Below are 245,439 nucleotides of genomic sequence, written 5' to 3'. Positions count from 1 at the left end.
CCAGTCTCCTCCCTAGACTCTCTGGTGTATCTCATACATGATGAGCTATCAGCCCCTATTATACTCCTGCTCTCCTCCTCACATCATGTCACTGTGTTTTACCAGCCCAGAGATCTGACCAGTCTCCTCCCCACACTCTCTGGTGTATCTCATACATCAGGAACTATCAGCCCCTATTATACTCCTGCTCTCCCCCTCACATCATGTCACTGTGTGTTACCAGCCCAGAGATCTGACCAGTCTCCTCCCCACATTCTCTGGTGTATCTCATACATCAGTAGCCATCAGCCCCTATTATACTCCTGCTCTCCCCCTCACATCATGTCACTGTGTGTTACCAGTTCATAGATCTGACCAGTCTCCTCCCCACACTCTCTGGTGTATCTCATACATCAGGAGCCATCAGCCCCTATTATACTCCTGCTCTCCCCTCACATCATGTCACTGTGTATTACCAGCCCAGAGATCTGACCAGTCTCCTTCCCACACTGTCTGGTGTATCTCATACTTCAGGAGCCATCAGCCTCTATTATACTCCTGCTCTCCTCCTCACATCATGTCGCTGTGTGTTACCAGCCCAGAGATCTGACCAGTCTCCTCCCCACACTCTCTGGTGTATCTCATACATCAGGAGCCATCAGCCCCTATTATACTCCTGCTCTCCCCTCACATCATGTCACTGTGTATTACCAGCCCAGAGATCTGACCAGCCTCCTCCCCAAACTCTCCGGTGTATCTCATACATCAGGAGCCATCAGTCCCTATTATACTCCTGCTCTCCCCCTCACATCATGTCACTGTGTGTTACCAGCCCAGATATCTGACCAGTCTCCTTTCCACACTCTCTGGTGTATCTCATACATCAGGAGCCATCAGCCTCTATTATACTCCTGCTCTCCTCCTCACATCATGTCACTGTGTGTTACCAGCCCAGAGATCTGACCAGTCTCCTCCCCACACTCTCTGGTGAATCTCATACATCAGGAGTCATCAGCCCCTATTATACTCCTGCTCTCCCCCTCACATCATGTCACTGTGTGTTACCAGCCCAGAGATCTGACCAGTCTCCTCCCCCCACTCTCTGGTGTATCATATACATCAGGAGCCATCAGCCCCTATTATACTCCTGCTCTCCCCCTCACATCATGTCACTGTGTGTTACCAGCCCAGAGATCTGATCAGTCTCCTCCCCACACTCTCTGGTATATTTCATACATCAGGAGCCATCAGCCCCTATTATACTCCTGCTCTCCCCCTCACATCATGTCACTGTGTGTTACCAGCCCAGAGATCTGACCAGTCTCCTCCCCCACACTCTCTGGTGTATCTCATACATCAGGAGCCATCAGCCCCTATTATACTCCTGCTCTCCTCCTCACATCATGTCACTGTGTGTTATCAGCCCAGAGATCTGACCAGTCTCCTCCCCACACTCTCTGGTGTATCTCATACATCAGCAGCCATCAGCCCCTATTATACTCCTGCTCTCCGCCTCACATCATGTCACTGTGTGTTACCAGCACAGAGATCTGACCAGTCTCCTCCCCACACTCTCTGGTGTATCTCATACATCAGGAGACATCAGCCCCTATTATACTCCTGCTCTCCCCTCACATCATGTCACTGTGTGTTACCAGCCCAGAGATCTGACCAGTCTTCTTTCCACACTCTCTGGTGTATCTCATACATCAGGAGCCATCAGCCCTTATTATACTCCTGCTCTTCCCTCCCATTCAGAATCCTGCACATTCCGTGTTTATTACCTGTCCCCTCGCACTTGATTGATGGCCTTCTCTCTCTAAGAAATCGGGGCTGTCTGGCATTGGGAGCATAGAGAGAAGTGAGGGGGACGTATTTATAAAGAATTTTCCCAACTAGAATCCAATATCTACCATTGCAATCCACCCACTTGCTTTCCAGATGAAAGGGGCTGGATCTATTAGAAAGGATGGATACACCACAGGAGATAGAGCATGCTGGGTAGTTATTGGTAAACTGAGGGGGAGAGTGCAATGGAACATGTGATTCCTGAGTGGCTACCACCGCCGCCTTCTGGTCAGCTAAATATTTTAATGCAAGACGTCTCTTACGGGGAGAATAAAGACCTTTTACATTAAGACTTAAAAACGTTGCCGTGATAGAGAGAGATCAGATCATGGTATAAAACATCTAAGATCATCTGTGCAAAGTCCAATAGAGTCTGTAGGGCGTGTGCATACTTCAAACTATCAACATAAGAAATAAAATAGGGAACAAATATGGGAGACAAACAGAAATAGCGTCCGTAAAGGAGCTAGAGATTCCATCACTAGGGTACCGTGACAGAAAGGTAGAAAAAGGTGGCGGTCGGGCCTAAAAGGGAAACCCACCGACTACCCCAAGTAGCCATACGAGAGTGCAAAATCTAATCAGCATAGTAACAATTGTAGAAAGAAATCTCAAATCTCAATGTAACCAATGTATCCAAAGGAGGTAAAGGCCAAGAACATGGTCTGATATCCAATTTAGGTTCTACCAACACCTTTATAAGGGCAACAGGATGTTACATGAATCAGTCATGCTTTACCTGAACACCCAAACATTCTAGAAAGGTATTATGAAACGTAACAGTGGAAAGAATATCAGATCATATAGCAATTATATAGCACAGGAAATAAAGATAAAAATATACGTTTTATACCCATAACAAGAGCAAATAAATCTGGGCCAAAAATAGATCCATGTAACTTAGTCCCAGTTGGCACATGTTACAGTAGGAAACAGACTCTGAGTGTCTCTAACAGTCTTACTCCTTTAGCATATTACTTGGAGACGGAAGACAACTCCTCCGGGATTGGTTTAGGTAAAGTGTCATGAAGGGCTGTCAACAGGAATGTCCCACTTTTTCAGAATAGCAGGTCCATCCTCGGGTGAAGGTATCACTGTGAAGGCGCTGTATCGCATTACAATAAGCTTAGTAGGAAAGCCCCATTTGTATTGCACATTTCCTTGGGTGGAATAGATGCCTTTTGGCCAGTGTCGCAGGAGAAATATACGGAAATAGCGCAGATTATCCAGGCACTAAGCTGTGGATGAGGAAGACAAAGCGGCTTGTAGAATGCGTTCTTTAATGTGAAAAAGTGGACCCCGAGCAGAGTGTGCTTGGATAGAGGCCTGTTTGGACTTTGGGAGTCTATGGATCCTATCAATAAGATGGTCAGCAGCAGAAGCCTTTGGTGGAAGTTTCTGAAAAGAGGACCGTGGCATAATCATAAAGCTCTGCATTTGTAACAGAATCCGGAACGCCCATTATTCTGATATTATTTCTCCGAGACCAGTCTTCTAATTCAATGACTTTATCACGAATAGAGACCAGGTCTTCCTGAAGGGTGTCATGTGCTGAAATCAGATCTTTGTGAGACGCAACAATCTCTTTCATCTTAGTCTGTATGAGTGCCAATCTCACTGATACTGGACCTCAAAGCTTGAATATTAGAGTTAAGTTCTGAGGTTATTTCAGTCCTTAAATCTAGATAACATAGAATGTATAGAGCGTAGAGTAACAGGACCATCTAGAGTGTCTTAAGATGTCTTCAGCCATTACAGCTGGGCTGTGCGTCTGACAAGAAGAAGCAGATGATGTTGTATCAGTCTCAGAAGGACCACCTGAATTTGAGGTACCAAACAGATGCACAGGTGGGGCCGATTTGGTACCTTCTTAACCTTTTTTGAAGGCATGGTAAGCTATCAGGTAAGGTAGATAAGAAGCCCCTTAGTGAGGAGAGATCCAGAAAACACATCTAGATGGACTCAGGCCACGGACCTCTTATTTATTATTTTATATACTAACAAGTGTGGTACATCCCTGCAAAGGCAGATCCAATCTCTTTCTCATCAGACTCTGCTGTCTTCCCTGCACTCTCACTCAGATGTTTACTGTTGCCAGTAGCACACGTATGAGAAGCAGAAGTATGGCGGCAGCTGTATAGATTCTGATATGTCATTCTCTATATCATACTTATCGTACACACATCATCCTTATTACTATTGAGAGAATAGAGGTAAAACACTGATGATGGGGGTGTAAGAGTGGATTATAACCTAGCAGATGATGATGATTACAGGGTATCATATGGCGTATTGCATGTAAAGTACCTTGTTCCACACCTACTCTGCTGTAGCAATATACTTTATATAAGGGTTAGTAACACTTGTACAGGCTTACCAGCGTATGAGCACACACATAAAGGAATGCTTCCTTACCAATGCTTCCAGGAGTAACGTTAGGAGACATTTCTCTGACCCATTAGCTTATACGACTGATGTTATTGTTCAGCTAGAATCTCCAGTTCATACGATATGTTCCCCATCCATTGTTTTACATTGGTGCTGACATAGGACTTGGCGAGTGACTATATCTCCATTTATTCTTCATGGTTAGTTACCAGTACAAGAGAGAGTGAGATATCTAAGTCTTGTTATAATATTACATTTGTTATTGTGAGTGTTCTCAGGAGGGTGGACACAATGATAGTCTGACACAATATTATAAAGCTTCATTAAAAGTTATGTTTTATTATATACACACATTTACAATTAAGTGTCCCAGAGAGTCGTCTTTTCCTATTGTTTACAAGATTAATATTGTTACAGAAAATGTCACATTTCCATTATGTATTTTATTTCCTGCAGATGGACACACAAGCAGGAATATCACAGAAGGACATCTTATGTTATCCCCAGATTGTGACATAAAAGATAATGACAGTAGACAGGATTCTCCAGAAGATAACCCCATTACCCCAATTATACATCCAGCTCTATCAGCTGATCCCTCTGATCCTGGGAAATGTTCTCCTGATCACTCTGATATTGGTGCATCTGTTACAGCTCTGACAGGAGATATGGAGTTTCCCTGTTCTATAGATGCCAAATGTTTTATACAGAACACAAAGCTTATTACCCATCAGCCAGCTAAGGTAGGTAAGAGGCCATTTCCATGTTCTGAGTGTGAGAAATGTTTTACACAGAAATCAGATCTTGTTAAACATCAGAGAAGTCACACCGGTGAGAGGCCATTTTCTTGCTCTGAGTGTGGGAAATGTTTTATCCAGAAATCACATCTTGTTATACATTACAGAAGTCACACAGGTGAGAAGCCATTTTCTTGCTCTGATTGTGCGAAGTGTTTTATCCAGAAATCACATCTTGTTATACATCAGAGAAGTCACACAGGTGAGAGGCCATTTCCATGTTCTGAGTGTGGGAAATGTTTTGCACGGAAATCACATCTTGTTGCACGTCAGCAAAGTCACAAAGATGAGAAGCCATTTCCATGTTCTGAGTGTGGGAAATGTTTTACACGGATATCACATCTTGTTACACATCAGAGAAGTCACACAGGTGAGAAACCATTTTCTTGCTCCGAGTGCGGGAAATGTTTTACACAGAAATCACATCTTGTTAAGCATCAGCGAAGTCACACAGGTGAGAATACATTTCCATGTTCTGAGTGTGGGAAATGTTTTACACATAAATCACATCTTGTTACACATCAGAGAAGTCACACAGGTGAGAAACCGTTTTCTTGCTCCGAGTGCGGGAAATGTTTTACACAGAAATCACATCTTGTTAATCATCAGCGAAGTCACACAGGTGAGAATACATTTCCATGTTCTGAGTGTGGGAAATGTTTTACACAGAAATCAGATCTTATTAAACATCAGAAAACTCACACAGGTGAGAAGCCATTTCCATGTTCTGAGTGTGGGAAATGTTTTGCACGCAAAGCAGATCTTGTTAAACATCAGAGAACTCACACAGGTGAGAAGCCATTTTCTTGCTCTGAATGCGGGAAATGTTTTACACAGAAATCAAATCTTGTTAAACATCAGCGAAGTCACACAGGTGAGAATCCATTTCCGTGTTCTGAGTGTGGAAAATGTTTTGCATACAAATCAGATCTTGTTAAACATCAGAGAAGTCACACAGGTGAGAAGCCATTTTCTTGCTCTGAGTGTGGGAAATGTTTTACCTGGAAATCGCAACTTTATACACATCTTCGAAGTCACACAGGTGAGAAGCCATTTCCATACTCTAAGAAGTAAATCAGCTCTTGTAGACATCAGTCAGGTGAGAAACCATTTTAATCTTCTGGGGTATACTTATTGCCATATGATGTTCTTCAAGATTCTTATCCTATCTCCTATGCTTTTTGCAATATACATGCTACCGCATGGTGAAATAATCAGACGTCATGTACTGATCTACCACTGCTATGAAGATGATCTGTGTTTTGCTCAGGGTACTGAGAACCCAGTACCAATCCTAAATGGTTGTCTAGCTGAGCTTCAGGTGTGGGTGATGCCAGTTGGCTGTGACTCAGTACTGGTGAAACAAGTCCTTATGATAGAAGCTCACCAACAAAGGGCAGGGCTACAGCTCAGCTTTGCAAACCAACCAGACTTACGCTTGGAGGTTCAGAGTTACAAAATGCTGATCATGTGTGGAATCTTGGTGTCCTGGATTATGGAGTGAAACTTATACATCACGTATCAGCCACAATCAGATCCTCATCTGAGGAACATAGCCAGACTCCAGCACTTATTTCCCTCAGAAGATCTACCTACAGTCATACATGTACTTGTATCATCACACATAGACTACTGCAATGTCCTCTACCTGGGTCTCCCAGCAAAATAATTGCACCGCTTGTAGCTTGTACAGATTGCAGCAGCCAGGCTGTTACCTAACCAGCCCGTTCCTGCCACATAACACCCATTCTCTGCTCCCTTCACCGGCTGCCTGTAAGATGGTGACTGTATTACATAATCTGACTGACTCTCAGCCCTACATGACCAGGGTCCATGGTACCAGAAGCAGCTTCTGCCTCATTACTGCCCTGCTTTCTTACTTCCATCTGCAGATGAAGGACTCTTACCAGCAGTACCAAGAATCCCCAAGCAGTTCTGAGATGTCGGGGGAGACAGAGTGGTGGCACTATTGCTGTAGTGGGGCCTGCCGAAGGCACTGTCAGTGGGTAATATTGTCCCCAAGCAGTGCTGAGGTGGCGGGGGGAGACACAGTGGCTGGCAGTAGTGGGGGGAGACAAGGTGGGTGGCAATAGTGGGGGGAGACAGGGTGGGTGGCAGTAGTAGGGGGAGACAGGGCGGATGGCAATAGAGGAGGGAGACAGGGTGGTTAGTAGTAGTAGGGACTGCAGGAGGCAGTGTCTCTGAGAATCTTGTCCCCAAGCAGAGCTAAGGTGTCAGGGAGGTGGGGCGGGTGGCAGTAGTGGGGGGGTGACAGTAGTGGGGGGAGACAGGGTGGGTTGCAGTAGTGGTGGGAGACTAGGTCGGTGGCAGTAGTGAGGGGAGACGGGACTGGCAGTAGTGGGAGAGACAGGACTGGCAGTAGTGGGAAAGACAGGACTGGCAGTAGTTATGTGTGTTCTGTGTAATAATCCTGAAAGTAGTGCTGCTACCGATCTCATATCATTTGTAGTAACTTGGAAAAGATGAGATATGAGGTGCACTCTGGAAGCTTATAGGGGTTAATCAGAGATGAACGCAGATGTGACATCACGCAGCCCCCGGAAAATGGTCCTGGCCCACCCGCGTTCACTCAGGGATGCGACTGCAATGTGTGTGTCTGCGTGGCCGCTGCGCATGTGTATTTTGCCACCACCAGCAAACTGCTGCGAGCCGCTATTGCGGCTGGGTCTGAATGACCCCCATAGGCTTTTGGCTCCTGATATGTATCTGTTTTACTTACCTGCAATACTATAATGTAACTTGAATTGTTTCTGTGCTTTAAGGATATTTCTCTTATGTCCTCGAGGATGCTGGGGTTCCATTTAGTACCGTGGGGGTAAAGACGGGTTCACTAAGAGCCAAGGACACTTTAAGAGTTTAACACTGTGTGCTGGCTCCTCCCTCTATGCCCCTCCTACCAGACTCAGTTTAGTAGCCGGTCACAGCTAGGGGGGCTCCTAGGAGTTTTCTTAGTTTTATTGTGTTCTAGAGTTTGTTATTTTACAGGAGGCTGTTTGGCACCAGTCTGCCGGCTTCATGGGACTTAGGGGGGAGAATGGCCGAATGAATACAGAGTTAATGGCTCCATTACTCCACTGACAGGACACTGAGCTCCTGAGGGAAATGTCCGCAAGCCCCACTATGGCGACCGCACACTCCCGCAGCAAGCCGCCACCCTTAACAGCCAGAAGACATGAAGAGTGGTAAGTACAGCGCTGGCGTCCCAGTTAGTGGGTCACCGGCGGGTATGGCGGCACAAGGGTGGGAGCGCAGCTCTGGTTGCAGGCTGCGCTCCTGCAAGGCTCAGCAACATATTTTTCTGCACTATGAGGGGTGTTCGGAAGCCAATAAGACTACCCTACACTGGTCTGACTGGGGCTGTATCCCACTCTCAGACATAATACCACAAGGCCAGTATAAACAAAAGGGCGGGAAGCCGCGCGTCATTACAGGGGGGCGGGGCTTCCACTCAGGGCAGACCCAGCAGCTCACCAGCGCCATTTTCTCCTTGCAGATCTCACTACAGGATGCTGACAGGGAAGCGCTGCCCCTCCAGACAACTCCAGCATACCTCTGCGGTACCAGGGGGTTATAGAGGGGGGAGTGTAATTAAATGGTACTAGCTACCCTATTGAGGGTAGCTGGTCAGCGCCGGGCTTTTATCATAATATTAGGCAGATAGGGCGCTGTGTGGGTTGTCCCTCATACTCTGTGACACTCTGACGGTGCTGTGGGGGAAGCTGACATTTTCCTGTGTGTGTGTGCGCATATATCTCACATTACCATGGCAAGGGACTGTGGGGGTCATTCCGAGTTGATCGCTCGCTAGCTAGTTTTAGCAGCCGTGCAAACGCTATGCCTCCGCCCACTTGGGAGTGTATTTTAGCTTGGCAGAAGTGTGAACGCATGTGCAGCCGAGCGCTGCAAAAACAGTTTGTGCAGTTTCTGAGTAGCTCTGAACCTACTCAGCACTAGCGATCACTTCAGCCTATTCGTGTCTGGATTTGACGTCATACACCCGCCCAGCCATGCCTGCGATTTTTCAGACATGCCTGCGTTTTTGCAAACACTCACTGAAAATGGTCAGTTGACACCCAGTATCGCCCCCTTTCTGGCAATCTTCTAGCAGCCTACTGTTAGGCGCCGGAGTCCGCTTGTCCGCGCGACCCGGTGCCTAGCAACTAGGGACGCCGTGCACGTACAGCCGCCGGCTCCCTAGCAACGCTAGACACCGGGCGCGCTGAAGCCGCTGACCCTAGCAACGGGGACGCCACTGGCGGACCGCGTTCCCCGTTGCCGGGTTTTAGGATTTAATGCGTTCACCTGTTCTCTGGCCGTGCAGCAAGGCAGCTGCACGGCATTTAGTCCAATCAGCCTCTAAACAGCTGATTGGAGGACTCCCTGTTAAGTACACTCCCAGGGCTTCTCACAGACGCCGGTAATAGCTTCCTGCATGCTGCCTTTGTTTGCTGAGAGTCTGTTTCCAGTCCTGCTGTATCCGGTCATTCCAGTCCTCTGAAGTCCTGTACTCGGGAGTTATCATCTCGTCCCTGGAGTCCTGACTGATCACCGTTTAACATCCAGTGGTGTTCGTGAGTCGCGGCTCTGCCGTGTGTAGCGGCTCAGCCGCTTTACCCTTTATATTTTGTGTTTGGAGCATTTGCGGAGGGTTCCGCTTCCACAGGTCCACTCTGGTATTCGGCGGTGCCGGGTAGGAGTATTGGACAAGTGGATTTTGGTTGTCTTTTTCCCTGGCGGTTTCTCCGCACATACTTTAGGTTTTTAGTTAGCTCGTAGCCCCTGGCCTGTTTGTTTAGTTAGAGGGCCTCTTGTTATCATCCTGTCTCGGATTTCCCTTTGTCTCTCACTAAGACCGGGGGGCATCGGAGTTGGTCAGACATAATCCGCCCTTCAAACGCGGCTGCCAAGGGCTCAAGAAACCATAGTCTCGCAAGGGATTTCTGACAGCACGGGTGAGACAACAGAGTTAGGGCGCCAGGGGCTATTCCCTTTTCCAGCATTCCGTTCCAGTGCTCCGGTCCTTGCCATAAGATCTCCTCTGACCAGGAGTGCTGGAATCATAACATTATTACCGGCCAAATCAAAAATTAAAATTAAACAGGGTTTAATTTTTTCATTTTCATTCAGTTTTGTTAAGGATTTTTAGCCTCATGAATCCGACTGGTTTAGGGCCGAATCCTGGTCAGCTCATAGTCAATCAGATTCAAGAACTTACTCAGATGGTTCAGAAACTTTCTCTTCGGGTGAAGTCGCAGGAAGATCTTTTGCGAGCCTCCCCAAGGGTAGTCCCTGAACCAAAGATGCATTTGCCTGACCGTTTTTCTGGTGATAGAAAAGATTTTTTAATTTTAAAGAATCCTGTAAACTTTATTTTCGTTTAAGACCAACTGCCTCTGGTACTGAATCTCAGCGGGTTGGGATTATTATTTCTTTACTCCAGGGGGATCCTCAGACCTGGGCATTTGGTTTAAAGGCAGAGGATCCTGCGTTGTTGTCAGTAGACGTTTTTTTTAAGTCTTTAGGGCTTTTGTACGATGACCCAGATAGAGAGGCGTCTGCTGAAAGTCAGCTGCGCGCTCTCAAACAAGGTAGAAATCCTGCAGAGGTTTATTGTACTGAATTTCGCCGTTGGTCAAACGACTGTGGCTGGAATGACCCAGCCCTGCGCAGTCAGTTTCGCCTCGGCTTATCAGAGTCTATAAAAGACAGTCTCCTCCAGTACCCCGCTCCTGAGACACTCGATAAACTCATGGAGCTTTCTATCAAGATTGATCGGCGTCTCAGAGAGCGGAGGGCTGATAGAGGAGCACCTGTAAGATCAAGTCCGTGTTTATATTCCATTCCTGAAGACGTAGAGGAGCCCATGCAGATGGGTCTCTCTCGGCTGTCTCCTGAGGAAAGAGCCAGAAGGCAAAATTCTGGTCTTTGTCTGTACTGTGGGGGTAAGGGACATTTTGCTCGTAACTGTCCGAACAAGTCGGGAAACGCTTTGACCAGGTGAATTGTGAGGGGCTTCACCTAGGTCTGCAGCTTATCTCCTCGAATAACTCCCTTTTAGTCCCAGTTAAGGTTTCCTTTGGCAGCCTTAGTTCTTTGGTGTCGGCTTTTGTCGACAGTGGAGCTGCAGGAAACTTTATGGATTTAACTTGGGCTAAGGCCTTAGGCATTCCTCAGTTACCTTTGGGTAGGTGTGTCACCATGCATGGCTTAGATGGGAGTCCACTGTCAAATGGGGTTATTTCTCTCCGTACACCCCCTGTATTACTTACAGTAGGAGCTCTACATTCTGAAAAAATCGAGTTCTAGCTTACTCATTGCCCAGCAGTTACAGTTGTTCTGGGTCACCCTTGGCTGGCCTTTCATAATCCCACCATTGATTGGCGGTCAGGGGAGATTTCACAATGGGGTACTTTTTGTGCTAAGGAATGTATTACGTTTCCAGTCAGAGTAGCAGCTATCATTCCAGAACTCATTCCTGTGGAATACCAGGAGTTTGCTGATGTCTTTTCCAAAGGCAATGCGGACATTCTGCCTCCCCATCGGCCTTATGATTGTGCGAGCTAATTCCTGGTGCCGCTTTGCCAAAGAGAAGACTATATGCATTATCCGGGCCAGAAACTGCGGCTATGAATGATTATGTTAAGGAGAGCCTAGAGAAAGGATTTATTAGACCATCAAAATCTCCTTTAAGTGCAGGCTTCTTCTTTGTGGAGAAAAAGGATGGCTCGCTTAGACCTTGCATTGACTTTAGAGCCCTGAATAAGATCTCAGTTAAAAACACTTATCCTTTGCCGCTGATTTCTGTACTCTTTGATCAGTTACGTTCGGCTGTGATTTTTTCTAAAATTGACCTTAGAGGAGCGTACAACCTCATCCGAATTAAATCTGGAGATGAGTGGAAGACGGCCTTCAGTACTCAGTCGGGTCACTACGAGTACCTAATGATGCCGTTCGACTTGTCTAATGCTCCAGCAGTTTTTCAAGACCTCATTAACGATGTGCTCCGTGACTTCCTAGGGAAATTCGTGGTCGTTTACTTAGACAACATCCTGATTTATTCTGAATCAATGGAACAACATGTTACCCAGGTGCGTCTGGTTCTTCAGAAGTTACGTGAGAATCATTTATATGCCAAACTGGAGAAGTGTGAGTTTCACGTCACGGAAGTATCTTTTTTAGGGTACATTATTTCCCCTCAAGGATTTTCCATGGAACCAAAGAAGCTCCAGGCCATCCTTAGTTGGGCGCAACCCACCAATTTAAAAGCAATTCAGCGCTTTTTAGGGTTTGCGAATTATTATAGGAGGTTCATTCATTCTTTTTCTGACCTGGTTGCTCCCATTGTAGCTCTGACAAAGAAAGGAGCGGATCCTACCAACTGGTCGCGTGAAGCTGAGTTGTCCTTCCGGGCCTTGAAACAAGCTTTTGTCTCAGCTCCAGTCCTCAGACATCCCAATCCAGAATTGCCCTTTGTTTTGGAGGTTGATGCCTCGGAGGTTGGAGTGGGGGCTATCCTTTCTCAAAAGGATCCGGAGTCTCTGGAGTTACATCCTTGTGCCTTTATGTCCAGTAAATTCTCCTCCGCTGAATCCAACTATGACGTTGGTAATCGGGAGTTACTGGCGGTAAAGTGGGCTTTCGAGGAGTGGAGGCATTGGCTGGAGGGAGCAAAACATACTATTTCAGTATTGACTGACCATAAAAACCTGCAATACATCGAATCGGCTAAGCGGCTTAATGCCCGGCAGGCACGTTGGGCTTTATTTTTTACTCGTTTCAAATTTATAATCACTTTCAGGCCTGGTTCCAAGAATACTAAGGCTGATGCCCTGTCACGCAGCTTTCTTCCGGTTCACAATAACAGTCCGGTTACTCCCATACTTCCATCTTCGGTCATCTGGGCAGGCCTCACACAAGATTTATTTACCCAGTTAAAACAGCTTCAACACCAAGCTCCTGGAAATACTCCTGCTGGTCGTCTTTACGTCCCTGAGTTTTTGAGAGCTACTGTTTTAACGGAATTCCATGATAACAAAGTTTCCGGGCATCCGGGAATCTCTAAGACTTTGGAGTTAGTCTCTCGCTCAGTATGGTGGCCTGGTCTTTCTAAAGACGTTAAGGAGTTTGTTTATTCATGTCAGGTTTGTGCACAGCATAAGGTTCCCCGTTCCTTGCCTATCGGGCAACTTATGCCCTTAAATGTTCCTCTCAGGCCATGGTCTCATATTTCCATGGATTTTGTGGTTGACATTCCCCTTTCAGCCGGATTCCGAGTCATATGGGTGGTAGTGGACCGTTTTAGCAAGATGGCTCATTTTATTGCTCTTCTCCGATTGCCTTCTGCCCAAGGGTTGGCAGTTTTGTTTCTCCGCCATGTTTTCAGACTTCATGGGTTGCCTACTGATATTGTTTCTGATCGGGGTCCACAATTCATTGCACAATTCTGGAAATGTTTTTGTGCCTCATTAAAGATGAAATTGTCATTAACATCCGGTTACCACCCACAATCCAACGGGCAAACCGAGCGAGTTAACCAATCATTGAAACAGTATTTGCGCTTGTATTCAGCCAAACTCCAGAATGATTGGTCCGAGTTTCTTCTGTTGGCGGAGTTTGCTTACAATAATTCTTGTCATTCCTCCACTAAAGAGTCTCCATTCTTTTCAGTTTTTGGTTTTCACCCCAGAGCTAATTCTTTTTTTCATCATTCCTCAGTCTCCTCGCTAACCTTAACCTCCCATCTCAGAGCCATTTGGAAAAAAGTGCACCTTGCTCTCAGAAAAGCGGCCTTTCGAGAGAAGAAAATTTCTGACAGGCTCCGACGTCCTTGCACTTTTAAGGTGGGAGATAGGGTATGGTTGTCGACTCGTAACATCAGGCTTCGAAAATCCTCGGCTAGATTGGGACCCAAATTTATTGGGCCATTTCTTATTATTAAAAGAGTCAACCCAGTTGCCTTTCGGTTACGTTTACCAAGATCTCTCAGGATTGGAAATACGTTTCATTGTTCCCTGTTGAAACAATACGTTTCTTCCAGTAGATTTCCTCGGAGGATCTCTCAGGGTAGATCTCCAGTGGATGTACAGGGACAACAGGAGTTCTTGGTGGAGAAGGTTCTCGATTCCAAATTGTCCCGGGGCCGGCTTTATTTTCTGGTTCACTGAAGAGGCTATGGTCCGGAGGAAAGGTCTTGGGCCCTGGATAAGGATCTTCATGCCCCGAGGATCAAGAGGGCATATTTTTGGGAATTTCCTCGGAAACCTGGCTTTAGGGGTTCCTTGACCCCTCCTCAAGGGGGTGGTACTGTTAGGCGCCGGGGTCCGCTTGTCCGTGCGACCCGGCGCCTAGCAACTAGGGACGCCGTGCACGTACAGCCGCCGGCTCCCTAGCAACGCTAGACGCCGGGCGCGCTGAAGCCGCACGGACCCTAGCAACGGGGACGCCACTGGCGGACCGCGTTCCCCGTTGCTGGGTTTTAGGATTTAATGCGTTCACCTGTTCTCTGGCCGTGCAGCAAGGCAGCTGCATGGCATTTAGTCCAATCAGCTTCTAAACAGCTGATTGAAGGACTCCCTGTTAAGTACACTCCCAGGGCTTCTCACAGACGCCGGTAATAGCTTCCTGCATGCTGCCTTTGTTTGCTGAGAGTCCGTTTCCAGTCCTGCTGTATCCGATCATTCCAGTCCTCTGAAGTCCTGTACTCGGGAGTTATCATCTCGTCCCTGGAGTCCTGACTGATCACCGTTTAACATCCAGTGGTGTTCGTGAGTCGCGGCTCTGCCGTGTGTAGCGGCTCGGCCGCTTTACCCTTTATATTTTGTGTTTGGAGCATTTGCGGAGGGTTCCGCTTCCACAGGTCCACTCTGGTATTCGGCGGTGGCGGGTAGGAGTATTGGACAAGTGGATTTTGGTTGTCTTTTTCCCTGGCAGTTTCTCCGCACATACTTTAGGTTTTTAGTTAGCTCGTAGCCCCTGGCCTGTTTGTTTAGTTAGAGGGCCTCTTGTTATCATCCTGTCTCGGATTTCCCTTTGTCTCTCACTAAGACCGGGGGGCATCGGAGTTGGGCAGACATAATCCGCCCTTCAAACGCGGCTGCCAAGGGCTCAAGAAACCATAGTCTCGCAAGGGATTTCTGACAGCACGGGTGAGACAACAGAGTTAGGGCGCCAGGGGCTATTGTTCTTTCCTGCTCCCTTTTCCCGCATTCCGTTCCAGTGCTCCGGTCCTTGCCATAAGATCTCGTCTGACCAGGAGTGCTGGAATCATAACACCGCCAGTGCAAAGAAAACTTTGCTAGAACCTGAGCACAACCACAAAGGGCTTTGTACCCATACGTCACATGTGCACAATGTGGGGCATACGCATGCGCAGGAATGCAGTTTTTCACCTGATCGCTGCGCTGCGAAAATCGACAGCGAGCGATCAACTTGGAATGACCCCGTGTGTCTTGTACTGCAGAGTGTTGATCTTCTCCAGGGGAGTCCCTGCTATGTACTCAAAACAGTACACCTTCTCAGGCTTCTGGGTCTGAACCCGTTTGGGTGGACTCCATAAGGGGTATGATATCAACTATCTCTACCAGATTATCCCATACTGAGAAAGACGCGTCATTTTAGAGAGAGTCTGTGGAGGATCTGATGAATAGGGATTCAGCCCCCACAACTGCGCCTCTCACCCCACCCACGTATCCACAAAAGCGTACACTGGCCCAGATAATGCATGCTGACACTGATACCGACGCCTCAGATACAGGAAACGGTGAGGTGGATCTGGTGGGGAGATGCAACTCCTGCCCGAGGGGTACAAGCTATGATTGAGGCCATTAGGGATATTTTGCAGATAACCGAGAAGGTTTCTGTTCAGGAAGAGGAATCTTATTTTAATATAAAAAAGAAATCCTCGGTTACCTTCCCTGCATCAAAGGAGTTAAACTTCCTATTTGAAGGAACCTGGGAAAACCCAGAGAAAAAAAAATCCAATTCCCTAAAAGGCTGCTCATTTCTTTCCCTTTCCCTCAGGAGTAGGAAGAAGTGGGAAAACCCACCTATTGTGGATGCCTCTGTGTCTAGATTGTCAAAAAAGGTTGTTTTACCTGTCCCTGGTACAGCCTCCTTAAAGGAGCCGGCTGACCGCAAGATTGAGACTACGCTCAAATCACTATACACTGCTACAGGAGTGGTTTAGAGACCCACTATTGCTTGTGCGTGGATTTCTAGGGCCATAGTAAAGTGGTCAGGCACCTTACTAGATGATTTAGAGTCCATGAATAGGAATGACATTGACATGTTTTTACATCACATACAGAATTCTGCAGGCTTCAAGGTGTAGGCCATGAAGGAAAATGACCTGCTTAATGCAAGGGCCACAACTATGGCCGTTTCGGCATGCAGGGGACTGTGGCTTCGCCAATGGACTGTGGACACATAATCCAAGAAACGTGTGTGGAGATCCTGCCCTTCACAGGTGAGGACCTGTTTGGGGACACACTGGATATGTGAATATCCAAGGCAGCTGCAGGTAAGTCGACATAGGTTAAAAGATTTCAGTCACATCTGGGCAACATCATGCCTAGACCCCTGGGTAAAAGATATTATTGACCAGGGGTATAGACTGGAGTTTCAAGAACTCCCATCTCACAGATTCATCAAATCAGGTTTACCAGCTTCTCAGGAAGACAGTACAATCCTGCAGAAGGCTATTAAAAAATTGTTACCATCACAAGTCATTGTTCCAGTTCCACCACAACTACAGAACAGTGGTTATTACTCCAATCTGTTTGTGGTACCGAAACCGGACAGTTTGTTAAGACCGATATTGAACCTAAAATCCTTGAACCCTTACTTGTGGGTATTCAAATTCAAGATGGAGTCTCTGATAGCGGTAATCTCAGGTCTGGAGGAGAGGGAATTCCTAATTTCCCTTGATATCAAGGATGTGTACCTTCACATTCCGATCTGGCCGCCTCACCAGACTTATCGAAGGTTTGCACTACAGGACTGTCACTATCAGTTCCAGGCACTGCCATTTGGCCTCTACAGCACTGAGGGTGTTCACCAAGGTCATGGAAGAGCTGATGCTCCTCCGCAAGCAGGGAGTGAACATAATTACATATCTGGATGATTTACTGATAAAAGCATCTTCCAGGGAGTGGTTATTGCAGAGTACTACTCTCTCAACTCATCTACTTCAGGATCATGGATGGATTCTGAACCTTCCAAAATCACATTTGGAGCCGACAATGAGACTTCCCTTCTTGGGGATGATACTCGACATGGAAGTTCAGAGGGTGTTTCTTCCATTGGAAAAAGCGTTGGTGATCCAGTTAATGGTCCGGGATGTCCTGAATCCAGCCTGGGTATCGGTTCATTAGTGCATTTGCCTTCTGGGGAAGATGGTAGCGTCCTATGAGTCACTGCAGTACGGAAGATTCCATGCAAGATTCTTCCAGCTGGATCTCCTGGACAAGTGGTCCAGATCAAATCTTCACATACACCAGCAGATACGCCTGTCGCCAAAAGCCAGAATTTCACTTCTCCGGTGGCTGCAGACTTCTCACTTGATCGAAGGCCGCAGGTTCGGGATTCAAAATTGGATTCTTCTACCCACAGATGCAAGTCTTAGAGGTTGGGGAGCAGTCACCCAGGGGGAAAACTTCTAAGGAAAGTGGTCAAGTCAGGAAGCCATCCTTCCAATAAACATTCTGGAACTAAGGGTCGTATACAATGCCCTTCTACAAGCGGCACATCTTCTGCGAGATCAAGCCATTCAGGTTCAGTCAGACAATGTAACGGCGGTGTCCTACATAAAGAGACAGGGTGGAAAGAAGAGCAGAGCTGCACTGTCAGAGGTAGCAAGAATTATTCTCTAGGGAAGACATGCATTGGCGCTGTCAGCAATCTTCATTCCGGGAGTGGACTACTGGGAAGCAGACTTTCTCAGCAGACACGATCTCCATCCAGGAGAGTGGGACTTCCACCCGGAGGTCTTCGCGGAGGTAACAAGCAGGTGGGGAGTACCTCAGATAGACATGATGGCCTCTCGTCTCAACAAGAAGCTCAATAAAGGTCCACATTTCAGCCTTGTCCATTTTCTTCCAGAAACAATTGGCTGTTCTCCCTTAGGCTCAGACATAAGGGGTTCTGCACATCCAACCGCCCTTTGTGTTTCCTACGACACCTTGGGATTTTAATGTGGTGTTACAGTTCCTGCAATCAGATTGGTTTCAGCCTTTACAGGAGGTAGACGTAAAGTTTCTTACGTGAAAGGCTGTCACACTGTTGGCCTTGGCATCAGCAAGACGTGTGTCAGAATTGGGGGCATTGTCGCACAAAAGCCCCTACTTGGTTTTTATGAGGATAGAGCTGAGCTCAGAACGCGTCAGCAGTTTCTTCCTAAGGTCGTGCCTGCATTTCATATCAACCAACCTATTGTGGTGCCAGTGGCTACTGACACCTCAGCTTCTTCAAAGTCATTGGACGTTGTGAGAGCTTTGAAGATATATGTGAAGCGGACAGATCGTCACAGGAAATCGGACGCGCTGTTTGTCCTTTATGATCCCAATAAGATTGGGTGTCCTGCTTCTAAGCAGACAATTGCTCACTGGATCAGGTTTACTATCCAGCATGCTTATTCCATGGCAGGATTGCCGGTTCCAAGATCTGTATAGGCCCACATTCAGTTCTTCGTTTCTTCCTGGGCAGCTGCCCTGGGTGTCTCGGCTCTACAGCTTTGCCGAGCAGCTACTTGGTCAGGTTCAAACACGTTTGCTAAGTTCTACAAGTTCGATACTTTGACCAAACGTTAGGTCCTCAGAGGCCAATCAGTTCTGCAGGACCCTCAGCATTCTCCCTCCCTTCCTCAAGGCACACTAACAGTCCTGGTTTTAGTGATATCCAGGCTTGAACACAGGTGACTTAATTAGCTCAGTTATTTTGATTTCTCTAACGTCCTAGAGGATGCTGGGGACTCCGTAAGGACCATGGGGAATAGACGGGCTCCGCAGGAGATAGGGCACTTTAAGAAAGACTTTGGATACTGGGTGTGCACTGGCTCCTTCCTCTATGCCCCTCCTCCAGTTTTACACTGTGCCCAGAGGAGAATGGGTGCACTGCAGGGAGCTCTCCTGAGCTTCCTGCTTAGAAAGCATTTTTGTTAGGATTTTTTCTCTTTTTCAGGGAGCACTGCTGGCAACAGGCTCCCTGCATCGAGGGACTGGGGAGAGAGGAGCAGACCTACTTAAATGATAGGCTCTGCTTCCTTGGCTACTGGACACCATTAGCTCCAGAGAGGGTGAACACAGGTTCGTCCTGGGCGTTCACTCCCAGAGCCGCGCCGCTGTTCTCTTTACAGAGCAAAAGAAACGAAGACAGAAGATGTCTCAGGCGGCAGAAGCCTTCGGTACTTCACAGAGGTAACGTACAGCACTGCAGCTGTGCGTCATTGCTCCATACACCTCACACACTCCGGTCACTGTAAGGGTGCAGGGTGCAGGGGGGGCGCCCTGGGCAGCAATATAACACCTCTCCTATGGCAAAAAGTATATATACATGTACAGGTGGGCGCTGTACATGTATATAAAAGAGCCCCGCCATTTTTTCATAAGTTTGAGCGGGACTGAAGCCCGCCGCCGAGGGGGCGAGGCTTCTCCCTCAGCACTTACCAGCGCCATTTTCTCTCCACAGCACCGCTGAGAGGAAGCTCCCCAGACTCTCCCCTGCTTTACATACGGTGAAAGGGGGTTTGAAAGTAGAGGGGGGGCACATTATTGGCATTTTATACATTTCACAGCGCTACTGGGAAAAACATTCTGTGTTTGTCTCCAGGGGTATATTGCGCTGGGGTGTGTTGGCATACTCTCTCTGTCTCTCCAAAGGGCCTAAGGGGGAACCTCTCTTCAGAAAAGAGATTCCCTGTGTGTGTGAAGTGTGTCGGTACGTGTGTGTCGACATGTTTGATTTGGAAGGCTCATCTAAAGAGGAGGGGGAACGTATGATTGTTAGGTCGCCGTCGGCAACGCCGACACCGGACTGGGTGGATATGTGGAATGTCTTGAATGCAAATGTAAATTTACTGCATAAAAGAGTAGACAAGGCTGAAGCTAGGGATCAGTCAGGTAGCCAGTCCATACCTGTCCCTGTGGCACCAGGTCCTTTGGGGTCTCAAAAACGCACAATATGCCAGATCACTGACACAGATACCGACACAGATACTGACTCTAGTGTCGACTATGAGGATGCAAAATTACAGCCAAAGGTGGCGAAAGGTATTCGTTACATGATTATGGCCATTAAAGAAGTTTTGCATATCACTGAGTAACCCCCTGTCCCTGACACGAGGGTACACATGTATAAAGGGAAAAAGCCTGAAGTCACCTTTCTGTCCTCATTTGATCTAAGCGACTTGTGCGAAAAGGCTTGGGAATCTCCAGATAGGAGACTACAAGTTCCCAAAAGGATTCTCATTGCGTATCCCTTTCCACAAAAGGACAGGATACGATGGGAATCTTCGCCGGAGGTAGACAAGGCACTGACACGCTTATCCAAGAAGGTGGCACTGCCTTCTCAGGATACAGCTTCCCTCAAGGATCCTGCTGATCGTAAGCAGGAGGTTACCATGAAGCACATTTACACACATTCCGGTACTATCGTTAGACCGGCCATGGCATCGGCTTAGGTTTGTAGTGCTGTCGCAGCATGGACAGATTCCTTATCTACGGAACTTGACACCCTAGATTAGGATACCATTCTAATGACCCTAGAGCATATCAAAGATGCTGCTTTTTTTATGAGGGATGCTCAAAGAGACATTTGTTTACTAAGCTCCAAAATAAATGCTATGTCTATTTCTGCTAGGTGACTCTTGTGGACCCGACAGTGGATGGGGGATGCCGATTCAAAGCGGCATATGGACTCGTTGCCTTACAAGGGGGAGGAGTTGTTTGGAGAAGGCCTCTCTGACCTTGTCTCTACTGCTACGGCGGGTAAATCGAATTTCTTACCTTATGTCCCCCCGCAGCATACTAAAAAGGCACCTGATTATCAAATGCAGTCCTTTCGTTCCCATAAAAGCAAGAAGGTACGGGGATTGTCCTTCCTTGCCAGAGGAAAAGGCAAGGGAAAAAAGCTGCATGCAGCTAGTTCCCAGGAGCAGAAGTCCTCCCCTACATCTGCAAAGTCCACCGCATGACGCTGGGGCTTCCCGGGGGGAGTCAGCTCAAGTGGGGGAACGTCTTCGATTTTTCAGCCAGGTCTGGGTTCACTCACAGGTGTATCCCTGGGCTATAGAGATTGTTTCTCAGGTATACGGGCTGGAATTCGAAGACGTGCCTCCTCGCCGGTTTTTCAAATCGGCTCTGCCAGCTTCCCCATCAGAGAGGGAGTTAGTGTTGACTGCAATTTAAAAATTGTATCTTCAACAGGTGATAGTCAAAGTTCCCCTTCTCCAGCAAGGAAAGGGGTATTACTCAACCCTGTTTGTGGTCCCGAAACCAGACGGTTCGGTCAGGCCCATTTTGAATCTAAAATCTCTGAACTTGTACTTGAAAAAGTTCAAGATGGAATCGCTCAGAGCGGTCATCGCCAGCCTGGGGGGGGGGAATTGGATGGTGTCCCTGGACATAAAGGATGCATACCTTCATGTTCCGATTTTCCCTCCTCACCAGGCGTTCCTGAGATTTGCAGTACAGGACTGTCATTACCAATTTCAGACGTTGCCATTTGGGCTTTCCACAGCCCCGAGAATTTTCACCAAGGTAATGGCGGAAATGATGGTGCTCCTGCGCAAGCAGGGGGTCACAATTATCCCATACTTGAACGATCTCCTCATAATGGCGAGATCTCGGGAGAAGTTGCTGGACAGCGTGTCGCTGTCGGTGAGAAAGTTGCAAAGGCACGGCTGGATTCTCAATATACCGAAGTCCCAGCTAGTCCCTACAACGCGTCTGACCTTTCTGGGCCTGATTCTAGACACAGACCAGAAAAAGGTTTTTATTCCGACGGAAAAGGCTCAGGAGGTCATGGCCCTAGTCAGTAACCTATTAAAGCTAAAAAAAGGTTTCAGTGCATCACTGCACGCGTGTCCTGGGGAAGATGGTGGCATCGTACAAGGCCATCCCCTTCGGAGGGTTCCATGCGAGGACCTTTCAATGGGATTTACTGGACAAATGGTCCGGGTCCCATTTACAAATGTATCAAAGGATCACCCTGTCTTCCAGAGTATCTCTCCTGTGGTGGCTGCACAGTGCTCACCTCCTAGAAGGCCGCAGGTTCGGAATTCAGGACTGGATCCTGGTGACCACGGACGCAAGCCTCCGAGGTTGGGGAGCAGTCACACTGGGAAGAAATTTCCAAGGTCTCTGGTCAAATCTAGAGACTTGTCTCCACATCAACGTCCTGGAGTTGAGGGCCATATACAACGCCCTACTCCAAGCGGAGGCATTGCTTCGGAACAAACCGGTTCTGATTCAGTCGGACAATGTCACAGCAGTGGCTCATGTAAACCGCCAAGGCGGCACAAGGAGCAGAGTGGCCATGGCAGAAATGACCAGGATTCTTCGCTGGGCGGAAGGCCATGTAAGCGCCCTAGCAGCAGTATTCATCCCAGGGGTGGACAACTGGGAAGCGGACTTCCTCAGCAGACACGACCTGCATCCGGGAGAGTGGGGAGTTCATCCAGAAGTCTTCGCTCAGATCGTTGGTCGGTGGGGACTGCCTCAGATAGACATGATGGCGTCCCATCTCAACAAAAAGCTAAAGCAGTATTGCGCCAGGTCAAGAGACCCTCAGGCGGTAGCGGTGGACGCTCTAGTGACACCTTGGGTGTTCAGGTCGGTCTATGTGTTTCCTCCTCTGCCTCTCATACACAAGGTGTTGAGAATAATAGAGTCAGAACAATCCTCATTGTTCCAGATTGGCCACAAAGGACGTGGTGTCCGGATCTGCAAGAGTTGCTCACAGAAGATCCGTGGCCTCTTCCTCTAAGACAGGACCTTCTGCAGCAGGGGCACTGTCTGTTCCAAGACTTACCGCGGCTGCGTTTGACGGCATGACGGTTGAACGCCGGATCCTAGCGAAAAAAGGTATTCCGGAGGAGGTCATTCCTACACTAATAAAGGCTAGGAAGGATCTGACATTGAAACATTATCACCATATATGGCGAAAATATGTTTTTTGGTGTGAGGCCAGGGCTGCTCCTACGGAGGACTTCCATTTGGGTCGTCTGCTTCACTTCCTGCAAACAGGAGTGGATTTGGGAGAAATTTCGACCTTGTCCATTTTATTTCAAAAAGAATTGGCTTCTCTTCCTGAAGTACAGACATTCGTGAAGGGGGTGTTGCATAATCAGCCTCCTTTTGTACCTCCAGTGGCGCCGTGGGATCTTTCTGTGGTATTTAGTTTCCTCAGGTCACCTTGGTTTGAGCTACTCAAAACAGTGGAGTTGAAATATCTCACTTGGAAAGTGGTCATGTTGTTGGCCTTGGCTTCGGCAATGCGTGTTTCGGAATTGGCAGCTTTATCACATAAAAGCCCCTGCCCTGGTTTTTCACGTGGATAGGGCAGAGTTGAGGACGCTTCCTCAGTTTCTGCCAAAAGTGGTCTCATCTTTTCATATGAACCAACCTATTGTCGTGCCTGTGGCTACACGGGACTTGGAGGATTCCGAGTCCCTGGATGTAGTCAGGGCTTTGAAGATTTATATGACCAGAACGGCTAGGATCAGGAAGACTGAAGCTCTGTTTGTTCTGTATGCAGACAACAAAGTTGGCGCTCCTGTTTCAAAGCAGACTATTGCTCGCTGGATCTGTAACACGATTCAGCAGGCGCATTCTATGGCATGATTGCCATTGCCTAAATCGGTTAGGGCCCATTCCACTAGGAAGGTGGGCTCTTCTTGGGCGGCTGCCCGAGGGATCTCGGCACTACAACTATGCCGAGCTGCTACTTGGTCGGGGTCAAACACCTTTGCAAAGTTCTATAAGTTTGATACCCTGGCTGAGAAGGACCTCCTGTTTGCTCAATCGGTGCTGCAGAGTCATCCGCACTCTCCCGCCCGTTTGGGAGCTTTGGTATAATCCCCATGGTTCTTACGGAGTCCCCAGCATCCTCTAGGACGTAAGAGAAAATTAGATTTTACTTACAGGTAATTCTATTTCTCGTAGTCCGTAAAGGATGCTGGGTGCCCGTCCCAAGTGCGGACTTCTTCTGCAAGACTTGTATATAGTTATTGCTTACATAAGGGTTATGTTATAGTTGCATCGGTCTTGCGCTGATGATATGTTGTTGTTCATGCTGTTAACTGGGTAGTTTATCACAGGTTATACAGTGTGATTGGTGTGGCTGGTATGAATCTTGCCCTTGGATTAACTAAAATCCTTTCCTCGTACTGTCCGTCGCCTCTGGGCACAGTTTCCCTAACTGAGGTCTGGAGGAGGGGCATAGAGGGAGGAGCCAGTGCACACCCAGAATCCAAAGTCTTCCTTAAAGTGCCCTATCTCCTGCGGAGCCCGTCTATTCCCCATGGTCCTTACGGAGTCCCCAGCATTCTCTACGGAGTACGAGAAATAGATTTACCGGTAAGTAAAATCTTATTTTAACCATCTGTGCTGAAGCCTGGATATCACTAAAACCTGCACTGTTGGTGTGCCTTGAGGGCCGCGGTTGGGAATGCCTGCTGTAGAGGATGCTGGGCACCCGCCCAGTGCTTCGTATTCCTGCATAGTTACTTGGTTAAGTATTGGTTCAGCTGTTGCTGTTCATGTTTCATGATTTGTTGCCATGGTTTTCCTTTGGTCATGTGTGTTCTGGTTCAAATCTCACCACTGTCTGTGTGAATCCTGTTCTCGAAGTATGTCCGTCTCCTTGGGCACAGTTTCTAGACTGAGTCTGGTAGGAGGGGCATAGAGGGAGGAGCCAGCCCACACTATTAAACTCTTAAAGTGCCCTTGGCTCCTAGTGGACCCGTCTATACCCCATGGTACTAAATAGAACCCCAGTATCCTCTATGGACTACGAGAAAAGGATTTACTGGTACGTAATTAAAATCTTATTTTTATCCATGTTGTGCAGAGTAAAGTATTTCAGTTTAAAATATGGAGAAAAATCTGTGTATTAAAGATATGAAATAAAGTCGTTTAAAAACAAAAGATTTCCGTTGAGTCTTTTTATGTGTCTGTGTATTATCTTATTTCCAGATAATTGTCGCTATGGTGACAGAAACAATTTCCTGTTAATGTGTCACTTGTATTGTTACTTTTGTGTCCACATAATATCAGTGTTGCTGTGTATATATATCTCGTCTGGTGTGTAAAGGTGGATACACACACTGCCATTGTGACTGTGCGATTTCCCTTGAACTGTCCGGAGCCCAGAACCACCAATAGTGACTGTATGTACCTGTGATTGTGGCTATGTGTGATTGTGACATATCATGTGAATAGTGGGTGACATTACAGGGGGGGTCTCTTTCTGTGTAACTAAATAGTGGCAGACATTTATATCCGAGCATTATGTGGAGTGGGGGCAGTGGCCTGTCAGGAAGCTGAAATTATATCATGTGACTTCCTCTGGTTTCCATATTCCGCAGCCCTTGGATGGGGGGAGCAGCCTCGGGCTCCACCCCTGGCCCTTGGGTGGCTGGAGGGGGGACCCCTTGATTGAAGGGATCCCCACTCCTCCAGGGTACCCTGGCCAGGGGTAACTAGTTGGGGATTTTATGCCACGGCCGCAGGGACCGATATAAAAGTGTCCCCCGGCTGTGGCATTATCTTTCCAGCTAGTGGAGCCCGCACTGGTCTTTTGTCCCCCATATTTTTTGCACCAGGACCGGACGCAGAGCCCGGTGCTCGTTGTAAAAATACTGGGGATCCCCTGTCAATTTTCCCCCCGTATTTTTACAACCAGGACTGGCTCAATGAGCCCAAGGCTGGTTATGCTTAGGAAGGGGGACCCCACGCATTTTTTTTCTTGATTTTAACCAATTCCCACCCCTTCCCACTGAAAACGATGCTCTCTCTATTTTAATCAGTTAAAAAAATATATTATTTTAAAAAATCTATAAATAATACTTGTGTCTTCTAATAGACAAACCAAGCACATAATCCCTTCTAATATAAATAGATATGCTATTAGCAATAAAAAAAAACACAAAAAAACATGTTTTTAAATTTTTTATTAGATTCCGCCAGCAAGTGAGGCGGAATGAAACTGACAAAATTACTGTCGAAAAGCACTGTTGTCGAATAGACTTTCTTCAATTGAATATACTTTTGTCTAAAAGCCACATTTTTACCATTGCAGACATGTCGAATTTGACAACTGTCGAATTTCAAAAAGTTGAAACTGAAACATCCGTTTTTTTGTCGAAAAGTACTGTATTGCATTGTCAATTTTTTTGTGTGTTAAAAATGCCCCGTTTTTCGACATTTGCGGCAATTCGACCGCATTTGCATATACCCCAATGTATTTTTTTTTAAATATATTACATTACAATGAGTCGCCGCTATTTTGTTAACACAGCTGTACAATGCAGAACAAATACAGTATGTGGTTCTCTAAAAACAAATATGACGGTGTGTATTATAGATGGATGATAACTAGTTTAATAATGCAGTGCATTTTTGTATTAAAAATATTTACAAATTGATTAAAATAATCATAATATAATAGATAATATAATCATAATATATCAAAATATAAGAGATATACCCTATTCAAACACAATCAGCAAAATAATATGTACAGCGTAGAAAACACATCACAACACCCATAAAAAGAGATACACATTCAACCTCCCACTGTGCTACAATTCTCTAAAAACAATTACTGCTGTACGTATTACAGAGAGCACCCGTAACTTGTAGAACAATAATATAAAGCACTTGATGACCGCATTTATTAATAATAGCGAGGCACACACATATGTATCATTTTAAATCCCATAGTATGACACAGATTTATCCAATCGTGAATACAAAAACTTAACACTGGTATTTTAGGGCATGGTTTATCTGTTCCATTCCAGTCCAGATAAACAGACATAATGGGGGTAATTCTGAGATTATCGCAGCAGCAAGTTTGTTAGCAATTGGGCAAAACCATGGCCCTCATTCCGAGTTGATCGCTCGCAAGGCGAATTTAGCAGAGTTACACACGCTAAGCCGCCGCCTACTGGGAGTGAATCTTAGCTTCTTAAATGTGCGACCGATGTATGCGCAATATTGCGATCACAAACGAGTTAGCAGTTTTTGAGTAGCTTCAGACTTACTCTGCCTGTGCGATCAGTTCAGTGCTTTTCGGTCCTGGCTGACGTCACAAACACACCCAGCGTTCGTCCAGGCACTCCCACCGTTTCTCCGGCCACTCCTGCGTTTTTTCCGGAAACGGTAGCGTTTTCAGCCACACGCCCCTAAAACGCAGTGTTTCCGCCCAGTAACACCCATTTCCTGTCAATCACAATGCGATCGCCGGAGCGATGAAAAAGCCGTGAGTAAACTTACTTTCTCCATAGTAAATTTACTTGGCGCATGCGCAGTGCGAACATTGCGCATGCGCACTAAGCGGATTCACACTGCGATGCGATGAAAAACTCAGAGCGAACAACTCGGAATGAGGGCCCATGTGCACTGCAGGGGGGGCAGAGATAACATGTGCAGAGAGAGTTAGATATGGGGGGTTATTTTATTTCTGTGCAAGGTAAATACAGGCTGCTTTATTTTTACACTGCAAATTAGATTGCAGATTGAACACACCCCACCCAAATCTAACTCTCTCTGCACATGTTAAATCTGCCTCCCCTGCAGTGCACATGGTTTTGCCCAACTGCTAACAAAAATCCTGCTGCGATCAACTTGGAATTACCCCCAATGTAAGAGAGGGCGCTCGATCCATCACAGAAAAACGCTTACTTTTTATTCTCACCCATATTGGGCATTCAATAAATGAACAAGTCACGGTGGCTCAGCATGGATTATCAAAAAACATCATGCCCAACCAATGTGGCATCCATAATGCCTACACAGTACTTCCATAAATATACTTTAGGACAAAGAGGGTTCAGAAGGTAACTTCTCAGTCCGTCGACCTCGGTCACTGAATGACCGCTGAAGACAATTGCATCATGTCATTGCCCCTGCTTAGTGTGGAGCCATCTGTGAGTGAACAACCACAACACATCACCTAAATACCCATACAAAGTACAACTACTTACAGGTGAATCGGCTGTCCGCCCCGCTCCCCCCAGCGTGCATTCCACCCCTCTGCACATGCCTCACCATCCAAGTAGTGCACTCCAGTTCAGCATATCTCATCCGCGTTCCACCGGGCTCTCTACTTCCTGGTTTTGCATCTCAGATGCCGCTACGTGACTTCCGGTGATGAGCGCTGGGCACACCCAGACCAGTAGTTTATCCAAATCATCTCCATGGATACAGGGTGCCGTGAGCATCAGACTACTGCCCGCACATTACTGCCCCGACTTCCATCATGTATTATAGCAGCAATATAATATGCCCACGTGGAATATATATAAACTAATTATTTTTCAATTATTGGTATTCACATTGAGGATCCATCTCGGAGTGTTATTCACCACAATCTAGTGCAGCATAGTCAAGGGACACAACAACAACAACAACGGGGTTGCTGAGGACCACCAATGCCAGTATCAACTGAAGTTGTATTGCCACAAGTTAATATCCAATATCAAAGTACATAAATATAAAAAAGTGCAAGTTGTAGTCATTACCAATTGATTGGTCTGGCGCTGATTATGATAATTAATACTAGGATTTTTATTAGATCTGAAGTAGTGAACTAATTCCTGAACTAGTTGGGCTTTAAGCATGGGATTAAGGAGGACCTTATAATTTCTCTGACGTCCTAGTGGATGCTGGGAACTCCGAAAGGACCATGGGGAATAGCGGGCTCCGAAGGAGGCTGGGCACTCTAGAAAGATTTATGACTACCTGGTGTGCACTGGCTCCTCCCACTATGACCCTCCTCCAAGCCTCAGTTAGATTTTGTGCCCGGCCGAGGTTGGATGCACACTAGGGGCTCTCCTGAGCTCTTAGAAAGAAAGATAGACTTAGGTTTTTTATTTTCAGTGAGACCTGCTGGCAACAGGCTCACTGCAGCGAGGGACTAAGGGGAGAAGAAGCGAACTCGCCTGCTTGCAGCCGGATTGGGCTTCTTAGGCTACTGGACACCATTAGCTCCAGAGGGATCGACCGCAGGCCCAGCCTTGATGTTCGGTCCCAGAGCTGCGCCGCCGTCCCCCTTACAGAGCCAGAAGCAAGAAGGTGGTCCGGAAAATCGGCGGCATGAAGACATCAGTCTTCACCAAGGTAGCGCACAGCACTGCAGCTGTGCGCCATTGCTCCTCTCACACACTTCACACTCCGGTCACTGAGGGTGCAGGGCACTGGGGGGGGCGCCCTGAGGCAGCAATAAAAACACCTTGGCTGGCAAAAATACCTCAATATATAGCCCCAGGGGCTATATATGAGGTAAATACCCCTGCCAGATTCCATAAAAAAGCGGGAGAATAGGCCGCGGAAAAGGGGCGGAGCTATCTCCCTCAGCACACTGGCGCCATTTTTCCCTCACAGCTCCGCTGGAAGGAAGCTCCCTAGCTCTCCCCTGCAGTCTACACTACAGAAAAGGGTTAAAAAAAGAGAGGGGGGGGCACTAAATTTAGGCGCAGTATACATTATATAAAAACAGCAGCTATAGGGGACATAACTCAGTTAGTCACTGCATTATATAGCGCTCTGGTGTGTGCTGGTATACTCTCACTCTGTCCCCCCCAAAGGGCTTTTGTGGGTCCTGTCCTCGTTTAGAGCATTCCCTGTGTGTCTGCAGTGTGTCGGTACGGCTGTGTCGACAGGTTGAATGAGGAGGCTTATATGGTGACGGAGCAGAGGCCGATATATGTGATGTCGCCCCCTGTGGGGCCGACACCAGAGTGGATGGATAGGTGAAAGGTATTAACCGACAGTGTCAACTCCTTACATAAAAGGGTGGATGACGTAACAGCTGTGGGACAGCCGGCTTCTCAGCCCGCGCCTGCCCAGGCGTCTCAAAGGCCATCAGGGGCTCAAAAACGCCCGCTCTCTCAGATGGCAGACACAGATGTCGACACGGAGTCTGACTCCAGTGTCGACAAGGTTGAGACATATACACAATCCACTAGGAACATCCGTGACTTGATCCCGGCAATAAAAAATGTGTTATACATTTCTGACATTAACCCAAGCACCTCTAAAAATGGGTTTTAGGTTTGGGGAGAAAAAACAGTCAGTGTTTTGTTCACCCATCAGATGAATAAATGAAGTGTGTGAAAAGCGTGGGTTCCCCCGTTAAGAAACTGGTAATTTCTAAAAAGTTACTGATGGTGTACCCTTTCCCAGCCAGGAGGATAAGTTACGTTGGGAGATATCCCCTAGGGTGGATAAGGCGCTCACACGGTTGTCAAAAAAGGTGGCACTGCCGTTTTAGGAAAGGCCACTTTGAAGGTACCTGTTGATAAAAAGCAGGAGGATATCCTGAAGTCTGTATTTACACACTCAGGTACTAGACTGAGACCTGCAGATCGTGCTGCTGCAGCGTGGTCGGTGACCCTGTCAAGCATACTAGTTTGCTAATATGAGAAAATATTAAAGACGCCGTCTTATATATGAGGGATGCACAGAAGGATATTTTGCCGGCTGGCATCAAAAATGAATGTAATGTCCATTCTGTCAGGAGGGTATTAGAGACCTGTCACTGGACAGGTGATGCTGACTTAAAAGGCGCATAGAGATTCTGCCTTATAAGGGTGAGGAATTATTTGGGGATGGTCTCTGGGACCTCGTATCCACAGCAACTGCTGGGAAGAATTTTTTTTACCTCAGGTTTCCTCACAGACTAAGAAAGCACTGTATTATCAGGTACAGTCCTTTCGGCTTCAGAAAAGCAAGCGGGTCAAATGGCGCTTCCTTTCTGTACAGAGACAAGGGAAGAGGGAAAAAGCTGCACCAGTCAGCCTGTTCCCAGAATCAAAATTCTTCCCCCGCTTCCTGTGAGTCCACAGCATGACGCGGGTGCCCCACAGGTGTAGCCAGGTACGGTGGGGGGCCGTCTCAAAAATTTCAGCAATTAGTGGGCTCGCTCACAGGTGGATTCCTGTTTCTTTCAAGTAGTATTTCAGGGGTACAAGCTGGAATTCGAGATGTCTCCCCCCCCGCCGTTTCTTTAAATATGCCTTGCCGACAACTCCCTCAGGCAGGGAGGCTGTGCTAGAGGCAATTAATAAGCGGTATTCCCAGCAGGTAATACTCGAGGTGCCCCTACTTCAACAAGGACGGGGTTACTATTCCACACGGTTTGGGGTACCGAAACCGCATGGTTCGGTGTGACCCATTTTATATTTAAAATCCTTGAACACATACATAAAAAAATTCAAGTTCAAGATGGAATCGCTCAGGGCGGTTATTGCAAGCCTGGACGAGGGGGATTACATGGTATCCCGGGACATCAAGGATGCTTACCTGCTTATCCCCATTTACCATCCTCGCCAGGAGTACCTCAGATTTGTGGTACAGGTTTGCCATTACCAAGTCCAGACACGGCCGTTTGGACTGTACATAGCACCGAGGGTGTTTACCAAGGTAATGGCCGAAATGATGATACTCCTTCGAAAAAAGGGAGTTTTAATTATCCCGTACTTGGACGATCTCCTAATAAAGGCACGGTCCAAGGAACAGTTGTTGGTGGGAGTAGCACTATCTCAGGAAGTGCTGCGCCAGCACGGCTGGATTCTGAATATCCCAAAGTCACAGCTGGTTCCGACTACACGTATACTGTTCCTGGGTATGATTCTGGACACAGTCCAGAAAAAAGTGTTTCTCCCGGAGGAGAAAGCCAGGGAGTTGTCTTCTCTAGTCAGAGACCTCCTGAAACCAAAACAGGTATCGGTGCATCACTGCACGCGGGTCCTTGGAAAGATGGTAGCTTCTTACGAGGCAATTCCATTCGGCAGGTTCCATGCCAGAATCTTTCAGTGGGACCTGTTGGACAAGTGGTCCGGATCGCATATTCAGATGCATCGTTTAATAACCCTGTCTCCAAGAACCAGGGTGTCTCTTCTTTGGTGGCTGCACAGTGCTCATCTTCTAGAGGGCCGCAGATTCGGCATACAGGACTGGGTCCTGGTGACCACGGATGCCAGCCTTCGAGGCTGGGGGGCAGTCACAAGGGGAAGAAACTTCCAAGGACTATGGTCAAGTCAGGAGACTTCCCTTCACATAAATATTCTGGAACTAAGGGCCATGTACAATGCCCTAAGTCAAGCAAAATCCCTGCTCCTACACCAGCCGGTGCTGATCCAGTCAGACAACATCACGGCAGTCGCCCATGTGAATCGACAGGGCGGCACAAGCAGCAGGATGGCAATAGCAGAAGCCACAAGAATTCTCCGATGGGCGGAAAATCATCTACAAGCACTGTCAGCAGTGTTCATTCCGGGAGTGGACAACTGGGAAGCAGACTTTCTCAGCAGGCACGACCTCCACCCAGGAGAGTGGGGACTTCATCTAGAAGTCTTCCAAATGATTTTAAATCAGTGGGATTGTCCACAGGTGGACATGATGGCGTCCCACCTAAACAAAAAACTAGAGAGGTGTTGCGTCAGGTCAAGAGACCCTCAGGCAATAGCTGTGGACGCTTTAGTGACACCGTGGGAGTATCAGTCAGTTTATGTGTTCCCTCCTCTGCCTCTCATACCAAAGGTATTGAGAATAATAAGAAGGCGAGGAGTAAACACAATTCTCGGGGGTTCCGGATTGGCCAAGACGAGCGTGGTACCCGGAACTTCAAGAGATGATCTCAGAGGACCCGTGGCCTCTGCCACTCAGACAAGACCTGCTACAGCAAGGGCCCTGTCTGTTCCAAGACTTACCGCGGCTGCGTTTGACGGCATGGCGGTTGAACGCCGGATCCTAAAGGAAAAGGGCATTCCGGAAGAAGTCATTCCTACGCTTATTAAAGCCAGGAAAGAGGTTACAGCAAATCATTATCACTGCATATGGCGGAAATATGTTGCATGGTGTGAGGCCGAAAGGGCCCCAACAGAGGAATTTCAACTAGGTCGATTTCTGCATTTCCTGCAAGCAGGAGTAAATATGGGCCTAAAATTAGGTTCCATTAAGGTACAGATCTCTGCTCTGTCGATTTTCTTTCAAAAAGAACTAGCTTCAGTACCTGAAGTTCAGACATTTGTAAAAGGAGTGCTGCATATTCAGCCCCTATTTGTGCCTCCTGTGGCACCTTGGGATCTCAACGTGCTGTTGAGTTTCTTAAAATCACATTGGTTTGAGCCACTAAAGACCGTGGATCTGAAATATCTCACGTGGAAAGTGGTCATGTTATTGGCCATTGGCTTCGGCCAGGCGAGTATCAGAATTGGCGGCTTTATCATGTAAAAGCCCTTATCTGATTTTCCATATGGATAGGGCAGAATTGAGGACTCGTCCCCAGTTTCTCCCAAAGGTGGTGTCAGCGTTTCACCTGAACCAGCCTATTGTGGTGCCTGCGGCTACTAAGGACTTGGAGGACTGCAAGTTGCTAGACGTTGTCAGGGCCCTGAAAATATATGTTTCCAGGACAGCGGGAGTCAGAAAATCTGACTCGCTGTTTATTTTATATGCACCCAACAAGCTGGGTGCTCCTGCTTCTAAGCAGACTATTGCTCGTTGGATTTGTAGTACAATTCAGCTTGCACATTCTGTGGCAGGCCTGCCACAGCTAAAATCTGTCAATGCCCATTCCACAAGGAAAGTGGGCTCATCTTGGGCGGCTGCCCGAGGGGTCTCGGCTTTACAATTTTGCCGAGCTGCTACTTGGTCAGGGGCAAACACGTTTGCAAAATTCTACAAATTTTAAACCCTGGCTAAGGAGGACCTGGAGTTCTCTTATTCGGTGCTGCAGAGTCATCCGCACTCTCCCGCCCGTTTGGGAGCTTTGGTATAATCCCCATGGTCCTTTCGGAGTTCCCAGCATCCACTAGGACGTCAGAGAAAATAAGAATTTACTCACCGGTAATTCTATTTCTCGTAGTCCGTAGTGGATGCTGGGCGCCCATCCCAAGTGCGGTTTATCTGCAATACTTGTACATAGTTATTGTTAACTAAATTGGGTTATTGTTGAGCCATCTGTTGAGAGGCTCAATTGTTTCATACTGTTAACTGGGTATAATATCACGAGTTATACGGTGTGATTGGTGTGGCTGGTATGAGTCTTACCCGGGATTCAAAATCCTTCCTTATTGTGTACGCTCGTCCGGGCACAGTGCCCTAACTGAGGCTTGGAGGAGGGTCATAGTGGGAGGAGCCAGTGCACACCAGGTAGTCATAAATCTTTCTAGAGTGCCTAGCCTCCTTCGGAGCCCGCTATTCCCCATGGTCCTTTCGGAGTTCCCAGCATCCACTACGGACTACGAGAAATAGAATTATCGGTGAGTAAATTCTTATTTTAAGCACCACGAGGGCTGGCGAGCGGAAACTAGAGGCCCAGGAATATCCACCGTAATTGGGCCATGGTCAGACCAAGTGCTAGGGTGTATGGAGGTATCCAGTATGCATTGGGCTGGTTCGGTACTCAAAAAGATCATGTCTAGCCTAGTATATATGTCATATATAGGTGTAATCTCTGGCAGTGGCTTCCTTCACTCTCCAAGCATCAGAAGAGCAATTGCTCTTCACCAGGCTTAATAAATCTGCCTCTGAGTGTGCCTGTAGCTGCTGTGTGGTCTCCATTTCGTGTATCCCACCTCTTGCTATCACTATATTCTGTACCCTGGGGGGCTAGGTGCGTCAGGGTCCATTAGTTATATAGTGCTACACAGCAAATATAATTTCTGGTATTTATTCTGTGTTTCAGTCACCTCATACACTTAAATCCTCTGTTGTGCTCGTATTTACTAACGCATAACTCAGGGGGTTATTTGCTGGTATTATATTTGTTTGGCTATATTGTACTGTTACGTCCTAGGGCTACATTTATAATAATGTCTGCCACAGAGGATGGGAAATCCACGGACACTCCTGCATCATGCAGCGCTAGAGCCATGTATTTACCTGAGGGGGAAGGTTTAATTGATGGTTCAGGCACTTGGTGCCATACATCCTCCAGTCAACCCGCAACTGTTGTGGCCAATCAGGAACCACCGTGGGCAGCATTCTCAAGTATGCTGAATACACGCCCCCTGTTGGACCTCCTATGTCATTGCAGCCACATATTGTCCCTGTAGTTCAGATACCTTGTCTACCCAATTGCAACAATTAAATCAATCTCTGGTTAGACAAAAGCCTGCTCCACGCCCTACAGGGGCCACCTAAGTGGGCAATTTCCTCCTCACAATCCACAAATATTTCAGATAATTCTGAGAAGACGGGGAATGTACGGATCTATCAGACACTGTTGCTTCTGATGAGGATTCTACAACTCAGATTGATGTTTCTGATCTAGTGGAGGCTATCAAGCTGATTTCCCAAATAGATGATGAGATTGAGCCCACTACTGTGTCTAAGAAACCTGATAAGTTCAAACATCAGAAGGTTGCTAAAGTAGTCTTACCACATTCTGACCATTTAATTGAAATACGTCAGGAACCCTGGTCATCTCCATGTAAGAAATGTTCCCTGTCCAAGAAGATGCTAGATCGTTATCCTATCCCTGCAGAGTTGAGTAAAAAGTGGGAAACTCCACCGCTGGTGGACTCTCATGTTCGCCGTCTTGTGGTATCATCTACTCTGCCGGTCACCACCATCACCGCACTAAAGGAACAGACGGATAAGCGTGTGGAGTGTTGCCTGAAATCTATTTACACTCTTACTGGTGCTGTACATAGACCCACTATAGCATCCTCCTGGGCCGCAAAAGGAATTGAAGCATGGGTTCAGGCAATTGAGGAGGAGCTACCTCAGGATTTTTCTGACACTGCCAGACAATACCTGACTTATATCACCAAAGCCTCCCACTATATACAGGAGGCGGCCTCTGAGGCAAGTGTAATGGCCGCCACAGCGTCTACTATGTCTATATTGGCTCACTGAATTTTGTGGTTAAGGTACTGGAAGGTGGACCTGGATTCCAAAAAGACTTTGGAGATTCTCCCTTTTAAGGGAGACATCCTGTGTGGGGAAGATCTAAACAAGATTGTCACTGACTTGGTGTCTGCTAAGACTGCATGTCTCCCAAGTACTAATCCTTCTGCTCTGAAGGCTGAGTACCATTTTTCGCTCCTTTTGACTTACAGGGAAAGCGAAGGGTCAGACGTACATGAGGCAGGCTTGTGCTTCCAAGAGCACTAAGCCCAAACCTAAACAATCCTGGGCCACCCGTCAGCCTGCTTACAAGCAAGATAAGCCTGCTGCATGATGGGGAAGGGCTCCCCCTGGGAGACCCCAGGGAGGGAGGCCGACTTCTGCAGTTCACCCAGGTCTGGTTAAAGACCACTGTGGACTCCTGGGTGCGGGAAGCTGTCTCTGATGGGTACGCAATCTCTTTCCGGAGACGTTCCCCTCGCCAGTTCTGCTCAACGCTTATCCCTTCGGATCCGCTGAAAGCGCAAGCTCTACACTTGGTTGTGCAATCCCTCCTGGATACAGGAGTGGTAGTACGGTTACCTCTGCCACAGAGAGGCAAGGGCTACTATTCGACCCTGTTTCTCATTCCAAAGCCAAATGGGTCCTTCCGGCCTATACTCAACCTCAAATCTTTGAACAAATGTGTGAGAGTATCCAAATTCCGGATGGAAATGTTGTGCTCTGTTATACTGGCCATGGAACCCAAAGACTATATGGTATCCCTGGACATACAGGATGCTTATCTGCACATACCTATTGCCATATCACATCAGCAATATCTGCGGTTTGCTATTGGCAACCTACAATACCAATTCCAGGCTCTGCCATTTGGACTGATCACGGCTTCTCTGATATTCACCAAGGTAATGGCCATGATGACGGCTCATCTCCACCATCAGGGAGTCAGGATCCTACCGTATATCTGGACAATTAGCTGATCCTGGTGAACCCCCAAAATGTTCTCTTCAGTCATCTGGAACTGATAATCCAATTCCTACAAGCCCACAGGTGGCTCATCAACTGGAAAAATCCCTCTCTGGTCCGTGTACGGAGCATGGTGCACCTGGGAGATCTACTGCACACACACAGAGATTGTTTCTGTCTCCAGAGAAAGTCCTGAAACTCCAGGACAAAATCAGATACTTCCTCTCTCGCCCAGGAGTGTCAATACACTTAGTGATACAAGTACTAGGCCTCATGGTGTCGGCTTTCGACATGATGGAGTATGCTCAATTTCATTCACGCCCTCTACAGATATTAATCCTCTCCAAGTGGGACGCCCGTCCTCAGCAGATCAGGTCTCACATGATCTCCTTGACTCCGGAAGTCCATCTGTCACTGAGCTGGTGGCTACAGGACTGACAGTTGAGCCGGGGCTGCCTTTTCTGGATCTCCAACTGGGTCCTGCGGACAACAGAGGCCAAACTGAGAGGTTGGGGTGCTGTTTTGGAGCAACACTCTCTCCAGGGTCAGTGGACCAAGGAGGAATCTCTTCTCCCCATAAACATTCTGGAATTAAGGGCAGTGCATTAACACTTGCCCTGCCTCTGGTACAGAACAGTCCTGTTCAAGTACAGTTCAACAACACCACCATGGTGGCACACATAAATCATAAAGGTGGCACTCGAAGCCACATGGCAATGCTGGAAGTATCAAAAATCCTCCATTGGGCGGAACGCCATCTTTCAGCGTTATCGTCAGTGTTCATTCCCGGAGTCCTCAACTGGGAAGCGGATTTCCTCAGTCGTCAGGACATTCATGCAGAAGACTGGAGTCTTCATCTAGAGGTCTTTCAACTCCTAGTAGGGGCCTACCAGATGTGAACCTGATGGTGTCTAGACACAATCACGAGGTTCCGGTCTTCTGATCAAAGACAAGGGATCCTCAAGCAGCGTTCATGGACGCACTGGCAATTCCATGGAACTTTTAGCTGCCATATGTGTTCCCTCCAGTGTCACACCTGCCCAGGGTACTATGGAAGTTCAAGCAAGAAAGAGGAATACTACTCCTAGTCCCTTCATGTGGTCCAGACGGCATTTGTTCTCAGACCTGCAGGGTCTATCAATAGAGTGCCCTCTTCTACTTCCTCAATGTCCAGACCTCCTCATTCAGGGCCCTTGTGTTTACCCAGACCTGGCCAGACTGGCTTTGACGGCATGGCTCTTGAAGCTTCACTCCTGAGAGCCAAAGGATTCTATGAGGTGGTTATCCAAACCATGTTAAAGGCCCGTAAACCGTCTTTCATGCGGATTTATTATAAGGTCTGGAATTCTTACTTGGTGTGCTGCTAAGAATTTGTCACGGTCCGGCGGGAGACTGTGCAGAGGAGCCGGCTCTTACCTGTCCGGTCCCTTTGGAGAGGACCAGCTGGCGGAGGTGCGGGCTGCTGGCGTCGGGCAGGGTGTGCTGGGAGGACAGGCAGGGGCACTGTTTGGCAGCTCAGCAGACTGGCAGCATGTTAGCAGTGCTGCTGTGGAGCAGGGCTTCTGTGAACAGGCCGGGCTGTGTTCCCGGTGGCCATCTTGGATGTGGGCAAAAAGCCTGTCTTGCCCACACTTCACCAATTTATCACTTCCCTGTGGGCAATTAGCTCTAGCAGCTGCTATAAGACAGGAAGGCCTGGAGGAGGGAAATTGCCAGTGCAACGTCTTTCACAGTATCTGTGAAGCTAGTTCTCTGTGCTCCTGCAGCATCTCCAGTGTCAGGTTCCTGTTACAGCAAATTACCCAAGCCTCCTGATTTAGCCTCACGCAGACTGCCGACCCGTGTCCTTCCCAGCTACCTGTTCTGGACACCGTAGTAACCAGCCTTCGGAATTTCTCCTTGTAGTACTGGGTCACGGTTCCGGTATCCTCAGCCACCCGCTAACCTACAGTAGTATCTCTATTCACCTGTCTTTGAAGAACTCTGTTAAACTATTCCAAGTAATAAATGCACAAGACCTTCATCCGTCCCGCTCGTTTGTTATTCAGAGATCCAAGTGCACCAGAATCACCTTCCCCAAATCCGGATCCACAAGAATCCTCAGACGTGACAGTTTGCACTGGCCATATGGATCCAGGAACTGGACAGGATTCTGGCTCGGATCTCCTACACAGCATAGCGAGGCGTCTGGAGGGATTGGAAAATTCACAGCGACATTTGTCGCAGTGCCTCCAGGAGATATCCACTCGGCAGGATTCCATCCAAGCCTCTCTAGCGAATACTACTCCTGTCCGTCGACCAGAGTCACAAGTTTCTCAGGCCGTTCCGGCGTCATTGGGGTCATCACCGTCCTCTCTCCGTTTGCCAACCCCCAACAAGTTCGACGGGAACTCTAAACTCTGTCGTGGATTCCTTAATCAGTGCGATGTGCACTTTACGTTGCAGTCAGCCAATTTCCCAACGCAAAAGGCGAAGGTGGCGTACATAGTCTCCTTACTCTCAGGGGCAGCCCTGGAATGGGTCTCACCGCTCTGGGAAAGAGATGATGCTCTGCTGAGTGACTATCCAAAATTCCTAGCCACTTTTAGGAAGATCTTTGATGAACCGGGACGCTCGACATCAGCATCCATTGAGATTATGCGTCTACGCCAAGGGAATAGGCCAGTCGGTCAGTATATCATTCAGTTTCAAACCTACCCCTCTGAACTGCAATGGAATGAGGAAGCTTTGGTTGCAGCGTTTTGGAGTGGCCTTTCTGACCGTTTGAAGGATGATCTAGCAACTCGAGACTTACCACCAAAACTGGACGACCTAATTTCATTATGTAACAAAGTCGATCTACGATTCCGGGAGAGGCAGGCCGAAAAAAGCAAGGGCGATCGCTATCGTTTCCGCCCTGTACCTCTGGCACCTCCTCCGCTAGCAGTAGATTCTCCTGACGAACCCATGCAGCTGAATCGGGCCCGACTTACTCCTGAGGAGCGCCAGAAGCGGCGGCGAGAAAATTTGTGTCTTTACTGTGGAGCACCGGGACACATGGTGGCATCATGCCCGCAGCGTCCGGGAAACTCCCGCTCCTAACTGGGCTAGGAGACACCAGGTTAGGAGTCTTGTCTCGGTCTCCAAAATCCTCTGAACCTACTCTACCAGTCACTGTTGAACTCTCGCAAGGTACTAAGTCCATTCTCTCTCTTTTAGATACAGGAGCAGCAGAGAATTTCATCACAGCCCATCTGGTTCAGCAGCTTCAGATCCCTGTGTGAGATTTGTCCCGTTCCATTTCGTTATCTGCGGTTGATGGAAGCCGTATTCCTGGTGGAGTAATTTCTCAACGGACTCTTCCTATTTCAGTTAGTATCAGTGCTCTTCATAAAGAGCAATTGGAACTTTTAGTTATACCCAAGGCTTCACATGAAATTGTGCTGGGTTACCCTTGGTTTAGTAGGCATAACCCTCATATCGATTGGCACTCCATGCAAATCTTATCCTGGGGAAAGACTTGTTTGACCTCTTGTATCAAACCACTCAATAAAACCCTTGTCACATCACCCCCGCAGATTCTGTCTCTGTACGCTTCCTTCTCCGACGTCTTCAGTAAACAGGGAGCAGATATCTTGCCACCCCATAGGAAATGGGACTGTCCTATAGACCTCGAACAGGGAAAGATCCACCCAGAGGTCGGACCTACCCTTTATCAATTCCAGAAACCAAGGCTATGTCCGAGTATATCCGAGAGAACTTGGCCAAGGGGTTCATTCGGTCATCTCCCTCACCAGCCGGAGCTGGCTTCTTCTTCGTCCAGAAAAAAGATGGGGGGTTAAGACCGTGTATAGATTACCGAGGCATGAATAACATCACGGTAAAAAATCGTTACCCTCTACCCCTCATTTCTGAATTATTTGATCGAGTCAAGGGAGCTTCCATCTTCTCCAAACTAGACCTAAGAGGAGCCTACAATCTGATCAGGATACGAGCAGGCGACGAATGGAAAACCGCGTTTAATACCAGGGATGGTCATTTTGAATATCTCGTCATGCCATTTGGTCCTTGTAACGCCCCTGCCGTATTCCAAAATTTCGTCAATGAAATTTTCCGAGACCTTCTATATCAATCTGTCATGGTCTATCTGGACGACATCTTAATCTTTTCCCCAGACCTTGGCACACATCGACGACACGTCCTAGAGGTTCTACGTAGACTACGGGAGAATCATCTGTATTGCAAGCTAGAGAAATGCATCTTCGAGCAGGTTTCAGTTCCCTTTCTAGGGTATATAATTTCAGGCTCCGGATTACAGATGGATCCGGAGAAAGTGCAAGCCATATTGAACTGGTCAAGACCCTCCTCTCTTAAAGCAGTGCAGCGTTTCCTAGGGTTCTCTAACTACTATCGGAAATTTATTAGAGGATTCTCCACCTTGGTAGCCCCCATCACCGCTCTTACTCGGAAAGGAGCAGATCCGTCTCATTGGTCCCCAGAGGCAGAGTCCGCTTTCCATTTGCTTACACAAGCATTCATATCAGCACCAGTACTAAGGCAACCAGATATAAATAAACCCTTTTTTCTCGAAGTGGACGCCTCCTCAGAAGCGGTAGGAGCAGTACTCTCTCAAAGGTACGAAGATCATAAGTTCCATCCTTGTGGTTACTTCTCGAAGAAGTTTCTCCCCGCCGAGAAGAACTACACTATCGGGGAGCAGGAGTTGTTGGCAGTCAAGCTAGCCCTAGAGGAATGGCGATACCTCCTGGAAGGGGCTAACTTCCCTATTACCATTTATACAGATCATCGGAACTTAACCTTCCTGAAAGATCTACAATGTCTGAGTCCGCGTCTTGCTCGTTGGACCATGTTCTTCTCCCGCTTTTCGTTCATCCTGACTTATCGGCCCGGTTCACAGAATCTAAAAGCAGATGCTCTGTCACGGTCCACTACCGCCATTGAATCTGAAGAACCTCCTAGATGCAAAAGTTTTTGCCTCCACTCGTCTACAACCTCCTGCAGGGAAAACTTTTGTCACTCCCCAACTACGGAAGAAACTTATATCTTGGGCTCACACTTCCCGATTTTCAGGTCATCCAGGTGTTCACAAGACAATGGAATTTCTGCAAAGATCCTATTGGTGGCCCACGCTGAAAGCAGATGTGACAGCCTTCATTTCCTCCTGCGTTAAGTGTGCCCAACACAAAGTCTCTCGGCAACCTCCAGCTGGGAAGTTACTGCCTCTTTCTGTACCCTTTCAACTGTGGTCCCATTTATCAATGGACTTCATAACAGATTTACCATCTTCTAGAGGCTACACTACAATCTGGGTGGTGATAGACCGATTCTCCAAGATGGCCCACTTTGTACCATTGAAGAAATTACCAACAGCATCTGAATTGGCCCATCATTTCATTTCTGAGATTTTCAGGCTTCACGGCCTTCCCACCGAAATAGTGTCTGATCGAGGGGTGCAATTTGTAGCAAAGTTCTGGAAATCCCTTTGCACAGCCTTACAAATCAAATTGCAGTATTCCACAGCCTATCATCCACAGTCCAACGGTTCCACGGAACGAGTTAATCAAGACTTGGAGACCTTTCTACGCATTCACCTTTCCTCTTCTCAGGATGATTGGGTAGAACATTTACCCTGGGCTGAGTTCGCCCACAACAATACTTACCATTCTTCTACTGGGCTTACACCTTTCCTCATTGTTTACGGAGCCCATCCTAAAGTTCCAGCATTTCAAAGTCTACCGGCACTCGATTTACCAGCAGTGGAAACTTCCCTTAAGCGTTTTTTGAACATCTGGAATCAGGTTCATACCAATCTTCAAAAGGCTTCTCTTCGTTACAAGAAATGGGCTGATAGAAAACGAAGAACAATTCCTAGTCTCAAGGTAGGAGACCAAGTTTGGCTTTCTACAAGGAACTTACGCTTACGAGTACCTTCAATGAAGTTTGCCCCCCGCTTTATAGGTCCTTTTCCAATTGTGGGAATAATTAATCCAGTGGCTTATAAACTCAAACTACCCCCTTACCTCAAAATTCCCTCTTCTTTCCATGTTTCCTTGCTAAAACCTTTGGTTTTGAACCGATTTCGGAGACTGTTACCACAACCACCCAAAGTATTCACCCAGAGTGGAATAGAGTTTGAGGTTAAAAAGGTACTTGACTCCCGAATTCGTTATGGCCGGTTACAGTACCTATTGGACTGGAAAGGATATGGTCCGGAGGAACAGTCCTGGGAGTACGCAACAGATGTTCATGCCCCAGCATTAGTTCGCAAATTTCACTCTGAACATCCAGAGAAGCCGAAATTGTGTCCAGGGGCACTCTAAAGAGGGGGGGTAATGTCACGGTCCGGCGGGAGACTGTGCAGAGGAGCCGGCTCTTACCTGTCCGGTCCCTTTGGAGAGGACCAGCTGGCGGAGGTGCGGGCTGCTGGCGTCGGGCAGGGTGTGCTGGGAGGACAGGCAGGGGCACTGTTTGGCAGCTCAGCAGACTGGCAGCATGTTAGCAGTGCTGCTGTGGAGCAGGGCTTCTGTGAACAGGCCGAGCTGTGTTCCCGGTGGCCATCTTGGATGTGGGCAAAAAGCCTGTCTTACCCACACTTCACCAATTTATCACTTCCCTGTGGGCAATTAGCTCTAGCAGCTGCTATAAGACAGGAAGGCCTGGAGGAGGGAAATTGCCAGTGCAACGTCTTTCACAGTATCTGTGAAGCTAGTTCTCTGTGCTCCTGCAGCATCTCCAGTGTCAGGTTCTTGTTACAGCAAATTACCCAAGCCTCCTGATTTAGCCTCACGCAGACTGCCGACTCTGTTCCCGTTTCCTTCCCAGCTACCTGTTCTGGACACCGCAGTAACCAGCCTTCGGAATTTCTCCTTGTAGTACTGGGTCACGGTTCCGGTATCCTCAGCCACCCGCTAACCTACAGTTGTATCTCTATTCACCTGTCTTTGGAGAACTATTAAACTATTCCAAGTAATAAATGCACAAGACCTTCATCCGTCCCACTCGTTTGTTATTCAGAGATCCAAGTGCACCAGAATCACCTTCCCCAAATCCGGATCCACAAGAATCCTCAGACGTGACAGAATTACGATGAATGCAAGTTTAGTAGTCCCAGACTTCTGCCGTTTTTGCAGCAAGGTCTGGATTTAGGACTTCATCTGGCCTCCCTTAAGGTTCACATATCTGCCTTGTTGGTGTTGTTTCAGAGGAAAATTGCATTTCTCCCTGACGTTCATACATTTACTCAGGGTGTGTTATGGATTCAGCCTCCCTATGTTCCCCCTGTGGCTCCATGGGATCTGTCTGTTGTCCTGAATGCCCTGCAAGAGTCTCCATTTGAACCTTGAGACAGTGGACCTTAAATGGCTCACAGCCAAGGTCTTGTTTTTATTGGCTATTGCCTCTGCTAGATGGGTTTTGGACATAGGAGCCTTGTCCTGTCGTGCACCCTTTCTGATATTTCATCGGGACCGTGCTGTTCTTCGAACTCACCCAGGTTATTTACCTAAGGTGGTGTCCTCTTTCTACCTTAACCAAGAGATTGTGGTTCCAGCCATCAAGTCTTCTGGTTTGTCCTCCAAATAAAAGTCTTTGGATGTGGGATGGGCTCTCCATATCTATGTAGACAGGACTGCCTCTATCAGGAGGTAAGATACCCTGTTTGTACTGTTTGGTTTCCACAAACGTGGCTGGCCTGTAAATAAGCAGACCTTGGCCAGATGGATTAGAATGGTGATTGCACAAGCCTATGTGCAGGCTGGACTTCCAGTTCCTGCTGCTATCCAAGCTCATTCTACTCGGTCTGTTGGACCTTCTTGGGCGGCCGGTCATGGAGTGTTGTGCAAGGCAGCTATGTGGTCCTCAGTGAACACATTCATCAGGTTCTATGCCTTTGATACTTCCATCTCCCAGGATGCTTCCTTTGGATGCCAGTTTCTTGTGCGCGCTACAGTGCGTCCCCTCCCATGAGGAACTGCTTTAGAACATCTTTGATGTTATTCCCTGTGGAATACCAATTTACCCCACTGCAGAAGATTTATGGTAGACTTACCATGGTTAAATCTCTTTCTGCGAGGTACACTGGGTACCACAGAGCGTCCACCCAGACGCACATAGCTTCTTTGGGTTTATAGGACATTAGTCACTGGTCCCTTCTCCTGTCATCAGAATGTGGTTCTATGTGACTAACATCTACCATCTCTCTTACCTGCTACTGGTTAACAAACTGAGCTCCAGTGCCTCGAGGCGGGGCTATAGGAGGCGGTGCATTGCATCCTGGGAACAGTCTAAAGCTTTAACCTGTTGGTGCCTCGGATCAAGATCCAACTTTACACCATGATGTTATTCCCTGTGGAATCCAGTGTACCTCGCAGAAAGATTTAACTATGGTAAGTCTACCATAAATCTCCTTTTTATATTTAATATGTTAGAATACCAGTAACCAATGGAGGGACTGACAGATCTGATCTTCAGACAATGACCATCTAGCAAGGTAGATTAGCCTCGCAGCTGCATTAAAAATGGATTGTAGTGGTGAGAGCCTGTGTTTGGGAAGACCGGTCAGGAGACTATTACAATAATGAAAGCGGGAAATAATGAGAGCATGTATTACAGTTTTTGCTGTATCTTGTGTAAGATATGGTCATAGGTAATAACGTGTAACACATTATGGTGTGCTGCATAATGTGTAATGGGCATTATAGTGTGTATTGGGCATTACGGTGTGTAATAATGTGTAATGGGCATTACGATGTGAAATAATGTGTAATGGGCATTGCGGTGTGTAATAATGTGTAATGGACATTATGGTGTGTAATAATGTGTAATGGGCATTACGATGTGTAATAATGTGTAATGGACATTACGGTGTGCTGCATAATGTGTAATGGGCATTACAGTGTGTAATGGGCATAACAGTGTGCAGCATAATGTGTAATGGGCATTACAGTGTGTAATAATGTGTAATGGGCATTGCAGTGTGTAATAATGTGTAATGGACATTACGGTGTGCTGCATAATGTGTAATGGGCCTTACAGTGTGCAGCATAATGTGTAATGGGTATACGGTGTGTAATAATGTGTAACGGGCATTACAGGTGTGTAATAATGTGTAATGGGCATTACGGATTTGTAATAATGTGTAATGGGTATTACGGTGTGTAATAATGTGTAATGGGCATTACAATGTGTAATAATGTGTAATGGGCATTATGGTGTGTAATAATGTGTAATGGGCATTACGGATTTGTAATAATGTGTAATGGACATAACGGAGTGTAATAATGTGTAATGGGCATTATGGTGTGTAACATATGTAAGTGAGTCTAGATTCATCACACGTATCAATAACAACAACCAAAACTTAGAATTTACCACTGTATACAGAAAAACGAAGGTAGAATTTTTAGATGTAAACATATTCATCACAGTTAACAAAATACACACCAACACGTTCAACAAACCAGTGGACGTCAATAGCTTCATGCTAACCTCCAGCTGCCACCACCCAAACTGGTTGAACAGTATCCCAGTAGGCCAATTCAAGAGACTCGGGAGGAACTGCTCCCGAATCAGCGATTATGAGACACAAGGACAAGAACTAAGTTTAAAATTTAGAGAGAAACAGTATGATACAGAAAAGGTACAGGCAGCATATACCATGGTTAAGGGAAATGATAGGCCTCCCCCCTACAATACAAAAAGAGACCAGAACAGAAAACAGACAAAGAGATCCCTTTCATAACACAATACACAAAACAAGCAAATCAGATTAAAAAGATCATAAACAAACATTGGCCGATACTTCAAGATGACACACTAGCAGATATCATACCTCCAAAACCAAAAGTAGTGTTCCTGAAAGCACCAGACATTAAGAAGAAGCTGGTACACAGCCACATACCACCAAACCACAACACAAACTACTATAGATGGAACACATAAGAAGGGACTTCTACCACTATGGGACCTGCATGGACTGCAAGACAACAAAAGCTAGAAGCACCACATCTACCCAAACAGTAATGTCTGTTTCACATTCCCAAAAAAAAGGGGGCAGACTAGATGGGCCAAGTGGTTCTTATCTGCCGACAAATTCTATGTTTCTATGTAACTTACCATGCCACAGCAAGGGCATCATATATATGTTAGAATGTCCCTGCCAGCAACAATACATAGGAAGGACTATATGACCACTCAAAATGAGAATAAACAAACAGATACAGAATATAAAAAAAGGTTCAGAAGAACATCCACTTTCCTTACATTACAAAGAACATCACGAATCAGATCCCACACTACTCAAGGTCACAGGGCTGAAGGAGGGTAAGAAAACCTGGAGGGAGGTGACTACATACACACCATCAACAGGGAGGAACTGCGTATGATAATCCACATGGTGACCCGAACACCCAAAGGCCTCAACCAGGACAATGAAGTATGATCCATAATTTGTATATGAAGATAATATCTTTACATCCTGGGATCAAACACTCTCTCTAAGCCCACTAGTATCCAAGTAAATATATTTATAACAACCAGGTAACACCTTTCTGATAGGAATAATACATTTATACAGAATACAGGCACAAGATGAGACTATTTTATTCTATTCACACTTATTGGAGAAACATAATATAGTCTTCTGTTACATAGTCACATGCAATGTTCAACCCAGACTGCAAGAACAATGGGAATTTATGTGTAACATGTGACATCTAGTAGCAAACAGTTTAAGCCATTTACTTGTATCAAGAAATGTAACTTTTATCAAGAAATCTGCAACACTAAACTAACTGAACAACCAATACACAGAAGGACCATTGGTTGACATCTAGAAAAACCAATCACAATCCAAGTATGAATAACCAATCCACAGAAGAACCATTGATTGACATCTAGAAAACCCAATCACAATCCAAGTATGAATAACCAATCCACAGAAGAACCATTGATTGACATGTAGAAAAAACAATCACAATCCAAGTGTGAATAACCAATCCACAAAAGAACCATTCATTGACATCTAGAAAAACCAATCACAATCAAAGTATGAATAACCAATCCACTAAAGAACTATTGATTAACATCTAGAAAAACCAATCACAATCTAAGAATGAACTACCGACAGTAAATGCTCCCACACACAAGATTGCTACTTAACCTCACTTATGCCAGAGAACAGTGAATCACACAGACCCCCAAGGAAGGCCAGCAAGCTGAAACATGTTGGAGATACAGACACAAAGTCACCCAGAAGAACAGATATTAAGGACACTGATACTCCTAAGGAGTCCCGGTGCTGGGTGCATAAAAATGGAACCAGGACAGCAAGGATAATTGCAAGCAGAAAGGACAGATGGATGGCATCCAAAGGAGAACAAAAGGTGAGTCTCTGCATTGAGGGGAGGGGGGTGTCCGGCAAAAGGTTCTGCAGAGCCCGAGCCAGCACAATCCCTCCCCATGCAGCAACGAGCCAGGTGCAGACGCAAGCTCCCGGGGGAGTCTGGAACAAGACCAACCGAGGATGCGGGCACGGAAGCCAGAGCGGAGTCAGCCCGGAGCCTCTGTGTTCATCCTGAACAATGTCCGAGTCCCACCGTCTGAGACGAATGGCCACAATGGGAGCGCTCAAGGTTACACAGACTTGTAGCCACTGTAGAGATACGGGACGCCGGTCTCTACCACCGATAGTGATCATTGGATATCTCATTCATCTCCGCATTAGATGCTGAGTGCACGGAACTTTCACATGAACTGAATGATTTTTGCACCACGTTACTTTATATATGTGATTCATACAATATTGATTTCTGCATTAATGCACTGTATGTGTATGCCTACTCCATTTCATATAATCATAAGGAAAGGTTTCAGAACCGGTTCAGGATATTGCATTTCATTGGCAGATGTCAATCATTACACAACAAAGGCTTTAACAAGCCAGACTACCGGCATCAGACACCGAGGGGCGATAGCACAGCGAGGATAATAAACCAACCTCATCCCAAGTGTTATCTCACACGCCTCAACAAGAGAGTCATCATTTGTGAATGAGGTAGCATGAAGAACCAGACGCTTGTAGATCTTCTGATCCTCCTTCATCAGTCGCATTTCCGCCATGATGTAATTGCCAAACGATTGCTCCAAGTCTGGGGGCCTATTAAGAACCTCCTCAGTGAGAGTGAAAAACTGTTGTGAGATGGGCGGGGCAGACGTGGGTTTCCGGATGACTTCCACTGTTTCGGGGGTCATGGCTGTGAGGTTGGGTCATCCACTTCAGTTGCATCGCTCATGGAAGGCTCCACTTCCAGCTCCGGTGTAATATCCTGCAGTATAAAACAAAAATGAACTCCATGTAAAAATGTGTGTGTACAATACAATACAATACAAATGTGTGTGTACTTACCAGATCCAGACTCTCCGGTGTCCACAAGAGTGGGAGAATCCGGATCCAGATTACACTGTGACCTTATCCTTGGCTCTTGTTCCAAAGTTATTTTCATGAGGTCATAATATCACAGTGTTGGCTTGTAAACCTCATCCATCCCGGCTCCTGAACATTGTGATTCCATGTACTTCTTGTGCTCCTACAAAAACACTGTTCGCTGTTCCGGGCTCTACTGTATCTGATCAGCTGGTCATATGCCCGATTCTTCTGTGTCCTGTTGGCATAGTCCACACTTATTACACACCACAGGCACTCGTTCTCGTGATACAATTCAATGAATCCAGACCAGAATTTGTGATTTTCCTCTGCTGACACATCTGTGGGAAAAATATTATACACAATTTAACTACAAAGTACAAGTGTAATGTACACACCTATGTCATACAACCTGTATAGTAACGCACAAACAGCAACTTCATTTATGAGCACCCAGCTGAAAATTAAAACAAATCTGCAGGGCCATTACAGATTATTACACACCGTTATGCACATTACACATAATTACACATCATAATGCCCATTATACATTATTACACACCATAATGCCCGTTACACATTATTACATATCCGTAATGCCCATTATACATTATTACACACTGTAATTCCCATTATACATTATTACACACCGTAATGCCCATTACACATTATTACACACTGTTATGCCCATTACACATTATTACACACGTTATGCCCATTACACATTATTACACACCGCAATGCCCATTACACATTATTACTAGATATGAGCGGGTTGGGTTTCCTGAGAACTGAACCCCCAGAACTTCACGCTCTGAGTCCTGATCTGAGTCTGGCTCGGGACTTCCAGCCAGACTCTGAAACCAGAATGAGGCAAAACATCATCATCCCGCTGTCAGATTCTCGCGGGATTTGGATTCCATATAAACATCCACATGTCTGCCATTTTCACTCCAGACTTGGAGAGTGAGGGAGACAGACCTCTGTCTCCCTCTGTGGGTGGTGGCATCGGGTGCAGTTAGTGTGTGCTCTGTAGGGGTGCTGCTGCAGTCATGTGGTGTACCTGTGCAGTGCTAGGAGTGCTGTCCTGGCTGTCACTGGTGTTTCATGTGCTGCAGCTGTACATGGGGCAGGGGCACTGTCCAAATGTATGCTGGAAAATATAGGGGTGCTGCTGCTCAAATAACATTACACTGGCCCTGTATGTTGTAAAAATTCAGAGGTGTAGTTGTTAAAAATTAAAAGCACACTGCTGTATGCTGTAAAATATAGGGGTGCTGCTGTTAAAATAACATTACATTGGCCCTGTATACTGTAGAATATAGGGGTGTTGCTGTTCAAAAAACATTACACTGGTCCTGTATTTCATAAAAATTCAGGGGTGTAGTTGTTAAAAATTAAAAGCACACTCCTGTATGCTGTAAACTATAGGGGTGTTGCTGTTCAAATAACATTACACTGGCCCTGTATGCTGTAAGTATACAGGGGTGCTGTGAAAATAAAAGGTCACTGCTCTGTGCGCTGTAATAATAAAGGGGTGCTGTCCTGTGAAATGGAGAACAATTTTGAGGACAAAATAGTGGCAGATCAGGAACCACTTCCAGTTCCTAGTACTAGAGCTGAAGCTGCTGCTGCCACCAGTCATGACATTGACAATTTAATTCCATCAACTTCTTCTGCTAAGGCCGATGCCCAATGTCATAGAGGGCGTGTAAAATCTAAGAAGCAAAAATAAATAATCAGAAAAAAAAATACATTATCTGACGAGAAACGTAAAATTGGCAAAATTGGCAATATGCCATTCACGGCACGAAGTGGCAAGGTAAGGCTAAGGCCTTGGCCTATGTTCATGACTGGTGGCTCAGCTTCTCAAGAGAATGGAAGCCCTCCAGCCTCTTGAATAATATTAAGCTTGTTAAAGCACAGGAAAAAACATCTGTGCTTACAGAGATATCGCAAATCCCCAAGGAGAGTCCAAGTGTGTCCGCGGTTGCAATTTCTAGGCCTGACCTTCCCAAGACTGTATGGAAAGAGGAGCCTCCTACCACCATTTGCACGCCCCCTGCAGGTGCTGGGAGGAGCGCCACCAGCCCAGTTGCTGATATTGAGATTGAGGATGTCACTGTACACGTACACCAGGATGGGCAGGATATTGGTGTAGCTGGCACTGAGAAGAAAGTTTATGATGAGGATTCTGATGGAGATGTGGTTGGTTTGAATAAGGCTCCCATGTAGACAGTTGTCCATTTGATGAGAAAGCACATTGGCATGCCTGGGCAAAATACAAGAAAGCCACCTCTTCGGTGTGGAATTATTTCACCACAAATGTGGACAACAGGTGTCAAGGCGTGTGTTGCCTTTGTCAATCTGTAATAAGTAGGGGTAAGGATGTTAACCACCTAGGAACATCCTCCCATATACGTCACCTGCAGCGCATTCATCTGAAGTCATTGTCAAGTTCAGAAACTTTGGGTGAGAGCGTAAGCAGTCCACTGACACCTAAATCCCTTCTTCCTCTTGTACCCAAGCTCCTGCAAGCCACACCACCAACTCCCTCAACGTCAATTTCCTACTCAGTCAGGAGCTTCAGTAGTCCAGCAGGCCATGTCACTGGCATGACTGACGAGTACTCTCCAAACCGGGATTCCTCTGGAGGATCCTTCAGTGGTATGCCTACTGCTGCTGCTGCCACTGCTGGGAGTGGATCGTCATCCCGGGGGGGGGGGGGGGGGGGGAAGTTAGAAGAAAACTTGTACTACTTCAACTAAGCAAATGACTGTCCAACAGTCCTTTGTGAGGAAAATGAAATATGACAGCAGTCACCCTGTTGCAAAGCGGATAACTGAGGCCATAACAACTATGCTGGTGGTAGACGTGCGTCCGGTATTCTCCATTAGTGCAGTGGGATTCAGACAGTTGATGGACATTCTGTGTCCCCTGTACCAAATCCCGTCTAGATTCCACTTCACTGAGCAAGCGATTCCCAGACTGTACAGGGACATTAAGAAAAGTGTCCTCCGTGTCCTTAAAAATGTGGTTGTACCCAGTGTCCACTTAACCACGGACATGTGGACAAGTGGAGCAGGGCAGACTAAGGAATACATGACTGTGACAGCCCACTGAGTAGATTTTTTGCCTCCCGCAGCAACAACAGCAGCGGCACCAGTAGCAGCATCTCACAAATGCCAACTCGTTCCTGGGCAGGCTACGCTGTGTATCACCGGTTTCCATAAGACGCACACAGCTGACAACCTCTTACGGAAACAGAGGGACATCATCGCACAATGGCTTACCCCACTTAGACTCTCCTGGGGATTTGTGATATCTGACAACGCCGCCAATATTGTGCATGCATTACATCTGGGCAAATACCAGCACGTCCCATGTTTTGCACATACAATTAATTTGGTGGTGCAGAATTTAAAAAAAAAACGACAGGGGCAAGTAAGCGATGCTGTCAGTAGCCCGAAAAATTGCAGGACACTTTCGACATTCAGCCACTGCATGCTGAAGACTGGAGCGCCAGCAAACACTCCTGATCCTGCCCTGTCATCACCTGAAGCAAGAGGTGGTAACAAGGCGGAATTCAACACTTTATATGCTTCAGAGGATGGAGGAGCAGCAAAAGGCCATTCAAGCCTATACGTCCACCTACGATACAGGCAAAGAAAGGGGAATACACATGACTCAAGCGCAATGGAGAATGATTTCCGTGTTTTGCAAGTTTCTCAAACCCTTCAAACTTGCCACACGTGAAGTCAGTTCAGACCCTGCCAGCTTGAGTCAGGTCATTCCCCTCATCAGGCTTTTGTAGAAGCAGCTGGAGAAATTGAAGGAGGAGCAAAGACAGAGAAATTCCATTAAGTACGTAGGAATTGTGGATGAAGGGTTATATCTAAAGAAGCCTTAATGTGTGGCACACTCTTTTATGTTTATGTTTCATGAGTAAATGAAAACATAACTTTTATTATTTTTATTTAAGATAGATTTTTCAATAGGCATGACATAAGGAAATTGATTGTCAGCCGGGAAAGACAAAAGATTAAGGAAAGATATAAAATAATTTATAGACCAGCACTGCCTATGTATGGGTATATGGGTAGAGCAATAACTGATATAAGCAAGTGAAATATAAAAGGAATTTAAACACAGGTTTTATTTGTCAAATTTATGAGATCCTTTCACAACGGGATTGTGATCTCAGAAAAATCCTGTTTTACAGCTGCCCCCTGCAGAGTGTTACTACTGCATACAACCCAAGTGCTCCCTGCAGAGCGATACTACTGCATACAACCTAAGTGCTTCCTGCAGAGCGTTACTACTGCATACAACCTAAGTCCTCCCTGCAGAGCATTACTACTGCATACAACCTAAGTGCCCCCTGCAGAGCGTTACTACTGAATACAACCTAAGTTCTCCCTGCAGAGCGTTACTACTGCATACAACCTAAGTGCTCCCTGCAGGGCGTTACTACTGCATACAACCTAAGTGATCCCTGCAGAACGTTACTATTGCATACAACCTAAGTGCTCCCTGCAGAGCATACAACCTTAGTGCTCCCTGCAGAGCGTTACTACTGCATACAACCTAAGTGCTCCCTGCAGAGCGTTACTACTGCATACAACCTAAGTGCTCCCTGCAGAGCGTTACTACTGCATACAACCTAAGTGCTCCCTGCAGAGCATTACTACTGCATACAACCTAAGTGCTTCCTGCAGAGCGTTACTACTGCATACAACCTAATTCCTCCCTGCAGAGCATTACTACTGCATACAACCTAAGTGCCCCCTGCAGAGCGTTACTACTGCATACAACCTAAGTGCTCCCTGCAGGGCGTTACTACTGCATACAACCTAAGTGATCCCTGCAGAACGTTACTATTGCATACAACCTAAGTGCTCCCTGCAGAGCATACAACCTTAGTGCTCCCTGCAGAGCGTTACTACTGCATACAACCTAAGTGCTCCCTGCAGAGCGTTACTACTGCATACAACCTAAGTGCTCCCTGCAGAGCGTTACTACTGCATACAACCTAAGTGCTCCCTGCAGAGCGTTACTACTGCATACAACCTAAGTGGCCTTTTTTGGTAACCACTATGTCTTACAATGACCACTACCTGTAGTGTATCACACGTTAAAACAGTGTAACTACCTATAATGTATCAATAACAATATTGTCACAGAAGTGATACAAATGTGTAGAATTGGATATGCATGCCTTAGAGAACTGTGCTCTGTTACAGGGTTACACATGATATGCTCAGTCACAGGAGAACATCTTTTATTACCAACAATATTGCTTTATTCAATGTGCATATCTTTGTGATGTGGTCAATTATCAATTTATATATGTACTGAATGGGTAACACATGTGATTGAGGATTCTGCTTTGGTACAGGGTTTTACAATGATATACTTGTTATAGGAAAACATCTCCTCTCAATACCAATATTATTACATATGTGCTGAATTGTACATATATGTTTCTTTGTGCCTGTGAGAATGATCCCACTGTTATACAGTATAGGTAGTAACACTGTCTTATCGTGTGATATGCTACGGGTAGTAACAAAGTGGTCATTGTAAGACATAGTGGTTACCAGAAAAGGCCACTTAGGTTGTATGCAGCAGTAACGCTCTGCAGGGAACACTTAGATTGTAAGCAGTAGTAACGCTCTGCAGGGAGCACTTAGGTTGTATGCAGTAGTAACGCTCTGCAGGGAGCACTTAGATTGTAAGCAGTAGTAAGGCTCTGCAGGGAGCACTTAGGTTGTATGCAGTAGTAACGCTCTGCAGGAAGCACTTAGGTTGTATGCAGTAACGCTCTGCAGGGAGCACTAAGGTTGTATGCAGTAGTAACGCTCTGCAGGGAGCACTTAGATTGTATGCAGTAGTAACGCTCTGCAGGGAGCACTTAGGTTATATGCAGTAGTAATGCCCTGCAGGGAGCACTTAGTTTGTATGCAGTAGTAACGCTCTGCAGGGAGCACTTAGGTTATATGCAGTAGTAATGCTCTGCAGGGAGCACTTAGTTTGTATGCAGTAGTGACGCTCTGCAGGGAGCACTTAGTTTGTATGCAGTAGTAACGCTCTGCAGGAAGCACTTAGGTTGTATGCAGTAGTAATGCTCTGCAGGGCTCTGCATTAAAACTGGGTTTTTTTAGACCACAATCCCATTGTGAAAGGATCTCATAAATGTGATTTAAAAAAAAGTATGTTTTATATTTCACTTTCTTATATCAATTATTGCTCTACCCATATACCCATACATAGGTAGTGCTGGTATATAAATTATTTCATATCCTTCATTCATTTTTTTGTCTCTCCAGGCTGACAATCAATTGCCTTATGTCATGCCTATTGACAAATCTATCTTAATTAAAAATAATGAAAGTTATGTTTTTATTTATTCATGAAACATAAAGAAAAAAAAAGTGCACCACACATTAAGGCTTCTTTAGATATAAGCCCACTAGCTGTTTCTTCTAAACCCCCCAAACCAGTCATTGCAATTTGCTTAATGGTGCACCTCCAACCAGATTAGCTAATCTTTGGTATTAACACTTTCGGATTATTACCTCTATCATACATAGAAGGATCATAAAACAATTATCATTTGGGCCTGTGCATAGTCCCTCAGACTTAACGTCTTCCCTGGAAATACTTGTGGATGGAGACCTTCATTCACTTTGCCAGGAGTCAAGGGTGGTCAATCTGTTGAAATCAGAGCACTACATTTTGGCCACTGTGCTCGATCCTAGGTTTAAAGCCTACGTTGTATCTCTCTTTCTGGACACAAGTCTGCAGAGGTGGAAAGACCTGCTGGTGAGAAAATTGTCAACTCAAGCGGAGCGTGACCTGCCAGCAGCTCCTCCTTCATTTTCTCCAGCAACTGGGGCTGCGAGGAAAAGGATAACATTTCCGAGCCCACTCGCTGGACACAAAAGTAATAATACAAGTGACACATTAACAGGAAATGGTTTCTGTCACCTTTGCGACAATTATCTGGAATTAAGATGATACACAGACACATAACGGAAATCTTTTGTTTTTAAACAACTTTATTTCATATCTTTAATACACAGATTTTTCTCTATATTTTAAACTTAAAAAATACTTTACTCTGCACAACATGGATAAAATATCCTTTAAAGCACAGAAACAATTCAAGTTACATTATAGTATTGCAGGTAAGTAAAACAGATACATATCAGGAGAGCCAAAACTCTATGGGGGTCATTCAGCCCCAGCCGCAATAGCAGCCTGCAGCAGTTTGCTGGTGGTGACAAAATGCACGTGCGCAGTGGCCGCACAGACACACACATTTTGGCCGCATCCCTGAGGGGTAAATGCGGGTGAGCCGGGACCATATTCCAGGGGGCTGCGTGATGTCATGTCTGCGTTCATCTCTGATTAACCCCCTATAAGCTTCCAGAGTGCACCTCATATCTCATCTTTTCCAAGTTACTACAAATGATATGAGATCGGTAGCAGCACTACTTTCAGGATTATTACACAGAACACACATAAAGGCTGACACAGCAAATAACAGTAACACATACAAGGGATTAATTAGAAATAAGGAAGAATAATCATCATTAAGTCTAATTATCAACTCGCTCTGTGCAGGACCCATACAACTCTTTACTGCCTCCAGCAGCCCCCGGTACTGTACTGCAGCCATCCACCCTGTCTCCCCCCACTACTGCCAGTCTTGTCTCACCCCACTACCGCCAGCACCGTCTCCCCCATACTACTGCCACCACCCTGTCTCCCCAGCTACTGCCATCCGCCCTGTCTCCCCCCTACTGCCACCCACCCTGTATACCCCCACTACTGCCACCGCCCTGTCTCCCCCCACTAGTGCCACAGCCATCTCCCCCATTACTACCATCCACCTTGTCTCCCCCCACTAGTGCCACCGCCGTCTCCCCACCACTGCCACCGCCCCATCTACACCAAATTCCACCCACCCTGCCTCACCCCACTACTGCTACCCACCCTGTCTCCCCCACTACTGCCACTGTCCTGTCTCCCCCCACTACTGCCACCCGCCCTGTCTCCCCCCACTACTGCCACCTGCCGTCTCCCCCCACTATTGTCACCCACCCTGTCTCCCCCCACTACTGCCACCGCCCCGTCTCTTCCCACTACTGTCACCACCATCTCCACAACTATTGCCACCGCCCCATCTCTCCCCGCTACTGCCACCACCCCATCTCTCCCCGCAGTCCTTCATCTGCAGATGGAAGAAAGTAGGTCAGTAAGGAGGCAGGAGCTGCTTCTGGTACCATGGACCCTGGTCATGTAGGACTGGGAGAGTCAGTAAGATTATGTAATAGAGTCACCATCTTACAGGCAGCCGGTGAAGGGAGCAGAGAATGGGTGTGATGTGGCAGGAACGTGTGGTTAGGTAACAGCCTGGCTGCTGCATTCTGTACAAGCTACAACCGGTGCAATTCTTTTGCTGGGAGACCCAGGTAGAGGCCACTGCAGTAGTCTATGCGTGATGATACAAGTGCATGTATGACTGTAGGTAGATCTTCTGAGGGAAATAAGTGCTGGAGTGTGGCTATGTTCGTCAGATGAGGATCTGATTGTGGCAGATACCGATATCTAAGTGTCACTCCACCATCCAGGACACCAAAATTCCACACATGATCAGCATTATGTAACTGTGAACCCCCAAGCCCAGTTGGTTTGCAAAGCTGAGCTGTAGCCCTGCTCTTTGTTGGTGAGCTTCTATCATAAGGACCTGTTTCGCCAGGACTGAGTCACAGCCTACTGGCATCACCCATACCTGGAGCTCAGCTAGACAACCATTTAGGACTGGTACTGGGTTCTCAGTACCCAGAGCAAAAGACAGGTCATCTGCATAGCAGTGGTAGATGAGGGCATGATATCTGATTATTTCACTCAGTGGTAACATGTATATTGCAAAAAGCATAGGAGATAGGATAAGAACCTTGAAGAACAACGCATGGCAATGATGAGTATACTCCAGAAGATTAAAATGGTTCCTCACCTGAGTGATGTCTATTATGTCCAACAAGAGATGATTTATTTCTCAGAGTATAGAAATGGCCTCCCACCTGTGTGACTTCGCTGATGTCTAACAAGATGTGATTTTTGTGTAAAACATTTCTCGCACTCAGCGCAAGAAAATGGCTTCTCACCTGTGTGACTTTGCTGATGTCTAACAAAATTTGATTTGTGTGCAAAACCTTTCCCACACTCAGAACATGGAAATGCCTTCTCATCTGTGTGACTTTGCTGATGGGCAACATGTCGTGATTTGTGTGTAAAACATTTCCCGCACTCAGAGCAAGAAAATGGCTTCCCAGCTATGTGACTTCGGTGATGTATATCAAGATCTGATTTACATGCAAAACATTTCCCACACTTAGAACATGGAAAAGGCTTCTCACCTGTGTGACTTCTGTGATGTATAACAAGATGTGATTTACTTACAAAACATTTTCCACACTCAGAACATGGAAATGGCTTCTCACCTGTGTGACTGCGCAGATGTGTAACAAGTTGTGATTTACTTACAAAACATTTCCCACACACAGAACATGGAAATGGCTTCTCACCTGTGTGACTTCTGTGATGTATAACAAGATGTGATTTACTTACAAAACATTTCCCACACTCAGAACATGGAAATGGCTTCTCACCTGTGTGACTTCTGTGATGTATAAAAAGAGCTGATTTGTGTGCAAAACATTTCCCACACTCAGAACATGGAAATTCCTTCTCACCTGTGTGACTTTGCTGATGGGTAACAAGTTTTGATTTTTGTGTAAAACATTTCCCACACTCAGAGCAAGAAAATGGCTTCTCACCTGTGTGACTTCTCTGATGTATAACAAGTTTGGCTTTCCAGGTAAAACTTTTCCCGCACTCAGAGCAAGAAAATGGCTTCTCACCTGTGTGCTTTCTTTGATGTCTAACAAGATATGATTTAAGTGCAAAACATTTCCCACACTCAGAACATGGAAATGGCTTCTCACCTGTGTGACTTCTCTGATGTAGAACAAGATATGATTTCTGTGTAAAACATTTCCCACACTCAGAGCAAGAAAATGGCTTCGCATCTATGTGACTTCTGTTATGTCTAACAAGAACTGATTTGTGTGCAAAACATTTCCCACACTCAGAACATGAAAATGCCTTCTCACCTGTGTGACTTATGTTATGTATAACAAGATGTGATTTAGTTAAATAAGATTTCCCACACTCAGAGCAAGAAAATGGCTTCTCACCTGTGTGACTTCTCTGATGTCTAACAAGATGTGATTTTTGTGTAAAACATTTCCCACACTCAGAACATGAAAATGGCTTCTCACCTGTGTGACTTCTATGATGTATAACAAGTACTGATTTGCATGTAAAACATTTCCCACACTCAGAACATGGATATGACTTCTCACCTGTGTGACTTCGCTGATGTGTAATAAGGTCTGATTTCTTTGTAAAACATTTTGCACATTCAGAACATGGAAATGGCTTCTCACCTGTGTGACTTCTCTGATGTATAACAAGATGTGATTTGTATGCAAAACATTTCCCACACTCTGAACATATCAGTGGCCTTCCACCTGCCTTGCCTGTGTGTGGGTTAATAGGATTTGTGTTCTTTGTAAAACAGTTGGCATCTATAGAACATGGAAACACTGTATCTACTCTCAGAGCTGTAACAGATGCACTAATATCAGAGTGAGCAGGAGAACATTTCCCAGGATCAGAGGGACCAGCTGATAGAGCTGGATGTATAATTGGGGTAATAGGATTAGCTTCTGGAGAATCCTGTCTACTGTCATTATCTTTTATGTCACAATCCGGGGATAACATTAGATGTCCTTCTGAGATATTCCTGCTTGTGTGTCCATCTGCTGGAAATAAAATACATTATGGAAATGTGTCATTTTCTGTAACAATATTAATCTTGTAAACAATAGGAGAAGACGACTCTCTGGGACACTTAATTGTAAATGTGTGTATAATAAAACATAACTTTTAATGAAGGCTTTATAATATTGTGTCTCAGACGATCATTGTGTCCATCTTCCGGAGAACATCACAATAACAAATGTAATATTATAATAAGACTTAGATATATCTCTCTCTTGTACTGGTAACTAACCATGAAGTATAAATGGAGATGTAGTCACTCGCCAAGTCCTATGTCAGCACCAATGTAAAACAATGGATGGGGAACATATCGTATGAATTGGAGATTCTAGATGAACAATAACATCAGTCATATGAGCTGATGGATCAGAGAAATGTCTCCTAACGTTACTCCTGGAAGCATTGGTAAGGTAGCATTCCTTTATGTGTGTGCTCATACGCTGGTAAGCCTGTACATGTGTTACTCACCCTTATATAAGGTATATTGCTACAGCAGAGTAGGTGTGGAACAAGATATTTTACATGCAATACACCGTATGATATCCTGTAATCATCATCATCTGCTAGGTTATAATCTACTTTCTCTTACGTCCTAGAGGATGCTTGAGTCCATTTAGTACCATGGGGTATAGATGGGTCCTTTGGGAGCCACTGGCACTATAAAAGTTTAATAGTGTGGGCTGGCCCCTCCCTCGTTGCCCCTCCTACCAGACTCAGTTTAGAAAATGTGCCCGGAGGAGCCGGTCACAGCTAGGGGAGCTCCTAGGAGTTTTTTTTAGCTTTTTATTTTCTAGAGATAGGTTACAGGAAGGCTGCTGGCAACAGCCTCCCTGCTTCATGGGACTTAGGGGGAAGGGGGGAAGGGCGGGTTGAAACTAACTTCCTGAAGAGTAGTGATGTGCACCGGAAATTTTTCGGGTTTTGTGTCTTGGTTTTGGATTCGGTTCTGCGGACGCATTTTGGCAAAACCTCCCTCAATTTTTTTTTCCGGATTCAGGTGTGTTTTGGATTTGTTTTTGTTTTTTTACAAAAAAAACTCAAAAACAGCTTAAATGTTATGAGCCACGGCAGTGGCTCATTCCTGTTTTATTATTTTGGTTATGTATTTTATGTTATACTTCTGTTTCTGTTCCCCGTGGGTGTCATGGGGTGTTCGGAGCCCACCCTTAAGGAGAGGGTACTGTTATGAACCACAGGTAGTGGTTCATTCCTGTTTTCCGTTTATGTATTTTATGTTATAGTTCTCTAGCAGGCCAGGCTTTCCCTTTGCTCTGGGTTAGAAGACTCTTGTTTGCTGCCGGTGGCGAGTCTGTGTAATTGCAGCCTGTTTCCATGTGTTTGGCCTCACCTGTCTGTTAATTGCACCTGTCAGTTTGGTGTCGTGTAGCAGGGCAGCTGCACAACATAATTAATTAGGGCTCCCTGTTATATTCTGGCTCAGTGCAATACACAGACGCCGGTGATAGTTCCTGCTAGTTCCTGAGTTTCTGAGCTTCTGTCTAGCTGCTTCCAGCCTTGATCCAGTGTCTGTTCCAGTGTCTGATCCAGTGTCCTGCCGTGAAGCGCTCCTGTCCAGAAGTCCTGTGGCTTTGTCTGTGCCTGGTCGAGTATCTGGCTTCTTGGTGTCCACCGGTCTGTCGTTTGGGATTCTGCCTGTCCTCCAGTTCTGAGAGTCTGTGCCGGCATCATTGGAGGTTCCTGTCCGTTTGCCAGTATCCGTACCGGTTCCGTGAATAGCGGCTCTGCCGCGTCCGTCGGCCTAGGCCGCTGTATTCTTTAGTTATATTTGTTACTAGTGTTTTGCAGAGGGTTCTGCATATGCCGTCACCGCCGGTACACAACAGTATTGTGTCGGCGTGTGGACAGCATTTCCTTTGTTGTTGTTTATCCTGGCGGCTGTGCCGCATATACGTTTAGCTTTAAGTCTCTTTGTAGCCCCTAGCTCTCTGTTTGGTTTACTTAGAGGTCCCCTTGTTATCATCCCATCTCGGTTTACGCGTTGTCTCACATTAAGACCTGGGGGCATCAGAGTTGGGCAGACATAATCCGCCCTTCAAACGTGGCTGCCGTGGGCCCAAGAAACCATAGTCTCGCAGGCATAAACTGACCATGCGGGTGAAACAACAGAGGTAGGTTGCTAGGGGTTACCATTACACCTTGCCATCATTTCAGCGTCACGTTCTTGTGGTCTGGACTTTCTACGGAATACCTCTTTGTTCAGAGCACCAAGAACGTAACATTAAATCATAGAATTTGGGGGTTATTTTGATCCTATAGTATTATTAACCTCAATAACCATAATTTCCACTCATTTCCAGTCTATTCTGAACACCTTACAATATTATTTTTAGTCCTAAAATTTGCACCGAGGTCGCTGGATGGCTAAGCTAAGCGACCTAAGTGGCCGACACAAACACCTGGCCCATCTAGGAGTGGCACTGCAGTGTCAGACAGGATGGCCGATTTAAAAAATAGTCCTCAAACAGCACATGATGCAAAGAAAAAAAGAGGTGCACCAAGGTCGCTGGATGGCTAAGCTAAGCGACTCAAGTGGCCGACACAAACACCTGGCCCACCTAAGAGTGGCACTGCAGTTTTCTAGCGAGAGGATGAGTGCTTCCATCCTCATGTGAATCTGAACCACTAGCCATGAACATAGGCCGTTCCTTGACACTCCGTGTCGTAAATGGCATATTGGCAAGTTTACGCTCCTCATGAGATGCTTTTGATTTAGATTTTTGGGTCATTTTACTGAACTTTTGTAGTATACTTGACGACACAGAGGTAGAGCAATGGACTACTGTACCGTACTGCTATATATATATATACTGGCGGTCAGCAAAATTCAGCACTGTCCTCCTACTATATATACTGTGCTCAACTAAAATGCACCACAGATATGGATGGATAGTATACTTGATGACACAGAGGTAGGTAGAGCAATGGACTACTGTACCGTACTGCTATATATTATATACTGGTGGTCAGCAAAATTCTGCACTGTCCTCCTACTATATATACTGCGCACAACTAAAATGCACCACAGGTATGGATGGATAGTATACTTGACGACACAGAGGTTGGTAGAGCAGTGGACTACTGTACCGTACTGCTATATATTATATACTGGTGGTCAGCAAAATTCTGCACTGTCCTACTATATAATACTGCGCACAACTAAAATGCACCACAAGTATGGATGGATAGTATACTTGACGACACAGAGGTAGGTAGAGCAGTGGACTACTGTACCGTATTGCTATATATTATATACTGGCGGTCAGCAAAATTCAGCACTGTCCTCCTACTATATATACTGTGCTCAACTAAAATGCACCACAGGTATGGATGGATAGTATACTTGATGACACAGAGGTAGGTAGAGCAGTGGACTACTGTACCGTACTGCTATATATTATATACTGGTGGTCAGCAAAATTCTGCACTGTCCTCCAATACTACAATGCAGCACAGATATGGAGCGTTTTTCAGGCAGAGAACGTAGATATTTTCAGCACACTGAACACAGAAACTGAGAGAACGCTGCACGTCCTCTCCCTATCATCTCCAATGCACGAGTGAAAATGGCGGCGACGCGCGGCTCCTTATATAGAATCCGAATCTCGCAAGAATCTGACAGCGGGATGATGACGTTCGGGCACGCTCGGGTTAACCGGGCAAGGCGGGAGGATCCGAGTCTGCCTCGGAACCGTGTAAAATGGGTGAAGTTTGGGGGGGTTCAGATTCCGAGAAACCAAACCCGCTCATCACTACTGAAGAGTTAATGGTTCTCTACTCCGCTGACAGGACACTGAGCTCCTGAGGTTGCTGATCGCAAGCCCACGAAGCAACTGCTCTCTCCCGCAGCACGGCCGCCAACCTCTAACAAAGCCAGAAGAAAGTGGTGAGTACAGCGCCGGCGTCCCGGTTAGCGGGTTGCCGGCGCGAGGGTGGAAGCACAGCTCTGACAGGCTACGCTCCAGGAAGGCTCAGCAACACAGTGTAGGAGCTTTGAGGAGCGTCCTGAGCCAGTGCAGATAAACCCTACACTGGTCACGCAGATAACAGGGGCTAATATACCTGTTAGCGCTAAAATCCTCAGGCCAGTATAAACAATTAGTGCAGGAAACTGTGCGCCATTACAAGGGGCGGGGCTTCCTCTCAGCGGATCCAGCACTCACCAGCGCCATTTTCTCCCTGCAGATCATAGGAACTAGGACATTGACAGGGAGCGCTGCCCTCCCTATTAAGGTCAGTCAGTCAGTGACGGGCTTTTATCATAATAACTGCCTACAGGGGCGCTGTGTGGCTGGCTCCTTATACTCTGTGACTCTCTGAAGGTACTCTGGGGGAAACTGTGTCTGACATTTTCCTGTGTGTGTGTAAGTGTGTATATCCATATTACCATGTCTAAGGACTCTGTGTCCTGTGCTGCAGAGTGTGTATCTTCTCCTGAGGAGTCTATTCCATGTACTCAGGACTGCAATGTGCTGTCTCAGCCTTCTGAATCCGATTCTTTAAGGGGAATGATATCCCAGATTTCAACAAGGATGTCACACACAGAGAAAGAGACGCAGTTTTTGAGACAATCTGTAGTGGGTTTGAAGTATTCAGCTCCCACTACTTCATCTAAAACCCCACCTACATAGCTAATGCAGCTAATGATTGAAGCCATTAGGGATGTTTTGCATATTTCTGAGAAGGTTCCGGAACAAGTAGAGGAATCTTATTTTACAGTAAATAAGAAGTCCTCGTTTACCTTCCCTGCTTCTAAGGAGTTAAAACTCCTTGGGGTTTATTTACTAAGATTCGTAATTTCCGTAAAAAGGTCAAAGTTCAATCACAAATGACATCGACAGTGTAAAACTGCAACTTTTTGAATTGATTACGACTAATTTACTAAGCTGTCGTATTCGGGTTTTTCTTTTCTTCCGATGTCGATGTCATTCGTGTTTTTTTACCTAATTTTACGGCAGTGATTAGCAAAACACTGCCGTTTTTTTTTACAATCAATCTCGGCCGGATTTGTGTGATCCGTGCTGGGGTTTTTTTTTTTTTTAAAGTAAACAATGTAAATTTAAAAAAAAAAATGCGTGGGGTCCCCCCTCCTAAGCATAACCAGCCTCGGGCTCTTTGAGCCGATCCTGGTTGCAAAAATATGGGAAAAAAATTGACAGGGGTTCCCCCATATTTAAGCAACCAGCATCGGGCTCTGCGCCTGGTCCTGGTCCCAAAAATACGGGGGACAAAAAGAGTAGGGGTCCCCCGTATTTTTAAAACCAGCACCGGGCACCACTAGCTGGACAGATAATGCCACAGCCGGGGGTCACTTTTATACAGCGCCCTGCGGCCGTGGCATCAAATATCCAACTAGTCACCCCTGGCCGGGGTACCCTGGGGGAGTGGGGACCCCTTCAATCAAGGGGTGCCCCCCCCCCCAGCCACCCAAGGGCCAGGGGTGAAGCCCGAGGCTGTCCCCCCCCCATCCAATGGGCTGCGGATGGGAGGGCTGATAGCCTTTGTTGTAAAATAAAAGATATTGTTTTTAGTAGCAGTACTACAAGTCCCAGCAAGCCTCCCCCGCATGCTGGTACTTGGAGAACCACAAGTACCAGCATGCGGCGGAAAAACGGGCCCGCTGGTACCTGTAGTACTACTACTAAAAAAATACCCAAAAAAAGACAAGACACACACACCGTGAAAGTATAATTTTATTACATACATACACACATACATACATACTTACCTATGGCCCCACGCAGGTCGGTCCTCTTGTCCAGTAGAATCCAAGGGGTACCTGTTGAAAAAATTATACTCACGAGATCCAGGGGTCCAGGCTCCTCGGCAAATCCAGGGTTAATCCACGTACTTGTTAAAAATAAAAAAACGGTATCCCGACCACGAACTGAAAGGGGACCCATGTTTGCACATGGGTCACCTTTCCCCGAATGCAAGAAACCCACTTTGCCTTCTGGCTAAGTGGGTTTCTTCAGCCAATCAGGGAGCGCCACGTTGTAGCACTCTTCTGATCAGCTGTGTGCTCCTGTCTTCACTGACAGGCAGCACACGGCAGTGTTACAATGTAGCGCCTATGCGCTACATTGTAACCAATGATGGGAACTTTCTGCTCAGCGGTGACGTCACTTTAGGTCAACCGCAGGGCAGAAAGTTCCCATCATTGGTTACAATGTAGCGCATAGGCGCTACATTGTAACACTGCCGTGTGCTGCCTGTCAGTGAGGACAGGAGCACACAGCTGATCAGGAGGGTGCCACAACGTGGCGCTCCCTGATAGGCTGAAGAAACCCACTTAGCCAGAAGGCAAAGTGGGTTTCTTGCATTCGGGGAAAGGTGACCCATGTGCAAACATGGGTCCCCTTTCAGTTCGTGGTCGGGACACCGTTTTTTTATTTTTAACAAGTACGTGGATTAACCCTGGATTTGCCGAGGAGCCTGGACCCCTGGATCTCGTGAGTATAATTTTTTCAACAGGTACCCTTGGATTCTACTGGACAAGAGGACCGACCTGCGTGGGGCCATAGGTAAGTATGTATGTATGTGTGTATGTATGTAATAAAATTATACTTTCACGGTGTGTGTATCTTGTCTTTTTTTGGGTATTTTTTTAGTAGTAGTACTACAGGTACCAGCGGGCCCGTTTTTCCGCCGCATGCTGGTACTTGTGGTTCTCCAAGTACCAGCATGCGGGGGAAGCTTGCTGGGACTTGTAGTACTGCTACTAAAAACAATATCTTTTATTTTACAACAAAGGCTATCAGCCCTCCCATCCGCAGCCCATTGGATGGGGGGGGGACAGCCTCGGGCTTCACCCCTGGCCCTTGGGTGGCTGGGGGGGGGGGACCCCTTGATTGAAGGGGTCCCCACTCCCCCAGGGTACCCCGGCCAGGGGTGACTAGTTGGATATTTGATGCCACGGCCGCAGGGCGCTGTATAAAAGTGACCCCCGGCTGTGGCATTATCTGTCCAGCTAGTGGAGCCCGGTGCTGGTTTTAAAAATACGGGGGACCCCTACTCTTTTTGTCCCCCGTATTTTTGGGACCAGGACCAGGCGCAGAGCCCGATGCTGGTTGCTTAAATATGGGGGAACCCCTGTCGTTTTTTTTCCCATATTTCGGCAACCAGGATCGGCTCAAAGAGCCCGAGGCTGGTTATGCTTAGGAGGGGGGACCCCACGCAATTTTTTTTTGCAAAAATAAGCACTTTCCCACCCCTTCCCACTGATATACATGCACGGATCTCATGGATCCCTGCATGCATCTCAAATCACGGATAAAAAGAGCAGGTCTGTTTTTTTTTAGGACTTTTTTACGAGTTGTAATTTTTCACGGCAGTGTTTTGTGTTTTTTTGCTTTGCACTTCTTAGTAAATGACCGAGATTCATACTTAAACAGCCGCGTTTTGACCGATGGTGTATTCATTCGTAATTTTTTACCTGAACTAGCAAAAAATTACGAATTATGAGTGTTTAGTAAATGACCGAGATTTACCGAGATGACACTTTGATGAAAAAACGGCATCTCGGTCAAAATCGGGAGCTTAGTAAATATACCCCCTTGTTTGAAAAATCTTGGGAAAACCCAGAGAAAAATTCCAGATCCCTAAAATAATTCTCATTGCTTTGCCTTTCCCTGAAGAGAATAGGAAGAAGTGGGAAAACCCACCTATAGTAGATGCTTCTGTATCTAGGCTGTCTGAAAAGGTGGTTTTACCTATCCCTGGTTCAACCGCCATAAAGTAGCCGGCTGACCGCAAGATTAAGACTACGCTCAAATCACTATACACTGCTAAAAGCATGGCTTTAAGGCCCACTATTGCTTGTGCATGGATTTCTAAAGCCATAGCAAAATCGTCAGGCACCTTACTAGAGAACTTAGATACTATGGATAGGAGTGACATTAACTTGTTTTTTCGTCACATACAGGATTCTGCAGGTTTCATGGTGGAGGCCATGAAGGACATTGGCCTGCTACTTCCATGGCTGTCTCGGCACGCAGAGGACTCAGGATACGCCAATGGACTGCGGATGCAGTATCCAAGAAAAGTGTGGAGAACCTGCCATTCAAGGTCAGGCACTGTTTGGGGACGCATTGGATTTGTGGATTTCCACGGCGACTGCGGGTAAGACAACATTTCTTCCCTCTGCAGCAGCCCCAGGTAGAAAATATTATCCTACACCTACACTGCAGTCCTTTTGGACCTCAAAATTTAAAAATTCCAAACCCCCTCCCACCTTCTTTAGAGGAGGTCGGGGAAGATCCAAAAAACCTGCACCAACAGGTTCCCGGGGACAGAATCCATGTTCTGCTTCCTCCAAATATTCAGCATGATGGTGGACCTCTCAGCCTGGAGATCAGACAGGTGGGAGCGAGACTAAAAGATTTCAGTCACGTCTGGGCGTCATCATGCCTTGACCCCTGGGTGATGGATATTGTTACCCAGGGGTACAGACTGGAGTTTCAGGTACTCCCACCTCACAGATTCTTCAAATCAGGCTTACCAGGTTCGCAGACAGAAAGTGCTATTCTACAGGAAGCCATTAAAAAACTGGTACGAACAAATGTTATTGTTCCAGTTCCACCTCACCCAAAAATCAAGGGTTACTCAAACTTGTTTGTGGTACCAAAACCAAATGGTTCGGTAAGGCCTATATTGAACCTGAAGGCGTTAAACCCCTACTTAAGGGTTTTCCAATTCAAGATGGAGTCTCTGAGAGTGGTGATCTCAGGTCTGGAGGAGGGGGAATTCCTAGTATCCCTGGATATCAAGGATGCGTACCTTCACATTACGATCTGGCCGCCTCACCAGGCCTATTTACGGTTTGCACTACAGGACTGTCACTATCCGTTCCAAACATTGCCATCTGGCCTCTCCACAGCACCGAGGGTGTTCACCATGGTCATGGCAGAGATGATGCTACTCCTACGCAACAGGGAGTGAACATAATTCCATATCTGGATGATAGTCTGATAGAGGCATCTTCCAAGGAGAAGCTGTTGCAGAGTATTGCGCTCTCAACTCAACTACTCTGGGATCATGGGTGGATCCTGAACCTTCCAAAGTCACATTTGGAACCGACAAGGAGACTGCCCTTCCTGGAGAGGATACTCAACACGGAAGTGCAGAGGGTGTTTCTACCGGTGGAGAAAGCTTTGGTGATCAAATCAATGGTCCGGGATGTCTTGAAACCTCCCCGGGTATCGGTTCATTGGTGCATTCGGCTTCTGGGGAAGATGGTATCCTCCTACGAGGCTCTACAATACGGAAGATTCCATGCATGCTTCATCCAGCTGGATCTCCTGGACAACTGGTCAGGATTGCATCTTCACATGCACCAACGGATATGCCTGTCACCGAATGCCAGAATTTCACTACTCTGGTGGCTGCAAACTTCTCACCTGCTCGAGGGCCGCAGGTTCAGGATTCAGAATTGGATTCTTCTAACCAAGGATGCAAGCCTCAAAGGTTGGGGAACAGTCACCCAGGGGGAAAACTTCCAAGGAAAGCGGTCAAGCCGGGAAACTGGTCCTTCCAATAAACATTCTGGAACTAAGAGCCATATACAATGGCCTTCTAAAAGTGGCTCATCTTCTGCAATATCGAGTCATGCAGGTTCAGTCGGTCAACATCACAGCGGTGTCCTACATAAACAGGCAGGGTGGAACAAAGAGCAGGGCTGCAATGTCAGAGGTAACAAGAATTCTCCCCTGGGTAGAACAACTCGCTCTGGCTCTGTAGGCGTTCATTCCTCAGCAGACACAATCTCCTTCCAGGAGAATGGGGCCTCCACCCAGAGGTATTCACAGAGGTAACACGCCGATGGAGTGTACCTCAGATAGACATGATGGCCTCTCGCCTCAACAAGACGCTACGGAGGTACTGTTACAGGTCACGAGACCCACAGGTAGTGGCGGTGGACGCCCTGGTGACTCCTTGGGTGTTCCAGTCAGAGTATGTGTTCCCTCCACTTCCACTCAACCCAAGGATTCTAAAACTAATAAAGAGATAAACAGTTCCGGCGATCCTCATTGCTCTTGACTGGCCAAGGCATGCTTGGCACGCAGATCTTCCGAGGCCTCTTCCTCTTCGCGGGGACCTTCTACTGCAGGGGCCGTTCGCCTATCACGACTTACCGCGGCTACGTTTGATGGCATGGAGGTTGAATGCCCGATCTTAGCTCGGAAGGGCATTCCGAATAAAGTTTTTCCTACTCTGATCCAAGTTAGGAAGGGGGTAACGTCTAAGCATTACCATCGTATTTGGAAAAAGTATGTGTTTTAGTATGAATCCAAGAAGTTTCCTACGGTGGAGTTTCAACTGGGACATTTTCTCCTCTTTCTGCAAGCGGGTGTGGATGTTGGCCTACGCCTGGGCTCCATCAAGTTCCAGATTTTGGCCTTGTCTATTTTCTTCCAGAAACAATTGGCTGCTATCCCTGAAGTTCAGACTTTCTTGAAAGGAATTCTGCACATCCAACCACCCTTTGTGCCTCTTATGGCACCTTGGGATCTTAATGTTGTGCTGCAGTTCCTGCAATCGGATTGGTTCAAACCTTTACAGGAGGTGGACGTAAACTTTCTTATTTGGAATGCGGTCACGTTGTTGGCATTGGCTTCTGCCAGATGTCTGTCAGAATTGGGTGCATTTTCGCACAAGAGCCCCTACTTGATTTTCCATGGGTATAGAGCAGAGCTCAGAACACGTCAGCAATTTCTCCCTAAGGTTGTGTCAGCTTTTCATATCAACCAACCTATTGTGGTGCCAGTGGCTACTGACACCTCAATTACCTCAAAGTCCGTGGATGTCGTGCGGGCTTTGAAATCTATGTGAAGAGAACTACTCGTCACAGGAAGTCAGACGCACTATTTGTACTTTATGAACCCAACAAGATTGGGTGTCCTGCTTCTAAGCAGACAATTTCACGCTGGATCAGGCTTACTATCCAGCATGCTTATTCCACGGCAGGATTGACAATTCCAAAATCTGTTCAGGCCCACTCTACCCGTAAAGTGGGTTCTTCCTGGGCAGCTGCCCAGGGTGTCTCGGCTATTCAGCTTTGCTGAGCAGATATTTGGTCAGGGTCGAACACGTTTGCTAGGTTTTACAAGTTCTATACTTTGACCAAACTTGAGGTCCTCAGAGGCCAATCAGTTCTGCAGGAACCTCAGTACTCTCACTCCTGTACTGGGAGCTTTGGTACATCCCCATGGTACTAAATGGATCCCAGCATCCTCTAGGACGTAATAGAAAATAGGATTTTAATTACCTACCGATAAATCCTTTTCTCGTAGTCCATAGAGGATGCTGGGTGCCCGCCCTGTGCTTCGTATTACTGCATTGTTACTTGGTTCAGTATTGTTGGTTCAGCCGTTGCTGAATTGTTCCAAGTTGGCTAGTTTGGCCTTTTGTTATGTTTGAGCTTGTGTGAATCTCACCACTATCTGTGTAATTCCTTCTCTCGAAGTATGTCCGTCTCCTCGGGCACAGTTTTTAGACTAAGTCTAGTAGGAGGGGCATAGAGGGAGGGGCCAGCCTACACTATTAAACTCTCAAAGTGCCAGTGGATCCCAAAGGACCCGTCTAGACCCCATGGTACTAAATGGACCCCAGCATCCCCAACAGACTACGAGAAAAGGACACCATCATCAGTGTCTTACCTCTATTCTCTCAAAAGTAATAAGGATGATGTGTGTACGGTAAGTATGATATAGAGAATTACATATCAGAATCTATACAGCTGCCGCCATACTTCTGCTTCTCATACGTGTGTTACTGGCAGCAGTGAACATCTGAGTGAGTGCAGGGAAGACAGCAGAGTGCGATGAGAAAGTGGATCTGCCTTTGCAGGGATGTACCACACCTGTCACCCCTGTTAGTATATAAAATAATAAATAAGAGGAGCGTGGTCCATCCAGACGTTCTTTCTGGAGCTCTCCTCACTAAGTGACTTCTTATCTACCCTACCTGATAGCTCTCAGCCACCGCTGGAACCAAGACGCAATCTATTAAGTCCCCCACTCCTACTGCCCTATAGCGGCTCGCTCACTGCCGCAGCCTAATGACGCCTATGAAGCCATGGGCTGTATTCTGGAGCTAAGTGCGCCCAGTCTTTCCTGCACGCTCCGGATACCTGACTTGAAGGCGCTTTTGGCTCATGCGCGAGTACTTGCTCTCCAGATAACACAGGTGCATAGCTCCCGCTACTGCTGGGAACAGAACGGGCTGCCCACAGTCACTGGAGCCCAGCGGTGATATTGGGGAGGGAGATGACTGCCATTTTGGAACCTGGTGCGTGGCCATCGCATGCTTTGCCTTCAGCCTTCAATAAGGTTTAATATAAATAAGTGTCCTGACAGCTGGACCGGGGTCACTACACTAAATTGCAGCATTTGCCTGGAGGTGAAACTACCTTCTATTTATATAGTACCACTATAATCTACTTCCCTGGAAGAAAAAAAGACAAGGCTGAGATTTGAACTTTTATGGAGCCTAAACGTAGGCCCACATCCACAACAACCTGCAGGAAGTGCAAGAAATGTCCCAAATGAAAATCCACAGCAGAATACTGTTGACCCTCACACTAAGAGACACATTTCTTCCATATGCGAGGGTAATGTTTTGATGTGACCATCTGGCCGGCTTGGAGCATAGTCGAGATAACCTTGCCCGGAATCTCTTTCCTGGCAAAAATCCTCCCAATATACTTCCATTGCATCAAACGTAGCCGTGATAAGTCTGGATAGACTAACGGCCCTTGTGTAAGACGATCATCCCGAATTGGCAGAGGCCAGGGGCCTACGAGTAATAAGGCTAGAATGTCTACATAACATGCCCTGCGGGGCCAGTCTGGGGCAATCAGAATTGCCTGAACCCTGTCCCCTTAAGTCCTTTGAGAACTCTTGGAATTACAGGAACTGGAGGGAACAAGTACACCAACCGGTAAATCCACGGTGTCGCCAGAGCGTCCACTGTTGCGGCCTGTGGATCCCTTGTCCCAGAACAGTAACACAGAAGCTTCTTGGTAAGCTGAGAAACCAACAAGTTGATTTGCGGGTAGCCACACCGATGAAATATCTGCTGAAACACTTGCAGGTAGAGGCCCCATTCCCCCAGGTGCAGATCGTGTCTACTGAGGAAGTCTGCTCCCCAATTGTCTACTCCCAGAATTAAATGGCGGAAATGGCCTTGGGATTCCGCTCCATCCAGAGGAGTATCTGTGACACCTCCCTCATTGCAGTTCTGCTGTTTGGACCTCCTTGTTGGTTTATGTATGCCACAGTTGGTGCATTTTCCAACCATACCTGTATGGCCTGATACTGAAGGATATAAAAGAGGTCAGCAGAAGGGCATTGTAAATCGCCCTGAGTTCCAAAACTTTTATCGGAAGGGAAGCCTCTTGGTCAGACCACCTTCATTGGAACCGAGCCCCTAGGGTCACTGCACCCCAACCATGGAGGCTTGCATCAGTTGTCAACAGAATCCAATCCTAAATTCTGAAGTGTCGACCCTCCAGGAGGGAGATAAGCAACCACCATAAGAGGGAAATCCTGGCGTTTAGTGAAAGGCATATCATCTGGCGTATGTGCAGATGTGACCCAGACCATTTGTCCAGCAGATCCAGCTGGATTAGTCATGCATGGAATCTTCCTTACCGAAATGCGTCGTAGGAGGCCATTATCTTTCCCAGTAAGCTTATGCAAAGATGTACCGAGATTTTGTTCAGCTTCAAAATGGAACATACCATCGTCTGAATTATCTTTGCCTTGTCCATAGGATGGAACACCTTCTGAGACACCGTGTCCAATATCATTACCAGGAACTGAAGCCTCTGCGTAGGTCCTAGGTGGGATTTCTGCAGATTGAGAATCCACCCATGAACCGTGAGTAGTCGTGTTTGAAGGCTGATCTTTTCCATCAAGTGCTCTGAATATAGCCATTATGAGGAGATCGTCCAAGTATAGAATGATTTTCACTTCCTGCTTGCGGAGTTGTAGTTTTAGGGTGGTCTCCGAACACCCACGCTGCTTAGTGGGATTCTTGGCATGAAAGGCACAACCCAGTCTTGGAGCATGAACATCCTCTGCAGCCACCCAAGATCTTTCCTCCAGACCATATCCTCTCCAATCTATGAGATACTGGAGACGACCATACCTCTTGCGGAAGTCAAGAAACTTATGAACCTCAAATTCCTCATTTTGAGCAGCTTGAACCTTGGGAGGTTAAGGGAAAGATGCCCGAAAATGATTTAGTACAAGAGGCTTTAGCAGAGAAATGTGGAAGGCATTGGGAATTTTCAAATAGGGAGGCAGTTTCACCTTGTAAGAAACAGGATTCAACACTCGTAATAGGATACGGACCGATGAATCTTGGAGCAAACATTTTGGTAGGAACTTTGAGTCTGAGGTCTCTGGTGGATATCCAAACACGATCTCCCACTTTGAGACTAGGAACAGCCCTATGTTTCCGATCAGCATAGGTCTTTTATTTCTGGGAAGTCTCAAGTAGCGCCTTATGAATTTGACTCCAAATTTTAGTGAGCTGACGAAGACCGGATTCAGTAGCAGGAACCTCAAGAGGTGGGAGAGATTAGAAGGAAGGAACTCGTGGATGAAAACTATAGTTAATGAAGAAAGGAGTGGAATTGGTAGAAGAATGATATAGGTTATTGTATGCAAACTCAGCAAATGGGAGGTAATCCATCCAGTCTTACTGAGCAGGGGACATGAACATCCGTAAGAAAGTTTCCAGATACTGGTTGACTCTTTCAGTCGGTCTGTCAGTCTGGGGATGGTGGGCTGAACAGAAGTTCAACTTGATTCCTAGGACAGAGCAGAGAGCTTTCTAGAATTTGGCGAGGAATTGAGGACCCCAATCAGAAACTATTTCCTTTGGAAGGCCATGCAAATGAAAAATCTATGAGAAAAACAATTTGGATAGCTGAGGAGCAGAGGGAAGACCGGTGAGGGGTATGAAGTGAGCCATCTTTGAAAATCATTCCACAATGACACAAATGGTGTTGTGCCTTCTGGAGACTGTCATATCGGTTATGAAATCCATAAAGATGCGAGTCCAAAGCTTTTGAGGTGTTGAAAGTGGATGAAGAAGACCCGAGGGAGATGTTCATGGACCTTTTGTTGAACACACTTGGAACAGACTGCTTCAAATTCAAAGACATCTGTTTTAAGATGAGGCTACCAGTAGAATCGCTGAATGAACTTGAGAGTCTTAAGACCACCGGTATGACCCATGAAAGATAAAGAATGAGCCCAAGTAAGCAATTTCCTGCAAAATTTTGGTGCTACAGAAGTTCTCCCCGGAGGAGGTAGAGGAACAGTACGAGTTGAAGCAAATGAAGCCAGATTCAGAATAAATTGTTTCTCAGAGGAGTTGAGTGAATCATCCGTTTGAAAAGAACGAGAAAGTGCATCTGCTCTTTGATTTAAGGTTCCTGGGTGGTTAATAGTTTAAAGGAGAACCGAGAGAAGAAGGGAGCCCACCTGGCTTGCCTTGGATTTAAACAATGGGTTTAAGCCATCATGGAAGGACTTGGAGAAGACGGAATGGGAGAAGATTCTGAATGATCAGGACTGGGGCTCAATGTTAGTTGATTAGGAAGAAGAAAAGGTCTCAAGTCAGTTTGAGTGGTTTCCTGTTGAGGATGAGGTTTACCTTTCTTATGAGATGATTTTCCAGTTCTGCCTATTCTTCAGCATAACATTACGGAGATTAGAGAACAAGGTCAGGAGGCCAGTAGCGACATAGCAGAAGTATTAAAGTGTGGAAATAGGGAGACATCAGTGAGCATAGACCCCCAGTGGCCATCGGTTACAGAAACATTGTGAGGTCAGTTGTTATGGGTAATAGCAAGAAGATGCCATCCTTGAGCGGTAAAGTAATTTATAGGAGCCAGCAACTGGAGCCTGCTACTGTCCTGGACACATGGACTGTTACGCCGTAGCTATACTGATGCCCCAAGAGCTCTAATTGGATCTCACAGGGATTGATAAGAGCAGGAGGGAAAAAAACCCCAGCAGCAGTCAAACAGTATGGAGGATATAGTCAGCACAGTCTGCCACCAGAGGGAGTCGACAGAGCAGGAGTGGAGGCCCGGCAATAATAATAATAAAAGCAGTTCAGGCGACCACTTATTGGCCAGGTAGGGCCGCAGCGGTAGAAGTCCCTGCCAGAAATCACTGAGGCTGTAGTGAAGGGCACTGATCATGGGCTGGCAGTGTCTGTAGCTCTCAGAGAAGCGGCTGGTTTCATGTGGCTAAATTGCCAGTTTTCAAGATGGCCACTTCTGGCAGGGAAGCCCAGATCAGAAGAAACTGGCCGGCTATGGTGGGAGAACCAGGTCAGTAATAAGGCAGGAGAGGAGAGGTTCCAGGATGCAGGGGCACAGGGTAGCGTATTTGGCTGCACAGAAACCACACCTGTATGTCCTCTATAATTCACAGCTCCACCAGATTTCCCCATAGCACCATGGGTTACGAGGAGAGGGGAGATGCCGGGACACTGCTGAAGAGAGGACAGGCAAGCGCTCCATGTATTTCCCGCTGCCACAACTCAGGGCTTCAACGGCCGGACAGTAGGAGAAGGCAGGCTGCGGGCGGGTGAGCTGACTAACCTGATGCATCCCTGCTGAGGCCACCAATCCCCGTAGTATGCACTGCATCAGATGCCGGGAGAGCAGCTCCGCTCTGTGTCTCCCACCGCGGTCACCGCTGATCCCGGGAGAGCAGCTCCGCTCTGTGTCTCCCACCGCGGTCACCGCTGATCCCCAGTCAGCCTCTCCACACGACTCCAACAGCACGGCTAGGCACAAGAGTGGACAGGGCACACAACCCTCGGTGAGTAGCAGCGCTACCTCGCTGAGGTCCGGTCCGCGGTGGGATCACTGCACAACTTCAGTCCGCGGCTTCGGATCCGGGAGTACGCCGCAACCTGCAAAATCCAAATGAATGGCTCCGCAACCTACAAAACACACAGAGGGGCAAGAAAGGGCCTGAAAGAGCCCGTAAGACAGCTGTAAAAGGCAGAAAGGACCTATATAAGCAGGAGCTCCTTTATCCTGCTTCCTGCTGCCTTTCCAGTCACCCCCCCTCCCCCGTGACATCATTTATTGATGTTGAAAATAGAAGTAATGTAGATTTTTGCACCAATCTAAGACCTGCGAATCTACTTTGGGAGCCACCTCCCTTTTTTTTTTAAACATTCCCCAGCTGGAGGAGGATAATTGGAATTCCATTTCTTGGAATTCTAACTTCCTACTGGGCGTAAACATAAAATTTCCATCAGCTGTTTTGGGATGTTTAAACACAGTTGCCTTAGTTTTTAACACAGGCTCTGCTGCCTCTTCTAAGGATAGAATGGCTTACATAGCACTAATTAGATCAGGAATGTCCACTGAGCTGAGACCTTCCGAAGTGCAATGAGTCCTCATCCTCCAACGAATCCTCATCTAAAACATGTGTAGACTGTGAAGATGTTGTATCATGTCTATGTGATTTACTTACCACCAGCCTTTCAGCCTGCTTTTTTGAGAGGCTAACAATTCCCTAGGTGTATAAACCTCAGAATGAATGTTGCATGTAAGGGTTAATAGGGAAACCTATCACTGGTATAGGAGCTGGTATAAACTGCTCAGCTACACTGGATAATGTCTGTGCAAAGTAGCCCATAAAGGTTCACCAGAACCTGTGCCTACCTCACTGTACACGTTTTGTCGCGACCCAGCGGGGAGTTGTTGGAGCGACTCTAAGGTGCGTATAAGATGCTTTTTAGAAAGATCACTCAAAAAAAATAGTAATACTATAAAAATAGGATTTAAATACCTACCAGTAAATCCTTTTCTCCTAGTCCGTAGGAGGATGCTGGGGTCACTTCAGAACCATGGGGTATAGACTGATCCGCAGGAGACATGGGCACTTTAAGACTTTTCCAGAGTGTGAACTGGCTACTCCCTCTATGCCCCTCCTCCAGACTTCAGTATAGGAACTGTGCCCAGGGAGACGGACATTTCGAGGAAATTATTTATTGTAAAGTTAACAGTGAGAGTCATATCAGCGCACACTTCAACCATGCCGTACAACAGGGCATTCAACGTTACACATGTCAACGGCATGAACAAATGCACAGCAACATGCTGAAAAGAAATGTAACACAACTCTTGTGTAACAACAACTAACAACTGCAGGTAAGGTACGCACTGGGCCAGGCACCCAGCATCCTCTACGGACTAGGAGAAAAGGATTTACCGGTAGGTATTAAAATCCTATTTTTTCATACGTTCTAGAGGATGCTGGGGTCACTTCAGAACCATGGGGTTATAACAAAGCTCCAGAACGGGAAGGAAAGTGCGGATGACCCTGATTGACCAAACTTGAGGTCATCATCGGCCACGGTATCAAACCTGTAAAACTTGGCAAACGTGTTTGCCCCCGTGGTTGCAAAGTTGCAATGCCGAGACACCCCAGGCAGCTGCCCAGGAAGAGCCCACCTTTCCAGTAGAATGGGCATTCACCGAACTCAGTAACGGCAATCCTGCCGTGGAATGAGCATGCTGAATCGTACCTCTGATCCAGCGCGCAATGGTCTGCTTAGAAGCAGGATACCCAATCTTGTTGGGAGCATACAGGACAAACAGAGCCTCTGGTTTCCAAATTTGAGCTGTCCTTGCGACATAAATTTTCAAAGCCCTGACCACATCTAGGGACTTTGATGCAGAGAAGGTGTCAGTAGCCAATGGCACCACAATAGGCTGGTTTATATGGAAAGAGTAAACCACCTTCGGAAGAAATTGCTGTTGAGTTCTTAACTCCACCCTATCTTCATGGAAGATCAAGTAAGGGCTCTTGTGAGACAAGGCCGCTAACTCAGACACCCTCCTTGCGGATGCTAAGGCCAACAGTATGACCACTTTCCAAGTGAGAAATTTTAACTCTATCTCCTGTAGAGGTTCAAACCAATGTGATTGAAGGAACTGCAACACCACGTTAAGATTCCACAGTGCCACTGGAGGCACAAATGGAAGTTAATTGTGCAAAACCCCTTTCACGAACGTCTGAACTTCTGGAAGGGAGTTGTTTCTGAAAGAAAATTGATAAGGCCGAAATCTGGACCTTAATGGAGCCCAATTTCAGACCCGCATCCACACCCGCCTGTAGAAATAGGAGAAAAACGTCCCAAGTGAAACTGTTCCGTTGGAGACTTCTTGGATTCACACCAAGATACATATTTTCTCCAAATACGGTGGTAATGTTTAGACGTTACTCCTTTCCTGGCCTGAATGAAAGTGGGAATGACTTCTTCTGGAATACCCTTTCGGGCTAGGATCTGGCGTTCAGCCATGCCGTCAAACGTAGCCGCGATAAGTCTTGATACACGCACGGCCCCTGCTGCAGCAGGTCCTCGCGAAGAGGTTGAGGATTTTCTATGATTAACTCTTGAAGATCTGGATACCAAGCCCTCCTTGGCAAGTCTGGGACAATGAGGATCGCCTGAACCCTTATTCTTCTAACAATCTTGAGAACTTTTGGAATCAGTGGAAGTGGAGGGAAGACATACACCGACTGAAACACCCACTGTGTCACCAGTGCATCCACTGCTATTGCTTGAGGGTCACTCGACCTGGAATAATATCTCTGAAGCTTCTTGTTGAGACGAGATGCCATCATGTCTACTTGAGGGACTCACCAAAGATCTGTCACCTCTGCGAAGACGTGTGGGTGGAGGCCCCATTCTTCTGGATGGAGATCGTGTCTGCTGAGAAAGTCTGCTTCCCAGTTGTCCACTCCCGGAATGAAAATTGCAGAGAGTGCTTGCATGTTTTTCCGCCCAGAGGAGGATTCTTGTCGCCTCTGCCATCGCCGCTCCGCTTTTCATTCTGCCCTGACTGTTTATGTACGCCACTGCTGTTACATTGTCGGAATGGATCTGTATGGGTAGATCTTGAAGAAGATGCTCCGCTTGTAGACGGCCGTTGTAAATGGCTCTCAACTCCAGAACGTTTATGTGAAGACAAGATTCCTCACTTGACCATCTTCCTTGGAAGCTTACTCCGTGTGACTGCCCCCCAGCCTTGGAGACTTGTATCCGTGGTTACCAGGACCAAGTCCTGAATCCCAACCACCCTGAATCCCGAACCTGCGACCCTGCAGTAGGTGAGCACTGTGTAGCCACCACAGGAGCGATTTCCAGAGCCTTTTCCACTGGAAGAAATACCCTCTGTACTTTTGTGTCCAGAATCATTCCCAGAAAGGATAACTTTGTTGTAGGTTCCAATTGTGATTTTGGAATGTTTATGATCCAACCGTGTTGTTGAAGCACTGTCAGGGAGAGTGCAATGTTCTGCACCAACCGTTACCTGGACCTCGCTTTTATTAGGAGATCGTCCAGGTAGGGAATTATAATGACTCCTTTCTGACGAAGGAGGACCATCATCTTCGCCATCACCTTGGTGAAGACCCTCGGTGCCGTGGAGAGTCCAAACGGCAACGTCTGAAATTAGTAATGACAATCCTGTACCGCGAATCTCAGATAAACTTGATGCGGAATATAAATGGGAACATGTAAGTAGGCATCTTTTATGTCCACGGATACCATGAAATCCCCTTCCTCCAGACTGGAGATCACTGCTGTCAGAGATTCTATCTTGAATTTGAACCTTTTCAGGTATTGATTCAGAGATTTTAGGTTCAGGATCGGTCTGACCGAGCCGTCCGGCTTCGGAACTATGAAGAGGCTTGAATAAAAACCTTCTCCCTGTTGTGAGAAGGGAACCAGGACAATGACTTGATCCTGACACAATTTTTGTATTGCTACAGTTACCACCTCCCTGTCGGGGAGAGAAACTAGTTTGGCCGATTTCTAAAAGCGGGAAAGCCTTGAAACTCCAGTTTGTACCCGTGGGACACAATTTGTAAGACCCACGGGTCTAGGCCAGAATGAACCCAGAACTGACTGAAAAGCTGCAGACGAGCCCCAGCGTCATGTTGTAGACTTGGCAGAAGCAGGTGATTTCTGCTCCAGTGATCCTGGGGACGCTGAGGACCTTTTTCCTCATCCCCTTCCTCTACCTGCCAAGAAAGGGGAACCTTTAGCCTTTTTGTATCTATTGGGCCGAAAGGACTGCATCTGAAAGTGATGAGGTTTCTTTGCCGACGTAGGAGCATAAGGCAAAAAAGTTGATTTACCTGCGTTAGCCGCAGAAACTAAAGCATCTAGCCCATCACCAAACAAGGCCTCTCCATTATAAGGGAGAGACTCCATATTTCTTTTGGAATCTGCGTCAGCATTCCACTGGCGAATCCACAACGCCCTCCGTGCCGAGACTGCCATGGTAGATGCTCTTGATCCCAAGAGCCCAATATCTCTCATAGCTTCACACATGTATGCTGCGTCTTTTATATGACCCAACGTAAGGAGAACCTCATCTCTATCTATTGTGTCAATTTCAGAAGACAAGTTATCTGACCACTTTTCAATATCACTACTCACCCACGCACAGGCAATGGTAGGCCATGAGTAGTGTCCCATTGGCCACATAAAAACTTTAATGTAGTCTCCAACTTTTGTTCTGCCGGCTCCTTGAGAGCAGCCGTCCCAGGTGCAGGGAGAATCACCTTTTTTGTTAACCGTGACAGGGCCCTGTCTAAAACGGGGGGTGACTCCCACTTTGTCCTGTCCTCTACCGGGAAAGGATAAGTAGCCTGAATTCTTTTGGGGATCTGAAATTTCTTTTCAGGGTGTGCCCAGACACCCTCAAAGAGAGTGTTCAGTTCATGAGAAGGAGGAAACGTTACATTAGTTTTCTTTTCTTTATAGAGGTAAACCTTCTGCTGAGGTAATGAAGGGATCTCCGTAACCTCCAACACCTTCTTTATAGCCACAATATTCATGTACTGAATGTTTTTAGCTAATTTTGGATCTATTGCCCTGGAATCACCAGTGTCGACACAGGAATCAGCGTCCGTGTCAGTCTGTATAACCTGAGCAAATGACCTCTTACGAAACCCAGAGGGATCCCCTGTGGATGAAAACACAGAGTTTTGACAAATCACATCTTCCACAGACTTTCTCCAAGTTTCTGCATGAGACTCAGACTTATCCAATCTCTTACTGATATGATTCACACTATCACGTAATTCTTTCACCCATGCAGGCTCATGGTGTGCCGGTAGCGCCACCACATTACATCTCTGTGTCCCCATAATGGCTTCCTCAGGGGAAGAGCACCCTGCCTCAGACATGCCACACACGTGTACACCACACCACAGACACTCCGGGGCTTATAGGGGACAGACCCACAGTAATATCTGTCAGAGGGATACAGAAGGAATTGCCAGCTCACAACTCAGCGCCAGTAATAAATTGTCTGTGAAACACAAAATGTCTACAGAGCTGCAGCGCTTTTATAATTACACAATGTACATAGCACCAAATTTCACAGCGCCCCCCCCCCCCCCCCCCTGTTTTGCACCCTGATACTTGTTTCAGCAGTGGAAGATGATCAGCGGTCTTCTCTGCAGTCTGTAGGGAGAGAAAATGGCGCTAAGCAGTGTGCTGTCTGTTTGAGGAAGAAGCCCCGCCCCCGTAATGGCGCGCTTTCACTCAAACTTAGAGAGACTCATGTTTATACTGGCGTGGGGTAGGACTGTGCCGCAGCAACTTATGCCCCTAATCTGCCAGTCCTATAAGGGTTCATGCTGCCCAGGGCGCGCCCGCCCCCCCTTCCCCCGCGCCCTGCACCCTGCAGTGCCAGTGTGTGTGGGAGCATGGCGCGCAGCGTTCCCGCCCGCTGCTCGGTACCTTTCTAGTCGTCCCGATGTTGAAGAGTCTTTTCCTCTTACTCACCTGTCTTCTGACTTCTGGCGCTGTAAGGGGGGGGGGGGCGGCAGGCTGTGGGAGTGAGCTCATAGCCGCAGCTAGCGTTCAGTACCCCTCAGGAGCTAATGGTGTCCTGTCAGCTTAGAAGCAGAGCCATGAAACTCACAGAAGTTGGTTCCTACTTCCTCTCCTAGGTCCCACGAAGCAGGGAGACTGTTGCCAGCAGTGCTCCCTGAAAATAAAAAACCTAACATAAGTCTTTCCCCGAGAAACTCAGTAGAGCTCCCCTGGAGTGCATCCAGTCTGCCTGGGCACAGATTCTAAACTGAGGTCTGGAGGAGAGGCATAGAGGGAGGAGCCAGTTCACACTCTGGAAAAGTCTTAAAGTGCCCATGTCTCCTGCGGATCCGTCTATACCCCATGGTTCTGAAGTGACCCCAGCATCCTCTAGGACGTATGAGAAATAAAAATACAGCAGCCCTCTGACCATGGTCTGGCTCCTGCCGCACCAAACAAAATACTGACGTGCACATGCGTGTAGATTAGGGGTGGACCCACAAACGTCCTCTTCCTGTCAATCACCTTGCGATCGCTTTGTTCGCACCATCCCATCACTGCCTGACGCTCCCCAGCGCGGCGGACTGATGTGCCTACGCACTGCAATGCATGCGCAGTTCAGACCCAATCACCCGCTGTGTGAAAATACACAGCAGCGACCGGGTCTGAATTGGGCCCTATAATGGGTCTCATTTTGCAGCAACTGCTGACTAAGGGGCTGATTCAGACCTGATCACTGTGCTGCAAATTTTGCTGTCCTGCGTTCGGGTAGTCGCCGCCCCCAGGAGGAGTGTAAATTCACCCGTGCAAGTGTACGATCGTATGTGTACTTTGTGCAGTCTCTGCGCAGCCCAGGACTTACTACTACAAATATTTGTCATTCATATTAGTCCCCGCCCTGGTGTGTGGCCCTCGAATATTCACTGGAAGTGTTAAGAGGCCCCCCAGCTGAAATAATTGCCCACCCCTGGTGTAGATGGTGACACTAAAACTACTGGATGATCATTGTGAATGTCTGAGGTATTGATACAATGCAAATTTGTTGAGATATTGTTTCTTTTTCAGATGGGACCATGGGTCATGCACGTGATATGATTGGCAAAAGGGAGCCATTGGTTTTGGCCGAGACCGGCATTTTTTTGTTGGTGATCCCTTGTAGACAGTGAGTAGTATCCATCTACAGTGGAAGAAGCCTGGACACCAAGAATCTATGCGGCGGAACAGTGGGCGAAAGTAGATCACGACAAATCGGGACCACAGGCATTTAGGGCGTCTGGCAACCACCAATCGTTCCAAACGCATCAGGAACTGCACCAACAGTACAATGCCGGACCCAGCCAAACAGTCCCAGATCTGGTGAATTGGAGGGCCACGTGAGATGTGGTGGCACGTCAGACTGGTGCTCTGAAAACCTATCCAAGCCTTCCGGCCACTGTTCCGCCGCTGAGAGCAAACCTAAAGTCTAACACTAATGTGATAGCTGGTTTTATGGTAATTATTTTGAGCCATAGAGTAGGACCTGCAGTATAGTGGGGTCCCTTGTCGGGAGCTGCAGGCTTAAATGCACTGAGCAATACATGAACTAAAACTCCACTGTTTATTATTGTTAGTTAATAGAGTGAGTGCAAGACACATTTATGTATGTAGTAAGGCTACTGGGAGACCTTAGATTGAGCAATATTGGATGTGGCCATTACATTCCCTAAAGTCATAACCTCAGAACTGCACAGAGCAGGAACTATTATTCACAAGTAATTAGGAATATGTTCATCATGAACAAGTCCACAATTACCGTCTGAAGGTTACACAATTATTACAAGTCTACACAACTGATATTTGAGGATAAAGCCTTTAACAGAAAACAGCCCTGAAGAAGTCACTATTGACGAAATGCATTGGATGACACACAATTTGTATTTAGAGTGAATTGGACTGGATAAGAACAAGCCCGCCCATTCAAGGGTGACAACAAGTGCAAAACGCTTGTCTTATGATTATACAGATATGTACTTGTGATAAGCTTTTACTATGTTTTACTTGAGGTTCTAGATTCAAATTTCATTTTATTTCTGAATCTTATACGAATTGTATTTGGTGAGCTCAGGTCTACTGTATAGCAGGAAATATTTCATACCTGCATCATCTAACAAAATGCATATAAATTAGGCACTCCACAAAAAACAATACTAATTATATGATATACATACACATTTATATATAATCACTAATAATAAACTTCTGCTTGTTACTTCTAATAAGATTATAGTGTTGTATGTAATAACTCTCTACATGTGATATTTGTCATGGATAGCCATGCATTAAAAACACCCGATTGAGAACAGGGCTGATGGCGGAGGACGGTGTAGGATAAGAGATTGCTGTAGTGACTGAGCAATGAGAATATGTGACTTCTGTAATAAGTGTTTATTACTCACCTGTGCTGATATCTGTAGGGATCTCCTCCTCCTTACACTGCTGATCACCCCTCACATACGTCTCTTCTTCTCCCTTCATATCTTCTGCCTTTATATCAGTCACATACGTCTCTTCTTCTCCCTCTATATCTTCTGCCTTCATATCAGTCACATACGTCTCTTCTTCTCCCTCTATATCTTCTGCCTTTATATCAGTCACATACGTCTCTTCTTCTCCCTCTATATCTTCTGCCTTTATATCAGTCACATATGTCTCTTCTTCTCCCAATGTATCTTCTGCCTTTATATCAGTCACATACGTCTCTTCTTCTCCCTCTGTATCTTCTGCCTTTATATCAGTCACATACGTCTCTTCTTCTCCCTCTATATTTTCTGCCATTATATCAGTCACATACGTCTCTTCTTCTCCCTCTATATCTTCTGCCTTTCTATCAGTCACATACGTCTCTTCTTCTCCCTCTATATCTTCTGCCTTTATATCAGTCACATACGTCTCTTCTTCTCCCTCTATATCTTCTGCCTTCATATCAGTCACATACGTCTCTTCTTCTCCCTCTATATCTTCTGCCTTTATATCAGTCACATACGTCTCTTCTTCTCCCTCTATATCTTCTGCCTTTATATCAGTCACATACGTCTCTTCATCTCCCTCTATATCTTCTGCCTTCATATCAGTCACATACGTCTCTTCTTCTCCCTCTATATCTTCTGCCTTCATATCAGTCGCATACGTCTCTTCTTCTCCCTCTGTATCTTCTGCCTTTATATCAGTCACATACGTCTCTTCTTCTCCCTCTATATCTTCTGTTTTAATATCAGAAAGACGTTCTACCTAAAAAGAAAAAAAAAAACACTATAATGACATTTGCATACAGTCAGATTAAACTGAGGTGAAACAGTATAATATCAGTGTATAAGACACACAGCTCCTCTACAGATCATATAGTGACAGTCACTTTGGTATATTGGGGAGACCCTAAATCCCACCTACCTGATCCTCCTGTGGGGTCCTGTGATTCTCCTCTGTACAATCCTGGGAATACAGAGGACGGGGACATCTCTCTGGGGTATCTCTGTTACTGGGTCCATCTGTAGGAGACACACAGTGACTGAGTACATTGTATATATGTGATTATCAGTTGATGTGTGTATATAGGGGGCCCCCATATCTGCTCTCCCCTGTACAATACATGACAGTCTCCTCTTACCCAGTGATGTGAAGGGCCGGTGATTCTCCATCATCACGTCCTTGTACAGACCCCTGTGTTCCTCTATATACTCCCCCTCCTGCATAGATACATAGACAGTGACATCCTGACACCTTATAGGAACCTGACACACACAGTGATACAGTCATCACCCAGACACATCCCCTGGTGTTACTGTATAATGTCCTATTCCCAGCAGTCACCTCTCCAGTCATCACCCAGACACATCCCCCGGTGTTACTGTATAATGCCCCATTCCCAGCAGTCACCTCTCCAGTCTTCACCCAGACACATCCCCTGGTGTTACTGTATAATGTCCCATTCCCAGCAGTCACCTTTCCAGTCATCACCCAGACACATCCCCTGGTGTTACTGTATAATGCCCCATTCCCAGCAGTCACCTCTCCAGTCATCATCCAGACACGTCCCCTGGTGTTACTGTATAATGTCCCATTCCCAGCAGTCACCTCTCCAGTCATCACCCAGACACATCCCCTGGTGTTACTGTATAATGCCCCATTCCCAGCAGTCACCTCTCCAGTCATCACCCAGACACGTCCCCTGGTGTTACTGTATAATGTCCCATTCCCAGCAGTCACCTCTCCAGTCATCATCCATACACCCCCCCGGTGTTACTGTATAATGTCCCATTCCCGGCAGTCACCTGTCCAGTCATCACCCATACACATCCCCTGGTGTTACTGTATAATGTCCCATTTCCGGCAGTCACCTCTCCAGTCACCACCCAGACACGTCCCCTGGTGTTACTGTATAATGTCCCATTCCCGGCAGTCACCTCTCCAGTCATCACCCGGACACGTCCCCTGGTGTTACTGTATAATGTCCCATTCCCAGCAGTCACCCCTCCAGTCACCACCCAGATACGTCCCCCGGTGTTACTGTATAATGCCCCATTCCCAGCAGTCACCTCTCCAGTCAGCAGCTGAATGATCTTGTTGGTGAGTTCCAGGATCTTCTGGTCATTGTGTCTCTCATGTATTAGTGAGTTAGGTGGAGACACCGTGATGGGGCTCTGGGTCCTGCTCAGTCCTCCTGACACACAGGGACGGCTGCTGGATGTTTTCTTCACCACTGTGTAATCCTGCAAAATGAGGGAAACATCAATATCATTGTAAATACCCTCAGATCACCTTCCCAGTCATGTCCCTGTATTATTACCTTAGATAAAAGTGATGTCACTGTGACGCTCCCAGATCCCCTCACCTCCCCAATCATGTCCATATATTACTTTAGATATATGTGATGTCACTGTGACGCTCCCAGATCACTTCACCTCCACAGTCATGTCCCTGTATTATTATTATATATATAAGTGATGTCACTGTGCTGCTTCCAGACCCCCCCACGCCCCGTCATGTCCCTGTATTATTATTATAGATATAAGTGATGTCACTTGATGTCACGGTGATGCTACCAGTTCCCCTCAACTCTCCAGTCTTGTCCCTGTATTATTACTATATATAAGCGATGTCACTGTGACACTCCCAGACCCCCTCACCTCCTTAGTCATGTCTATGTATTATTATCATTATTATAGATATAAGTGATATCACTGTGAAGCTCCCAAATCCCCTCACCTCCCCAGTCATGTCCCTGTATTATTATTATTATATATATAAGTGATGTCACTGTGCTGCTTCCAGACCCCCCCACGCCCCGTCATGTCCCTGTATTATTATTATAGATATAAGTGATGTCACTGTGCTGCTTCCAGACCGCCTCACGCCCCAGTCAAGTCCCTGTATTATTATTATAGATATAAGTGATGTCACTGTGATGCTCCCAGATCCCCTCACCTCCCCAGTCATGTCCCTGTATTATTATAGATATAAGTGACGTCACTGTGACATTCCCAGACCCCCTCACCTCCCAGTCATGTCCCTGTATTATTACTATAGATATAAGTGACGTCACTGTAACACTCCCAGATCCCCTCACCTCCCCAGTCATGTCCCGGTATTATTACTATAGATATAAGTGACGTCACTATGATGCTCCAAGATCCCCTCACCTCCCCAGTCATGTCCCTGTATTATTATTATAGATATAAGTGATGTCACTGTGACATTCCCAGATCACCTCACCTCCCCAGTCATGTCCCTGTATTATTACTATAGATATAAGTGATGTCACTGTAACACTCCCAGATCCCCTCACCTCCTTAGTCATGTCTATGTATTATTATAATAGATATATGTGATGTCACTGTGACACCAAAAAGGAAAAATAAAAAAGAAAGAAAGACTCTGTGTTGGGGAACTCTTATGATTGTAGTCAGACAATAAAACTTAACTTTTAATTAATATTAAAATAAGATTAAGTAGCACACAACTTAAAAGCGTTATTTTATGTATACAGTATATGCAAATTACCAGTTTATTTTGCATAATTGGCACCCCATAGATGGAGTTGTCCTTGATAGTGAATAACTGCCTAGGTGAAAATATTTGACTTAATAAATAATTACTTGAATGTCACTGTCTATACTCAGTATCACAAGACAGATTAATTATCCCCACAGGGTTCATCGTTCAGCGGTCTGTATAGTTGCAAATAATTCCTTACTATTATCGCTCTCAACAGTACAAGTCATAGATCTCAGTGAGTAAAAGTTTTGCCTCTATGGGTACTTAAACACCTGCTGCTCTACGTTGAGACAGTGCTGTTACCATAAGGCTTTTTAATTCAAGGATTAGTACCTCCTTGAGGGCTAACCATCAAAAAGACATTGGTTACAGAGCCTCTATCTCTCAATGCCCCTTGCAGAAGGGGGGATATTAGTATCTGGTGTCCCCTTTGTTGTGGGGGTTCATGATACCTAAAACGGATCCATATCACATACCCCTCGTATTTTTATAAAGAAGGTCTTACATAGAGTGTCCAGGTAGACACTGAAAATTAGATAGAAAATAGATGGTAGGTGGGTAGTTTCCTTCTGCTGTTCAGCATATAGGTTTACTGCACCTGGTATTCATTGCGGGTCTCCCCACCAATTACTGACCAGGCCTACCAGAGATTGGCTTCCAAGATCGGAAGAGATTGGGCTTATCCTATGGAGTATGGCAGTAATCTTTGCTGAATGAATGAGTACTCTTACCAAGCAGGAAACAAGGGCTTCTGCTGTCCAACCGGATGAGAGAGCACGTTCAGAATTGTTATGCACACCAGTGCCTGCAGGAATGTACTGGTGTCAGATCTGTTATGCACTCCAGTGCCTGCAGGAATGTACTGGTGTTTGAACTGTTATGCACACCAGTGCCTGCAGGAATGTACTGGTGTTTGAACTGTTATGCACACCAGTGCCTGCAGGAATGTACTGGTGTCTGAACGGACAGGTATGCAAAACAAATGAACTCACAGACAGACTGGGACACATGACATTACGTACACAGAAGGTGATAGGGTAACAAAATACACACAAAGTGAACAGAGAAGCCCAGAGGCTAAGGAACTGGGTGTCTCCCTAGTATTAGTAATGCTCAGATGGGAAAAGCAAGATGTTGTGTTTTAATACGTAGAGAACCCGAAATGCTGTTGCTAAGGGCAACAGCAAAACCCAAAAGGATTACCAACGGGTGTGGCAGTAAACTCCTTGGTCAGAGATGGAATGATAGACACAAGGAGAGTCTCCACAATCCTAATTCTCGCTTGCAGTGCACAGGTTCAGCTTACTGCCACTAAACTGAGACCTGACACCTTGCACAGTGAGACAGGATTTAGGCATGCAAGTCTTAGAATACAGCCGCAAACTTGCTAAGTTCACAGAGTAGTAAAAGAACCCCAGCAAGCTAAACGACTGACTCCAGTCTTACTGCTAGGTCTGGATTGGCAGAGTGCAGTACCAAATCCCCAGGCCTATTTGCAGTAAGCAACAACAAATACAAAGCTACACAGTACTGGCTAACTTTCAGGAACTGACTAACCAACAAAGATTCTGCAGCATCTGCTTACCCTGAAAAGAGGCCTTATAAAGCAGGTGCTGTCCACGCCCCACTCAGACCTCACAGACTGTGAGCACAAAAACCAGCACCGGATCCCCTGCCGTGCACAGAGTCTGTAACCACTGCACAGCAAAAGACCCGAACCGGAGTATCAGCTGCGCTCAGGTTACTCCGCTAGCACTTGTCTCCCGGTTGCCATGACGACATGGCAGCACAGGGCAGGAGACCCTAACAGTGACCCCCCTCTGACGAGGGGTCAACGAACCCCTACCACCGGGTTTATCGGGGAACTGCGAGAAGAAAGAGCGTATCAGTCTGGGGGCATGAATATCACAACTGCGCACCCACGACCGCTCCTCCGGGCCATACCCCTTCCAGTGCACCAAAAATGGCAGCCGACCCCGAACCATCTTGGAGTCAAGAATCCTTTCAACAACAAACTCCCTCTGGCCACGTATCAGAAGAGGGGAAGGTCTTCCACTGGAAGAAGGATTACTAATTGCCCGTTTTAAAAGGGAACAATGAAATGTTTTATTGATACCCAAAGAACGGGGCAGATCTAACTGAAATGCCACCGGATTGATAACCCTGGTGATCTTATAAGGGCCGATGAACCGGGGGCCTAACTTATGAGATGGCTGTCTCAACTTCAAATTCTTGGTAGACAACCAGACGAAGTCTACTAATTTGAAGCTGCAGGGTCTTTTCCGCTTATCAAAAACCCTTTTGGTCACTAATGACACAGACACAAGGGCTTTCTTCACTTTCCGCCAAATAACTCTAAGGACCGAAACCACAGAGGAACCACCAGGCGTGGAGTCCAGGGGGTCAAAAGAATTGGCCTTAGGATGATGCCCATACACACAAAGGAAGGGAGAGATGCCTGTAGCAGAGTGAGCCGCGTTGTTATAGGTAAACTCCGCCATGGACAGATGAGCAACCCAGTCAGTCTGACACTTGGAGACATAACACCTGAGGAACTGCTCCAAGGACTGGTTCACCCTTTCAGTCTGCCCATTAGACTGCGGATGGTAGCCTGACGACAAGCTGACAGAAATCTGGAGATCGGAACAAAATGCCCTCCAGAATTTGGCCAATAACTGGGATCCGCGGTCAGAGACCACATCAAGTGGCAACCCGTGGAGAGGCACAACATGCAGCATAAATAATTCATACAGGCGTCTGGCCGATGGCAGCCCAACCAGTGGAACGAAGTGCGCCATCTTCGAAAACCTGTCAACGACAACCCGGATGGCTGTCATCCCCGAGGATTTGGGCAAGTCCACCACAAAATCCATTGAAATGTGGGTCCATGGCTTAGATGGGATAGAGAGTGGATGTAATGGGCCAACAGGAACCCCTCTAGGAGTCTTATTTCGGGCACAGATGTCACATGCCCGAACCCACTGATCCACATCCTTAGCCACCGAGGGCCACCACACCGCCCTAGATAGCAACTACCGAGTTCTGGCAATACCCGGGTGACCTGCCGACTTCTTGGCATGGAATTCCAGGAACACTCGCTGTCTTAACCTAGGAGGCACAAACAAAAGACCTACCGGAAGGTCTGGAGGAGCCTGCTCCTATGCTGTAAGGACTAATGATAAGAGGTCCTGGGCAATGCCCACTTTAATACATGATGGGGACACAATGGGCAATGGCTCCTCGTGGTCTCCTGGATTGGAGCAAAACTCTGCGAGAGCGCATCAGCCTTGATGTTTTTTGACCCAGGGCGATATGTTATCAAAAAATTAAAGCGAACAAAAAACAAAGCCCATCGTGCCTGCCTGGCATTGAGACGCTTCGCTGACTCTAAATATGCCAGATTCTTATGGTCGGTGAGAATTGAGACCACAAACTTAGCCCCCTCAAGCCAGTGTCTCCACTCCTCGAGTGCATCCTTAATAGCCAACAATTCCCGGTTACCCACGTCATAATTCATCTCGGCAGGCGAAAATTTACGGGAAAAGTAAGCACAGGGATGAAGGCAATTATCAGACACTCCCATCTGAGAAAGCACTGCCCCAATACCCATCTCAGAGGCATCCACCTCCACCACAAAAGGACGCTCTGGATCTGGGTGTCGCAGCACCTTGGCCGATACAAATGCCCTTTTGAGACGGGCAAAAGCCGCTTTAGCCTCACAAGACCAGTGAGCAACATCCGCCCCTTTCTTAGTGAGTGCCACCAAGGGCGCCACTATAGACGAAAATCCAGCGATAAATCGTCTATAAAAATTTGCAAAGCCCAGGAAACGCTGAAGCGCCTTCAAACTAGTGGGCTGCACCCAATCCAGGACTGCCTGTACCTTGGAACCCTCCATTTGGAAACCTTCTGGGGAGATAATATATCCTAGAAATGCGATTTGCTGAACTTCAAATTCGCACTTCTCCAGCTTCGCCCCAAGCCGGTGGTCTCTGAGTTTCTGGAGGACTAAGCGTACATGCTTCCGATGTTCCTCCAGGGAATGGGAGAAGATTAGGATGTCATCTAAGTATACAACTAAGAATCTATCCAAATATTCCCTGAGCACATCATTCATGAAATCCTGGAAGACTGCCGGGGCATTACAGAGCCCAAAAGGCATCACCAAATATTCATAATGCCCTGAGTGGGTATTAAAGGCAGTCTTCCATTCATCCCCCTCTCTTATTCGGATTAGATTGTACGCACCGCGTAGGTCAATCTTAGAAAAAATGGTGGCAGTACGAAGCTGGTCAAACAAGACCGAAATGAGAGGCAGTGGGTATGAGTTTTTAATCGTGATACGGTTCAATTCCCTGAAGTTGATGCAGGGTCGCAACGAACCGTCCTTTTTACCCACGAAGAAGAACCCCGACCCAACTGGAGACTGTGAAGGTCTGATAAATCCCTTAGCCAAGTTCTCCTGAATGTACTCTGCCATAGCCTGAGTCTCAGGACGTGACAGGGAGTACAACCTGCTCTTGGGAAGCTTAGCATTTGGCAACAAATCAATGGCACAGTCATAGGTGAGATGGGGAGGTAGTACCTCTGCAACTTTTTTGGAGAACACGTCCGCAAAATCTGCATAACACCCTGGCAATCCTGGCAAACTTAGCTGCGAGAGCCTGACTGGGAGGCTCAAGCAACTCCTGAAACAATCAGTACCCCAACTAAGAATCTCCCCAGAGACCCAGTCAAATTGAGGATTGTGGGCCCTTAACCAGGGTAACCCCAACACCAATGGGGCAAAAGTACAGACATTCACATAAAAGGACAATTGTTCAGAATGTGTGGCTCCAATAAACAAAGACATCTGGCTAGTGCAAGAGGTAATTTTACCTTGGGATAATGGTTCCCCGTTTAACCCACAAATCTCAATTTCCGATGCCAAGGGTACTAAGGGAACAGAGTGTTTCAGGGCGAATTGGCGGTCCATAAAAACCCCGTCGGCCCCACTGTCCACAAAGGCCTCAGTCTTGACAGTTTGACCGAGGATCTTCAAGGTCACCGGAATGATAAAAGTCTTCTTGGGAAATTCTGACTTCTGGCCTGACAGGATATTTCCCATCACCCTCAGGCCCTGAAGTTTTCTGGCTTTTCTGGGCATGATACTACCACATGACCTTTATTCCCACAGTACAAACACAACCCCTGCTGTCTCCTCCGCGTCTTCTCACGCGAGGAGAGGCGGGTAGCCCCAATCTGCATAGGCTCCTCAGAAAATTCCTCAGAGTCTGAGGTTCCCTTGGGAAAGAAAGAAACCTCAGTCTCCCTTTCAAGCCTACACTCTCTCAGCCGTCTATCCACCCGGATGGATAACTGCATGAGCTGATCCAAGCTATCAGGCAAGGGATATTGTACCAGTTGGTCCTTTATCTGGTTAGAAAGACCTCTTCGGTACTGGTGTCTCAGGGCTGGGTCATTCCACTGGGTATCATGAGCCAACCTCCGAAACTCCGTACAGTAAACCTCAACTGGCCTTCGCCCTTGCTTAAGGATCGAAATTTGAGCCTCGGCTGAGGCCGTCTTGTCAGGGTCATCATACAACATGCCCAGTGCCGTAAAAAAAGCATCAACACTTTTAAGCGACGGACAGTCAGGCTGCAACCCATATGCCCAGACCTGTGGGTCTCCTTGTAGCAAGGAAATCAGTATGCCCACCCGCTGAATCTCCGACCCAGAAGACTGAGGCCTAAGCCGGAAGTATAGCTTGCAGCTCTCCTTGAAACAAAAGAACTGCGAGCGATCTCCAGAAAAACGATCCAGGAGTTTTACTTTCGGCTCCTTAACCCCTGAAGGTGCTGCTGCTGCTGCGGGAGCTCCGCCAGCGGCCTGGGAGGTGTGCATTTTAATGGACAAATCATTAAATTGTCGAGTCAGGACCTGCACCTGATCGACCACCTGTTGCAACGTATTTAGAGGGGTATGCTCCATATTCCCACAAAATTTCAACAGGAGTATTAGGCTGCTGAATATGTTATGCACACCAGTGCCTGCAGGAATGTACTGGTGTCAGAACTGTTATGCACTCCAGTGCCTGCAGGAATGTACTGGTGTTTGAACTGTTATGCACACCAGTGCCTGCAGGAATGTACTGGTGTCTGAACGGATAGGTATGCAAAACAAATGAACTCACAGACAGACTGGGACATATGACATTACGTACACAGAAGGTGATAGGGTAACAAAATACACACAAAGTGAACAGAGAAGCCCAGAGGCTAAGGAACTGGGTGTCTCCCTAGTATTAGTAATGCTCAGATGGGAAAAGCAAGATGTTGTGTTTTAATACGTAGAGAACCCGAAATGCTGTTGCTAAGGGCAACAGCAAAACCCTAAAGGGTTACCAAGTTCACAGAGTAGTAAAAGAACCCCAGCAAGCTAAACGACTGACTCCAGTCTTACTGCTAGGTCTGGATTGGCAGAGTGCAGTACCAAATCCCCAGGCCTATTTGCAGTAAGCAACAACAAATACAAAGCTACACAGTACTGGCTAACTTTCAGGAACTGACTAACCAACAAAGATTCAGCAGCATCTGCTTAACCTGAGAAGAGGCCTTATAAAGCAGTGCTGTCCACGCCCCACTCAGACCTCACAGACTGTAAGCACAAAAACCAGCACCGGATCCCCTGCTGTGCAAAGAGCCTGTAACCACTGCACAGCAAAAGACCCGAACCGGAGTATCAGCTGCGCTCAGGTTACTCCGCTAGCACTTGTCTCCCGGTTGCCATGACGACGTGGCAGCACAGGGCAGGAAACCCTAACAAGAATAAAGAAAAGAGAAGAAAGAAGAGAAAGAAGAACAGAGAAAATGAAAGATGGTAATGTAGCTAGCCAAGTTTTACGGGTAAAGATATGCGTGAGGTTGGCAATCCACGGTTACACAGATTTATTGGCAACAAAATGACCAAATTGTGACATAAATGAAATTCAAGAATCATATAAGAAACTGTGGGGTATATTTACTAAGGTCCCGATATTGACCGAGATGGTGTTTTTTCTTCAAAGTGTCATCTCGGGAATATACTAAACTCAAATCACGGCAGTGATGAGGGCATTCGTATTTTTATTACGGCTGTGCAGTAAAAATACGAATGAATACACCATCGGTCAAATACGCCCGTTATTTGGTAGAACTCGGTAATTTACTAAAATTTGTATTTCACAAACACTGCCGGCAATAGCCAAACACTGCTGTGAAAAAATACAAATCGTAAAAAAAAGCCGTTTTAAAACAGACCTGCTTTTTTTTACCGTGTTCTGATAGTCATGCACGGATCCGTGATATCCGTGCATGGATATCAGTGGGAATGGGTGGGAAATGATGGAAAATTAGAAAACAAAAATGCGTGGGGTCCCCCCTCCTAAGCAAAACCAGCCTCGGGCTCTTTGAGCCAATTCTGGTTGAAAAAATATGAGGAAAAAAATGACTGGGGTTCCCCCATATTTAATCAACCAGACCGGGCTCTGCGCCTGGTCCTGGTGCAAAAAATACGGGGGATAAAAAGTGTAGGGGTCCCCCGTATTTTTTGAACCAGCACCGGGCTACACTAGCCAGGTACATAATGCCAGAGCCAGGGGACACTTTTATTGTGGTCCTGGCGTCCCTGGCATTACATCCCCAACTAGTCACCCCTGGCCGGGGTACCCTGGAGGAGTGGGAACCCCTTAAATCAAGGGTTCCACTCCCTCCAGCCACCCAAGGGCCAGGGGTGAAGCCCGAGGCTGTCCCCCCCATCCAAGTGCGGCGGATGGGGGGCTGATAGCCAAGTGTAAAAATTCAGAATATTGTTTTTAGTAGCAGTACTACAAGTCCCTGTAAGCCTCACCCGCAAGCTGGTACTTGGAAAACCACAAGAACCAGCATGTGGTGTAAAACCCGGGCCCGCTGGTACCTGTAGTACTACTACTAAAAAAATACCCAACAAAAAACAGGACACACACACCGTGACAGTAAAAGTTTATTACATACATGCACACCTCCATACATACATACTTACCTATGTTCAGATGTCGACTCGGCCCACGTCTCGTCGTCGATTCCAGGGTACCTGAAAATAAAATTATACTCACCTAAATCCAGTGTGTCATGTCCTTTTGTAATAATCCACGTACTTGGCAAAAAAACAAACCGCATACCCGATCCACGCACTGAAAGGGGTCCCATGTTTACACATGGGACCCCTTTCCCCGACTGCCAGGACCCCCCCTGACTCCTGTTAAAGAGGGTCCCTTCAGCCAATCAGGGAGCGCCACGTCGTGGCACTCTCCTGATTGGCTGTGTGCTCCTGTAGTGTCAGTGAGGCTGTGCAAGGCAGAGATACAATGTAGCGCCTATGCGCTCCATTGTATCCAGTGGTGGGAACTTTGCGGTCAGCTGTGAGGTTACTCATATTTTCCTCATATTTTTTCAACCAGGACCGGTTCAAAGAGCCCGAGGCTGGTTTTGCTAAGGAGGGGGCACCCCACGCATATTTTTTTCCTACTTTAAACTATTTTTAATTTTTTTAAAGATGCACAATGAAACCCTGTACGGATCTCACAGATCCGTCTGAGTTTCATTGTGTTAATGTCGGCAGTGTTTTACTATTCACTCCCGTAAAACACTGCCAAAAAATACAAATTACATCGACATCGGAAAACACGAAAATGTAAAATACGACAGCTTAGTAAATTAGTCGGAAAAAATTCAAAAAGTTGCAGTTTCACACACTCAATGTAATTTGTGTTTGAACTTTAACCTCATTCTGAAAATAAGGAATTTTAGTAAATATACCCCTGTATGTTGAAAATCTGCACCATGGATGCACCTGGTTGATAAATGAGACAGCTCCGATATATTTACTGAAAACAGAGGCTTATCCTGCCGCAGAGACATTCTGGTATATCACTCAAAAAACTAATCGTCCGAGTGCAGAAGAAGAAAACACTTATTTCTTGCAGCTTAATTGCTATTTACCAGCAAGGGTTAAGTGATAATAATAAGATTATAGGAGGACCTTTGTCCTGGAGTATGTGATGATCAGCTGCTGTATTACATGTCTGTTATACCAGAGAGTGAATGGTAACCTGTGAGATACTAATCATACCCAAATAGAAACATTCACATTGTACGACTTCTCAGTATCTACTAATTACTCAAATGTTACATCAGCAACTTCGGAAATTACACTTAAAAGTAAGCATATAGAGTACAATCAAAAAAGTCCAAATGGGCGCTTACTGGACCGGGGAACCCCTGGAGTGGGTATGGGCTGCGCAGTCCCAATACCCAAGTGGACCAAATGGACCGTTTCACCTCAAGTGGGCTTGTTCTTTTTTCTTTTTCCTTTTTGCTATGCATTTTACTGACTCTGGGAACACCACCGACATTTGAAATCAACACACCATGTGTAAATTGGTAATATAGTCGGTTAGGGACTAATATCCATCAAAGGTTATAGTCTTATGTTTCAACCTGTTGCAGAACTACCCACTTTGTAGTCACTGTGACACCCCCAGATCCCCTCACCTCCCCAGTCATGTCCCTGTATTATTACTATAGATATAAGTGATGTAACTGTGACACTCCCAGATCCCCTCACCTACCCAGTCATGTCCCTGTATTATTACTATAGATATAAGTGATGTCACTATGATGCTTCCAGATCCCCTCACCTCCGAAGTCATGTCCCTGTATTATTACTATAGATATTAGTGATGTCATTGTGACACTCCCAGATCCCCTCACCTCCCCAGTCATGTCCCTTTATTATTACTATAGATATAAGTGACGTCACAGTGATACTCCCAGATCCCCTCACCTCCCCAGTCATGTCACTGTAATGATACGATCATACTGTAAATCTTGCATGCTAATGTTTCAACAATAAATGGATACAAAGTATTTAGAAGAAACAATAATGGTGAATTTTATCAGTTAAAGAAAACAATTTAGTATTATCTTTTATTTATATGGTGCCATAAGGGATCTGCAGTGCCCATTACACAGTACATAAACAAATGAGCAGAAAACACAGTGTGAGACAATATGGGACAAATACAAGGTACATGCAAAAAAACAGGGGTTAGGTGCCATCAAAGGGAGTATGAAGTATAAGATAGTGTAAGTAATAGTGTTCACTCTAGGATTTGGGCAGGGCGCCGGACTGTGAGAGGCAGAAGTGTGTGCGCTGAAAAAGGGGTGTGCCCATGCAAAATAAAGGGTGTGGTCATTTCACGTAATAAAAGTGGGCGGTTCAGCCCACAGACGTTAAAACGGGGCGTAAGCGGCTGGCGGCATCACTGTTTGGGGCATGCCCAGCACCTATGGAGGTGCTGGGCTTTCCCCAAGCTCTCTTACAGCGCGAATGGATGCCGCGCGCATGCGCATGGCATCTTTACAAACTGGGAGGGCAGGAAGCGGGTGGCTGTTCTAGCAGGGCGCCGCAGAAATTGCAGGGCGGATTTTGCCCTTAAAAAAAATCGGGCAGGGCGCTGCACCCTGCTAAAACAGCCTAGCGTGAACACTAAGTAAGAGAAGGCAAGGCACATGATGGAGAAGGCCCTACTCTTGCAAGCTTACAATCTAAAAGGTGAAGGGCTAACAGACCATGGTGACATAGAAGGGGTAGACTGTGAGCGTGGACAAGAGGGTTAGGAGGATAGTTGGCTGGGGTTGGTGTAGAAGTGGGTCTTGAGAGCTCAATTGAAGTTTTGTAGGAAGGTGGAGAGTCGGATGGGGAGAGGTAGAGAATTCCAGAGAAAGGGAGCAGCACGTGAGAAATCTTGTAGGTAGGAGTGGGAGGAGGTAATCATTTGGCTGGAGAGGCGGCGTGCATTAGCAGAGCGAAGAGGGCGGGTGGTGGTGTAAAGAGAGATAAGGTCAGAGATGTAAATGGGAGAGGAGTGGGTGAGTGCTTTGTAAGTGAGTGTGAGAAGTTTGAATTGGATTCTGAAGGGGAAGGAGAGTGTCGAAGTCGAATATATTACAGCCATACACATCACGTAAAAACTTCACACAGATGGCCTTCGTGCGGGTACTTGTTCCACTGTGCGTGCGCATACTCGCAAGTTGCGTATGATCACTCCCGCGATCGTGCGTGTCAGCGCGTGGTATGAGTATTTATGGTAGCATATGCATTCGCATGGAAAAGCCTCAAAGACATATTCTATATTTAAGTCACATAGCACAGAATTTACACATAGCCCACATGCACCACACCAGCGCGTTTCATTTATGTAAAAGGTAAAACAACAGAGGGATTTGACTTTACAGGATATGAGGGGACAGAATTAGGTTAGGAGGTGGTGTTTGGTATCCATCTGTAAGGTATATTAAGAGCAATATTCCGATAGCAGTTTGCAGAAGGTAGCATGCTCCTGCGCATAATTATGCGCAGGAACAGAATATTAATATCTTACTGTACACATGATATTCGGCGGGAACCCACTGGAGAACAACTGTAACTGCACCCGGACCAGGCATCGCCCACCTATTCAAACCGACCTATGACCCCTCCTGTACTGTAAATGACCATCCCAGTGACCTATAGGTGAAGAGATTACAGTTTCCATTGTATCATGTTTTGGACAAATGTATAAAAACCCAGCTGCATGGCCGGCCACACACATTCTCTGAAGGTCATCTATCTTGATTGATTGAGGACCGGGTGGAGCTGGCGAACAAACGTATGTACCATTGATTGTAGCCTCTTCTCTTATTGTGTTTGTATTATTGTTGTAACCCCCTGCTAGTAAATAACCGTTGGTGGGTCGGACCCCAACATATTTTAAATACAATTGGTGTCGTGTTCCTTTCCTGCTAAAGGTTTAAAGTGTATCTCAGCCACTCGGGCTGCTGCATTGTGCTCACAGCATGTAGGCTTGTGTACACAAAGTGTGTACTTATTACACCCGTTCGGCATGAGTACGCATAGTGCATACACGGTGCTAGCTTGTGTACGTAAGGTGCGTAAACAGTACAGAGGTTAAGGATTATATTCAGCGGCCGCAGCGGCTGGAACTTTATTGAAATAAGGTGTTGCTTTTTCGTCCTGTAAGTTAATCAGCTTTAACAGGAGCCAGTGAAGGGCTTGTAGGAGAGGGGAGGTGGACGTAGTACATTTGGTGAGGAAGATGAGCCAGGCAGCAGCATTGAGGGTAGATTGGAGTGGAGATATGTATGTGTTAGGGCTGCCAGTCAGGAGGAGAGTACAGGAGAGGGAGGAGGGAAGGAATACACCAAGACAGCGCACTTGGCGGCTAGAGAAGATAGTAGTGCCATCAGTAGATAATGACATTGTGGGAGGTGAGGTTATGCGGGAGGGAGGGAAGATGATCAGCTCGGTCTTAGACATGTTAGGTGTAATAAAGCGCTGGGACATCCAAACAGAGACAGCAGTGAGACAGTTGGAGATTCGAGTGAGGAGAGCAAGAGAGAGGTCCGGAGACAGGAAAGATAGATTTCAGTGTCATCAGCATAGAGATGATATTAGAAATCAAAATATTGAATGAGCTTACCTAGTGAGGACGTATAGAGAGAAAAGAAGAGGTCCAAGGACAGAACCTTGGGGGACATCTACAGTTAGTGGAAGTGGGGGGAGGTGGAGTCATGAGAGGAGACAGAGAAGTAACGGCCAGACAGATAGGAAGAGAGAGCAGTATCACGCAGACCAATGGAGTGAAGGATTTGCAGTAGGAGAGGGTGGTCCACAGTGTCAAAAGCAGCAGAGAGATCAAGAAGAATAAGTAGAGAGTAGGATTTAGCAGCATGGAGGTCATTGCAGACCTTTGTAAGGGCAGTTTCACTGAAGTGGGGAGGACGGAAGCCAGACTGGAATGGGTCAAGCAGTGAGTGTGAGGAAAGAAAGGAATATTATAACACAGGCCGCTCCCCCTGTAGAGTAGGATGCCATAGGCTGCTCCTCCCGTCTATTATGACAACACAGTCCACTCCCCCTGTATACTATGACAACACAGGATGCTACCCCTGTATATTATGACAACACAGGCCACTCCCCCTGTATACTATGACAACACAGGATGCTACCCCTGTATATTATGACAACACAGGCCACTCCCCCTGTATATTATGACAACACAGGATGCTACCCCTGTATATTATGACAACACAGGATGCTACCCCTGTATATTATGACAACACAGGATGCTACACCTGTATATTATGACAACATAGGCCGCTCCTCCTGTATACTATGATAGCACAGGTCGCTCTCCCTGTATACTATGACAACATAGGCCGCTCCCCCTGTATACTATGACAACACAGGATGCTACCCCTGTATATTATGACAACGCAGGCCGCTCCTTCTGTATAGAAAGACATTACATGCCGCTCACCCTATATAATAATACTAACACGACACCACAGGCACCTCCCCATGTATAGAAGGGAAACACAGTTCGCTCCCCCTGTAGAGTAGGACAACACATAGCGCTCCCCTGTATAGTACAATGCCATTATATGTATAGAATAACGGTAACGGCGGGGTCTGCACCACCTGTATTACGGTAAAGGCGGGGTCTGCGCCACCTGTATTACGGTAAGGGTGGGGTATGCTCCACCGGTATTACGGTAACGGCGGGCTCTGCGCCACCTGTATTACGGTAACGGCGGGCTCTGCGCCACCTGTATTACGATAACGGCAGGCTCTGCGCCACCGGTATTACGGTAACGGCGGAGTCTGCGCCACCTTTATTACGGTAACGGCGGGGTCTGCGCCACTTCTATTACGGTAACGGCGGGGTCTGCGCCACCTGTATTACAGTAATAGGACACTAGAGTGTCAGCCACCTGTACAGGGATAATGCAGCACCAGAGGCTGCTCCAGCTGCACTATAACAAGGCACCAGAGGCTGCTCCCCCTGTAGTACAGAACCTGACAGCAGAGCTGCTCAGCCTATAGAATAATAATAATAATATCATTACCTGCTGCCAGACACAGCAATGGCTGCTCTCTGCTCCTGCTGCCTTGTGGGAATGATAGAAGGAAGGCGGAGCTCAGACCAGGGGAAAATGGCCGCCGCTCCTGACGTCACTACACGGCCAGGGAACCTATTGCTGCTGCCAGACTGGTCTACAAGAAAATGGCCGCCGGCCTCCTGCACTGATGACATGTCCAGTAATAATCGTTACAGAGGGCGGGGCTGTAGGCGGTGTGAAGGAGGGGAGGGGCCAGCAACCAGTAAGCGGCCTGTGCCAATCATACCCTACTTCCTGTCTGTGCGGTCCACCTTACTTCCGTACTGTGCGTTCCACATACAGGAAGTGAGTTTTCGTCGACTGTTGCAGCCTCCCAGTGTCCGTGGAGATCAGGTAATGGCGTCTTACTATACAGGGGGAGCAGCCTGTGGTGTCCTGATATTATTATTATACAGTGTGAGCAGCCTTTGGTGTCCTGTTATTATTACTATACAGGGGGAGCAGCCTGTGATGTCCTGTTATTGTTATTATACAGGGGGAGCAGCCTGTGGTGTCCTGATATTATTATACAGAGGGAGCGGCCTGTGGTTTCCTGTTGTTATTATTATACAGAGGGAGTGGCCTGTGGTGTCCTGTTATTATTATTATTATTATTATTATTATTATTATACAGAGGGAGCAGCCTGTGGTGTCCTGTTGTTATTATTTTTATACAGGGGGAGCGGCATGTGGTGTCCTGTTGTTGTTATTATTATACAGAGGGAGCGGCCTGTGGTGTCCTGTTATTATTATTATTATTATTATACAGAGGGAGCAGCCTGTGGTGTCCTGTTGTTATTATTTTTATACAGGGGGAGCGGCATGTGGTGTCCTGTTGTTGTTATTATTATACAGAGGGAGCGGCCTGTGGTGTCCTGTTGCTATTACTGTTATACAGGGGGAGCAGGTTTTTGTGTACGGTTATTGTACAGGGACAGCGGCTTGTGGTGTCCAGGTATTATTATTATACATTGGGAGTGGTGGTGATGTCCTACAATACAGGAGGAATGGCCTGAGGTGTCCTGCTTTTAAAGACATCTGTTATTATTTTTATACTGGGGTGCAGCCTTTAGTGTCGTTATTATTATTAATTTTATTATATGTAATTTTGGGGATTGAAAATATTGCTTAGTATGAAGCAAATGTATATCACACACCTGGGAGTGTACAGGGACATCACTTATATCTATAGTAATGTAACCCCTTTTTTACCCGGGGGTACAGTGTATATGTGCAATGTGCCTCCACCCAAGCTATTCAGAGCCCAATACTCTAATCGCTTAGGAATTAAACTACCCCTGTAGTGGTCGCCTATAACATTAGTATGTGATGTAACCAGATAGGACTATGCACATTTACCTATCGTACCTTTCCTTTGTGATTTCAGGATCTTCCACAGATACGGAGACAGTTCCACCCGTAAGTATACTAGTTTTAATATGCAAGAAGTTATAGGCCACCCTATACAGTTATATCATATAATACTCAAACCATGAACCGTTCTACTAATATACCCCGCCTATACATAATAATATACCCCGCCTATACATAATAATATACCCCACCTATACATAATAATATACCTCACCTATACATAATAATATACCCCACCTATACATAATAATATACCCCACCATAAGGTAATGCATACAATATATAAAATATGATTCCATAAGAAAGTTGTGGGGCTGCGTTTGAAAAACCACCCGGGTTCTCTTACTATAATCGTGCACGGTTGGGGCCCTTTCATGTCTGTGTATAAGAAGTACTCCGGGTTATATGGGTATCCACTTGGAGCAATTGTCCTCACGATTGTTGAGCAATCCCTACTTCACGGCAATGAACAGCATGGTTTCCATGGAAGATCTAATTGTAGCGCTCCTAGACAACCTGAAACAGGAAGGTAGTACGTAGAGCTCTCCACCCTGGAATCCCTGACACCCGTGGTCTACTCGTTACATATAGTGGGGTGATGATCTGTGTTACCTGTCCCAGTATAAGCATAGCCCCACTGTAGATCCGTGGGTGTGGCTCCAGAACATACAGAAGTCCCGGTTATTGGCACCTGTCTCTGATAGGTGAGGGGTGCTTAGTCTCCCTAGTGTATAATTTCCAAGTTTAGGTGACCCTGCGCCCTCTCCGAGCTGCTTTCATCATTATACACCACCGCACTCTTTATCACTGCTATCCTGCTGGTCATTATCTAATGCAGTGGTTCTTAAACTCGGTCCTCAGGACCCCACACAGTGCATGTTTTGCAGGTAACCCAGCAAGTGCACAGGTGTATTAATTACTCACACATTTTAAAAGGTCGACAGGTGGAGCTAATTATTTCACTTTTGATTCTGTGAGGAGACCTGCAAAACATGCACTGTGTGGGGTCCTGAGGACCGAGTTTGAGAACCTGTGCTCTAATGGATATGGAGTCTCTAGAGGTGATATTTATACTGCTCAGATCCACCGATGCTGCTGGTCCCTGTGCTACTGTGCTGGGGGCTGGTACTTTAATAGTAAAGGGATGATAGGGGAGTATGCAGATTAGCAGGATTTATATGGGGGCATCCTGCACTTACAATGATAGTGTGCCCGGTCTGGACCTCCCCCCGACTCCGCCTCCACCAACAACCGGGCTCTTCCTGCGGGTTGGATGGGATGAGGGACACAGCTCTGCTTGGGGGGGGAAACTGTCTGCTACTGCTGGACTCCTGGTAGCTGCTGCCCGCACTGCGGTCTCCTCCCATGTACTAGCCTGCCCTGCCAGCGATCCGCCTCCCAGCACTCTCCGTGACATCCAGCCACCGGGACGTCCCTGCTCGGCGTCCACCAGGGGAAATTAACACAGCGCTTCTCACCCGCAGCGGGAGACATCCAATTCCTTTCCCCCACAGGGGCTCTCTCACTCGCAGGGAACCGCCTTCCTGTAAGCTCCCTCGTCTCAGCCGCCAGCCTTTTTCTCTCCCCTTAGTCAGCCCACCAACAAAACCGCCACTACACGCGCCCAGCCACCTCTCTCAGCACACGGGACCTCTGGAAGCTTCTCCACGATCTCCCCCATGCACTGCGCGCTTACCAGAGTCCCCTCACCTTCAGCAGGCACAGAATAATAACATGCATAAACACTATACATTATTGGATCACTAGAAAGATCCAAGTTATTATCACATATATGGTATACATCAGTTGGCAGCATCTCTATTACCTTATAGATCTACACATTCATTAATTGATTTGCCCCCTCATAGTGTCCCAAGGCCTTCAGATCACTAGGGTACTACAGTAATAATACAGGGACATGACTGGGGAGGTGAGGGGATCTGGGAGCGTCACAATAACGTCACTTCTATCTATAGTAATAATACAGGGACATGACTGAGGAGGTGAGGGGATCTGGGAGCGTCACAATAACGTCACTTCTATCTATAGTAATAATACAGGGACATAACTGGGGAGGAGAGGGGATCTGGTAGCGTCACAATAACGTCACTTCTATCTATAGTAATAATACAGGGACATGACTGGGGAGGTGAGGGGATCTGGAAGTGTCACAATAACGTCACTTATATCTATAGTAATAATACAGGGACATGACTGGGGAGATGAGGGGATCGGGAGTGTCACAGTGACATCACTTATATCTATAGTAATAATACAGGGACATGACTGGGGTCTGAGGAGACTTGGGAGTACAGTAACATCGGGGGATGTGTCTGGGTGATGACTGGAGAGGTGACTGCTGGGAATGGGACATTATACAGTAGCACCGGGGGATTTGTCTGGGTGATGACTGGAGAGGTGACTGCTGGGAATGGGACATTATACAGTAACACCATGGGATGTGTCTGGGTGATGACTGTATCACTCTGTGTCAGGTTCCTATAAGGTGTCAGGATGTCACTGTCTATGTCTTCATGCAGGAGGGGGAGTATATACAGGAACACAGGGGTCTGTACAAGGACGTGATGATGGAGAATCACCGCCCCCTCACATCACTGGGTAAGACTGTCATGTATTGTACAGGGGAGAGCAGGTTTTGGGGCCCCCTATATACACACATCATCTGATAATCACATATAAACACTGTACTCAGTCACTGTGTGTCTCCTACAGATGGACCCAGTAACAGAGATACACCAGAGAGATGTCCCCATCCTCTGTATTCCCAGGATTGTACAGAGGAGTATCACAGGACCCCACAGGAGGATCAGGTAGGTGGGATTTAGGGTCTCCCCAATATACCAAAGTGACAATCACTATATGATGTTCAGAGAAGCTGTGTGCGTATAGTACATTAATATTATACTGTTTCACCTCAATTTAATCAAACAATATGCAAATGCCATTGTATTTTTTGGGTTATTTAGGTAGAACATCTTTCTCGTATAAAGGCAGAAGCTATAAGGAGAGAAGAAGAGACGTATGTGACTGATATAAAGGCTGAAGATATAGAGGAAGAAGAGGAGACGTATGTGACTGATATGAAGGCAGAATATACAGAGGGAGAAGAAGAGACATATGTGACTGATATGAAGGCAGAAGATATAGAGGGAGAAGAAGAGACGTATGTGACTGATATAAAGGCAGAAGATACAGAGGGAGAAGAAGAGACGTATGTGACTGATATAAAGGCAGAAGATATAGAGGGAGAAGAAGAGACGTATGTGACTGATATGAAGGCAGAATATACAGAGGGAGAAGAAGAGACGTATGTGACTGATATAAAGGAAGAAGATACAGAGGGAGAAGAAGACACGTATGTGAGGGGTGATCAGCAGTGTAAGGAGGAGGAGATCCCTACAGATATCAGCACAGGTGAGTAATAAACACTTATTACAGAAGTCACATATTCTCATTGCTCAGTCACTACAGCAAGCTTTTATTCTACGCCCTCCTCCACCATCAGCCCTGTTCTCAGTTGGGTGTTTTTAACACAAGGCTATCCATGACAAACATCAGATGAAGAGAGTTATTACACACATCACTATAGTGTTATTAAAAGTAACAAGCAGAAGTTTATTTTTAGGGATCATATATAAGTAGTATTGTGTTTTTTGTGTAGCGTCTAATTTGTATGGGATCTAAATTTCTCAGTTTAGCAACCTTAAATAACCTTCATTTTGTTAGATGATGCAGGTATTAAATAACTCCTTGTATATAGTAGACCTATTTGGCCATTTGTGGTCAGGTTTACTATATCTTTACATTTAGCGAGGTGTAGTCGTGGTGTAAAGGACAGAGTGTGATTCCTGATTAGTTAAAAAAACAAATACCAAATACAGAGCAACATCACCAAACAGGTAATTTCAACTTTAAACTTGTCATTTATTTTGTACTGTCTGGACATGGCTACTAATAACAGATGCACAGACATAATTCTTATAGCTATGTGTGTAAATGCTAGAAGCTTAGGAGACAAAATTCCAGAGCTAATTGTGATAATGACCAAGGATAACCTGGATATTGTGTCAATTACAGTCATGGTGCAATGAGAATCATGACTGGGCCATAGCTATACCAGGATACAATTTATTTAGGAAGGATAGAATAGTCAGTATAGGAGGAAGGGTAGCAATGTATGTGGGAAAAAAGCATAAATGCTACTTCAATTAATACAAAACATTGAAGAAAATCTGAGGCCCTTTGGGTCACCACAGAAACCGTGGAGAAGGACATTATTCGCATTGGGGTGATCTGTAGACCACCTGGCCAGGGGCAGGATTTGGATAGGAATCTATTGTTGGACATCACTAAAATGGCTTTAAAGGGAGAAGTCATAATCATGGGAGACTTTAATTTAACTGATGCAAATTGGGAGGGGTCTTTTGCAAGTTCAGCTACAAGTGGCAAATTTCTATATTCCTTACAGGGAGCATCTCTCAATAAACAGCAGATATTTCCCTTCTGCATAGAAAAGCGGTCGGGAAAGAAAGAAGTAAACATCCTTTCTCTTTCATCCACTAGGGGACACTGGAGTCTTATACAGTAGGGGTGTGAAGCTTGCAACCGGAGGTGTGGCACAATCTAAAAATTAGTATTGTCTGCACAGCCGGCTCCTCTCCCTTCACATCCCTCAGTTTGAAAAATTGTGCCAAGGAGGTACAAGCACAAGAAGGGAGCTCCTCCTCCATTTCAGTACTGAGACTGAGTTAACCTAATGTAAAGGGGGACGAAAGTCTTAAGAATAGAGAGACAATGATCCCTACTAAAGGATCTGCATCTCTCCTCAGAAAATCCGGAGCACAGAGTCAGCAGTGAGTACTGGTTGTAAAGGGGCCCTAGTTACAGTTAAACTTATGGTAACCATAGCTTCTTCATGGATCCAGGAGGCAGTTTGACAGACTTCCTCCCACGGACCGCACACAACGCTGCTACCTTCTGGCTCTTAGCCCTGGGACTCAGCAGCCCTCCTTCCGCTGCCGCTGTGACAGAACAATCGGTCTGAAACACTCCCTGGCCGTCTATACACTCCCGCTTCATGTCAGCTCCCCCGCCCTCCTTCCTCTACCGACAGAGGGCTGAGGGAGAAGCAGCGCGGCTGTCAGCGGCAGCGTATACCGCCGCCTCTTAAACACACATCGGGGCGCTTGAAAAGAGCGCCGCCGCCCGCTGAAACGACATATCTCTCATGGCTGCAGCCGCAGCTTCTCCTGCACTCGCCGGGACCCGGGCTATATCCCCCGCACACTTCCTCCCACCGTCGGCGCTAGTACGAGGGCGCGGAGGGCTGGAAAAGATGACGGGGGAACGAGCAGCAGCGGCTTCTCATACGCTGCTGCCTTATAACTTAAGACCTGGTAGGCTAGCAGCGCAGCTCCTCCGCCGCTCCCCTTTTATAGAGAGTAGAGGCTATTCCATTTGGGGGTTAGATGATGTTTGATGAGTTAGACAAGTGGATTTCGCAAGCAACTGCAGTGACATCTACGTTTCTACCTACTTCTTACTCGAGCACCACGTCACACGTTAGAGGAGGTTGCTCGGGACCAGTGTTTAAATTCATTTGATCGCTGTCATACCGAGCCAGAAGAGGTTTTGGAGCAACAGACTCGTGGAACCAGAGGTAGAGGTCATTCACAGTCGACACCAGAAAAGCAGGACAGACCTGACAAACCCGTGGTATGATGGTTTTCCTGCTCACCTGGGGTCCCCCTTGGGGGGCGCAGAGTTGGAAGGTTACTTGATTTGGTGGTCCCGCCTGGACCAAAACATCACCAGACGTCTGGATCATCCAGATATTTCCCAGGGTTACAGGATAGTTACAAGAGCGTCCACACAGTCCATTTATTTGCAGCGCGAGGGCCTAGGTGCCCGTTGTGAGCAGGAGCGTTACAGGAGGCAACTTCAAAGACTCCTGCATACAAAGGGTTAAGTCGCCAGTCCCATATCCTCAATGAGGAACAGGATTTTATTCAAAACTTTTGGTAGTGCAAAATACCTTCATATCCCGATTTGGACCCCTCACCAAGCTTACTTAAGATTTGCACCGGTGTGGGATCACTACCGAATCAGTGCCCTGCCATTCGGTCTATCATCAGCTCCAAGAATCTTTATAAAGATCAAAGCAATAGTGGTGACAGGATTGAGACAGGGGTCACGATCATACCTTATCTAGACAATCTACTGATCAAGGCCTCATCTCAGAAACAGCTGATAAAGGATGCTCAGGCATCTCATCAATTTCTCATTCAACATGGGTGGATTGTGAACCTCCAGAAATCCAACCACATGCCAACTCCACAGATTCATTTCCTCGATTTCATCTTGGACACGATACAATTAAGAGTATTCCTACCAGAGAACTAGATCTAGGACCCACAGAGGTTAGTGGCTCAGGTACTAAGGACACAGACGGGTTCTCTACACCTCTGTGCTACTTCTCGAGAAGAGGGTGGCGCCGTTCGCAGCTCTCCGGTACGGCGGACTTCATTCCTGACCATTCCAGATGAAACTCATTGCTCAGGGAGCAGGTTCGCACTGGCTTCTACATCGAAGAATCCAGCTTCCACCACACATACGAACCTACTTGATTTGGTGGTCGTTGCACAAGAATCTCGCAGCAGGCAAGAGATTCGGCATTTGGGATTGGAGGATCCTGACAACGGACGCCACTCTCAGAGGTTGCGGTGCCGTCCTAGTGGAACAAATTCCTAATGGTTTGCAGATTCAAGATGGAATAAATCCAGTCAGTTATTGTGGGTTTAGAACATGGAGGGGTCATGGTATCCATGGACATAAAGGATGGACGTTACAGGAGAGCAGCCTACCCATAGACATTCTCGAACTGAGAGCAGTTTACAATGTGCTTCTCTTAGCCGCAGACCTAGTCATGGGTCAACACTTAAAGATACAGTCGGACAATGTCACGATGACGTCTTACATAAACCATCAAGGAGGAACAAAGAGCAGGATGGCGTTAAAGGAAGCCACAAAGATCTTTTTGTGGGCAAAAAGGCGAAACATCATCCTCTCGGCAGTGTTCATTCCAGGTGTAGAAAACTGTGAAGCAGATTATCTCAGCCGCCAGGACATGCATCCGGGAGAGTGGTGCCTACATCCACGGATTTTCGAAATGGTGGTGAGGAGATGGGGTCTATCTCAAGTCGATCTAATGGCGTCTTGGCAAAACCATCAGCTGCTTGTCCAGGACAAAAGATCCAGCAGCAGAAGGAGTGGACGCATTAACACTTCCTTGGTGTTACAGGAGGGTTTACATTTTTCCACCTTTCCCACTCATACCCAGGGTTCTGAAACGGTTGAAACGAGAACGAGTGTGGGCATTTCTAATCGCACTAGATTAGCCCCGCAAGAGTTGGTACTCAGACCTGCGAGGGTTACTAGTGGAAGATCCTTGGCGGTTACCTCAGAGGGAGGACCTGCTATCTCAGGGACTGTTCCAACACCCACACCTGCACAGGCGGCATTTAACGGCGTGGCTATTGAAACCCGGATCTTAAGAAACAGAAGGATACCAAGAACGGCCATTCCTACAATGTTTGCCGCTAGGAAGCCGGTCACAGCCATGCACTACTACAGGATTTGGAAGAGGTACATGGACTTATGTCAAGAATGTGGGTGGAATTCAACGATCTTCCACTTATCCAGACTTCTACTTTTCCTTCAGGCCGGTCTAGATGTAGGACTGAGGCTAGGCCCTCTGAAGGTTCAAATTTCGTTTCTCTCTATACTATTTCAACAAGCGGTTAGCATTCTTGCCAGAGGTTCAAACCTTTTTACAGGGGGTTCTGAGGATACAACCCCCTTTTCGTCCTACCACTGCGCCATGGGACTTAAATTTGGTGTTGGAATTTTTGAGATCTCCAACTTTTGAGCCGTTAGCAAGAACAGACCTGAAATATCTCTTTTGGAAGGTCACATTATTGATTGCCTTGGTTTCGGCCAGGCGGGTTTCTGAGTTGGGAGCCTTATCGTGTAAGAGTCCTATGAATGTTTCATGAGGATAGGGCAGAACTCCGAACAAGAGCAGGTTTCCTTCCTAAGGTTTGTTTCACGTAAACCAGCCAATTGTGGTCCCATCTTTTCAGGGTCTCGCAGATGGGGAAGTGTCCTTGGATGTTGTCTGAGCTTTAAGGGTATATGTACAAGTTACGTCGTCCTTCAGAAAGTCGGACCATTGTTTGTTCTTTATGATGGGCCAAAGAAGGGGTGCCAGCATCTAAGCAGCCTTTGTCTAGATGGATTCGACTTGCCATTCGGCAAGCTTATATTTCCTGTGGCAAACAGGTTACGGTTCAGACGGGTGCTTATACCACCAGATCAGTGGGTGCCTCATGGGCGGCTGCCAGACGTGTTTCCACTACTCAACAGACAAAGAGGAGTAGGTGCAAATTCCCTCCCCCTAAATTCCCTTCCGCACACTGAAAATTACCCTGTAACCATACCTGAACCTATCTGTTAATAAAATTCAGAGAATTAGTCACAAATGTTTGCAAACACATGTTTAGCTGCTGAGTCACGTCACGCCTTCTCTGATACAGCAGTCCTAACCTACATAATAGCAATGCCCACATAGGGCCATGTAATTTGTCACAGTAGGCCTCATGATAAAGGCTATTACTAAAACACTTCCAGACAGAGAGCTAACTTACCCTGGAGTCACCCCCAGGATCTCCCATTGGCACTACAAGGAACAGCATGCCTTCCAAATGCTGCTCCCATTCAATTCCACTACTCAACTTTGCAGAGCGGCGACGTGGTCCTCAGCCCACACGTTCGTGAAATTTGACAAGTTTGATACCTTTGGGTCCGTAGACTGTAAGTTCGGACGTTTTTTTGGGAGCACTCTTGTTAATTTAATTGCAAATAAAATATAACCTTTAGGAAATATTCACTAAAAATTCATATAAATTGATCCTACTTAATTAAAAGAAAGATTACTATTGACTGAATTGTCTTACTATCAGTATTATATCAATCAGGGTGAAAAGTATTTTATTTAGAAGAAATATATTCATATGTGTAATACTTTACCATCTAGAACAATGCCAGACAGCCGTGGGCTCTCCCTATTGTTTCCTGTAAATAGAATCAGTTACATGTGCATGGTATACACACACACACACACACACACACACACACACACACACACACCTTATTCATTATCATTTTCAGAAGGGAGACGCTGAGGCTTATATATACTGTCTATGTATGGTAGGTATCCCTTCCATACCTACCATACATAGACAGGAAAACTATGTATATAGGAAACTATAGGTCTGTAAGACAATACAGAAGAAACTATAGGTCAGCAAGACAATAGAGAAGGAAACTATAGGTCAGTAAAACAATACAGAATAAACTATAGGTCAGCAAGACAATACAGAAGGAAACTATAGGTCAGAAAGACTACAGTAAGCCACTATACGTCAGTAAGACAAACTATAGGTCATTAAGACAATACAGAAGAAACTATAGGTCATTAAGACAATACAGAAGAAACTATAGGTCAGTAAGACAATACAGAAGAAACTAGGTCAGTAAGTCAATACAGTAGGAAACTATAGGTCAGTAAGACAATACACTAAGAAACTAGGTCATTAAGACAATACAGTAGGAAACTAGGTCAGTAAAACAATACAGAAGAAACTAGGTCAGCAAGACAATACAGTAGGAAACTATAGGTCAGTAAGACAATACAGTAGGAAACTAGGTCAGTAAGACAATACAGTAAGAAATAATAGGTCAGTTAGACAATACAGTAAGAAACTATAGGTCAGTAAGACATTACAGAAGGAAACTAAGTCAATAAAACAATACAGAAGAAACTATAGGTCAGTAAAACAATACAGAAGAAACTATAGGTCAGTAAGACAATACAGTAGTAAACTATAGGTCAGTAAGACAATATGGAAGGAAACTATAGGTCAGTAAGACAATACAGAAGGAAACTATAGATCAGTAAGACAATGCAGAAGGAAACTATAGGTCACTAAGACAATACTGAAGGAAACTATAGGTCAGTAAGACAATACTGTAGGAAACTATAGGTCAGTAAGACAATAAAGAAGGAAACTATAAGTCAGTAAAACAATACTGTAGGAAACTATAGGTCAGTAAGACCATGCAGTGAGAATAGTGGGGTGGCGGTAGTGAATGAAAGGGGGGAGGAGTAGGGGGTAGGGAAAGAGCAGCCGGCAAGAGTATTAACTTGGGTATTAAAGTTTTTACCACAACACTAAGTAATAATGATTATGGGTCACCGTTGCTGCATAAAGAGAATGATGCCCCTAGCACAGGGGGAAATACTGATCTTCGTTGTATGTATGTAAACGCAAGAAGCCTTACAGGAAAAAGGGGGAACTAGAAATCCTTGCAGCAAGCAAACAGTATGATACTATAGGCATTACTGAAACTTGGTGGGATGAGTCTCATGATTGGACAGTCAATCTAGAGGGTTATACGCTGTTCAGGAGAGACCGCTTAAATAAACGGGTGGAGGGGTATGTCTTTATGTAAAGCCGTTATTAAAACCTCATATACGGGAAGATATTCAAGAGGGGACTGTAAATACTATTGAGACGTTATGGGTAGAAATTGCATGCGGGGGTAAAGCAATAAAAAAGTTATTGGGGTTATGCTACAGGCCGCCTGGTATTAATGTGTCTGATGAGGAATTGTTACTGAAGCAAATTGAAAGAGCAGCAGGAGTAGGAGACATAGTAGTGATGGGAGACTTTAACTATCCAGAGATAAACTGGAAAATCCATTCATGTGATACTGCTAGGGGCAATATGTTTTTACACACACTAATGATATCTACTTCATTCAATTAATCGAGGAACCAACTGGTACAATGCAATCTTAGTCCTGGTATTAACAAACAATGGGGAATTGGTATCAAATATTATAGTAGGGGAGCCCATAGGAAACAGCGACCACGATATGGTCTCATTCAATATCAGCGTTCATAAGCAGTCCTATACTGGCTCAAGGATTGTAACAAAATATGCAAAAAAGAAATAAGAGCGGCTAAAGTAGAAACTGAAAAACTAGTAGCGAAGGAAAGCAAAGCAAATCCCATTTTTTTTTTAAGTATATCAACAGCAAGATATTAAAGGAGAGTATAGACCAGTGTTTCCCAACCACGGTCCTCAAGGCACACTAAAGGTGGGTACACACTAATAGATATATCTGCAGATCAATTGATCTGCAGATATATCTATGGACGGATCGGGCAGTGTGTTCAGCATACACACTGCCCGATCCGTTGGGGACTGACGTCATGAACTGGGCGGGCATGTACACACACCCGCCCAGTCCAGCTGTCAATCACCGCCGGCCGCCGCAGCATGTGTACGGGCGGTCGGCCAACCGCCCCGTACACACACAGCGACGCGTCAATATATCGGTAGATATATTGGCTGTCGGCTGTGCTGCGCGGCTGACGCGATACGTCTGTGAACGACGGAGTTCACAGGCGTATCGGCCGTACACACTGGCCGACGGTCCCGCGATATATTCAAAACAACGGCCGATATATCGACCAGTGTGTACGTGCCTTAACAGTCCTGGTTTTAGTGACATCCAGGCTTGAACACAGGTGACATAATTAGTACCTCAGTTATTTTGATGTAACCATCTGTGCTGAAGCCTGGATATCACTAAAACCTGCCTTGAGGACCGCGTTTGGGAATTCCTGCTATAGACCCTTTAAAAGACAAATTGGGAGTCTTAATCAAAAATGATAATGACATAGCGGACAAACTAAATTAGTTTTTTTTCAACTGTATGTACAAGAGAAGACCAAATGCAGGGACTAACACACAATGTCACCAAAGATAATGTCCCACTGCTAAGTGCTTATTTATGTGAGGAGGTAGTCTGTGACCGATTAATAAATGTAAAGATTAATAAGTCACCGGGTCCCGATGGAATTCACCCAAGAGTTCTTATGGAGCTTCACTCTGAACTTGCAAGGCCGCTATTTTTGATCTTTAAAGATTCAGTTATATCAGGTATGGTTCCCAAAGACTGGCGTATAGCGGAAGTACAGATGGGTCTAGTGTTATATTGACTAGTTTTCTGCACCTAGGCACAACATGACTTATTAGCATAAACCCTTCATCTATTGTTCTCAGCAGCAATACAATACAGAGAACAATACAGCAGGGGATTAAGTCCGACTGGCCAGTCTCGGTTAATCCTATTAAAGGTCAAGATAAACGTGGACCCATCTGTAGTGCCAATATTCAAAAAGGGGAGTAAAGCTGAACCAGGTAATTATAGACCAGTTAGTCTTACATCTATAATGGGGAAAGTATTGGGAGGTATTCTAAGGGATAGTATTCAGAAGTTCAATAAGGTCATTAAAAGGAACCAACATGGATTTGTGAAGGACAGATCATGTCAAACCAACTTACTTGGCTTTTATGAAACAGTAAGTGCGATCTTTGATCAAGGTAAGGTGGTGGATGTCATCTTTTTAGACTTTGCCAAAGCTTTCGACACAGTACCACACATGCGTCTTATCTATAAGCTACAAGGAATAGGGCTAGGGAGCACAATATGCACTTGGGTCAGTAATTGGTTAGATAATAGGGAGCAGCCCGTTGTGGTTAATGGATCATTTTCGAATTGGACTGAAGTGCTAAGTGGTGTGCCACAAGGGTCTGTACCAGGACCACTATTGTTCACGACCTGTCAGAAGGTCTATGGAGCATGGTGTCAATTTTTGCAGACGATACCAAATTGTGTAAGGTTATAAATAACTGAGGGGGGTGCTGAGTCTTCAGAACGACTTGCTTAAACTAGAAGCATGGGCAGCCAAATCGAGAATGAGCTTCAACACAGACAAGTGTAAGTTAATGCACTGTGATAGCAAGAACAAAAATTACACCTACCTACTAAATGGGGTAATATTAGGGGATTCTGTACTGGAAAAGGACTTAGGTGTCCTCATAGATAGCAAGCTAAGCAGCAGTACCCAAAGTAGGAGTGCAGCAAAGAAGGTTAATAAGATATTAGCATGCATAAAACGGGGAATTGATGCTAGGGACGAGCGTATTATACTCCCGTTATATAAATCACTAGTGAGGACACATCTTGAATACTGTAACAATAGTTTAAGGGAAAAAAATTGTGTGCAATCTAGCTGCTGGAAGAGACACACTTTCCTGAAGGATTCTTCTCCCTTAACCATAAGTGCCACAATAAAAGAAAAAAATGGAAAGCGTAACTTATCCTGCGCTCGTCTTTGTTTCCATCGACAGTATAAAATTCATAAAATACACTTATAAAATCCATACACATATTCATAGCAGCAAAAATTGAATTAAATAGATTGCACAGAAATCCTCGTGGGCAGAAAAAAGACTGGTGGATAATTACCAATGTGTATAGAACTGTGAAAACAGTTCTAAACCAGCATGCAGGTTTTTGTTTTGGAGGATCCCGGGAATCCCTGGAACAGAATGGCAAGTCCTCCAGTAAAATGTCCCACGGCTCCTGTGCGTTCCACCGACGCGTTTCTACTCCAGACCGGAGTCTTTTTCAGGTGTGATGTTCAGTGATTCAGGAACTCTGCTGCCAGACACAGCAATGGCTACTCTCTGCTCATGCTGCCTTGTACTGATTTAGAACTGTTTTCACAGTTCTATACACATTGGTAATTATCCACCAGTCTCTTTTCTGCCCATGAGGATTTCTGTGCAATCTATTTAATGAAATTTTTGCTGCTATGAATATGTGTATGGATTTTATAAGTGTATTTTATGAATTTTATATGTATTAAATTGTGATTCACTATATCGATTTCTTTAAAAAATTTTATGCACCAATATAATTTGCACTGAGCATCTGAATACTGTCGATGGAAACAAAGACGAGCGCAGGATAAGTTACGCTTTCCATTTTTTCTTTTATTGTGGCACATCTTGAATACTGTGTGCAGTTGTGGGCACCGTACTACAAAAAGGATATCCTGGAGCTAGAAAAGGTTCAGAGGCGGGCGACCAAACTAATTAAGGGCATGGAGACTCTGGAATACGAGGAAAGGCTTGCTAGGCTAGGCATGTTTATACTGGAAAAGAGGAGACTAAGAGGGGATATGATCAACATCTACAATTATATAAGGGGACAATACACAGAGCTTGCGCGTGACCTGTTTTTGGTAAGATCAGCACAGAGGACTCGTGGACACTTTCTTAGGTTAGAGGAGAGAAGATTCCGCATAAAGCGGGGAAATGTTTTTTTTCACAGTAAGGACAATACGTGTTTGGAATTCCCTGCCTGAGAGTTGTAATGGCGGACTCAGTCAACACCTTTAAGAATGGGTTGGATAAATTCCTAATGGATAAGGATATCCAGGATTATGGTGCGTAGTCAGGCACTATAGTTATTAGAAAAAAAAGGAATAAACACAATGGCTGACATCAGCATCAGACTAAATTTAGTCCAAAAATAATACTGCACAGGAAACCACAAATAGGTTGAACTCGATGGACAAATTGTCTTTTCTCTTACGTCCTAGAGGATGCTGGGGTCCATATTAGTACCATGGGGTATAGACGGGTCCACCAGGAGCCATTGGCACTTAAAGAGTTTAATAGAGTGGGCTGGCTCCTCCCTCTGCCCCTCCGTTTAGAAAATGTGCCCGGAGGAGCCGGTCACAGCTAGGGGAGCTCTACAAAGCTTTCTTAGTAAAAGTTTTTCTTAGAGTTTTTATATTACAGGGAGGCTGCTGGCAACAGTCTCCCTGCATCGAGGGACTGAGGGGGAGAGCAGTGTCCACCCTGCGGGGTCTGAGCCACTGTCTCCGCTGACTGGACACTGAGCTCCAGAGGGGATAGATTGCTCCCGGCCACAGGGGAACGCTCACCCCAGCAGCATGCCGCCACCCCCTTGCAGAGCTGAAGTGTGGCGCTGAGTCACCGTCCCCCCTCCCAACAAGTGGGGGGTCGGTGTGAAGATGGCTACAGGGTAGGAGCGCAGTATTAACTGTGCTCCCGGACGGCTCAGCGGTACCTAGGTGCGGTGCTGTGAGGGGCACCCCGAGTCAGCGCCTGACCCTACACTGACCATTCCAGCCTGTCGGGGTCTGCGGATCTCAGCCAGCACACACAACCTCAGGCCAAGTGGAAGATCAGTCCCTCCAGTGCAACTCCAGCTATCTGTACAGTACCAGGGGGTTGTAGAAGGGAGGGGAAGCTGTGTAAGACTGTGTCACCTATTAAGGGACACAGTCAGCGTTGGTTTGGGGTCTCCCTATACCTAAAATAGCGCTGTGTGTGGGTTGGCTCCAATCTCTGTGTCTCTCTGCCATTCTTGGGGGGGGGGGGGGGGGACTCTGTCTGCCAGTACCCTGTGTGTATGTGAGGTGAGTAGTGTGTAACAGCAAACATGTCTATAGACTCTTTCATATGCTGCAGAGGATTTATCTTCTCGGGAAGATCCCATCCCATGTAGTCAGGATTGCACTGTTGTAGCGCAGATCCCAGCTAGAGAACTGGAGTGGTTAGCCTCTCTTAGGGAGACTATTTCTCAGATTTCTGAGAGGGTTACAAGAACTGAGCATGCAACTCAGGTACTGCAATCCTCTATGGTTGTATGGTCTGATACTGCTCCCTCGGGGTCCCCTGCGGTTCATTCTCACAAACGTGCGCTTGCCAAGATTACGCAGGATGACACGGACACCGATTCTGACACTGCAGACGGTGACGGGGATGTGTCGTGGGGGACGGCGTCATTTGCTAAGGGGGTGCAGTTGATGATTGAGGCCATACGGGATGTGTTGCGTATTTTGGACACTCCTCCTGAGCAGGTAGAGGAGGCCTTTTTCACGGACAGTAAGAAGCCCCTCTCACCTCTACAGCATCTAAGGAATTAAATGCTATATTTGAAAAGGCCTGGGAAAATCCAGTGAAAAAATTACAGATCCCTAAGAAGGTCTTGGTTGCTTTTCCATTGCCAGAGGATGATAGAATGAAATGGGAGTCTCCACCTATAGTGGTCGCCTCTGTTTCCAGGCTGTCAAAATAAGTGGTTTTACCAGTCCCGGGATCTACCACGTTGAAGGACCCGGCTGATCGCAAGGTGGATGCTACGCTCAAATCCATATATACGGCTTCAGGGGCTATACTGCAGCCTACTATTGCCTGTGCATGGATTTCTAAAGCTGCAGCCAGGTGGTCAATCACTCTGCAGGAGGACTTGACTACAATGGATAAAGGTGACAATGATTTATTCTTACGTAACATTCAGGATTCTGCAGCGTTCCTGGTAGATTCCAAGAAGGACCTGGGTTCCACGGCTACGGGGATCTCCTCCATGTCTGTCTCGGCTCGCAGGGGTCCTAGGCTGCGCCAATGGTCTGCAGACGCAGAATCCAGGAAAAGCGTGGAGGGCCTACCCTACACAGGTCAGGCTTTATTTGGGGAGGCGCTGGATGCGTGGATTGCCATGGCTACCGAGGGTAAGTCTCCTTTTCTCCCCTCAGCTGCACCGGCTACGAAGAAGCCTTTTACACCAGTCACGTCACAGGCCTTTCGGCCCGCGAGGCCTAGAAAGAACAAGCCTTCTCACACCTTCTTCAGAGGTGGTTGTGCTAAAGGAAAAAAGCCTGCTCCTGCAGGTTCCCAGGACCAGAAGCCTGCTTCTGGTACCCCCAAGTTCTCCGCATGACGGTGGACCGCACAGCCTGGAGGAAGGTCAGGTGGAAGCAAGATTCCGGCATTTCAGTCATGTCTGGGTGTCATCTGGCCTGGACCCTTTGATATAGGATATAGTGTCCAGGGGGTACAGACAGGCGTTTCAAACTCTCCCACCTCACCGTTTCTTCAAATCAGGCTTACCGGCTTTGCCGGCAGACAGAGCTATTCTTCTGGAAGCTATCCGAAAATTGGTAGTGTCCGAGGTTATTGTTCCAGTTCCGCCTCATCGGTGGAACAAGGGTTACTATTCGAACCTTTTCGTGGTACCGACGCTGGAAGGTTCTGTATGGCCAATTCTGAACTTGGGGAGGTGGATGTCCTTGTCCACCTAGGGACAAATAAATCTGGCAAATACTGAACTCATTGCCGTAAAAGATGAATTTAGAAAGTTAGGGACTGCTCTGAAGCAGGTGCAACCACTGTATCTTTTTCAGAAGTATTGCCAGTACACAGAGGGGAAGACAGAACTCATCGCATCAGAAAATTCAATGTTTGGCTGAGGACATGGTGCAATGAGGAGAGATTTAGATTTATAGGCCAAAGTCACACCATCTGGCAAGATAGCAGCTTATACAAAAGTGACGGCCTGCACCCATCTTCAAGGGGAACGAGAATACTAACTGAACAGTTTGGATGCTTCATCAAGAACTATTTAAATTAACAGAGGGGGGCAGTGAACCAAACAGGAATAACACAGAGGTATTGTTTCTGCAGGCAAAGGGAATAGGAAGCATATCCACAGCAACAGAAGATAATGCAGATCAAAACCAAATAAAAATAGGTAGAGAGAAGAACATAGCTAGGAAAAGAAAAAGCACAAACAAAACTCTAAAAGCTATGTGTGCAAATGCTAGGTGCTTAGGAAATAAAATCCCAGAACTAATTGCAATAATGACAAGGGATGATCTAGACATTGTGGCAATTACAGAGTCATGGTACAATGAAAATCATGACTGGGACATAGCTATATGTTATGCACACCAGTGCCTGAAGGAAAGTACTGGTGTCAGAACTGTTATGCACTCCAGTGTCTGCAGGAATGTACTGGTGTTTGAACTGTTATGCAAAACAAATGGACTCACAGACAAACTGGAGAATATGACATAACGTACACAGAAGGTGATAGGGTAACAAAATACACACAAAGTGAACAGAGAAGCCCAGAGGCTAAGGAACTGGGTATCTCCCTTGTATTAGAACTGCTCAGATGGAAAAAGCAAGATGTTGTGTTTTAATACGTAGAGAACCCGAAATGCTGTTGCTAAGGGCAACAGCAAAACCCTAAAGGGTTACCAACGGGTGTGGCAGTAAACTCCTTGGTCAGAGATGGAATGATAGACACAAGGAGAGTCTCCACAATCCTAATTCTCACTTGCAGTGCACAGGTTTTAGCTTACTGCCACTAAACTGACCCCTGACACCTAGCACAGTGAGACAGGATTAGACAGGCAAGTCTTAGAATACAGCCGCAAACTTGCTAAGTTCATAGAGTAGTAACAGAACCCCAGCAAGCTAAACGACTAACTCCAGTCTTACGGCTAGGTCTGGATTGGCAGAGTGTAATACCAAATCCCCAGGCCTATTTGCAGTAAGCAACAAACAAATACAAAGCTACACAGTACTGGCTAACTTTCATGAACTGACTAACCAACAAAGATTCAGCAGCATCTGCTTACTCTGAAAAGAGGCCTTATAAAGCAGGTGCTGTCCACGCCCCACTCAGACCTCACAGACTGTGAGCACAAAAACCAGCACCGGATCCCCTGCCGTGCACAGAGCCTATAACCACTGCACAGCAAAAGACCCGAACCGGAGTATCAGCTGCGCTCAGGTTACTCCACTAGCACTTGTCTCCCGGTTGCCATGACGACGTGGCAGCACAGGGCAGGAGACCCTAACACTATACTGGGATATACTTTATTTAGGAAGGACAGAATTGGAAAAATCGGAGGAGGGGTAGCAATGTATGTAAAAAAAAAAAGCATAAATACTACATAAATACAAAGTATTGAAGAAAAAACGGTGCCCTTTGGGTGACCATAGGAGCAGGGGAAAAGTCGATTATTCGTATTGGCGTGATATACAGGCCACCAGGTCAGGAAGAGGAACTCGACAAGAACCTATTGCAGGACATAACTAAAATGGCATTAAAAGGAGAGGTAATAATCATGGGAGACTTTAATCTTCCTGATTTAAACTGGGAGGTGTCTGTTGCTAGTTCCACTAGAAGTAGGGACATTTTAAATTCCCTTCAGGGAGCATCCCTCCACCAATTGGTGAGGGGCCCACTCGGAAAGACGCAATATTAGACTTGATACTTAAATGGAGACAGAATATCGGACGTAAAAGTGGGTGAAAACCTGGGATCCAGTGATCATCAAGCAGTATGGTTCAGCATAAAGACAGAGAATGACTCAAACCATACAAAAACAAAGGTGTTGAATTTTAGGAAGGCTGATTTTGTAGGGATGGGAAAATGTGTAAGCGATTCTTTGGCAGAGTGGAGGAACTTGGAAACAGTGCAGGAGAGGTGGGAAACATTAAAATGTGCAATATTAAAGGCAACAGACCATTGTATCAAAAGTGTTAGGAAAAACACAAGGAAAAGGAAGCCAGTGTGGTTTGCGAAAGAAATAGCAAATATTGTGAAAGAAAAAGATGGCTTTTAGGAAATATAAGCAGACACAAAATAATGAAGACAAAGATATATCTTGTTAGACAGAAGGAGACAAAGAAGGTAATCAGATGTGCAAAGGCACAAGCTGAGGAGAAAATGGCCCAGTCAGTGGGTAAAGGAGGCAAAACTTTTTTTAGGTATATAAGCGAAAGGAGAAAAACAAAAGGTGGAATTATAAAACTAAAGACAGAGACTGGGAGTCTTGTTGAAGGAGACAATTTAATAGCAGATCATCTTAATAATTATTTTTGCTCAGTATTCACTACTGAAAGAGGGGGGAAGGGCCACAGTTAAGTTGCAGTGATATTTAGGAAAATAAAACAAGTACATTTACAGAGGAGAAGGTCCAAATAGAACTCTCAAAGCTGAAAGTGGACACATCTATGGGGCCAGATGGGATACATCCAAGGATACTAAAAGAACTTAGAGGTGCGGGTAGCACCATTGACATAATTATTCAACCAGTCATTAGCTACAGGAGTAATTCCTGAGGACTGGAAAAGAGCAAACGTAGTCCGACTGCACAAAAGTGGAAGCAAGGAAGAGGCAAACAACTACAGACCAGTGAGTCTTACATTCAGTAGTAGGGACATTGATGGAAACACTCTTAAAAGGAAAACTTGTAGGTTATCTCAAATCTGGCAATTTACAGGATCCCAAACAATGGATTCACTGGGGGGAGATCATGTCAAACAAATCTTATTGACTTTTTTGACTGTGTGACTAAAGTGATGGATAAGGGTGGAGCCATGGATATAGTTTATCTAGACTTTAGTAAGGATTTTGACACTGTTCCACATCGCAGACTGCTAAATAAACTTGAAAGTTTGGGATTGGATATTAGGATTATTGAATGTATAAGATCTTGGTTGAAGGATAGAAAACAGAGAGTTGTGGTAAATGGAGTGCATTCACAGGAGGGAAATGTTACCAGTGGAGTACCCCAGGGATCTGTACTTGGGCCAGTGCTTTTTAATATCTTTATTGGTGACATTGCATATGGCATTAAAGGGAAAGTATGCCTTTTTGCAGATGACACAAAGGTATGCAACAGGGTAGACACACCAGGTGGGGCAAAACAAATGATTGAGGATCTAGGTAGAATAGAGGAATGGTCAAGAGTGTGGCAATTACAGTTTAATGCCAAAAAATGCAAAATCATGCACTTGAGTCTCAAAAATCCATGGGCTAAATACAGTATTAATAGCACTATACTGGAAACTACTGAGGAGGAAAGGGATCTAGGAGTCACTATTTCAGATGACTTAAAGGCAGGTAAGCAATGTAACAAGGCAATGAGGAAGGCTAGTCAGATACTTGGCTGCATTGGGAGAGGAATCAGCAGCAGAAAGAAAGAAGTAATAATGCCACTGTATAGGTCATTGGTACGGCCTCATCTAGAATACTGTATTCAGTTCTGGAGGCCATATCTTCAAAAGGATATTAATACATTAGAAACTGTACAAAGAAGGGCAACTAAAATGGTGTATGGCCTACATCACAAAACATACCCAGAAAGACTAAGAAATCTCAATATGTATAGTTTGGAGCAGAGAAGGGAAAGGGGAGACATGATAGAAACTTTCAAATATATCAAGGGTTTTAACAAAGTCCAGGAGGGAAACATTCTCCAAATGAAGAGAAGCAATAGGACACGAGGACATGCACTGAGACTGGAGGGGGGGAGGTTCAGGGGAAATTTGCGGAAAAATTACTTCACAGAAAGGGTAGTGGACAATTGGAATAGCCTCCTATCAGAGGTGGTAGAGGCTAAGACAGTAGAGCAATTTAAACATGCATGGTATAGACATAAGGATATACTTACAAAGAAATAAGGATCAAATAAGGTTAGAGATAAAAATAATGTAATACAAAATGGGACAGACTGATGGGCCAAGTGGTTCTTATCTGCCGACAAATTCTATGTTTAAAGTCTTTGACCCTTTATCTCAGGGAGTTCAAGTTCAAGATGGAGTCTCTGAGAGCTGTCATCTCAGGACTGACGGAGGGGGAATTCCGGGTGTCCCTGGACATCAAGGATGCTTACCTCCACATTCCCATTTGGTCGCCGCATCAGGCTTATCTCAGGTTTGCACTGTTAAACGATCACTATCTGTTTCAACCGAGGGTCTTCACCAAGGTGATGGCAGAGATGATGGTTCTCCTCAGCAAGCAGGGGGTGAACATAATTCCATATCTAGACGATCTCCTGATCAAGGTTTCATCCAGGGAGAAGTTATTAAGATCCATTGTTCTCACGACACTCTGCTCAAGGAGCACGGTTGGATACTGAAACTTCCAAAGTCTCACCTGGAGCCAACAAGGAGCCTGTCTTTCCTGGGAATGATCCTCGACACGGAGGTGCAGAGGGTGTTTCTACCGGTGGAAAAAGCATTGGTGATTCAAACAATGGTCCGGGGTGTCTTGAAGCCTTCCCGGGTATCGGTTCATCAGTGCATCTGCTTTCTGGGGAAGATGGTTGCCTCCTACGAGGCTCTGCAGCATGGAAGGTTTCATGCTCGATCCTTTCAGATGGATCTCTTGGACCAGTGGTCGGGATTTCACCTACATATGCACCAGAGGATACGTCTGTCACCATGAGCCAGGATTTTGCTCCTCTGGTGGCTACAACTACCACACCTTCTGGAAGGCCGAAGGTTCGGGGTTCAGGACTGGATTTTTCTAACCACGGATGCAAGTCTAAGAGGTTGGGGAGCGGTCGCTCAGGGAGAAACCTTCCAAGGACGGTGTTCGTATCAAGAATCTCTTCTCCCAATAAACATCCTGGAGCTAAGGGCCGTGTACAATGGCCTTCTTCAAGCAGCACACCACTTACAGGATCGAGCTGTTCAGGTGCAGTTGGACAATGTGACAACAGTGGCCTACATAAACCAACAAGGTGGAACAAAGAGCAGGGCTGCAATGTCAGAGGTGTCAAGAATCCTCCTCTGGGCAGAAAGGCACGCAGTGGCGATGTCTGCAATCTTTATTCCGGGAGTAGACAACTGGGAAGCAGACTTCCTCAGCAGACACCATCTCTATCCAGGAGAGAGGGGCCTCCACTTTGAGGTGTTCGATGAGGTAACCTGATTGGTGGCGGTACCTCACATAGACATGATGGCCTCCCATCTCAACAAGAAGCTGTGGAGGTACTGTTCCAGGTCGAGAGACCCGCAGGCATTGGCAGTGGACACACTGGTAACACCGTGGGTGTTCACGTCAGTGTATGTGTTCCCCCCCACTTCCTCTGATTCCAACAGTTCTTCAACTTGTAAGAAGAACAAAGGTTCTGGCAATCCTCATTGCTCGGGACAGACCAAGGAGGGGTTGGTATGCGTATCTGCTGGATCTTCTGCTGGAAGATCCATGGCCCTTACTTCTTCGGGAGGATCGGTCCCGCGAGCTCTGATTGGCTCACGGGCAGTGCTGACTTGAACAAAGGCACCTGTACCCGCCGGAGACTAAGGGGAAGGAGAGGCGCAGGCTTCACTCTCCTCCCCTCACATCAGCGGTGGTGCGGGGAGCAGCAGAGGCAGGGAGGGAAGAGGAGCGGCGGCCCGTCGGTGTGGGTACGGCATACCCACGGCTAAATTCTTAAGGGTACGCCGTTCCTGCCCGTACCCGCATACTTGCACCGCTGCTCATAACTCACTGGTAACAGGGTGTTATAAGTATAGGGGGATGTATTTTGGGATGATGTTAATGTATTACTTAATTCAGTAGAAGGTTATAAAAAAAGTTTCTAGTAGCGCTGGTATGTGGCTGGTTCATACTTCTGTATTGATCTGATTATTCTCTGAGGTAAATGTTGCAGACCATCTTGGTATGAGGGTGAAAGTTCACATTATCAGTCTAAAGAGTATATCAGAGGATGTGGACTGTATGAATTCCTGTCCTATTAATCTGATAAATCAGTATACAAACTGTGTATCTGTGTATGTGTAACATTACAGTATATCATGTCTATAAGGAACATATATATATATACGTCAGTCAATGCAGAATGTAATTCAGCTATTGCTTCATGTCAGTAAGACAGGACGGTGTCATGTCTCCTGGTCCCCATGATGAGGATTTAGAGAAGTTAAGTTTATAATTTCTCAGTTGAATGATATATTTATACAGTCTGAAAACTTCTTCAGACCCTTCATGTCCCTCGAAGCATGCTTTTACACGTATAATGCAAGTCGTCAGATGTCGACACGGGGACGTGAGAGGGGATCTGTAGACAGAATGCTATCCTAGCAAAGTGTATTCAAACTATGATGCAAACTTCGGGGAAGAGTTAGAAATCGCTGTTACACTCCTGTACAGGAGATAAGAGATTATTTTACTATAAATACGAAGCCTGTGATAACATCCCCTATTTCTGATGCTATGTTTGAACACACCTGGAAAATCCCAGGCACATAAGTCCTGATTCTTAAGGGTATTTTCACGGCTTAGCCGTGTCCTGAAAAGGATAAGACATATTGGGGGATTTCTCCTGTGGTGCACACCGCTGTGTCCACATTATCAGATTACTATTACCTGACCCGTCCCCGGTTCAGCATCACTGAAAGAACAGGCTGGCCACATACTTGAGCCTACACTCCCATTTATATACTCGGCCAGTAAAACTGTCTTCAGGCCACCTATTGTGGGTGCATGGGTTTCCAGTACTATTGGAAAGTATGCAGGACCTCTGTTAGAATTTTATATATGTATATAAATGTTCGATTGGTAGGGATGCTCTTTTCTTGACCCTAGGGGCCGGATAACGGTAAGGTCCCGAGGTCCCCGCCTTTTTTTCGGGAAAGGAGGGGCAGGAACAGAATATGACATCTGTTCCACCTACTATTTTCGCATGACGCTTCCCCCTGGAAGTCCACTCAGGTGGGAGACAGGGATCCGCTACGGGTATGCATTACCTACAGTCGCAAGTCAATGACTTAACTGGCTCCCACCTGGCGGAATTATCAAAAGAAATTTGGAAACTAAATCTCTGATTTCCATTTGGAAAGGCAGTCTCTACGACTGGCGGGGCTAGGCCCGCTTCCCACTTGACCTTTGCTTCATACCTACATATGGTTGGCAATGCGACACTGTTAGATCAGTTCCGGAGGTTCTTAGGCCTCTCGTAGTTGCAGAGGATCCTTGTCCAGATGTTAACATCTTCCCTAATCCCGTAATATCTCACAGCACTGCTGTGGCGTAATTTAACGATTCCAGAACGAGTTCTTCTAGTGAAATCTCTAGGACAAGTGTTCAGAGCACATCTTGGGATGTAACAGTGAGCACGCCGTTGAGCTTCCACCTAGATTTCATTCCCTGAAAAGGGGTAAAATGGTTCCATCTACTCGAGGAACGCAGGTTCAGAAGTCGGACCTGGATCCTCCTCTCTCAGGAGAAAGTTTGACAGACATTCGCGCAAGGGGAGAACTTCCACGACTTGTCTGACTTCTTCGCACAAGCATTCTGTAACGAAGGTCGGACTGACATAGTTTACGTCAAAAAACTAAAACATTTGGTACGTTCCTCTGTAGGGTGGAACGAATGTTTTATCTCAAAATAAAGTTTTGAACACTGGGTTCCAGAACAAACCCACATTCAGTGGCAGTCAGCCCTCTGTTGGTTCCAGGGGCGTTTAGTCAGTGGAGGTGTTCTCTCCAGTTACACTTAATGGAACATAAAATCTGGCGTCCCTCATTGCCCTGGGACGGCCAAGGAGAGCTTGTTTTCAGGCTCTCAGGTTACTTTCAAAGGTTTGAAGGCTTCCGCATCGTCAAAAGGACCTGCGTCTGCAGGGGCCAGTTCTTAATAAACACTTACCGCATATCAGTTTGATGATATGGAAGTTGTGCGGCTGATATTAGCTCGGAATGGTATTCCAAGCAAAGTCATCCCTATGCTATTCAGGCAGGGGATGGAGTCACGTCAAGACTTTACCATAGTTATTGGAGGAAAGATGTCTTGGTGTACGTCCAAGAAACTTCCTTTAGTGGGGTTCCACTTAGGTCTTTTCCTTCTCTTTCCACAGTCCCGTGTGGTTGTGGGCCTATGATTAGGCTTGCTCAAGGTTCAGTTTTCGGCCTTGTTTGTTTTTTCTTCCGGAAACCATTGGCTGCGTTTCCTGCGGTGCAGACGTTCTTGAAAGGGGTTCTGCGGATACAGCCTCTTTTTTTTTGTGTGCCTCCTACGGAGCCATAGGATGTTGCTGTTATGTTACAAGTCCTGCATTCAGATTCATTGAACCTTTATGAGAGGCAGAATTTCAGTTTCTTACATGAAAACTGATCACTTTGTTAGCATTGGCATCCGCAAGGCGAGTGTTGGAATGTGGGACCTTATCTCACAAGAGCCCTCTTTGTTTTTTCATGAGTTTTGAGTTGCGCTAAAGACGCGTCAACAATTCCTTCCAAGGGTTGTGTCGGTTTCTCATATCAACCAACCTGTTGTGGTGTCAGTGGCTACTGACATTTCTACTTCAGTAAGTCCTTGGACGTGGTCCGGGCTTTGAAGGTATATGTGAAGAGGACTGCTCCTCTTATAAAGTCGGAAGCATTGTTTGTACTTCATGATCCCGATTAAAATTGGGTGTGCTGCTTCTAAGCAGACTATTTCTCGCTGGATCGAATGTACTATTCAGCATGTTTTCTGCGGCAGGTTTGCCGGAACCTAAATCGGTAAAGCATCACTCTACTCGTATAGTGGGCTCTTCCTGGACATCTGCCCGAGGTGTGTCGGCACTACAAATTTGCTGAGCAGTTGCGTGGGCAGGATCAAACGCATTTGCTAAGTTCTACAAGTTTGATACTTTGGCCTCTGATGACCTCCAGTTGGGTCAATTAGTTTGCAGGGTACATCAGCACTTTCCCTCCCCTAGTGGGAGCTTTGGTATAGGCCCCATGGTCTTTGATGCATCCCCAACATCCTCTAGGAAATAAGAGAAAATAGGATTTTAATATACCTACCGGTAAATCCTTTTCTCGTAGTCCATAGAGGATGTTGGGCGCCCACCCAGTGCTGATGTTTTCCTGTACGGTTGTTACTTGTTCAGTAATGGCAGCATTTGTTGCCACTCTTTGGTCATGTATACTGACATGTTTTCATTGAGTTACATGTGGTTGCATGTTATAAATTCAGTGTGATTTGGTGAAATCTCACCACACAATTTTGTAGTATCCTCTCTCGAGGTTGTCCATCTCCTCGGGCACAGTTCCTAAACTGAGGTCTGGAGGAGTGGCATAGAGGGAGGAGCCAACCTACACTATTCAAATTTTATAGTGCCCAAGGCTCCACAGGACCCGTCTATACCCCATGGTCTTTGATGCATCCCCAACATCCTCTACGGACTACGAAAAAAGGATTTACCGGTAGGTATATTAAAATCCTATTATTATTGCGCAAACAGGACAGCACTTTCTCTTCTTTGCTGTTTTATTATTGCAAAGCCCATGTCACCTGTAGTAATCCCACATGAGCGTTCATGTCACCTCTAGTAATCCCATATGAGCGCCCATGTCACCTCTAGTAATCCCACATGAGCGTCCATGTCACCTCTAGTAATCCCACATGAGCGTCCATGTAACCTCTAGTAATCCCACATGAGCATCCATGTCCACTCTAGCAATCCCACATGAGCGTCCGTGTCACCTCTAGTAATCCCACATGAGCGTCCGTGTCACCTCTAGTAATCCCACATGAGCGTCCATGTCACCTCTAGTAATCCCACATGAGCGTCCATGTCACCTCTAGTAATCCCACATGAGCGTCCATGTCACCTCTAGTAATCCCACATGAGCGTCCATGTCACCTCTAGTAATCCCACATGAGCGCCCATGTCACCTCTAGTAAACCTACGAGCGCCCATGTCACCTCTAGTAATCCCACATGAGCGTCCATGTCACCTCTAGTAATCCCACATGAGCGTCCATGTCACCTCTAGTAGTCCCACATGAGCGTCCATGTCATAGAAACATAGAATTTGACGGCAGATAAGAACCACTTGGCCCATCTAGTTTGCCCCCTTTTTTTTTTTTTTTTACGTTATTTTTATCTCTAACCTTGTTTGATCCTTATTTCTTTGTAAGGATATCCTTTGTCTATCCCATGCATGTTTAAATTGCTCTACTGTCTTAGCCTTTACCACCTCCGATGGGAGGCTATTCCACTTGTCCACTACCGTTTCTGTGAAGTAATTTTCCCGCAAATTTCCACTGAACCCCCCCCCCTCCAGTCTCAGTGCATGTCCCCGTGTCCTATTGCTTCTCTTCATTTGGAGAATGTTTCCCTCTTGGATTTTGTTAAAACTCTTGGTATATTTGAAAGTTTTCTATCAAGTCCCCCCTTTCCCTTCTCTGCTCCAAACTATACATATTGAGATTTCTTAGTCTTTCTGGGTATGTTTTGTGATGTAGGCCATGCACCATTTTAGTTGCCCTTCTTTGTACAGTTTCTAATGTATTAATATCCTTTTGAAGATATGGCCTCCAGAATTGAACACTGTATTCTAGATGAGGCCGTAGCAATGACCTATACAATGGCATTATTACTTATTTATTTCTGCTGCTGATTCCTCTCCCAATGCAGCCAAGCATCTGACTAGCCTTCCTCATTGCTTTGTTACATTGCTTACCTACCTTTAAGTCATCTGAAATAGTGACTCCTAGATCCCTTTCCTCCTCAGTAGTTTCCAGTATAGTGCCATTAATACTATATTTAGCCTTTGGATTTTTGAGACCCAAGTGCATGATTTTGCATTTGTCACCTCTAGTACTCCCACATGAGCGTCCATGTCACCTCTAGTAATCCCACATGAGCGTCCATGTCACCTCTAGTAATCCCACATGAGCGTCCATGTCACCTCTAGTAATCCCACATGAGCGTCCATGTCACCTCTAGTAATCCCACATGAGCGTCCGTGTCACCTCTAGTAATCCCACATGAGCGTTCAGTGTTGATCAAGCTCCAGTCTAAGCATCCTAGCTTTTTTTTGTTTTTTAATAAACATAAAAGCAATGATTTCAGGTAAAAAATGTCAGTTATAGAATTATATATTGTGTCCTGTAACACCCTGTGTATTGTCTATTCATTTTATATATTAATGTATTTTATTTCCAGCAGATGGGCACACAAGCAGGAACATCTCAGAAGGACATCTAATGTTATCCCTGGATTCTGAAATAACCGATAACGACAGTAGACAGGATTCTCCAGGAGATAACCCCATTACCCCAATTATACATCCAGCTCTATCAGCTGGTCTCTCTGATCCTGGGAAATGTTCTCCTGATCACTCTGATATTGGTGCATCTGTTACAGCTCTGACAGTAGATACAGTGTTTCCCTGTTCTATATATGCCAAATGTTTTACACAGAACACAAAGCGTATTACCAATCAGCCAGCTAAGGCAGGTGAGAGTCCATTTCCATGTTCTGAGTGTGGGAAATGTTTTACATATAAATCATATCTTGTTAGACATGAGAGAAGTCACACAGGTGAGAAGCCATATTCCTGTTCTGAGTGTGGGATATGTTTTACATGGAAATCAGTTCTTGTTATACATCAGAGAAGTCACACAGGTGAGAAGCCATATTCCTGTTCTGAGTGTGGGAAATGTTTTGCACTGAAATCACATCTTGTTCCACATCAGAGAAGTCACACAGGTGAGAAGCCATTTTCCTGTTCTGAGTGTGGGAAATGTTTTTCATCGACATCACATCTTGTTATACATCAGAGAAGTCACACAGGTGAGATGCCATTTTCCTGTTCTGAGTGTGGGAAATGTTTTTCATCGACATCACATCTTGTTAAACATCAGAGGAGTTACACAGGTGAGAAGCCATTTTCCTGTTCTGAGTGTGGGAAATGTTTTTCATGGACATCAGATCTTGTTAGACATGAGAGAAGTCACACAGGTGAGAAGCCATATTCCTGTTCTGAGTGTGGGAAATGTTTTACACAGAAATCAGCTCTTGTTATACATCAGAGAAGTCACACAGGTGAGAAGCCATATTCCTGTTCTGAGTGTGGGATATGTTTTACACAGAAATCAGCTCTTGTTAGACATGAGAGAAGTCACACAGGTGAGAAGCCGTATTCCTGTTCTGAGTGTGGGAAATGTTTTGCACACAAATCACATTTAGTTATACATCAGAGAAGTCACACAGGTGAGAAGCCATTTTCCTGTTCTGAGTGTGGGAAATGTTTTTCATCGACATCACATCTTGTTATACATCAGAGAAGTCACACAGGTGAGATGCCATTTTCCTGTTCTGAGTGTGGGAAATGTTTTGCACACAAATCATATTTTGTTATACATCAGAGAAGTCACACAGGTGAGATGCCATTTTCCTGTTCTGAGTGTGGGAAATGTTTTTCATCGACATCACATCTTGTTAGACATCAGAGGAGTCACACAGGTGAGAAGCCATTTTCCTGTTCTGAGTGTGGGAAATGTTTTGCACGGAAATCAGTTCTTGTTAAACATCAGCGATTTCACAGATGAGAAGCCATTTTCATGCTGTGAGAGAAATAAATCTGCTCTTGTTGAACATATTAGACATTACCCAAGTACGGAACCATTTACATCTTCTGGAGTATAATTATCACTGCCGTCCAATGTTCCTCAAGGGTGAATCCGATCTCTTATGCTTTATAAAATATACATGCTACCACTGGGTGATATAATCAGACATCATGGCCTGGTCTACCACTGCTATGCAGATTGCCTGCTTTTTGCACCATGTACTGAGAACGTAATACCAATCCTAAATGGTTGTCTAGCTGAGCGCCTGGGGTTGATGATGCCAGTTGGCTGTGACTCAGTCTTTGTGAAACATAATAGAAGCTCACCAACAAAGGACAAGACTACAGCTTTACCAACCATCTGGATTTACGCTTTGGTGCTCAGAATTGCAAAATACTAAACATGTGCTGAATCTTTGTGTTGTCCTGGTATGTGACTGACACAGACATCAGGTATCTGCCACATACTAATCCTAATTCTTCCATCTGTGGACCATAGCCAGAATCAAGCACTTTATTCCCTCAGAAGTTCATAGACTACTGCAATGCCATCTACCTGTGTCACCCAGCAAAAGAATTACAGAGCTTGCAGCTAGTACAGAATGCAGCAGCAAAGCTGTTACCTAACCCGCCCGTTCCTGCCACATAACACCCATTCTCTACTCCCTTCACCGGCTGCCTGTAAGATGACAAATCTATTTCATAATTGGCTAACTGACCTTCCCAGCCCAACATTACATGGTCCAAGGTACTAGAAGCAGCTTCTGCCTCCTTACTGCCCTGCTTGCTTGCTTGCTTCTACAGATGGACTGTTACCAGCAGTACCAAGAATCTCCTGTCATTCATTTATGGGTTGAACGTTTAGCTTTGACCATGGAACTCACTGCCTTGCACAGTCCAAGAGGCCTCCACTCTAGAGACCTTCACAAACAGACTGATGACTGTTACTCACGCTTTTCATTAATGTACCTCTATTTACTTCCTAAATAATACATCCCAAATGCTTAGGTCTTTTTTCTGCTGTTTATTTTGTATCTTGTGCTTTGTGTAAATGTGAATGTCTAATACCAGTTTCCACAATCTGTATTGCTGCACGACAATATGGCGGCCATTGGAACGTGTTTTCACTTCTTCTAGTTTGCCTAACTTGTTGCAGACACTCATCTTGATAAGGAGTGTCTGAGTGTTTTCAGATACAAGATCCTGTCCATATATACCCTGTACATTATCATGTGCATTAGAGTCACCCGGGTTCCATCTGCGGTGGTTTGTTGTATGTTACATCTATATGATGCGGATACTCCCCTGTGTTTCATAATAAAAGCTTTTGTTTGCATCTAATTATTACATTAAAGCTTTTATTTTTTATTCTGTTTTATATTCCCGTCTGAGTAATTACGCCATAATGTCTAATCTCGGAGTGGACCCCAGAAGATGTAAAGAAACCGTGTAAGTGTTCCATCATTCTGTTTTGTGTAAGCATACAGGTAAGTGATGGCATGGTGGTCACTGACCGTCACATTCAGGTGGTATAATGGAAGTGGGACTGTCTGGGCTTATTCTAGTCTACTGCAGAAATAAAAAACTCAGCCTTTATCCTGCTTATAAAAATTACAAAGCCCATAAATCAAGCTTGGTCAGACAAGACAGAAGCCACATTAATGGTGGCACATCATATAAGCTGAGGACCCATGCTTCTGGGATATATGGCATAACTCCCTCTTCACCCACAAAAACCTTCCCTTCACCATTCACAATGTCCACCATTGCCCCTTCAGAAGGGTCACAACTTTCCTTTGCTTTTTCCACCTCCTCCTTCACAGCGCCCAGGACCACCTCCATGACCATTTCATGTTTCTCTGGAGGCCTGGCATCTGGGAGGTTCATGGCCTGAGATGACCACAGAACTGCCAGGTAGTGGGCAAAAAGGATCCACAGCCCCCTGAGGAACTGGAGAGTCCAAAGATCGACCCTGCATGAGGTAAAGAAGGGTCAAACACAGGGTCTGTCTTACCTATTTCCTTCCTAAAAGCTGCTCTTTACCCAGTTTTGTACCAGTGGGATCCCACTCCAATTTCCCTTGAGAGTCCCTACCCTCACTAATCCCTTCTGAACCTACCAGATCCTTCCCCTTCCACCCACTCCTCATTTTTAAGCTTTTCACCACCTGCTGTGTGAGTCCCATCCAACTACTCCATTCCTTAACTCATTGGTGTAGCAACCCCCTTCTCCCCCCCACACCCACCACACTGCTACACTGCAGTTAAGCTGTGAGGCTTGCTGCTAGCAGTACTCACTAAGCATACACACTCACATCATGATTACACAGCTGTGCCATGTCACAACTGAGGGCCTGAGCTGACGGGAGGAAGCCTCAGTTGTAGGGGCTGAGATGTAGTGGAACCTGGGAGGTTGAATCAGACCCCTGGACTGTACATGTAGGAAGATTGCCCGAAGGCGTGACCACGACAACCAAAGTAAAAGTCAATAATCATTTATTAAACAAGCTCCATGTGTCACAGCAGTGGTAAAATAAATACTATAATCAACAGTAAGTATATCACAGTTCCTGGGTACTATGGGTTGGCAATGGCCACAGGGCTCTGGTAGAATTAGGTACAGTTCTTATTAACCTTGAGATGGAAAGTCATTACCAGGCCCGACTGTAGTAGTGAGAATAGCCCAGGAACACACCAGCTGATGTTCCTTGGAAAGCTGGTCCGCTGTTGATGAAGTAGCTGCTGTGGGTACTGGTTGGAACCAGTCAGGTGTTAACACGGAGTGGATGCTGGATGGTACCAGCCAAATGATCGTATGAAGCTTGGGAGCGATGAAATACTGGTACCGGTTGTTTGTGGAAATCTGCAGGAAAAGCACCGGCACTTTAAGAGAAGCTGATCTCTGCTGGAAGCAGATGGATCTGTAGCTGGAAACTGGAGTAGTCACGGAGGACTGTAGAGTCAGGCTGCACCGCAGGTGGTAGGCTGGTGCGGGTCTCTTAGTGGAGGCTGGAGACAGGAGCTGGAAACCTGGAAAAACAACCACAGGAGAGAGAGACTGGAAACAAGGTTTGACAACCAAAGCACTGACGATTTCCTGGTTCAGGCACAGGATATTTATACCTGCAGCAAGGCAGGCATTGGCTGAACAATTATGCAGATTCCAGTAGAGCAGCGGATTTGTGGAAACTGAGGCATATGATAGAAACCAACATGGCTGCGCCCATGTTAGCACTTGGAGGGAAAGCTAGTTTGAGAAACCATGTGGAGATTCAGCAGTAATGGCGGCGCAGGCCGAGGAGGGCAGGAGACGCCACACTGACAACTTGCATACTGGAACCACATGGATGACAGCGGAGGCCGCTGCAGGCATGAGACGCCACACTGATGAATCTGTATACTGGAAACACAGGAACGGCGGCAGAGGCCACGGAGGGCTGGAGATGCCATTCTAAGACTTAACATGAAGCCGCTTGTGACAGCGCTTTAGAGTGACAGGAGGGAGATGTACAGTATGGACATCAGCAATGCAGGCGAGATCCGGCCCTGGAACGCTGAGCCAGCCTCAGGAGACATCTGAATGGTAAGTAATGGCGTCCAGATACCCAGATTGTGACATGCCAGAGACACTGTCTCACTGACAGCCAGGATGAGACACTCCCAGAAAGGCATGTATGTATGAGTACGGAGAGAGTGGGTGCAGTGGGGCTTCATGACTGACAGCTGAGCCTGTCACGTCAGTGAGGTGGATGGGGCATCCCATTCCCAGCTGGAACAGCACACTATATGTAAGAGCCGGAGCGGTGCAGGGCTACTGGCTGACAGCCTAGCATCTCGGTGCAGCGGCAGAAGTCTGTAAATGATGGGAAATAACATCTGGCCCATGGCTACTGTGAGGAAATGAGAGGTCTGTGACAATATAGCTATTCCTCATTTCTTATGTCAGATATGTACTTTTTATCCCCATATCCCTATACATTCATCTGTTTCCTCATTCTCCATAACATGTACATTACTGCTCACCCAATATTGTGTTTAAATCAACCTTAATATTAATATATGCAATTGTGTTACGTTATCTCTTACCCTTTAGATAATGTATTCATGTTAGACCTGGTTTTCTATTGTTTACTACCACCACAGTGGACACTTAAACGGTGAGTCATATAAGGTACCATTGTCCCTTTTTGTTTACTCCCTATTGTCCAACAGTGAGCTGACCAGACATGGTTGCTCTCTGGCTGATGTAATCACCTTGATTATAATATGTATTGTATTCCAATGCTGTAAGATCCTTAGACAAATATGTCACACACACCCCTGCTATATGAAGCTACTGGTAGAGCTAACCAGAGAGTTGAAAGGAGAGATTCTTTGCTCTCTGACTAAGAAGTGATGTTCTGTCAGGAGTTTGTGGTGGGAATTGTCATGTGGAATTGGATTACAGAGGTGTGCTGAGCTGTTTATAGCCCATTCTGTTCAATAAACCACCGTTGTTTTTTTATCTACCACTGTGCCTGAGTGATTTGGAACTCTGTATCTTCACAGCTACTATCAATGGCGGGTAACTTCCTGGCTCTCTCTGCCTTTGATGATAAAACTAGGTATCATTAGGTAGACCATCAATGATTCCTGATCATCAATGGTTGATGGCCAATCCTAGACCGGACCCTGAGAGACCACAGCCACCTCCGGATCCACAATGTGTACCTGGAAGCTGCCACATCTGGCACTTTGTCACCTGCCAGCAGATCTACCTACTCCTAGAGAGCCACCTCTCCACAGCTTTCCACATCTAGGCTGGAACTCTGCAGGTTTCCTTCACCACCTGCTTGGATCTCCTTTTGCATCAGCATCCCGGCCAGCCTCAGACAGGTCAATGGAAGCAGCATTATGATAACTTTTGACTCTATTTGCTGCAGCTGCTGTATAGTTCCTGTGATTTCCTCCAGCTCATTAACCAGCTCCTCATTTCATGTAAATCTCTCCCAGCTGCTGCAAGTTTTTTCTCCTGCAGGGTCCACAGGTTATCCATAGGATAACATTGGGATATGATGACGCAACAGTGGATTTGCACCAAATGTTCAAAGCTTTTGGCCTCCCAGCATGCAGTGGGCCCGTCCATATGTCCCCACCTCCTGGCTCAGGCAAATCAGTTCTTTGTTTGGTGTGACAGGAGCCAGACCATAGTGAAGAGGGCTGCTGGTTTTTAGCAGCCATAAGCTTTCTTATTTTATTTCTATAGTCTATTTTTCTTGAGTAATGTTTCTAATCTTATACATACCTTAGAAAGAGTCGCTCCAACAATTCCCCGCCGGGTCGTGACAACGCTTACCCTTGAGTACAGTGCTGTTTTGGCAGGCGTCTGTGTCGGATATACTAGCAGAAGTTATCAGTCTGTGGCTGGAGCACGGGGAGAAGGTAAGGCATCGGTTCTGCTTAGAGGGGGAACACGGACACAGCCGCACTGTTTTGGAGGAGACTACCAAACAGTCACTGATGCTGCTGCCACCTAGGGTGCACCAGCGCTAGGCCTTAGGGATCATAGGCTCCTGAGGTAGTATGGGATTGATGTCACCAGTGGGGAGTCAGATGCTCCCCTGGTCACCCCTTCCCCCGGTTCATGACCAGTTTCATCCGAGTCTCCCGCCATGAACCATTTTCCCGCTTTCGCCTGAGACGCTGTGTATCTAAAAAGACCCAGTCGTAACATAGGCGTCTGTGTTCACTGTAGGTCACGGGGCGAGTGTGTACACTATTAGCGTCTGGATCCACTCAGCGTTTGCTAATGTATTGATCAGTCCTGGAAGTGAGGTGAGTCTCCCTGTATCCCATTCTACTGAGCACGGGTAATACAGCACTAAGTCTCTATCTACCTTTTGAGTATGAATAGTTGGATAAGTGCCGGATGCATATGAGTCTTATAATTATTACTGTTGTTTCTTTTGCTATGCGTCTGAATACGGTTAAACTCCTATATAAGGTAATAGTTACATAGTTACATAATTAGTGAGATTGAAAAGAGGCAAAATGCCCATCGGGTTCAACCTGTATTCTGTGATCAGCTGATCATATTATAATGTACCTGCTGATGTAATGGCTTAGTACCAATTGACAACAATGATTCTTACCACTCCCAGATTAATGTCACTGTGGTAAATGCTATAACCCTGGATACTCTTTCCAGTTAGAAATTTGTCTAATCGGTTTTTAAATACATTTACAGAGTCTGCCATTACTATCTTCTCCGGCAGGAAGTTCCAAATTTTTATTGCCCTTACCGTGAAGAACCCTTTCCTACTTTGTATACGGAATTTTCTCTCCTCTAGTCTCAGCAAGAGCCCACGTGTCCTATACAAAGTTCTTTTAATAAACAAATCCGCTGCTAGCTCCTTGTGCTGACCCTTTACATATTTGTAGATATTAATGTCTCCTCTTAGTTGCCGCTTTTCTAGTGTATACATATTTTTCTTACGTCCTAGAGGATTCTGGGGTCCATGTTAGTACTATGAGGTATAGACGGGTCCGCAGGAGCCTTCACACTGTTAAAAAGTCTTAAAGTGCCTAACTGGCTCCTCCCTCTATGCCCCTCCTCCAGACCTCAGTTTAGAAAATGTGCCCAGGAGACTGGATGCACACTAGTGGAGCTCTACAGAGTTCTGCTAGAAAAAGACATTGTTAGGTTTATTTTCAGGGAAGCTGCTGGCAACAGCTTCCCTGCTTCGTGGGACTTAGGGGGGGGGGAGTAGGAATACCTTCTCATTTAGTTCAATGGCTCTGCTTCCGCACACAGGACACCATTAGCTCCTGAAGGGTACTGAACACAGCCCAAGCCTGGCTAGCGCTCACTCCCACAGCACTGCCGCCACCCCCTAACAGCCAGAAGTCAGAAGACTGGTGAGTATATTACCGGAGTCCTACCAGAGAGGAGTCCTCCGGTCATCGTTGGAGGCTCACAGGTACAAGCGCAGTGGCGGGACGCTGCGCAGCCATGTCTCTCGGTGTGCAGAGCGCACAGAGAGGGTGCGATCTGGGCGACATGAAAAATCCTTACTCTCACTGGCCACATCGCAAATACATGTTAGCCGCTGGTTTGCCAACCTCGGCCAGTATAACAATATTCCATATTGTTGAGACAAAATCGCGCCATTACAGGGGGCGGGACTTCTCCTCAGCTTGCCAGGATACTCACTAGGCGCCATTTTCTCCTGCCACAGGGATGCTGCTGAACGCTGTCTTCTCATAACGCTGACACAAGTACCAGGTTGTTATAGAGGGGGGGAGGGAGTGTTTTATTACATTAGGTCAGTGTACCTAATATTGGAAAAAGCGCTGTAGTTTTGTGTAGTTATTATACATATTCTACTTATTAGGCGCAGTGTGTGGACTGGCAAATCCTCCTGTTTCTCTGACAGACCTTAGTGTGAGTCTGTCTCCGATAGCTCCCCTGTGTGATAGGGGTGTGTGTGTACACGTGTGTAACATGTCAGACAATGGAGAGAGCTCTTCCCCAGAGGAACCCATTCTAGATACACAGGAGGGTAATGTAGTGGCCCTTCCTTCTCAGAAGGAGCCGATGTGGATGAGAAAATTGCAAAGTAATATGTCAAAGCTTGCTAAAAAATTCTCTGAGTCCGAACAACAGACAAAGTATTGGAGAGTCTGTGGAAGACGTACTTTTTCCTGACCCATCCACGTCATCCACTTGGGACCCTTCCAGTTCCCAAAGAGGTCTCTGGCGCAGGTTATACAAGGGGACACAGACACAGATTCTGACACTGAAGTCGACACTGGGGAATTGAGGGGGGTAGACCGCAAATTAGCCAAAAGCATACAATGTATGATAATCGCTATTAAAGAGGTGTTAGAGATTACAGATGCAACACCTGAACCTGAGGAAAAGACTTATTTTAATTTGAAAAAAAAATAAATAGGTGGTGACTTTTCCTCCTTCAAATGCATTGAATACATTCTTTGAAGATTCCTGGTCTAACACAGAAAAGAAATGTAATTTCACTAACGTCCTAGAGGATGCTGGGGACTCCGTAAGGACCATGGGGATAGACGGGCTCCGCAGGAGACATGGGCACTAAGAAAGACTTTAGACTATGGGTGTGCACTGGCTCCTCCCTCTATGCCCCTCCTCCAGACCTCAGTTTATTACTGTGCCCAGAGGAGATGGGTGCAATTACAGGAGCTCCCCTGAGTATTTTGTTAGGTTTTTTATGTTCAGGGAGCTCTGCTGGCAACAGACTCCCCGCAGCGAGGGACTGAGGAGAGAGAAACAGACCTACTGTAAGTAGCCTCTGATTCTTAGGCTACTGGACACCATTAGCTCCAGAGGAATCGGTACGCAGGTCTCACCCTCGCCGTCCGTCTCGGAGCCGCGCCGCCATTCCTCCTCGCAGAGCCGGAAGATAGAAGCCGTGTGAGTATGAGAAGAAAAGAAGACTTCTAAGGTGGCAGAAGACTTCATGATCTTCACTGAGGTAACGCACAGCAGCGCAGCTGTGCACCATTGCTCCCATACACCTCACACACGGCAGTCACTGTAAGGGCGCAGGGGGGGCGTCCTGGGCAGCAATAAAACACCTTTCTGGCAAAATAATCTTATATACAGCTAGGCACTGTATATAAGAAGAGCCCCCGCCAGTTTTTATTAATTTTGAGCGGGACAGAAGCCCGTCGCTGAGGGGGCGGGGCTTCTCCCTCAGCACTCACCAGCGCCATTTTCTCAACAGCACAGCGCTGAGAGGAAGCTCCCGGACTCTCCCCTGCTTATCCACGGTCAGACGGTTTAAAGGAGGGAGGGGGGCACATAATTGGCGTTTTCCATATATGTAAACAGCGCTATCTGGGTAAACATTTTATTAGGTGTTTTTTCCTGGGTCTTATAGCGCTGGGTGTGTGCTGGCATACTCTCTCTCTGTCTCTCCAAAGGGGAGAACTATCTTCAGATAAGAGGATTCCCTGAGTGTGTGGTGTGTCGGTACACGTGTGTCGGCATGTCTGAGGTTGAAGGCTCTCCTAGGGAGGAGGTGGAGCAAATGATTGTGGTGTCTCCGTCGACAACGCCAACACCTGACTGGGTGGATATGTGGAATGTTTTAAGCGCTAGTGTAAATTTATTGCACAAAAGGTTGGACAAAACTGAGGCAAGGGTGCATGCAGGGTATCAACCCCAGCCTACCCCTATGTCACAGGGATCTTCGGGGTCTCAGAAGCGCCCACTATTACAACTAGTTGACACAAACACCGACACGGACTCTGATTCTAGTGTCGATTATGATGATGCAAAGTTACAGCCAAAATTGGCTAAAAGTATTCAATATATGATCATTGCCGTAAAAGATGTTTTGCATATCACAGAGGATCCCCCTGTCCCAGACACGAGGGTACTTATGTATAAGGGAAAGAAGCCTGAGGTAACCTTTCCCCCTTCTGTCGAGCTGAACGAGTTATTTGAAAAGGCTTGCGAGTCTCCAGACAAAAAACTACAGATTCCCAAGAGGATTCTTATGGCACATCCTTTCCCAGCTAAGGACAGGATACGGTGGGAATCTTCCCCACGCGTAGACAAAGCATTGACGCGCTTATCCAAAAAGATAGCGCTGCCATCCCAGGATATGGCTACCCTCAGGGATCCTGCTGATCGCAAGCTGGAGGCTACTTTAAAGTCCATTTACATACATTCTGGTACCTTACTCAGACCGGCGATAGCGTCAGCTTGGACTGATACCTTGTCAATGTGTATTGATACCCTAGATAGGGATACAGTTGTATTGACCCTAGGACATATTAAAGATGCTGTCTTATATATGAGAGATGCTCAAAGGGACATTGGCCTACTGGGTTCTAGAGTCAACACTATGTCGATCTCTGCTAGACGTGTCCTGTGGACCCGGCAATGGACTGGTGATACCGACTCAAAGTGGCACATGGAGGTTTTACCCTACAAGGGTGAGGAATTATTTGGGGAGGGTCTCTCGGACCTGGTCTCCACAGCTACGGCGGGTAAATCAAATTTCTTGCCTTTTATTCCTTCACAGCCTAAGAAAGCACCACATTATCAGATGCAGTCCTTTCGGCCACCGAGAAACAAGAGAGTACGAGGTGCGTCCTTTCTTGCCAGAGGTAAGGGCAGAGGGAAAAAGCTGCCAACCACAGCTAGTTCCCAGGAACAGAAGTCCTCCCCGGCCTCTACTAAATCCACTGCATGACGCTGGGGCTCCACTACGGGAATCCGCCCCAGTGCCCCACGTCTTCATCTTTTCAGCCACATCTGGGTTCACACACAGGTGGATCCCTGGGCAATAGAAATTGTTTCCCAGGGTTACAAGCTGGAATTCGAAGAGATGCCTCCTCTCCGTTTTTTCAAATCGGCTTTACCATCTTCCCTCCCGGAAAGGGAGATAGTCTTAAATACAATTCAAAAATTGTGTCTTCAACAGGTGGTGGTCAAGGTTCCACTACTCCAACAAGGGAAAGGTTATTACTCAACCCTGTTTGTAGTCCCGAAGCCGGACAGCTCGGTCAGACCCATTTTAAATTTAAAATCCCTGAACCTATACCTGCAAAGGTTCAAATTCAAGATGTAATCGCTCAGAGCGGTCATCGCCAGCCTGGAAGGGGGAATTTTTATGGTATCCATGGACATAAAGGATGCATACCTTCATGTCCCCATATATCCGCCTCATCAGGCATTCCTAAGATTTGCGGTACAGGATTGTCATTTCCAATTTCAGACGTTGCCGTTTGGGTTTTCCACGGCCCGAAGGATTTTCACCAAGGTAATGGCAGAAATGATGGTGCTCCTGCGGAAGCAAGGTGTCACAATTATCCCGTACTTGGACGATCTCCTCATAAAAACAAGATCACAAGAACAGTTGTTGAACAGCGTGTCGCTTTCACTGAAGATGTTACAGCAACACGGCTGGATTCTCAATCTCCCGAAGTCGCAGTTAGTTACTACGACACGTCTACCCTTCTTGGGTATGATTCTGGATACAGACCAGAAAAAGGTCTATCTTCCGACAGAAAAGGCCCAGGAACTCATGACTCTGGTCAGGAATCTCTTAAAGCCGAAACAGGTGTCAGTTCATCACTGCACTCGGGTCCTAGGGAAGATGGTGGCGTCTTACGAGGCCATTCCCTTCGGCAGGTTCCATGCAAGAACCTACCAATGGGACCTACTAGACAAGTGGTCCAGGTCGCATCTACAGATGCGTCAGTTGATCTCGCTGTCACCCAGGACCAGGGTATCTCTACTGTGGTGGCTGCAAAGTGCTCATCTTCTGGAAGGTCGCAGGTTCGGCATCCAGGACTGGATTCTGGTGACCATGGACGCAAGCCTCCGAGGTTGGGGAGCAGTCACACAGGGAAAAAACTTCCAGAGTCTTTGGTCAAGTCAAGAGACTTGTCTTCACATCAACATTCTGGAGCTGAGGGCCATATACAACGCTCTTCGTCAAGCGGAGTCCTTGCTTCGCGATCTACCGGTTCTGATCCAGTCAGACAACAAAACCGCCAGGGCGGGACAAAGAGCCGAGCAGCAATGGCAGAAGCCACCAGGATTCTTCGCTGGGCGGAAAATCACGTAAGCACTCTGTCAGCAGACTTCATCCCAGGAGTGGACAGCTGGGAAGCAGACTTCCTCAGCAGACACGACCTGCATCCAGGAGAGTGGGGACTTCATCAGGAAGTCTTCGCACAGATTGCAAGTCAGTGGGGACTGCCACAGATAGACATGATGGCGTCCCGCCTCAACAAAAAGCTACACAGGTATTGCGCCAAGTCAAGAGACCCTCAGGCGGTGGCTGTGGACGCCCTAGTGATACCGTGGGTGTTCCAGTCAGTCTATGTGTTTCCTCCTCTTCTCATTCCCAAGGTGTTGAGGATAATAAGAAGAAGAGGAATGCGGACAATTCTCATTGTTCCAGATTGGCCACGAAGGGCCTGGTATCCGGATCTGCAGGAAATGCTCACAGAAGATACGTGGCCTCTTCCTCTAAGACAGGACCTGTTACTACAGGGGCCCTGTCTGTTCCAAGACTTACTGCGGCTGCGTTTGACGGCATGGCGGTTGAATGCCAGATCCTAGTTGAAAAAGGCATTCCGGATGTTGTCATTTCTTTTCTAATTAAGGCTAGGAAGGATGTCACAGCTAAACATTATCACCGTATATGGTAAAAGTATGTTTCTTGGTGTGAGGCCAGGAATGCTCCTACGGAAGAATTCCATCTGGGCCGTTTCCTGCACTTTCTACAGACAGGAAGGAATTTGGGCCTAAAGTTAGGCTCCATTAAGGTTCAGATTTCGGCCCTATCCATTTTCTTTCAAAAAGAATTGGCTTCTCTCCCAGAAGTACAGACTTTTGTGAAGGGAGTGCTGCATATTCAGCCTCCTTTTGTACCTCTGGTGACACCTTGGGACCTTTAACATGGTGTTGAGTTTTCTTAAGTCGCACTGGTTTGAACCGCTGGAATCGGTGGAGTTAAAATATCTCACCTGGAAGGTGGTCATGTTGTTAGCCTTGGCTTCGGCTAGGCCAGTATCGGAATTGGCGGCTTTGTCTCATAAAAGACCCTATCTGGTTTTCCATGTCGATAGAGCGGAGTTGTGGACCCGTCCTCAATTCCTGCCTAAGGTGGTATCATCCTTTCATATGAACCAGCCTATTGTGGTGCCTGTGGCTACGCGTGACTTGGAAGATTCCAAGTCCATTGATGTGGTCAAGGCTTTGAAGATTTACGTGGCCAGAACGGCTAGAGTCAGAAAAACAGAATCACTGTTTGTCCTGTATGATGCCAACAAGGTTGGCGCTCCTGTTTCAAAGCAGACTATTGCCCGCTGGATTTGTAACACCATTCAGCAGGCTCATTCTACGACTGGATTGCCGTTGCCTAAATCAGTTAAGGCCCATTCCACTAGGAAGGTGGGCTCTTCTTGGGCGGCTGCCCGAGGGGTCTCTGCATTACAGCTGTGCCGAGCTGCTACTTGGTCAGGTTCAAACACTTTTTGCAAAGTTCTACAAGTTTGATACCCTGGCTGAGGAGGACCTATTGTTTGCTCAATCGGTGCTGCAGAGTCATCCGCACTCTCCCACTCGTTTGGGAGCTTAAGTATAATCCCCATGGTCCTTACGGAGTCCCCAGCATCCTCTAGGATGTTAGTGAAAATAAGATTTTAAACCTACCGGTAAATCTTTTTCATGTAGTCCGTAGAGGATGCTGGGCGCCCGTCCAAAGTGCGGACTACTTCTGCGAGACTTGTATATAGTTTTGCTTACATAAGGGTTATGTTATGGTTTCATCGGTTTTGTGCCGATGCTATGTTGTTTCATACTGTTGACTGGTTCTTGTGTTCCTAGTTATACGGTGTGTTTGGTGTGTGCTGGTATGAATCTTGCACTTGGATTGCTAAAATCCTTTCCTCGTACTGTCCATCTCCTCTGGGCACAGTTTCTCTAACTGAGGTCTGGAGAAGGGGCATAGAGGGAGGAGCCAGTGCACACCCATAGTCTAAAGTCTTTCTTAGTGCCCATGTTTCCTGCGGAGCCCGTCTATCCCCTTGGTCCTTACGGAGTCCCCAGCATCCTCTACGGACTACGTGAAAAAGATTTACCGGTAGGTTTAAAATCTTATTATTCCTAGAAGGATACGTTTATCGTATCCCTTCCCTGAAGAGGACAGGAACAGATGGGAATCACCCCCCATGGTAGACACTTAAATTTCTAGGCTGTTTAAGAAAATTATTTTACCTGCCCCAGGGTCAGCTTCGTTAAAAGAACCTGCTGACCGTAAATTAGAAACAGCGTTAAAGTCCCTTTATATGACTACCAGAACTTTACTTAGACCCACGATTGCTTGTGCATGGGTCGGTAACACTGTGGAAAAAATGGTCAGACAACGTGCTGGCAAATATAGACACAGTTGATAAAGATGAAATGGTCTTAACTCTAGGTCACATAAAAGATTCTGCAGGTTACTTGGTGGAAGCTGTAACGGACACAGCCCCAGATGGCTCATGAGGAGTACTTTTTGCCAGCCTGTTTCTGGATTCAGTGCGTTAGTGTAAAGAGACAGGACAGAACTTGGTTATCACCTATACAGCATGCTGCCTGGATTCCCAATAGAACTGGACATCACATATTATTGTGAAACATCATCCCTCTGTTATATGTGTTTGTGTTTATCAGGGAATAATATGTCTAGCCTGATGTTATGTACAGAATTCATATGAAGATGTATATATATGAATGTATTGGTTATTGTGTTATAGTTTGTAAAATAATGTCCCCGTCCCCGTCCCATGTGACTGCTATGATAACCTGTTTGTTTGGTGTTGGAGATACAGCCAGTCTCAGATGTCAGTCCATACACCCCCCTCATTCTTCCCCACACAATGGATTCCAGGCTACACAATCAGATTAAGTAAGGTTCATTTAGTTAACATCTATTGTGTGCTAGAGGACATGCCTGGACATGTGAAAGTAGGTCTATCTGAAAGTGTTCTGTAGTCAGCCCCTTTAATGTAACCCACCCAATACAGAGCCAGAAGGTGTCGCCTTATGGTAGGACAGACAAAGGTTTGAGGATAACAGAGGCTATGGAAACAGGGAGTGCACGGAAGTTCCTGGCCTGAGAGGAGTGATGTGTTTGGCTTCTGAAAGCTACTGGTAAGAGAGTGCTGCCAGTGTGCTGAAGCCTAGAAGCATTGATAGAATCTGCTGGATTCAAGAGGCTACTGGACGTGCACTGAGGGAGAGATCTACACAGAAGGTCAGAGAGAGTGGATGTACCTCTGGAGTGGAGACACTGACTAGACATTGCGGTGCTGTCAGTGGCAAAGGGCACTGTGTGAGCTGGTATCCCAGACCAGGGGACGCAGAACTACTGCTGGCATGTGACATCAGGAGACTGTAATTCTAAACTACTGTGGGGACTTAGTAAGTAGGATACCATCCTGGCATGTAATAGTTACTGTTTTGTGTACTGTGTGTGTATATTTACAACAAAGGGCAGTTGCCACTTTACTAAACTGTTTACCTGAGTGATCTGAAAATCCGTATCTTCACAATTGGTGGCAAGCAGTGGGGTCAACTCAGTCTTAGTTTACCCTGGGTAAGGCTGCGAGAGGTATCAGCGGAGGGCACCTAAGAGCCTTGTAAACAGTTTGGCACACAGTAGCCAGGTGTCTTGCTGAAAAGTTGTTGCGAGAAATGTCACAGTACGTTTGTAAAGTCAGCAGTATGGAGGCAGAAACAGAGGTGTACAAAAACCTCAACAAGAGATTCCTGCATATGGTCTGTCGAGCACGCGGTATTAAGGTGACCGCAACAGATGTAAAGGAATCATTAATTGTGAAATTGCTGAAATGGGATCAAGAACACCCTTGTGATGAGGAGGAGGACTCTGAGGAGTCAGACAATGAGGAACAAGTGACGGAATGGTAGAGACCTACAGCCGGGACATTCGATGCCAGTAACCGCAGGGAGAGCGGAGGATCGGAGGTGGGATCCCGAGGGTTAGTACAACCCCGTCTGAAAGCCCTTGGAGAAGGGAAGGTTGGAGAAACTTTTGAAAGGACACCGGAGGTATTACAGGCCCGTCTAGAAGCGCTGGGAGATGGCGCGACACCCGAGGATCGGATGCGGGTAATAAAGGAGGTCCTGGGATTACTAGACAACAGTCCTACAATGTCCAATACTCTACAGACTCCCCTGTCTAATCAGGATGTGCTCCAGGAAATGGGCCAGCAACGCAACCTGGTGTCTGAAGTTTTGCATGGAGGAGATTTGCCAAGCCAGCGACTGGGTCAGAGGAAGGAGAGCTCGAGCAGTCGGCTGATGGAATCCACTCTAAGGTGGAGTGAACAGACCAGGGAGCAAAGTGTGTTGGATCACTTCAGGAGGCAGTTATCCCCAGAAAGGCGTACATGGAGTCTGGACCATACAGTGTGGGTAAGTGCAGTGAATGCTACCCTGTGCTACCCTATGCAAGGAATATATCAGGAACAGCTGAGTTACAGCATTCCTTTACAAAGAACTAACCAGTCAGCTAAGGTACATGTGGTGGGAGGGCTCAATGTACCACACACAGAGGACAAGACCCAGAGTCATGATCTGCTTGATACAGCAATAGACCTGGGAAAAGTGCAGCTTCCAAGCTTTCCATTTCCAGAGATGGAAGATCAGGAACTGGTGAACGAATGCCAGTACCAAGAAGATGTTGGTGTCAAGGGTACCAAGGAGCTGATAAGGGCCAAGGATTCACTGCTGCAGGTGAGGTCTAGTCTGCCAGTGACACCTGAACCAGCTGTCCAGTTTGCTATGCTAGGGGAGGTACAGAAACTAAGGGCGATCCGGCACCGGATTTTTATTAGGTAAGGATGATAGTAGAATTAGTAAAGAGAGACCAAAATTGGACAGTATGTTACCCTTAACAGATAAGGGAGAAAAAAGCGGCAAAATTAGCCCTTTTTGGTAAAAGGTATATAAAAATATATACGTATATATGTTATGCTGTCCTAGTTGGTGGTGCACCCAGAGCCAGAAAGTATGCAAACTTTAAAAAAATGGGAAGAAAAAAGAAGGCTCTTGTGTGGGCGCACTCTTATGTAAGAAGTAGATTAGATATAATAATTGAAATGGAATATTTAAAACATAACTTTTAATTCACATTTTTATGATGCAGGGTTCTTCCCTGAAATCTGTCCAATAAATTGCCAGTTAGAACGTGTCTTTATAAATAAAATGTTCTGGTCTCTTATCGGTAAAGAGTGTATGGAAGGGTTGTAGACATGAGATGGTCATACCCCCATTCCCCTTTGACCAGTACAGGATTACTGTATTGATGGAACCACGGGGTGGTCAAGACACAATGGTATATAGGGCTATGCTCTTTGGCTATGATTGATTAGGGTAATGATCATATGTCAAACCTCTCAAAGTGATACCAAGAATTAGCATACATATATCAAGATTCTAGAAAATGGAAAAAATACATATCATGAAAACAGTGCCAATGACCATTATATTTTAAACACCGAGATGAGAAAAATAGTATTAAGAGATTTATTGAATAGAAGAAATTGGTGATACTGCTGTTGGTGTTGATATCGCATAAGCTAGGAAAATCCTACTCTACAACACCAGGTATTCACAGGTGGTCACCCTTCCTGATACTGACCTGGCCCTTATGCTAGGGGAGGCCCAGAAATTATCAATTGAGGGCGTAGAAGACATTTCAGACCCAAGGGAGGGGGTAGAGGATTTTGAGGGGGGAGTACGTGGAGAAGAATTACAGATACTCGCTGCTCCCCTGCAGCCAAATTCATCCCAGTGGTTAAGTGCAGAAGAAGGGCCCCAGCCACTGACTATCCCTGCCAGGTTTCCTGATGCAAGCCTGGTGATGCAGATTGTGCTACCCTGTGATATCTCATAAGTAGAGGGAGTAATGTCACTCAAAATGGGGGAGGGGGAGGCAAACCACTGTCCAGATGCACCAGAGGTGATGGAGGTAAAGTTCCCAGGGAATATAGTGTTGGGGATGGAGAGTGAGGACCCCAGAGACCAGATTTTGTTGATGCAGCTCACTCTCCTCGCTGATGCACCAAAGATAAAGGGAGTGTTGTCACCTAAAAAGGAGGGTGGTGAGGGACGCACCTCTGATGATAGGGGTTACCCACCACCAATCAGGCTGTTTAAACACAGTGCCTGGGATACTGGAGGGGGTCTTAAAAACTGTGAACTGCTGAGCCCAGACCCTCCACCGCCAGATGGAAACGTAAGCCCACACTTGTTTGACCCAGGCGGTCCAGATGTGATGTCTGCCCATCCCAAATGGGTTACTCTTGTCACTGAATCGCAGCAGCTGGAAAAAGTAGAGGAGGTCTGTAACGGACACAGCCCCAGCTGGCTCATGAGGAGTACTTTTTGCCAGCCTGTTTCTGGATTCAGTGCGTTAGTGTAAAGAGACAGGACAGAACTTGGTTATCACCTATACAGCATGCTGCCTGGATTCCCAATAGAACTGGACATCACATATTATTGTGAAACATTATCCCCCTGTTATATGTGTTTGTGTTTATCAGGGAATAATATGTCTAGCCTGATGTTTTGTACAGAATGCATATGAAGATGTATATATATGAATGTATTGGTTATTGTGTTATAGTTTGTAAAATAATGTGTGTCCCCCCCATGTGACTGCTTTGATAACCTGTTTGTTTGGTGTTGGAGATACAGCCAGTCTCAGATGTCAGTCCATACACCCCCCTCATTCTTCCCCACACAATGGATTCCAGGCCACACAATCAGATTAATTAAGGTTAATTTTGTCAACATCTATTGTGTGCTAGAGGACATGCCTGGACATGTGAAAGTAGGTCTATCTGAAAGTGTTCTGTAGTCAGCCCCTTTAATGTAACCCACCGAATACAGAGCCAGAAGGTGTCGCCTTATGGTAGGACAGACAAAGGTTTGAGGATAACAGAGGCTATTGAAACAGAGAGTACACGGAAGTTCCTGGCCTGAGAGGAGTGATGTGTTTGGCTTCTGAAAGCTACTGGTAAGATAGTGCTGCCAGTATGCTGAGGCCTAGAAGCATTGTTGGGATCTGCTGATTTCAAGAGGCTACTGGACATGCTCTGAGGGAGAGATCTACACAGAAGGACAGAGAGAGTGGCTGTACATCTGGAGTGGAGACACTGACTAGGCATTGTGGTGCTGTCAGTGGCAAAGGGCACTGTGTGAGCTGGTATCCCAGACCAGGGGACACATAACTACTACTGGCATGTGACATCAGGAGACTGTAATTCTAAACTACTGTGGGGACTTAGTAAGTAGGATACCATCCTGGCATGCAATAGTTACTGTTTTGTGTACTGTGTGTATATTTACAATAAAGGGCATTTGCCACTTTACTAAACTGTTTACCTGAGTGATCTGAGAATCCGTATCTTAACAGAAGCTATGAAGAATATTAGTTTGCTGGGTTCCAAATCCTCAGCTATGGCAATTTTGGCTCGTAGAGCACTGTGGATTCGCCAATGGAATGCAGATGCGGAATCAAATAGAAATATTGAGGCGCTCCCCTACAATGGTGAGGTCCTCTTTGGCGACAAGCTGGATGCCATGATTTCAACAACTACCTCAGGCAAATCAGCATTTCTCCCTTCTGCAGCAGCAACCGCTAAGAAAGCGTCTCATTCTCATACGATGCAGTCCTTTCGGCCCAACAGATACAAAAAGGCCAAAAATGCCCGCTTCTCTGCAGGAAGAGGGCGGGGAAGAGGAAGGAAGCCTACCACACCATCAGGCTCGCAGGATCAGAAATCAACCGCTGCTTCTGCAAAAATCACAGCATGATGCTGGGACTCCCCTGCGGGACTACGATCAGGTGGGGGCGCATCTAAAGATCTTCAATCAGGTCTGGGTGCACTCAGATCTGGATCCTTGGATAATACAAATATTATCTCAAGGTTACAAGTAAGAGTTTCAAGAGCTCCCCCATGCCAATTTTTCAAATCAGCCTTACCAGTTTCTGTTCAAGACAGAGGAAAGGTCCTGGACGCATTACACAAATTATGTCATGATAAAGTAATTTCCTTAGTTCCTGTACTACACCAGGAACAGGGATTTTATACAAGCCTGTTTGTGGTACCAAAGCCGGACGGCTCGGTCAGACCGATTCTAAACCTAAAATCTCTGAACCTTTTATTTAAGAAGATTCAAATTCAAGATGGAATCCCTGAGAGCGGTGGTCTCCAGTTTGGAGGAAAAGGAATTTATGGTGTCAGTGGACATCAAGGATGCTTATTTGCATGTTCCAATTTACCCTCCACACCATGCATACCTGAGGATTGCGGTTCAGGACTGCCACTACCAGTTCCAGATGTTACCTTTCAGGCTCTCCACGGCGCTGAGAATATTTCCGATCTTCAGGAGTTACTGGTAGAAGATCCTTGGCCTCTTCCTCTTCGAGAGGACCTGCTTCAGCAAGGGCCATTGGTTTATCAAGACTTACCGAGGCTGCGTTTGATGGCATGGCTGTTGAGTGCCAGATCCTAGCCCAAAAGGGTATTCCCAAGGAAGTAATTCCCACACTTATTCAGGCCAGGAAAGGAGTAATGTCTAGACATTATCATCGCATTTGAAGAAAATGTCTCCTGGTGTGAATCCAAGGAGTTTCAATTAGGGCGTCTTCTCCTATTTCTACAGGCTGGTGTGGATGCAGGTTTAAGATTGAGATCTATCAAGGTCCAGATTTCGGCCGTGTCCATTTTCTTTCAGAGGCAATTGGCTTCACTTCCTGAGGTTCAGACGTTCATAAAGGGGGTTCTGCTCATCCAACTACCATTTGTGCCTCCTTAACGTGGTGTTGCAGTTCCTTAAATCTGATTGGTTTGAGCCTCTACAGGAGGTGGAGTTAAAGTTTCTCACTTGGAAAATGGTCATGCTGTTGGCCTTGGCATCAGGCAGAAGGGTGTCTGCGTTAGCGGCTTTGTCTCACAAGAGCCCTTATTTGATCTTTCGTGAAGATAGGGCTGAACTGAGGACGCGTCAGCAATTTCATCCTAAGGTTGTATCTTCCTTCTATGTGAACCAATCTATTGTGGTGCCAGTGGCTTCTGACACCTCACTGGTTTCTAAGTCCTTGGATGCCGTCAAAGCTCTGAGGACTTATGTCACGAGAACAGCTCGTGTAAGGAAAACAGAAGCATTGTTTATCCTCTATGATCCCCACAAGATTGGGTGTCCTGCTTCTAAGCAGACTATTGCACGCTGGATCAGATGTAGGATTCAGCATGCTCAGTCCACGGCAGGTTTGTGGTTACCGAGTGCCCAGGGGGTCTCGGCTTTACAGATTTGCCGAGCAGCTACTTGATCAGGGGCAAACACGTTTGCTAAGTTTTACAAGTTTGACACCTTGGCTGCTGACGACCTTCAATTTGTCAGTCAGTTCTGCAATAACTAACGCACCTTCCCGCCCATACTGGGAGCTTTGGAACATCCCCATGGTACTAAAATGGACCCCAGCATCCTCTAGGACGTAAGAGAAAATAGGATTTTAATATACCTACCAGAAAAATCCTTTTCTCGTAGTCTGTAGAGGATGCTGGGCGCCCGCCCAGTGCTCCTTTTTCTTGCATTATGTTAACATGTGTTGAGTTGTTCTTCAGCAGTTGCTGTTATGTTATTCATGCTCGCTGGCATGTTTTCTGTTGTATGCCATGTTGTGCGGCATGGCTGAACGGTGTGAGCTGGTGTTAATCTCGCCACTCACTTAAATATATCCTTCTCTCGAAGTTGTCCGTCTCCTCGGGCACAGTTCCTATACTGAGGTCTGGAGGAGGGGCAAAGAGGGAGGTGCCAGTTCACACTGTTAAAAAGTCTTAAAGTGCCGAAGGCTCCTACGGACCCGTCTATACCCCATGGTACTAAAATGGACCCCAGCATCCTCTATGGACTACGAAAAAAAGGATTTTCCGGTAGGTATATTAAAATCCTGTTTTAACTTAGCAAGCCTTTCCTCGTACTCCAGTATCTCTAGCCCTTTAATCAATTTAGTAGCCCGCTTTTTGAACCCTTTCTAGTTCCCCGATATCTTTTTTTATAATATGGTGCCCAGAACTGAACACAATATTCCAGGTGCGGACACACCAATGATTTGTACAGTGGCAGGATTACATCCTCGTCCCTTGTCTCAATGCCCCATTTTATGCATGCGAGCACTTTACTTGCCTTTTTTGCAGCATTTTGACATTGTGTACTGTTAAGCCTATTATCCATGAGCACCCCCAAATCTTTTTCCACCACAATTACCCCTATAATTTCCCCATTTAGAGTGTACGATGCTTGTGTGTTTTTTGTTCCAAAATGCACAATTTTGCATTTTTCTATATTGAACCTCATTCCCCATTTAGACGCCCAGGCTTCTAGTTTAAATAAGTCATTTTGTAGAGACTCCACATCGCTATCTGAATTAAATACCTTACACAGCTTAGTATCATCCACAAAGATTGACACTGTGCTTTCCAGGCCTATTCCTAGATCGTTTATAACTATATTGAACAGTAGCGGGCCAAGTACGGACCATTGTGGTATTCCGCTGACTACTGGTGCCCAGCTGGAGAACACCCCGTTGACCACTACTCGTTGTACTCTGTTATCCAGCCAATTACCTATCCATGTACAAATAGTATATCCTAGATCAAGTACCCTTAATTTGATGATCAGTCTCCTGTGAGGCACTGTTTTGAAGGCTTTTGCAAAATCTAAATACACCATATCCACTGCTTTTCCCTGATCAAGATTCTTGCTCCCTTCCTCGTAGAAGCTAATTAAGTTAATTTGACATGATCTGTCCCTTACAAACCCATGCTGACATTTGCTAATAATCTTATTAACCTGCAGATAATCCTCTATGCTATCCCTCAAGATACCTTCCAATATTTTGCCCACTGTAGAAGTTAAGCTAACTGGTCTATAGTTACCAGGATTATTTTTAGTTCCCTCTTTAAATAAAGGCACTACCTCTGCTATGCGCCAATCCTTAGGTACCTTGACTGATCTGATTGAACTGTGGAAAACCAAGTATAGGGGTTTTGCTAGCTATGAGCTAAACTCCATAATAACCCTCGGATGAAAACCATCTGGGCCTGGTGATTTCTTAATCTTTATTTTGCTTAGTCTCTCCAGGACAACAAGTATCCAGCCAAGAGTCATTACCTTCACTATATTTATGCACTACTTTCTCCGACTGATCCTCCCTGGTGAATACTGAGGAAAAAAATTGTTCAGTATTTCCGCTTTTATTTTATCATCATTTAGCAAACCTCCCAATTCATCTTTTAATGGACCTAAGTTCTCCTTCTTTAACCTTTTACTGTTTATGTATTTATATAACTTTTTAGGATTGCTTTTACTCTCTATAGCGATTTGCTTTTCGTTTACAATTTTTTCTGCGATCATTACTTTTTTGCATTTTTATTGCATTCCTTGTAATGCTGGAATGACTCCTCCCCTCCATTAGATTTAAATGTTTTGAATGCACGCCTCTTTTTAACCATTGCTTCTTTGACCTCCTTATTAAGCCATATTGGTTTGTTTTTAGTACTCCTGCATTTACTGCTCATGGGAATGAATTTGTGAATATTGCTATCAAGCAACCCTATCAAAGCATCCCACATTTCCGTTGTGTATTTACCATGAAACAAAACTTCCCAATCACTCTCGTTTAGTGCCTGTCTCAGCATATTGAAATTAGTTTTTCTAACGTTAAATGTTTTAGTTGTTCCCTTATAGCTGCTTCTTGAAACTGATGTCAAATGTGATCATATAGTGATCACTGTTTCCCAAAGTCTCCCCAACTTTAGTGTTTGATATAATGTCCACATTATTGGTAATAACTAGGTCCAGAATAGTTTTACCTCTAGTTGGGTCCTCGACTAATTGAGTCAAGTATTGATCCTTTAATGTATTTAAGAACCTGCTGCTCCTAGTTTTTACACATGAATCGTTACTGCAATTTATATCAGGATAGTGAAAATCCCCTAACACTAGGATGTCCCCCATTCCCGCAGCTTTTTCAATTTGGTGTAAGAGTTGCTCCTCGTCGTGTACACTAATATCTGGTTACTTGTAGCACGTGCCAATGACTAGTTTCTTTGCCTCTGTGCCCCCACTTGTGATCTCACCCCATAGCGACTCCACGTTATCTCCAGCCTCCCCGAAAATACCCTCTATTAAGTTTGGTTTTAGAGATGGTTTAGGAAAGAGACATACCCCTCCTCCCTTTTGGTAGCCCTGTCCCTCCTGAAAAGAGAATATCCCTCCAAATTCGCAACCCAGTCGTGAGAGTCGTCCCACCATGTTTCCGTAATATCTATAGTATCATACTGAGACTTTGATACAAGCCATTCCAATTCCCCCATTTTACCCGATAGGCTTCTTGCCTTCACAAGCATACATCTTAGCTTAGCCTCTCCATTGCCCGTTTGTTTTAGTGGTATCTTATCTATATTTACAAGAGCCTTTCTAGACTTACCCATACTGACTGTTATTCTCCTCCCTCCCTTTCCACCCCATCATGCTTAATACAGCCTTCCTCACTACTATCTCTATCTGACCTATAAGACTTTCTAACCCCCCCCCCCTGATGTTAGTATCCTCCCTTATGCTATGCAAATTAGTTTCTATATATCGTATTGCTGAGCCATATTCGTCATTAGGTAATAAATTGGGAATATCTTGGGCAATACCTGTGTCAGTATTTCCGGTGTCAATACCCATGCAAATACCCTTGCCATCTGACCTTACGCTCCCCCCTTCTCCACACCCAAATTGTTCACTACCCCCATCCTTACTGCTCTCCCTAATTAACCCGCAGCTTCTAGCTAAACCCTCCCCCCAGGCTCCTAGTTTAAAAGCTCCAACCTTCTGACCATGCAGCACCGCAGCCCCCTCCTCATTCAGTTGCTATCCATTGCAACAAACTTGGCACCTGACTGAGAAGACCGCCCAGGGTTCCAGGAACACAAACCCCTCCTTCCTACACCAGTCTCTAAGCCACACAATTACCTCCCTAATCTCCCTCTGCCTCCCTAGACTAGCGCGTGGCACTGGTAATATTTCAGAAAATATTACCCTAGATGTCCTTGCCTTAAGTTTCTTGCCTAAGTCCCTATAGTCTTTCTTAAGGACATCCCACCTACCACTAACTTTGTCATTGGTGCCAACATGCACCAAGTCCGCCGGGTCTTTACCGGCCCTTCCCAACAATCTATCTACCCTGTCCACGATGTGCCGTACCCGAGCACCCGGAAGACAACAGACTATGGCGATCACAGTCATGGTAGTAGATTGCCTTGTCTTCCTGATAATAGAATCCCCTACCACCACAATCTGACTAGGTACCTCACTATATTTTTTCCTATCTGCACCAAAGGGACCGCTCCTCTGGTTGCTAGAGGAAACTCTCCTCCGGTTCCGTCATTTCCTCACTGCCATCCTCAGAATCTTCGTCCAATCAGGTGAATTTATTGGGGTTTGGCAGATCGTAGATGTCCTGTCTTCCCCTCCCCCTCTTCTTCCTTCTAACCATGACCCAGCTGTCTACCTGATCTTCCTCATCTACCAGTGATCCCCCCCCCCACTCCTCCACCATTCTATCTAAACTTTGCTCGAGATTGTGAATGCTTCTTAGTCGCGTAACGGTCTGCTCTAGATCAGTTACCTGGGCTTCCAGGGCGGCCGTACGCTCACATCTCGCACAGATGTACCCGCACTCGGACTGTTGTGCCAGGTGCTCATACATCATGTACGACATGCATTGCGTGAGATTACCAATCTCGGCCACACACATTTTTTAATTAGTTCTAACTCCCTGCTACCTTCAGAAAATCAAAAAGAGGGGGACAATCAATATAAGGAGTGTATACAGAACAATAAATAAATAAAATAAAGGAATAAGGGACAATAAATTATATATATATATATATATATATATATAAAAAAATAAATGGAAAGGATAAGGACACATTTAGTACAAAGACAGGGACTCAACAATAAAATGCAGTAATGGACAAAGGAAGACAATCAGTTATACAACACAGTGGGAAAAGCTAATAGGGAAAGTTACTACTCATCTGCTCCCTGCTCCACTGATCTGTGCACAGAAGTTGTTCTCCCCGGCTGCTGGCTCCCTCCGGCCGCTGCTTCCTCCTGGCTGCTGGCTCTTCCTGGCTGCTGGCTTCCCCCTTGCTGCCGGCTTCTGACTCCCCCAGCTTGCGGCTCTAGCACCTTGCCGCTCCGTCCTTGTGTGCACCGTCGTGTGTGCGCGCCCAATGTCACTTCCGGTTCCAGTCGCTCGATGCTTTATCTCAGTAATAGGTTTCTCCTACATACTTGAAATGTATTTGTAGTTGATTATGTGCTCATATTGATTATTATACTAGTGTATAACCTGTGACTGCTGAATTTACAATAATTCTGTCCGTTTTTTCCGTCTATTCCGATCTTCAATGCTTGTACAAAGCAGGGTAGGGTCTGATTTTATGTCACTGTAACAAAATTTAAAGTGATTACAGTCACAAATTGTGTAGTACACTGTGCAAGTGTGTGATTATTCATCATGTCTAGGAGCAGCAAGGGTGAGGAAAATACACTCACAGCAGCACCAACACTCATATCATGTCTGTCAAAGCTGGGTTAACCTCTCACGATCTGGTTCAGAAAAATAGTTTTAGCTTTCACCAAAGTCTCTTGAAAAATCCAAGGAGAACACAGGTGCAAGTTGAACCACCATGGACTACCTTTGTACAGACATTATCCAGTATAACTGAGTGGATAATTCCAACTTCTGTACCAGGGATAGGTTACACTATTAACCCTTACATGCAGCATCTACCTGGGGTTTATCACATCCAGCAGTGGAAGCAGCAACCTCTCAACAAAAACAGGCCGAAAGGACAGTGGTAAGTAAATCACATAGACATGAAACAACATCTTCACAGTCTACACATGTTTCAGATGAGGATTCGTTGGAGAAAGATGACTCATTACACTCTGGTTCTGCATACGAAGATGAGGAAGGAGGTCTCAGCTCAGTGGACATACCAGAGTTAATTAATGTGATGAAAGCCATGCTATCATTAGAGGAATCAGCAGAGCCTGTGTTAAAATCCAAGTCACCTGTGTTTAAATGTCCCAAAACAGTCAGGATTGAGTTTCCTGGGTCAGAACAGCTGAAGGAAATTATGGAAGAGGCTTGGGCTACTCTCAGTAAGAAATGTAGAATTCCAAGGAAATGGAATTTCAATTATCCTCTTCTGGCTGAGGACTGTTTAAACAGGGAGGTGGCCCCCACAGTAGATCTGCATGTCATTCGGTTACTGGGAATATCTACATTACCTCTGCCTTCAACATCATTAAATGTCATGGATAGGAGAGTTGATGGTTTTCTAAAAAAAAACATTTTTTCCCTGTCTGGGGCAATCATAAGACCAGTGCCGTTTCTAGCGGCGGGCAAGCCGTGCAACCGCACGGGGCGCCCGCCGCGGCACTTTGTGACCACTGCTCTCCTCTTTCTCTCTCCCCCCGAGCGCTCCTGCTCGGGGGGCGGGGCTTCACAAACGCGTCATTTCGTGAAGCCCCGCCCCCCGAGCAGGAGCGCTCGGGGGGAGAGAGAGGGAGGAGAGGAGGACTGGAGATAACCATCTACAGAGGAGGCGGCCGGCGCGCGGGACCCGAAGAGCGGCAAGTTGTAAGTATTTTCTTTCTTTCTCTCTCTCTCTCTCCCCCCCCCGCACTTGACACCTGCCGCACTGTGTAAAATGGGGGCACCTGCCGCACTGTGTAAAATGGGGATACATGCCGCACTGTGTAAAATGGGGGCACCTGCCGCACTGTGTAAAATGGGGACACCTGCCGCACTGTGTAAAATGGGGGCACCTGCCGCACTGTGTAAAATGGGGGCACCTGCCGCACTGTGTAAAATGGGGACACCTGCCTGCCGCACTGTGTAAAATGGGGACACCTGCCGCACTGTGTAAAATGGGGGCACCTGCCGCACTGTGTAAAATGGGGATACCTGCCGCACTGTGTAAAATGGGGACACCTGCCGCACTGTGTAAAATGGGGACACCTGCCGCAAGGGTAAAATGGGGGCACCTTCCGCACTGTGTAAAATGGGGGCACCTTCCGCACTGTGTAAAATGAGGGCACCTGCCGCACTGTGTAAAATGGGGACATCTGCGGCACTGTGTAAAATGGGGGCACCTGCCGCACTGTGTAAAATGGGGGCACCTGCCGCACTGTGTAAAATGGGGGCACCTGCCGCACTGTGTATAATGGGGGCACCTGTCGCACTGTGTAAAATGGGGGCACCTGCCGCACTGTGTAAAATGGGGGCACCTGCCGCACTGTGTAAAATGGGGGCACCTGCCGCACTGTGTAAAATGGGGACACCTGCCGCACTGTGTAAAATGGGGGCACCTGCCGCACTGTGTAAAATGGGGATACCTGCCGCACTGTGTAAAATGGGGACACCTGCCTGCGTACTGTGTAAAATGGGGGCACGTGCCTGCGTACTGTGTAAAATGGGGACACCTGCCAGCTTACTGTGTAAAATGGGGACACCTGCCTGCGTACTGTGTAAAATGGGGACATCTGCCTGCGTACTGTGTAAAATGGGGACACCTGCCTGCCGCACTTTGTAAAATGGGGACACCTGCCTGCCGCACTTTGTAAAATGGGGACACCTGCCTGCCGCACTTTGTAAAATGGGGACACCTGCCTGCCGCGCTTTGTAAAATGGGGACACCTGCCTGCCGCGCTTTGTAAAATGGGGACACCTGCCTGCTGCCCTGTGTAATATGGGGACACTTGCCTGGTGTAATGTGTAAAAAGGGGACTTTTTTATTTTTTCCCCCTGTGGGGGGTGTGATATCAGACGAGGCCACGCCCACTGTAATGAGACCACGCCCATTTCAATCAGGCCACACAGCCTTGTAGGGAGCGCTTTTCCTGGCTATATGTGGGGGGGGCACGCAATTTTTTTTTTATAGCAATGGGGAGGGGGGGGGCGCATTTTGAAATCTCGCACTGGGAGCCAAATTGTCTAGAAATGGCCCTGCATAAGACCAGTCATGGCTTCAGCCTGGCTGGCAAAAGCAGTGGTTGCCTGGGCTGATGTAGCACATATCAAACAGGCTGCAATGTTCTTGGAAGAAGCTGCCTTGAATATGGGTACTATTGCCTCTCAGGCATCAGCTTCAGCAGTAGCCGCTCGCAGAGCAGTTTCGCTACGTACATGGGTGGTCATTCCGAGTTGTTCGCTCGCAAGCTGCTTTTAGCAGCTTTGCACACGCTAATCCGCCGCCTACTGGGAGTGAATCTTAACTTATCAAATTTGCGAATTAAAGATTTGCAATATTGCGAAAAGACTTCTCTGTGCAGTTTCTGAGTAGCTCGAGACTTACTCTTCCAGTGCGATCAGTTCAGTGCTTGTTGTTCCTGGTTTGACGTCACAAACACACCCAACGTTCGCCCAGACACTCCTCCGTTTCTCCAGCCACTCCCGCGTTTTTCCCAGAAACTGTAGCGTTTTTTCAAACACTCCCATAAAACGGCCAGTTTCCGCCCAGAAACACCCACTTCCTGTCAATCACACTCCGATCTCCAGAACGAAGAAAAAATCTCGTAATGCCGTGAGTAAAATACCAATCTTCATAGCAAATTTACTTGGCGCAGTCGCAGTGCGAACATTGCGCATGCACAATTAGCGGAAAATCGCTGCGAAGAAAATTGCAGAGCGAACAACTCGGAATGAGGGCCATGGAAAGCTGATTCAGAATCCAAAAAGATTTTGGAGTCTTTACCTTTTACTGGAGATATTCTTTTTGGTAAAGACTTAACCAGTATCTTGGAGTCAGAAGAGAAAGATTGTCTCTGTGTTGGCGCACTAAGGGGTATATGCAATAGCGGGCGAATTGCAGAAAAAGGCGAATTCCGGGACGTTTTCGCCTCCAAAAATCAATTCGCCTATGCAGTGCAGTACTTTTTCGCAAAAAAACGGACCGTCAAAATTCGCCTTTTCTCAATTCGCCTTTTTCCGCATTCGCCTTTTCTGCAATGGTACAGATGCTGCAATTCGCCTCCAGCATATTCAATTCAAGTTTGGAAATTCGCCTGCAGTGCTTTTAGACAGCAAATTCGCGATTTTCAATCCGCCACACTTTGGAGGGTGAAAACAAATAAAAAAATTTTAAACATGTTTTTTTGGGGTTTTTTTTTTTTGGGAATAGCAGATCTATTTATATTAGAAGGGATTAGGATTTTTTTTTTTTGGGGGGGAGGCACAAATATTATTTATATCTTTTTTAAAATATTATTTTTTTTATTTTTATTTTTTATTGCTGGAACGGTAAAATCAGGAAAAAAAATGGCGTGGGGTCCCCCCTCCAAAGCATAACCAGCCTCGGGCTCATTGAGCTGGTCCTGGTTCTAAAAATGCGGGGAAAAAAATGACAGGGGATCCCCCGTATTTTTAAAACCAGCACCGGGCTCTGCGCCTGGTGCTGGTGCCAAAAATACGGGGGACAAAAAGAGTAGGGGTCCCCCGTATTTTTAACACCAGCATCGGGCTCCACTAGCTGGACAGATAATGCCACAGCCGGGGGTCACTTTTATGCCGTGCCCTGCGGCCGTGGCATCAAATATCCAACTAGTCACCCCTGGTCGGGGTACCCTGGGGGAGTGGGGACCCCTACAATCAAGGGGTCCCTCCCCCCAGCCACCCAAGGGCCAGGGGTGAAGCCCGAGGCTGTCCCCCCCCATCCAATGGGCTGCGGATGGGAGGGCTGATAACCTTTTGTGATAGATATTGTTTTTTCCATTAGTACTACAAGTCCCAGCAAGCCTCCCCCGCAAGCTGGTACTTGGAGAACCACAAGTACCAGCATGCGGGAGAAAAACGGGCAAGCTGGTACCTGTAGTACTACTGGGAAAAAAATACCCAAATAAAAACAGGACACACACACCGTCGACAGTAAAACTTTATTTCACACTACCGACACACACATACTTACCTATGTTCACACGCCGACATCGGTCCTCTTCTCCATGTAGAATCCACGGATACCTGAAAAGCAAAGTTCAATATACTCACCTTAACCAGGGTCCAGAGATAAATCCACGTACTTGGCAAAATAATAAAACGCATTTACCCGCTCCATAACGGACTGAAAGGTGTCCCATGCTGACACATGGGACACCTTTCCACGATTAAGACCTGTCAGTGACAGCTGTCACTGACAGGTCTCTAAGCCAATCAGGAAGCGCAACTTCGTTGCGCTCACCTGATTGGCTGATCGCTGTGACAGCGCATCGCACAGCTCCCTCCATTATATTCAATGGTGGGAACTTAGCGGCTAGCGGTGAGGTCACCCGCCGGTCAGCCGCTGACCGGCGGGTGACCTCACCGCTAGCCGCTAAGTTCCCACCATTGAATATAATGGAGCGGCTTTGCGAGGCGCTGTCAGAGTACAGATGGCGTCCAGCCAATCAGGTGAGCGCCACGGCAGTAGCGCTTCCTGATTGGCTGAAGGGACATCAGTGACAGGAGTCACGTGATGTCCCGGCATTCGGGAGAAAGGAGTGTAATGTGAAAACATTGGACCCCTTTCTAGTCCGGTATGGCTCGCTGATCGTTTTTTTTTTTTACAAAGTACGTGGATTTACCTCTGGACCTGGACCTCTGGACGGACGCTGGAAGGTGAGTATAATTTTTTGACAGGTACCCTCGGATCGTCGGAGATCGTTGCAGTCGGCGTGTCAACACAGGTAAGTATGTGTGTGTCGGCGTATGAAATAAAGTTTTACTGTCGACGGTGTGTGTGTCCTGTTTTTATTTGGGTATTTTTTTTCCAGTAGTACTACAGGTACCAGCGGCCCCGTTTTTCTCCCGCATGCTGGTACTTGTGGTTCTCCAAGTACCAGCTTGCGGGGGAGGCTTGCTGGGACTTGTAGTACTAATGGAAAAAACAATATCTTTTTTTTAACACAAAGGCTATCAGCCCCCCCATCCGCAGCCCATTGGATGGGGGGGGACAGCCTCGGGCTTCACCCCTGGCCCTTGGGTGGCTGGGGGGGGGGACCCCTTGATTGAAGGGGTCCCCACTCCCCCAGGGTACCCCGGCCAGGGGTGACTAGTTGGATATTTGATGCCACGGCCGCAGGGCACGGCATAAAAGTGACCCCCGGCTGTGGCATTATCTGTCCAGCTAGTGGAGCCCGATGCTGGTGTTAAAAATACGGGGGACCCCTACTCGTTTTGTCCCCCGTATTTTTGGCACCAGCATCAGGCGCAGAGCCCGGTGCTGGTTTTAAAAATACGGGGGATCCCTGCCCGATTTTTCCCCTGCATTTTTAGAACCAGGACCAGCTCGATGAGCCCGAGGCTGGTTATGCTTTGGAGGGGGGACCCCACGCCATTTTTTTTTCGGGTTTTTCCCCGTTTTTTCCAGTTTTTAAAAATCGCGGCAAAAACCGCCAAATCGGCCGATTTTCGCCCGCGACCCTGGCGAATCCGTTTTTCATTGCATATGGTGAATTCCGGAAGCCACCTTCCGGAATTCACCTGGCGAATTTGGTCGAATTGAAAAAACGGCGATAATTGCCGCGATTTCACCCGCTATTGCATATACCCCAAAGACTCCAAAAAAGTGAAGTTTCCTTCCACATTCTAATTCAAGTCTAAAGTTCTGGCTTTTCAGCCCTTTCCATTTCAAGCAAAAACAAAAGAAAACAGTCCCGATACAACAAGTCTGGTGTTAGAGCCGAATTATAATAATAATAATTGAGAGTTCTCCATTGTGATGATATTCAGCATAGAGAATTTATTATCAAAGAGGGAACCACTCCCAATATTCTGTGCAGAGGAGCATGGACCAAGACAGAATTCATCAATGAGCCTGTGTCTTTAGAACACTGACTTTACATTATTTATACCATAACATTATACAATTATTCAGAGCTTATTTACAAACAAGGCGTACATATAGATTAAATAATGGAGATACATTGGTTGATGAACAATAAGGGGAAATGCCAAATATGGTCAGATTAGCTAATTAAAGAGAGTGGTTTTATCCATAAGATGGCAGACTTGTCCATGAATCTTGAATCTCCTATATATAACAATTAGGTTCTCTAATAGGCTTCGTTGTCATAAAGGTCATTCTTGTTCATAATAACGTGTTGTCTAAAGTGAAGGTCCATCAGATATTCCATGATATGTCCTTCTTGTTCTGCCACAAAGTCTCATACAATATCATTGAGCACTCGTTATCTACACAAAGGCCTTGCTACTAGCCACATAAACACCTAATCAAATGATGCTCAAGGGTTGTGGGAGAATATTACTCTGTGCATAGTAACTCTATACTAAAAGAAGACACTGTTTAAGGGAACATTAAAATATCAAGAATCATAGCACAATTAATGAGACAATACAGGATATTTGATATAACTTCAACATTCCACTGTTTTGTTTAATCTCTAAACAATTATCATATAATAAATCAAATATTCACCATGTTTAAATTATTTGTCTGGTGATGAGTGGAGTAGTGTGAGATGTGAGATAGAAAAAGGAAAACCCGTTCTCTGGATACAATCGCTGGCACTAGTCCACTGAGTATCAATGCGAAAAGTTTCAACTCTCCCAAAAGCTTGTGTAGATAAGAGAAATGGAAGAGGTAGCGACAGAACATGTTGTTTCTTTACCCTGGCTATAGGTTGAGGTTCTTCTTGCTAAATTATTCCCAACCGCTACCTTCTCTGAGCAGTAACTAATGGATGGCTACTGGATATTGAATCATACATTCTCTAATGTCTCTCAGTTCTTCATCAATGAGTCCTATAGAGGTGCTTGTAGCCTTTATATTTTTAGCTAGTCCATAAAAGTAAAACTTCCTAGGTCTATCACAAGTCTATATAGTAAGCCAAAAGGCATATCAGTAAGGGTATTTTTTTACAGTAAATTAATTGTAAATCATAGTATTTTAGCTCTATAAACACGAGATATAAATAGATACTTTTGGTAGGCATGTCTCAATTGATAAGTTATATATTTCTTCTTCTGCTCAAGTACATATTCATCAGTATCTTATCAAAACGTCATTTTGTACATATTCCTAGTGTCATTATATCTTCATATGCCATGGTCAGTGTGGGGAACATACTATATGTTTATGTTATTTTCCTTAAGCCATTATGGCTCATGGTGTAGGGAAAGGTAAGAAAGAGAAGATTGTCTCTGTGTTGGCGCACTAAGATTATTAATTTGTATAAAATTGTTAGGGTCTCCTGCCCTGTGCTGCCACGTCGTCATGGCAACCGGGAGACAAGTGCTAGCGGAGTAACCTGAGCGCAGCTGATACTCCGGTTCGGGTCTTTTGCTGTGCAATGGTTACAGGCTCTGTGCACGGCAGGGGATCCGGTGCTGGTTTTTGTGCTCACAGTCTGTGAGGTCTGAGTGGGGCGTGGACAGCACCTGCTTTATAAACCCTCTTCTCAGGTTAAGCAGATGCTGCTGAATCTTTGTTGGTTAGTCAGTTCCTGAAAGTTAGCCAGTACTGTGTAGCTTTGTATTTGTTGTTGCTTACTGCAAATAGGCCTGGGGATTTGGTACTACACTCTGCCAATCCAGACCTAGCAGTAAGGCTGGAGTCAGTCGTTTAGCCTGCTGAGGTTCTTTTGCTATTCTGTGAACCCAGCAGGTTTGCGGCTGTACTCTCAGACCTGCCTGCTTAATCCTCTCTCACTGTGCAGGGCGTCCATGTGTCAGTTTAGTGGCAGTAAGCTGAACCTGTGCCCTGCAAGTGAGGATTAGGATTGTGGAGACTCTCTTTGTGTCTATTATTCTATCTCTGACCAAGGAGTTTACTGCCACACCCGTTGGTAACCCTTTAGGGTTTTGCTGTTGCCCTTAGCAACAGCATTTCGGGTTCTCTACGTATTAAAACACAACATCTTGCTTTTTCCATCTGAGCATTCCTAATACTAGGGAGACACCCAGTTTCTTAGCCTCTGGGCTTCTCTGTTCACTTTGTGTTTATTTTGTTACCCTATCACCTTCTGTGTACGTAATGTCATATTTCCCAGTCTGTCTGTGAGTTCATTTGTTTTGCATCCCTCTCTGTTCAAACACCAGTACATTCCTGCAGGCACTGGTGTGCATAACAAAAATATAACTTTTAATGTTAATCATCCCCAATCGTAGTATATCAACTATCTCAGGTAATAGCACCTATACAATTCTAGGTCCAACACATTACTGTGGGATAGATCACAATATTGAGCAAGTTATTTGGATCCCACAATATGTCCTAAATCCCTTACAGTATGTCTGTAATCATTGTTATATAACCTCTAGTCGTATTAATGTACTGTAAGTCCAAACCCCTTGAGTAATGATCCCACAATCCCACACTTAATATATGAATTGACACAAGTAGTACCACCTATGCAGTTCTATGTTCAATAGAATATTGTGGGATGTGTCACAATATTACATTTACTGTTCTATCTCTTCCCTTAGGATTGGATTATAATATATCATTAGTCCCTTGTGGTACACCTGTGGTCATTTTTTTATATATACCAAGGGGTGACCATCACATTCATGTATGGTGTTTTACAGTATTGAGTGATTAATCCAGCCAAGGAGTTATCTATAGTCTCCTAATATTGGGGTATATTACCATTTCTCATTATGGGGTTCTCAACCTAATTTGTTGTCTGAACTGTTTAAATAAACAGCTCATAAGTCATTCTTAACATATCATTTCATTTGTGGATGACTCAAATCGTGAGATAGTTTAAATATAAATGAATTAAAATTTAAATATAAATGTTATTGAAAGGTGGATTGAAAAGAACCTCACTGTAGCCGATTTATTTATACATTGGTGCTTATCCAATTGCTACATACTCTGACATTGATTGTAGCTGATACGGCTTAAATCCTTCCCTTCACAGAGGGAGAGCAGGCTGCGGTGTAACACATTTGTTACAGTGTTGCTATGCAGTTCTCCTGCTGGCAGTACTGTAATGATGGGGTATATGTAATTGTGGTCAAATTGCCGCAAATGTCGAAAAACGGGGTATTTTAAATTCGACAATGCAATACAGTACTTTTCGACAAAAAAACGGACGTTTCAGATTCGACTTTTTGAAATTCGACAGTTGTCAAATTCGACATGTCTGCAGTGGTAAAAATGCGGCTTTTCAACAAAAGTATATTAAATTGAAGAATGTCGATTTGACAACAGTGCTTTTCGACAGTCATTTCGTCAATTTCATTCCGCCTCACTTTGCTGGCGGAATCTAATAAAAAATGTAAAAACATGTTTTTTTGTGTTTTTTTATTACTAATAGTATATCAATTTATATTAGAAGGGATTATGTGCTTGGTTTGTCTATTAGGAGACACAAGTATTATTTATAGATTTTTTAAAAGAATATAATTTTTTTAACTGACTAAAATAGAGAGCGCATGGTTTTCAGTGGGAAGGGGTGGGAATGGGTTAAAATCAAGAAAAAAATGCGTGGGGTCCCTCCTCCTAAGCATAACCAGCCTCGGGCTCTTTGAGCCGGTCCTGGTTGTAAAAATACGGGGGGGAAATTGACAGGGGATCCCCCGTATTTTTAGATCCAGCACCGAGCTCTGCATCGGGTCCTGGTGCAAAAAATATGGGGGACAAAAGATGTAGGGGTCCCCCGTATTTTTACCGGGCTCCACTAGCTGGAGAGATAATGCCACATCCGGGGGCCACTTTTATATAGGTCCCTGCGACCGTGGCATTAAATCCCCAACTAGTCACCCCTGGCCGGGGTACCCCGGAGGAGTGGGGACCCCTTAAATCAAGCGGTCCCCCCTCCAGCCACCCAAGGGCCAGGGGTGAAGCCCGAGGCTGTCCCCCCATCCATGGGCTGTGGATGGGAGGCTGATAGCCAACTGACACAAAGAAAGAATATTGTTTTTTGTAGCAGAACTACAAGTCCCAGCAAGCCTCCCCTCGTAAGCTGGTACTTGGAGAACCACAATTACCAGCATGCGATGGGGAAATGGGCCCGCTGGTACCTGTAGTTCTACTACAAAAAAAATACCCAAATAAAAACAGTACACACACACTGTGAAAGTAAAACTTTATTACATACATGCACACCGACATACACACATACTTACCTATGTTCACACGAGGCTCGGTCCACTTCTCCAAGTAGAATCCATGGTGTACCTGAAAATAAAATTATACTCACCAAAATCCAGTGTAGCATCTGGTCTTTTTTGTAATCCATGTACTTGGCAAAAAAAAAAACGCATTTACCCGGACCACGCACTGAAAGGGGTCCCATGTTTACACATGGGACCCCTTTCCCCGAATTCTGAGACCCCTGTGACTCCTGTCACAGAGGGTCCTTTCAGCCAATCAGGGAGCGCCACGTCGTGGCACTCTCCTGATTGGCTGTGCGCGTCTGAGCTGTCAGACGCGCATAGCACATAGCCGCTCCATTATCTTTAATGGTGGGAACTTTGCGGTCAGCGGTGAGGTTACTTGTGAGTAGGTGGATGTATCCGGCAGGTAATCATTTACGCAAAAGGAAAAACTCCTGGATACACACTGGATCTCATAATGGTATACAACAGGATTATGTTTTCTCCTGATGTACGTTCAATCTCACAAAAAAGGTAAGTAACTGTTGTTTTCATTCAGACCTCTTGGATGTTGACATCCCATTAGGAATATCATTTGGCTCTCAAACCTAAGGAGACTGCCATCTATATCCCCACCTCGAATATTCGTCTCAAAGTGTCTCATATCAAAGACTTGAAGGCCCTTTGGGATCCCATTGTGATGTTGCAGAAAGTGGTTGTAGGGGAAGAGGATAATTGGAATTCCATTTCCTTGGAATTCTAAATTTCTTACTGGGAGTAGCCCAAGCCTCTTACATAATTTCCTTCTGCGGTTCTGACCCAGGAAACTCAGTCCTGACTGTATTGGGACATTTAAACACAGGTGACTTGGATTTTAACACAGGCTCTGCTGATTCTTCTAAGGATAGAATGTCTTTCATTGCCTTAATTAACTCAGATATGTCCCCTGAGCCGAGACCTTCCTCCTCAGCTTTGTATGCAGAAACGGAGTGTAAGGAATCTTCATTCTCCAACGAATCCTCATCTGAAGCATGTGTAGACTGTGAAGATGTTGTTTCATGTCTATGTGCTTTACTTACCACTGTCCTTTCAGCCTGTTTTTGTTGAGAGGCTGCTGCTTCCCCTGCTGATAAACCTCAGGTGGAATGCTGCATGTAAGGGTTAATAGTGTAACCTATCCCTGGTACAGAAGTTGGAATTATCCGCTTAGCTATACTGGATAATGTCTGTACAAAACAATTTTTCTGAACCAGATCCTGAGAGGTTAACCCAGCTTTGACAGACATGATATGAGTGTTGGTGCTGCTGTGAGTGTATTTTCCTCACCCTTGCCACTCTTAGACATGATAAATAATCACACACTTGCACAGTGTACTACACAATTTGTGACTGTAATCACTTTAAATTTTGTTAGAGTGACATAAAATCCGACCCTACCCTGCTTTGTACAAGCATTGAAGATCGGAATAGACAGAAAAACTGACAGAATTATAATAAATTCAGCAATCACAGGTTATACATTAGTATAATAAGCAATATGAGCACATAATCAACTACAAATACATTTCAAGTAAGTAGGAGAAACATATTACTGATAGAGCATTGAGCGACTGGAACCGGAAGTGACATTGGGTGCGCACACGAGGATGAAGCAGCAAGGGGGAAGCCAGCGGCCGGGGAGAGACAGTGGCCAGGAGGAAGCAGCGGCCAGAGGGAGCCAGCAGCCAGTGGGGAAGGGAGCCTGCAGCCAGAGAGAAAAACTTCTGTGCACAGATCAGCGGAGCAGGTAGCAGATAGGTATTAACTTTCCCTATTAGCTTTTCTCACTGTGTTGTATAACTGATTGTCTTCATTTGTCCATTACTGCATTTTATTGTTGAGTCCCTGTATTTGTACCAAATTTATCCTTATCATATCCATTTATTTATATTTTTATTTATTGTCCCTTATTCCTTTATTTTAGTTATTGTTCCTTATATATTCCTTATGTAGTGATTGTCCCCCTCTTTTTGATTTTCTGAAGGTAACTGGGTGTTACCACTAATTGGTAATCTCATTTAATGCATGTCGTGCATGATGTATGCGCACCTGACACAACAGTCCGAGTGTGGGTACATCTGTGCGAGATGTGAGCGTACGGCCGCCCTGGAAGCCCAGGTAACTGATCTAGAGCAGACCGTTACGCGACTAAGGAGCATTCACAATCTCGAGCAAAGTTTAGATAGAATGGTGGAGGAGTTGCAGGGGGGATCACTGGTAGATGAGGAAGATCAGGTAGACAGCTGGGTCACAGTTAGAAGGAAGAAAGAGGGGGAGGGGAAGACAGGACATCTCCGATCTGCCAAACCCCAATAAATTCACCTGATTGGATGAAGATTCTGAGGATGGCAGTGAGAAAATGATGGAACCGGAGGAGACTGTTTCCTCTAGCATCCAGAGGAGCGGTCCCCCCGGTACAGATGGGAAAAAGATAGTGAGGTATCTAGTCAGATTGTGGTGTTAGGGGATTCTATTATCAGGAAGACAGGGCAATCTGCTACTGGGACCATGATCGCCGTACAGTCTGTTGTCTTCCGGGTGCTTGGGTACGGCACATCGCAGACAGGATAGATAGATTGTTGGGAAGGGCTGGTAAAGACCCGGTGGTCTTGGTGCATGTTGGCACCAATGACAAAGTTAGTGGTAGGTGTGATGTCCTTAAGAAAGACTATAGGGACTTAGGCAAGAAACTTAAGGCAAGGACATCTAGGGTAATCTCCAAAATATTACCAGTGCCACGCGCTAGCCCAGGGAGGCAGAGGGAGATTAGGGAGGTAAATGTGTGACTTAGAGACTGGTGTAGGAAGGAAGGGTTTATGTTCCTGGAACACTGGGCGGACTTCTCAGTCAGGCACCAACTTTGTCGCTATGGATTGCACATGAATGAGGAGGGGGCAGCGGTGCTGGATGGTTAGAAGGTTGGAGGAGCTTTTAGACTAGGAGCCTAGGGGGAGGGTTTAGTTAGAAGCTACGGGTTAATTAGGGAGAGCAGTAAGGATGGGGGTAGTGAACAATTTGGGGGTGGAGAAGGGGGGAATGTAAGATCAGATGGCAAGGGTATTTGCATGGGTATTGACACCGGAAATACTGTCACAGGTATTGCCCAAGATATTCCCAATGTATTACCTAATGACGAATATGGCTCAGCAATACGGTATATAGAAAGTAATGTGCTTAGCATAAGGGAGGATACTAACATCAGGGAGGGGGGATTAGAAAGTCTTAATAGGTCAGATAGAGATAGTAGAGAGGAAGGCTGTATTAAGCATGATGGGGTGGAAAGGGAGGGAGTAGAATAACAGTCAGTAAGGGGAAGTCTAGAAAGATACTTGTAAATATAGATAAGATACCACTAAAACAAACGGGCAATGGAGAGGCTAAGCTAAGATGTATGCTTGTGAACGCAAGAAGCCTATCGGGTAAAATGGGGGAATTGGAATGGCTTGTATCAAAGTCTCAGTATGATATTATAGGTATTACGGAAACATGGTGGGACGACTCTCACGAATTTGGAGGGATATTCTCTTTTCATGAGGGATAGGGCTACCAAAAGGGGAGGAGGGGTATGTCTCTTTCCTAAACCATCTCTAAAACCAAACTTAATAGAGGGTATTTTCTGGGAGGCTGGAGATAACGTGGAGTCGCTATGGGGTGAGATCACAAGTGCGGGCACAGAGGCAAAGAAACTAGTCATTGGCACGTGCTACAAGCAACCAGATATTAGTGTACATGACGAGGAACAACTCTTACACCAAATTGAAAAAGCTGCGGGAATGGGGGACATCCTAGTGTTAGGGGATTTTAACTATCCTGATATAAATTGCAGTAACGATTCATGTGTAAAAACTAGGAGCAGCAGGTTCTTAAATACATTAAAGGATCAATACTTAACTCAATTAGTCAAGGACCCAACTAGAGGTAAAACTATTCTGGACCTTTTTATTACCAATAATGTGGACATTATATCAAACACTAAAGTTGGGGAGATCTTGGGAAACAGTGACCACTATATGATCACATTCAACATCAGTTTCAAGAAACAGCTATAAGGGAACAACTAAAACATTTAACTTTAGAAAAGCTAATTTCAATATGCTGAGACAGGCACTAAACGAGATTGGGAAGTTTTGTTTCATGGTAAATACACAACGGAAATGTGGGATGCTTTGAAAGGGTTGCTTGATAGCAATATTCACAAATTCATTCCCATGAGCATATTCACAAATTCATTCCTATGAACAGTAAATGCAGGAGTACTAAAAACAAACCAATATGGCTTAATAAGGAGGTCAAAGAAGCAATGGCTAAAAAGAGGCGTGCTTTCAAAACATTTAAATCTAATGGAGGGGAGGAGTCATTCCAGCATTACAAGGAATGCAAAAAAAATGCAATAAAGTAATAATCGCAGCAAAAGTTGTAAACGAAAAGCAAATCGCTATAGAGAGTAAAAGCAATCCTAAACCGTTTTATAAATACATAAACAGTAAAAGGTTAAAGAAGGAGAATGTAGGCCCATTAAAAGATGAATTGGGAGCTTTGATAAACGATGATAAAATAAAAGTGGAAATACTGAACAATTCTTTTCCTCAGTATTCACCAGGGAGGATCAGTCAGAGAAAGTAGTGCATAAAGATAGTGAAGGTAATGACTCTTGGCTGGATACTTGTTGTCCTTGAGAGACTAAGCAAAATAAAGAATAATAAATCACCAGGCCCAGATGGTTTTCATCCGAGGGTTATTACGGAGCTTAGGTCATAGCTAGCAAAACCCCTATACTTGATAATCCACAGTTCAAACAGATCAGGCAAGGTACCTAAGGATTGGTGCATAGTGGAGGTAGTGCCATTATTAAAAAAGGAAACTAAAAATAATCCTTGTAACTATAGACCAGTTAGCTTAACCTCTATAGTGGGCAAAATATTGGAAGGTTTCTTGAGGGATAGCATAAAGGATTATCTGCAGGTTAATAAGATTATTAGCAAAAGTCAGCATGGGTTTGTAAGGGACAGATCATGTCAAACTAACTTAATTAGCTTCTACGAGGAAGTGAGCGAGAATCTTGATCAGGGAAAAGCTGTGGATGTGGTGTATTTAGATTTTGCAAAAGCCTTCGATACAGTGCCTCACAGGAGACTGATCATCAAATTAAGGGAACTTGGTCTAGGATATACTATTTGTACATGGATAGGTAATTGGCTGGATAACAGAGTAAAACGAGAAATGGGCAACAGGATGTTCTCCAGCTGGGCACCAGTAGTTAGTGGAATACCACAAGGGTCCATACTTGGCCCGCTACTGTCCAATATATTTATCAACGATCTAGGAATACGCTTGGAAAGCACAGTGTCAATCTTTGTGGATGATACTAAGCTGTGTAAGGTAATTCAGATCGCGATTTGGAGTCTCTACAAAATGACTTATTTAAACTTGAAGCCTGGGTGTCTAAATGGGGAATGAGGTTCAATATAGAAAAATGCAAACTTATGCATTTTGGGACAAAAAAACACACAAGCAGCGTACACTCTAAATGGGGAAATAATAGGGGTAACTGTGGTGGAAATAGATTTGGGGGAGCTCATGGATAATAGGCTCATCAGTGCACAATGTCAAAATGCTGCAAAAAAAGGCAAGTAAAGTGCTTGCATGCATAAAACGGGGCATTGAGACCAAGGACGAGGATGTAATCCTGCCACTGTACAAATCATTGGTGTGTCCGCACCTGGAATATTGTGTTCAGTTCTGGGCACCATATTATAAAAAAGATTTAGGAGAATTAGAAAGGGTTCAAAGGCGGGCTACTAAACTGATTAAAGGGTTAGAGACACTGGAGTACGAGGAAAGGCTTCCGTATACAACGTAGGAAAGGGTTCTTCACGGTAAGGGCAATAAAAATGTGAAACTCCCTGCCGGAGAAGATAGTAATGGCAGACTCTGTAAATGTATTTAAAAACCGATTAGACAAATTTCTAACTGCAAAGGGTATCCAGGGTTATAGCATTTAACACAGTGACATTAATCTGGGAGTGGTAAGAGTCATTGTTGTCAATTGGTACTAAGCATTACATCAGCAGGTACATTATAATATGATCAGCTGATCACAGAATACAGGTTGAACCCGATGGGCATTTTGTCTCTTTTCAACCTCACTAATTATGTAACTATGTAACTATTACCTTATATAGGAGTTTAACCGTATTCAGACGCATAGCAAAAGAAACAACAGTAATAATTATTAGACTCGTATGCATCCGGCACTTATCCAACTATTCATACTCAAAAGGTAGATAGAGACTTAGTGCTGTATTACCCGTGCTCAGTAGAGTGGGATACGACGAGACTGACCTCACTTCCAGGACCGATCAATACGTTAGCGACCGCTGAGTGGATCCAGACACTAATAGTGTACACACTCGCCCCGTGAACCTACATTGAACACAGATGCCCAAGTGAACAAAGCCGCACCAGTCACACAGCCGCCTATGCTGCGACTGGGTCCTTTTAGATACACAGTGTCTCAGATGGAAGCCGGAAAATGGTTCATGGGAGGGGTGAGCAGGGGAGCGTCTGACTCACCACAGCTGACATCAATCCCAGGGATGGTGGCCTCATACTACCTCTGGAGCCTATGATCCTGAAGGCCTAGCACGGTGCACCCTAGGTGGCAGCTGCGTCAGTGACTGGTAGTCTCTAAAACAGTGCGGCTGTGTCCGTGTTCCCCCTCTAAGCAGAACCGATGCCTTACCTTCTCCCCATGCTCCGGTCACAGCCAGGTAATGTTGGAGGTAAACCTCCTTTAGCCTCAGCCTTCTCTGAGAGGACTCCAACAACAGCCTGTCTTTTGCATTCAGAACCTGTGAATAAAATATACGTGCCATGCAGCCAGCTGGAGATATCAAATGACCACACACTGCACACATGGTGTAGTCAATCTGAGTTCTGTTCTTTTATTAATCCATACATATATATATACCTGTTTTTTAAAACTGTCACTAACTATTGCCTTAACCTCAGGATTGCGTCCTTTTCCTGATAACGCCTGCTTGTTTCCTTTTATTTCTCCATTTCTCAGAAGCCTTGCCACAACTTCTAATTTTTGTTTCCTTTCAGCCAACTGTAATTTTCCTTCTTCCAGGCATATTTTAAACATCTCAATATCTTAATACTAAAGTAAGCTTATAATCTATTGTATATAACAAAATGGAGTGACATTGGCTTTATTGCAGAATCATACTACTGCTTGCCCATCTACCTTCCTCATTTTCCCTCCTTTTGATTCTCAAAAAGACATCACACTATACCTCGCTACCCTACTTCGCCGAGCAGGTCAGGCGATGACCTGGTCAAGTACGTCTGTCTCCCTAGGCCTATTGCCAGGGGAGGGTAATAACCATCCCGTACAGACAAAATAGTCACAAGGCATAAATGCATAAGAGTCTTTTTTACAGTCTTTTTTTTTTATTGCTTCCATTTTTGTAGACGGGTGGTCTGTCATTACGTGATTCAATATCATCATATTCATCTTGGTCACGTTCATCCATTTCCTCTGTATGCTCGAATCTTACGTATTTAGCAGGTCTCTTTTTGTTTATCTTGCGTTTTACTTTTTTCGAAGTGCATGAAATACAACAGAGAATAATACGTATGAGTACATAAACCAATAAACATACTCCAGCTACTTTTGCAATTAGGAGAACAATGCCTATTAACCATCCTCCAATCCCCTTTAACCAAATTGCACGGTTTAACTATCCAAAATTCCAGTCTCCCCATGTCCATGATGATTCCTCCACCTTTCTCACAAACTGCTGTTTTATATCTTCTATTTCCAGCATTTTTGCTTACTGCCCTCCTGTCTCTCCTATGCCTGGCTTCTAACAGCCATGCCCATTTGTTACTCTTATGCAGGGAGGGCCTTGTCCAACATCCAGTCATACATGACCATTTCAAACTGTTTTCTGGGTAACACTTCCAACATGTCTGTACCTTTGCAAAGTATTTTCCCCATGTATTGTAATCAAATTTACATTTAATCTGTCATTCCATTGCTTTTTCCATTGGTTCCTGTCCACACTCACACAAACATTTATCCCTGCCTTCCATTTTTGCACATGGTGGTATTGGCCACACTGAATGTCTTTTTTACACTTCAGGGGTATTTATTCATGGTTACAGGGTATTTTTCCGTACTTATCTCAGGGGCTGGAGTAGGGCCTTGACTTACAGGCGTTTTTACCAAATGTACAGTAAATACAATTGCAACAACCAACATTGCGGATCCCAAATAACCCCCCACAGGGACCTATTATGCTTAGGTCCAAGTAAATTCATAGTTTATTACTTTCCTGGGGGTTTAATAGTGATCTTGGTCTTCTTGCAGTGCGATGCCTGCACCCACGAATCTCGACCCTCGAGTTTCACCGAGGTGGGGGTCACTAGCAACACTTGGAAAGGACCATCATATCTGGGCTCGAGTGCTCCTCTCACGTGTCGTTTTAGGTAGACCCAATCGCCAATCAGGATGCTGTGTGGTTCAAGATCAGCTCTTTCAGGTCCTGAAGATAAAACTTGAGAATGTATTTCAGTTAGGTGTTCATTCAACTGCTTTATATACTCTGTCATATTTCCATGTTTATGCTGCAGTTGCTAGGGCAAATAACTCCCTGTCTTGGGTTTTGTCCCAAATAACATTTCATAAGGTGAGTACCCTGTTTCCTTGCCTGGTGGTGTTCTAACTGCAAACAATGCTAAGGGCAAGCACTCTACCTATGCTTTCCCTGTCTCTTGCATGGCCTTTTGTATTTTAAGCTTTAGGGACCCATTCAGATGTTCTATTACTTCTGGAACCCCAAATCTGCACACTATTTCTGCTATTATTTTCCTTGCAGTAGAGATAGCATTTGCTTTTGCTACCGGACCCGCCTCTGGCCATCTGCTAAAAATGTCTGTGTAGGTTAGAACATATTCATATGTTCCATGCTTTGGCATCTGTATATAGTCAATTTGTAGTCTCTGGAAAGGAAAATAAGCTTGTGGTGTCTGTCCAAGGCTTGTTCTTGTTCTTCTTCCTGGATTTTTCTCTGCACATATCCAGCATTGGTCTGTAAAGTTCTTTGCTGCCACATAAAATCCTGGTGCTACCCAATGGTCCTGTACCAGCCTAGTCATTTGTTCTTTTCCCTTGTGATCTGATCTATGGGATACATGTAGCATAGGTGGGTATAGTGCTCTTGGTAAGCACCATTTATCTTCATTCTTCCATAAACCTAAACAGGTTGCTTTGGCTCCCATCTTTTCCCATGTCTTGTGTTCTGCTTTTGCTTATTCTTGCAGCTTGATGAGAGTCTTTATGTTCACTTCTTCTGCTTCTTTCTGAACATAAATGGCTGGTTCATGTTTGTTCTTTAGGGCTGCTTTCCTTGCTTCTGCATCTGCATATGCATTACCCTTGCTTTCTTCTGTTTCTTCCTTAGTATGTGCTTTGGTCTTTATGACTGCCATTTGTTTGGGCAGTTTCAATGCTCTTGTCAGTCTTTGTATTAGATGTCCATTCTTTATAAGTTTACCTGCTGCTGTAAGGAAACTTCTGTTCTTCCAGACTTCATGCGGAGAAACAATTGCATACCCCGCCACCCTGTATCCTTGAACATAATAACTAGAACCATCAGTGAAAAATAAAAATTTTATATTATGTATCGGTCTGTCATCAATCTTCCAATCTGGCTGTATTTCTTCCTCCATGAGGGCTATACAGTCATGTTCTTTTTCCGGGTATGGTTCTGTTCTTTCCTCTGGCTGTACTTCTTCATCCTTCCCTCCTTTTGAACCGTCAGGTTCATCTTTAAGAGGTAGTAAAGTTGCAGGGTAGAGAGTGGTACATCTCTTAATAGTAAGGTTGCTTGCTGATAGAAGGGCTACTTCATATTTTGTCAGCCCTGCTGTGCTGAGATGTCTTGTAGATGCCTGTTGCAGTATTTCTGTGACTGCATGTGGAACTTGTATGGTAAGTGGATGATCTAACACAACATCTGCACATTTGTCCTTTAGGATGGCTGCAGCTGCTACTGACCTTATGCAGGTTGGTGATCCTAGCATCACTCCATCCAGCACTGCTGAATAATAAGCGACCTCCTGTGTCAGGACTCCTGTTGCATGTCCCCTATGTTCATGGCAGAACAAGGTAAAAGGCTTTGTGTAGTCTGGGAGTCCCAGGGCTGGAGCTGAACATATGGCTTCCTTCATCTGTTTAACAGCCACCCACTGTGTCTCTTGCTCTTCTTGGGAGTTTGTAGCAGTCTTCTTGGCATTATACAGTTGTTGCATAAGGGCTGAAGCTACTGGTATCCAGTCTCTGACATAGGACACCAAACCTAGAAAGACTCTTTTCTGTGTTAAGGTCTGTGGATTTGGAGCATTCAGTATAACTTTTATTCTTTCTGTTCTAAGGTGGCATGTTCCTTGAGAAATGCAGTGTCCTAGGAATATCACCTTCTTTCAGCTTGGCTTGTGTCACTCGGCAGTCTTTATCTGCAAGAAACTTTAACAATGATATTGTCTCTTCTGGATACTCAGGTGCCCATTTCTTCAAGACTGTGGCCATGGCTTCTGTGAACTCTGATGGGCTTGTAGCTCTTCCTTGAGAAAGTCTTGTCCAGCAATATCGCTGTCCATCATGTGCAAGCATATCTTTGATCTGTACTCCTATGGCTGCTGTCTGTTCCTTGTTCAAGGGGTACTGTTTTATAGTTACTGGTACAGTTCCTGGTTTGATAGCTTCACAGGTTGGACCTTTATGGTTCCCACATCTCTTTTTCCTTTTGCCCATACCTTGTCTGGAATTCCCCATCCTCGCCAGATTTTTATTTGTTCTGGGGTTTCTTCTTCATCCTCTTCTGCGGTGGTTGCTAGAAATATCTGTATAGCGGCTTACACTTGATCATAGTCTGTGGGTGATAGTGCTGTCTTGAATATCACCTTGTTCCCTCTGTACAGAATACTTGCTTGTAGTTTCTGCAGCAAATCTGATCCCAGCAAGTTGACTGGGCAGGTGGGAGATACTAGGAACTCTACTGGGATTTCATCTGAATGTCCTTGTACTTGTACATGGAGGATCCTAGTTTTCCTCAGCTGGATCTTTTCTCCACTTAATCCCTTTGCTGTCACTGGTTTTCCTGTAATGAGGTGTGCTGGTACTTCTTCCTGCCTTATAACTGATTGGCTTGCTCCAGTATCAAGCACGCAGGAAACATTTTCTCCCGTTGGCAGTTTGACTTTAATAAACCCATCTTCAATTCTGTCGGAGGGGTTAATCGGGAGTATCATTGGTACTGGAGTGCCGGGACTTCAGTCTGACTTATCCTTGGGGGCTTGATTGCCCCCTTTTTTTCTATCCAACTTTTATATGTGCGACAGTTTCTTTTGAAGTGTCCTGGTTTCCTGCACCAGAATCATTTTCCCGATTCGGGCTTGATCATGGCTCTTCCTTCCCCTTCTAATTTTTTCTTTGAGCCTTCTTCTGTGACCAGGTAGACTGTTTTGGGTTTGGCTACCTTTTTCTCCTTTTCTTCCCTTTTCCAGATCTTCTAAGGCCTCTACCGTATCCAGAATTTGATCCATAGGCGTAGACCTATATGCAGGAGTACTAGTAATTAATTTCTGTTTTAGACCTGGTCTTAAACCTTCCAATACTCGATATCTGTCCATCCTTTCTCCTGCTCCTGCTTCTGGGTCCAAACCTTAATTTCGGACCATATCCTTAATTTTACAGAGGTAACTTCTAAACGGTTGTTCTCCTTTTGGCTTCTGGATACCTTTTGATTTCTTAAATAACACCATCTCCTTAGGCGTGCCACAAATTGTGGTCCACTGGCTATAGTTTTCCTTTGTGCTGCTAGTACATCTTCTATCTGTTCATAATAATTAGTGGCTTGATGAGCTGCCATATCCTTAATCTGTCTTAGATCACCCTCTGCTAATTTATTTTTACATATTTGTTCCACATCTACCCATGCTGCGGAATGTAAATTACACATAGTCTCCATATATAACCCAAACCGTCCAGGCTGTTTGTAGGGATCTGGGATATCTTTTATTATGGCTGTAACTTCCATTACTGAAAAAGGGGTATGCTGTTCTCTTGTAAAAAATTGTGGTCTAAAATTATTTTGTCCTGAAACATATCCCTCCTCATCCGCTAATATAGTCTGTCCTCCTCTTGGATTGACATAGGCAAAGGTACGTACTGGGTAACAAGCAGGAACATTTAAGTTTTCTGATTCATCTTCTTCCTCAATTTCATACATCTGTACAGTTCCATTTTCTGCTTCAGTGTAAAATACATTTCTTGTTACCAGTCTCCCCTTTCTCAGTTTTTTTTTGTCTTTATGAGACAATGGGAGTCCTGGATGCATTTCACCTTGACCGTGCAGGTTGTACGGTTTCAGTCTATTTATCATTAATGGAGTTCTGTGGCCTGTTCCTATCTGGGGTGTACAGTTGGGACATGTCATCCTCTCTGGTTCCAACAGAGATGCACATTGGGGACATTTAGTTAAATCAGGGTAGTGGTTCCATACTATAGGAGGTTGCCCTGGGGTTCCCAGATTTGCGGGGTAAGGGGGTGGATCTGTGACTAGTGTAGGTACTGGGACTGGTAATACAGGTGGAGGAGGAGGCAGATTGGGAATAACTGGCACATTATGGCCCTGGTTCGTTCCTGTAGTTGCTAAACAGAGCGTCATATGCTGGTCATCTTCCCTCTCTTTCTTCTTCCTTTCCTCCTCCTGCTCCCATTTGTCCCTTCTGTTAGCCAAATATAAACCTGATCCCCTTTCTTGCGTTTTTCTATCCATTCCCTATTATAGATTCTAAACTTTCTCCATTTGCCAGTGTTAAATTTCCCCATATGGAGGAAATCCTCCCCTTTTAAATACCTTGGCTATATCTTTAACTGCATGTGGTCCCACCTCCTGTTTAACTATTTCCACAGGGTTTAATTCACCCTTGCTATTAGAGGTTCCCATCCTGCCTTCTGCCAACTTATCAACACTTCTCTCTCCGATATGAGTTACACAACTTTAGTACTCTATGTTGATTATTGTAAAGATGGGTTTCCTGAACACTACAGGTTTACCTCTGTCCTACTGATTACATACACCTGTAATCATTCAGTTTCCTTATGGGTGGACTCACACTCTTCCGTTATCAAGGTATATATCTCAATCTGGTGGGTCTGACAGAATAGGGACAAAAGAATCTTTCAGGTTCTGGTTCTTTCAGTATCTGGCGCAAGTCCTTGCCTTCCCTTTGATTAACAAAACCATGACATCCTTTTGTTAATAAACCTTTCATATAACCCACAGTTTTACCATAAACATCTTCTTGATGTCCCCTACACCTTTTAAAACCTGATATATCTTTTTTCAGTGCGTGCAACAAATGTAATATTTACTGACCCATGAGGACCTTGCACAAACCACTTTAAACTAACAGTACAACACCCACAACCATATGAGCTTTCAAAATCAATACATTCTTCAATTTCAGACATAAATTTACATTACTGTTCTGATATAAAAGAGACAAGGCTTTTACTAGGAAGCGCTTGAGTTGAACAGAGAAAACTGACACTTCTGACACAGACGTTAAAACACGTAAAGTAACAATTGGCGAAAATCGCAATCAATTTGTTACTTACCGCGGTTTAAACGGTTCCAACGTCTAGAGTCAGGTGACTTGTTGCTCCTCTATTCAACTTCTTGGCTTCCCGGGTTTCGGCACCATGAAAATGTTGGAGGTAAACCTCCTTTAGCCTCAGCCTTCTCTGAGAGGACTCCAACAACAGCCTTTCTTTTGTATTCAGAATTATCTGTGAACAAGAAGTTTTAAATGGCGTGTAGCATGCTGGAGAAATCAAATGTACACACACAGTCTGGTGTATTCTATCTGAGTTCTGGTTTAATATTATTACATACATATATTTATACCTGTTAAGAAAGAAACAAAGGAGGTTACAGTTTAACCTCAAAGTTGTGTCCTTTTCCTGATAACGCCTGCTTGTTTCCTTTTCTTTCTCCATTTCTCAGAAGCTTTGCCACAAGTTCTTGTTTTTGCTTCGTTTCTTGTAAATGGCTTTGCCACAAGTTCTTCTTTTTGTTTCCTTTCAGCCAACTGTAATTTTCCTTCTTCCAGGCATATTTTAAACATCTCAATATCTTAATACTAAAGTAAGCTTATAATCTATTGTATATAACAAAATGGAGTGACATTGGCTTTATTGCAGAATCATACTAATGCTTGCCCATCTACCTTCCTCACGGGGCAGGACACATAATTATATACACGGGGCAGGACACATCATTATATACACGGGGCAGGACACATCATTATATACACGGGGCAGGACACATCATTATATACACGGGGCAGGACACATCATTATATACACGGGGCAGGACGCATAATTATATACACAGGGTAGGACGCATAATTATATACACGGGGCAGGACACATAATTATATACACGGGGCAGGACACATAATTATATACACGGGGCAGGACGCATAATTATATACACGGGGCAGGACGCATAGTTATATACACGGGGCAGGACACATAATTATATACACGGGGCAGGACACATAGTTATATACACGGGGCAGGACACATAATTATATACACGGGGCAGGACACATAGTTATATACACGGGGCAGGACACATAGTTATATACACGGGGCAGGACACATAATTATATACACGGGGCAGGACACATAGTTATATACACAGGGCAGGACACATAGTTATATACACGGGGCAGGACGCATAATTATATACACGGGGCAGGACGCATAATTATATACACGGGGCAGGACACATAATTATATACACGGGGCAGGACACATAGTTATATACACGGGGCAGGACACATAGTTATATACACGGGGCAGGACACATAGTTATATACACGGGGCAGGACACATAATTATATACACGGGGCAGGACACATAGTTATATACACGGGGCAGGACACATAATTATATACACGGGGCAGGACACATAGTTATATACACAGGGCAGGACACATAGTTATATACACGGGGCAGGACGCATAATTATATACACGGGGCAGGACGCATAATTATATACACGGGGCAGGACGCATAGTTATATACACGGGGCAGGACGCATAATTATATACAAGGGACAGGACACATAATTATATACACGGGGCATGACGCATAATTATATACACGGGGCAGGACACATAATTATATACAAGGGACAGGACACATAATTATATACAAGGGACAAGACACATAATTATATACACGGGGCATGACACAATTATATATACGGGGCAGGACGCATAATTATATACACGGGGCAGGACGCATAATTATATACACGGGGCAGGACACATAATTATATACATGGGGCAGGATGCATAGTTATATACATGGGGCAGGACGCATAGTTATATACACGAGGCAGGAGGCATAATTATATATACGGGGCAGGACGCATAATTAAATACACGGGGCAGGACGCATAATTATATACACAGGGCAGGACGCATAATTATATACACGGGGCAGGACGCATAATTATATACAGGGGGCAGGACGCATAATTATATACACGGGGCAGGACGCATAATTATATACACGGGGCAGGACGCATAATTATATACACGGGGCAGGACGCATAATTATATACACGGGGCAGGACGCATAGTTATATACACGGGGCAGGACGCATTAGTATATACACGGGGCAGGACGCATCATTATATACACGGGGCAGGACACATAATTATATACACGGGGCAGGACACATAATGATATACACGGGGCAGGACGCATAATTGTATACACGGGGCAGGACACACAGTTATATACACGGGGCAGGACACACAGTTATATACACGGGGCAGGACACATCATTATATACACGGGGCAGGACACATAATTATATACACGGGGCAGGACACATAATTACATACACGCGCAGGACACATAATTATATACACGGGGCAGGACACATAATTATATACACGGGGCAGGACACATAATTATATACAAGGGACAGGACGCGTAATTATATACATGGGGCATGACGCATAATTATATACACGGGGCAGGACACATAATTATATACACGGGGCAGGACACATCATTATATACACGGGGCAGGACACATAATTATATACACGGGGCAGGACACATAATTATATACACGGGGCAGGACACATAATTATATACACGGGGCAGGACACATAATTATATACACGGGGCAGGACGCATAATTATATACACGGGGCAGGACGCATCATTATATACACGGGGCAGGACGCATCATTATATACACGGGGCAGGACGCATAATTATATACACGGGGCAGGACACATAATTATATACACGGGGCAGGACACATAATTATATACACGGGGCAGGACACATAATTATATACACGGGGCAGGACACATCATTATATACACGGGGCAGGACACATCATTATATACACGGGGCAGGACGCATAATTATATACACGGGGCAGGACACATCATTATATACACGGGGCAGGACGCATAATTATATACACGGGGCAGGACACATAATTATATACACGGGGCAGGACACATAATTATATACACGGGGCAGGACACATAATTATATACACGGGGCAGGACACATCATTATATACACGGGCAGGACACATCATTATATACACGGGGCAGGACGCATAATTATATACACGGGGCAGGACGCATAATTATATACACGGGGCAGGACACATAGTTATATACACGGGGCAGGACACATAGTTATATACACGGGGCAGGACACATAATTATATACACGGGGCAGGACACATAATTATATACACGGGGCAGGACACATAATTATATACACGGGGCAGGACACATAATTATATACACGGGGCAGTACACATAATTATATACACGGGGCAGGACACATAATTATATACACGGGGCAGGACGCATAATTATATACACGGGGCAGGACACATAATTATATACACGGGGCAGGACACATAATTACATACACGCGCAGGACACATAATTATATACACGGGGCAGGACACATAATTATATACACGGGGCAGGACGCATAATTATATGCACGGGGCAGGACACATAATTACATACACGCGCAGGACACATAATTATATACACGGGGCAGGACGCATAATTATATACACGGGGCAGGACGCATAATTATATACACGGGGCAGGACACATAATTATATACACGGGGCAGGACGCATAATTATATACACGGGGCAGGACGCATAATTATATACACGGGGCAGGACACATAATTATATACACGGGGCAGGACACCTAGTTACATACGGCGTATAGGCCGGCCGTCACACACAGGGCAGATATATATATATAATCTAGCAGATATGCGGCACTCAGGTATATGAAACTTCAAACAGCACCACTTGCAGGTATCAACGTTTACGTTTTATGAAAATTGTCGTCAGGATAATTGTCAAGGATAAACAGCCATAAAGAGAATGTGAACCCGCTTACCTAAGTACCCCGGAGAAGCCCGCAAAGTGGACAAGCGCCTCCCGGAGCTCCGTCTCCAGAGTCCGGTTCCGGCGCGCACCGTTCCAGAAATAGCTGCAAATATCCTCATGTATTCAAGGTTTATAGACGACCTCTTCATAATTTGGATGGGTCCGGAACACGACTTTCATAACATAATGGACAGTATCAATTCCAGAAACTCGCCTATTAAATATACATTCCATACTAGCTACACTTCTGTTAACTACCTGGACGTTAAAGTCACCATAAAAGACAACTGCATCACTACGGGACTGTCCACCAAACCCACCGACAAAAACACTTTTCTTAGATCAAACAGTCATCACCCCAGATCCCTCAAGAGAGGATTGACGCGATCACAGATGATCAGAGCTAACAGACTCATCAGCAATAGGTCAACAGTGGAACAGGCATTAGACGACATGATCACGAAATTTGTGGCTAGGGGTTACAATCTTGACTTGTTACTTCAACAGAAAAATGAAGTCCAGGCAATGCCAAGAAGTAGCTTGTTGTCAACTCGGACCAAATCGGAGTAAGCGTTGATCCCGTTTGTAAGCAGACACAATACAGTCAGCACGGTACTACCCAGAGCAGTTAGGGCTTTATGTTCGGTGATATCCACTGATAAAACACTATGTGATTTAGCAAATAAACGCCCGCTTATGTGCTTTACCCGGGGGGGGGGGGGAGTATAAAGGACCAAGTAGTCCATACAGACATCACGGACTTTCGCCCAGGACCCAGGGAAACCGCCGGCTTTCTGAAAAGACCACCAGGATGTTACAAGTGCCCTAAGTGCACGACGTGCTCACATATGATCACGGGCACTTCGTTTAAACATCCCCATTCAGATCGATTGTACAAAATTAACCACGTATTAACTTGTACTTCCACACATCATCATTATTTGTCCATGTAAATTGTATTACGTGGGCAAATCTATTAGATCTTTAAGAGAAAGGATGGCCCTTCACCGATCGGCCATCAAGCAAGCTATAAACGGAAAAAGTTCAGACCAACCAGTGGCGAAACATTTAGCAGAATAAGGACATTCTCTAGATGACCTCAAACAAATGGCGATTGACCAGATCCCTAAGAATAGAAGAGGCGGTGACAGGGATGGCCTCTTGTTGAAATTATGGACCAAATGGATTTTCCACCTTGCGACAATTAATCCTTGTGGTCTTAATGAACGTATGCCCTGGAATGTGTTTCTCTAGTTATAACGCACCAGTAATTGTCTAGTATTTAGATAAGATGGATGAACTATCTGCCCCTCATCTGACCATCAACCATATGTTTTACTTGTTGATTTAATTTATTTTCCAGGAAGGGAGGCACTCTGATAGAGACCCAGTGAGACAACAGCACCCAATGTTTAACATCATTCACTCATAATGTGACATAATGACCACAACACACTTCACTTAGGTTTTCCCCATTAATTACACACACAACTTTCCCCATACACTTTTGGTTTGATATTCACTTTTATTCCACTCTTTTTTAACCCCTCTTTTCAGCACGGCTTCACATTTTTCTAGACCTATTTTGATATCATTACACACTTTACCACCGTCTATAGCCATTCTGATGGTCACACACCACAATAAAACAGTCTACAGACTGATTGGATCTACATAGCGCAGCGTCACTCTCAGGGATGATCTTAATGCAACTTTTACACCATTACATCCTCCAAAGCGGTCACAGATACAACATGATAAGATTCACACAGGGTTTCATCAGAGCGCTCCGCTCAATATCCTTTATGCATGTTACCACTTTTTCTTCTGGGCTCTTCTAAGCGGGCTCTGTAACTTCCACACGCTTTGTTTACTTTTCAGCACGAGGTGACAGAGGCGCCGGGCGTCTGAGTTACCAGGACAACCCGTCACCAATGACAAGCAAGGTGCGCTCCGAAACCGGGCTCTGGAGACAGATGCACCGGGAGGCGCTTGTCCACTTGGCGGGCTTCTCTGGGGTATTTAGGTAAGGTTATCCTTGACAAAGGGGCGTGCCAGCCGCGAAACGTTGGAGATCATGCGTTCTTAATACACTACTTTTTTGAATTAAGCCTCCGAGTGCCGCAGCTCTTTTTTGATTTTATATATATATATATATATAATAAGAATTTACTTACCGATAATTCTATTTCTCGGAGTCCGTAGTGGATGCTGGGGTTCCTGAAAGGACCATGGGGAATAGCGGCTCCGCAGGAGACAGGGCACAAAAAGTAAAGCTTTTCCAGATCAGGTGGTGTGCACTGGCTCCTCCCCCTATGACCCTCCTCCAGACTCCAGTTAGGTACTGTGCCCGGACGAGCGTACACAATAAGGGAGGATTTTGAATCCCGGGTAAGACTCATACCAGCCACACCAATCACACCGTACAACTTGTGATCTAAACCCAGTTAACAGTATGATAACAGAGGAGCCTCTGAAAGATGGCTCCCTAAACAATAACCCAAATTAGTTAACAATAACTATGTACAAGTATTGCAGATAATCCGCACTTGGGATGGGCGCCCAGCATCCACTACGGACTCCGAGAAATAGAATTATCGGTAAGTAAATTCTTATTTTCTCTATCGTCCTAGTGGATGCTGGGGTTCCTGAAAGGACCATGGGGATTATACCAAAGCTCCCAAACGGGCGGGAGAGTGCGGATGACTCTGCAGCACCGAATGAGAGAACTCCAGGTCCTCTTTTGCCAGGGTATCAAATTTGTAGAATTTTACAAACGTGTTCTCCCCTGACCACGTAGCTGCTCGGCAGAGTTGTAATGCCGAGACCCCTCGGGCAGCCGCCCAAGATGAGCCCACCTTCCTTGTGGAATGGGCCTTAACAGATTTAGGCTGTGGCAGGCCTGCCACAGAATGTGCAAGTTGAATTGTGTTACAAATCCAACGAGCAATCGACTGCTTAGAAGCAGGCGCACCCAACTTGTTGGGTGCATACAGTATAAACAGCGAGTCAGATTTTCTGACTCCAGCCGTCCTTGAAATGTATATTTTTAAAGCTCTGACAACGTCCAACAACTTGGAGTCCTCCAAGTCGCTTGTAGCCGCAGGCACTACAATAGGCTGGTTCAGGTGAAACGCTGATACCACCTTAGGGAGAAAATGCGGACGCGTCCGCAGCTCTGCCCTATCCGAATGGAAAATTAAATAAGGGCTTTTATAAGATAAAGCCGCCAGTTCAGATACTCTCCTGGCGGAAGCCAGGGCCAGTAACATAGTCACTTTCCATGTGAGATATTTCAAATCCACATTTTTTAGTGGTTCAAACCAATGGGATTTGAGGAAATCTAAAACTACATTTAGATCCCACGGTGCCACCGGAGGCACCACAGGAGGCTGTATATGCAGTACTCCTTTGACAAAAGTCTGGACCTCAGGGACTGAGGCCAATTCTTTTTGGAAGAATATTGACAGGGCCGAAATTTGAACCTTAATAGATCCCAATTTGAGACCCATAGACAATCCTGATTGCAGGAAATGTAGGAAACGACCCAGTTGAAATTCCTCCGTCGGAGCACTCCGATCCTCGCACCACGCAACATATTTCCGCCAAATGCGGTGATAATGCTTCGCGGTGACTTCCTTTCTTGCCTTAATCAAGGTAGGAATGACTTCTTCTGGAATGCCTTTTCCTTTTAGGATCTGGCGTTCAACCGCCATGCCGTCAAACGCAGCCGCGGTAAGTCTTGAAAAAGACAGGGACCCTGTTGAAGCAGGTCCCTTCTCAGAGGTAGAGGCCACGGATCGTCCGTGACCATCTCTTGAAGTTCCGGGTACCAAGACCTTCTTGGCCAATCCGGAGCCACTAGTATCGTTCTTACTCCGCTTTGCCGTATGAGTTTCAATACCTTTGGTATGAGAGGCAGAGGAGGAAACACATACACCGACTGGTACACCCAAGGTGTTACCAGCGCGTCCACAGCTATTGCCTGCGGATCTCTTGACCTGGCGCAATACCTGTCCAGTTTTTTGTTGAGGCGAGACGCCATCATGTCCACCATTGGTCTTTCCCAACGGTTTATTAGCATGTGGAAAACTTCTGGATGAAGTCCCCACTCTCCCGGGTGAAGATCGTGTCTGCTGAGGAAGTCTGCTTCCCAGTTGTCCACGCCCGGGATGAACACTGCTGACAGTGCTATCACGTGATTCTCCGCCCAGCGAAGGATCCTGGCAGCTTCTGCCATTGCACTCCTGCTTCTTGTGCCGCCCTGTCTGTTTACATGGGCGACTGCCGTGACGTTGTCCGACTGGATCAACACCGGTCTTCCTTGAAGCAGAGGTTCCGCCTGGCTTAGAGCATTGTAGATTGCTCTTAGTTCCAGAATGTTTATGTGAAGAGACTTTTCCAGGCTCGACCACACTCCCTGGAAGTTTTTTCCTTGTGTGACTGCTCCCCAGCCTCTCAGGCTGGCGTCCGTGGTCACCAGGATCCAATCCTGTATGCCGAATCTGCGGCCCTCCAATAGATGAGCCCTCTGCAACCACCACAGAAGAGATACCCTTGTCCTTGGAGACAGGGTTATCCGCAGGTGCATCTGAAGATGCGACCCTGACCATTTGTCCAACAGATCCCTTTGGAAATGGAATCTGCCGAATGGAATTGCTTCGTAAGAAGCCACCATTTTTCCCAGGACTCTTGTGCATTGATGTACAGACACCTTTCCTGGTTTTAGGAGGTTCCTGACCAGGTCGGATAACTCCTTGGCTTTTTCCTCGGGAAGAAAAACCTTTTTCTGAACCGTGTCCAGAATCATCCCTAGGAACAGCAGACGAGTTGTCGGCATTAATTGGGATTTTGGAATATTCAGAATCCATCCGTGCTGCTTTAGCACCTCTTGAGCTAGTGCTAATCCCATCTCTAGCTGCTCTCTGGACCTTGCCCTTATTAGGAGATCGTCCAAGTATGGGATAATTAATACGCCTTTTCTTCGAAGAAGAATCATCATCTCGGCCATTACCTTTGTAAAGACCCAAGGTGCCGTGGACAAACCAAACGGCAGCGTCTGAAACTGATAGTGACAGTTTTGTACAACGAACCTGAGGTACCCCTGGTGTGAGGGGTAAATTGGAACGTGGAGATACGCATCCTTGATGTCCAAGGATACCATAAAGTCCCCTTCTTCCAGGTTCGCTATCACTGCTCTGAGTGACTCCATCTTGAACTTCAACTTCTTTATGTACAGGTTCAAGGACTTCAGATTTAGAATAGGCCTTACCGAGCCATCCGGCTTCGGTACCACAAATAGAGTGGAATAATACCCCTTCCCTTGTTGTAGAAGAGGTACCTTGACTATCACCTGCTGAGAGTACAGCTTGTGAATGGCTTCCAAAACCGTCTCCCTTTCGGAGGGGGACGTTGGTAAAGCAGACTTCAGGAAACGGCGAGGTGGATCTGTCTCTAATTCCAACCTGTACCCCTGAGATATTATCTGCAGGATCCAGGGATCTACCTGCGAGTGAGCCCACTGCGCGCTGTAATTTTTGAGACGACCGCCAACCGTCCCCGAGTCCGCTTGAGAAGCCCCAGCGTCATGCTGAGGCTTTTGTAGAAGCCGGGGAGGGCTTCTGTTCCTGGGAAGGAGCTGCCTGTTGCTGTCTCTTCCCTCGACCTCTGCCTCGTGGCAGATATGAATAGCCCTTTGCTCTCCTATTTTTAAAGGAACGAAAGGGCTGCGGTTGAAAAGTCGGTGCCTTTTTCTGTTGGGGAGTGACTTGAGGTAGAAAGGTGGATTTCCCGGCTGTAGCCGTGGCCACCAAATCTGATAGACCGACTCCAAATAACTCCTCCCCTTTATACGGCAAAACTTCCATATGCCGTTTTGAATCCACATCGCCTGTCCACTGTCGCGTCCATAAAGCTCTTCTGGCCGAAATGGACATAGTCCTTACCCGTGATGCCAGTGTGCAGATATCCCTCTGTGCATCACGCATATAAAGAAATGCATCCTTTATTTGTTCTAACGACAGTAAAATATTGTCCCTGTCCAGGGTATCAATATTTTCAATCAGGGACTCTGACCAAACTACCCCAGCACTGCACATCCAGGCAGTCGCTATAGCTGGTCGTAGTATAACACCTGCATGTGTGTATATACTTTTTTGGATATTTTCCATCCTCCTATCTGATGGATCTTTAAGTGCGGCCGTCTCAGGAGAGGGTAACGCCACTTGTTTAGATAAGCGTGTTAGCGCCTTGTCCACCCTAGGAGGTGTTTCCCAGCGCTCCCTAACCTCTGGCGGGAAAGGGTATAATGCCAATAATTTCTTTGAAATTATCAGCTTTTTATCAGGGGCAACCCACGCTTCATCACACACGTCATTTAATTCTTCTGATTCAGGAAAAACTATAGGTAGTTTTTTCACACCCCACATAATACCCTGTTTAGTGGTACCTGTAGTATCAGCTAAATGTAACGCCTCCTTCATTGCCAAAATCATATAACGTGTGGCCCTACTGGAAAATACGGTTGATTCGTCACCGTCACCACTGGAATCAGTGCCTGTGTCTGGGTCTGTGTCGACCGACTGAGGCAAAGGGCGTTTTACAGCCCCTGACGGTGTTTGAGGCGCCTGGACAGGCACTAATTGATTGTCCGGCCGCCTCATGTCGTCAAACGACTGCTTAAGCGAATTGACGCTATCCCGTAATTCCACAAATAAAGGCATCCATTCTGGTGTCGACCCCCTAGGAGGTGACATCCCCATATTTGGCAATTGCTCCGCCTCCACACAAATATCGTCCTCATACATGTCGACACACACGTACCGACACACAGCAGACACACAGGGAATGCTCTAAACGAAGACAGGACCCACTAGCCCTTTGGGGAGACAGAGGGAGAGTCTGCCAGCACACACCAAAAAAGTGCTATATATGACAGGGATAGCCTTATAATAAGTGCTCCCTTATAGCTGCTTTATATATATCAAAATATTGCCATTAAATTTGCCCCCCCTCTCTGTTTTACCCTGTTTCTGTAGTGCAGTGCAGGGGAGAGACCTGGGAGCCGTCCTGACCAGCAGAGCTGTGAGAGGAAATGGCGCCGTGTGCTGAGGAGATAGGCCCCGCCCCTTTTTCGGCGGGCTCGTCTCCCGCTATTTTGTGAATCCAGGCAGGGGTTAAATATCTCCATATAGCCTCTGGGGGCTATATGTGAGGTATTTTTAGCCTTTTAATAGGTTTTCATTTGCCTCCCAGGGCGCCCCCCCCCAGCGCCCTGCACCCTCAGTGACTGCGTGTGAAGTGTGCTGAGAGGAAAATGGCGCACAGCTGCAGTGCTGTGCGCTACCTTTAGAAGACTGCAGGAGTCTTCAGCCGCCGATTCTGGACCTCTTCTTACTTCAGCATCTGCAAGGGGGCCGGCGGCGCGGCTCCGGTGACCATCCAGGCTGTACCTGTGATCGTCCCTCTGGAGCTGATGTCCAGTAGCCAAGAAGCCAATCCATCCTGCACGCAGGTGAGTTCACTTCTTCTCCCCTCTGTCCCTCGTTGCAGTGATCCTGTTGCCAGCAGGACTCACTGTAAAATAAAAAACCTAAGCTAAACTTTCTCTAAGCAGCTCTTTATGAGAGCCACCTAGAATTGCACCCTTCTCGGCCGGGCACAAAAATCTAACTGGAGTCTGGAGGAGGGTCATAAGGGGAGGAGCCAGTGCACACCACCTGATCTGGAAAAGCTTTACTTTTTGTGCCCTGTCTCCTGCGGAGCTGCTATTCCCCATGGTCCTTTCAGGAACCCCAGCATCCACTAGGACGATAGAGAAATATATATATACTGCTCAAAAAAATAAAGGAACACTAAAATAACACATCCTAGATCTGAATGAATAAAATATTCTTATTAAATACTTTGTTCTTTACATAGTTGAATGTGCTGATAACAAAATCACACAAAAAATAAGAATTTACTCACCGGTTATTCTATTTCTCGTAGTCCGTAGTGGATGCTGGGTACTCCGTAAGGACCATGGGGAATAGCAGGCTCCGCAGGAGACTGGGCACTCTAAAGAAAGATTAGGTACTATCTGGTGTGCACTGGCTCCTCCCTCTATGCCCCTCCTCCAGACCTCAGTTAGAATCTGTGCCCGGCCAGAGCTGGGTGCTCCTAGTGGGCTCTCCTGAGCTTACTAGTAAAGAAAGTATTTATTAGGTTTTTTATTTTCAGTGAGCTTCTGCTGGCAACAGACTCACTGCTACGTGGGACTGAGGGGAGAGAAGCAAACCTACCTGCTTGCAGCTAGCTTGGGCTTCTTAGGCTACTGGACACCATTAGCTCCAGAGGGATCGAACACAGGGCCTGATCTCGATCGTCCGTTCCCGGAGCCGCGCCGCCGTCCCCCTTGCAGAGCCAGAAGAACAGAAGCTTGAAGACGACGAAATTGGCGGCAGAAGACTCCTGTCTTCATTTAAGGTAGCGCACAGCACCGCAGCTGTGCGCCATTGCTCCCAGCACACTTACACACTCCGGTCACTGCAGGGTGCAGGGCGCTGGGGGGCGCCCTGGGCAGCAATTGAAGTACCTTTTGCCAATAAAAATACATATATACAGTCTGGCACTGTATATATGTAAAAAACCCCGCCATTGTTTTACACAGAAAGCGGGACAGAAGCCCGCCACTGAGGGGGCGGGGCCTTCTTCCTCAGCACACCAGCGCCATTTTCTCTTCACAGCTCCGCTGGAAGCAGCTCCCCAGGCTCTCCCCTGCAGTATCCAGGTACAAGAAGGGTAAAAAGAGAGGGGGCGCACATACATTTAGGCGCAAATAAGACATATAAGGCAGCTATTGGGTAATTACTTATTATAAATGAAAATCCCTGTGTTATATAGCGCTGAGGTGTGTGCTGGCATACTCTCTCTTTGTCTCCCCAAAGGACTTTGTGAGGTCCTGTCCTCAGTCTGAGCATTCCCTGTGTGTGCGCGGTGTGTCGGTACGGCTGTGTCGACATGTTTGATGAGGAGGATTACGTGGAGATGGAGCAAGGGCAGATAAGTGTGGTGTCGCCCCCGTCGGGGCCGACACCTGATTGGATGGATATGTGGAAGGTCTTAACCGACAGTGTCAACTCCTTACATAAAAGGTTCGATGACGCAGCAGCCTTGGGACAGCCGGGGTCTCAGCCCGCGCCTGCCCAGGCGACTCAGAAACCGTCAGGGGCTCATAAACGCCCTCTATCTCAGATGGTTGACACAGATGTTGACACGGAGTCCGACTCCAGTGTAGACGATGATGAGACACATTTACAGTCTAAAATGACCAAGGCCATCCGCTACATGATTATTGCAATGAAAGATGTATTACACATTTCTGAGTTACTACCAAGAGGGTTTATATGTTTGGGGAGAAAAAGCAGCCAGTGACTTTTCCCCCATCAGATGAGTTAAATGAATTATGTGAAGAAGCGTTGTGTTCCCCTGATAAGAAACTAGTGATTTCTAAGAGGTTACTGATGGCGTACCCTTTCCCGCCAACGGATAGGTTACGCTGGGAATCCTCTCCCAGGGTAGACAAGGCGCTGACACGCTTATCTAAAAAGGTGGCCCTGCCGTCTCAGGATACGGCCGCCCTAAAGGATCCTGCAGATAGGAAGCAGGAAGGTATCCTGAAGTCTGTTTATACACATTCTGGTACTCTACTGAGGCCAGCAACTGCTTTGGCCTGGATGTGTAGTGCTGTAGCAGCATGGACAGATACTCTGTCAGACGACATAGATTCCCTCGACAGGGACACTGTTTTGCTAACCCTGGGCCATATAAAAAGACGTTGTCTTATATATGCGGGATGCCCAGAGGGACATTTCCCTGCTGGGCTCTAGAATTAATGCTATGTCCATTTCTGCCAGGAGAGTCTTATGGACTCGGCAATGGACAGGAGATGCTGATTCTAAAAAACACATGGAGGTTTTGCCTTATAAGGGTGAGGAGTTGTTTGGGGACGTTCTCTCGGACCTCGTGTCCACAGCAACAGCTGGGAGTCGACTTTCTTGCCTCAGGTTTCCTCACAGCCTAAGAAAGCACTGTATTATCAAATGCAGTCCTTTCGTTCTCAGAAAGGCAAGAGGGTCAGAGGCGCATCCTTTCTTGCCAGATGCAGGGGTAGAGAAAAGAAGCTGCACCATGCAGCCAGTTCCCAGGAACAAAAGTCCTCCCCTGCTTCCACTAAGTCCACCGCATGACGTTGGGGCCCCACAGGCGGAGCCAGGTGCGGTGGGGGCGCGTCTCCGAAACTTCAGCAACCAGTGGGTTCGCTCACAGGTGGATCTCTGGGCTGTACAAATTGTATTTCAGGGATACAAGCTGGAATTCGAAGTGACTCCCCCTCCCCCCCCCCCCAACGTTATATCAAATCAGCCTTGCCAGCTTCCCCCATGGAAAGGAAGGTAGTACTGGCGACAATTCACAAGCTGTACCTCCAGCAGGTGATAATCAGGGTCCCCCTCCTTCAACAAGGAAGGGGTTACTATTCCACAATGTTTGTGGTACCGAAACCGGACGGTTCGGTGAGACCCATTCTGAATTTAGAATCCTTGAACACTTATATAAAGAAACAAAAATTTGGCAGAGGGATAGAGGCGCTCCTGATGAGTGAAGAATACCTGCTGCCTCTCCCTTACACCACTGGATTAATCCCAAAAATAATCCAAAAAGATAGAGCTTGAAAAGAGGAAATGTGGGTGTGGGGAATTGGCGCTGGAAGGGAGGTGGGGGAATGAAGCTGATGATTCAGCTGGGAGATTATGGTTTGAAATGAGCAAGAGAAATACTTATCTGAATGATTTCTCTGTGAGTTTCTGGACCTTTGGGGGGAGATATCTTTCCTCCAGGATCCGTGAGATCATACGTAGTAGAGGTATGGAAAAAACAAAATGATTTTTTAGGGGTAAATCCTCAAGAAAAGTGAAGGAAAAGTATATATAAATACATGGACGTTTTGTGATAACTGGTGAACAATGTTTTCAGGTAAGATAATCGTACCTCACTTACACAAAGTGAGCGAGGTATACAGCATATAAAGGTTTCTTTTACATGCAAGTGGGTGGCATACCTAACTTACAATAAAGAAAGGTGACATATGCATATCATGGTATCTTTGTATGTTGAGCTGCGTACCGGTACTCACTGAAAGATGCGTATTTCGTCTGCACATCAAGGTATCTTTATCCAAGGCATGTTCTTATTAAAATACCCATGAATGTAAAAAAGGGATTTATTGAATAAAAACAAAAGGGTTTACACTTGTGAGGAATATTGACCACAAGGAAGGAGAGCTGCCAGACAGGGGAACTCGTAGGACCATCAAAGGAAGATCCACCAGGCCTGGTACCAATAGGACTGAATGAAGAGTGTTATAAGTGAATCTAGATGGTCGTACCTTTCCCCAGTCGTGCAGGTGACAGTCCAAGTGACAAGGATCCTCTTTCCACCCAACGCGTTTCGAGATAACTCTCTTTTTCAAGGCTGGTTATACATTCCATATGGTGCATATTTATACTGAATGCAAGGGTTCTCTGATTGCATCACTTCCGGTTCTGGACCTGACCGGAAGTGATGTAACGTCTTAAACTTATTCTTTTTTAATGTATAAAAACATCAAGAGCTAAGGTCCCTAGTAATAGGGACTGTTTATCTAATAGATACTAGGAGTATAGTCTGAATGTGCGCTGTAGAAGAGCAAATATGTTATTGTCCGCGACCGGAAGTCGCCGCCGGGAATTGTGGGAAACGTAGTTTTTAAGTTACCCATCAGGCCGCAACCGGAGGTTGCCGCCGGACATTGTGCTGAAGTATGCTGAGAGTGTAGTTAGGATGTGCACTTTCAGGGGGAGTGTATTTTCGCATTCGCGACCGGAAATTGCCGCCAGGACTTGTGGGAAGTGTAGTCTCTGAATTCCCCGTCGGATCACGACCGGAAGTTGGCCGCCGGGTATTGTGGGGGATGTAGTGTCTTGAATGCCGGATGTTACGACATGATCTTAGTTCAGATGATGTTTATAGGCTGCAGCTATGCATAAAGGAAGTCTCTTTGGCCGGAAATGCCTCCAGGATTTGTGGGGGATGTAGTCTTTTGGATGGAAAGCTCTATTTGACGCTGTTGCTAAGTTTCTCTTTTTCTTATTCTTAAGAGATGTAGCGGATAACCATTCGGCCAATAATGGCCCTTGTAAAGATGTGGTCTTAAAGATAGTTTTTGTTTGATGATATAAATAAATAATTTTCTCTGTTGTGATGAGTCTTCTTAATAATAAATTAATAATGAACTGTGAAGAAAGTGTTGAAATTAATATAATATAATGATATAATAATAGAACAAAAATAAAAATAAAGATAAAAAAATAAAAAATATATATACAAATATAAATAAAAATAAAAATGCAAATGAAAATAAAGATAATAAAAAAATAAAATAAAAAATAAATAAATAAATAAATGAATAAAATAAAATAAATACAAAATAAAATAAAAAATAAATAAAATAAAAAATAAAATAAATAAAAAATAAAAAATGTATATGAAATAAAAAATAAACGGAGAATTTACTGCATGGAAAATGACACAAGGAAAAAAATTGGTTACATGAGGTAATTTAAAGAAACCATTTTAATTCGAAATCATGATTAAGTCCTTGCGGACTCAATGTTTTTAGTTCAAAAATGGTGCGCATTTCCGTTTGTGCCAACTTTCTTTCTATATTTTTATCTTTCCATGTGGTTTTTACATGTTTGAGACCTACAAATCTTTTTATATGGCCTGTAGAGCAGCTATGGATGTTTTTGAAATGATTCAAAAGGTGATGCGTGGTGAGACCTTTTTTAATATTTCTAAGATGTTCCGAAATTCGCGTTTTTAACGGTCTTGAGGTTCTCCCTATGTATGAAAGGCCACAGGAACACTGTACTAAATAGATCACGTTGGATGTGTTGCAGGTAATGAAGTCTCTAATTTTGAACTGGTTGTTGTTGATTTGTATTTCTGTATGTTTGCTGGTGGTATCGCTGATATTTCTGCATCCGATGCACATCCCACATCTGTAGAAACCCTTGCTGCGTATTAGGTTCTTGGTGGGCATTGGTAAAGCACTTGTAACAAGTTGATCTTTTAAGTTTTTGGATTTACGGTATATGAAAGTGGGTTTCTTCGGAATGATTTCCTTCAGTATTGGGTCGAGTTGTAGTAGGTGCCAATTTTTGCGAATGATGCGTTCTACTTGTAAATGCTGGGCATCAAATTGGGTGATGAATGACCATTGGAAATCGTCTTTGATGTCAGTTGAGGTTTTTGGAATTTTTGGAATTAATAAGGTATCTGTCTTTGTTTTGTGTTTCTTCTATTATGTGATCAAGAATCTCTTCTTTATACCCTTTGTCCAGAAAATCTGATTTAATTTCTTCCATTTGTTTTTTACAAACCTCTTTCTGACTGTAACACTTACATACCCACCGACAGCCAACACCACCTGTGGCTGAAAGGAGTTCCGGTAACGGCGGGGTCTGCGCCACCTGTATTATGGTAACGGCGGGGTCTGCGCCACCTGTATTACGGTAATGGCGGGGTCTGCGCCACCTGTATTACGGTAACGGCTGGGTCTGTGACGCCTGTATTACGGTAACGGCGGGGTCTGCGCCACCCGTATTACGGTAACGGCGGGGTCTGCGCCACCTGTATTATGGTAACGGCGGGGTCTGCGCCACCTGTATTACGGTAACGGCGGGGTCTGCGCCACCTGTATTACGGTAACGGCGGGGTCTGCGCCACCTGTATTATGGTAACGGCAGGGTCTGCACCACCTGTATTACGGTAAAGGCGGGGTCTGCGCCACCTGTATTACGGTAACGGCGGGGTCTGCGCCACCTGTATTACGGTAACGGCTGGGTCTGTGACGCCTGTATTACGGTAACGGCGGGGTCTGCGCCACCTGTATTACGGTAACGGCGGGGTCTGCGCCACCTGTATTACGGTAACGGCTGGGTCTGTGACGCCTGTATTACGGTAACGGCGGGGTCTGCGCCACCTGTATTACGGTAACGGCGGGGTCTGCGCCCTCTGTATTACGGTAACAGCGGGGTCTGCGCCACCTGTATTACGGTAATGGCGGGGTCTGCGCCACCTGTATTACGGTAACGGCGGGGTCTGCGCCACCTGTATTACAGTAATAGGACACTAGAGTGTCAGCCACCTGTACAGGGATAATGCAGCACCAGAGGCTGCTCCAGCTGCACTATAACAAGGCACCAGAGGCTGCTCCCCCTGTAGTACAGAACCTGACACCAGAGCTGCTCAGCCTATAGAATAATAATAATAATAATATCATTACCTGCTGCCAGACACAGCAATGGCTGCTCTCTGCTCCTGCTGCCTTGTGGGAATGATAGAAGGAAGGCGGAGCTCAGACCAGGGGAAAATGGCCGCCGCTCCTGACGTCACTACACAACCAGGGAACCTATTGCTGCAGCCGGACTGGTCTACAGGAAAATGGCTGCCGGCCTCGTGCACTGAGGACATGTATGGTAATAGTCATTACAGAAGGCGGAGCTGAGGGCGGGGCGTGGGATGGGAGGGGCCAGACGCCAGGAAGCAGCCTGTGCCTATCATTCTCTACTTCCGGCCTGTGCGTTGCACCTTACTTCCGGTCACTGCATTCCGTTCCACACAAAGGAAGCCTCAGTGTCCGTAGAGATCAGGTAATGGTAGATGCTAGAATCAAGTGGGCTAAGGGACCTTTTCCACTTGGGGGAGGAGTTACGATACAAGGGGGGAGGAGCTACGCCAGCGCAGGTAATGGCGTCTTACTATACGGGGCACACTTGCCTACCTGCCCCTCTCCATGAGGGAGAAAATGCTCTGTTCCTGGAGACTTTCCTGGTAGGATTGCCATCACCTGTGGTGAAACACCTTTCTTATCAATTACCCAGCTCCCCACAGGTGATGGCAATCATACATTACCAGGAAAGTCCAGGAACAGAGCATTTTCTCCCTCATGGAGAGGGGCAGGTAGGCAAGTATGATACAGGGGGAGCAGCCTGTGGTGTCCTGTTATTATACAGGGGGAGCATCCTGTGGTGTCCTGTTATTTTTATTATTATTATACAGGTGGAGCAGCATGTGGTGCCCTGTTGTTATTATTATTATACAGGTGGAGCAGCATGTGGTGCCCTGTTTTTATTATTATTATAATACAGGGGGAGCCGCCTGTGGTGTCCTGGTATTATTTTTATACAGGAGGAGCAGCCTGTGGTGTCCTGGTATTATTTTTATACAGGAGGAATAGCCTGTGATGTTCTGCTAATATTATTATACATGGGGAGTAGCCTCTGGTGTCCGGTTGTTATTATTTTACAGGGGTAGCACCCTGTTGTGTTCTGTTACTATTGTTGTACAGGGGGAGCAGCCTGTGGTGTCCTGTTAATATTGTACAGGGGGAGCAGCCTGTGGTGTCCTGTTGTTATTATTATTATTATACAGGAGGAGTGGCCTGTGGTTTCCTGTTATTATTGTTTTACAAGGGGAGCGGTCTGTGGTGTCCTGTTATTATTATTATACAGGAGGAGCAGTCTGTGATGTCCTGTTATTGTTTTACAGGGGGAGCAGCCTGTGCTGTACTGTTGTTGTTATTATTTTACAGGGATAGTGGCCTGTGGTGTACTGTTATTAATATTATACAGATGGAGCTGCCTGTGGTGTCCCGTTACTATTATTATTATACAGGGTGAGCTATCTGTTGTGTCTTGTTGTTGTTGTTGTTATTATTATATAGGAGGAACAGTCTGTGGTGTCCTGTTGTTATTATTATTATACAGGGGGAGCGGCCTGCAGTGTCCTGTTGTTGTTATTTTTATACAGGAGGAGCAACCTGTGGTGTTATGTTGATATTATACACGGGGAGCAGCAGTGGTGTCCTGTTATTATTATTGTTATACAGAGGGAGCGGCCTGTAGTGTCCTGGTGTTATTATTATACAGGGTTAGCATCCTGTAATGTCATTTTATTATTACTATAAAGGAGAGCAGAATGGGGTGTCCTGTTATTATACACGGAGAGCAGCCAGTGGTGTCCTGTTATTATTATTATTATTATTATTATTATTATACAGAGGGAGCTGCCTGTAGTGTCCTGTTGTTGTTATTATTATACAGGGTTAGCATCCTGTAATGTAATTTCTCTGACGTCCTAAGTGGATGCTGGGGACTCCGTCAGGACCATGGGGATAGCGGCTCCGCAGGAGACAGGGCACAAAATTAAAAGTTTGACCACTAGGTGGTGTGCACTGGCTCCTCCCCCTATGACCCTCCTCCAAGCCTCAGTTAGGTTTTTGTGCCCGGCCGAGAAGGGTGCAATCTAGGTGGCTCTCCTAAAGAGCTGCTTAGAATAAAAGTTTGTTAGGTTTTTTATTTTCAGTGAGTCCTGCTGGCAACAGGCTCACTGCAACGCGGGACTAAGGGGAGAAGAAGCGAACTCACCTGCGTGCAGGATGGATTGGGCTTCTTAGGCTACTGGACACTAGCTCCAGAGGGACGATCACAGGTACAGCCTGGATGGGTCACCGAAGCCGCGCCGCCGGCCCCCTTGCAGATGCTGAAGAGTGAAGAGGTCCAGAAATCGGCGGCTGAAGACTTCCCAGTCTTCTTAAGGTAGCGCACAGCACTGCAGCTGTGCGCCATTGCTCTCAGCACACTTCACACCGCGGTCACTGAGGGTGCAGGGCGCTGGGGGGGGGGGGCACCCTGGGCAGCAATGAGATTACCTATACTGGCTAAAAATACATCACATATAGCCCCTGGGCTATATGGATGTATTTACCCCTGCCAGGATTACAGAAAAAAACGGGAGAAGAGCCCGCCGAAAAGGGGGCGGAGCCTATCTCCTCAGCACACAGCGCCATTTTTCCCACACAGCTCCGCTGGTAGGAAGGCTCCCAAGCTCTCCCCTGCACTGCACTACAGAAACAGGGTAAAATCAGAGAGGGGGGGGCACTTATTTGGCGATATTCATAATATTTAAGCTGCTATAAGGGGAACAAACTTATTTAAGGTTGTCCCTATATATTTATAGCGTAGTGTTCACTCTAGGATTTTTTTAGGGCAGGGTGCTGACCTTGGGGAGGGCACATTTTTGATTCGGGGAGGGCACATTTTTGATTCGGGAGGGCACATTTTAATTTAGAAGGGCAAAATGGTGTACATACTGTAATATGTATGCAGGTGTCTTAAACTTGCAGCACATTGTAGCTTATAAACCATCCTGGGACACCTTCGCTTCAATCTGACAGCACATTTTAAGTTTAAATGTGCCGTCAGATTGAAGTGAAGGTGTCCCAGAATGGTTTATATATCATTAATGTGCTGCCAGTTTATTTCTGAAGTGTCTCAATAGGGTTTATATAGTTTATTAAACTATATAAATCCTATTGAGACACTTCAGAGTTAAACTGGCAGCACATGTTTCTATATAAACCCTATTGAGACACTTCAGAAAAAAAACTGCCAGCACGTGTTGCTATATAAACCCTATTGAGACACTTAAAAAAAACCTGCAGCACATATTGCTATATAAACCCTATTGATACACTTCAGAGTGAAATTGGCAGCACGTGTTGCTATATAAACCTGATTGAGACACTTCAGAAATAAACTAGCGCACATCGTATTTTAAATGTGCTGTCAGATTGAAGCGAAGGTGCCCCAGGTTGGTTTATATAACATTCATGTGCTGCCAGTTTATTTCTGAAGTGTCACAATAGGGTTTATATAGTTCATTAAACTATAAGATTAGTTGAATGCTGCCAGATTAAAACTAAAGGGGCACCAGGCGACCCATATACAGTAGGATAAATAGCTTAGTGTGGCAGCACTAGTCTTAGATGATGTTTGTGTGTCAATTCAACTTACTGGGGGCTGATGCTGCAGGAGTGATCGCGCTGGTCCCCCGTCACACACCGCGGAGCTGGAAGAAAATGCCCGCCACACTGATCCTACCCGGCATCCTCTTTTATTGGGTCATGTGCACAGAGGAGGGCTGGGTTTGCCTCGGCAGGAGAGGCAAACCCAGCCCTCCTCATCTCACCAGCAGCCTACAGTATTGCCGAGACCCGAGTGCTGTGAGCGCATTAGCGCGACAAGCCTGAGGCAGCGGCAGGGAGGCGTGGCAGCATGGCGGGAGCAGTGGCAGCGTAGCGGGAGGAGTGACGGCGCTGACAGCGATGCGAGAGGAGTGGCAGTGCGGAGAGAGGAGTTTCAGTGCGGCCGGCGCGGCAGTCCTTTAGTAATCAGCAGGGCGGGCACAAACGGGCAGGGCGCATTCTGACACTTGGAAAAGGGGCAGGGCGCAGCGCCCCGCGAAAGAAGGCTAGAGTGAACACTATAGCGCTTGGGTGTGTGCTGGCAAACTCTCCCTCTGTCTCCCCAAAGGGCTAGTGGGGTCCTGTCTTCTATCAGAGCATTCCCTGTGTGTCTGCTGTGTGTCGGTACGTGTGTGTCGACATGTATGAGGACGATGTTGGTGTGGAGGCGGAGCAATTGCCTGTAGTGGTGATGTCACCCCCTAGGGAGTCGACACCGGAATGCATGGCTTTGTTTATGGAATTACGTGATAGTGTCAGCACGCTGCAAAAGTCGGTTGACGACATGAGACGGCCGGCAAACCAATTAGTACCTGTCCAGGCGTCTCAGACACCGTCAGGGGCTTTAAAACGCCCATTACCTCAGTCGGTCGATACGGACACCGACACGGACACTGACTCCAGTGTCGACGATGAAGAAACAAACGTATTTTCCAGTAGGGCCACACGTTACATGATCACGGCAATGAAGGAGGCTTTGCACATTTCTGATACTGCAAGTACCACAAAAAGGGGTATTATGTGGGGTGTGAAAAAACTACCTGTAGTTTTTTCCTGAATCAGATGAATTGAATGAAGTGTGTGATGATGCGTGGTTTACCCCCGATAGAAAACTGCTAATTTCAAAGAAGTTATTGGCATTATACCCTTTCCCGCCAGAGGTTAGGGCGCGTTGGGAAACACCCCCTAGGGTAGATAAGGCGCTCACATGCTTATCAAAACAAGTGGCGTTACCGTCTCCAGAAACGGCCGCCCTCAAAGACCCAACTGATAGGAGGCTGGAAAATACCCTAAAAAGTATATACACACATACTGGTGTTATACTGCGACCAGCTATCGCATCAGCATGGATGTGCAGTGCTGGGGTGGCTTGGTCGGAGTCACTGACTGAAAATATTGATACCCTGGATAGGGACAGTATTTTATTGACTATAGGATGCATTTCTTTATATGCGAGATGCACAGAGGGATATTTGCACTCTGGCATCAAGGGTAAGTGCGCTGTCCATCTCTGCCAGAAGAAGTTTATGGACGCGACAGTGGTCAGGTGATGCGGATTCCAAGCGGCATATGGAAGTATTGCTGTATAAAGGGGAGGAGTTATTTGGGGTCGGTCTATCGGACTTGGTGGCCACGGCAACAGCCGGAAAATCCACCTTTTTACCTCGGGTCACCTCCCAGCAGAAAAAGACACCGTCTTTTCAGCCGCAGTCCTTTCGTTCCCATAAGAACAAGCGGGCAAAAGGACATTCATATCTGCCCCGAGGCAAAGGAAAGGGTAAGAGACTGCAGCAAGCAGCTCCCTCCCAGGAGCAGAAGCCCTCCCCGCTTCTGCAAAGTCCTCAGCATGACGCTGGGGCCTTACAAGCGGACTCAGGTGCGGTGGGGGGTCGCCTCAAGAATTTCAGCGCGCAGTGGGCTCACTCGCAAGTGGACCCCTGGATCCTGCAGGTAGTATCTCAGGGTTACAGGTTGGAATTCGAGACGTCTCTCCCTCGCCGGTTCCTGAAGTCTGCTTTACCAACGTCTCCTTCCGACAGGGCGACGGTATTGGAAGCCATTCACAAGCTGTATTCTCAGCAGGTGATAGTCAAGGTACCCCTCCTACAACAAGGAAAGGGGTATTATTCCACGCTGTTTGTGGTACCGAAGCCGGACGGCTCGGTAAGACCTATTCTAAATCTGAAGTCTTTGAACATGTACATACAAAAGTTCAAGATGGAGTCACTCAGAGCAGTGATAGCGAATCTGGAAGAAGGGGACTTTATGGTGTCCTTGGACACCAAGGATGTTTACCTCCATGTCCCAATCTGCCCTTCACACCAAGGGTACCTCAGGTTCGTGGTACAAAACTGTCATTATCAGTTTCAGACGCTGCCGTTTGGATTGTCCACGGCACCCCGGGTCTTTACCAAGGTAATGGCCGAAATGATGATTCTTCTTCGAAGAAAAGGCGTCTTAATTATCCCTTACTTGGACGATCTCCTGATAAGGGCAAGGTCCAGAGAACAGCTAGAGGTCAGTGTAGCACTAACCCAAGTAGTGCTGCAACAGCACGGGTGGATTCTAAATTTTCCAAAATCCCAGCTGAGCCCGACGACACGTCTGCTGTTCCTAGGGATGGTTCTGGACACTGTTCAGAAAAAGGTGTTTCTTCCGGAGGAGAAAGCCAGGGAGTTATCCGAACTTGTCAGGAACCTCCTAAAACCAGGAAAAGTGTCTGTGCATCAATGCACAAGAGTCCTGGGAAAAATGGTGGCTTCTTACGAAGCGATTCCATTCGGCAGATTCCACGCACAAATTTTTCAGTGGGATCTGCTGGACAAATGGTCCGGATCGCATCTGCAGATGCATCAGCGGATAACCCTGTCTCCGAGGACAAAGGTGTCTCTTCTGTGGTGGTTGCAGAGTGCTCATCTGTTAGAGGGCCGCAGATTCGGCATACAGGACTGGGTCCTGGTGACCACGGATGCCAGTCTGAGAGGCTGGGGAGCAGTCACACAGGGAAGAAACTTCCAGGGCGTGTGGTCAAGCCTGGAGACGTCTCTTCACATAAATATACTGGAGCTAAGAGCAATTTACAATGCTCTAAGCCTGGCAAAACCTCTGCTTCAGGGTCAGCCGGTGTTGATCCAGTCGGACAACATCACGGCAGTCGCCCACGTAAACAGACAGGGCGGCACAAGAAGCAGGGGGGCAATGGCAGAAGCTGCAAGGATTCTTCGCTGGGCGGAAAATCATGTGATAGCACTGTCAGCAGTGTTCATTCCGGGAGTGGACAACTGGGAAGCAGACTTCCTCAGCAGACACGACCTTCACCCGGGAGAGTGGGGACTTCATCCAGAAGTCTTCCACATGCTTGTGATCCGTTGGGAAAAAACCAATGGTGGACATGATGGCGTCCCGCCTCAACAAAAAACTGGACAGGTATTGCGCCAGGTCAAGAGATCCTCAGGCAATAGCTGTGGACGCCCTGGTAACACCATGGGTGTACCAGTCAGTGTATGTGTTCCCTCCTCTGCCTCTCATACCCAAGGTACTGAGAATTATACGGCAAAGGGGAGTAAGAACGATACTCGTGGCTCCGGATTGGCCAAGAAGGACTTGGTACCCGGAACTTCAGGAGATGCTCACGGAAGATCCGTGGCCCCTACCTCTAAGAAGGGACCTGCTTCAGCAGGGACCTTGTCTATTCCAAGACTTACCGCGGCTGCGTTTGACGGCATGGCGGTTGAACGCCGGATCCTGAAGGAAAAAGGCATTCCGGAAGAAGTCATCCCTACCCTGATTAAAGCCAGGAAGGAAGTGACCGCACAGCATTATCACCGCATTTGGAGAAAATATGTTGCGTGGTGTGAGGCCAGGAGGGCCCCGACGGAGGAATTTCAACTGGGTCGATTCCTACATTTCCTGCAAACAGGATTGTCTATGGGCCTCAAATTGGAGTCCATTAAGGTTCAAATTTCGGCCCTGTCGATTTTCTTCCAGAAAGAATTGGCTTCAGTTCCTGAAGTCCAAACTTTTGTCAAAGGAGTACTACATATACAGCCCCCGGTTGTGCCTCCAGTGGCACCGTGGGATCTCAATGTAGTTTTGGAATTCCTCAAATCCCATTGGTTTGAGCCACTCAAATCGGTGGATTTGAAATATCTTACATGGAAAGTGACCATGCTACTGGCCCTGGCTTCGGCCAGGAGAGTGTCAGAGTTGGCGGCTTTATCGTACAAAAGCCCATATCTGATTTTCCATTCGGACAGGGCAGAACTGCGGACGCGTCCTCAGTTTCTCCCTAAGGTGGTATCAGCGTTTCACCTGAACCAACCTATTGTGGTGCCTGCGGCTTCTAGCGACTTGGAGGACTCCAAGTTGTTGGACGTTGTCAGAGCCTTAAAAATATATATTTCAAGGACGGCTGGAGTCAGAAAGTCTGACTCGCTGTTTATACTGTATGCACCCAACAAGCTGGGTGCTCCTGCGTCTAAGCAGACGATTGCTCGTTGGATTTGTAGCACAATTCAACTTGCGCATTCTGTGGCAGGCCTGCCACAGCCAAAATCTGTAAATGCCCACTCCACAAGGAAGGTAGGCTCATCTTGGGCGGCTGCCCGAGGGGTCTCGGCATTACAACTCTGCCGAGCAGCTACGTGGTCAGGGGAGAACACGTTTGTAAAATTCTACAAATTTGATACCCTGGCTAAGGAGGACCTGGAGTTCTCTCATTCGGTGCTGCACAGTCATCCGCACTCTCCCGCCCGTTTGGGAGCTTTGGTATAATCCCCATGGTCCTGACGGAGTCCCCAGCATCCACTTAGGACGTCAGAGAAAATAAGAATTTACTTACCAATAATTCTATTTCTCGTAGTCCGTAGTGGATGCTGGGCGCCCGTCCCAAGTGCGGATGGTCTGCAATACTTGTACATAGTTATGGTTACAAAAATCGGGTTATTATTGTTGGAAGCCATCTTTTCAGCGGCTCCTCTGTTATCATGCTGTTAACTGGGTACAGATCACAAGTTGTACAGTGTGATTGGTGTGGCTGGTATGAGTCTTACCCGGGATTCAAAATCCTTCCTTATTGTGTACGCTCGTCCGGGCACAGTATCCTAACTGAGGCTTGGAGGAGGGTCATAGGGGGAGGAGCCAGTGCACACCACCTAGTGGTCAAACTTTTAATTTTGTGCCCTGTCTCCTGCGGAGCCGCTATCCCCATGGTCCTGACGGAGTCCCCAGCATCCACTACGGACTACGAGAAATAGAATTATCGGTAAGTAAATTCTTATTTTTATTATTACTATAAAGGAGAGCAGAATGGGGTGTCCTGTTATTATACACGGAGAGCAGCCAGTGGTGTCCTGTTATTATTATTATACAGAGGGAGCGGCCTGTAGTGTCCTGTTGTTGTTGTTATTATACAGGGGGAGCATCCTGTAATGTCATTTTATTATTACTGTAAAGGAGAGCAGAATGGGGTGTCCTGTTGTTGTTATTAGTGCTGTACAGGGGGGGGCATTTTTTTTTGTACGGTTATTATTATACAGGGACAGCAGCTTGTGGAGTCCTGGTATTATTATTATTACTATTGTTAATTTTATTATGTAATTGTTGGGATTGAAAATATTGCTAAAATTCTAGATTATATTAAAGCAGAGACCATAAAATCCCTGGCATGTGTAACAGATGATAATTGGAGCAGTATGAAGCAAATGTATATCATACTCCTGGGAATGTCACTGTGACATCGCTTATCTCTATAGTAATAATACAGGGACATGACTAGGAAGGTGAAGGGATCTGGGAGTGTCACAGTGACATCACTTATATCCATTGTAATAATACAGGGACATGACTGGGGAGGTGAGGGGATCTGGGAGTGTCACATAGAGATGAGCGGGTTCGGTTTCTTTGAATCCGAACCCGCACGAACTTCATGTTTTTTTTCACGGGTCCGAGCGACTCGGATCTTCCCGCCTTGCTCGGTTAACCCGAGCGCGCCCGAACGTCATCATGACGCTGTCGGATTCTCGCGAGACTCGGATTCTATATAAGGAGCCGCGCGTCGCCGCCATTTTCACACGTGCATTGAGATTGATAGGGAGAGGACGTGGCTGGCGTCCTCTCCATTTAGATTAGGGTTGAGAGAGAGAGATTGCTGTGATACTGTAGAAGAGAGTGCAGACAGAGTTTAGTGACTGACGACCACAGTGACCAGTGACCACCAGAGACAGTGCAGTTGTTTGTTTTATTTAATATATCCGTTCTCTGCCTGAAAAAAACGATACACACAGTGACTCAGTCTGTGTGCACTGCTCAGCCCAGTGTGCTGCACATCAATGTATATAAAGCTTATAATTGTGGGGGAGACTGGGGAGCACTGCAGGTTGTTATAGCAGGAGCCAGGAGTACATGATAATAATATTATATTAAAATTAAACAGTGCACACTTTTGCTGCAGGAGTGCCACTGCCAGTGTGACTAGTGACCAGTGACCTGACCACCAGTATATATATTAGTAGTATTGTATACTATCTCTTTATCAACCAGTCTATATTAGCAGCAGACACAGTACAGTGCGGTAGTTCACGGCTGTGGCTACCTCTGTCGGCACCCGGCAGGCAGTCCGTCCATCCATAATTGTATTATATACCACCTAACCGTGGTTTTTTTTTCTTTCTTTATACCGTCGTCATACTAGTTGTTACGAGTATACTACTATCTCTTTATCAACCAGTGTACAGTGCGGTAGTTCACGGCTGTGGCTACCTCTGTGTCGGCACCCGGCAGGCAGTCCGTCCATCCATAATTGTATTATATATATACCACCTAACCGTGGTTTTTTTTTTCTTTCTTTATACCGTCGTCATACTAGTTGTTACGAGTATACTACTATCTCTTTATCAACCAGTGTACAGTGCGGTAGTTCACGGCTGTGGCTACCTCTGTGTCGGCACTCGGCAGGCAGTCCGTCCATCCATAATTGTATTATATAAATTATATATACCACCTAACCGTGGTTTTTTTTTCTTTCTTTATACCGTCGTCATACTAGTTGTTACGAGTATACTACTATCTCTTTATCAACCAGTGTACAGTGCGGTAGTTCACGGCTGTGGCTACCTCTGTGTCGGAACTCGGCAGGCAGTCCGTCCATCCATAATTGTATTATATACCACCTAACCGTGGTTTTTTTTTCTTTCTTTATACCGTCGTCATACTAGTTGTTACGAGTATACTACTATCTCTTTATCAACCAGTGTACAGTGCGGTAGTTCACGGCTGTGGCTACCTCTGTGTCGGCACTCGGCAGGCAGTCCGTCCATCCATAATTGTATTATATAAATTATATATACCACCTAACCGTGGTTTTTTTTTTCTTTCTTTATACCGTCGTCATACTAGTTGTTACGAATATACTACTATCTCTTTATCAACCAGTGTACAGTGCGGTAGTTCACGGCTGTGGCTACCTCTGTGTCGGCACTCGGCAGGCAGTCCGTCCATCCATAATTGTATTATATACCACCTAACCGTGGTTTTTTTATACCACCTAACCGTGGCAGTCCGTCCATAATTGTATACTAGTATCCAATCCATCCATCTCCATTGTTTACCTGAGGTGCCTTTTAGTTCTGCCTATAAAATATGGAGAACAAAAATGTTGAGGTTCCAAAATTAGGGAAAGATCAAGATCCACTTCCACCTCGTGCTGAAGCTGCTGCCACTAGTCATGGCCGAGACGATGAAATGCCAGCAACGTCGTCTGCCAAGGCCGATGCCCAATGTCATAGTACAGAGCATGTCAAATCCAAAACACCAAATATCAGAAAAAAAAGGACTCCAAAACCTAAAATAAAATTGTCGGAGGAGAAGCGTAAACTTGCCAATATGCCATTTACCACACGGAGTGGCAAGGAACGGCTGAGGCCCTGGCCTATGTTCATGGCTAGTGGTTCAGCTTCACATGAGGATGGAAGCACTCAGCCTCTCGCTAGAAAAATGAAAAGACTCAAGCTGGCAAAAGCAGCACAGCAAAGAACTGTGCATTCTTCGAAATCCCAAATCCACAAGGAGAGTCCAATTGTGTCGGTTGCGATGCCTGACCTTCCCAAAACTGGACGTGAAGAGCATGCGCCTTCCACCATTTGCACGCCCCCCGCAAGTGCTGGAAGGAGCACCCGCAGTCCAGTTCCTGATAGTCAGATTGAAGATGTCAGTGTTGAAGTACACCAGGATGAGGAGGATATGGGTGTTGCTGGCGCTGGGGAGGAAATTGACCAGGAGGATTCTGATGGTGAGGTAGTTTGTTTAAGTCAGGCACCCGGGGAGACACCTGTTGTCCGTGGGAGGAATATGGCCGTTGACATGCCTGGTGAAAATACCAAAAAAATCAGCTCTTCGGTGTGGAAGTATTTCACCAGAAATGCGGACAACAGGTGTCAAGCCGTGTGTTCCCTTTGTCAAGCTGTAATAAGTAGGGGTAAGGACGTTAACCACCTCGGAACATCCTCCCTTATACGTCACCTGCAGCGCATTCATAATAAGTCAGTGACAAGTTCAAAAACTTGGGCCGACAGCGGAAGCAGTCCACTGACCAGTAAATACCTTCCTCTTGTAACCAAACTCACGCAAACCACCCCACCAACTCCCTCAGTGTCAATTTCCTCCTTCCCCAGGAATGCCAATAGTCCTGCAGGCCATGTCACTGGCAATTCAGACGATTCCTCTCCTGCCTGGGATTCCTCCGATGCATCCTTGCGTGTAACGCCTACTGCTGCTGGCGCTGCTGTTGTTGCTGCTGGGAGTCGATGGTCATCCCAGAGGGGAAGTCGTAAGCCCGCTTGTACTACTTCCAGTAAGCAATTGACTGTTCAACAGTCCTTTGCGAGGAAGATGAAATATCACAGCAGTCATCCTGCTGCAAAGCGGATAACTGAGGCCTTGACAACTATGTTGGTGTTAGACGTGCGTCCGGTATCCGCCGTTAGTTCACAGGGAACTAGACATTTTATTGAGGCAGTGTGCCCCCGTTACCAAATACCATCTAGGTTCCACTTCTCTAGGCAGGCGATACCGAAAATGTACACGGACCTCAGAAAAAGACTCACCAGTGTCCTAAAAAATTCAGTTGTACCCAATGTCCACTTAACCACGGACATGTGGACAAGTGGAGCAGGGCAGGGTCAGGACTATATGACTGTGACAGCCCACTGGGTAGATGTATGGACTCCCGCCGCAAGAACAGCAGCGGCGGCACCAGTAGCAGCATCTCGCAAACGCCAACTCTTTCCTAGGCAGGCTACGCTTTGTATCACCGGTTTCCAGAATACGCACACAGCTGAAAACCTCTTACGGCAACTGAGGAAGATCATCGCGGAATGGCTTACCCCAATTGGACTCTCCTGTGGATTTGTGGCATCGGACAACGCCAGCAATATTGTGCGTGCATTAAATCTGGGCAAATTCCAGCACGTCCCATGTTTTGCACATACCTTGAATTTGGTGGTGCAGAATTTTTTAAAAAACGACAGGGGCGTGCAAGAGATGCTGGCGGTGGCCAGAAAAATTGCGGGACACTTTCGGCGTACAGGCAGCACGTACAGAAGACTGGAGCACCACCAAAAACGCCTGAACCTGCCCTGCCATCATCTGAAGCAGGAGGTGGTAACGAGGTGGAATTCAACCCTCTATATGCTTCAGAGGTTGGAGGAGCAGCAAAAGGCCATTCAAGCCTATACAACTGAGCACGATATAGGAGGTGGAATGCACCTGTCTCAAGCGCAGTGGAGAATGATTTCAACGTTGTGCAAGGTTCTGATGCCCTTTGAACTTGCCACACGTGAAGTCAGTTCAGACACTGCCAGCCTGAGTCAGGTCATTCCCCTCATCAGGCTTTTGCAGAAGAAGCTGGAGACATTGAAGGAGGAGCTAAGACAGAGCGATTCCGCTAGGCATGTGGGACTTGTGGATGGAGCCCTTAATTCGCTTAACAAGGATTCACGGGTGGTCAATCTGTTGAAATCAGAGCACTACATTTTGGCCACCGTGCTCGATCCTAGATTTAAAACCTACCTTGGATCTCTCTTTCCGGCGCACACAAGTCTGCTGGGTTTCAAAGACCTGCTGGTGAGAAAATTGTCAAGTCAAGCGGAACGCGACCTGTCAACATCTCCTCCTTCACATTCTCCCGCAACTGGGGGTGCGAGGAAAAGGCTCAGAATTCCGAGCCCACCCGCTGGCGGTGATGCAGGGCAGTCTGGAGCGACTGCTGATGCTGACATCTGGTCCGGACTGAAGGACCTGACAACCATTACGGACATGTCGTCTACTGTCACTGCATATGATTCTCTCACCATTGATAGAATGGTGGAGGATTATATGAGTGACCGCATCCAAGTAGGCACGTCACACAGTCCGTACTTATACTGGCAGGAAAAAGAGGCAATTTGGAGGCCCTTGCACAAACTGGCTTTATTCTACCTAAGTTGCCCTCCCACAAGTGTGTACTCCGAAAGAGTGTTTAGTGCCGCCGCTCACCTTGTCAGCAATCGGCGTACGAGGTTACATCCAGAAAATGTGGAGAAGATGATGTTCATTAAAATGAATTATAATCAATTCCTCCGCGGAGACATTGACCAGCAGCAATTGCCTCCACAAAGTACACAGGGAGCTGACATGGTGGATTCCAGGGGGGACGAATTGATAATCTGTGAGGAGGGGGATGTACAACACGGTGATATATCGGAGGATGATGATGAGGTGGACATCTTGCCTCTGTAGAGCCAGTTTGTGCAAGGAGAGATTAATTGCTTCTTTTTTGGTGGGGGTCCAAACCAACCCGTCATTTCAGTCACAGTCGTGTGGCAGACCCTGTCACTGAAATGATGGGTTGGTTAAAGTGTGCATGTCCTGTTTATACAACATAAGGGTGGGTGGGAGGGCCCAAGGACAATTCCATCTTGCACCTCTTTTTTCTTTTATTTTTCTTTGCGTCATGTGCTGTTTGGGGAGGGTTTTTTGGAAGGGCCATCCTGCGTGACACTGCAGTGACACTCCTAGATGGGCACGGTGTTTGTGTCGGCCACTAGGGTCGCTAATCTTACTCACACAGTCAGCTACCTCATTGCGCCTCTTTTTTTCTTTGCGTCATGTGCTGTTTGGGGAGGGTTTTTTGGAAGGGACATCCTGCGTGACACTGCAGTGCCACTCCTAGATGGGCACGGTGTTTGTGTCGGCCACTAGGGTCGCTAATCTTACTCACACAGTCAGCTACCTCATTGCGCCTCTTTTTTTCTTTGCGTCATGTGCTGTTTGGGGAGGGTTTTTTGGAAGGGACATCCTGCGTGACACTGCAGTGCCACTCCTAGATGGGCACGGTGTTTGTGTCGGCCACTAGGGTCGCTAATCTTACTCACACAGTCAGCTACCTCATTGCGCCTCTTTTTTTCTTTGCGTCATGTGCTGTTTGGGGAGGGTTTTTTGGAAGGGACATCCTGCGTGACACTGCAGTGCCACTCCTAGATGGGCCCGGTGTTTGTGTCGGCCACTAGGGTCGCTTATCTTACTCACACAGTCAGCTACCTCATTGCGCCTCTTTTTTTCTTTGCGTCATGTGCTGTTTGGGGAGGGTTTTTTGGAAGGGACATCCTGCGTGACACTGCAGTGCCACTCCTAGATGGGCCCGGTGTTTGTGTCGGCCACTAGGGTCGCTTATCTTACTCACACAGTCAGCTACCTCATTGCGCCTCTTTTTTTCTTTGCGTCATGTGCTATTTGGGGAGGGTTTTTTGGAAGGGACATCCTGCGTGACACTGCAGTGCCACTCCTAGATGGGCCCGGTGTTTGTGTCGGCCACTAGGGTCGCTTATCTTACTCACACAGTCAGCTACCTCATTGCGCCTCTTTTTTTCTTTGCGTCATGTGCTGTTTGGGAGGGTTTTTTGGAAGGGACATCCTGCGTGACACTGCAGTGCCACTCCTAGATGGGCACGGTGTTTGTGTCGGCCACTAGGGTCGCTTATCTTACTCACACAGCGACCTCGGTGCAAATTTTAGGACTAAAAATAATATTGTGAGGTGTGAGGTGTTCAGAATAGACTGAAAATGAGTGTAAATTATGGTTTTTGAGGTTAATAATACTTTGGGATCAAAATGACCCCCAAATTCTATGATTTAAGCCAGTGGTTCCCAAACTGTGCGCCGCGGCTCCCTGGGGTGCCGCGGCGCTGTGACAGGGGTGCCGCAGCCTAGCAACCGTTTGTCCGCATTTTTTTTTTTTCTACTTGCGAGGGAAGTGCTGGCAGCAGGAGAGGCAGTGTGGCCAGCCAGTCCATTCAGTCAGCCGGCGCCGGGACGGGATGTGCGGGCTGTGTTTGTCCGCATGATGCGGCTACGGGAGGGGAGTGAGGGCAGCAGGAGAAGCAGGATCAGTCTGTCCGTGCCGCTGCTCAGGTAGCCGGCGCCGGGGCTAGCGGCTGCGGCGGACATACACTGGGCACGGGGGGGGGGGGGGCGGCGGCGGCTGGTGGTGGTTAGTGTTGTGGAGGGAGAGGAGGAGCAGGCTGCTACAGTGTGCACTGCGCACGGGGGTGGGGAGAGGAGGAGCAGGCTGCTACAGTGTGCACTGCGCACAGGGGGGGGGGGGGGGGAGGCGCAGGCTGCTACATTGTGCACAGAGCCGGAGGGAGAGAGTGCAGGCTACAGTGTGCACAGGGCCGGAGGGAGAGAGTGCAGGCTACACAGTGTGCACAGAGGAGGGGAGGGCGCAGGGGCAGGGAGAGATGAGAGTGCAGGGCAGCTGCAGCTGGGCAGTGTGGTGTTAGCTGGCGGGAGAGGGAGGAAGAGGAGAGCTGCGGCTGGCCAGTGTGGAGTAAGCCAGCACCGAGGGGGGGGGGGGGGGGTGTTTGTGCGGGATGTGCTGTGGCTGTGCCCAAGGTCAGCCAGCTCAGGTGCTGGGGGAGTCATCCTGGGGTTGAGGTGTTATTGTGCAGGTTGTGACCGCGTGCTTTGGGGAACCTGTGACTGGAATCAGCCGGCAGGGGGTGCAGGTGTAAGCAGGTTGCAGTGGCCGAGGAGTGCGCTGAAGTGGCCGAGGAGTGCGCTGGAGTGGCCGAGGAGTGCGCTGGAGTGACCGAGGAGTGCCCTGGAGTGACCGAGGAGTGCCCTGCAGTGTCCGAGGAGTGCCCTGCAGTGTCCGAGGAGTGCCCTGGAGTGTGCCTGGAGTGGCCGAGGAGTGCCCTGGAGTGACCGAGGAGTGCCTTGGAGTGACCGAGGAGTGCCCTGGAGTGACCGAGGAGTGCGCTGGGCAAGGGACCTGATGGCTGATTGAAGTCCTGGCCGATGTGACAGAGGAGCTGGCTGAGAAAGTGAGTAAAATATTAATATGTGATACTGTATGTGAGATGCTGCATAGGGAAATCTATAGGAGGGGGGTGCCTGGTATAAGTGACTTATATGCAGAGGCATCTCCTCGGAGGAGGGGACCCGTGTGCAGACTACGTGTGTGGGCCCCCTCCTCTCCCATAGTTATCAGCGCTGCTGATAGCCCTCTGACCACTAGAGACTCTACAGTGCATGCGCAGGACACCGAAAAAATAGGCACTGTGCCAGAATCTCTAGTGCTCAGTGCGCTAGTAGCGGCGGTGGCGTCTACGGGAGAGGAGGGGGCCCACACAAACACTGATGGATGCCGGAAAGGTAAGTATCGAAAAAATGGGTGCAGTGTGTGCGGTGCGGCCCCCCTCTGGACCCAGGGGCCCGCACACTCTGCACCAGTGGCGGAACTAGCGAGCAGTGGGCCCAGGTGCGACAAAATGCTTTGCCCCCCCATCCCATCCAAGTCCACCCCCTCACCCCTGGAGAGGATCTGGTGAGGGGAATTTGCTCAGGACCAGGGAAATGGATACCTAGCAACAGTGCCGTAACAAGACATTTTAGCGCTTCCCAGCATTCACAGCGGTGGAGGGCAGCCTATGGTGAAGGAAAGGAACAGCAGCAGCGCCTCCACCAATTACAGTGCGCTGCTGCGGCTCCCTCCTCCACCTCCATCCTCCTACTTCCCCCCTCTTGGCGCAGCGCTCCTCTCCTCGGCGGACAGCGGCATGTAATGAATCAGTTTGACTCATTACATACCGCGCTGCTGGCTTTGGGCCCCTGGACAGTGGCAGGCCCCAGTGCAAGGCACTGCTTGCACTGGCGGTAGTTCCGCCACTGCTCTGCACCATTATAGATATGCCAATGCTTATATGAGGACAAGCTGGCAAGCAGGTGGGGGACTGGTCTTGATGCATGGATGCACTGGAACCTTTTTAGATTGATTTGACTTCAAAAAAACCTGGTATTTTAAACAAAGCCTGTTTTTTTGTTTTTTTTTAAATGGATGCATTTGCGCTGCAAAAAGACATAAAAGATATAGGGTAGTATTCATGTATGCTACATAAAATAAATTGATACTTACCACTATACATTGCATCAGTTTGATGCGACATATAACTTTGGTAAGTAGCAATTCATGAATACTTTCCGGCAATGTGTGGTATCTCGGGCTCCATCGGTCTCCCATTGCGGTGTTGGAATCAGCCGACGGCTCTCTCTACACATGCAGAGGTCTCGGGAAGCTGCAGGGTGGTCAAGGAGCAGGGCTATGACTGGGTGCTGGGCAGAAAGCAGTGAAGCACTCATGGTACTCATACACTGTCCGATTCTTGGATGCGTTTTGAACTTTTTAGTTCAAAACGCATCACTTGTAGTTCAAATCGCACTGTGTTTCTTTTGGCTTGGGATGCGATTCGCGCTCCCACATAGTTCTCATTGCAAGCCAAAAAAGGATTTTTGTACTAGATTGCATCTAGTTAAAATCGCACGCTGTCGTAGCGTATCGCATGTGATTTGTACTAGATGCAATACGATCTAGTACAAAACGCACCTAGTACAAAATGTACCGTGTGTGGGCACCTTTAGCTTGCTTGCAATTTTGCACAGATGTTCAGATTCTGCCATCCTGCGATGGCAAATCTAAACGCCATGGAAATGCAGAAACCAGAGCTTTACATTCCTTCATGAATCGCACTCACCATACTAATGTATGGTGATGCGATTCAGCTACAGAGCTGGGATGCCACTGAAGAAGTCAAGAACTTCTCCACGGTAACCTGCTCCGTGATTAGCCCGAAGCACAGAAAAGGCCTGATTTCCGCAAAATTTTTATACCATTGCCCAGCCTTAATTGTGCCACATTACTTTTTCAGTGAGAAGTGTATTTGTGTTGGATATTATAATGGTAACGGGGCACTGTAGTGTGTCATAATCTGATCCACTCATTGTAGTATAGCACTATAATGTTCCAAAATGGGACACTGTAACGTGGCATAATTTGAACTGGAGGGCACTGTAATGGGGCATAATATGAATTGGGGACACTGATCATATGAATTGGGAATACTTTGTGACAAAATATGTACTGGCAGCCCTACAGTGTTTATTTTATGAACCATTGTAGTTCCATAGTTTACATTGTAAACTATGGAACTACAATGGTTCATAAAATAAACTACGGGGCATAACATTAACTATGGCAGTACTATGTTTTGGAAAATTAACCATGGCACTATTAAGGGACATAATATTAATAAGTGTTGCGGAGTGGTGTCTCTCAAGAACCATTGGGGCAGAAGCCCTACAAATATGTTGCTATGGGGCCCAGAAAGTTTTGGCTATGCTTTTTAGAAGCACAATTTTACTTCTCATATAGAAACTACACAGGATTTGCCTTCCACTTAAATTAATTTATTGTGATTGCTCCAGTACAGAATAATTTTGTTGCACAAAAAATGGAAAGGTTTTTGAACACTGGAAAGAAGTCTGGTAGTAAAGAAAAGGATGAAGAACCACAGACCAGTGGCACAGTCGGGAAGAAAAGGAAACATCGCAGATACGACGATACTTACCTAGACATCGGTTTTACATCTGTAGATGTCAACCATGAAGAGCGTCCACAGTGTGTACTTTGCTTGAAAATATTGTCAACAGAAAGCATGATTCCAAGCAAACTAAGGCGCCATTTGGAGACCAATCACCCTAACATGGCTAAGAAATCGCGTGATTTCTTCAGCAGAAAGCTAAAAGAATTAAAAGGACAAAAAGGCACATTTTTTAAACAAGCATCCATACCAAGCAATGCTTTGCTTGCATCTTACAAGGTGGCACATAGAATTGCAATGTGTAAAAAGCCTCACACCATCGCAGAAGAACTGATTTTACCGGCTGCAGTGGATATGGTTAACATTATGGTTGGGGAATCAGCTGGAAAACTGCTTTCAAAGGTACCTTTATCAAACAATACCATCAGTCGTAGAATCCAACAAATGGCTGAAGATCTAAATGACCAGTTAATTGAAAAAATGAAAGGGAAGGATTTTGCGCTACAACTAGATGAGGCAACAGACAGTAACAAGGATGCTCATTTGATTTGCTACACACGCTTTGTAGATTGTGACAATATTGTGGAAGACCTTCTCTTTTGTAAAAGTATCACCGCCGGTATAAAGGCACAAGACTTGTTTCAGATCATTGACACTTTTATGAGTGAAAACCAGTTAGACTGGACAAAGTGCTTTGGTGTCTGTACTGATGGTGGTCGTTCTATGGCTGGCTGTTATGGAGGATTGCAGGCACTCATACGAAGCAAAGCTGCTGATGCACTTTGGACCCACTGCATTATCCACAGGGAAGCCCTTGCATCAAAGCATCTGAGTCCGCCACTGAATGCAGTCATGGAAAGTGTGTTGAAAGCTGTGAACTTTATAAAAACTCGGCCACAGAAGGCAAGGTTTTTTAGACAAATGTGTGAAGATATGGGCTCTGAGCACACATCTTTGTTGTATTACTGCAGTTCACGATGGCTCTCCCGTGGCAATGTACTTTCTCGTGTTTTTCAATTACATCAGGAACTCTACTCATATCTTGTAGAAGAAAAACACGAGTGTGCCAATAACTACTTGGATACTGTTTTTTTGTCCAAGTTAGCCTACCTGTGTGATATATTTGATAAACTGAATGCATTGAATCTCTCACTGCAGGGAAACAATACCCACATTCTTAAACTCTCAGAGAAGGTATCTGCATTCAGGAAAAAATTGTTTCTATGGAGAAGAAAATTAAATGAAGAGTGTTACAATGACTGTTTCCCCATGTTGCATCAGTTTGTTACATCAAATGATGTTTGTTTGACACATGAACTTAAATCAGTTTTTGAGCAGCACCTAACAAACCTCAGTGACTGGTTTGAAAAATATTTTCCAGAAAATATGGAAAAGTTTGTCTGGATCCAGGATCCATTCAGTACTAGGGCCCCAACGGAATTTACTTCTGTAGAAGAAGAAAAACTCATTGAGCTCTCCTGTGACAAGACCTTGAAAGTAAAATTCAGCAGCATAGGACTTGAAGAGTTTTGGATATCCATTAAAGATGAATATCCGATACTAAGTGCTAAAGCACAGCAAATCCTCATTCCTTTTGCAACAACATATTTGTGTGAAGCTGGGTTTTCAGCAGTTGCTGTAATAAAAAGCAAGTACCGTTCAAAAATCAATGTGGAACAGGAAATAAGGGTGGCAGTGTCCAAGCTGATCCCAAGGTTTGAAAAGTTGTGCAGTGCACAACAGGCTCACATATCCCATTAATAAGTGTTGAATTTTTTGAACACTCTTTAATAACTGCCTACTGTTGTTTTATTTTGTTTGATGTTATTTCTGTTAATGAGTGCTGTTAATTGTTATTTAAAATAAATGAAAGAGAAATATTTTCTTCTTGGATTTATGTTTATTATTTTTAAAACAAGTGAATAATAAGTCATTTTTTCCTCATCTAAATACTGATAACATTGTTTTGACCCAACTACTTTAAAAAAAGGGACAGTTCGGTAATTATTTTGGCTTAAGGGTGCCTTGAAAAAGTCAGGGAGACCCAAAGGGTGCCTTGGACTAAAAAAGTTTGGGAACCACTGATTTAAGCTGTTTTTTAGTGTTTTTTGAAAAAAATACCCGAATCCAAAACACACCCGAATCCGACAAAAAAAATTCGGTGAGGTTTTGCCAAAACGCGGTCGAACCCAAAACACGTCCGCGGAACCGAACCCAAAACCAAAACACAAAACCCGACAAATTTCAGGCGCTCATCTCTAGTGTCACAGTGACATCACTAATATCTATAGTAATAATACAGGGACATGACTGGAGAGGTGAGGGATCTCGGAGCATTTACATTGATATTGATGTCTTCTCCATTTTGCAGGTTAACAAAGTAGTGAAGAAGACATCCGGTGAGTGTGAGACACCCAGCAGCCATCGCATTGTGTGTAGGACTGAGCAGGACCCAGAGCCCCATCACGGTGCCTCCACCTCAGTCACTGATACATGAGGTACAATAACCAGAAGATCCTGGAACTCTCCAACAAGATCATTCAGCTGCTGACTGGAGAGGTGACTGCTGGGAATGGGGCATTAAACAGTAATACCAGGGGATGTGTCTGGGTGATGACTGGAGAGGTGACTGCTGGGATTGAGACATTATACAGTAACACCAGGGGACGTGTCTGGGTGATGACTGGAGAGGTGACTGCTGGGAATGGGACATTATACAGTAACACCAGGGGACGTGTCTGGGTGATGACTGGAGAGGTGACTGCTGGGAATGGGACATTATACAGTAACACCAGGGGACGTGTCTGGGTGATGACTGGAGAGGTGACTGCTCGGAATGGGACATTATACAGTAACACCAGGGGACGTGTCTGGGTGATGACTGGAGAGGTGAATGCTGGGAATGGGTAATAATACAGTAACACCAGGGAATGTGTCTGGGTGATTGGAGAGGTGACTGCTGGGAATGGGTCATTATACAGTAACACCAGGGAATGTGTCTGGATGATGACTGGAAAGGTGACTGCTGGGAATGGGATATTATACAGTAATGCCAGGGGACGTGTCTGGGTGATGACTGGAGAGGTGAATGCTGGGAATGGGTCATTATACAGTAACACCAGGGAATGTGTCTGGGTGATGACTGGAGAGGTGACTGCTGGGAATGGGTCATTATACAGTAACACCAGGGAATGTGTCTGGGTGATGACTGGAAAGGTGACTGCCGGGAATGGGACATTATACAGGTGCACCAGGGGACGTGTCTGGGTGATGACTGGAGAGGTGACTGCCGGGAATGGGACATTATACAGGTGCACCAGGGGACGTGTCTGGGTGATGACTGGAGAGGTGACTGCCAGGAATGGGTCATTATACAGTAACACCAGGGGACGTGTCTGGGTGATGACTGGAGAGGTGACTGCTGGGAATGGGACATTATACAGTAACACCAGGGGATGTGTCTGGGTGATGACTGGAGAGGTGACTGCTGGGAATAGGGCATTATACAGTAACACCAGGGGGATGTGTCTGGGTGATGACTGGAGAGGAGACTGCTGGGAATGGGACATTATACAGTAACACCAGGGGACGTGTCTGGGTGATGACTGGAGAGGTGACTGCCGGGAATGGGACATTATACAGGTGCACCAGGGGACGTGTCTGGGTGATGACTGGAGAGGTGACTGCCAGGAATGGGTCATTATACAGTAACACCAGGGAATGTGTCTGGGTGATGACTGGAGAGGAGACTGCTGGGAATGGGGCTTTATACAGTAACACCAGGGGACGTGTCTGGGTGATGACTGGAGAGGTGACTGCTGGGAATAGGGCATTATACAGTAACACCAGGGGATGTGTCTGGGTGATGACTGGAGAGGTGACTGCTGGGAATAGGGCATTATACAGTAACACCAGGGGGATGTGTCTGGGTGATGACTGGAGAGGAGACTGCTGGGAATGGGACATTATACAGTAACACCAGGGGATGTGTCTGGGTGATGACTGTATCATTGTGTGTGTCAGGTTCCTATAAGGTGTCAGGATGTCACTGTCTATGTCTCCATGCAGGAGGGGGAGTATAGAGAGGAACACAGGGGTCTGTACAAGGACGTGATGATGGAGAATCACCGGCCCCTCACATCACTGGGTAAGAGGAGACTGTCATGTATTGTACAGGGGTGAGCAGGTATGGGGCCCCCTATATACACACATCATCTGATAATCACATATATACACTGTACTCAGTCACTGTGTGTCTCCTACAGATGGGCCCAGTAACAGAGATACCCCAGAGAGATGTCCCCGTCCTCTGTATTCTCAGGACTGTACAGAGGAGAATCACAGGATCCCACAGGAGGATCAGGTAGGTGGGATTTAGGGTCTCCCCAATATACTAAAGTGACTGTAACTATATGATCTGTAGAGAAGCTGTGTGTTTTATACACTGATATTACACTATCAAAAATCAGACATTATTAATGTATATTGTTTTGTTGGCTATTTAGGATGACTGTCTGACTGATATAAAGGCAGAAGATACAGAGGGAGAAGAAGAGACGTATGTGACTGATGTAAAGGCAGAAGATATAGAGGGAGAAGAAGAGACGTATGTGACTGATATGAAGGCAGAAGATATAGAGGGAGAAGAAGAGACGTATGTGACTGATATAAAGGCAGAAGATATAGAGGGAGAAGAAGAGACGTATGTGACTGATATGAAGGCAGAAGATATAGAGGGAGAAGAAGAGACGTATGTGACTGATGTAAAGGCAGAAGATATAGAGGGAGAAGAAGAGACATATGTGACTGATATAAAGGCAGAAGATATAGAGGGAGAAGAAGAAACGTATGTGAGGGGTGATCAGCAGTGTAAGGAGGAGGAGATCCCTACAGATATCAGCACAGGTGAGTAATAAACGCTTATTACAGAAGTCACATATTCTCATTGCTCAGTCATTACAGCAATCTCTTATCCTACACCCTCCTCTGTCATAGTAACATAGTATCTGATGTTGAAAAAAGACAATTGTCCATCGAGTTCAACCTATTTGTGGTGTCCTATGCATGATGATTTGACTAAAATTTCTGACTGATGCTGCTGTCAGCCGTTGCATTTTATCCCTTTTTATAGTAACTATAATGTATGACTATGCACCATACCCCTGGATATCCTTATCCAGTAGGAATTTATCTAACCCATTCTTAAACGTGTTGACAGATTCCGCCATTACAACTCCCTCGGGCAGGGAATTCCAAACACGTATTGTCCTTACCGTGAAAAAGCCTTTACGCCGTATTGTGCGGAATCTCCTCTCCTCTAACCTGAGCGAGTGTCCACGAGTCCTCTGTGTTGATCTAACCAAAAACAGGTGCCGCGCAAGCTCTGTGTATTGTCCCCTTATATATTTGTAGATGTTGATCATATCCCCTCTTAGTCTCCGCTTTTCCAATGTAAACATGCCTTTCCTTGTATTCCATCGTCTCCATGCCCTTAATTAGTTTGGTCGCCAGTCAGTACAGACTAATGATGGAAATGTATCTGCCCAGTGGTGCAGTCTAGGACCATCAGCCCTGTTCTCAGTTGGGTGTTTATAACACAAGGGGCGATATTCAATTGTAATATCGCGCCCGATCTCACGTCTACAGTGACAGGAGTTTGCGGGGCAATATTCAACTGTCCCCCATTCTTCGGCATATCTTGCCCATAGCAGTCTGGATTAGCTTTGTAAATCTACTTAACCCAACTAACGTCATGGGCGCGATCACGAAAAGTTTTGCGAATTTCAGCTCGCCTCCCCCGGGGGGGGTGATCTGAAATGCTAATATTGCGTCCGTCGGCAGCAACATTTGTATCGGGTGTTTTCTGTTAAAGGCGTTTTCTTCTTTAGGGTCCATAGTGATCCACAGTCCTTACATCGGGGTGTAGGTGGTAGGAGACGACCGGGCATCACACAGTTAAGCTTTTATTTCCCAGGATGCTCCGGACCTCCTCCTCATGTACCCCGCCCCTGGCCAGTGGGCAGTTTTAGTGTTGGTGCTTGTAGAAGCCGGAGCACCGGTCACACAGCGGAGAGGAATGAATGAGCAGCGCTGGGAGTCTCTCTGAGCGCCACCGCTGCTGCTCCAACAATCCCCCGCTGGTGCCGCAACGTCAGTGAGGCTAAGAGACTGATGATTCCGGCGTGGTTACTTCCTGATCGCCGCGCTAGTACAGCGTCCAGTGCCCCGGACTGCACCCGGAGGACAGGTAAGGCATTCTCCTGCTCGTGGGACCCACAATACATGCAGTCCATGCTTCTGCATGCTCTGATGTGATCCCTGGCTGCTGCTACGGGTTACACTAGACCACCAGGGCATACATATAATACATATATAGGATAATGGAGGCCAGGGTGCCTGGCAGGTGATGTCAGCCAGGGGAGGTAGGTCCTCTCCCAGAGCCAGATTCCACAGCTGGGATTCCCTCTCGGCTACCCCTCCCCCACATGCTTCCCTTATAAGAGTCTCTGAGGGACATTCCAATGGGAATGAGTGTGATGCCAGGCTCTGGGAATGCTGGGTTCTGTCTCCAGAAGTGGCCAGGTTATACATGCACTAGTCCTACCTACCAATGTGGTGCGAGGAGATGACTTCAGTGCCCATTGTAATTGTTATGTACTTACATTGTGTGTGACTGGTGCTAGCTCTGCTGTGTGACTGCATTGTATCTATCCCTTACATGTGAGTGCAGGTGTTCCGGGCTGTGTGACTGCATTGTATCTGTCCCTTACATGTGAGTACAGGTGTTCCGGGCTGTGTGACTGCATTGTATCTGTCCCTTACATGTGAGTACAGGTGTTCCGGGCTGTGTGACTGCATTGTATCTGTCCCTTACATGTGACTGCAGGTGTTCCGGGCTGTGTGACTGCATTGTGTCTATCCCTTACATGTGAGTGCAGGTGTTCCGGGCTGTGTGACTGCATTGTATCTGTCCCTTACATGTGAGTGCAGGTGTTCCGGGCTGTGTGACTGCATTGTATCTATCCCTTACATGTGAGTGCAGGTGTTCCGGGCTGTGTGACTGCATTGTATCTGTCCCTTACATGTGAGTACAGGTGTTCCGGGCTGTGTGACTGCATTGTATCTGTCCCTTACATGTGAGTGCAGGTGTTCCGGGCTGTGTGACTGCATTGTATCTATCCCTTACATGTGAGTGCAGGTGTTCCGGGCTGTGTGACTGCATTGTATCTGTCCCTTACATGTGAGTGCAGGTGTTCCGGGCTGTGTGACTGCATTGTATCTATCCCTTACATGTGAGTGCGGGTGTTCCGGGCTGTGTGACTGCATTGTATCTATCCCTTACATGTGAGTACGGGTGTTCCGGGCTTTGTGACTGCATTGTATCTATCCCTTACATGTAAGTGCAGGTGTTCCGGGCTGTGTGACTGCATTGTATCTGTCCCTTACATGTGAGTGCAGGTGTTCCGGGCTGTGTGACTGCATTGTATCTATCCCTTACATGTGAGTGCAGGTGTTCCGGACTGTGTGTCTGCATTGTATCTATCCCTTACATGTGAGTACAGGTGTTCCGGGCTGTGTGACTGCATTGTATCTATCCCTTACATGTGAGTGCAGGTGTTCCGGGCTGTGTGACTGCATTGTATCTATCCCTTACATGTAAGTGCAGGTGTTCCGGGCTGTGTGACTGCATTGTATCTATCCCTTACATGTGAGTACAGGTGTTCCGGACTGTGTGTCTGCATTGTATCTATCCCTTACATGTGAGTACAGGTGTTCCGGGCTGTGTGACTGCATTGTATCTATCCCTTACATGTGAGTGCAGGTGTTCCGGGCTGTGTGACTGCATTGTATCTATCCCTTACATGTGAGTGCAGGTGTTCCGGGCTGTGTGACTGCATTGTATCTGTCCCTTACATGTAAGTACGGGTGATCCGGGCTTTGTGACTGCTTTGTATCTATCCCTTACATGTGAGTACAGGTGTTCCGGGCTGTGTGACTGCATTGTATCTGTCCCTTACATGTGAGTACAGGTGTTCCGGGCTGTGTGACTGCATTGTATCTATCCCTTACATGTGAGTGCAGGTGTTCCGGGCTGTGTGACTGCATTGTATCTGTCCCTTACATGTGAGTGCAGGTGTTCCGGGCTGTGTGACTGCATTGTATCTATCCCTTACATGTAAGTGCAGGTGTTCCGGGCTGTGTGACTGCATTGTATCTATCCCTTACATGTGAGTGCAGGTGTGTGACTGCATTGTATCTATCCCTTACATGTGAGTGCAGGTGTTCCGGGCTGTGTGACTGCATTGTATCTATCCCTTACATGTAAGTGCAGGTGTTCCGGGCTGTGTGACTGCATTGTATCTATCCCTTACATGTGAGTGCAGGTGTGTGACTGCATTGTATCTATCCCTTACATGTGAGTACAGGTGTTCCGGGCTGTGTGACTGCATTGTATCTGTCCCTTACATGTGAGTGCAGGTGTTCCGGGCTGTGTGACTGCATTGTATCTATCCCTTACATGTGAGTGCAGGTGTTCCGGGCTGTGTGACTGCATTGTATCTATCCCTTACATGTGAGTACAGGTGTTCCGGGCTGTGTGACTGCATTGTATCTATCCCTTACATGTGAGTGCAGGTGTTCCGGGCTGTGTGACTGCATTGTATCTGTCCCTTACATGTGAGTGCAGGTGTTCCGGGCTGTGTGACTGCATTGGATCTGTCCCTTACATGGGAGTGCAGGTGTTCCGGGCTGTGTGACTGCATTGTATCTATCCCTTACATGTGAGTGCAGGTGTTCCGGGCTGTGTGACTGCATTGTATCTATCCCTTACATGTGAGTACAGGTGTTCCGGGCTGTGTGACTGCATTGTATCTATCCCTTACATGTGAGTGCAGGTGTTCCGGGCTGTGTGACTGCATTGTATCTGTCCCTTACATGTGAGTGCAGGTGTTCCGGGCTGTGTGACTGCATTGTATCTGTCCCTTACATGTGAGTACAGGTGTTCCGGGCTGTGTGACTGCATTGTATCTCTCCCTTACATGTGAGTGCAGGTGTTCCGGGCTGTGTGACTGCATTGTATCTATCCCTTACATGTGAGTACAGGTGTTCCGGGCTGTGTGACTGCATTGTATCTGTCCCTTACATGTGAGTGCAGGTGTTCCGGGCTGTGTGACTGCATTGTATCTGTCCCTTACATGTGACTGCAGGTGTTCCGGGCTGTGTGACTGCATTGTATCTATCCCTTACATGTGTACAGGTGTTCCGGGCTGTGTGACTGCATTGTATCTCTCCCTTACATGTGAGTACAGGTGTTCCGGGCTGTGTGACTGCATTGTATCTATCCCTTACATGTGAGTACAGGTGTTCCGGGCTGTGTGACTGCATTGTATCTGTCCCTTACATGTGAGTGCAGGTGTTCCGGGCTGTGTGACTGCATTGTATCTATCCCTTACATGTAAGTGCAGGTGTTCCGGGCTGTGTGACTGCATTGTATCTATCCCTTACATGTGAGTGCAGGTGTGTGACTGCATTGTATCTATCCCTTACATGTGAGTACAGGTGTTCCGGGCTGTGTGACTGCATTGTATCTGTCCCTTACATGTGAGTGCAGGTGTTCCGGGCTGTGTGACTGCATTGTATCTATCCCTTACATGTGAGTGCAGGTGTTCCGGGCTGTGTGACTGCATTGTATCTATCCCTTACATGTGAGTACAGGTGTTCCGGGCTGTGTGACTGCATTGTATCTATCCCTTACATGTGAGTGCAGGTGTTCCGGGCTGTGTGACTGCATTGTATCTGTCCCTTACATGTGAGTGCAGGTGTTCCGGGCTGTGTGACTGCATTGTATCTGTCCCTTACATGTGAGTACAGGTGTTCCGGGCTGTGTGACTGCATTGTATCTCTCCCTTACATGTGAGTGCAGGTGTTCCGGGCTGTGTGACTGCATTGTATCTATCCCTTACATGTAAGTGCAGGTGTTCCGGGCTGTGTGACTGCATTGTATCTATCCCTTACATGTGAGTGCAGGTGTGTAACTGCATTGTATCTATCCCTTACATGTGAGTGCAGGTGTTCCGGGGTGTGTGACTGCATTGTATCTATCCCTTACATGTGAGTACAGGTGTTCCGGGCTGTGTGACTACATTGTATCTATCCCTTACATGTGAGTGCAGGTGTTCTGGGCTGTGTGACTGCATTGTATCTGTCCCTTACATGTGAGTGCAGGTGTTCCGGGCTGTGTGACTGCATTGTATCTATCCCTTACATGTGAGTACAGGTGTTCCGGGCTGTGTGACTGCATTGTATCTATCCCTTACATGTGAGTACAGGTGTTCCGGGCTGTGTGACTGCATTGTATCTATCCCTTACATGTGAGTACAGGTGTTCCGGGCTGTGTGACTGCATTGTATCTGTCCCTTACATGTGAGTACAGGTGTTCCGGGCTGTGTGACTGCATTGTATCTGTCCCTTACATGTGAGTGCAGGTGTTCCGGGCTGTGTGACTGCATTGTATCTGTCCCTTACATGTGAGTACAGGTGTTCCGGGCTGTGTGACTGCATTGTATCTGTCCCTTACATGTGAGTGCAGGTGTTCCGGGCTGTGTGACTGCATTGTATCTATCCCTTACATGTGAGTACAGGTGTTCCGGGCTGTGTGACTGCATTGTATCTATCCCTTACATGTGAGTACAGGTGTTCCGGGCTGTGTGACTGCATTGTATCTATCCCTTACATGTGAGTACAGGTGTTCCGGGCTGTGTGACTGCATTGTATCTATCTCTTACATGTGAGTACAGGTGTTCCGGGCTGTGTGACTGCATTGTATCTGTCCCTTACATGTGAGTACAGGTGTTCCGGGCTGTGTGACTGCATTGTATCTGTCCCTTACATGTGAGTACGGGTGTTCCCGGCTGTGGTACTTCACAATGACTGTGTGATTTGTGAAGGCCGTCACATCTGCAGTTGCTAGAGCTGGACATTGTGTGTGCTTAGCTTCTGGTCTTCCAAAGTGTAAGAAATAGGATATAGCACCTGTGCTGGTTCCATGTAAGGCCTGTGCGGCAGCATTATCTTCACAGGACCTTTTGCAGGAACATTTGTGATAAATGCTATGTGCCAAACCTACAACGGCTGCTCCAACCAGGCCCTGTGCAGGAACCACCCTGGGTGGCTTCTTTTGCACAGGTGGAGCGATTGGTGCCTCCTGCTTTGCTGCCTAATGTGGGGTTTCTGCAGCAATTGCCCCATGCATTGCATTCCCCGGGGTATCCTCCATGGATGAACTTATTGACCTACTCAGACCACACGTCGGCCACCTCTCAGCAGTTGTTGCAGCAGACCGTCCTCAGATGAGTATGGCACATAAGCGCTCTCTGTTATCCTTACAGTCTAGACAGTGGTCAGACTCTGGAGTCCTCAGAGGAAGAGTTGGACATCTCTCTCTCTCTCTCTCTCTCTCTCTCTCTGTTATCCTTACAGTCTACACAGTGGCCAGACTCTGGAGTCCTCAGAGGAAGAGTTGGACACCTCTCTCTCTCTCTCTCTCTCTCTCTCTCTCTCTCTCTCTCTCTCTGTTATCCTTACAGTCTACACAGTGGTCAGACTCTGGAGTCCTCAGAGGAAGAGTTGGACACCTCTCTCTCTCTGGCTCTTTGTCGGGTGAGGAGGATCATCTTTAAGCGTCAGAAGGTGGTTAAGGCTGAGTTCCCTCACTGAGTATCATACTGAACTCCTTCAGGAAGCTTGGAATGCTCCTAGTAAGAAGGTCCTGGTGCCTAAGAGCATCTCGTTACCCTTTACCACAAGGAGAGTGTGCTAAATGGGAAATTCCCCCTCGTGTGGATGTTCACGTGGCACGCCTGGTGCACTCCTCCACATTAATTGGGCTGATGCACTAGAGGACAGTCTGAAGTTAGATGGTTCCATAGACCACCTGTCTCTTATTGCTAACCTCAAGCAATCAGCCCGATATATAGAAGAGGCATCCTGGGATACGAGTATGTTGGCTTCCAGGGCCTCGACTACTTCAGTGGTAGCTCGCTGTGTACTCTGGCTACACTCCTGGATGGCGGATTCAGAGTCTGAAAGGGCGTTGGAAGTTCTGCCTTTCGCTGGAAACATTCTGTTTGGTGCAGAATTGGATAATATTGTGTCTACACTGTCAGCTTCTAAATCTGCTTTTTTGCCGTCAGCATCTAACCCGAAGGCTGGGAAGTCTTTCTTTTGGAATTTTCGGTTTCAAGGCAAAGTGAAAGGGCAGGCTTTTCCATGGTAGGTTGTCTCCAGCAAGGCAGCTAAGTCGCAGACTAAGTAAACCTGGATGGCCAGATTCCCCGAACCCCAAGCAGAGGGATAAGCCCTCCACCTGACAAGGCGGGCCTACTCCTGTGTGACCCCAGGGTCGCAGTCTCATAGCTCCAGTCAACTATAGACGCCTGGGTGCGAGAAGTGACCTCACGGGTATCCCCTCTCATTTGTGAGACCGCCACCCCAGCAGTTTTTTTGCACGACTCCTCCATTGGATCAAGGCGCAGCCATGGTGCTCCAAGGAGCTGTTAATTTTTTACTGAACGTAGGGCTTATTATCCCTGTTTCTCAAGAACAACAGAGGAAGGGTTTTCACTACCCCCTTTTCCTGATTCAGTAATCCAATGGGACCTATCGGCCTATCCTCAATCTGAAATCTCTTAACAAGTTTTTACGGGTGCCCAGATTCTGTATTTAAACAATACGGTCTATTGCTCTGATGTCAGAGCCAGAGGACTTTATGGTATCCCTGGATACTCAGGATGCCTACCTACATGTTCCTATAAAACCTACTCATCAGAGATTCCTCCGCTTTGCTGTTCTGCCACAGTATTACCAGTTTCAGGCACTACCCTTTGGGCTGGCTACGGCTCCATGGGTATTTACCAAGCTGATGGCGGTGATTGGTGCTCAGCTGCGTCGTCAAGGGATCAGTGTGCTCCCATATTTGGACGACTTGTTGCTCCTGGCACAATCTGAGGAAGTTTTGCACTGCTATCTTCAAATAACCGTTGCCTTTCTACAGACCCACGGGTGGCTGATCAATTGGCAAAAGCCCTTCCTTGTCCCTTCACAACAGATGTTGCATCTAGGGGCTCTCCTGGATTTGTGGGAACAGAGGCTCTTCCTGCCAGTGGACAAAGTTACCAAACTGCAGTCAATGGTCCACAACTTACTGCTCAATCTCTGGGTGTCCATACATTCCGCAATGCAGGTTCTGGGGTCCTTGGTCTCCACCTTCGATATGGTGGAGTATGCTCATCTTCACTCCAGGCCCCTATAACATATGATCCTTTCCAGGTGGAACAGGCAGTATCGTTGGATCAGGGCTGAGAAGATGGTACTATCTCTGGAGGTACATCTGTCTCTCACCTGGTGGCTAGAGATGTCACACTTGGACAAAGGATGTCCTTTTATGGATTCTGGATTGGGTGGTCCTCACGTCTTTCCGGGTCGGTGGTCTCCAGACGAAAGTTGCTTGCCAATCAATGTCCTGGAACTTCGGGCAGTCTACAGAGCTTTCGTTCAGGCTCAGGATTTCCTCCAAGGCAGGCCTGTTCAGATTTAGTCCGACAATGCCACTGCAGTTGCCTATCTAAACCACCAAGGGGGCACTCACAGCCATCTGGCTATGGCAGTGGTGGAGCGCATGCTCCAGTGGGCCGAAACTCTCCTTCCGGCCATCTCAGCTGTGTTTCTGCCAGGAATCCTCAACTGGGGAGCAGACTTCCTCAGTCGGCAGGATGTCCACAGCGGCGAATGGTCTCTGCACCCTGAAGTGTTCCAGAACCTGGTAAACAGATGGGGTCTGCCGGATGTAGACCTGATGGACTCGCGTCACAATCACAAGGTCCAAATCTATAGATCCAGGACCAAAGATCCGCAGGCAGCTTTCGTGGACATTTTAGCAGTACGGTGGACCTTCCTTCAGAGATACCTGTTTTCTCCGGTATCGCTGTTACCCAGATTTCTTCGCAAGTTTAAACAGGAAGGAGGCCCCATTATACTGATTACTCTGTATGGCCCAGGCACCATTGGTTCGCCGATCTCCAAAATCTATCCATAGACATGCCATTCCTACTGCCACAGCGAGCAGACTTGTTGTCTCGGGGTCCCTGTCTGCATTGGAACCTGGCTCCACTGTCTTTGACGGCTTTGCTCTCGAGTCATCAGTTTTTAGAGCGAAGGGGTTCTCGGATGCAGTGATATAGAAAATCTGTGTCTTCAACCCACATCTATTACCAGATTTGGCATGCTGACTTTCAGTGGTGTGCGCCTAGTCGCTATGACCCTCCTACCTTTTTAGGGTCTCCAGGGTACTGGCCTTTCTACAAGCAGGGTTAGACCTTGGTCTTTGCCTAGCATTCCTGAAAGTACACGTTTCTGCACGATCAGTGTGGTTTCAATGACAGATCGCTCCACTACAAGATGGGCGTACCTTTTTTCAAGGAATACTCCATATCCAGCCTCCCTTTGTACATCCAGTGGCTCCTGGGATATATCCCTAGTCCTGCAAGCTCTTAAGACTTCCCCATTTGAGCCTTTAGAGTCAGTGGACCTTAAGTGGCTGGCTGTAAAGGTGTTATTTCTCCTGGCTATTACCTCTGCGAGAAGAGTGTCTGATTTAGGAGTGCTTTCCTGTCCTCCTTCGTTTCTGACCTTCCATCAAGATAGGGTAGTTCTCCGGACCAAGGTGGGTCACCTTCCTAAGATGGTGTCCAAGTTTCATCTAAATACAGAGATTGGTTCCAGCCTTTTAATCCTGTTATTGGTGAGGCCTTATTGGATGAGGTTCGTGCACTAAGGATTTATGTGGAAAGTACCAGACTGATCAGGAAAACGGATTCTCTATCTGTCCTGTATGGATTCTATAAGCAAGGTTGGCCAGCTAGTAAACAAACGCTGTCCAGGTGGCTTTGCATGACTATTGCAGAGGCTTACATTCGAGCTGATCTTCCTGTTCCAGTCTCTGCTCATTCGATACGTTCAGCAGGTCCCTTATGGGTGGCTCTCTGAGGTGCTACTGCTGAACAACTCTGCAAGGCAGCTACGTTGTCTTCTATTAACACGTTCCTGAGGTTTTTATGCCTTTTGATACCTTTGCCTCTCAGGAATCTTCCTTAGGGCGTCGGATTCTCCCGTCTACTCAGGAGCGTCGCCACCCTTAGGGGAAACTGCTTTAGGACATCCCCTATGTAAGGACTGTGGATCACCATGGATCTTGATGAAGAAAATAATTATGTTAGACTTATCATGGTGAACTCTTTTTCTTTAAGGTCCATAGGATCCAGAGGGTGCCCACCAAGACACACCTGTCTTGGGGAAATACTTTTCTCTTACATCCTAGAGGATGCTGGGGTCCACGTTAGTACCATGGGGGTATAGATGGGTCCACTAGGAGCCATGGGCACTTTAAGAAATTAATAGTGTGGGCTGGCTCCTCCCTCTATGCCCCTCCTACCGGACTCAGTTTAGAAAATGTGCCTGGAGGAGCCGGTCACGCTTTGGAGAGCTCCTGAAGAGATTTCCATTTTTTTTATTTAATGTTTATTTTCAGTCAGGTCTGTTTAGGCAGCAGACTGACTTCTTCGTGGCACTTAGGGGGGAGAACGGCCCAAATTCCTAGAGAGTTAATGGTCCCGTTTCTCAGCTGACAGGACCCTGAGCTCCTGAGGGAGCCATTCGCAAGCCACACCACGGCACAGCGTACCCTCCCGCAGCACACCGCCACCTCCTAACAGAGCCTGAAGACAGAGTGGTGAGTACAGCGCCTACATATAGTGTGTGTGTGTGTGTGTGTGTGTGTGTGTGTGTCCCTTTCACAATCATGTCCATGGACTGTGTCTCTTGTACTGCAGAATGTCTCTCATCCCCTGGGGACTCACTACCCTGCACCCACGATTGTGCTCCCTCTCCAGCTAGTGGGGCTGAACCCCCGTGGTTGGCTTCCATTAAAGGGATGATTTCTAATATTTGCACTAAGCTATCTCATAATGAAAGGGAGACACAATTCTTAAGGCAGTCTATGGATGACCTGATCAACAAAGATTCAGCTCCCATACCTGCGTCTCAATCCCTCGCCATTTGCCCACAAAAGCGTACTCTGGCCCAACTCATGCAGGGTGACACTGATCCGGATCCGGATGATATGGATGCCAGTGGAGGGGTGTGCTGTCCTGGCACAGGGTATTCAGGCCCTCATAGAGGCGGTTAGAACTGTCTTACATATTCCTGTCAGGGCAGAGGAAGTAATTGAGGAATCTTACTTTAATACAAAAAAGAAATCCTCAGCTACTTTTCCGGCTTCAAAGGAGTTAAATGTCCTCTTTGAAGAAGCTTGGGTGAACCCTGACCAAAAATTTCAGATCCCAAAAAGGTTAATTTCCTCCTTCACCTTTACTTTGGAGGATAGAAAAAAAATGGGAAAGCCCGCCGATAGTGGACGCATCTGTGTCCAGGATGTCACGTAAGATAGTCTTACTGGTTCCCGGGGCGGTGTCCTTAAAGGATGCGGCTGACTGTAAGAGTGAGACCACTCTCAAATCTATATACTTGTCTGCTGGGGTAGCCCAGAGACCCAATATTGCTTGTGCATGAATCACTAGGGCAATTGCAAGATGGTCTGATAATCTAACCAGGGATGACATTAACTCCTACAGCACATCCAAGATGCTGCTAACTTTATGGTGGAGGCCATAAAAGAAATTGGTTTACTCAACGCATGCACCACTACCATGGTAGTGTCAGCACGCAGGAGCTTGTGGCTACGCTAGTGGACTGCGGATGCGGATTCCAGAAAAGGCGTGGAGAGCCTACCATTCACGGGCGAAGCTCTGTTTGGAGATGAACTAGATACTTGGATATCTAAGGCCACTTCGGGTAAGTCTACATACCTTCCTTCCGCAGTGACCCCTGCTAGCAGAACCTACTCTGCCCCGACTTTGCAGTCCTTTCGGACAGCTAAATTTAAAAACAAGTCCAAGGGTTCTTCTACAGCCTTCAGAGGTGGTAAAGGTAAACCCAGAAAAGCCGCAGCTGCAGGTTTTTAGGAAGAGACCTCTGGTTCTGCTTCCTCAAAGCCTTCAGCATGACGGTGGGCCACACTGCCTGGAAGACAGGCAGGTGGGAGCCAGCTTACGTTATTTCAGTCACATCCGGGCAACGTCATGCCTAGATCCCTGGGTGAAAGATCTTATCACACAGGGATACAGACTGGAATTTCAAGAACTCCCAGATTCTTCAAATCCGGCTTACCAGCTTCTCCACAAGCAAGTTTGGCCTTACAGGCAGCAATTCTAAAACTGGTACAGAATCAGGTGATTGTTCCAGTTCCACCTCAACTACAAAACAAGGGTTCTTATTCCAACCTGTTTGTAGTACCGTAACCGGACGGTTCGGTAAGACCTATTTTAAACCTCGAGTCTCTGAACCCATACTTAAAGGTGCTCAAGGAAGGGGAATTCCTGGTGTCTCTGGACATCAAGGATGCATACCTTCATGTCCCAATTTGGCCGCCTCATCAGCTTATCTCAGGTTTGCGTTACAGGACTACCACTACCAGTTACAGGACCTGCCATTTGGACTCTCCACAGCGCCACGGGTGTTCACGAAGGTGATGGCAGAGATGATGTTGCTCCTCAGCTTGCGGGGAGTGAACATAATACCATACCTGGATGATCTGCTGATCAAAGCACCGTCCAGGGAGAAGTTGTTACACAGCATTGCCCTCTCAACGACGTTACTCCAGGATCACGGGTAGATTCTAAATCTGCAAAAATCTCACCTGGAACCAACACAGAGTCTTCCGTTCCTGGGTATGATACTGGATACAAAGGCACGGAGGGTATTCCTCCCAATGAAAAAGGCGTTGGTGATCCAGTCGATGGTACGGGATGTTCTAAGTCCGACCCGGATTTCAGTGCACCTGTGCATTCACCTCTTGGGAAAGATGGTGGCCTCTTACAAAACTCTACAATATGGAAGGTTTCACGCAAGGCCCTTCCAGCTGGATCTGTTGGACAAATGGTCCGGATCGCATCTCCACCAAGAGCCAGAATTTCTCTTCTCTGGTGTCTTCAGACTTCTCACCTAACCGAAGTCCGAAGGTTCAGGATTCAAAATTGGATTCTGCTACCCACAGATGCAAGCCTCAGGGGTTGGGGAGCAGTCACCCAAGGGGAACAGTTCCAAGGAAAATGGTCAAGTCAAGAATCTATTCTTCCGATCAACATTCTGGAACTCAGGGCCGAATACAACGCCCTTCTACAGGCATCCCATCTTCTTCAAGATCAGACCATGCAAGTTCAGTCGGACAATATGACATCAGTAGCGTACATAACCCGACAAGGCGGAATGAAGGGCAGAGCTGCAATCTCGGAGGTAAAAAGGATTTTCCCCTGTGCAGAAAGACACGCGGTGGCTTTGTCGGCAATTTTCATTTCGGGAGTGGACAACTGGGAAGCAGACTTCCTCAGCAGACACAACCTCCATCCAGGAGAATGGGGCCTTCACCCGCAGGTGTTCGAGTCTCTGGCACGTCGGTGGGGATTTCCCCAAATCGACATGATGGCCTCTCGTCTCAACAAGAAGCTCAATCGATATTATTCCAGGTCGAGAGACTCGTAAGCAGTGGCGGCGGACACTCTGGTGACTCCAGGGGTCTAACAGATGGTCTAGATGTTTCCACCACTTCCGTTAATCCCAAGGATTCTCAAAAGAATAAAGAGGGAAAAAGTTCAAGCAATTCTCATTGCTCTGGACTGTCCAAGAAGGGCCTGTTACGCGGATCTATGGGAGTTGCTCCTGGAGGACCTGTGGCCTCTTCCTCTTCAAGAGGATCTTCTGCAACAGGGTCCGTTCGTCTATCAAGACTTACCGCGGCTACATTTGACAGCATGGATGTTGAACGTCAAATTTTAGCCCGGAAAGGGATTCTGGATAAGGTTATTCCAACCTTGATCCAAGCCAGAAAGGGATAACGTCTAAACATTACCACCGTATTTGGAAGAAATACGTCTCTTGGTGTGAGAACAGGAAAATTCCTGTGATGGAATTTTAAGCTGGGACGGTTTCTCCTTTTTCTGCAGGCAGGAGTGGATGTGGGCCTCCGTTTGGGCTCCTTGAAAGTCCAGATTCCGGCCTTGTCCATTTTCTTCCAGAAGCAATTGGTGTCTCTTTCTGAGTTTCAGACTTTTTGATGGGTGTTCTGCACATCCAACCACCCTTTGTGCCTCCTACGGCACCTTGGGATCTTAACGTGGTGTTGCAGTTCCTCCAATCGGATTGGTTTGAGCCTTTACAGGCATTGAAAGTAAAAATTGTTATGTGGCAGCAGACAGTTTCACTGTTGGCCCTGGCTTCGGTCAGACGCGTGTCGGAACTGTGGGCATTGTCTCACAAGTGCCCCTACTTGATTTTTCATGAGGATCACACTGAGCTCAGAACTCGTCAGCCATTCCTTCCTAAGGTGGCGTCTGCGTTTCACATCAACCAACCTATTGTGGTTCCGGTGATTACCGACACCGCTGCTTCTTCAAAGTCCTTATATGTTATGAGAGCTCTGAAAATGTATGTGAAGTGGATGGCTTGTCACAGAAAATCTGACTCGCTGTTTGTTTTCTATGATCTCAATAAAATTGGGTGCCCTGCTTCAAAGTAGTCTATTGCTCGCTGGATCAGGCTTACTATCCAGCATGCTAATTCTACGGCAGGCTTGTCGGTTCCGAAATCGGTTCAGGCTCACTCTACTCGGTGGGTTCTTGCTTGGCGGCTACCCAGGGTGTCTCGGCTTTACAGCTTTGCCGAGCGGCTACTTGGTCAGGGTCGAACACGTTTGCTAAGTTCTACAAGTTTGATACTTTGGCCGCTAAGGACCTTTAGTTTGGTCAATTAGTTCTGCAGGAACTTCAGCACTCTCCCACCCATTTTCGGAGCTTTGGTAAATCCCCATGGTACTAAATGGACCCCAGTATCCTCTAGGACATAAGAAAATAGGATTTTAATTACCTACCATGAAATCTTTTTTTCGTAGTCCGTAGAGGATACTGGGCGCCTGCCCGGTGCTTCGTTTTTCTGCACTGTTACTTGCTTAAGTATTGTTGTTGGATCAGCTGTTGCTGTTCCTGTTCAAGTTTGGTTAGCTTGGCTTTCCTCTTGGTTGTGTGTGCTGGTTCAAATCTCACCACTGTCCTGTTACATCCTTCCTCAGGATATGTCCGTCTCCTCGGGCACAGTTTCTAGACTGAGTCTGGTAGGAGGGCCATAGAGGGAGGAGCCAGCCCACATTATTAATTTCTTAAAGTGCCCATGGCTCCTAGTGGACCCGTCTGTACCCCAGGGTACTAATGTGGACCCTAGTATCCTCTACGGACTACGAGAAAAGAATTTCCCGGTAGGTAATTAAAATCCTATTTTTTCCCCCCTTTGATTTCTCTACTCTGCAGGATAGTGTGTCTTGTATGTTCAAGTCTTCCTTTTCTCCTGAAATCCTGCTTCTGCCTTTTGGCTTGTTAACAAAACTGGCTCCCCTAGGCCAGAGGCGGGGTATATGAGGAGGAGGATCGGTGCATCATGGGAGCTAAAAGATTAACTGTGTGGTGCCCAGTCAACTCCTACCACCTACACCCCAATGCAAGGACTGTGGATCCTGTGGACCTCAAAGAAAAAGATGTCCGTCTATATATATTTTCACATCACTTGGGATATCCATCATTGATATTACATTGTTTGTACATCATTCACTGTATCATTTATGTATTGTATTGGATAGCGCGTATAGGTGGTAGTACCTTTTTTCTCAAAGAAATAGAGTTAACCCTGACAAGTCGACCATAAGTCTTGTTATCTTCAAATATCAATTGTGTAGACTTCAAATAATTGTGTAAACTTTAAACAGTAATTGTGGATTTGTTCCTGATGATCAAATTCCTAATTACTTGTGGATAATAGTCCCTGCCCTATGCAGTTCTGAGGTTATGACTTTAGGGAATGTAATTTGTGCAATTTGACCCACTTAAAAAGATGAGAGAGGTCTGTAATTTCCATCATAGGTACACTTCAACTGTGAGAGACAGAATCTGGAAAAAAAACAGGAAATCACATTGTATGATTTTTAAACAATTTACTTGTGTATTCTTGTGGAAAATAAAAATTTGGACACCTACCAAGCAGCAAGATTTCTGGCTCTCACAGACCTGTTACTTCTTCTTTAAGAAGCTCTTCTATCCTCCACTCGTTACCTGTATTAATGGCACCTGCTTGAACTGGTTATCTGTATAAAAGACACCTGTCCACACCCTCAAACAGTCAGACTGCTACCTTTCCACCATGGCCAAGACCAGAGAGCTGTCTAAGGACACCAGGGACAAAATTATAGAGCTGCACAAGGCTGGGATGAGCTACTCGACAATAGGCAAGCAGCTTGGTGAGAAGAGATCAACTGCTGGCGCAATTATTAAAAAATGGAAGAAATACAAGATCACTGACAATCTCCCTTGACCTGGGGCTCCATGCAAGATCTCACCTCGTGGGGTATCAATGATCTTGAGAACGGTGAGGAATCAGCCCAGAACTACACGGGGGGACCTGGTCAATGACCTCAAAAGAGCTGAGACCACAGTCACAAAGGTTACCATTAGTAACACACTACGTCGTCATGGATTGAAATCCTGCAGTGCCCGAAAGGTCCCCCTGCTTAAGCCAGCACATGTCCAGGCCTGTCTAAAGTTTGCCAGTGACCATCTGGATGATCCACAGGAGAATGTAATGTGGTCAGATGAGAGCCAAATCAAACTTTTTGGTATAAACGCCACTCGCCGTGTTTGGATGGAGAAGAATGATGAATGACATCCCAAGAACACCATACCCACTGTAAAGCATGGGGTTGGAAACATCATGCTTTGGGGCTGCTTTAATGCAAAGGGGACAGGACAACTGATCCGTATTAAGGAGAGGATGAATAGGGCCATGTATCATGAGCTTTTAGGCAAAAACCTCGTTCCCTCAATAAGAGCATTGAAGATGGAACGTGGCTGGGTCTTATAGCATAACAATCACCCCAAACATACCGCCCGGGCAACTAAGGAGTGGCTTCGTAAGAAGAATTTCAAGATCCTGGAGTGGCCTAGCCAGTCTCAAGACCTCAACCCAATAGGAAATCTGTGGAGGGAGTTGAAAGTCCATGTTGCCCGGTGACGGCCCCAAAACATGACAGATCTAGAGAAGATCTGCATGGAAGAGTGGGTCAAAATACCTGCTACAGTGTGTGCAAACCTGGTCAAGAACTACAGGAAACATTTGACCTCTGTAATTGCCAACCACCGAGGTTATATTATAAAGTATTGAGTTCAACTTTCTAATTGTCCAAATACTTATTTTCCACAAGAATAAACAAATAAATAGTGTAACAATCATACAATGTGATTTCCAGATTCTGTCTCTCACAGGTGAAGTCTATGATGGAAATTACAGACCTCTCTAATCTTTTTAAGTGGGTCAACTTGCACAATCGGTGGCTGTCCAAATACTTGTTTGCCCCATTGTTTATTCTTTTTGTTAATTAGATTAGTTTTTAATTAATCTTTTTGTGGTCACATTCTCTCATGCACTCTGA

The 245,439-nt window shown here is 46.3% G+C and overlaps 2 protein-coding genes across 2 annotated transcripts; both read left to right on the top strand.

Moving 5' to 3' along the window:
- Window positions 1–5,119: 5,119 nt before the first annotated feature.
- Window positions 5,120–135,072, top strand: LOC134983414 (zinc finger protein 268-like; the record flags this gene model as incomplete). Its single annotated transcript, XM_063949103.1, has 2 exons — window positions 5,120–5,970; window positions 133,580–135,072. Coding segments are annotated over 2 exons (1,945 nt in total), but the record flags the coding sequence as incomplete, so codon positions are not given.
- Window positions 135,073–222,713: 87,641 nt separating this feature from the next.
- LOC134983413 (zinc finger BED domain-containing protein 5-like) lies at window positions 222,714–224,564 on the top strand. Its single transcript, XM_063949102.1, has one exon. The coding sequence runs from the start codon at window positions 222,714–222,716 to the stop codon at window positions 224,562–224,564; it is 1,851 nt and encodes a 616-aa protein (XP_063805172.1).
- Window positions 224,565–245,439: the final 20,875 nt, after the last annotated feature.

Source organism: Pseudophryne corroboree, assembly GCF_028390025.1.
Source record: "Pseudophryne corroboree isolate aPseCor3 chromosome 3 unlocalized genomic scaffold, aPseCor3.hap2 SUPER_3_unloc_14, whole genome shotgun sequence".
NCBI lineage: Eukaryota > Metazoa > Chordata > Amphibia > Anura > Myobatrachidae > Pseudophryne > Pseudophryne corroboree.
This window is presented reverse-complemented; position numbering and strand designations above follow the sequence as displayed.

Excerpts from the sequence above, each read along its gene's own strand:
- LOC134983413 (XM_063949102.1), top strand. The coding sequence starts at position 222,714 with ATGGAAAGGTTTTTGAACACTGGAAAGAAGTCTGGTAGTAAAGAAAAG.